At 35.9% G+C, this 277,761-nt stretch overlaps 34 protein-coding genes and 1 long non-coding RNA gene across 66 annotated transcripts; 13 read left to right on the top strand and 22 right to left on the bottom strand.

Moving 5' to 3' along the window:
• The first annotated feature begins 5,153 nt into the window (after positions 1-5,153).
• On the top strand, positions 5,154-16,223 carry LOC140003892 (probable serine/threonine-protein kinase SIS8). 4 transcript variants are annotated; one of them, XM_072047322.1, is made up of 13 exons: positions 5,154-6,590; positions 6,876-7,313; positions 8,066-8,169; positions 8,827-10,088; positions 10,191-10,231; positions 11,091-11,159; positions 12,261-12,361; positions 12,968-13,046; positions 13,152-13,250; positions 13,428-13,496; positions 14,949-14,998; positions 15,210-15,386; positions 15,726-16,223. In XM_072047322.1, the coding sequence occupies exons 1-13, from the start codon at positions 6,096-6,098 to the stop codon at positions 15,895-15,897; spliced, it is 3,156 nt and encodes a 1,051-aa protein (XP_071903423.1). In that variant the 5' UTR covers positions 5,154-6,095; the 3' UTR covers positions 15,898-16,223. The 4 variants fall into 4 exon arrangements, 3 of the variants coding, with proteins under 3 accessions (XP_071903423.1, XP_071903424.1, XP_071903425.1); XM_072047323.1 differs by having other exon boundaries at positions 5,316-6,590; positions 8,968-10,088; positions 15,726-16,134; XM_072047324.1 differs by having other exon boundaries at positions 6,450-6,590; positions 6,857-7,313; positions 15,726-16,134.
• Positions 16,224-18,319: 2,096 nt separating this feature from the next.
• On the bottom strand, positions 18,320-23,493 carry LOC113741719 (uncharacterized). Of its 2 annotated transcripts, none has more exons than XM_027269317.2 (10): positions 23,237-23,433; positions 23,078-23,147; positions 22,572-22,639; positions 22,074-22,135; positions 20,955-21,036; positions 20,607-20,840; positions 19,732-19,860; positions 19,589-19,650; positions 19,391-19,507; positions 18,320-18,867 (listed from the first exon to the last, which is right to left on the bottom strand). In XM_027269317.2, exons 1-10 carry the CDS (start codon positions 23,285-23,287, stop codon positions 18,819-18,821), a joined length of 924 nt encoding a protein of 307 aa, XP_027125118.1. In that variant the 5' UTR covers positions 23,288-23,433; the 3' UTR covers positions 18,320-18,818. The 2 variants fall into 2 exon arrangements, with proteins under 2 accessions (XP_027125118.1, XP_027125119.1); XM_027269318.2 differs by having other exon boundaries at positions 18,579-18,861; positions 23,237-23,493.
• A 3,361-nt stretch (positions 23,494-26,854) lies between these two features.
• Positions 26,855-28,662, bottom strand: LOC113741854 (peptidyl-prolyl cis-trans isomerase FKBP17-2, chloroplastic). The gene is made up of 3 exons (XM_027269502.2): positions 28,237-28,662; positions 27,557-27,601; positions 26,855-27,458 (listed from the first exon to the last, which is right to left on the bottom strand). Exons 1-3 carry the CDS (start codon positions 28,608-28,610, stop codon positions 27,104-27,106), a joined length of 774 nt encoding a protein of 257 aa, XP_027125303.1. The 5' UTR covers positions 28,611-28,662; the 3' UTR covers positions 26,855-27,103.
• Positions 28,663-31,873: 3,211 nt separating this feature from the next.
• Positions 31,874-37,315, bottom strand: LOC113742596 (golgin candidate 2). Its single transcript, XM_027270469.2, has 10 exons — positions 37,126-37,315; positions 35,902-37,008; positions 34,586-34,696; positions 34,332-34,391; positions 33,489-33,546; positions 33,219-33,262; positions 33,043-33,135; positions 32,836-32,961; positions 32,481-32,528; positions 31,874-32,389 (listed from the first exon to the last, which is right to left on the bottom strand). The coding sequence occupies exons 1-10, from the start codon at positions 37,177-37,179 to the stop codon at positions 32,015-32,017; spliced, it is 2,076 nt and encodes a 691-aa protein (XP_027126270.2). The 5' UTR covers positions 37,180-37,315; the 3' UTR covers positions 31,874-32,014.
• A 1,652-nt stretch (positions 37,316-38,967) lies between these two features.
• Positions 38,968-41,421, bottom strand: LOC140005947 (uncharacterized). Of its 2 annotated transcripts, none has more exons than XR_011813488.1 (2): positions 40,553-41,421; positions 38,968-39,462 (listed from the first exon to the last, which is right to left on the bottom strand). It is a non-coding gene; the product is annotated as an uncharacterized lncRNA (long non-coding RNA). The 2 variants fall into 2 exon arrangements; XR_011813489.1 differs by having other exon boundaries at positions 38,968-39,397.
• A 1,220-nt stretch (positions 41,422-42,641) lies between these two features.
• Positions 42,642-45,546, bottom strand: LOC140005946 (ras-related protein RABA6a-like). Its single transcript, XM_072047321.1, has 2 exons — positions 44,672-45,546; positions 42,642-43,251 (listed from the first exon to the last, which is right to left on the bottom strand). The coding sequence occupies exons 1-2, from the start codon at positions 44,896-44,898 to the stop codon at positions 42,807-42,809; spliced, it is 672 nt and encodes a 223-aa protein (XP_071903422.1). The 5' UTR covers positions 44,899-45,546; the 3' UTR covers positions 42,642-42,806.
• A 2,175-nt stretch (positions 45,547-47,721) lies between these two features.
• LOC113741527 (calcium-binding allergen Ole e 8) lies at positions 47,722-48,620 on the bottom strand. Its single transcript, XM_027269058.1, has one exon. It carries the CDS (start codon positions 48,507-48,509, stop codon positions 47,967-47,969), a length of 543 nt encoding a protein of 180 aa, XP_027124859.1. The 5' UTR covers positions 48,510-48,620; the 3' UTR covers positions 47,722-47,966.
• A 3,322-nt stretch (positions 48,621-51,942) lies between these two features.
• LOC140005945 (uncharacterized) lies at positions 51,943-54,956 on the bottom strand. Its single transcript, XM_072047318.1, has one exon. It carries the CDS (start codon positions 54,916-54,918, stop codon positions 52,744-52,746), a length of 2,175 nt encoding a protein of 724 aa, XP_071903419.1. The 5' UTR covers positions 54,919-54,956; the 3' UTR covers positions 51,943-52,743.
• A 2,125-nt stretch (positions 54,957-57,081) lies between these two features.
• LOC113742355 (thaumatin-like protein) lies at positions 57,082-58,719 on the bottom strand. Its single transcript, XM_027270186.2, has 3 exons — positions 58,535-58,719; positions 57,996-58,373; positions 57,082-57,595 (listed from the first exon to the last, which is right to left on the bottom strand). Exons 1-3 carry the CDS (start codon positions 58,599-58,601, stop codon positions 57,291-57,293), a joined length of 750 nt encoding a protein of 249 aa, XP_027125987.1. The 5' UTR covers positions 58,602-58,719; the 3' UTR covers positions 57,082-57,290.
• Positions 58,720-76,564: 17,845 nt separating this feature from the next.
• On the bottom strand, positions 76,565-79,743 carry LOC140005944 (WUSCHEL-related homeobox 1-like). The gene is made up of 4 exons (XM_072047317.1): positions 78,880-79,743; positions 78,462-78,791; positions 78,096-78,172; positions 76,565-77,394 (listed from the first exon to the last, which is right to left on the bottom strand). The coding sequence occupies exons 1-4, from the start codon at positions 79,025-79,027 to the stop codon at positions 76,864-76,866; spliced, it is 1,086 nt and encodes a 361-aa protein (XP_071903418.1). The 5' UTR covers positions 79,028-79,743; the 3' UTR covers positions 76,565-76,863.
• A 3,814-nt stretch (positions 79,744-83,557) lies between these two features.
• LOC140005943 (tubulin beta-5 chain-like) lies at positions 83,558-85,965 on the top strand. Its single transcript, XM_072047316.1, has 3 exons — positions 83,558-84,052; positions 84,613-84,882; positions 84,996-85,965. The coding sequence occupies exons 1-3, from the start codon at positions 83,659-83,661 to the stop codon at positions 85,670-85,672; spliced, it is 1,341 nt and encodes a 446-aa protein (XP_071903417.1). The 5' UTR covers positions 83,558-83,658; the 3' UTR covers positions 85,673-85,965.
• Positions 85,966-86,446: 481 nt separating this feature from the next.
• On the top strand, positions 86,447-89,519 carry LOC140003890 (uncharacterized). Of its 4 annotated transcripts, XM_072047313.1 has the most exons (8): positions 86,494-86,720; positions 86,804-87,063; positions 87,362-87,603; positions 87,953-88,075; positions 88,205-88,321; positions 88,429-88,611; positions 88,853-88,994; positions 89,155-89,519. In XM_072047313.1, exons 1-8 carry the CDS (start codon positions 86,692-86,694, stop codon positions 89,334-89,336), a joined length of 1,278 nt encoding a protein of 425 aa, XP_071903414.1. In that variant the 5' UTR covers positions 86,494-86,691; the 3' UTR covers positions 89,337-89,519. The 4 variants fall into 4 exon arrangements, with proteins under 4 accessions (XP_071903413.1, XP_071903415.1, XP_071903414.1 ...); XM_072047312.1 differs by having other exon boundaries at positions 86,447-87,063; XM_072047314.1 differs by having other exon boundaries at positions 86,447-87,063; positions 89,123-89,244.
• LOC140005942 (phosphoethanolamine N-methyltransferase 2-like) lies at positions 89,520-94,636 on the bottom strand. The gene is made up of 12 exons (XM_072047311.1): positions 94,440-94,636; positions 94,220-94,335; positions 93,072-93,209; positions 92,826-92,963; positions 92,439-92,582; positions 92,066-92,176; positions 91,820-91,961; positions 90,980-91,260; positions 90,276-90,437; positions 90,129-90,182; positions 89,950-90,024; positions 89,520-89,861 (listed from the first exon to the last, which is right to left on the bottom strand). The coding sequence occupies exons 1-12, from the start codon at positions 94,453-94,455 to the stop codon at positions 89,763-89,765; spliced, it is 1,476 nt and encodes a 491-aa protein (XP_071903412.1). The 5' UTR covers positions 94,456-94,636; the 3' UTR covers positions 89,520-89,762.
• Positions 94,637-107,253: 12,617 nt separating this feature from the next.
• LOC113742499 (probable auxin efflux carrier component 1c) lies at positions 107,254-111,596 on the bottom strand. Its single transcript, XM_027270328.2, has 6 exons — positions 110,115-111,596; positions 109,746-109,983; positions 109,485-109,570; positions 108,828-108,985; positions 107,682-107,758; positions 107,254-107,568 (listed from the first exon to the last, which is right to left on the bottom strand). Exons 1-6 carry the CDS (start codon positions 111,295-111,297, stop codon positions 107,502-107,504), a joined length of 1,809 nt encoding a protein of 602 aa, XP_027126129.1. The 5' UTR covers positions 111,298-111,596; the 3' UTR covers positions 107,254-107,501.
• Positions 111,597-115,742: 4,146 nt separating this feature from the next.
• On the bottom strand, positions 115,743-118,782 carry LOC113740586 (protein C2-DOMAIN ABA-RELATED 4). Its single transcript, XM_027268135.2, has 4 exons — positions 118,554-118,782; positions 117,919-118,182; positions 116,863-116,958; positions 115,743-116,379 (listed from the first exon to the last, which is right to left on the bottom strand). Exons 2-4 carry the CDS (start codon positions 118,078-118,080, stop codon positions 116,092-116,094), a joined length of 546 nt encoding a protein of 181 aa, XP_027123936.1. The 5' UTR covers positions 118,081-118,182; positions 118,554-118,782; the 3' UTR covers positions 115,743-116,091.
• Positions 118,783-121,410: 2,628 nt separating this feature from the next.
• On the top strand, positions 121,411-124,652 carry LOC113741948 (uncharacterized). Of its 2 annotated transcripts, XM_027269622.2 has the most exons (8): positions 121,411-121,947; positions 122,041-122,117; positions 122,525-122,587; positions 122,661-122,762; positions 122,863-122,928; positions 123,738-123,816; positions 123,951-124,458; positions 124,555-124,652. In XM_027269622.2, exons 1-7 carry the CDS (start codon positions 121,485-121,487, stop codon positions 124,454-124,456), a joined length of 1,356 nt encoding a protein of 451 aa, XP_027125423.1. In that variant the 5' UTR covers positions 121,411-121,484; the 3' UTR covers positions 124,457-124,458; positions 124,555-124,652. The 2 variants fall into 2 exon arrangements, with proteins under 2 accessions (XP_027125423.1, XP_027125422.1); XM_027269621.2 differs by having other exon boundaries at positions 123,951-124,652.
• A 2,816-nt stretch (positions 124,653-127,468) lies between these two features.
• Positions 127,469-136,943, top strand: LOC113742100 (translocon at the outer membrane of chloroplasts 64). Its single transcript, XM_027269804.2, has 13 exons — positions 127,469-128,067; positions 128,709-128,861; positions 129,447-129,571; positions 129,782-129,907; positions 130,186-130,368; positions 130,449-130,593; positions 131,164-131,332; positions 134,613-134,747; positions 134,840-135,040; positions 135,521-135,648; positions 135,729-135,780; positions 136,176-136,245; positions 136,469-136,943. The coding sequence occupies exons 1-13, from the start codon at positions 127,865-127,867 to the stop codon at positions 136,549-136,551; spliced, it is 1,773 nt and encodes a 590-aa protein (XP_027125605.1). The 5' UTR covers positions 127,469-127,864; the 3' UTR covers positions 136,552-136,943.
• A 2,545-nt stretch (positions 136,944-139,488) lies between these two features.
• On the top strand, positions 139,489-144,217 carry LOC113742101 (uncharacterized). Its single transcript, XM_027269806.2, has 8 exons — positions 139,489-139,966; positions 140,315-140,432; positions 140,574-140,905; positions 141,521-141,637; positions 142,831-142,947; positions 143,586-143,684; positions 143,775-143,900; positions 144,171-144,217. Exons 1-7 carry the CDS (start codon positions 139,557-139,559, stop codon positions 143,884-143,886), a joined length of 1,305 nt encoding a protein of 434 aa, XP_027125607.1. The 5' UTR covers positions 139,489-139,556; the 3' UTR covers positions 143,887-143,900; positions 144,171-144,217.
• A 2,844-nt stretch (positions 144,218-147,061) lies between these two features.
• On the top strand, positions 147,062-152,051 carry LOC140005941 (protection of telomeres protein 1b-like). Its single transcript, XM_072047310.1, has 11 exons — positions 147,062-147,396; positions 147,505-147,732; positions 147,828-147,964; positions 148,649-148,838; positions 149,439-149,503; positions 149,649-149,737; positions 150,397-150,678; positions 150,763-150,839; positions 150,930-150,988; positions 151,242-151,394; positions 151,481-152,051. Exons 2-11 carry the CDS (start codon positions 147,609-147,611, stop codon positions 151,694-151,696), a joined length of 1,392 nt encoding a protein of 463 aa, XP_071903411.1. The 5' UTR covers positions 147,062-147,396; positions 147,505-147,608; the 3' UTR covers positions 151,697-152,051.
• Positions 152,052-153,078: 1,027 nt separating this feature from the next.
• Positions 153,079-157,512, bottom strand: LOC113742318 (ERAD-associated E3 ubiquitin-protein ligase component HRD3A). 3 transcript variants are annotated; one of them, XM_027270142.2, is made up of 7 exons: positions 156,827-157,512; positions 155,908-156,399; positions 155,290-155,505; positions 154,470-154,793; positions 153,963-154,205; positions 153,619-153,872; positions 153,079-153,286 (listed from the first exon to the last, which is right to left on the bottom strand). In XM_027270142.2, the coding sequence occupies exons 1-6, from the start codon at positions 157,430-157,432 to the stop codon at positions 153,654-153,656; spliced, it is 2,100 nt and encodes a 699-aa protein (XP_027125943.1). In that variant the 5' UTR covers positions 157,433-157,512; the 3' UTR covers positions 153,079-153,286; positions 153,619-153,653. The 3 variants fall into 3 exon arrangements, with proteins under 3 accessions (XP_027125943.1, XP_027125944.1, XP_027125942.1); XM_027270143.2 differs by lacking the exon at positions 153,079-153,286 and having other exon boundaries at positions 153,337-153,872; positions 156,827-157,074; positions 157,158-157,369; XM_027270141.2 differs by lacking the exon at positions 153,079-153,286 and having other exon boundaries at positions 153,337-153,872.
• A 6,473-nt stretch (positions 157,513-163,985) lies between these two features.
• On the top strand, positions 163,986-168,124 carry LOC113742810 (uncharacterized). Of its 3 annotated transcripts, XM_027270798.2 has the most exons (12): positions 163,986-164,214; positions 164,325-164,417; positions 164,539-164,603; positions 165,036-165,090; positions 165,250-165,339; positions 165,424-165,508; positions 165,596-165,691; positions 166,414-166,598; positions 166,677-166,765; positions 167,477-167,576; positions 167,654-167,709; positions 167,851-168,049. In XM_027270798.2, the coding sequence occupies exons 1-11, from the start codon at positions 164,164-164,166 to the stop codon at positions 167,696-167,698; spliced, it is 954 nt and encodes a 317-aa protein (XP_027126599.1). In that variant the 5' UTR covers positions 163,986-164,163; the 3' UTR covers positions 167,699-167,709; positions 167,851-168,049. The 3 variants fall into 3 exon arrangements, with proteins under 3 accessions (XP_027126599.1, XP_071903409.1, XP_071903408.1); XM_072047308.1 differs by lacking the exon at positions 167,477-167,576 and having other exon boundaries at positions 163,999-164,214; positions 167,851-168,124; XM_072047307.1 differs by lacking the exon at positions 167,851-168,049 and having other exon boundaries at positions 163,999-164,214; positions 167,477-167,709.
• Positions 168,125-168,741: 617 nt separating this feature from the next.
• Positions 168,742-171,522, bottom strand: LOC113742809 (uncharacterized). The gene is made up of 5 exons (XM_027270797.2): positions 171,234-171,522; positions 171,043-171,092; positions 170,705-170,831; positions 169,623-169,727; positions 168,742-169,547 (listed from the first exon to the last, which is right to left on the bottom strand). The coding sequence occupies exons 1-5, from the start codon at positions 171,334-171,336 to the stop codon at positions 168,925-168,927; spliced, it is 1,008 nt and encodes a 335-aa protein (XP_027126598.1). The 5' UTR covers positions 171,337-171,522; the 3' UTR covers positions 168,742-168,924.
• A 945-nt stretch (positions 171,523-172,467) lies between these two features.
• Positions 172,468-177,384, bottom strand: LOC113742807 (putative pentatricopeptide repeat-containing protein At5g65820). Of its 5 annotated transcripts, none has more exons than XM_027270794.2 (3): positions 175,224-177,384; positions 174,485-174,554; positions 172,469-172,606 (listed from the first exon to the last, which is right to left on the bottom strand). In XM_027270794.2, exon 1 carries the CDS (start codon positions 177,232-177,234, stop codon positions 175,291-175,293), a length of 1,944 nt encoding a protein of 647 aa, XP_027126595.1. In that variant the 5' UTR covers positions 177,235-177,384; the 3' UTR covers positions 172,469-172,606; positions 174,485-174,554; positions 175,224-175,290. The 5 variants fall into 5 exon arrangements, with proteins under 5 accessions (XP_071903407.1, XP_027126595.1, XP_071903404.1 ...); XM_072047303.1 differs by lacking the exon at positions 172,469-172,606 and adding an exon at positions 173,260-173,451; XM_072047306.1 differs by lacking the exon at positions 174,485-174,554 and having other exon boundaries at positions 172,468-172,606.
• Positions 173,121-174,211, top strand: LOC113742811 (large ribosomal subunit protein eL19z-like). Its single transcript, XM_027270800.2, has 2 exons — positions 173,121-173,377; positions 173,689-174,211. The coding sequence occupies exons 1-2, from the start codon at positions 173,266-173,268 to the stop codon at positions 174,102-174,104; spliced, it is 528 nt and encodes a 175-aa protein (XP_027126601.1). The 5' UTR covers positions 173,121-173,265; the 3' UTR covers positions 174,105-174,211.
• A 555-nt stretch (positions 177,385-177,939) lies between the features above and the next one.
• Positions 177,940-198,739, bottom strand: LOC113741957 (uncharacterized). 4 transcript variants are annotated; one of them, XR_003460761.2, is made up of 42 exons: positions 198,471-198,719; positions 196,940-197,015; positions 196,147-196,227; positions 195,964-196,044; positions 195,251-195,327; positions 195,097-195,151; positions 194,944-194,992; positions 194,635-194,772; positions 193,626-193,707; positions 192,629-192,707; positions 192,504-192,550; positions 192,229-192,423; positions 191,312-191,387; positions 190,937-191,017; positions 190,782-190,862; positions 190,239-190,315; positions 190,074-190,128; positions 189,914-189,962; positions 189,589-189,726; positions 188,640-188,721; positions 188,475-188,553; positions 187,593-187,639; positions 186,389-186,600; positions 184,975-185,062; positions 184,731-184,850; positions 184,522-184,640; positions 184,354-184,426; positions 184,135-184,254; positions 183,609-183,677; positions 183,350-183,520; positions 183,217-183,264; positions 182,882-183,023; positions 182,629-182,726; positions 181,761-181,905; positions 181,585-181,673; positions 181,402-181,505; positions 180,466-180,540; positions 179,860-179,925; positions 179,532-179,720; positions 179,308-179,418; positions 178,542-178,622; positions 177,940-178,411 (listed from the first exon to the last, which is right to left on the bottom strand). XR_003460761.2 is itself a non-coding variant. In XM_027269631.2 (42 exons), the coding sequence occupies exons 1-42, from the start codon at positions 198,576-198,578 to the stop codon at positions 178,229-178,231; spliced, it is 4,143 nt and encodes a 1,380-aa protein (XP_027125432.1). In that variant the 5' UTR covers positions 198,579-198,739; the 3' UTR covers positions 177,940-178,228. The 4 variants fall into 4 exon arrangements, 2 of the variants coding, with proteins under 2 accessions (XP_027125432.1, XP_071903403.1); XM_027269631.2 differs by having other exon boundaries at positions 181,402-181,512; positions 198,471-198,739; XM_072047302.1 differs by lacking the exon at positions 180,466-180,540 and having other exon boundaries at positions 181,402-181,512.
• Positions 198,740-202,549: 3,810 nt separating this feature from the next.
• LOC113741451 (uncharacterized protein At3g17950) lies at positions 202,550-203,968 on the top strand. Its single transcript, XM_027268985.2, has 2 exons — positions 202,550-203,179; positions 203,269-203,968. The coding sequence occupies exons 1-2, from the start codon at positions 203,096-203,098 to the stop codon at positions 203,797-203,799; spliced, it is 615 nt and encodes a 204-aa protein (XP_027124786.1). The 5' UTR covers positions 202,550-203,095; the 3' UTR covers positions 203,800-203,968.
• Positions 203,969-204,906: 938 nt separating this feature from the next.
• On the bottom strand, positions 204,907-205,831 carry LOC113741452 (uncharacterized). Its single transcript, XM_027268986.2, has one exon. The coding sequence runs from the start codon at positions 205,638-205,640 to the stop codon at positions 205,137-205,139; it is 504 nt and encodes a 167-aa protein (XP_027124787.1). The 5' UTR covers positions 205,641-205,831; the 3' UTR covers positions 204,907-205,136.
• A 3,047-nt stretch (positions 205,832-208,878) lies between these two features.
• On the top strand, positions 208,879-211,749 carry LOC113741594 (uncharacterized). The gene is made up of 5 exons (XM_027269157.2): positions 208,879-209,266; positions 209,879-210,039; positions 210,737-210,823; positions 210,943-211,101; positions 211,491-211,749. Exons 1-5 carry the CDS (start codon positions 209,137-209,139, stop codon positions 211,587-211,589), a joined length of 636 nt encoding a protein of 211 aa, XP_027124958.1. The 5' UTR covers positions 208,879-209,136; the 3' UTR covers positions 211,590-211,749.
• A 2,349-nt stretch (positions 211,750-214,098) lies between these two features.
• Positions 214,099-223,461, top strand: LOC113741579 (uncharacterized). 5 transcript variants are annotated; one of them, XR_003460670.2, is made up of 11 exons: positions 214,099-214,789; positions 216,526-216,783; positions 218,031-218,273; positions 218,372-218,521; positions 218,635-219,911; positions 220,892-220,959; positions 221,079-221,164; positions 221,242-221,364; positions 221,490-221,596; positions 222,033-222,190; positions 222,865-223,461. XR_003460670.2 is itself a non-coding variant. In XM_027269129.2 (11 exons), the coding sequence occupies exons 1-11, from the start codon at positions 214,349-214,351 to the stop codon at positions 223,090-223,092; spliced, it is 3,135 nt and encodes a 1,044-aa protein (XP_027124930.1). In that variant the 5' UTR covers positions 214,115-214,348; the 3' UTR covers positions 223,093-223,461. The 5 variants fall into 5 exon arrangements, 4 of the variants coding, with proteins under 4 accessions (XP_027124932.1, XP_071903402.1, XP_027124930.1 ...); XM_027269129.2 differs by having other exon boundaries at positions 214,115-214,789; positions 221,079-221,160; XM_027269130.2 differs by having other exon boundaries at positions 214,117-214,789; positions 218,650-219,911; positions 221,079-221,160.
• Positions 223,462-223,557: 96 nt separating this feature from the next.
• On the bottom strand, positions 223,558-226,343 carry LOC113741580 (surfeit locus protein 1-like). Its single transcript, XM_027269132.2, has 6 exons — positions 225,925-226,343; positions 225,618-225,718; positions 225,148-225,386; positions 224,696-224,861; positions 224,314-224,597; positions 223,558-223,926 (listed from the first exon to the last, which is right to left on the bottom strand). Exons 1-6 carry the CDS (start codon positions 226,088-226,090, stop codon positions 223,857-223,859), a joined length of 1,026 nt encoding a protein of 341 aa, XP_027124933.1. The 5' UTR covers positions 226,091-226,343; the 3' UTR covers positions 223,558-223,856.
• An 894-nt stretch (positions 226,344-227,237) lies between these two features.
• On the top strand, positions 227,238-238,631 carry LOC113742484 (replication protein A 70 kDa DNA-binding subunit B-like). 5 transcript variants are annotated; one of them, XM_072047297.1, is made up of 11 exons: positions 227,238-227,967; positions 228,189-228,207; positions 235,784-235,939; positions 236,376-236,524; positions 236,615-236,702; positions 236,786-236,910; positions 237,003-237,081; positions 237,174-237,306; positions 237,400-237,557; positions 237,644-237,764; positions 237,860-238,631. In XM_072047297.1, exons 4-11 carry the CDS (start codon positions 236,452-236,454, stop codon positions 238,337-238,339), a joined length of 1,257 nt encoding a protein of 418 aa, XP_071903398.1. In that variant the 5' UTR covers positions 227,238-227,967; positions 228,189-228,207; positions 235,784-235,939; positions 236,376-236,451; the 3' UTR covers positions 238,340-238,631. The 5 variants fall into 5 exon arrangements, with proteins under 5 accessions (XP_071903398.1, XP_071903396.1, XP_071903397.1 ...); XM_072047295.1 differs by having other exon boundaries at positions 236,255-236,524; XM_072047296.1 differs by having other exon boundaries at positions 235,779-235,939; positions 236,255-236,524.
• A 922-nt stretch (positions 238,632-239,553) lies between these two features.
• Positions 239,554-241,416, bottom strand: LOC113741370 (non-specific lipid transfer protein GPI-anchored 9). The gene is made up of 3 exons (XM_027268888.2): positions 240,840-241,416; positions 240,088-240,135; positions 239,554-239,951 (listed from the first exon to the last, which is right to left on the bottom strand). Exons 1-3 carry the CDS (start codon positions 241,171-241,173, stop codon positions 239,824-239,826), a joined length of 510 nt encoding a protein of 169 aa, XP_027124689.1. The 5' UTR covers positions 241,174-241,416; the 3' UTR covers positions 239,554-239,823.
• A 2,133-nt stretch (positions 241,417-243,549) lies between these two features.
• LOC113741369 (geranylgeranyl transferase type-2 subunit beta 1-like) lies at positions 243,550-248,517 on the bottom strand. Of its 2 annotated transcripts, XM_072047294.1 has the most exons (11): positions 248,484-248,517; positions 248,160-248,203; positions 246,783-246,847; positions 246,505-246,655; positions 246,170-246,286; positions 245,633-245,699; positions 245,396-245,544; positions 244,716-244,849; positions 244,519-244,617; positions 244,337-244,412; positions 243,550-243,825 (listed from the first exon to the last, which is right to left on the bottom strand). In XM_072047294.1, exons 3-11 carry the CDS (start codon positions 246,834-246,836, stop codon positions 243,731-243,733), a joined length of 942 nt encoding a protein of 313 aa, XP_071903395.1. In that variant the 5' UTR covers positions 246,837-246,847; positions 248,160-248,203; positions 248,484-248,517; the 3' UTR covers positions 243,550-243,730. The 2 variants fall into 2 exon arrangements, with proteins under 2 accessions (XP_071903395.1, XP_027124685.1); XM_027268884.2 differs by lacking the exons at positions 248,160-248,203; positions 248,484-248,517 and adding an exon at positions 247,489-247,622.
• A 1,512-nt stretch (positions 248,518-250,029) lies between these two features.
• On the bottom strand, positions 250,030-256,896 carry LOC113742483 (TPR repeat-containing thioredoxin TDX). Its single transcript, XM_027270316.2, has 13 exons — positions 256,756-256,896; positions 255,777-255,889; positions 255,550-255,583; positions 254,694-254,849; positions 254,507-254,594; positions 254,338-254,418; positions 254,168-254,232; positions 253,884-254,024; positions 252,266-252,382; positions 252,121-252,174; positions 251,825-251,878; positions 251,219-251,249; positions 250,030-250,614 (listed from the first exon to the last, which is right to left on the bottom strand). Exons 1-13 carry the CDS (start codon positions 256,894-256,896, stop codon positions 250,286-250,288), a joined length of 1,404 nt encoding a protein of 467 aa, XP_027126117.1. The 3' UTR covers positions 250,030-250,285.
• A 120-nt stretch (positions 256,897-257,016) lies between these two features.
• On the bottom strand, positions 257,017-260,744 carry LOC113741976 (protein TIFY 6B). 3 transcript variants are annotated; one of them, XM_072047293.1, is made up of 7 exons: positions 260,436-260,744; positions 258,990-259,198; positions 258,476-258,771; positions 258,293-258,383; positions 257,873-258,209; positions 257,694-257,754; positions 257,017-257,428 (listed from the first exon to the last, which is right to left on the bottom strand). In XM_072047293.1, the coding sequence occupies exons 1-7, from the start codon at positions 260,515-260,517 to the stop codon at positions 257,308-257,310; spliced, it is 1,197 nt and encodes a 398-aa protein (XP_071903394.1). In that variant the 5' UTR covers positions 260,518-260,744; the 3' UTR covers positions 257,017-257,307. The 3 variants fall into 3 exon arrangements, with proteins under 3 accessions (XP_071903394.1, XP_027125450.1, XP_027125451.1); XM_027269649.2 differs by having other exon boundaries at positions 260,445-260,741; XM_027269650.2 differs by lacking the exon at positions 260,436-260,744 and adding an exon at positions 259,325-259,482.
• Positions 260,745-277,761: the final 17,017 nt, after the last annotated feature.

Raw genomic sequence — 277,761 nt, 5'->3', positions numbered from 1 at the left:
TTATTAGTCTTCAATTCATCTACCTCCCCTTCACCTTTTTATATGTTATATTTTCTATCTCAATATTCATCGTCTCCATGAAATTGATGGCTTCTCTAAGTGGCAACTTCATTGCTTTCGTCATTTTGAATTGTGAAAATTTGGCTGTAACACTGCATCAAAACAGCTTCTTTTATGCTGGATCAGAAATAATGGGGGTGGGAGAAAATGGCAAAGAATCAAGAAACTACTCTCTAATTAATTTTTACACTCGAGGATGTATGAGTAAAAGATAAAAGTATAGATATAATTAAAGAACCAACAAGTTTTCTTGGAAAAAATCTTAGTGCAACCAAGAAAGAAAGCTTAGACTTAAACAAAAAAAAGGCTTCTAATAAAGAGTTAAATAGATTTGCTTCCAATAACATATACTTGTTGTCCTTAGTCCTTAAAAAAAAAAAAAAATTTGGTGTCGCCGTGCTGAGACACTACGATAACCCCTTATAATTTAAAAAAAAAAATCATTTTGCCTGCCGTGCTTAATCTGTGTTTATTTAGCACGGCGAACATATATTTCATACATGCAATTGTTAGATCCACAATTACCTAAATTTTTTCGCGAATATATAGAGAAATTAGCCATAGGGAAGGTAATGAGGGTCCCACCCCCAAGTTTTGAAAATCTCTCTTAACCCTTATAAAATTTTATAATTTTTGTATGAAATTCTTCTCTCATCCTTCCTAAAACCTCAATTCAATACTATATATTTATTCCTTCATTTTTACCTTAAAGAAAAATTTAATGTCTACTCCTCATTTAAGACTTACACAAAATATTTATATTCAATATGCACAGGTCTCCTTCCCTTTCACATATTCCTGCCTCTGCCATTGTGCTAAATAAACTCATTTAAAACCATATATATATATATATATATATATATATATATATATGTCTAAATAATATCCTTTGCTTTTCCATCCACATGTTTTTTAGTTCCTTCATCATTCTTCTTCAATATGACATGTTTCCCAACTTGTACAAGACAACTACCATATTGCCCACGGCAGACATTTCCTTCTGAAATCCTCACCTACCCCCGCCGACTAATTATACCATATAGGCCCATAGCCCATAGGGAATCGACTAAAATTCAAAACCTCACTAATGGATTATCTTCTTCGTTGAAAGTTGAAACAGATTTTTGTTTTTTATTTTTTAGCAAGAGAAGAATGGAATATAAAAAGTGGAGAATGAGAAGGTAAAAATTAAAATAAATACACTGCTATCAAGTAAAATTGGCATTTGTGGAACTCAAAAGATGATTGCGAGAGACTGAAGATGTTGGCTCATTTTGTAATCGAGAGTTGTGCATTTTACTTTGTCAAAAATAAATAAAATTCATTTATAGTTTTGAGTAGTGAATATTTCAATTTTATCTCAAATCAATAATCAAGTTAATTCAGTCAAGTTGATTGAGTTTTTTTTTTTTTATTTGCACTAAGTGTTCATTGAATAAATTAAACTAACAAACTAGGAGAATAGTTTAGTACATTTGAATTGTCAACAAGCAATAAAGAAAAAAGGCAGCAATGAACAACTATTATATGTAGGCGCAAATGACGCACAAAGGGTTTCAAGAAGATTAGCTCAAACCACTTTTTGCAGATAATGCAACGAAAATTCTAGCAAAAGAGGATGTGCCGTAAAGTCAGTGGTGGAGAAATCTGACCCACTAATAACACAGTTCCACTTATATAAGTATAATTAATTCAATTAATTCATGTCCATGCAAATATAATTGATGGTTGTGAAAGAGTTATTCAATACAGTTGACCTACTTTATCATGATATTCAAAGTAGTATTTAAATTCTTATTTCATGCATCTAATGCTTTATATATGTGGTGAGTTTTTTTTTTTTGTTAAAAAAAAATCTAAATTACATTATTTGGTTTAAATACATATCGCCAGATTTAATTTTGTATTGGTCATGAATATAGTTTAACTAAGGAAGTGAATAAAACATCTTTACAATTTTCTTGCTCGTGAAATATTCAATTTAAAATAAGTGAAAATCATTTAAAATGTCCCTAACATTTCGCTAGATGAATTTTTTCATACTTTATTTTTATAATAGCAACTTTAGGTTCCTTGCAAAATTAAATAGGTCATATTTGGTCCAACTTAGGTCTTTGACCACCTTTTACTCTGTATACATCACGTAATCTACACGTGATCATTTTTCTAGGGACAAAAAAGTTAAATCCCTTTTGTAATTAAATAACTGACCGCTCTATATTTATTTTTGTCCCAAAAAAAATAGGATCTAACTCGAATCATATTTATTTTTTTAAATAAAAAAACGTGGGAACTGATTCAATTCATATTCATTTTTGCACAAAAAAATGTGGGATCTGACTTTTTTTGTACACAAAAATAATTGCATGTTGGCGATATTGTGATTTTCAAGTAAAAAAGTGGTTGGAAACTTAAATTGGAATCAAGTTTTACTAACTTAAATTTGTAAGACACGCAAAATTAACATTTTAAAAATGAAGAACGAAAAAATTTATTAGGCAAAGTGTGAGTGATGTTTTGAAGATTTTCCCTTAAAACAATTTCAACTTATGCAGTGTTAGTCTTTTTTCAAACCATGATCGAGCTTGAGTTGCTCGACAAATATTTTAAATCAATTTAGAGAGTTGACATTAGGTTCAGAAACTTGCCAAGTAATAACAAATTTTAATCTGCTAGAATTTTTGTAATAACTCTCTGGCTCTGAAGTTACCAGTACTAGATGTAATCGTTGATGAACAGCTCCTAACTTTGCTCAGGATAAACATTAACTTCAATCTTCGAAAGCAAAGCATATCCTTAAAGTAAAGCTGGCAAGTTTGGAGAGAAGAGTAAAGATTCAAGGGAAGAACGTAAGTGTTAAAAACTTGAAATTGACCATCATATATCAGTTGGTGTATTCTGTAGGATATAAGCTACAAAAGTTTCACGACCAATTTCTTATTTTCGAAAAACTTGGTGTCAAAAACAGGTATCGAAAGGGAAGGAAGTGGAAGTGATGCACGAACATTGCAGTAGAAGTTGTTTCGCCATAAAAGTTAAGTCTTTTCCATGTGCAAGAAAGGGAACAGGTTTATGCATGCATCTATTTTCATGTGGCATCACCACCATAAAATATCTCATATTTTCAGCATAAACGTTGCTTTCTTCATGGTTGTTCGTTCTGTCCTCCTCCAATTTCTGGAATATTAGGCACTGCTCTTGTCTCCATTTTATATCATGCTTTCACGTTCTATGGCACGAATTCCCACAACCCAGACATAAACCTACCTCTTCCTTTTTTTTTTTTTTTTTTTTTAAAGTTTAGCAAAAATTGAAGGTTAAGCATGGCCCTAACAAGATAAAGCATCTCTATTTAACCATTTAGGATTTTTTAGAATTTAAAAACAAAATCACACGAGAAGCTATGCAGAAAACTGTGTGTTGTGTATTCTTCCTCTTGCCAAGCCAACTAAGGTCCTTACAGGACAAAACTGAAGCGATTATAAGGTAGGTGATACAATTTTTAAAATAAGAAGAAAAAGAAGGGTAGAGGGACTTCAAATCTTCATGATTTTGTCATCAATAAGAGCCACCTTTTTGTTCCAATACTAATTTGGATGATAAAAAAAAAAAAAGGTTTTTGGACGAAGCTTAAATAGCCATTAATAGGGTTTCAATGGATTAATACGAAAGCATATATACTGAAAGTAAACCGTGGGAAAAGTTTGCAAGACATGCCCATCATCATCCAATTGGTGACTGTGGGTACGTCCACAAACAGTCAGTCTTATCATGATCAAGTATGGCTTCTATAATGATTGAAGTCATTATCATGCCTACCTTGACAAGTTATGCTAAAGCTGCAAAACAAAAAAAAAAAAACGGAGGGATTTTGCTGATTTTTGCAAAGCCTTGTGTTTTATTTGGAATATTTTTACTGTAACACTTTTTGTGATGTGATGTGTGTGAGATAAAAAGGTAATTGGGAAGATAAAAAAGTGTATTAAAAATTGTAATAATGATGTAAGCAGATAAAATTGGGGAAATAAAACACAATCCAAACAAACAATATCTTGTGTGGCTACGTATAATTACAACATTGTGCTGCACAAGATTGGAACTAAACTAATGAACTGTTAATTGAAACATATAAAATTTCTTTACAGTGTGAGACAAAATGAAATAATGACATTTTGGGCTTCATTTCTTTTGCCAGGCGAAAAACAAAAAGAAAGAGATGAAGCAAACCATAGTAGATCTTAAAAAATGTCTTACTTTTTGGTTTTTGATTAATGTCAAGTCAATTGAAGTCAGGGATTCAACCATTTGAAAATCTCTTCGTTAGAATCTTGATATATTCATATGGTAGATTCTTATTTTCTTTTTTTCATCTTTTAACTTTAATAGTTTTCAAATAAAACAATCAGGGAAAACTTACAATCAATGGTACTTTTGTCAAATTTTGCCCGAAATACGTAATTTGGAATTGAAATTGACTGCTGTTTGCTTGTTCTTTTTGTTTTTTTGGTTCTTTCTACTTAGGCAACCCTGAAAACTACAGATAAACCTTATGAGACACGTTTTTAATATAACATTTCTTTTGTAATTTTATCTGATTAAATTTTAATTGATCCATGGGCTACAGTTATCATTTTCTTCCATGTTATTTTTTGGGGATTCTTTTACATACCAATTGCATATAATAAATGATTCGCACAACAAGTGTTTGCACCTTAACCAATAAATCAAGAGGGTCAAATTGTAGAGAATCAAGAAACTGTAAGGACATGATACAATTAAATCACAGTTAATGTCTTGTTTGGATTGCATTTTCTTGGATTCTTTTTTTTAGAAAAATTACTGTAGGAATTTAATGTACGTCAGAAACAAAAATAATAAAAAAATATGATCACGAAAATGATGTAATTTTTTAATAGAAAAATGACTGTCCAAACGGTCTATCGAGGTAGTTTGTTGTTGTAATAAGACCTTACCATTTCCTGTCATATAGCCGCCTTTTACTTTTTCATCCATGCCTGGTGGGACACAGGAGTGTCCACGTTAAATTCTCCTATAAAAGTATGATAGGCTGAAAAATCGTACATTTCCTAGCTGTTGTTCCGTTAAATATTCCACTTTGTACTCTGCATTAATTTCCAACTCAGCTGACTTTTTGAAGTTTGCAATTCTCCTAATTCAGAGATTGGATCAACCAATCACATTTCACCAGTCTCTCCCTCTGTGCTCAAGTACTTCAACCACAACTATGTGGTGTGCCAGTGCGTGTGAGAGAAAAAGGAAAAGCCACCGGAAAGCCACAAGTTGGTTTTGTTTTTCCCAGCAAAATTGTCGTCTTCGTTAGCTCAATTTGGTGGTAGTACTACTTTTCCTCCATAATTTTTCTGGGCTTTTGTAAAAAATCTTTTCTGCCTCAAAAATTGCAAGTGGGTCATCTTTGCTTCTTGATGTCTCAGTCCCACTTGTTAGTCTTTACTGTCTCTGCTTTCAAACTGACCACTGATCCCTTTCCTCTCTCTTCTTAGTCTAAAATATTGTTCATTCTTCCCTTTTCTCCTTCAACGTTTATTTGATTATTTCTCTCTGTTGAATGCGTTAATCGTTCATTTGGATGTATGGAAGATCTTTTCTTGCTGCTAATAAGGTCATTGAAGAGCAATCTTTAATGGCTTTTCTGTTTTTTGAAGTTGTTGGTCTTGTACTGGCTTTCAAGATTGGATTTTGTGTTTGGGTAAAGGACACAAAAAGGGTTGATTTGCTTTAGTTGGGGCATCTGGGAATTGGTATAAAGAAGCAAACTTTATTGTGTATTGGATTGAAATGGTGGTAAAAGTTTATGGATTTGATGGTGGGTTTTTGGAGTTTTGTAAGATGTTGACCTGAAGGGCCTTATTGGGAGAGGTTGATCATGTGCACTTATTGTTCGTGAACTGTAACTTTTGTGGCCAAGAATCCATGTTTGGAGTGAGACAATGGAGAGATTTACGGCCATATATTTTTTTCTATAGCATTGGCTGCTGTAGCTTAGTGAAAAGAATATGAAAAATTTCCTAAAGAAGCTCCATATAGGGTCTAATCAGCCTGAGGATTCAGAAGGGTCTACTTCATCATCGAAATGGAATAGGTTAAGTGATGTATCTTCACCTGAAAGGTTTTCTCACTCTAGGTCCCAGCATACTTCTGAGCATAATAAACCCTTTTCAGCTATATCAGGATGGTTGAATTCAGTCACACATAGAAAGAGTCCAAGTCCTCCTTCCTCTTCCAATGTTCCGGGGGTAGACAATATGGAACCTTCTGATTCGTTGGGTAGTAGTGGAATAGATGCTTCTTTGGAAGCCATGAGGCGAGATTCGGGGTCCAGTAATTCAAGGGATCCTGATATCGAGGAGGAGTATCAAATACAATTAGCTTTAGAGTTAAGTGCCAGGGAAGATCCTGAGGCAGTTCAGATTGAAGCTGTTAAACAGATTAGTTTGGGCTCTCTTCCACCGGATAATACCCGAGCAGAGGTTGTTGCTTATCAATATTGGGTAAGTTTGCTTGCTTGTGACAATCTTTATTTAATAATTCCTGTCGTGGTCATCTTGTTGCACATTTTCTTTGTTTGCCCTAATCCTTGAGTGGCATATAGAAAGAATCATATTACGGACAGCACTCAGTTATTTCCATCAGTGCTGTGCAAATAGGTAGTGTAGGCAATCTTTGTTCTTGTTTTGCTACTTGGCACGAGCTTCTTAGTTAGAACTTTGACATAGTTAGTATTCCTTGTAGCTTTCTAACATATCTCATATTATAGATTTACCCATGCTTCACAGAATTATAATGCCCTGAGTTATGATGACAACATCCTGGATGGTTTTTATGACCTATATGGCGTCTTCACGGAGTTCACTTCATCAAAAATGCCTTCCCTCATTGATCTGCAAGGAACACCAGTTTCAGATAGTATCACTTGGGAAGCAATTCTTGTGAGTAAAGCTAACGACACTAAGTTGCTGAAACTTGAACAGGAAGCCTTAGAGATGGCTGTCAAGTCAAGGTTAGGATCTGTTATTTTTGTAGGCCATAATTTGTTACGGAAGCTTGCCATCATTGTTTCTGATTATATGGGGGGCCCTGTTGGCGATCCTGAGAAAATGTCGATGGCATGGAGAAGTCTCAGTTATGAATTGAAGGCAACTCTTGGGAGCATGGTTTTGCCTCTTGGTTCCTTGACTATTGGATTGGCTCGTCACCGTGCATTGTTGTTCAAGGTAACTTGAAGTTTGCTAGCTAGTTAACATAGATAGCCCAGAGTTTATTGTATTATTGTCCATATAGTTACCTCATTTGAACTGCTAGGATGCTATATCAACAAAATCTAATAATCTTAGGGGAGTCTAAAGGAAGATAAAGATTAGTTTTTATGGGCAACTATGTAATTTAGAGGATACAAGGGGATGCTACTTATGTAGTAAATTGACTGGAGTGAAAAATGATGAACCTTGTACATTAAGTTGGAGGGGATTCAATTATTGAGCTTTAAGATTTTATGATGGACAAGGCCTTATTAGTCACACACATGCCAGAGATTCATATGAGTCGCTATTTTTTCTGGGTGGGAAACGTAATTATCTAATAGATCAGAACATCTGTCTTTTCTAATGAATAATTAACCAGATGGTCTATGGAGATATAGCTTTCATCTCTTGCGAAATTCTACAAAGCAAAGTCAAGTGAGCTTGTGTTTGTAGAAGCACCATAATAGAAGGATTAATAATTAGCTGTCGAAGTTAAGTCATGGTACTGCCCTTCTTATCTTTGCAGAAATTGTTGGTTTTACCATTATATGCCTAATGCTTATGGTAATTGGGCTTTTTGAAAATGCATTTCTTTCTAGTTTCATTCCACTAAAATTTTTCCTACGGTATAATTCTGTTTTTCCCCTTTCTCATGATTATATTGGTCTTCTTTAGGGCTTCTATTAGGTTTGAACTTGCTGGTTCTCTTATTTGTGTTTGTGTAGGTTTTGGCTGATTGTTTGGGCATTCCCTGTCGGTTAGTCAAAGGGCAGCAGTACACAGGCTCCCATGATGCGGCTATAAACTTTGTAAAGATTGATGATGGCAGGTGATTTTCATGCATTTTCTAGGAATCTTATCATATTCTCATTTCAAATGGATCTCAGTTAATTTTTTTATGAGTCTGATTATGTTGTCTCTGCAAGTTGCATTTCCTATTGTGGTATCATGCAGCAAGTTTATGAAGTATGAAAGAGTTAAATGTTTGGGAAAATATCGGCAAAGGGCATGCTGGAAATGTAGATTAGGTAGGCTATTGAGTACAAAGGACATTTTACACATTTTTGTATTAAATACACTGCAAAATATATACAAAAATAGCATTCATTTTGTAAAACGTGAGTAGAAATGCCCTTTATGATACATAGCCAGAAATTGTTCTTGTTTAAGGAATTATGGGTCCAAGAACATCCTTTTTCACAATTTTCAACAGAAAAAATTTTCTGAATGATGGATTGTTTTGCTCTACTAGCAAAAAGTTGTAATCATTGATCAAAAGTGCCTCTAATATTCCACTTTCTGAACTTTCTTTGTATTAATTCTCAGCCAAAACCATGTTAGAATTCTTAAGGTCTTGAGTCTGCAAACTGATCTGTTGTTTTGTGGAAATTCTCCTTCACTGCATTGAGAAAAATGTCCCTTTTCAGAGTTTAATCTCTAATACTGGATATGCCAGTTCAGTAATGGAAGCATGATGTGGTTGCAGGGAATACATTGTTGATTTAATGGGAGACCCTGGCACCCTTATTCCAGCTGACATAACAGCAGCAAATACTGAATATGAAGAAGCATTTCCATCAGCTAATGATTTCTTGAAAGATGATAATTCTCATTTTGCTTCCTCCAGTGCTCTGGTTCCTAATTTACTTCAAGACCATTCAGAGGTTGGATCTCGATTTGCTGATAGCAGTGCTGCCACAGTTGAATCAAATAGTGAAGGTGAATGTCTGGCTTTCCAGAATTTGCCTCAAATTCAAGTTGAGGAAGGATCCAACAAGTCTGCTGAAGACTTACCAAAGCCTTATGGTGTAAGGAAGCTCATACCAGATGTTCGTAGCAGGCCTAATCCTCCTTATTCTCATGCAAGGTCTCCTTCTTGGACTGAGGGTGTAAGCTCACCAGCAGTACATAAAATGAAAGTAAAGGATGTATCACAATACATGATTGATGCTGCTCAAGAAAATCCACATCTAGCTCAGAAACTTCATGATGTGTTGCTCGAGAGTGGTGTTGTTGCCCCTCCGAGCTTGTTTACTGAAGTATATCCAAAGCAGTTCAATAATGTGCCAGTAGATTCCAAGTCTCCAAAGGGAGATGGGGAAAATGAAGAAAAGGGCAACACCAAAAGGATATTGGGTCTGGATAATGTTAGTCAGGCTCGCTTCTTGCCCCCTCTACCTTATCATGGTCTACGCTCTAAAGGCATTCCCAGTGATCAGGTAGAGCATCAAATTGATTTTAGGGAAGGAACAGGTCAGCATGTACCATCACAGCCTGAAGTAACTCCTGCGATATATACAAAAAATGTTCCTGTTGCTGCAGCTGCCGCAGCTGCTGCAGCTGTTGTTGCATCTTCAATGGTAGTAGCTGTAGGAAAGACTGGCACTGATGCCAACCTTGAGCTCCCTGTAACTGCTGCTGCTACAGCCACAGCTGCAGCTGTAGTGGCAACAACTGCAGCTGTCAGTAAGCAGTATGAGAACTTGGAGATTGGTGCCTCTTCACCTGATAGTCCAGCTGCTTTCTTTAACCCATTCGGCTGTGCAAAAAGTGATGAAGATGCAGATGCTGCTGCATACGACCAACGGGGAAGTGGCAGCCGAGAGCAAGAGGCTTTAGGTGATGGTGAAAGAACATCAGATACGTCTACAGGCAATGACAGTGCAAAATCGGATGCTATGCTTGATGATGTAGCTGATTGCGAGATTCCTTGGGAGGATATGGCCTTGGGTGAGCGTATCGGACTTGGTACTGACCTACTCCTATCCTACCAAATGAAAGTTCATCTGTCATTCCAGAATGTTCCATATTGTTATAAATGCTCATGCCCTTGTTATCACTCTCATGTAGGATCTTATGGTGAGGTCTATCATGGAGACTGGCATGGCACTGTAAGTTCATTAGTGTTAAATCTGTAGTTTTTTAATTCTCAATTTCTATTTGCCTCTTTGGATTATTATTTGGTCTCCTCTTTTGCATGTAAGTGGAACTCTAGTCTTTACTGTTAAGTTTAGCAAGTTGGACTAGTAGTAAGTGGTTCACCTGTACAAGCCTAAGTTTATTGTTGTGTTAAGTACTTGTTGGGATATTGATGACATTAAATGTATAAATGCTCATAAAAAGGCTCTAGAAAGTGTATTATTCCTTTCTGTAAGAGTCTCTTAGTGGTTTAGGTTGCTTCTTGGAGAAAAGCCCTGCCAATCTATGAAAGTGAGTTCGTTCACATAACTCAATGAGTTCAAGTCTAAGCATGTTTTCCTTGGAATAATGTTCTTTTGTCATTGTCTTTATCCAGATTCCGCACCAATTGTGGAAATATTGGGCAAGATCTTTTCAAGATTTAGATCAACGACCTTGGTCTTACATGTCAATGAAAGATCTAAAGATTCTCTTTACATCAGCTTGTGCAAGCATCTTGCTTTCTTTTGAATTGCTTAAAATAATCATCACTGAAATTAATTAAGATTGGCTAATAGGCATGGATTATCGGACATTGTGTTTGCGATTTCATCCTTTCTTGCCAATCTTTTCAAGCAGTTACTCATCTCTGCAAGTCTTTGGCATAAAATCAAATTATATTAGTACTATTGCTACTGCTGTTTAGGTTTAGTCTTGTATTGGTTTGAGTGTACCATTACTCCTTTTCATCCTGTTATTATTTTAAATGCTTGGAAGTCCTTCTTTGCTGTATTTGTTATTTTTATTGCCTTCTGTTCTTGTGGATACATGAGGCTTGCTTCTATTTAACAGGAAGTTGCTGTTAAGAGATTCCTTGACCAAGATGTAGCTGGTGAATCCCTTGAAGAATTTAAAAGTGAGGTAAATTTGCTGTATTTTCATGGGACATTTCTTCTTGCAAATTGGATTATTTGCAAAGCCTTAAAGGGTTAGGTTGCTTTCTAGCATCTGTGGCTTGTCATAGATATCTTGGCCTGTGAGCAACAGGCAGAAACATCCTACTAATGGGTAGAAGGATGTTCTCCTAATCCAGAGAGAGGATTATCATAGAAGAGCGTGTAGCTAGTATTTCCGTTACATAACTGACCCCAGACATTAAGTGCTTAGAGTATGCATAACTGTAGATGATATGTAATTGTTTTTTAAAGTTTGGTCATTTATTTTTCGAAGTTGTAGATTCGCATGTGACAGGCAAAATTGCTCAGTTACTAGGGAAAGATTACATGTTTCTGTCATTTAGTCATGGTAAAAGAGGACAGTATGCTGATCATCATTGGTCTTCATGTCAATGGTACCCCATAAGCTGGACAGTGCAAATAATATCACCACAGACCTATCAAATTATTTTTCATGTTCTGCTTGTTGAGTATCAAAATCTTTGCTATGGGTATGAAGCCCTGGTTCAAAGTATTTTGGCTGATTGTGCAATTACTTTTCAAGAGTAATCAAGCATTTTCTTGGGGCTATTGAAGAAGTGCATTCACGTGTTATTGAGCTTTCTTTATTTCCTTCTTATAGTTGCCATTTTGTTTTAGTAGTAACTAATTTGTTCGTCAAAAATCTAATTTACATGCCTTTGTAGCTTTTGCATCTGGCTACCATGCTATATGGAGATGTGGTTTATATTGATATATATTAGTTATACTTCCTCATTCATAAGAAAAATTTGGTCATAAGTAAGATTTGGTCTCCTTTACTATTTAGCATGATCACATGTTTGTTTCTGGTGCTAGTTTTCTGGGCAACACAGTGATGGTTATGTTTTTTCTTCACCATGAAAACCTTTGAGTGAATGTTTTTAATCTTTTTAAGAAATGACTGGTGTTTTTCAATGATCACTTAGCATTTGAGGCTTGATTGCTTTATCAAATTCCGCTCATTCTGTATCATTTACCTTGCGGTGTTTCCTAGGTATCTTGAATATGATCTGATGCCAATTCTATCTCTTGTTTGCTTTTCAAGGTTTGGATCATGAAAAGACTAAGGCATCCTAATGTTGTTCTTTTTATGGGAGCTGTTACGCGTCCCCCAAATCTTTCAATTGTTACGGAATTTCTTCCTAGGTATGCCAAATTTTATTTTACTCTCAAAGTGTTTAGGTATAATATTACCAGCTTATCTCCTTGACTTATGCTAGTAGCTTAATTTTAATGCATCTAAGTTGAGTTGAAAATACTATTGTGGAATTCTGTTCTATATCCTAGTATGGTAATACAGTAATACCATTGTTTCACATCCTGCATCTTGCTTTCCTGAACATATCCTAACATATGCATATGGACGCAAAGCCAGGATGTTCTGTTGACAGTAACCTACCATTCTAGGCCCCTTCACCTCCTAATTACTGCCATCATTATTACTTTTTGACTTATAGTTCTGTTAGGCTGTTTTAATTTCATCACTTTTTGAGTTTCTGGCTACTATGCTGAAAGTACTAACTGCCTGTTTATATATAGGACATAGTAATCAAAATTCTTCTCCTTGCTAGTCCTGATCACTTAAAGCATTATGCTTTTGGAAGTCTCAGATTTGCTATTGCGTAGTCAAAAACCATGATTACTGTAGTAAAATATTATTTACAGATTCCCATGTTTTTGAACACAATGAATTTACCTCAGAAAACTCTGTGATGTTAGCTTGGAAATGAGAGGCTTTTTTGTTGCACGCAGAGGTAGTTTGTATAGGTTATTACATCGCCCCAACAATCAGTTAGATGAGCGAAGAAGATTAAGGATGGCTCTTGATGCTGTATGTTCTGGTTTTCTTACTTTCGCTACTCATTTGGTTTTTACCATGTTGTTTACATGGTAGCTTTGCCTATTAAACTCTTGTTTTGGTCTTTTGAATTGGCAGGCTAGGGGGATGAATTACCTTCACAACTGCACTCCAGTAATAGTTCATCGTGATTTGAAATCTCCAAATCTTCTTGTTGATAAGAATTGGGTTGTAAAGGTGATTTTTTGTTTCTTTTTGCCTGCATGCATGTGTAAAAAAGGTGACATTTCTAATACCTGAGCAACCTTGATGATTTTATTATCTATTATATGCTTGAGATTTGCACACATTGCCATATGCATATGGACAAAATAAACATCATGAACCAATTCTCATGTGAATTTCTTCTACTAGGTATGTGATTTTGGGCTATCAAGAATGAAGCATAGCACATTTCTTTCTTCAAGGTCAACTGCTGGGACGGTAAGCCGGTGTATTGGCTTTTATTTACTTTGGGAAAAATAAATATAGCATGAAAAATTGTTTAGTCTAACTGATTACCATTTTTGGTGTTGCCTTTATTGTTTAGTTGTTGGACATTTCTTTGTGCATGACTCTTTCTTTATCCTTTATCCTGAGTACATTCCAGCAAGCGAGAATAGTAATGTTGCTAATGTTTCTATTTTACGTAAAAGTTTATCTGTGACAACGTTGCTGCATGTTTTCCTTTTGAGTTTGTTCACAGTTTTCGTTTCTCCCTCTTCCCTAGCTTGGCTCTGTATTTTCTGGATGTCTTTCATGATGGAAGATTATAGTTCTCCATTCACACAAACTGGCTAATTCTTTTTACATCATTTTATCATCAGCCCTTTTCTAGAAGATAGCTCAATGCTGTTGGCCCTAATACTCTCAGCCTTGGAGATGTTTTGCTTGCCACGTTTCTCTCTCAAAAAGGTGGTTACTGTGATCCATGGTTCAAAATATAATGGAAATTTTGATGTACTCAACATGTATTAGGAAAACGATTGTTGGGCTTATGTCGGTAGTAATCCAGTGCTTGTACCTTCAAACTGTACTTTGAATAGAATCAACTTCTCTTTCGAACTGCTTCTTTTTCTGGTTCTAGATCTAATTGCTAATTTCCTAGTTTCTCATTTGAAAAGCTGGTTAAAAACATGTTTAAATGTGTAAAGAGAAATAAGGTGACGAAAACTTGCATGTGCGCATGCAGTTTCAAGATACTTGAAAGCTGATGAAACCTAACTTGAAAAGAGCCCGTAATCATTTATGTAGGACTCACAACTGTGCATTATTGCTTAGGTTACATTGATGAAATTCAGATGTTTGACTTCCATCTCATCTATTCAAATCATATGTTGGGATGATTTATCGAGGCTCCATTGTGTGAAATAAATATGTCCTCTTCATGTTTGTTCGTTTGTTTCCTTTTTTTTTTAACAGTCACTTTCATTTGAACCCTTGTGGACTCAAAGGTTGGTTGTCATCAGATGTCAAAATTTCCATGTTCGGTGTTTGTGGATTGGTTTGCCAGGGAATTGTCTTTTCTGCTGGATTGTGCTATTAAGAGCAAAGTAGGTTGATTACATGGTATTGACTGTTTCTGAACAAGCTGTAATAAGTTGCAGAATATGGTGGAGTGGCTCTGCTTTTGCAGTTTGCTTACTCATGTCCTGGGGAATAATTTATGGATTAACTCTATAGCTTAGGTATCCAGAGCCAATAAGACGACATTGCATTTGGTGTTATTTACTGAGCTTTGCTGTGTGAAGTCTGCCCTCTCTTGGGATGGATATTTTATCTGTATACAATGCTATTGTGGATTGCTTATTGATCTGTACAAAATGCAATTGTTCAAATATGACTTGACAAAATTGTGTAACAGAGATTCTGATTCTTGATTGTCACCCTTCTCAGGCAGAGTGGATGGCTCCAGAAGTGCTAAGAAATGAGCCATCAGATGAAAAGTATGCCTTCCACTTCTAGTCGCATTATATAGCAACCAGAATTGAAGGAAACTGTCAAAATGAGATGGCACACAAAAGATATAAATATACATCATAAGTTAAATGATTGACTTCATATTTGCTGATATTTCTGCTATTTGAGTATGTAGGCTCTTCTTTCTCCTTTTGCGCTGTTCATTTATAATGTTGATGATAAATTGTTGCACTGCAGGTGTGATGTATATAGCTTTGGTGTTATACTGTGGGAGCTTTGTACTATGCAGCAACCATGGGGAGGAATGAATCCAATGCAAGTTGTTGGTGCGGTTGGGTTTCAGCACCGTCGTCTCGACATACCAGAGGATATTGATCCAGCTATTGCAGCCATCATTCACAGATGCTGGCAAACGTGAGTACCATTTTTCATTTTACATTTGGTCGCTCCTATGGCCTTTTCTCTACTTTTTTCTTGTTATATAAGAGGTTATGATTTTGTTTCTTTTCCACCAAGTGTTAGAACCATCGGCTGACATGATTTTTTTTGCAAATGGGTGTTTTTATGGTTTTCTTTGTGCTTTTAACAAGTCTTCTTCTCATTGCCATACCTGGAAATGGAAGATGCAGATTTTGTCCTAAAATTTCATGCATCCATTGCAGTTAAAAGTTTAGTTGTTAGCTATTAAATTCATAAAAAGGAGAAATGGAATTCACCGCGATTTACATGATATGTATGTATATGACCTTGTAGTGACCCAAAATTGAGGCCTTCGTTTGCTGAGATTATGGCTGCTCTAAAACCTCTACTAAAGCCTGTCACTGGTTCACAAGTACCCAGACCAAGTGTTCCTCCGGTAAGCAGAGTTCAGGAGAAGGGTCAGCCGTCAGGAATTCCGGAATACTCACCAGGTGAAAAGAGCTAACCAGGTGTAAATTGGATTTTGCCAAACTTGTAAAGCCTCACTATGCATGCAAGTCCGGAATCAACCAAGATAAAATACCATCTTGTAATCTGACAGGCAAACATTTCATATTTGAGAGAAATTGTGATTATTTCCTGCCCTTTTTCTACTAGTTTTGGGTTTGTCCTGGCACCATGGCAAATTGTTGTATTTGTCCGTAAATTGTAATCATTGTAATGAAGGTTTACAATTTTGGTCTCTTGTGCTCCTTGCTGTAGAATTATATATTATGTAGATTGGTTGGTGTAAATTAACTACGCGGCAATCAATGATACTGCTACTTCGAATGTTTGACTCTCTTCAATTTTTAGTAGCAGTTGATTATGCCACACAAGACTTGCAATTGCTGCAAGTTTGTGGAGCTTGAGATCATTAGAGAAGATCAGCCATGGCCCAGGTGATCTGTTTTGTAGATTGTTACATGTTGGGTGGAAAACTTGAGCAATGCTATAAACTCCTACTTTCCTTCATAATCTTGTATGTGTCGTCAAGTCCTCAACAGTGGCCTTGACTGCAAAGCGAAGAACGATATATTATGAAAGTTCCCCGAGATAATTGACAATCTACTACATGACTTGTTAACAGTAAAAAAGTGAATTCACAGTTTATTGATCCACGTCTCAGGATTTCGTGAAAGAATTTAGTATTGAAACATAACTAAATAAAGTATCCATAGGGATAAAATAAAAGCAAAAAGGTTGCCTTTTGGTCAATGGAATTATTTAGGAATGATTAAATAAATATTTCTACACAGGCACATCCGCAAAATAAATATCACGAAACAATTCCTATTTCATGTGTATTTCTTTCCTCTTCTAGGTATGTGATTTCAGATTGTCAAGAATGAATGAAGCACAGCACATTCCTTTCTTCCAGGTGAATTGCTGGGACGGTAAGCTGGAGTAAAGAAGCACAGCATTAAAATTGTTTAGTTTAATTGATTTGGTGTAGCCTTTATGGTTTAATTGTTGGACCTTTGTCTGTGCATGACTCTCTCTTTATCGTTTCTCACCTATAGAGAATTGTAATGTTGCTAATATTTCTGCCTTGTGTAAAAGTCCTTTTGCTTTTTGAGTTTGTTCACAGTTTTTGTTTCTCCCTCTCTCCTTGCTTGGCTTTGTATTTTTTGGATGTCCTTCGTGATGGAAGATTATAGTGCTCTCTCCATTTGCACAAACTGGCTAATTCTTTTTACATCATTTTATCATCAGCTCTTTTCTAGAAGACAACTCAATGCTGTTGGCCCTGATACTCTTAGCCTCGGAGATGTTTTGCTTGCCACGTTTCTCTCTCAAAAGGTGGTTGCTGTGATCCATGGTTCAAAATACAATGGAAATTTCGACGTATTATAATCTATCCAGTGCTTGCACCTTCAAACTGTACTTTGAATAGAACCAACTTCTCTTTCTGGTTGCTTCTCTGTCTGCTTCTACATCTAGTTGCTGATTTCCTAGTTTATCATTTGAAAAACCCATTAAAACATGCTCAAATGTGTGGAGAGAAATAAGGTGACCAAGACTTGCATATGCGCATGCATGTTCAAGATACTTAAACAACCGATGAAACCTAAACTTGAAAAGAGCCTGTAATGATTATACCGTGCAGTACTGCTCAATAGTTTACTTTGATGAAATTCAGAAGTTTGGCTTCCATATCATCTGTTCAAATTATATGTTGGTATCAATTATTGAGGCTCCATAGCGTCGAATACTATATGTCCTTAAATAAATTCCCAAATTTTCCATGTTTGATGTTTGTGGATTGGTTTGCCAGGGAATTGTCATTTCTGCTGCATTATGCTATTAGCATCACAGTTTTGAGAGTGAAGTAGTTTAATTACATGGTGTCACTGTCGACTGTTTCTGAACAAGCTGAAATAAGGGGCAGACTATGGCGGAGTAGCTCTGCTTCTGCAGTTTGCTAGCTCGTTGTGTGTGTCCCCTGTGGAACAATTTATGGATGAACTCTGTAGATTAGGCATCGGAAGCCAATAAGATACAGATGCATATGGTGTTATTTGCTGGGCTTTGCTGTGTGTAGTCTGCCCTCCTCTTGGGATGGAGGATGAATCCAATCAAGTTGTTGGAGCTGTTGGGTTTCAGCACCCTCGTCTCTGACATACCAGATGACATTGATCCACCATTCACAGATGCCGGCAAACGTGAGTACCTATTTCCTTTGTACTTTGATCACTCCTAATGGCTTTGTCTCTACTTTCTTCCTGTTATACAAGCTGAAGAGGTTATGATTTTGTTTCTTTTCCACCAAGTGTTTGAACCATCACTTCACTTGAAATTTTTCCAAATGGGTGTTTTTATGGTTTTCCTTCAGCTTTTAAAGAGTCTTCTTCTCATTGCCATGTCTGGAAATGGAAGATGCGGACTTTGTCCCGAAAATTCGTGCATTCATTCTAGTTAAAAATTTAGTTTTCAGCTATTTACTTAATACATAAAAATGGAATTTACCACGATTTACATAATATGTATATATATGACCTTGTAGTAACCCAAAATTGAGGCCTTCGTTTGCTGAGAGTATGGCTGCTCTAAAACCTCTACAAAAGCCTGTTACTGGTTCACAGGTACCCAGACCAAGTGTTCCTCCGGTAAGCAGAGTTCAGGAGAGGGGTCAGCCGTCAAGAATTGCAGAATACTCACCAGGTGTAAATTTGATTTTGCCAACATGTAAAAACAACTAAAGAGTTCTAGTTCAATGATATTTACACTGGATACAAGTTTATCCTGTAAATATGGAGGAGGAGAGTAGAAAAGTTAAAACGAAGCACGTTTATCCTGGAACAGAGACGATGCTGGATTGGAAGCACGTTTGTGTGTATGCCGGTGGATCAACCGAGAAAAGTTAAAAAACAAGTCAACGCGAGATCAATCCATCTTCCCCTCAGCATTTCCCCCTCGATTGCTTGTTCTACGCCTTGCACAAACAGAATATGTTATGTATGATCACCGAGCATAATCCAACAGAAAGATACCTCCTTAAGTCGAAATTGTCCAAAAAAACAAGGTATATGTGTCCGGAACAGCAAAGAGTTAACCAAGCCTAGAGAAGATCATTCTTTTTATCTTTCTTTGATATACTACTACCTTCTCTAAAGGTATACTGCCAATGACAGATGTTTGTGCTATCACCTGATTCAAAAGATTGGCAGCATTTCTATACATATGCAACAGAATCATTACGATATTCTGGATCTCAGTGATTGTGTTCTAGAGAAAACTATGCAATAATTGCATAATAGGGCTCACTTCAATATTGCCAAGATTTTAGGGAAAATGCGGATCATGAAGTAGACAAATGAACTACATGAAAAACAAATAATAGAGAAAGCACGTGACACGGACTACGAGAAGGGAATGCACATAGAACAGGCAATAATAAGGCATGAGGTACACCAACATTCAAGATAAGCATCTTCAGAGAAGGAATATAGATTTACCAGCTCAGCTCTTCTTTTGGAAGACTGCGACTATAGAAAGGAAACTCAAAGAGAAACGTTGCTTTGATCCATATAGGCAAATTCCCATATAATGCAGGGGGAAGCGGAATGAGAGGGCTGAAATTGACACTTTCTTAACAGTTATTTTCTATTGCAAAAGGAGTCAAAGAAATGAGTGCAATGAAACAGTGGACGAACCTTGTCGTTTTCTTATAGTGCCTATATGCAGCCACACCACCAAATTTCTTATCTGCAGAGTCCTGGTAAGGAAAGCATGTATGTGAGTGCTTACACAGAGGAAAACAGTCTGAACATCTCAGTCAAAAAAAGTAAAAACAAACCTCAAGTAATGGTATGCCGCTGAGAAAAAGAAGCAGCAGTGTAAGGAATATTGGTCCAAAGATGACAAGCCACTCAGCACCTTTTAAAACAGGTGTAGAAGCTACAAAAATTCCCCACCATAATAGGATCTAAATAAAACACGAGGACAAGGCCCAAATGAGAAAAAAAAAACACCTTGAGTTCATAAAATGCATCACATAAATAGAATCATAGAGACAGGGTTAGGATCCGGATATAATTAGTATTATTGTTCTCTAAGTTCTTAAGTAGAGTTCTCTTTCTACAGTGGTGTTTAAACTTTTTTAGGAACAAAATGAGTGTTAAAATAGGGTGGTTTTGGAGAGAAAGGCTAGCTGGTTTGAGTTAATAAGCTTTAAACAAGAAAACCAGAGGTGGATTTGTGCTTCGTGTGTAAATGTAAACCAATGCAAGCAAGCTTAATCACTCAGCTCAAAGAGTACTAAATGTGAGATGCATAGCCACCCACTAGAAAGAACTACAAAAGCATTGCATTTCACCTATTCATTTCAAGTTGAAACATCCATAAAGAATCACTAGTGGTGATACATCCATGCATGGAACCTTAAACTGCAAATATATTCTATTCATAACAGCCTATTTGACAGCTATAAACTGCTTTGTCAAAAATGCATTTACCATGAGACAAAAGCATTAACCAGATTGTGAATACTCTCCACTGCTGATGCAAACAAGTGATTCTGCAGCTCTATCCTTTACGGGCATTGAGAGCACTCAGCTACTGGTTCTTTTGTTTGCTTGTAATGTTATGAAACTAAACTACTCTGACTAGTGAGGAATTCGTAGATAAGTACTTTGCAGATGAGGAAGAACGACAAATGTTGGGGGAGCTAACCTCACCAAAGTAATTTGGATGACGAGAGTATTTCCACACTCCAACATTACACCATCTCCCCCTGTTTTCTGGGTTGTTTTTGTATGTCAACTTTTGTTGGTCAGCTGTTGCTTCAATTAAAATCCCTACAGACCACATAATCCACCCAATGACGTCTCTAGCTTCAAGGGATGGATCTCTGTCACTTGCATTCACAATTGTCACTGGTAAACTCACAGTCCACACCCAAACAGCCTGAGATCAGCAAAAACATATAATCCAGAAATAGGACAGCATACTCCATCATTAGCACAATTTTCAAATACACAGATAAATTGGCTTCAGAAACATTCAAAGGGGCTACAAAACCTGAAATGTCCAAAAAACTGCCAACTTGCCCAAATTATTACGCATTTCATCAAAGCGCCTGTCCTCCCCCCATTGCAATATCCTGATTCATAAAGGGAAGAAAAAAAGAAAGAGCACGAGTTAGGCTGGTTTTAATGCAATTATCCTCAATTCTTAAAGTGTAAACTAAAAGTGGTATTGCTAAAGGAAGGGCTTGATTCCTAAATCAATTTGCATTTACTCAAAGGCCTTTCACCAACTAGGGTCGGAAAAAAAAATTGAAAGTTAAAATCAAAACAAAGGTGTAAATTAGGAGATATAAAATTAAAAATCAGATCCGGAATACAGAGACATGAAAGTATATAATACAGAACACTTTTAACAACAAAAGGCATAAAAAAAAAACAAATAATTGAGGAAAAATTGAGCATGAAGACATCTAAAGGACGCATCAGCACTCCAAAGTTAAAGGCATTATGATATCTGTAAATTCTAGAGCTTCAACTGCAAAACAGAACCGCACACATACTGGGAGAAGTCTTAAACACAATTACTTAAATCAAGATGTAATTGAAATATGCAAAGATAAACTATTCTGGCATTTTGGGAATGTATGATGTCCTAGGGCATACAGAACAATTCATAATTAGTACTATTGCCCAGAGTTTTAAGCATCCTCAGTTGATTATTACCAACACAATTAGCTGTTATGATTTAACAGAGGCACAACCAATGAGAAGAAAGGGCTATAAAAAGGAACAGGTAGAAATTTAATGGAAAGTGGCATAGAATCATAGTATCTATTTGTTCCCAAACAACATAAAATCATGAAAAGATCACTGAAGAAACAAGAAACATAAATGCCAACAGGTTTGAGGTTTGAGGTTTGAGGTAAGATGATCTCACTACAGTGACAGGCTAAACAGGAACTGTGAGGCTAAGTGGAATCAGGTTGAAGAGTAATGATCAACTGCAGCAGATTGCTAGTTTCAAGTTGTACATTGAACTGAATGAAACAAGACAAATTGTAATAAAAATGAGGAATTGCTTATTGACCATCTTTAAAACCAAGAGGATTACAATATGGATTCAGTGCCAAAAATCTTCTGAAGATTGCAAAGACATTTATCCCAATCTTACCTCATTAGTAGAAACAGGGCCAGCCGAAGGCCCCATAAGACTGCAAGCAGAGACAAAATCACCTGACAGGTATAATCAAACGTCAATACAGGAACAAGTAGAACCTACAGTAACTATCATATTTTGCCAAGCATATATATCAAATATATCAGATCAGGGAAGCTGAAACACCTCCCATACAACTCACAAATACACATTTTGTGATCAGGCATTAGGTAATACACAAATCATCAAATTACAGAAACAAACGGCAGCAAAGGAACAAATCAATGCTACTTTGTAGATTGCAACACATTCAAAAATAGAATGTGTTGAATTAAGGAAAGGAAGCATTCAGCCATTCACTTTCTGTTCAATTAAGACAGAAAGAAGCATTATTCCCCTCACAAAAATTGAGGAGAATATAAAGGAAATAAGTTTCTGCTCTGCAGTAGTTAAAAAGACCACATTCACGAACAGTTGTCAACAAAGGGAAATTCCACAGAATAGCAGTATTACCTGACGAAAATGCCATGAACCCTTTAAAACCAAAGTCAATACAGCAAGTATAACAAAATTTGAGCTTCCTGCAAAGTAAGGGTAAAAATTATAACTTGTTAAGAATTACATAAAATGAAATCAAAACAGCCAAATTTAGCTTTGTGGACACGACAATAACAAGTATCTATCAGATTGCAAAGGTCATGTCTTTCTACGTCTTACACCATAAGCCACTATATTTTCAGTAAAACAAGATTGTACAAGGTTTTACTTCAGATAGCATAGCCGCATAATAAAACAACCCTTCAGTGCAATCGACTACCATTTCAAGATTAAATTTTGAAAAATACCATATCCATCATCACCTAAGGAAAAAATGTTGATTCTAAGCTTTACACATAACTTCTAAAACCAGGAACGCATCAAGTGCACTAAAAACTTCAGAATTCGAAAGATAACAAAACACCCAAAAAAGGAAAGGAAAAAAAAAAGGAAGATGAGAATAGCAATGGATAGAATCTTACCAGCAAAGTCAGTAACCTTATCAAATCTCAAAAGGGATGTGATTATGAAGAAGAACAACTGATAACCCACCTGCAAAAATCATTAAGACATGCATCACCACTATGTGACTGTGTTCTACCTGTAAAAGGAAAGGAAAAAACAAAAGGGTTTTTGCCTACGGTAACAATGGCAGTGAAGGCCAAGAAATGGGAGTCGATAACGGTTCCCATGATGATACGAAGATTGTGTTCCTTCTAGCAGTTGCAAACTTGCCCGCTCTCCCGCAAGCAACAAAAGACCAGCTTTTTGGAAGCCTTGGACAATGCACAGGCTGCTGCGAATGCAATCCAATTGGCTCCTTATCGTTTTTCTGTTTGTTAATTCGAGTAAGTTCATCAATTTGAATGTAAGTCGTCCGTGGCCTGCTGTTTCAATACCGACCTTGCATTTGGTCAGCTTGTTCCTTTTGTAGCTGTTTACAAGTGGGTAGAATTTCTCTAATCGAGAACTCTTTTTAATTAGGATGGACAAAAACAGGATTATCAAGCGTAATCTAAGGTCCCGTTTGGCAAAAGAGTTTTTGGCCATCACGGATCTCGATTTCACCGCTGCTAAATTGGTAGCTATGATAAAGGAAAACGGCATTATTTTCATACTCCTTCCGTCCCACTTTAATAGTCCTGTTTTCCTTTGTCGTCTGTCCCAAATTGTAGTCCACTTTCCAATTGAAAAATGTAGTTGTATTTTAATATTCCTAAAATGCCCTTATTCAATGTAAGTTGTTGTTACTATAAACTAGAGGTGTCAAAATGGGTGACTTGGGCGGGTTTGGGTTGGATAAAATGGGTAATGGGTATAAGTGAGTCAACTCATTTATACCCATTTAATTAGATGGGTATAAATGAGTAAGTCAAAAAATGAATTGGGTAATCCAATTACCCATTTACAACCCATTTATTTTAACTTTTTGTAAACTCATTTAAATTTATTTTTGCAAACTAAGTTATCAATTTATACCACTCTTTGTACCCATCATTAGTTTTAAATATTTATTTATAATGTTCAATAAACTTAATTACCAATTTTTTTTCATTTATACTCTATGTTACAAAATTACCTATTATTTAATAATTGAATAATAAGAATATAAAAATTTGAACTGAGTACTATAAAAATTAATATAAAAACTTAATCCAAAAATTTTGAACCTCTAACATTTTTTTCATATATAAATTTAAAATTTCATTTTAGAAAGATAAGAAAATAGGCTAAAATTTATCATAAATTAGTAATGCTGAAAAATGAGCAAGTTAACAAACTAAGAGAAAATAAAATAATAAGATAAAACCAACAAATAATAATAATAATAATGAAACAAAAGTAGTTAACATCATGACAAAATGAAAAATTTGAAAAAAAAAAATGGGTGGGGAAAAGAAGAGACTTGGGGGGGGGGGGGGGGAGGGGGGAAGAGAATTCTAAATGGGTTAATTGGGTTTGATGGGTTACCCAATAATACCCATTTAATAAATGGGTATTATTGGGTGACCCATTTATACCCATATACAAAAATTTAAGATACCCATACCCATCTATTCATGGGCGGGTATGGGTAAATTTAATTAAGTGGGTTGATTTGCCACCTCTACTATAAACCTACCCCATTTAATAAGAGTTGATTCTTTTTTTACCATCAATTCAAGTTCCCATAAAGTTGTACTCTATTTAATGTGAGGGTATTTTAGGAAAATAGCAATCTAAATTTACTTTTCCAACAAAATTAACTATTTTTTTTAAACTGTGTGAAAAAAGAAACAGAACTATCAAAGTGGGACGGAGGGAGTACGAATGTGTGTATAGGCACTCGTTGAAATATATTTTAAATGTTATATTTTTTTTAAGAATTAATCTTTCCTACACTGACAGTATATACACTATCAACATTGGATAAATGACAACTGTACAAAATTTGAATTTGAAATTCAATTTTTACACACATGTCGTGAATCTAACGATGATAGTGTATACACTGTCAGTATAGGAAAGATTTACTCTTTTTTTAAATGTAAGATTAATTAGAAAAAATAAATAAATAAAAGAGAGGGTAGGTAAGATTAAATAGAGAAAGTATATAAATGCAAGGATAAATTTCATGTGTTATATTTTTGAAAAATATAAGATTAATTAGAAACATTAAATAAATACAAGGGAAGGTAAATAAGATTAAATAAAGAAAATATATAAAGGTAAGGGAAGGTAATAATTGTTAGTATATATACACACATACATGATAGGTTAAGTGAATTTTAGCTTTTTTTTTCCAAGTGAATTTTAGCTCAATTATCTTGGGGAACATTCGGGCCTGTTTGGAACCTGAGTTTTTTGGAAGTTTGTCTAAAACTTTACTGTAGTTCACTGTAGAAGTTTTTGAAAAAATTTTGTAGAAGTTTTTGTAAGTAGAAAAATTTTGTAGAAGTTTTTGTAAGGTGAAATTTTTTTTCTATTTCTTTTTTTCTTTCCTTTTCTCTTTCTCTTTCTCTTTCTTTTTCTTTGTTTCCTTTTTCTTTTCTTTCTTCTTCTTCTTCCTTCCCCCTTCCCCTTCCCCGTTACCTCCGCCACCCCTCTCCTCCCTTTCCCCGTTACCCCCTCTGCCTCGCCACCCCTGCAAAAGCTCCCCGTCCCTCTCCCTCTACCCACAACCCCCCTCCCCCACCCCCCTGCGCTGTAGTGGAGGGAGCTGAGAGGAACGGCAGCGAGGTGGGAGTTGTGAAGATGAGAGAGAACGCGCGAGGGCTTTGGGTCGTGGCCAAGGAGGAACGGCAGCGCACGGTGGAGCCAGGGGGCGTGGCGCGAGCGAGAGGCGGCGGTTGGGTTGGAGTCGCGCGAGGTGGTGGTGGCTTCGTCGGCGTTGCGAGGGAGAGAGAAGGGTTGTGGTGTCGCTGGAGTCGCGCAGCCATGGGCAGCGGTGTCCGGCCGCGGAGACCAAGAAACGCGCGAGAGGAGAGAGACGTGCGGCGAGGTGGCGGCGTGCGCTGGTGATGAGGGGAGGAGATGGCGGCGAACAAAGGGGGAAGGTGGCGGGGAAAGAGGGGAGGGGGGAGGGAGAAAGAAAAAAAAAAGAAAAAAGAGATTTTGGAACCAACATATCGGTCAAAAGGGGAGGGGAGGGAGAGAAGAAAAAAAAAAGAGGAAGGCCAGCAAAAGTTGGCCGGAATAGTTACCGGCTCCGGAAGTGGTGGTGGAGGTGGTGGCCGGTTGGGTGAGGGAGGAAAAAGAAGAAGAAAAGTTGAAGGGAAAGTTTTTTGTATATTATTTTGAAGTGTGTAGGTAAAAAACTTTGATAAGTTTTTTAGGATTTCTGTAGCAAAAGTTGTTAAAAAACTAGTAGCTAAAAAACTAGACCAAAAACTTCACTTCCAAACAAGCCCATAGTATATCGTTCTTAGCTTTGCAGTCAAGGCCAATTTATCAAACTAGAGAGTACACCGTCGAGGACTTGATGACATGCACAAGATTCTAAAGGAAAGTAGGAGTTTCTATAGCATTGCTCAAGTTTTCCACCCAACATGACTCGAGTGTAGCAATCTACAAAACAGATCACCTGGGCCATGGCTGATCTTCTCTAATGATCTCAAGCTCCACAAACTTGCAGCAATTGCAAGTCTTGTGTGTCATAATTAAGAGCTACTGAAAATTGAAGAGAGTCAAACATTCAGAGTAGCAGTATCATTGATTGCCGCCTAGTTAATTTACACCAACCAATCTACAAAATATAAAATTCTGAAGCAAGGAGCACAAGACAACAAAATTGTAAACCTTACTTGCAACAATTACAATTTACAGACAAATGCGATTGCCATGGTGCCAGGACAAACCCGAAACTTAGAGAAAATGGGACCATAGACCGTCTATCCAAATATTTGCCAACTTAGAGAAAATGTATGTTTTAGTAGCTGCTGCTCATAATTTATTCGCCTACTTAGAGAAAATAATGTATGTTGCTCATGATTGCTTATGATTGCATTGGAAAGAAGTGGAGTGAAAAATCAAGCTGGTGCAATTGATACTTTGTCAATCTCAATGATATACTCAAGGGTAGCAGATGGAGGAATTTGCACTCCTGAACCTAGATCTGCTCCTTCCTCTCCAAAACACAGATTAGGAGGTATGATTACTCTCCTCTTGCCACCTGCCTTCATGGTCCTCAAAACATTTTCCACCCCATCACAGATTCCTTTACTATAAGGCCTTGATCCCATGACAAGTGCTAGAGGCTTCTTATCACCACCAAAGGTATCAATCAACACTTCATCACTGTCTTGTAGCTTTGCTTCAACATCAAGCACAACTAGGTCTCCAGGTCTTGGTGATGCACCGCCGCCAACTCTCAAATCATAGTACCTGAAGTAAGACAACTGTATTCAGAAGAAAGGCATCTGGAGTAAACTTAAGAAGTTGCTAGTATTGCTTCAATGTCAGCACTCAGCATAATAATGTACCTTATGCCATTAGGCAGAATTACCTCCTCTTCCTTCTCAACATCCCTGTGAGAACAAAAAGGGTTACAAACATTGGCAAATACTTTTGGATTGAGAACGAAACCAAGAAAGGTTAGAACCATTGTAAGGCGTGTTTAGGGCGAGCTCCTAGGCGAGGCAATGCCCCGAGACATTTGATCAGGGACGCAAGTATTGTTGGGCATTTGTCCCATGCCCCACACTACGAGGTGAATGCCTAGGGGTTGGATGTATGGGGTGTTTTTATATTATTGTCTTTTTTTTTATTTTAAACTATAATTTTACTATTTTATCTTCCTTACCTTTCTAGAGGCTTTCGCCTGGTAAGGGGACATAAAATGTCTCTCCCAACATCCCTGCCTTTTAAACATTGGTTAGAAACTAATCGTCCCATAAAAATGAATGCTCAAAGTGCACTTTGGCCAAATCAGTGCCAATTGCAATCCAGTTTTATCTCTCTCCTTGCCACACGCTACTACTTGATAATTGACAAGGATCCTCGTTCTTTCTTGACATAGCTTTGCTTTTTCATTTTACCAAGAAACTAACTTCTTGTAGTACTGCATTGGTGAATTCTTTATCTGCATTGCATCTCAAGTTTTTCATCCCCATTTAGAGAACAATTCACGGAATGATATAATTCTTTCCAGATAACAGTTTACCTTGTGTCAGCTGCTTCTTGAGAAACTTCTAAACGAGTCTTGATTTGTTCAGAAATGACTCCAACAGCCAGGAAACCAACCCATGCAAGCCCAGCACCAAGGCCAAATCTCCTGGTTAAGGTGGATGCAATCCAATCAGTTGATTCTACTTTTGCAGGAATGGCAGGCTTACTAGCCTTTTCCTCTTGCACTTTCACTGTGGCTGCTGATGGTGGCTCTGCAGAAGTTGCACTCAGCTTTTGAGAAGGTGTAGGTTGGGGTTGCGAAGGTTGGGTTGGTTGCTGAGGAGGTGGGGCTTGTGGAGATGAACACAGGCGGTTAGTTCTTGAAATTGGGTGAGACGGAAATGGTGGGGATCCAAAGAAGGTTGCCATTTCCTCACACAACAAAAAATTTTAAAAGTCAAACATAGGAGCTAGCGGAAGGATATTTGTACTTGCGGCAGCAAAAGGAGGGAAGATTGGTCCCTACCTTATCTTGATGTGAAGATTGTTGTGGTAGTACCCTCTGCCTCTGGCCGCCCCTATTGAAGGCTTAAAAACTACTCTTTTTTTTTTTTTTTTTTTCGACACAGGGTTGTCCGGGTCAATCTTTACGGGGCCCCAATCCGACCCGACTAATTCCTTGGGGCCCGGATCCGGCGCCCTAACCCGACCCGAACACGATAAGTGCGCGGAAGAATCCAGCAGAGCGGAGACTCAAAGTTGGGACCTCAAGGGTCACCGGTGAGAGGCGCTACCGCTGGACCATTCACGCGGGGCGTTCTTAAAAACTACTCGATGAAAGCTGTAAAAGCAGTAAGATATTCAGTTTTAATTTTTGTCCGTCAGGATTCATCAGTTTCAGGCAGAATGATACAACTGGCGTCCTAATATGATCAATACGCTGCGGGCCCTGTAATTTGCCAGTAATGGATGAATTGAATCAAGTAAACAGTAGAAGTAATAAACTAACAATATCTAAATAATCACAAAAAAGGGCCCAGTCTGGGTTCGGTTCGGTGGTTGTAGCCCAGTTGGGTGAGAGCCACCAACCAAGGATCGAATCCCAGTCGTTAACATTGACCGATGATGTTGGGCAGCCTCTCGCGGTCACGCAGTGGGATTAGTTGGGGCGTACGGTAACCAGTCCTTGGCTCTAGATACCCACTGTAATGAAAAAAAAAAAAAAATAATCACAAAAAAGGGAAAAAAGAAAAGATCGGCTGAAGTAGAGATGGAATATATAAGAAACTTTAAAATTCACAATGTAATAATACTCCATTGCTAGATTTTTTTTTATTGATAAAACGATCTTAATTGTGGTCAATTGCACAAAACTTAAAGAAATTATAATTATACACAAATAATTTTCTATTCAAAATCACAAGAATCATAGAAAACATCATGTTAAAAAAGATGACTAGTCTATTTTGCTAAATCTTGTGATCATTAGTGTACTTTTGTTGCTTATTTGTGTTGTCTAATTTATTAAATATGAACTCTTTGAATGGTGAAATGTGTGTATTAATTTTTTTAACTTTTAATTATTTTTATTTTTTTTACTAATACAACTTATATACATGCATAAAGGGTATTTATGGAATCAAAGTTTCATCTCTCTCCTTAAAATACTTTTTTAAGGATACCTTTTCTAATTGGACTAATTTTGCTATCAAAATCTTAATCTCAGGGGAGGTTTGTGAAATTTTTAAACTTCAAGTGAGGTTTCTGCTGTTATCGTTTGGAAAAAAAGGAAAAAAGTGAGGTTTCTGATAATTTCACTATTTCAAATCACGATGAACTATTATTGGAGTGCACTTGTGAAGGTAATTCATCCCCCGAGACCATGTCACCCCCAACGATAGAATTCAACTGGAAGTGAACTAATAGAATCCAATTCGAAAGCAGTACACTCCGTACCAACGTCACCAACAACAGAATAAGTATGGAATTATACTTCTAATCATAACATTGCCAAAATCAGGGTTCGATACATAACCAAAATCAGAAGAGTTTTATCACCTTAATACTAATGGTTTCTAAATAATTCCCTTGACTAAAAGGCAACCTATTCTTTTTGGTCCTATAGTTTCTTTATTGAGAACATCATCGTACTAATTCAAAACTTGTTCCAATACTATATAATTCTTTCATGGACCACTTCAGGAAAACATGTAACAGATCATTAAGCTGTGGAGACTATCACAGGGAAGGAGACTATAAAACATATTATGATGTTCTCCATCTTTACATAAGAAAAGCTGCCAATGTTGGTCAACTAATTGATCCGTTTGTGCCGCCAACCAAACTAGCTTGTTATTAAGTTGTAGTTTCTAAGGTTACAGTTACTGATGATGGCCGAGGCATGGAAGTGAAACAATGCAGTACCGAAATAGTAAGAGGAATGCCAGAGCCTTCCTGAGGTTGTGCTATGAAGATGGAGTTCGATGAATTTCCAGAGGCTGAGTCTTTCTTTTTTGAGGTTTTGTGTCCCGGAAGCAACCATGGTCCTAGAACTTCCTCTGGTGTTGCCGTGATTGGTAGGGCGCAAATTATGATGCCAACCAAACGTAAAGATTTTGGCATGCGAACGCACGAACTCGTTAGTCGTTACGCTAGCCGAATCAGAGAAGAAAGTTGAAGGTTTTATCCATTTGGATATGAAGTTAGGAGTGAGGTGGCGCAGGCCACACAAAATCCTCAGTGCCACTTTTTCAGTGGCAATTCAGTGTCACTTCTATATTTATGTCAAGTGTCCTGTTTATTTAATTTATCATGTGCTATTTATTTAAATTTTTTCTACCATCATGTGATAAGTGAGATTGACATTGAATTTGGCACCGAATAGTGGCATGGAGGATTCCAATTGGGCGCAGGAGACGTAACCCTACCAAGTGCTATGGGGATGACATGGATTGCAGTTAATTATTATGGTTGTTTTGCTTCAAATTTAGGTTTCATTGATTAGATTGGTGGCCGTTAGTTTTGCTCAAATTGGTTTGTCTTTGGATGCGTTGTGTTTCTTGATGGCAAAGGTTGTTTTTTGGACTACGTTTTTTAGAAGATGTGAATTATCTTAGAAAGATGATAAAGTATGTTATTTGTGTTTGGGGAATATTCAAGGCCATCCAAACAAGTTAGTCTCTTTAGTAACTAGGGAATTAAGTTAAACGGTGTTAAACAGTTGGATGATCACTTCATTCACCAAACTTAATTCAATCATAACTAAATTTGTTTTCCTCAAAGATTTCCCAATACTTTAATGCAGTTATTATAACTACTTGCATCAACGTCAAAATTAGAAAAGCCATCCTAAGTGCTCAGGGGAGTTTATTTATTTATTTATTTATTTTACCTATTGGTTATTTTTTGTGTGCCAAATTTGTTGGCACATATTTCTTCAAACAAAATTAAGTGTTTGGCAGGATGGATGAACTTGTACTACTTCTGTAGCCTGATTGACTCAGATGGATGCGTGATGTTTTTCAATTGAAATTCACTTTTTATTAACTAATTAAAGAAGGCTTTATGCGAAGGCATCGCCTTGAAAACTTTGTTTTTCTATATGAAAATGCAGCACAAATTTATCTTGTTAGGCCTTCTAAGCACATGAAAAAGTCTATATCGGAGATTGTAGTTAGCTGGAACAGGAAGTCTCCACCATTAACCTTTTCCCAATGGAGTATGGACTGAAATATATTTGGATAATTGATTACATTTCTATACACGTGTATTCAGTATTTAAAAAATTGCCTTGCACAAAGGTGACAATCAAGGAATGCAAACAACTAATCCAATCAGACACCTCCAGTTTTATTCATATTCTCCAGTGAAACAACGGCACCGGAGCTGGCCTCATTTGAGGGTGGGGAGTGTGACAGTAAGATATAAATGACCCAAAGATGAAGGCATGCAAGGTATATGAAAGACGATATTCTTGCTGCGGAGTTTCTTCTCAAAAATACAGCACCTGCGCAATAGATTGAATCCAACTGTTGAACCAATGATCCCAGATGTCGCTTGCCTGATCGAAGTCTCTCCTGAAACAGAGGTCTTAACTTCGAATTTGGTAGCTCCCATACTCCTGATTCTAAATCCCCCCTGGATGAGGTGCTTGGGATATCAGAAGAGTCAACCATGGATTTCCTATCATTCAGCGACTTTGAAACAGCCTAGAGCATAAAACAAACAACACCATTAGCAAAATATCAACAACTAAACACTCAAGTCTTGCAGCAAACTTAATTCAGAATCACAATTCACCTCAATCTTGAAAAGCAGCATGGCCTTCTCAGAGGAGAGTGCCTCCGCCTGGTAAAGTGTGCCAAAAATTAAGAAATTCGGTCATTCAAAGGCCAGGATACTAAATGACATCTAACATCCAAGTAAGCAATTAAGGATTAGTCAGCAAGTATCATTAAGCTATTTCCCGTTTATTTTTGCATCTAAAAGAACTTTGGTCAACATTAAAGATCTTGCATCCTTCCATCTACTGCTCCTGCTTGATTGAGCAAAAAAACATGTTGATAATTATCATGTTTGAGATGTTTCTTAAGGATGAACGTACCCTTTATATCCAATTCAGAATTTCAAATATTTTATAATTCCTACAACCAACCTGGGCTTGTTTCTGAATCAAATGATCAGTCAACTGACTAAGCCTTCGCTTCAGCTCAACTTCCACTTCAGTTGGATGCTCTAGTTCCCTTTTTGTCGATTCAATACTTTTTTCAAGTGTCATTGCCTATTTACACGGAAAGAATTGATCTAAACTTACATATAGTTCACAGAATTAAACTAATGAAAAGGCAAGGATAATGTTCACCTTCTCCTGCAACCTCCCAACTTTATCTGTTAAAAATGAATTCTCAGCCTCAAGTATTTCCCTTTCAAGTTCAACTCCTTTTGAAGCTGCCACCTGCAAGATTCATGATGCTACCCGGGTTATTTAGCGGAGAGCATTAATATGTTAAGGCACATAGACAAGCAGACATCACTCACATTTTTGCTACTCTGATGAGTATTTGAAATTTTCCTTCTCAGTTCTACAGAGACGAACAAATCCCAGTAAGCAAGCCATGAATCTCTCCTCCAGAAATTAGTCGAGATAAAAAGAAAGATCATCTATGATGTACTTGAATATGGCAACGGAGTTTTATCAGACCACATGCATTCTCATTTTTCTTCTCCACGAATGAAAACTCATTTAACAATCCTTAGCCCTTGATCCACAAACCTTCAAGACAATTAACAAAGATCCAAGGACCATACCTTCTTGAGTGGCCTCTTTTAACTCAATATGTCGACGAAGAGCTGAAATCCGATTGGTCTACCCAAAAGAGAGGGGGGGGGGGCGGATACAAAAGAAAAAGAAGAATCAATTATTCTACTCACTCAAAAATTCATAGAAATATGGCACAAGATATGAAACTCATAGAAGTTGCAGTTTCAGGCCATTAGAAACTTATTTGACATGATAATAGCTTAATAAGTACAAGGATAGAAGAGATAAGAGTTGCCACAGTAATTATGAGATTTCAACAAATCCTTAAAGTCAGAGCTTTACCCGCTTGCTTACCTAAAAAATAACCCAAACAAGTTGATGCATAACCAAATAATTAAACAAATTTTCTTGTAACATAATGTCAGTAGAGTTGGGAAATCTCATACTCATATATCATATTCGTTCAATTTCATGCTGGCACAAACTGTCATTTACAAGTTCTTATGCCTCAAACCATCCCTTCTTCCTTCCCCCATCCCACAAAAAGTGAAATAAAAACACTTTAACAATTAGAAAACATAAAATCACATGCAACCTTTTCTGCATAATAACAATTAACCATAAGCATTAACTGCACAAATGTAAACTAAAACAAACTTTTGCCTGCCCTTTCACAGGGATGACAATTTATTTTTGCCACATGACAAGCTACATAGCCTTCTAATAGTGCAAACCATTCTGACTCAAGGCAAAAATATAAACAGATTAAATTTGTGAATCTTGGAGCTTAACCAATTTCAACAAAACTGAGAAACTCCTCCAAAAAATAATTAAATAAAGAAAATGATAAGAATTATATCAACCTAGGGAAGATCCAGTTTCTCATATACCTCCACTTCAAGATCTTTCTGAACAGATGCAAGGGACCTTGCAAGATCAGCATTTGTAGTCTGCAAGGATGACAAGGAATTACATGAGCAAAAGAAATTTCCAGAATCAAGATATTCCAAGACATCCAGGCCCCATTATATGATCAATTAGAAAGGACAATCACAACAGTAAGCATCCAAAAACCTCACAAAAGAACACAGAACCATTTAGAAGCCACTAAATCATAGAAGACGTTTGAAAGAAGTGATCATACCTCAGGTTTAGCCAAACGAGCTAAGGCTTCCATTCTAGTGTTATTATGCTTTTGCTTTTCTAGTTCAACAGCTTCCATAGTTTCCATCATTGTTGTCTGCAATTCTGATGCCTGAATCAAGCAAACAGATGAAGGAATTAATTGTTCTAAAACTAACTAGAAGAAAAGAACACTAAAAACAACTGAGGAATTAACGAACTTCAAACAGAAGTATCAGCAGCAGAAAAGAGGTCCAGAGACAGGACAGGTAAATCACTGACATAAATGACAATTCCGATAAACTAGCACCGATGTATCTTCACATGCAAGAAAAGTTCATATTTTGGTGAACCCCCTAAAACACAATTAGAAGAATTCATAAGATCATAATGAAAGCAACAAAGAACCAAGAAAAGCAAGCCGAGATAAGACTGTCAGATAGTGTATCATAAGGGCCTGATAAGCTAAACCATCATATTACCAGACAACATATTAGTATGATACTGTGCCATTAATATCTTGAATATCCATTGATAATGCAAGAACCATGACAGATTTTGAATCCAAATGCAATTTCTAGGGTAAATAACAGCACATTCTGCAAGTAAGAAGTAAAAGTTCCAAAGAAAAACTGATTACAGTAGACATAGCAAGCAAAAAATGCTTTAAAGTGATGATCCCACACTTTAAAAAGCAGACAAGCACAAAGAGAAGACACAGAGCTACTGGAGAGTTAGTCCTGCAGCTCATGCCAGGGACCCTTGATCTGGTATTCAATTAAATATTTACACGAATGGTCACGGGGTGGAATTATGTGACCACCCTCGTTGAGCCGGAACAAAATCAAGGATGTACATTAGCATGCAGATAATCCAGCCAATAAAGGTTCTACCCAAAAAAAGAAAAAAGCCCGAATGTATAACATGCTAATCATTAAATTTCTTGAAACAAAGAATTAAGCGAGTTCATAATGGCCTATTTTCCAAATCCCTTCTTCCTGTTACTGTGATATGCAACAAGAAAAGCAAATAAAAGGATATTAAGTTTCAGATATGGTAAACTTCCAAAATTTGACGCTTCATTTTTTTTTTCTCTTTTATGTTTCTATGCTTCTGACATCCAACAATGCATTTCGCGAAACGAATTTGCTAAAATTATGTAATCCTCAACTAACATTATTGATTCTGAGTAAAAACAAATAACCCTATTCCTGCTTGTTGCTCTTTAACCTTGCGTAGCAGAAAACTCGTCCAGAAGACAAGTATAAGCAGCAACACTAAGAAAATGAAATAATAGACACTCACAATGTTAACCAAAAAAAAATCAAGAGTATTTACCTCAAGCACTTGTTGTTTTGCCTGCTCGTCAAGTATTTTCTCCAAACTCTGTTTCTCACCCTCCAGTTTGGCAACATTATTCTCACGCTGTTTGATAGCCTCAATGGCTTTTGCTGCTGCTTTCTCTGCCAAAATCTGCTGCCTTCTCTTTCTCCTTTCTTCCCTCTCACGTTCACTGTCGGAGTCAGACGAGGAACCTGAATCCGTCTCTGAATCTGAATCTGCATTACTGGGTGACAAAGAACTCCTCTCCACAGAAGCAGACACTCTGGAACTGAATGTAGATCCATCAACAGCTATTGTTGAATTTGTAAGCCTTTCACGGTCACGAACTCCAGTCTTCAGATCCTGCTTCCCATCATCACTAACTGAATCATCCTTAGACTGTGAGTGCATGTCATGTCCTTTGACCCCTTCAGTCTTTCTCTCCCTTACAACATTCACATGCAAGTCCTTCTGATCTAAATCCCTTGTTTCCACAGTTCCCTCACCATTCCTTGGTTCACAGCTTGAACTTGAACTTCTAGATACATCTTTACAATCACTAGCACTAATTCTACCCTCCAAACTCTCCAAACCATCACCATTGACCTTATTCCCCAACTCAGCATCCGACTTCCTCTCACTCTTCAAAACCTTTGTTTGACCCTTCTGACTCCTATTCCCACCGAATGCCACCGCATTCTTTCCAGCCCCCAAACTCCCCTGCTTCCTGCCATCCCTCCTCTCTCGTCTTAACCCCGACACTCCATTACTACTCCTACTGCCACCCAAAACCTCCTTTTTACTCGGCACACTCAACAATTCAGTCCAATCGCTATCTGTCAAATTAGTTTGATTGGCCTTACTGCTCGAAATCTTCTTATTCCCCAATACCACACCCTCCTTCTCCCTACTGTAACTTCCACTACTATTACTAACACCATAATTACTATTATTGCTGCTAATTACATTTAAATTATCAATATTTTCCACTGATTTCTTCTTTAGCTGGTCTTTTAGCAATGGCTTTATTTCGCTAGGTTTTTTCGAGGTATCCAGCCCTAATTCTTCATCAGATCGTTGCTTTTCGTTTTTCTTAAGCGATTCCGCAGCTTGCTGATCGATCTGAGCCGGCAAATGTTGAATTGAATGCGAAGTCAAAACTTTATTAAATTGAACGCAACGAGAAGCATGTTAAAAAATACATATGCAAATTGAACGAGAGAGAAGAGGATTAATTACCTGATGGAGAAAGTCTTCGGCGACTTTGAGCTTGGATGAGATCCAACCAGCCATAGCCGTTGATTAAGCAGGATCGATGATTGTCTTCCTCGAGATAAGAATGGATAAGTAGAGCTTACGCTCGGCGCATTTTAGCTGAATGCGGTGATTATTTCCTGCATTTGATTTTCTTCGGTTACTGGAGAGAACTAACAAGGTGAGGAAGATGATGAAAGGGAAAAGAGAAAAGACTTGCTAAAATAACAAGCAGTTAGTGACGGTTAAGTTAACAATCGTCTTCGTCTCGTCGGTGACCGTAATCTCACCATAATTTTCTTTATTTTCTTTAAATATCTCGGTAATTTAAGAATACTTTTCATTAAATATCTCAGTATTTTTTTTCTAGACGAGGGAGAAGCGGAATTTAAAAATTAGGGAGAAGACAGCGGAATTAGAAGGCAGGGCCTCTATATTTTCTGGATGTCAACTTTAATCACTGGCCTAAAACTTTCTGGATAAATGTCTAAGTATTTGTAAATTAATAAATCAGAAAGGTTTATCTGTAAATTAATAAATCAAAAAGGTTAATTTATGAGTTTAATTACAAATAAATCAGCTCTTGGCTAGATGAACACTTTTGTAATCTAAAAATATGAACGCTTCCTCTATTTAATATGAATTGTTTTGTGAAATTACAAAAAAAACTGTATAGATAAACTTGAATGAGACAGTGACATAAATTTATTCTTCTTTTATTAAAAATTAGGAAGATTACAAGCAAATTCCAGACAAAAATTTTAATAAGGGTACGTTTGGTTCTATAGAATTAGAAATGAATTAGAATTGAAATTCTATAGAATTAGAATTCTATGAATTGGAATTCCAAGTCATTTCAATTCTTTCGTTTGGGAAATGCATAGAATTGATACGGAATTTATTTGAAATTCCAAATTCTTTGTTTGTATGACAGAAGAATTCATTAGGAATTAGAATTGTTTTCATGAAACATTTGCTTACATAAAATTTTTCTTTTTTTTTCTTTTTTATATAATAATTTCTTTTTTTTCTTACATTTAGCTAATTTTTACTAAAGATTTAAAAGAAAGAACCAATTTGTGCCTTTAATAATTTATTTTTTCCCACTCTCATATCAATTTCTTTGGTGAACATTTCCAGACTTAGGTTGTGCTAAGCATAGCATTAACGAGACGTGTCATATTGACTGCCTTCTTTTGTTCAAGTATGGTATAGATATTGGCATCCAACCAAAACTGGACCTCACCCCCTTAAAAGTAAATCCCCAATGACACTAGCATATTTCTTAAAACATGGTAGAATACTAGACAGTGAATTAGTCACTAATTAACTCAAATAGTACGTTTGTAAAACAATTTAATTAACATTCTCAACAAATAAATTCAGTTTACTATTCGAATTCTGAATCTAACAGTTGATGGTGGAAAAGGGTGTGGAGAAAGGTGGAAGGACCAAAAAGAAAAAAAAATCCAACATGCCTGAGTTATACTGGACACTATTTTTTTTATTGCGGACTGCAAGCAGTAATTCAAAAAAATAAGGATCCAATGGCTAGTAAAGGAGCCACTGACTGCATGAAAAAGACGAAGCACTGTCAAAGCTTATTTTATCACCCTTTTAATACGTGTTGATACTCGTATGCATACTTGCTACTGCTGCTATTTCTGCAGTCCAGCAGTGCACTACACCTCCTCTTCATGTAGGGTAGTGCAGCATTTGGAGGCACGCCACATCCACATTGTCAATTGTTTTACAAACGTACTATTTGAGAAAGAACGCAAAGGTTCATGCAGCTAAAGGACAAGTCAGGGCATCAACACAGGCAGCTATGTTAATCTCAATATCTAAAATGCTATTTCATCAGACAAAAGATCCAATGTCCCATTCTTATCATCTCAAAAACAGATAGAAAATAGCTGAAATACTCCCTCGAATCTTTCTATAATCTTGTTTTGATCCATTACATAAAAAACAAAGAACTCATCAGAATTTAAAAAGTCATGGATACACGATGGAGTAGTAACAACTTCTACTTGCTCTACTTGGGCTTCCAGCAATCAGCTCAACTTCTTCTACAAAAATAACTTCAACTGGAGATTACCCAAAAAAAAATCAATTACCAATGTGCATCAATAGCCAATCCTTTTTTAAAGTCATCTCCGAGACCAGAAAAAGTGTCATACTTTGTCCTGTCATTCATAAGTGAAATACCCTTTGCCTTTCCTTTTTGACTGAGATGTTGCTTCAGATGCCATATCTAAGGCAAATATGCACCAGAAAAACATCACAATGTCATGTTCTTAAGAATAGATTCAACAGCCACTGCATTATAGAATTAAAAGTGAGAGGCAAATATGCAACAGAAAAATCCATACATATGTTAAATGAAGAACTTATGCTGACTTATTTGGACGGAACCTTTTTGTAAAAGCAATTTGGAGATGTTGCTAAGATCATCACTTATGTGCACAAAATAGTTTGGAGATGTCCTAAACTTATTCTAGTGACTTAAAGCTTCTACTGGTAAGGATTTTCCAGCACACTGCAACAAAAGAAAGAAACAGAAAAGTCCCGACAAAGCTTTCTTTCTAGAAACAAGACTAATTGGCTACGAGAAACATCAGAATCCTTCTAAAGCCTTCTATGAGTCTCATCAAAAGGAAAGATTTAGTAGAGTCTCATTTAGAGGGAAGCTCTAATGGAGTTGCATCCTTAAAATTATCGATGGATAATCAGCTGAAATTCTACATAACACAAGAATTTAGTGTACTTCAAACCAAGAAGAATTAAACAAGAACAAGTTTCCGTAAATCATATGAGACATTAATCTTATCTAGATGATAGAGAAATAATATACATTGCAGAATATTGATAATTTACTAGAACACTGCTTGCACAAAATACAGGATATGAAGCAGACATGAACCACAACAAAGCTAAATATTTCATCTTTCAGTGTAGAATCCAAATGCAGTATCAATTTGTGGTTCCACAATGCAAAAGCTTCTAATAGATCTCAAAAAACCATTTTAAGGAAGACATACGAGATTACCCCTTTCATCTTCATCACCAATATGATTTTAAACTAACATTATATATTCCAACAAGCTAAAACTTGGACTCGATTTAACTAATTGAACTCAAACCCAAAATAAGAAAAAGGAAACAAACGATCAACTTGTGCTTTTTTTTTTTTTAATCCTTATTAACAGCATAAATCTAGAAGCCAAAAATACTAGAGCAAAATATCAGAAAATACAAAAAAAAAATTGCTGTTTGATTGGCAAAAATTTAGACAAATTTACCTTCACAAAACAAAACAAACCATTGCAATGTATCCAATGAAAAAAAAAGCTATGTAATAAAGCCCATAACCAATGATTAATTGAAAAAATTTCAAAGATCGAGTTACCTTTCACAAGCCCTAAATGTGTCTGAAATTTGGGGAAAGCGGGAGAGCTGAAGGAGAGAGCTCAGAAAATAAGGATGGGAGGAATAAAAATGATTACAGCAGCAATGGAGGAGCGGCAGAGGCTACCAAACTGATTGAGCCATATCCTTGTGAACTTGGTACTGGCTATGGTCAGCCTTGTTTATCTACGAAATTCGCATGGCGCAGCCCATATCACTTATAGCCACTGGATTTGAGCCAATTTACAGAAAGAAACCCTATAATTTCACTCTTAACATGCGTAAATGAAAGTAGATGTTCAATGCTGGGAAAAGGCAGAGGAGGAAGATGAGTAAGAGGAGAGACAAGGCGTCAGCAATGGAAGTATAGGTGGAGGCAGAGGAGGAAGTATGGGAGGAGAAAGAGCTGCAAAAGAAACGGTGGTTGGTCTGTGACAAGAGATAGAGAGAGGACTTTCATTTTCAGTTATGTTTTTGTTGATTATATAGAGACCCGTTTCACTGATTTAATCCATCTAGGATCCGCGTACTAACCCGAATAGGAGGTGAAATTATGGAATTGGAATTGTAATTCTTAGGTCCTACCAAAGAATTGAATTTGTGGAATTGATGGCCCGTAGAATTCGAATTGAATTCTAATTCTCTGGCATTGATAGTGTCCAAACCGAAGATTTGGAATTGGGACTTCAATTCTAATTCTAAGCCTCCAATTCTGTGGAAACCAAACACACCCTAAGAATAATTGAAGAATGTGGATTCTTCAAGTTTTAAATTTTAATCTCTACTTGTATAGTAGTACAACATTGCCGATTGCTACAATGATCAAATTCTGTGGCACACAATAAAATACTAGTGTTGGTGGGCACTTCAGATAGGATACTTTGCTTCCAAATTACGTGCATAGACATTTATGATGATCGCATGTTGAAAACATAACTACAAACTGCCCGAATGTTTTTTTGAGGGATCAAAATATATTTAGATAGGCTGTCATGTCAATTCAAGTACTAGCTAACTATTGCGAGGTTTGGAGAAGGATCACTTACTAGAACACGGATTAACTTCAGTTTACACTCCTGAATTTGTATTATTTTTTTTTTATTTTAGACTCTAATTTTAATTTTGAACACTTTATAGTTTTAATTTTTAATTTTGGATGCTTTGCATCTTAAACTCTCATGTTTCTCTCATTTAGGTTCAATCAATGATTATGTTCGCAAAACTAACAAAATAAAGGCCAGCGAAAATTAATGACAATGTACTGTGTTGTTCCAACTATGATTCTTTAGTTTTTTTTTATCATTTTTAGCATATTATCATTTATTTATAAGGTTTCAACAACTAATATTGTTAGTAAAATTAATGAAATCATAGATGGTGCAAATTAATAATAATGTATTATTATATTTTTGCTGTGATATCTTAGCATATTTTGATTATTTTCGGCACATTATCATTGATTTGTTTGGATCCTTTATGTTGTTAATTTTACAAAAATAGTTATTGACTGAATTTAAATAGAACAAATTTGAGAATTTAGAACGTAAAGTATCCAGAATTAAGATTTTAAGGCGCAAAGTGTCTAAAATTGAATTTTATAGTATAAAATAAAAGAGTGATACAAGTTCCGATGTGCAAAGTGGAGTTCATCCCTAGATTAAATATCAAGCTCTAGTTTTTTTTTCTCCGAAAACGATAATAATTGTATAACTTATTCTATCATAAACAACACAATTGTATAAATATCAAGCTCTAGTTAATTGTATGATCTCTTGTTTGACAGAGCAAAAGCATGCGAGAAAGCTACATCGGTCGAAAGAGAATGAAAAGAAAAAGAATATCGGAATACTAAAGAATCCTAAATCCTGATTTAATTAATCACTGATTAATCATTCATCGACAGTTCTGCACGAGGGATATCCAACTCTCCTCCTTTGCTAGTTTGCTCTTGGTTTATCTTAAATTCGATATATTGATAGCCAAATTCAATTTCTAGAAATTGTGTAATTCTCACGTAACAAGTAGTATAACTTTGGTGTATGATCACTCTACTCTGCAAATAAAATCGGAGGAAACAAAGCTAAAAAAAATGCAGGAAATGAATTCTGGGTAGTTTCTATTAGAGTTAGATCAAACAAAACCCTAATGTCTCCAAAATTCAACCATAAATCTGACAAGGCATAAAAGATGATGTCAAAGAAAAAGGATGTAATCTTTTGTTTGCTGTGGTCCATTTCTCTACCAACCAATTAAACTCAATAAGAACAACAAGTAGTAGTTTGTTTAGTAGCAGATACTTCATCATGATCAATAAAAATGATTTCCTTTTTCCCCTGAAGAATTGGAGCAGGTAGTTCATTCATCTTGGCTTCTAAGCTTTTCTGGCTTGTAACTTCATGAATTTTGGCGATCATTTGGTTAAATGCATCTTCCACATTCAAATTTTCCTTTGCAGACGTTTCCAAGAATAATAGGCCTTCAAGCTGCGCAAGGCTCTGCCCATCTTCTAAATTGACCTCTCTTGAGCTTCCCAAATCACATTTGTTGCCAACAAGTACTACAACCATGTCTGAGCACCCAAATTCTCTAAGCTCATACAACCATTTTTTGAGGTGTTCAAAAGTTTCTCTTCTAGTAATATCATACACCAGCAAAGCTCCCAATGCCCCACGGTAGTATGAACTCGTAATTGCTCTAAATCTGCTCAAGAAAAGGAGAACACATTCACGTCAATTAAGGTCGAGTCACAGAGCCAACAGTCTCTTGGGCTATTGGTACCACCGAGACACTTTAAAGTGTTGGTGGGGTGGGAACCCTTGACCTCCCACCATATACTTGTCATTTAATTGTGGCTACTACTTTCAAGTGACTTCCTCGGATGGAATGTCGTCGACTTCCCTCTTTTTAAATTAGACTAGAATAAATTATACTACTGTTATCGTTGTGACAAAAAAAAAAAAAAAAAGAGTCGAGTCACAGGCTATACTTACATTTCTGTTATCAATGTAGCTTGCAATGTCCCTTTAAGAAATACTTAAAGAAGTACCAAACAAGAAAACAAATTAAAGAAAGAAAAGAGGAGCCTGAGGAAAGCTGCTAAAATGACTAGAAGACAACTAACTTATCAACGTTGCCATCTTATCAACATAGCAACTTTGTTTCAGATGAATGATGATGTTTCCTTGTGCCTCCCGTGAATCCCATGGCTAACCAAACCATGGAAAAACGAAAAAGTGTAGGTTACTAAGTGCCAAAAATAGCAACAGATACATCTAGATTTCCAGATAAGGATGTTAGATCATACTAGTTCTTACCTAATTTATGATGGCTCGAGTCATAGTCTTTATCTGTCTAGGGCTAGAAATTTCCTCCCTCTTACCAATCCGGTTAAGCAGGAATATCTGACATTTCTATATAATGCTTCTGCATAATAACCAGCTATAAGTTATGAATTCATGTTTTATGGACCATCCAGAGTTTTCTTGTATGGGCAGGTCTACATAAATGCAACGTAACTGACAAGATTATGAAACATCCATATTTCACACAGTACATAAATCAAAGCACTGTAGACAGGCTGGTGTAAGCATAAAGGATCCTCCTCCATTATAGGGCAATGAGCAATGTTAATCACAAAAACAAGGCCGGCAACACTATTGATTTCGATGCAATTGGGATGAGCATATGATCTTTTATTCCTCGCATAAAGACAGGAGAAGAATAACATGTTTTGCATCTTAAAAGCATCTAAAGAAAGGATTGCCTCAATTCCTAACCAAATTCCAAACAAAACTCCAGTCATGTTCCCGGAAAAAGGCATACTTGGAGAGTCTTTCGACGATTATTACTCACTAGTTTCCCATGAAGAATGAATACCGCCCTAGCAAGCACCTATTCCTATCAAAAAGCGAGAACTCAATTCTTGCAAATCCAAACTTTTTTTGAGATTTCAGACTAGAGAGAATCATTGATTTTTCGTCTCCCCTTGATCACGAAGTAGCCGATATCACATCAATTCCAGAGTATCAGAATCAAATTTAGGTAACAAAAGCCCAAGTCAAGAATCAGCTGATAGAGAATAAGAACTCAAGAAATGAAGTGATCAGCAGATAAAAAGTACCTTTCTTGGCCAGCAGTATCCCAAATTTGAGCCTTGATGACCTTGTCACCAACCTTAACATTTCTATAAGCAAATTCAACCCCTATGGTTGGTTTGGAATCCAAGTGAAATTCATCCTTGGCAAACCTTGAAAGAAGATTAGATTTCCCAACAGCAGAGTCACCAATAAGAACAGCCTTGAAAAGATAGTCGCACTCTTCATCAAATGAATCAGCTGCCATATTCATCAGAAAGAAACAAAACCAGAAACTAAAAGCAAAGAGGGTTCGATTTTCCTAACGATATCAAGAAACTCAAGCATGGTCTGTTGTCATCATATCTTTCTGCGAATATAGATAAGTAATAAAATTTAGGACTCTCAAGAATTGGCTAAGGAGTTATTATTGAGTGGTACCATGTGATACCATTGATAAAGCATGATGGTTGTTCAATCCTCCTGTCACGGCCTGCTTCTGTTGGCGATTTATATTGCTTAATAAACAAAGATCGAAAGCCCACTTTGCTTTATCGCCGTATTCCCACTTTCTTAATTACCACTACTACTTTACAAGTGACAAGAACGCATTTAAGGTTGCCAAACGACCAACAGAATTTCGACATGTGTTCTGGAAAAAGACTTTCGAATTTTTCTTCTGGTTCTGTTGATAACCATTCTAGTGATTTAGCAGCTTGTGACTTGCCCTTATGGGCAGGGTGTTGAAGTTGAACACCACCGAACTGTGAGTTTATCAGTTGTGGATCTTGCAAGCGAAATTTTCAAACATGAATAGGTAGCTTAGGGATAAAGTAAGAAAAACAGCTATCATTCCTAATAATCTCTCTTTTTTTGAAATTAGTGCTTGAATTTGACTAGTGATGACTATCCAGTAATATCACCAAACTTTTAATCCTCTCATTATTATTTTGAATCCAAAATAAGAAAATAGATAAGCTGCCATGCAGTCCCTATCCCAAAGTACATCTATCTAAAAAAGACACACACTTAATTAGTCTCTCATATCCAGCGCAAAATTCTATAGTCACTACAACAATAATTTGCCTAAAAATTTTTCTAGTTGCTTCAAAATAGGGATAAAAATTAATTGGAAAGCTTTTTGTGGGTCTTCATCAAATTGGGATCAAAGTGTCTGGCTATTCGACATTAAGCCCGATTATGTTTTCAAGATTATTATATGACCTACTTACGTGTTTTTTTTTTCTTAAAGACTGTTCTTAGGGATGGCAACGGGGGCGGATGCTCGCGGGCAACCGCCCCGCGGGGGGCTCTCGGGGTGGGGGGGAAATTTTTCCCCCTGTTTAGATATGTCTACTAATAGAATTTATTAATTAGTTATACTAAATTTACTAATACATTTATACTAAATTTTTAATTACACTTAATAGAATAATACTTTTTTCTCAAAAAAAAAGCACAAACACAATAATGAATTAGTGATTGTATTTGTACCAAAAGTGAAAACTTAACTATTTTAGTTGTATTTATTTCATCATGTTGGATTGTATTCAAATAACTTTTGTTTGATTGTTTTTATGAGTTTCAATTGTAAAATTAAAATGAATAATAACTTGATGATGTGTTGATATTTTAGTACTTGATTATTTATTAAAATTTAACTATAATAAAATTTTATTAACCCTGCGGGGGAAGCGGGACGGGGGATGGGGGAGGGGTCTCCCGCCCCAACCCCGCCCCGTTGCCATCCCTAACTATTCTTAATCCCTTACAGTTTGGGATAGGAAGGGAATAGAAATGGATAGAAGGTTAAAAAAATAAATAAATAAATAAATAGTATCGTGCAAATTTTGGGCTTGGCTTTGAGAAATGAGAACACTGCCTTTTGGTCTTCATCTAAGTGTGTAAGGAACCCAAATTGTGGACCATTCCATATAGCACCAACCCATATGGCAATGTCCTACTTTGACTGGCCCAAATACCGTAACCATGGATGTGAACTCACTATTACAGTCGTATATATCTTACAATACAATACGCCAATTGAATGTTTGTTTGGATATAGATTATTTGTCAAATTTTATATGCTCATTTTATCAATATATGATAAAGTATTTTATTTAAAAAATTATTTCAAATAATTTACTATCCAAACACACTCAGACGAAGCCAAAGTCACCTCAAGAAAATACATAAAATCACAAAGAAAAACAAAAGATGAAGACAACTTTTTATGTTAACCGACTGCTTTAAACAACTTGGCTTGGTGGTCACTATCAAATACTTAAATCTTGGTGGTATTGGGACCCACCAAATTGTCACTATACGTGACCGACTTCAGTGATTTTCTCTCATAGAGTTTCTATTCACATCGACTCCCCCTCTCCTAGATTAAGATAGATTAAGTTATAAAAATATTACCGTTGCGACAAAAAAAAGATTGCTTTAAACAACTTGCCTGAGTTGTCCACCAAGAAAGATTTAAAATCTCTGCCTGCACTGCACTGTAATTTGAGGGTTTAAATGCTGCAATTTAAAATTACAAAAATCCAGAGATGCATGTGAGTGCACTCCACTGATATAAGATAGGCCCCTCTCTTTAATCCATTATTTAAGAGTGCATTTCCCTCTGAAGTAGAATAGCGATGCCTAGGACTCATCTTCATATATGCAAATAAATTCATATGTTGAATTAGATTCACATTTTCCCCCTGAAGCTGCACATGCAGCCAGGGCAGCATTATACTACAACCATAGAATATGCGAGAGTCCTCGTAGTTCTAGCTGAGTTGAGGCTAAAGTTTGGCAAGCTCTACTGAACCGGATAGTAGATTGATTGGCGGTTTGACCGGCCGGTTTGCAGTGGGTTTTAAAACCATGCATTTGGTTTTTCTTCAAACCTGTACGGTCGCACAATTTTCTTCCCTCAGCTTATTTGTCTCCATTTAATAAGAGACCGGCAAACCAGTTTGGCCACTGGTCAGTTCAATATTTTTCAATTACGTATGCATCAGTTACCAATGACTGGTATGAATGTTGCTTTTTTAACCAAAAAAAGATATACTACTCTGAAAAGTAAATATGTGTTTTCTAATAATAGAAAGTCAAAAGATCAACTTGCATATTCATTAAATTAAAAAAAAAAAAAGAGAGTTCTGGAACTGCAATTACAACGAGGTAACTGAAAGTTTCCTCGAGCAAACAACGCTAATCACCTATTTACGTGATCATACCCCTAATTAGCTGAGCCACAATTATTTTCTAATCTTGCTCCTAAACTTATTACCGAGAGATGGGGACGCAATTCCCTGTAGACGCGCCCCCCCTGAAAATCCGTGCGCCTTATGCCTTCTTGCTATTGGTCATCATGATCTTAAACTCTTGGAAGCTAACTCTTCCATCCCCATCCGAATCGACGGACTTGATCATCTTCTCGCAATCCTGAACCGAGCACCGCTCGCCAAGCCGAGTCAGGATCAGGTGCAACTCAGTAGCCGAAATGAAGCCGTCATGGTCCTGATCATACAACTCAAATGCATCATGAAGCTCCTTGACGCCACCGTCCCCACCGTCGGCGGAGCCGTAGAGGGAATTGCCGCTGCAGAAGGCGGTAAACTCCTCGAGATTGATGAAACCGTCTTTGTCGGTGTCAATCTCTACCATCATGCGAGAAATCTCATCGGGAGAGGTGTCGGATCCCAAGGCTTTCATAACTCCGGCGAGCTCCTCCGAGGAGATCTTGCCGTCGCTGTTCGCGTCAAACCGTTCGAAGACCTTTTGCACCTCGTCAGCGTCCTGAAGGTACGCACACGGCTTCGAGGAATTAGAGTCAGCATTGTTCGTTGTGGTTGTTGCCATTGTTGTCGCCTTTGATTCTGGATTCATTCTTCTTCTTCTTCTTCTTCTTTTTTCTGGTAAGTGCTGGAAATGAGATAGGGAGATTTGTTTTGTTGAGAGTGGCACAGAATAGCTGGGATGTATCCAATACTTAGTTGCATTTTATATATAGTCTATAGAGGGGTTGGGAAGAAAGGGACGCGGGCCACAGGGATGAGGGGAGTTAAAGGACAAATTTGTCACTGCATACGTGCGTGTCGACCTGCGTGTGTGTGGACGTGCACAATTAAAGGTGGAATCGATTTTCTTTTCCATTACATTTTTTAAATTCAACAAAAATTTTAAATTAGATATATTTGTTAGCACATTTAAATTATGCTAAATTTATTCATGAATACAAAAACTTACAGTAATTGCACTTGCATTTTTTCAAATCAACATCACTTTTCTCAAAAAGATAAAAATTTAGCAAGTTGCTAAAATTTGGTCAGGCTTTATTTTTCTTTTTCTTGACTCTTCTTCATTCTCTATTTTTTTTTTTAACTTCAAGGAAGAAAGGTAAAAATAAAGAAGGGTTAATGCAGACAATCCCTATATATAAGTTAGGGTAGACAAGGGAAGAATCCATTATCTGTAATTGTTTTATTTAAATTAAAGTGTTAAATATATTTTTTTCCTTTGGTATTTTCTAAATAAGTGTATTTATCAGAGATAAAATTATGGTTTTAAAAGAATTGTACCAAAAAAGAGGCTGTCCAAGTTTAGACAAGGGATTTGCAAGTACATGTTACTCAAAATTGTTTACTCAACTTACTCTGCCCGTCTCGCACATTTTTTTTTAACCCATTTTTTTCCGGTCCACTATGGAAGTTTCTCTTATACGCAAGAACTTTCTTCCACTTATACGTAAGAACTTTCTTTATGGTCTCTCAGATTATTGGACCAGAATTACAAGGCTGGTCTTCTTGTTTCGTGGAAAATGTCCACCATTAGGGCAAGTGGAGCTCATTTGAGTAATTACTGGCTTTATGAAAGTTGCCCTAAAATAAAAAAGATTAAGTTTTTATGCACTAACAGCAGCATCATTTGATATATGTTACATACGCATGATTAAATTTTAAATTTTAATTCATGTTATGTAGCATGATCTAAATTTATTTATATAAAATAAATCTTTACACTGTGTTTGGATTGTCAAATTATTCCAAATAATATTTCGCTTGCATCATAAATATATTTTTTAATTCATTTTTTTATATTTTCAACTATTTTTTATCTCACATACATCACATTACAAAAAGTGCTACAGTAATTATTTCAAATAATACTCTATCCAAACACACACACGAAGTTATCCTAAAATAAATAAATGAGAAAGATAAGGCAAAGAGAGAGAGGCATTTTATCATCTCCTTTCTTATTTATGAAATAGTCCCCCCTTTCGCATTCATGATGGTGTGGCTATAAGCCAAAAACCCTGAATCATCTCCCTTACGTGCACAAAAGATTATGCCAAAGGAAAAATATTCACCTATTATTCAACGAATTTCACCAAATTTCCCTTTTTTGCAAAAGCAGAAAAAAGAATAATCCAATAGAGTAGGAAAAGTAGATCTAAAAGTAGATGTTCTCCAGGCCGCGTGGGACCGATGGATTTTGGAGATGTAAAGTCCACGATACCGTGTGGAAGGTACGTAGACCAAAGCGTGGGCAGGACGTGTATGACGTGGATTTTGCGGGACTGTAAATGATTTATTATTCAAAGCAAACGAAACGTCGCGATCTGTATAATTGCCATTCAAAACCCGGAGTCTTTAAAAGTCAGCCCAATTTCTATGTCAATTTTACTGTTTAGGCGGAAAGATTTGTATTGTTTATTGACTAATTACAGTTCGTTGGCAGTTAGTTATAACATGGGGCATACCGTTTGGGGAAAAAAAAAAAGGGATATACCAGAGGTCTTCAAATCCTCTGTCCCCGAAATAGTCTCTGTCCCCTCTGTCCCTTATTTGTACAGCTGCCACGTGTTCCTAACCTTTTGTTAATCGAAACTCAAATAAATCGATAATAATCGGTTTATAAGTTTTGTTAACCCAAACTCAAACAAATCGATAATAGTCGATTGACAGGTTTACTCAAAGGCTGATTTTACAGATAACTCAAAACTATTGAGTAACTAATTTTAAATCATCACATTTACATAATTACGAGATGTAAAAAAATTAGAAAGAGCTAAACTTGTTTGTTAAAAATTATGATCAACAAGACTCTTTTTCGTTAAAAAGAAAATAAAAAAATATTTTGAGTTATCGATTTGTTTGAGTTTGGATTAACAAAACTTGTAAACCGATTATTATCGATTTATTTGAGTTTGAATTAACAAAAGATTAGGAACACGTGGCAGCTGTACAAATAAGGGACAGAGGGGACAGAGACTATTTTGGGGACAGAGGATTTGAAGCCATACCAGAGTATCCTAGGCTTCATTTGGATTGATTGAGAAATTTGATGATGATTTTTTAAATCCATTCAAATCGCTCTAGTAATTGGAACTATTTAAGAAATATTTGAATTTATAATTTACTAATTATCAAAATATGTTTTAAATATAAGAATATTGATAATTTACAAATTAAAACATCTTTTAAGTAATCTAAACAAGTATGGAGATTTGAAATCTTTTCAAATTCTCCATCAAACCCCTCAATGCAAGCGCAATATGATAATTTATAGCTAGGTAAGAAGTTGATTACTTTCAATTGTTGGTTAATTAGGTCAATATAATTCAAACTAGCTCAATTTCACTTGTATCCAACAACTTCTTCTTGTTGATCCGTCGCCTCCATTTTAAGTTTAATTTTGCTAAAACTGGATTATCTGAATTTCTATTAAGTGCATCCTTTTTCTTCTTTTAATTTGTCTTAAAATAATCTTTGCTTTATAGCTTTATCGAATAAAAAGTTTTCAAAGAGTGAGCATCACTTGCTCTTCTTCTTCTTCTTTTTTTGTTTGGCATACCAATAAGGTACTATGCCGCCTGTCCAAATTGATGTTTGGGCTATTCTAAATATTCTTTTCAAATTTATTGACGGTCAAACTGATGCATCTAATTTCAGACACAAAGTATTGTATTTTTTGACCGAACAAAAAAATTTTCATATCCCAAGAAAGAATGAATATCCACCTTTGATCGATATTCACATACTCCCTCCGTCCCACTTTGATAGTCCTGTTTCTTTTTTCACACAGTTTAAGAAAAAGTAGTTAACTTTGTTAGAAAAGTAAATTTAGACTGCTATTTTCCTAAAATACCCTCACATTAAATATGGTATAACTTTATGAGAACTTGAATTGATGGTAAAAAAAGAATCATCTCTCATTAAATGAGGTAGGTTTATAGTAACAACTACTTACATTGAATAAGGATATTTTAGAAAAATTAAAATACAACTACATTCTTCAATTGGAAAGTGGACTATAATTTGGGACAGATGAAAAAGAGATACAAGACTATCAAAGTGGGATGGAAGGAGTAATACGAAATGAATATCCACCTTGATTTGTATAATGCATCCCCCTTTGATTGGTATTCACATAATATTCCTCGTATAATAGTCAATTGTTGATATTCTGATACTGAAAAGTATATTCCAAAGTCGGACAATTTTTAAAGAAAATTTACTTCAGAAAAGTTGATAAGCAGTTGGTACTTGGTAGGACGGCTCTTGCACCCTTTTACAGCGTGCATGAACTCTGATGACGTACTACTGCCGTTTCATTATCAATTTCCCGACTTCATGGCCGGCAACCATTTTACTTTTTGCTTCTTTGCTTCTGACCAAAGATTGCATTGTTCTGATAAGTGAAACTTCTATGCAGGAATTGTACTCCATTCAAAAAAGTTGAGATCCAGGATCACTTATTTTTCCCTGCCTAATCTCAGCTTCAGAAGATGTATTTTACGCCTTCCTTGTCAAATAAAGCTTATTCCCAGGGGTATACGCATGATCCTCCTGTAAAACTGCTAGGGAGGCTGTTACAGTTCTGAGGTTCTGTTTACTACAGTAACAAGTAATCCAGGGACAACTTTTAAATCCATCAAGGCCATTGACAATGTTAATTTTTGGGATCCCTTCTTTATTTCCCCATTGAGCAAAATGCCCGAAATTTTAGCTTGGATTCCAGTATGAATCTCCAAAACCGTCTGCTCATTGGTTAGTACTTGTTCCTTTCCGCTTATTTACACCCACAAGGACATCATTCATCCTCCAAGTTCAAATTTTCAGCTATTAAACTCTGGAACATGGTCTCTGTAATCCGTAGTGGAATCCTCGCCATACTGATTTCTCCCATTGCTATGCAACTTATCAAGAAGTCTCCATGTTACGGGATCTGGAGCTACCCCATTCTTTCTCATCTCCCCCAAAATCTGATAGGCTCCTTTCTTCAAGCCTAATTTGCAAGCATAATCAATGAGGATATTGTAGTTCACATGATTGAGTACAGCCCCGCAGTCAACCAATTCATAAAGGAAATCACAAGCCTCATCAAATTTGCCAGAGTCGCAAAGCCCTCTAAGTATGGCTGAATATACATAATTGTCATGGACTTTCGAGGGCCAAACAATTTCATCCCAGAATCTCTTAGCATCCTCTGTTCGCTCAGAGTTGAAAAATCCCTGAATAATTACAGTGTAAGTTGTACAATCAGCAACAGCTCCACCAGCTACCATGCTATTAAAAATCTCCATCGCCTCATCTACCCGGCCTAGATTAAACAACCCACGAATAAGCGCATTATAGGTCAAAACAACAGGTCTAACACCATTGCCAGGCATCTCACTTCGGAACAGATGAAGAGCTTCTTGAACGTTTCCTACTTCTAACAGACCGGAAATAATGGTTGTGAAGGTAATAACATCTGGAGCACAAAACTTCCCGGCCATCATATCTTTCAATACTTTAGATGCCTCAGCAACTCTCCCTGTTTTGCACAAACCGTTCACAACAGTATTGAGGGTAATTACATCAGGCTGACACTGCTCTTGCAGCATTGAAACAAGTCCATTCAAAAGTTCAGTTGGATTATGCATAGCACAGACAGCTCTCAGGTAAATATTGAAAATCCTGGTCTTCTGCTTCCCTTCCTTATTGCTCAACATAATATTGAGTACTTCCTTGGCTTTAACAAGATCGCATTCACGACAAAGACCCTCTACCAAGTGCTTATAAGTAAACTCCGAGGGCCCGTATCCAAAGTTAATACCTTCTTCCAACAACTGATACGCCCTAAAACAGTCACCCTCCAAGCAAAGGCCATGTAAAATCGAATTATAAGAAAGGAATCCTGGCGTAAAGCCTCTCTTTCGCATCATGTAAACAATCCTAGCAGCTCCGTTGAACCTCCCATATTTGCAAAGTGACTCAATCATTTGGCCATATGCAAACTCCTCCAGCACACCCTTCGCCTGAGGCATATCCTCAGCTATCTTAAACACCTCATGAAACAACCCTTCTTTACATAACGAATTGATCACATTCCCGAAGGCTGCATTGTTAACAAGCTTATCCTCCTCATTTCCCATAACCTCCCAAAGCTTCCCCATCAACATGTTCCCCCTTTCCACATCACGTTTCCGGAAAACCCCTTCAATCAGAACACTGTAAGTCATAGTATTAGGCAGGACTCCTGCTTCGCGCATTTCATCAAACAGTTTATTCGCAACATCAATGTCTCCAATTTTACAGTACCCGCCAATCAAGCTGGTGTAGGAAACCACACTGGGGAAATGCCCTCTCTTCCTCATGTCCCAAAATAGCTGATGGGCTTCCGACGGCTTCAACAGTCTGCAAACCTGATGAATCAAACGGTTATAATTCATCAAGGAAGGAACAAAATTTGGGTTGGCATTGATCAAATGATGAATCACAACCAACGTGGCATGCGGGGTAGCAGCGTGGAGCAAACGGGCAATGAGGACATTACATGTTCGCTCGTCCAAGAGGTCGGGTTGGGAGGTGATGAAGAGAAGAAGCTGGTGGTGAGCTTGGGCGTAGCGGTTGGCGTCGCAGAAAGCGTGGATAATGCTGCTAACGTTAAGCGCATTGAGACGGTACCCGCGAAGGCAAATGTGACTAAGAAGGTGAAAAGCAGAATCGACGTCCCGGTCAACGGTGCAGAGCTTGTGAATGTGCTTGGTCCAGTACGATTGATTGGTTGGGGTTTGATCGATGTTATCATGGTTTTCAAAGCTGATATTGAGGTGGTTTGGGAGGTCGGTTTGGCCCTGGTGGGAGAATGTGGAGAAGAAAGAATGGGATGCTGCGAGAGTTATGGGGTTTAACGGAGGTTTTGGAGAAGAGATGAAGCGGAGGTGCATCCTGCGATTACGAGTTAGAACTCGGAACTCCCCATTTGAAGGGAACTGGGAAGAGGTCAGGGGATGACCCATCCCCATGAGGGCTCCTTATAGGTGACTTGATTTGGAGGCTCAAAAGCCCCGATAGCCAGGAGTCAGAAAAAATTGCAGTCAACCAAAAGTCTAAGAGGTAATGGAATAGTAAAAATGTGGAATAGATAGGAGGATCAAATATTTTTAAACAGTATATTCAGAGTAGAGCTGTTAAACGAATGAGCTGTTTGGTAACCCGATTCGTTTCGACTCGTTCGTATTCGTGAAAGACTCGCTCGAAACCTTAAACGAATCGAGTTCGAACAAATTTTTTTGTTCGATTAATAATCGAGCGAACATGAACATGTTTGCGAGTTTTAACGAACGTTCGTGAACATGTTAAACGAACGTTCGCGAACACGAGTATGTTCGCGAGTTTTAACAAACGCTCACGAATATGGACATAATTATCATTTGACAAATTTTAGGGTTAATTTTATGGCTGGACTTTTATATTTGGAGAGCAAATTGCTTTGTTTTATTTATTGTTTTTATGTTATTAGTTATATAGTTAATGAATAATAGAATTTAGTCACTTAGTTGCTTTAATTGTTTTTGAGAATGATTAATGATTTGCATGGTATATTAAAGACTAAAAATAATTTGGATTCGAGCATTTCGAGCATGTTCGCGAACAGCTTGTTTATGTTAAACGAGTCGAACACGAATTCGAACTCGAACACGAACTTTGTTTAACGAGCCGAATACGAATACAGGTTTGAAATTCGAAAATTAACGAACAAACATGAACGTTGTTCGAATCGCTTAACGAATAGAGCTCAAACATGAGATACTCGATTCGATTCGATTTGTTTACAGCTCTAATTCAGAGTCAATTGTAATGTAATAGTTGAAGATTTTGGAGCTAAAATGGGAAAATTTGTCATCTTGTGACCCAAAAAAAAAAGAAGAAAAAAAGACTCATTTCATTAATCACGAGGCACCCTCAAGCTTAATGGACTCTTAACTTTCGAGATTTTACATAGATGTGATGGTCATATTCAATTTCAATGAACCGCTTGGTTGGCTCAAGAAATAACTACTAAGAGGCTCAAGAAATAACTGTTAGAGTTCTTTTCATTGTTAGATTCAGAATTCAAATCTTGAATCTGACAATAGCGATTTTGCTGTTGATTCAGGATTCAAATCTTGAATTGACAGTTAGATTGAATTAACAGTTAAATTGAATTGACAGTTAGATTCAGGATTCAAATCTTGAATTGACAATCACGGTGAGAGATAAGAAAAATTAAAAAAGAGAAGAAAGATTTCAATACGTGAGATAAAAAGGTAATTGGAAAGATAAAAAGGTGTATTAAAAATTATAATGGTGATGTAAGTAAATATATTTGGACAAATAACTTACAATCCAAACACACTCAATGTTTTTGTTACTTTAATTTAAGAGATTGCACCAAACAATCAGTTGGTGTTTACACGTTTTAACCTTTTCATCTCTTCCACAAAAAAACCTTTTTATCACAACCTTGTAAAACTAGTCAAGTACAAAGTTGTCGCAAGTCTCGAATGATGTCGGGATGAATTGGAATCGGACTGAACCGAATTCTTGCCGTAGATGAATATCGGAACATGCACTAGAATAGAAACACAACAGTGGTAGCGGTGCCACAAGCAGAATTATCTTCTCTTAGCCCAATTTGCCGTCGATGATGTGACCCTGCCCTCTTCTACTGGGCCTAAAACTTGTAGCACACCTCCACTAACCCCTACGGTCCTAGGAGCCTAAATAGTCGCACCATTGATTGCTCCCCGATAAATTTTGCAAAATTAATGGCATAGAAGATTGTACTACTTAGAAAGTGAAGCAATTTTAGCAAATTAAGGCCTTGCTTGGATTGCTGTTTTCCGTAGAAAAATTTCATCATTTTCCGTGAACACATTTCCCTATTACCTTTTTTCCTCACATACATCAAATCGCTACAGTATTTTTTCCATGAAAAATGACGGAAAATGCAATCCAAACGGGACCTAAGCATTTTTGTTCTCTTTTCCTTCTTGAATCTTGGCCCATTCAATTTATGTCACATATGGAATCATGTTATATTTTAGTCGATGCATCTCCTTTTTCCCCATCTTGCCATCTTCCTGTAGTAGCATTCATACCAGAATTTCAGAACATACTGGTGAGACACAAAGGGACATCCAAGATTAACACGCAGATTTACTAACTATCATATATTACGGTAACATTAATTATGAATAGCAAATGCCAAGTGCCAGAAGCATTGCTGGACTAGTACAATATATCTCAAGATAATAGCCGTATTCCAGAAACCAACTAAAGCTAAGAACAGAGTAGAATTGCAGTAGAGACCTAAATAGTAGTAGTATATCTAGCAGTACTGAGTATGAACTAATTACTTATGGTGAGGACAGAAAGTGACCAAGTAGTTTCCACCGGTGCAAGTGGCAATACTAGTGGGATCATCATAAGCATAAGAATAGGCCCTTGGACAAGCAGCCTTGAAGATCTTTGAATATGCTGTGGGCTTGCAAGATTGTGGGTTCCCAAAGCTACCTGTACAGCAATACCTTGGAGAATTGAATGCAAAACATGCACTCTTACAGGCCACCACACTTCTTTTGTCATGAGACCTCACTTGAAGCCCCACTGGACACATCATGTTCAGATCACTCACACATCCAGCATAGCTGCATTTGCCTATAGTAACAATAATACCATTAATCAACATCATTTACTGGTCACAACTAAACTAATACTAGCAAACAACAGAAATGAACAAAAAGACCACCTTGACAAAATGACTCATGACTTCTTAGATTCCAACAGTTTCACAATAAAACACCCCTAAAGTTCAATTTTGAGCCAAAAGGGTTTTGTTTGGACCACATTATTGTCTTCATTATTATGGTATTAGATCCAAGATTAGCAAGCTGTCATTTAATAGTTCGGACAAAAAAGATCAGAGGGCTAAATGCACAATAAATAAATAAAAAAAAGAATGAAAGAACAAATTCCTGCAAGCCCAAAGTGTTGGAAAGGTAAAAGTAGTAGAGGACAGGATTGGATTGTTGGAGGGCTTGAGGGCCTATTTTTTCACCTGAGCCTCGGAATGGGGTGATGGAAATGGCAAGATTGTAGCCATCAACAAGGCTAACATCATAGAAATCTTGGTCATTGCCTAGAGTGATTTCAGCTAGGGTGGCTGGAGGAGTCCCACCAAGGCCATTGCAAAAGAGAGAACCGCCGCAGTCCCCAGTGGCGCAACGGCCACGGCCAGAGGCATCAAAAGAGCAGCCGTGACGACCCCAGAAGCGGCCGGACCATCCTGCTGGGAGGCGTAGGGAGTATGATCTGTTTGGCGGAAGCTTGAAACCACCACGGGCTAAAATGGGCTTCCCTGCACTTGGCTGAATCCCTGGCCAAACTGGATGGCTGCACTTGTTATAGAATGTCATTGTTGTAGCTGATACCTCAACTGTTTCACACCATTTTTCCAGCCCAAACAAGAATTCAAAGCAAGAAAGAGCGCATTTTTCATTAGTAAAAGAAAATATATTTATAAGATAAAAGACAGTACATTTATGAAAAATGTCCAATGGATACAAAATTTCTTTGTCAAAGAACAATGTGTTGTACCTGAATGATCTAATAAGTGAAGTGAAAGGAGGAGGAGAGCAAGAAGATTTCTCAGCATTGCATCCATGGCCTGAGGCTCGTGAGAAGCTGAGAAGGAAACGTGCAGGGCTTCAAAAAGGACAACAGAAGTAGTGGAGAGGAGTGTCCCGGCAATTCTTTTGGTTTAGGTCTCCTCTTGGTCACAGGGGAGGGTCATTTATAGGAGAAAAGGATGGGCAGCTTTATTTCAAGTGGTCAAGTAAGTACTTTAATGGGTAATTTATTTGAAGGGATAATATCAGAAACCTCCTCTGAGATTTCTCTTATAGCTAGTTTGTGAGTTGAGGATAGAAAAGAAAAGAAGAGAAAGGGTAAGTTATGTGAGAAAAGAAAGGATAAAAAAAAAATTTGTAAGCTTCCATCAGTTTTCCTTCGCTTTCCGCCCGTTTTGGTCAGACTAGGAGAGATAAACCGCGCTTCGCGCGGTGGACTACAAAACGTAAATGCCCATAAAAGAATTAAAATTATGTAAATAGTAGTTGGGATTGCTGATAAGTAATTTTAGATACAAATTAACATTGAAGTTATACATATCGATTAACAATAGAAAAGTGTGGGATAAATGTAACAAGATAATCCGGTAACCGAGTTGTTCTCTTGTTTTGGAAAAGGAAATATCGTTACAGATACAAGAGGATTTGAAATTTGCAGAAATACTATACATTAGATGTGAAATGTATAATGCCATAGATACATGATTTCTTTTCGATCCCATGACCCTACTTACCCTAGTTCCCTAGTTTAATGCATAAACCGCGTATTAGCATAGTGCGGGAAAAAAATGCAGATGCCCAGTGTAATAAAATGATTTGTACATATTCAAAGTGGATCCATTTAATGGAATTGTTTGTGTCTGATGGAATTTAGTTACAGATTAACCAAAAAAAAACCTATAACAATTTCATGATAAACTAATTACATTGGCATAGAGCTTGAAACGCACAATGCATCTTTCCCCTATCCAAAAGCAATTTTGTTTCTGCTGTCCCCATGGCAAGATTTGCTAAGCTCTCCCGTGACAACCTAATCATGAAATTATAACGATAAAATCTTAGTATATATTCCATTACAGTTAGCAATGGATCTCGTCACCAATGCATGGAAACTGAAAATGGGTTAGGAGACATTGATTGATCCCAAAATAAACAAGATAACCTCGACAACTTTAAAACTTGTAATAGTCATACAAAATCTTAAACCAGCTTTTCCCCTCTTAAGAGAAGCATGATATATATTCTGTCCATTATTAAGTATCAAAGAAATGAGAAATAAAGCATCCTATAAGTTGTCAAGTTAGAGCAACTTGCATGGTAACTCATAATTCCACCAAAGCAGATAAATTAGCTATTCTGCTATTTCCAAAAAATTGAACTTAAAAGAATTCAGAATGCAATTTATTGCAGTATGGCCATCCATGTATGTCACCCAAAGGAAGAAATTGGAAATAGGTTAACTGGCAACAAATGATTCTAATCCAAAAGATAAATCCGACAAGTGCTAACTCCAAAATATCCAAACATGAAACTCATTCCGTTGTCGTAAAAGTGAAACATTGAAATAGCAACTATATTATTATTTTTTTTTGAGGAGGAGCAAGGAAGGGGCAGAACACAAAGTCAATGGAATGATCCTGAAATGCAAAAACAAAGTGGAAACTTATTCATTATAGGGAGGACATCTTTTTGTTATGTTAAAACAATACTCCATTCCAAAAGTTAGAGGGGCATTGACATGTAAGTTAGATTGCATAGTTGCTTTTATCCTTGGAGAAGCTCTAGATATTCTCATCTAAGAATAATGTGTCTTCTAGATCTAAAATTTAAAATCTTTTGTGACTGAAAAATTTAAGGTTTGATAGCTCAATTCTTCATTTAGCATATGATAAGAAGTATTAAGAAACTATAAATCATGAAGGGATATTTCTGTACCTATAAAGGCAAAACCAAGGTTTGTATAGAAGCCTTTATAGGGAAATTTTCTATGCTATAATAATTGAAACTTAATATTTGACACTTAATAATTGCTAAGGTTTTTCAGACTCCAGAAACACAGAACAAATGCAACTGATCATAAAGAAGTCCTATACTTCTAATCTTCAATTGAGAAAGAAAAGGAAAAACACAGAAGAGAAGGAACTGTATCGAGTCCTATACCTCAAGATGAGTGTATGCTATCTAAGCCAATTATTGCTTACGTGAAACTGCTGCTTTCTTAACTTCAAAAAGAACTACTCAGTGCTGTATCCAATGCTCCCCAATTGATTATATCCTCTGGAAGGCCCATTGTAGGATTCAAAATCCAATTTAGTAAAATCACTTGTCAGGATTGTCGCATTAAGTTTCTGCTAAGGAAAAATATTCATGTAAATCAGACGAAAATAGAGGTATAACGAAGTTTCATGTATTCATGTTAAAAACAAGAAATGGAAGTTATGAGCCAATCCCATAAGCCAGCCTGAGTGAATTGCTTGGGGATGGTAACATCTCCCATGGACATGGAACTACTAATATTGCCCGATGCCAAAATGCACTACTCCAATTACATCAAACAGATCCAATAGTAATACAAAATGATAAGGTTAACAGAAACCAATAGTGATACAAAGTAATTTAAAAGCTTCCATTTCAGTGAAGGTTTTCAAGAACAAGACAAAGCTTTTCTTTTGCTATACAGTTTGGAAACTGCAAATACTGATAAATCAGAATGTAAATATTCAAATCAAGAATAATTACAGCAACTATTAGTTGAAGTCCCAATTAGATAGAGAGAAGTCCTTTCAGCGGTATATTTGCACTCTAAAACAATGTCAATATGATTCTTTAGAAATTTGCAGATGTTTAGTGCACTTGAAACAATAATTCAAAATCAACATCTGGCATTGCAGCATAAGAAACACATAAGATGTCCAACCTTTGGAAGTCCTCCAATCCCAAATGCAATATCCAAAGCAAATGAAGCTGTGGACACAACTGGAACTTGTTTGACAGGGGCAGAGCGGCCAAGCCACATGATAGAACCTTGGAAGTCCTCCAATCCCAAATGCAATATCCAAAGCAAATGAAGCTGTGGACACAACTGGAACTTGTTTGACAGGGGCAGAGCGGCCAAGCCACATGATAGAACCTTTTCCAAATGATGCAGTGATCTGATAGTACTTGAGCACCAAATCTTTCTTTGACGTTTGACTTGGATTTTCTTCTACCTTCCATACAAAAAAAGACTTATATTCATAATGAACCAATGAAGCCAAAAAAAACAATTGATATTTTTCTATTGCAGAAAGAGCAAAATGTAGGTACTCTCAAGCAGGAATAACACAATCCCAGCCAAATGTAAAAAATATCAAACTCAACAAATTTCAGCAAAAGAGCTATACTTAAAAGAACTCATCTAATTCAAAGAATCACATGGGGGAAAAGGGTCAAGTGATTTTTACATTAAGAATGATGCATTTAATGTTAAAATACTCTAGGAGGGAGGTACAAGGCTAAAATATGGTAATACACTTGCATACTTTGGTGCTTTATAATTTTTTAGTGAACAGAAAACCCCAAAATATGGGGGAAAACATGCAATTGCCACATTAAATAAACAAGATGTTTGAAGTATTCAAACACTAAGCAAATATATGTATTAGTTTTAATTGGTACTGGGAAGGGGCTAAAGCCTAAAAAGATAGACTTTATATGCAAAAGTTATTTTACTTTATCTATTTTTGAAACCCATCAAAGTGATCACCAAGTTAAGAAGGTATGAAGACCAAATGCAAGTCAGTTCAGCAGGAAAATAAACTTCGGGTACCTTTTGGAGGAAAAGTAGGAGAGTTGAGTGTATGCCCCTAACAAGACTTTCCTATAAAGTCTGCATCAACAAACAACAAATTCATGTCATGACTCGTGAAGAAAATGAGAAACAAAATAAAAAAAGAAAAGCAGTACTAACTGAAAAATGATGTTAGAAAACGTATCAAACAAAAGACTTTTTCTTTATACAGTATGCAAGTTCAATAATTTTAAAAACAAGGAACAACTTCTGCAAGCTAGCAAAGTAAAGCATTTGGCTTTCGTAATTGATAGGAAATAATATTATAATCATTTATTCGCAGCTTCCAACTGCTAATAACAAGTATAAACACTATATTACACCTATAACTTCAAAAGAATAGTACAAACAAGACAAGGTAGCGTAAAAATGTTGAAACTTAACAAAGCTGTGAAAAACATATTTGAGAAAAAGCTGAAATTTTTTTAAAAAAATGCTTCAAATTTCTACAACGGGCCATTACCTATCATTAATCCTAACCAAATTGTTCTCCAAAAATACAAAGAAAATAAGAACAAAATCTGGTTTGGTGGGGAAATTACCGGAGAGAGAGGTTGCAAAAATAGAGGCATCCGAGAGAAGAAGCATTTCGAAGAAGCCTCGCCATCATATTCAAAGGCTTCCATCAAACCCAAAAATGTCATTGACCAAAAAGAAAATTTTTAAAAAAAAGACGAAGTACAGGAAAAAAGTAAATAAAACATAGAAATTAAGCACTTTATATTAGAAATTTCTGTTTGCCTCATATTGTTCAGTTTGCTGCATAGAAATAAATCTTTCAAAGGCCCTTTAGAAACGCATCAATACTTTCGCACATCCCAATTCAAAGGGCTTCTATGCATTTTAAAAAGGAAAAAAAAAAGATAAACACATAAGAAAATAAACAGAGGGGGCAAAGGGAGGTCTTGTAGAAAAGTTACCTGAACTGACGGAGGATAAACAGTTTCTTGTAGATTTTTTTTTTAAAAGATGAAGAGCAACCACATCAAAAAAGCCACCTGATTTGAAAAGGGTAAGAAAAATAAGGAACAATAATATAAAAAAATAATCTGATTTGAACGGAGAATGAAGGAGCTTTCTGAGAAAAAATATATATAACGAAGGAGAATAAATTTGGGAAAAACAAAGAAAAGTCCCAAGCCTTGAGCTAGAAATGATGCTGGCCACACGCTTTGGAGGATCTAGCACCAGGTTCTGAAATCTCCATCTCCTTCTTTTCATTCAATTTTTTATTCTCTTCCCCTTTGGCATTGAAACTAAGAGTAAGGAAACTACAAACTTACAAGAAAATAAGCAAAGAGCGAGGAGGCTTAAACGTACTGAAGATTTTGGCATTATAATCTTGGAAAGGAAAGGCAGGAAAGAAAAGCGGCGGCGGCGAGGCTTTGGAAAGGAAAGTCAGGAAAGAAGTATTTTGTGTGTCTAACCCTAAGCTGACAACCCGCGCTTCGCGCGAAAAAAAAAAATACTGAAGGCATGCTTATGGCACGTGACGACGACCAAAAGAAATGAACAGTAACGCCTTTGGCTCTTAGAGTGTTATGTTAAAAATTTTTGCACTGTAGCAGCGCTTGGCTTCTCTTCAAGATCCGTTCGTTTCTTTTCTTTTCCGTCTCACTTAAATCTCCCAAACGTGAAAAGTCCACCTTTCCCTTCCTTTCTTTTCTATTCCTTTGAAATCTGAACTCCCAAACTAGCTATTAACATCACTTGCTACCCCCTTTTACTTTTTTTATTTGTGTAACATAATTTTTAAAAATCCTAAATTGCCCTTACACTTGCTAAATAAAAATATTTCTAAACCACTTTGTTCATTTCAAAAAAATCATCACCTCAAAAATAATCTATTATTGTACTATCACATCACAATACTATACCCCATAATATATAAATTTGAAAAATAAAAATATTTGAAAAGAAATACACTTACATCAATTTAATTCTATATGTTCAAAATCGATTTCTTATGAATTTATTTTTTTCAACATTTTCATAATCTTTGCTCAAACTATTAAATTGTACTAATCATTACAAAAATCAACTCAAAAAAAGTAAATAAATTACATCCCACTTTATCACAATCACAAAAAGTAAAAGATAAACAAAATTTAATTTATTATAATTTATAAATAAAATATTGCATAGTCATTCAAAAAATATGAGTAAGAGAGAACGATAAAGAAAAAGAAAAAAAGGAAGAAGGTGACTTCCTTTTCTTGTTTTTTATTTTTGAGATCCATGTATTTGATATGTTGTAAACTATGTGTCAAATGAGAGTTAATATAGTCTTTTTATAATTATTATGGGAGGTAAGTAATATTGTTAAAATCTATCAAGTGATATTAAGAGAAACCTCAAGGGAGTTTTCTTATATTATCCCTTATTTTGTACAGTGGTGATAGGTAGAGACGCAGAGGCAGAGGGATTAACTTGCAAAGTGCGATTTAGGCAACAAATTTAATTGTGCATGTGAACGTGTTACTACTATGCTGGCATGCAACAATTCTGCGAATACGAATAATGAAATTACTAGTGTTATTTTTTTTTTTTTGTCAACACAGGGGTGTCCGGGTCAAGACCCGAAGGCGGCCCGACTAATCCCCTGCGCCTGGAGTACAGCGCCACCCCAACTGCACCCAGGCGTTAGGTGAGGTTCGATCCCACGACCTTGCGAGTGGTTTTCCAACCGCAGACCGGGTGATCTAACCCCGGGGGGCTGAAATTACTAGTGTTAGATAAGGTGAATCAAATCAAATGTTAATTTAAAAAAATGAATGGAGTGTCAAATATTTGTGAATAAAAAAAATGCATGTTTTAACTGGTGTTCATTAGACATTCTTTATATGGATGTTAGATGTTCATATTATATTCATTGGGTGTTCTTTAAGATGAATGTGACGTGTTTATATTTTGAAAATATAATACTATTAGAAAAAATATATAAATATAAAATAGGGTAATAATTGTTAGTGTGTGAATTAATATAATAATTTAGATGTAATTTAAATGTATTAGTGAGTTTTCGTTAGACACTCGTTAAAAAGATCCAAAAAGGAAGGAAATTAAATGTAGCGAAAATGAACCAACAGGGAGTGGGTAACGGTTGGACACCCACTCCGTGCACTATTTGGTTGATCCGACGCGTATGTTGTGAATCAGTCATGTTATTATTCTCACCTACTCTGCATATTAACGAGTACCCAGTTATCAGATACTTGCTGAAAAAGGATTAGGTCAATGAGTACTCGCATAGCCTCACTCATTATTTTTTTAAAATTATTTATACTAATTTAGTTTTGTATTTTACATATTCATTTAAGACTCAACAAAGATTTTTCTCAAAAAAAAAAGTCTGCTACCAAAAAACAAACATTTAAAAAGAATATAATAAAAAGGAAAAAATTAAAATAATTCAAAATCAATGAAATTTTGAAATAGATAGTACTTTGTTTTTAAATATATATTCTACATCAATTAAGCTATTTCATAAAAAAAATTTATGATATTTACAAATGAATCTTGTAAATAAACTATAGTCTCTCATATTTTTAGTTAGTTAACTCTAAAATTATTATTTTATAATATGTATATGAAAATAAAAAATAAATAATAGATATGTGTGGGACGCGTTGAGCACCCACGTATTTTTAATCTTGTAATCCTAACTCGTTCAACATAAAAGAGGTTACCCAACACTCTTTTGATTAGATCAAATAATACAAATCAAGCATCCTATTTTTTGGATCGAATAGGATCCTTTTTTTTTTTTTACGATAACGATAATATTTTTATAATTTAATATATCTTAATCTAAAGCCTAAACAGGTTGTGTATAAGGGACTAATAGATCCTATTTTTTGAATTGAATAGGATCTTTTTTTTTATGGCAACGATAATAATTTTATAACATAATCTATTCTAATTTATATGGAGGAGAGTCTAAAGAAACTGTATATAAAGAGTTAATAGATACAAGAACATGACTAAATTAAAAAAGTATTCTGCTATCTTTAAATTTTTTTTCAATGCAGATGGGGTTGAAATCCCGATTTATTATTCAAAGAAGGACTGATCCTTTTTTATGGTTAGAGCCAAAGCGAACATAGCGAATTTTTGATCAATGGGTATTTTTGCCCGCTCGTGTGAACCAAGCAGTAGTACTAGGTACCGGAAGCATTATGATGGGAATTGATTTAGGGAGGAGAATTTTGGGGCAGTGCCTGGGAGATGGGGGAGGGGGAGGGGCGGGGGCTCTGTTTAGTGGACTGTGGAAAATGGAGGCATCAAGTTTGATGATGGCACGGAGCCCAATATTCGAGGGGTGTCAGAGGGTCAGTGGGGGTAAAAGTTGTCCGGACCCGAAGAAAAAGGCAACAAATTCACATGCTCAAGGGAATCCTTCTGCTTCCTCGGCTCCATTGGTGAATACTGACTGGTGGCCCTATGCTAGCAGTGCAGCACTGCCACAAAAGGTCTGTTCAACAGCATTCCCATTTCCAACCTATCACCATTTGTTTGTGAAAAATCCTCTCTCGCATTTCTAGTCTTGTGCATCTTCTACTATTTCTCGGCACTTGGTAGCTCTTGAAAATCTATTGAAAATGAGTCGAATCAAAATGTACCTGGTATGCGCGTTTACAACTTTACATCACCTTTTCCCCCTTTTTTCTTGGGTTGTATCGACCAAAACTCCAAACATATACCATAAGGTCAAAAACCAGTGAGCTTTGGCTCAATGGTTATAAAAAAGGGATTTAACTTTCTCTGTAAAGAAGGGATTTACCTTTCTCTGTAGACTGTGGGTCAAAAATTTAAATTCTATTTGTAGTTAAAAAAAATTTAAAAATTAGTGTCAGAACTCCTGTTTAATTTAGTCAGATCTATATATCTACTAACCACTTACACGGTTGACATAAAAAAAAAAACCATATGGTCAAAAAAGGTTGAGCGTGCTCGTGCTGTCTACAACTATTGTAAAAGTAAGGGTTAAGCCACTAAGTGCATTTTTTTTCAAATTAAAATACCTAATAAGAGTAAAATTTACCTTGTTTAATTAATGAGATTCAAACGCCATTTCTATGGTAAATTCCTAGTTATATTTAACAAATTAGGAATGGCTATGGGAGTGCATTTGTAATTTAGATTGCAAGTTTTTGGAATTTTTTTTTTGAGAACTCCATTAGAAAAAATTTCTAGAACAATAATGGAGTATTTTTTTGAGTAAATCTTATATACACTAACAATGTATACACTATCATGACTGGATGCACGATATAGATATATATAATTTGGGTTTCAAATTTAAAATTGAATTATGTGTTATGTATCTAATAGTGAAAGTATATACACTATTAGTATATAGAAAATTAATTCTACTTTTTTTGTGATTTGGTATATATGAAATAAATAGGTGATTGAAAAATATATTTATGATATAATAATCCAGACAAAGCCTTGTTGAGCCGTTAATCGCTCCCTTATTTCTACGGGTGAAAATGAACGTAATTAAATCGAACATCCTAATGTTCAAGTTTATTTGATTTTTTTAACGAATTCAAAATTTTGCTCAAGTTTGTTTTGTTTATTTATTGAATCGAATTTAAATGAGTTTTTTTTTATCGAATTTAAAAGATATCGAATACAAAATGCGGTTCAATCTTGACTTGAGTAGTCAGCGAATCAAGTTCGAGCGAGTTCTCACGGAGTCGAGTTTGATTTAAATATAGAGTAATTTAATTGATTTTTCAACCCTACCTATTTGCTCAAGGGCTTATAACTGGCTTTGTTCAGATATCAAAATTTTTTCAAATAATATTTCATTTATATTATAAACACATTTTTATAGTTTTAATTATTTTTTTATCTCACATACATCTAATCACAAAAAATACCACCTTATTGTTCCGAATTATATTCCCAATCACCTTTCAACTTTCTCGTGCATTCCTTCCAAAAAAAAAAAAAAACCTTCTGTTGTGTCGCTGTCATGTTGACCAAGATTAATTATGTGAACGGAGTAGTGGACTGGCGAGTTGTGACCCACAACTTCAGACAAATTTATCGTCCTCCAGACTGCGTAGGGATTCAATGGAATTATTGTCGTTTTATGCCCTGCAAAGATCCAATGGCAGGAATAAAGATCTAAACAACTACTAATTTCCGTTCGCCTAAGATTATTAAAAACAAAAAAACACGATTGACATAGATCTGCATTTCATTCTCCTAAGCATCCTCGTAAACCATTACATTGTAGTTTGATTACTGTCGAACTTTTGGAATTTCACCCACCAGTACATAATAGTAGTAGTAAAACTGGTTCAACCGTCTCTAGAAATGCAATCTGCATGGAATGAGGTACTATGTTGTACTTTAGCCTTTTTGCCCAGTCAAACTTTGTGGGAAATACTCGTGAAGTCCTAAAGAAAGATTGACCAGATGCATTTCGACTTGTTTTGCATGACTCAAGAACCTGCTAATGACAGTTGCCAGTTGGATCTAAACAATTTTTTTTTAATTCTTTAAAAGCAAGCAATTACCTGTGTTCCTGAATTGATAAAATGTAAAAGACGTTTTGAACGATTTTTTCTTTAATGTTTGTAACACATATATGCATGACTCAAGAAGCTGCTAATGACAGTTACCAGTTGGATCTAAACATATTTTTTTTAAAATTCTTTGAAAGCAAGCAATTACCTATGTCCCTAAATCTAACCCTAGTTCTTCATTCCTTCCAAGAAAAAAAAAACCCTGGTTCTTCATGCACACTACTCATTTTAAAGAATGCTTAAAAGCAACGAATTGAATAGGGTAGAACAAGCAACAAATTGAGAATCTGAAGAGCAAGGGAGTTGGGAAGGGGTCATCTTTTGTTGAAGGATTGGTTCTAAATGTCAATATAAAAATTACTAAGGTAATATTTTTAACAAATTTTTTCTAAGAGGGGAAGGATGCATGTGACTTAAAAAGCGAGAAAGGGGTAGGAAAATTTGAACCTGTACTAAAGTAACATATGTGTGCATAAAACACCATCAAAGAAAGACTAGAAATGCCAGGAAATTGCAAATCGCACATAAAGAACATAATGAAAGTTGTTTAGGATTCCTCAATCTTGCATTTTTGCTCTCTCTACTTTACCAACGTTACAAAATGTCAGCAAAGCAGTCATTTTTATCCGGTTCTCTTTCTCTTCTACTTTAAACTTTTCACTTTTGCTTTTGCTTCCTTTATTTTTCTCCCCATGTTTTCAATCTGGTGATTCAAACAATCTAGCAAACCACATTGGATACCCAGTACAAAATCAAAGGCTTGGTTTTAGTACCCAAAAAAGGGGCCCGGCTTGGTTTCTTAACAGTATATCAACAATTACCCCAAAGAAAAACACCTCAATTTCGATTATCAAAAAAAAAAAAAAAAATGGCAACCATCAAATGGGCCAATTTCGATCAACGATGACTTTTTGTTTTGAGTAGATGACTGATGAGTTGTTTCCCCGTTAGCACAGTAAAAACATGATCATAAAGGAGACATTATTGGCAGCCGCAGCTTGAAAATATAGTAAGCAATGTATGACTCCTAAAAGGCAAGACAACAAAAGCTCAGTGGGCAATAGATTCCCTGCTGCATATGTTGAATGATTGAAGCCAATTTCAGGAGACAATTCACGTTGGGATGAATGTTCGCAAAATTTCAAGTATCGAGGCTTTGTCAGGATTGTGATTTTCCTTCGAAAACTCTCCAAAATCTTTTCTTGTCCTGACTAATTCAATCTTTCACGGCAATGCTCCCGTGACCAACTGGCCATATAGCTGGGCTGGAGAACCCAATGAGCCCACTTTATTGACTCCGTTCGCTGTTGGCGGAAGCCAATGTCAGCAAGGGACAACATTAATTGCCAAGTTGATTCGGGTCCAAAAGGATAAATGTACCTGGGCTTTTTGGGCTACTCACTTTTTCTGGTTCAAAAGTCAATTGTTCCTCTTCTTGTTTTGTACTTCTTATGGTTCAGAGGGGTTTGGGTTTCACATTTTACGTATATAACATATAGCACACTATGTGAAACACGTTAAATTAGGTTTCTTGGGCCTTAACCTCTCCACAGCTCGGCGGGAACGACTTGTCAAATTTCCTTACCAACACTCAAATTTGGTATGGAGAACATGAAAATTTTACGTTGCGCTTGGATTGTGGAGTTTTTCACAAACTTGTTTTTGTTTTCGGACTTTGGAGTGTATGGTACCACACTTTAAAAACATCCTCAAAGCTATGTTTTCAGAACCGGACCGGGTATCGACTCGGTCAAGCTCAGGGTCAGGGGTCAATGGGTTCAACCGGATTCGATAGGGGTTGAACCGGATGATGTCATAAATAAAAATTAAAATATTATATGTAAAATACCTAATAACATGTAAATATTAATAAATGTATATTCATATATATTTGATGTTTTAAATATATTTAACAAGAAAATATAAAGAAATTAGAACAATTAAGTAACAATTTATATTATTTAATGAGCATTACCAAGTTTAGAATTAAAATTATGGACTTAATTGAAAAATAATACCAAACTTTAAGAAAATATTGATAAAGTATGAAATATTTGAGGTATATTAATAATTTTTAACAATCTAGGGGTCAAAACATAATATTGAAAAATTTTGAGTTTTTTTTTAAAATGCTGTTTGAACCGGAAAAATCCGGTTTTTTCCGGTCAAATCGGTCAAACCCGGTTTTTGACCGGGTTTTTACTTACCCGATTTTTAAGCATGACTTGGACCGGACACTTGGCCGGTTCTCGGTACGACCGGCAAGTCCGGCCCGAGTTTTAAAACACAGCCTCAAAGTTACTCCTCATAGACACAATCTCAAGTACATCTAAGAAAAATCTACTATTTTTTCTTCTTCCACCTGCCCCATATCATCATTCACTACCGTCATTCTCTCCTCTCCTCCCTCATTTTCTCACAGCCCCTTTCTCCTCTTTCTCCATTTCATCATGGGTTAGGCCATGATTAGGTAGCCACTTGTGACCAGATCAAAAAAAGTAGGAAGGGGGAAGAGAAAAGAGGAGAGGAGAGGTGAGGAAGGGAAGTGAGGAGAGGTGAGGAAGGAGAGGGAAAGAAGGGAGGGAGGAAGAGAAAAAGGAGGGAAGACGGAATAGAGATGAGGAAAGGGGGGAGAGGTGGCAACAATGTAGAAAGGAGGAGGGGGATGGGTGGTGAATGGTAGAAATTTTTTTTTATATATTTTAAAAAATACTCCAATAAAATTTTAAAATTTAAATACCTCAAAATATAGGATTCTAAAAACATATAATCCAAATGGATCATCTACATTAGAAAGTTTTAATATATACTGTTACAGTAAATTTTTTTTTTTTTAAATTTCCCCCTAAAAATCTAATCCATATGGAGCCAAATGATTTTTAGTGACAAAAATATGACTAGAAAGTGCAATTTCCTATAAAACACCCTCAAATAGAGTTGTAGCAATAGTCCACATGCTAATGAGATCGATAGTTTATATATAAATAAATATATATATATTCTGAACGGTGGTTACTTGTTAACATATTTAAATTACATTTAATTTATTATATTATTATACACTCACATTGATTATAGTTCCTACATTCAAACAACTTTTTCAAATTAATTATGTTTTTATAATAAAATTAACATCCGAGGTGTTTCTTAACAATGCCTACTCAACAATGCTTAGTCGAATCTTTTTTTTTTTAAAGCTCTAATCTAAACCTTTAACACAAACTTTTAATTCTTATATTTGATGTGTATTCATCGATTTTCTCAAAAACTAAGGGTACATTTGGATTTCTATGTGTGAAAATGAATGCCTGCATCATATGTGAGCTACGAACAGTAAAAACTAGTAATGGATTTTTTTTTTTTGAAAAGGTACTTTTGGAACATGTTGTCAAAGGTTGAAACTATTAATCGTCGCTGTCCCTCAGCATGCGCACTATTTTTATTTCACCATGCACCTAGTACAAGTAATGTCTAACAAATTCAACCATAGATACCTTATTCACCTTTAAAATTGTATGCTTCCAAATTTAAAATAAAATTTCTGCCTGAACCCTAATACCAAAATGCTTACCGGTATGTGTGTGAGATTAAGTAAATAAATGTATGGCAAGCTGGATGGATGGACCAAAAGTAATGAATGATATTAAGGGTAGGCGAAGAAAATGAATATAACCGGAAGTTAATGGATCCAAAAGATAGTTAATCGTTGGACAAATTGCAACAAAATTGATGGAAAATCTATACACATAGAATCGCCACTATTTAGATAACATGTCAATGGATTTCTGCAATTTTTATATCAATAAACTGATGTAACAATTTGTAGTGCATCAAGTCAATTAGTACTTTAGTAGAGTCATAGAGATATAAAGATATATTATCATTTTATAATCATCCTGAAGAAAATGTAATACGTGAAAATTACTTCTATTGATCAATTTATTATAGTACAATGTAACTTGCACAACCCCTTTGCCAACACCAAAAATAAAAAAATAAAAAAAAAATTGGTAGGTACAATAGGAGTGTATTTCTATGAATAACAGAGTTGTCACGTCCAAGCCTTCAATTTGTCTTGCATGAGCTAAGATAGTTAAGACCTGTATAAGGCCCTGCTATTTGTCTTGTCTGTCCCACAACGGTGTAAAAAAAAAAATGATAAACCGCATCTTCTGCCAAGAACCAACAATTCATTTAAAGCTTCAGGAATGGTACGTCTCAGAATGGTGGCCTAGTGGTACGTACTTGATTCATTCCCTAATGTAGAGTTTTATAGATTTGGACATATACTAACCCTAAAAGACCGAAATAAAAGTTAAAGTTTAGGAAAAAAGGGAATGTTTTATCATTTTGCGTTGCCTCAAATTTTGAATAAATTAAAATAGTATGGTGGACTGAAATGATAACGAACCTACATTTAATGCCCTCAAATTTTGAATAAATGGCAAATTAGGTTTGTTGGTGTATTTATGCTCTCACGAATGATGATAATCACTTTCAGAATGACCTTAAACCTCAATCTCAACACAAGCACGATGGTAGTCTTTCCATGTTTATGATCATAATCACCTTCAGAATGACCATAAACCTCAACCTCAACGTACAGGTTAGTACAATGCTAGCATACTTGACAGTGGCTGAGGAATCCTTGAGTTGCATATGGCATTCTTGGTCTTGATATAATATAATAGTAGTAAATGATTTAGTTAACAGAGGAGGAGGAGGGAGAACTGAGGAGAGTGTGGAGGGCCGGAGCTAAAATGATGACCTCATGATAAACGGGATGGAAGATTGTAGATCAGGTCACATGATGGCTTTTAACTACAGAGGAGGGGGGATCTGAACTTGTTGCCTGGTTATTATGTATGTTTTGCTGTCCAGGTATTGTCATTTTCCAAGAGCAGGAGGGGGCACTGTGGCCTAGCTCAATAAATTCAATCTGTCAATTACCATTGCACCATCACTTCCCTGTTCAAATTCCCTTTTGATTTTTCCTCTCATTCTTTCCGTATACTTTGCCTTTTCTCATTCTCACCTGTTCCCATCTCCATTTTGTCTTTGCTACTGTGCCCTTCTGTCTCATTCTACTGTTCTTCTCACCTCATTAGATGCACCAGTCTCAGATATCTCAGTCTCATAAAGCCCAACCCTCTCCATATTTAAGTCCTTACAAACCATTCTGTTTTAAACATTCTGCTGCTATAGATTTAGCTTATATATACGAGCACTTAGATAACTACAGCTGATAGTGTAAATTTTCATTCTTATCGAGGAGAGTAAATATTTCGTCCTTAAAGTTGTTAAGACATAATAAAAAATCTTGATGTACTGCTTCAGCGATTTTCAAACAAATTAGTGGCGTAATAATATTTTAACTAATACCAAGTTACCTCCTAGGTTATTTGTGCAAAACTGCAAGAACAACGGGGAACCAAAAAATAATTGGAAAATGGGATGTGTACTGGATTGACCTTTATTTAACTCTTGAAGCAGAAGAAATGACTGGAAATGAGAGCATCTACTTGTATGAATTAAATGAAAATAAGAGGGATCGATTTACTTCATTTTTTTTACCTGTAAAGTACTACTATTTCACCAATTTTGTCCGTTGTGTTACATAATCACAAAAAATCTAAACCCATTCCAACCCCCGGTACCTCTTTTGTAAACTTTAGTATCAAAGATCTAAAAATCTTGATGCAAACTATTAGTAATCCCACGCGTCAACAATGAAATAAGGGTCATGACTGGTGGCAAAAAGAATTGAGGTTTGAAGAAAAAGCATAATCCCTCATTTCAAGGTGCTAGTTTAGTTAGGAGTGGCAAAAGGTACAAAGGAAAAATATGCAGGAGAATCTCATGCATCCAGCATCGATCCTCTTTCAGTCTCACCCTTCTCCTATCTTTTTCCAGTTTCATCTTTCATTTTGAGCCATTCGTCCTTCTGGGCTCGTGTCGAAGCTTATGAAGAAACAAGGATGACATGAGATTTAGAGAGAGAGAGAGAGAGAGAAAAAGAGAGGAAAAAGGACAATCATGTTGTTGAAATGGACTCCTACTGATGTAAAGGCATGGATTGCTCCCCGAAAGGCAACTTATTTTTGCCAGAATTTTAACCTGTCCTTCTTTTTTATGGTTTAGTTTCACTAAGGATTTCAAATCCCATTTCTTTTCTTTTCTCTTTTTCCATAGGTAATTAAGCTTGAAAGGAAAGGGCAACAAAAGAGAAGGAAAGAAGATTTTTGCTTGATATGACATTTACATATCAAGTTTAGGTCCATACATTGATGCCCTTTTCCACTCTTCTTGCATGAATTTCCATGTGGGAGGGTGAGGGCAGTATAGATGATGTATCATTACATGAATTTAACACAAATTGTTTACACATACTACTTCAAAGCACATCGTTTTGCAGTTTTGAGGTGGTAATGGTGACAATGATTAAAGAATGTTATTTGCTAATTTTGTTGATGTAATTAAGTAACATTCAAAGAAGCCTAATCAAACGTTGAATATGGAAAATATGACATCAATTTGAAGAAATGGCTGATTTGCTTTCGCCAAGCGAGATTATCCAATCAAGTATGTATAAAAAACATCTACATATCATTTTATCAAGAAATGCCAACAAAACAACAAGGGCTAAAGACACAATTAGGAAACTTCAATTTATACAGCAAATTATTTGCAAGCAAAATTGCGTTAAATAATTCATCCAGCCACCTTGTAAATTTTTTTTTTTAAAAATTGTGGAACTATTCTTTTTAACTGATGATTTGGGAGCTGCGTCCATATGATTGGGTCCCTTTTCAAGTAGACAAGGTCGTTCTTTGGAAGAAGATGTGAAAAAGTAGATACGGTCGTACATGTTAGACCATTGACAGGAAATACATAATTAAAATATAGAATATCTTTGTCATCTAGCTTGTTGCCTTTCTTCTTTCAAGTCCAGATGAATCTGATCTTATTCGTCCATTATCTTCATCAAAGTTCTACAAGATTTTCATGTGAAAACCAGAAATCTTTCCTTTTTGTTTTTGGTGGTACAAAACTCAAGAAAATAGATCCAATAGAAATTAGTTTTTTAAGCAACAGCACAACCAAGAGTGGAAGATACCTTAGAAATGATTCTCATTTTAAAAAAAATTGAGTCTTCAACTGTTCAGCATCATGAATATGATTGTTCTACATCGTAATAAAATATTACCTATCCCATCCCTTTCGTTTCTCCGATGAGATGACAATTAATCGTACACAAAAAGATAACCAAAAACAAAAAAAAAAAACGAAAGAAAAGAGTGCTTGAATATTCTGTGTTCCGTGTATTTATGAACGGAATGTTGAAAAATCATTTTATATTCCACAAATGTAACTGCAAAGCAGAAATTCTCTCTATTCAAAATTCTGAGTCACTTCAACATCCTATTTCAGATCACGGATTTCAACGGAAGAAACCTTGATCAGAGTTTTAATATGTTCTCAGTCCTTCCCATCGGGAGGCTCATTTCTTCCCCCCTCTCACCCTAAATGTGTGTGTTGAATATCAAGCAAAAGAATAGTTGACACTTTCAAATTCCAATAAAACAAAGCCTATGACCCTATGATGAGTAGGCAGCTCTGATGATTGCCAGAATTGAGCTTTTCATTGATATCAACCAACATGGTCCGAATGCATTTTAAGGCAAACTCCCATCAAATCACCATTCTACAATTGTGCATTGTGCACCCTTCAAGAAATGTTACATCAAGAAACAACGAGGCTTTGGCTAGCAAGTTAATAGTTTTTCATGCGGAAGGATATAAACTAAAGCTACTCAAATGCTGATGAACCGACAATTTTACATGAAATATCTAGCCAATCAAAAGCAGTAAATATCAATCAGTCCCTTAATTTGCTTTCTGAAATATTGCATGGGGTGTCTTTTAGTTCTTCAATGGAAGGAACTCGAAAAACTTGTAAGGAGTACTTGTGAAAGAATTCATTTCTGCAGCTGATTCGTCCGATTGCTTCTCAGCAACTTCTTGATCATAGCCATCATCGTTACTTCGCAGAGGAAAAAGTTGGAGGGTTTGAGATTGGCCATCATGGCCATTTGCCTCGCGGACAACTATATTAGAGCTGGCACTGACCAAATGGGTCTCAAAATTTTCTGTATAGGGAGTAATGAAGATGTTAAGATCCTCACGAGTCTTCATTATGTGCTTTGGGTCCATATTTCTTAAAGAAGTTGGTGGAATAGTTGCAGCACAAGGAGTGCGGTTTATGAGGTTGTTGTTGGTGGGAGGTGATGAAGATGAAGAACAACAAGAGAATTGCATCACTTGCCACGTGGCATTTCTTTCGTCAAGGCTTTTTCTTTGCTGTAATTCTGCCTCCTCGAACTGTACCCATCCATCTGCTGCTCTACGTTCTGGAATTGCTGCTTTTGCTGTCCTTTGTATTGAAACAGTTTTCTGAGAATCAAAGACATGCATAGTACATATTTTAGCCACTGTCCTTAAAAGGCTGAAAAGAGGGCTTGACCCTAACAACTCTCACAAGAGCTCTAATACTACATTTGTTACTACTAATATATACATTAGGTCCTAAAATACCCCACCAAGAAAAGAAAGGAGGTCAAAGAGAAAAAGAAAAAAAGTGCTCAAAATCATGAAATGGCCAAAAAAAATTTGGCTTGTGTGAAATCTACTTAATCATAAGGGGAGTTGGTTGATTTGATAAAGAATTTTGCTAGATACCGTGTATTAAATGCGTTTATTAGGGTGTGCCCAAAAATCAAGTGTCTTCATCAAGGCATGAATGAGCACAAAACCCAAAAACCCTAGCTATGTTTGATAACAGGAGCAGCAGACCCGACAGAAAGGAGGGAATGCAGCTTTTAAACAAACCCTTATCATTTCCCAATAAACAAATCTTTTGTTCAACCCACATCTCTTCCTACTTTTTCTTCAAAAAAAAGAAAACTTATAGTGCTCCTACTAATGGAATCATTGCTTGGCCATGTAATCATATCCTTGTTATTGACAAATTAGTTGACTCTAATTACTTTTTGGAGCTGAGATTTTCAAGTTAAAAAAGATCATTCCCCATGCACTCTGAGGAGGTGAAAGAAAGACAGCAAAGACAAAGAAAAGTAGCTAGTAGAATATTAGACCTCTGCAAGAGTACTGCAGTTCGTAGAGGATGCCCAGTTCTTGGTCCGTTCAACTTCTATACCTGTCCCATTTGCCCCTGCGTGGAATGTAGACAGAAAGAAAAACAAAAAAGAGTACCACTTTACTTCTCATGCAACAATATTCACAATATAGTAAAAAAGAAAAGCCTCAATAGTCACTACAATTTAAAAACTCCTGTTGTACAACTTTTCTTTTTCACCAACAATAACAAACAAAGATTGAACCAAAATGAAAACTTGTCTCTTGTTAGTACACTAATTTTCTTGCATGAGCTGTTTCGTATGTGACATTTCATCAATAGTAAGACAAGAGAATGACCTGTAAATTCTTGCTACTATGCTTACCAGCTGATTCTTTTCTTTCTGTGTTCTCAACATTACCATCATTATTGTTGTGGTCTTGCTCATCAGAGGTAGATTCAAGTTGACGACGGCGTTTTTGTCTCTCTCTTGCCTTGTGATTTTGAAACCAATAGAACACGTTCTTCCCTTCAATTTTCCCGTATCTACGAAGCTGTGCTGTGATGTGTTGAATTTCCTCAGCTGAAGGCGTTCGAGTTCCCCTTCGATATAGTTCCTCTAGGGTTTGTAACTGTTCCGGGGTGGGATTCCATCTTGAGCTCACCACAACTTGTTGTGGGCCGAAGTCTCTCTTACTTTGTTCAGTCAAACCAGCTTAAAAATGAACCAAAAGAAGAAAAGATCATATGTTTGAACTTCCAATGATTCCTAGAGGAGTAAAAAAGGAGTAGTAAATCCATACCAAGATGGTGATTGAAAGAAAGAAGATCAGTGCCGTGGATACGGCCTAAACATGAAGGGTTTATGACTGCAGCTGGCCTTGGCACGATGCTCCGGAGTTTCCTGCCGCTGAAGGAATCTCCCCCATCATTATATCCCATCATCCACATTGTTTTTCGCGGCAGAAATAACAAGGGGAAAAAAAAAGATCTTTATCTTCCTCCCTTTCTCTGTATGTAAAAGGAGTTTTGTTTATCGCAATAAATCTGTCACTCTAGTTAGTTTTTTTTTCCCAGCTATTGGTTTTGATGGTAGCGATCTAGCTGATGTTAATGGTAGTATGAAAGGTTGATTAATTAGAGTAGGGAAAGGGGTTCATGCGACAAAGATGTTGATGGTTGTGATGAAGGAGAAGGAGGATGTAGGTATGAACTATCAAGAATTCAAGATATAGGGCATATAACATGGGGTTTTGATGAGGAGTAGGAGGGATAGAGATAGAACAAGAGGGACAGAAAGAGAAAGACAGACAGAGTGAAGGAATGGTGTTGGTTTAAATTGAAACAAAGTGAGAAAGACATGAGCCAGTTGACTGGGCTACAATAACATCTCAAGGTATTCTTAACTAACAAAATGCAAATTAAAGAAATGTGAGAAAGATGGAAAGAAAGAGAAAGCAGATGGAGTGGGGGGAAAATGAAATCAAGAAAGCAAAGGAGAGGGAGAAAGAAAAAGGGAGGGCAGCAGAACTCAGAAGAGAAGAGTGAATTGGAGAGACAGAGAGAGATAGATGAGCGTGGAATTCTGGGAGTTATCGGTAGACGTGAAGTAAAAACGACGTGACGATCATGAGGGTTATCATAAGCCTCATCACCTCTTACAACCTCATTTATTGTTCTTCTCCTGTCTCGTGCCTTTCACACTTATTCTTAATCCGAACTGCCCCTCTCCTTTCTCTGCCTCCTACCCTTTTCTTTGCCCAGCTTAATAGTTGATATCCCCCTCCCATCCCCTCTCCCCCCCAAAATCCCTTCGTTCTTCTTTGTGATTCTTTAGCCTCTTTTAATTTATTCTTTTCCCTTTTGGTTTTCGACAATTCTCTCTTCTTCTCATTCTCTTTTCTAATTAACATAAATTCGACCTTTGGAAATGATGCATGTCTCTCTAACTGAAAATTTCTTATACTGCTTATTAATTTGGATTAATTTCAAGCCTCCACAATTTGTTTCCTAAGGTTTTTTGACTAGCAACTTTTAGCTAAAGAGGTGTACATATCAAGAATAAGTTGTTTAAGTTAAATGATGAAGTAGAGGGCTAAACTTTTAACCAGAAAAATCTTCTCCACAGTAATTCGTCAACCTACATGCATGCTAAAAGATCATGTACTTCAACATGTAAAAGTTCATGAGATTTTTTTTTTAAAAGCTCAAACATAACATATGCTAGCATGCATAACCTTGTTTGTCCAGTAAAATACATGCCATAATAGTTTGTACATTGTTTCGTGCCCAAATAATTTTTGTCCTTTGTGTTCATACATGAAGCAGCAAGGAGATAACACCTTTACGTGCTATCACAATTACTGTGCCCGCTTTTGGAATCTTCTCTGCTTTCCGATTTCACCTTTGTGGGGAGGGGATACCTGTGGATGTCCAATGTCTATATTTTCCATGGTCGTCTAGTGATGGAGTCCACTTACCTCCAAAGATTTTGCTTCTGCATGGCCATAATGATGGAATGATATGAACGTGCGTGTGAGTGTTGTATCTATGTATATGTATACTGCAATATAGCATTTGCGTCTTGACTTTAGTGCAAATTTTAACGCAACTTTGTCCTGCTCAATACTGTTAATTTCACTGTTTGTTGTATTTGCATGCATATATATATGCTATTGTTTGATAATAAATGTGGTTTTTTGCAGACTTAAAGTTTGAACTTTTGGGTAGAATCTGATTAATGCATGCATCTCTGCACAAGTCTTAACTTTTCTTTTACTCCTTATTATATCTCGATCCAGCCACTTCTGCCATGTTGAAATAAATAGCAATAGCTGTTAGCATATCGTAAGAAGGGTACCCAAAAAAAAATAATTGAATTTAACCGTATATTCTATGCCTGATGATTGGCAGTAAAAAAAACTAAGTTATTTTACTGGTTAAGAGTTTTTGGAAGTCAAATCAGATTCTCGGTGCCACTCCTTCATCAGATGTTAAGTATCTAGTTAATTTAATTTAAAATCAGACATCACATAATAATTTGAATTAACTGAACAATTTGTATAATTTTAGAAGTGAGACTGAGTTGCTACTGAAAAAGTAATACCGAGAATCTCAATTGCTTTGGAAGTAGGTCAAGTCCTTGGTCTCAAGGCACTGTATGTTGTTTTGTTTGAGCTTATCCGAGATGAATGCAATCTCTTGGGCAACAAAACTTGTACTTTGACATGTTCCCTTAAAATTTCCAATTCCATATCCGCTTCGTGTTGTTTAACAATTTACTTGGTGGTCTTAAAAACGAATGCTTGCAGTAAAATGCAATTAAAGATCTTCTTGTACTTCAATCCAATCCTGTATGTCAATGTTATGTTCAATTTTCTAGTCTCTAACGTATGAGGAATGAGTTTTGAACATTTCAACAGTAGCGATGTAACTATGTCTAACATTCTCGTGCATTTTGGATAAATGTTTGTACATATAAGAGATGTATGAATACTTGTCTAATTAAGATGTATAGAAATTTCCATTTGTTGCTGTTCACTTATAAATTTTGTTTATACATTGTTCAAAATCTATGACGTTATTCAAGATTAGATTCAGAGCATTTGCAATCATCAAAAGTGTTTTAAAAACCGGACGGGCCAGGCCGATTCGACCGGTCAGACCGTGAACTGGCCTTGGCTCCGGTCCGGTTCATATTTTGGGTTGATTATACTTAAAAATCGGATTGAACCGTTCGAACCGGATTGAACCGTTGAATCAACGATTTTTTTGTTTTTGTCTATTAAATTGAATTTTTTTTAAAAAAAGAATATGTTCTCCCTAATCCTAAAAACTAATTATTAAATGTCACATTCACTCACTTTCTTCTCATTTTTTGCCTCTTATCAAGTTTGTATTTGTATTTTCTATTTTCTTGACTTCCTCCAAACTCAAAACTTCTTTTTTTTTAAGTTGCAATATCTAAATATCAAAAAATTGAATTAAAATTTAAACTCACAATGTCTAACTCTCATAGACGTGAATTTTGTATAATTTCAAAATTATGGTATTTTTGAGTTGGATTTAACATTATTTTTTTGGTAAATTCAATTAAGATTGAGATGAAATTTATTTGTTTCAACTTATAATTTAAAAATTTTATTTGTGAAAATCCAACTTCTTTGCAAATATTAAATTTTTCATCATATAAAGTCTTAAATTAGTCCAATGCATGTCTTATTTTGTGCATATATACATATATTTATATAAATTATTTTTTAAAAAATTCATTGAATCAGGATTGAACCGGTCCGACCGGTTAAACTTCGACTCGAACACCTCACCGGTTCAATTAACGATCCGAGTTTTAAAACATTGATCATCAAAACTAATGCAAAACAATGTAGACTCGGAAATAACAACCTACAAAAAATATGACATAATTTCCACTCGTGACAAATTTTGTCTTGTAAGCAAATTCCCATCATCCAGTTTCAGGTTTATCCCATATGAACCATCGACTACACCATGCAAGTATTCTGGCAATTGCATAGAAATGCAATCAATGGTACCATGACTACAAGAGGTTTGACTTCACTAAATTATTAATTCCTACATTACTATGTTTATAAATCGCATAGCCCATCAAACAAAGAGCTAATTTCCACCTTCTGCTCGATTTTCCTTGGGCTCTTCTCTTAAAATAAAGTCGATTTCTAAGAAAGTGGTTTATTACTTCTCATCCATCATTAACTTTGACAAGCCCTTACCTTGAGCAATAGCTTGGCCGAGTATGAGTTCTACTGCAATATGCATCAAGTAAAACAGTGTGGTCGGGCACTAAAACTCGGATTTGGGCTTCATTTTTCACATTAAATTGTATATAAAGTTCAGATTACTATACATATATCACTTACAAAAATTTATTCTATATTTACTTTGTATTTAATTTGAATTATACAGTGGAAAAATAAATGTACATACGGTAAAATTAGATAAAATGTGTAAAAATTATTAAAATTAGATAAATATATTTTTTAGCGGGTGACAGGTGAAGTTATATTCTCCCGCCCCAACCATTAGCCCCTTGCCATCCCTACAAGTGGCTCAATCCCCAGAAGAAGATGAGCATCAAAGGGCGGCTTGACTATTTCCACTGGCTACTACTTGCATCAACAGATGAGGTAAGAATTAGAAACAAAAACTAAACATTCATTGGCTTTGTGTTCCACTATTCTAAGCTGTCCCATCAGCAGCTACAAATCTACAAATCTTAGACGGCAAAACTGATGATGAGTTGGAACAAATGGCCTATTCTCCCCACAACAGACATCGATGATCCAACAAATGGACAATCCTACAGCTATGACTCGGGCGGACGCTTATGGATTGTCAGATCTTTTAAGCCCATCTGATCGTGTCCCTTCATTTTTCATCGAGTCAAGAGCAATAGGGACCTTTCACAACTCCGCTACTGTTGTATATAAGCCCCCTGTGGCCAGCAGTAGACCAAAAGCCCACATCCAAAGCCTTCTAAGTGAGAGTTTGGGGAAGCCATTTTCCACGTTTGTCCCTGACCGTTGACCATTTGTTTAGCCAAAATGCGTGAAATTCTTCACATTCAAGGAGGGCAATGTGGGAATCAAATTGGATCAAAATTCTGGGAAGTGGTGTGTGATGAACATGGGATTGATCCAACTGGGAGGTGCAATGGAAGTTCTGCCCTTCAATTAGATAGGGTAAATGTGTATTTCAATGAAGCAAGTGGTGGGAGATATGTGCCAAGGGCTGTCCTCATGGATCTTGAACCTGGGACTATGAACAGCATAAGGACTGGTCCCTATGGCCAAATTTTTAGGCCTGATAACTTTATTTTTGGTCAGTCTGGTGCTGGAAACAATTGGGCTAAGGGTCACTACACTGAGGGTGCTGAGCTTATTGATTCAGTCCTTGATGTTGTCAGGAAGGAAGCCGAAAACTGTGATTGCTTGCAAGGTTTGTAAAATGATTGCTAGCTACCTGATTTTGAACTTCTTTGACTCATCTGGATCATAATTATAAGTAAAAAGATTTAAAGTAAACTCTAGCGTACATGATTGTTACAGAATCCTTGATCTGTGGCTCATAGAGCAAGAGATCAAGAGTTCAAACTTAGAGAGTCCTTTATCTCTGGCAACAAAACAAAGGAATTTAAGGTTGATCAAGTTTATATCAGACACAGGTATTTTGTAATGGATATGCGCCATGTGTTAGTTTTTACTAGCTGAAGGAGAGAAGGAAGGAATGAAATGAAGCCAGTACATGAAGCACAATTTTTTCACCTTTTTCTCCAAATAAAAGAGGGGTGTTACAGAGGATTCGTTGCAGCTTATTTGATCAACCAGGGGTGCTATATGAGTAGCTAATATTGAAAAAATGTACAAAACCAATTCTCATAACAGTGTTAACCATGTTATGCTGGTATAATCTACCATTTCATGTCCCAACCAAGCAAAAAAAAATCTGGTACTTGTTTATGCATTGACTTAATTCTTGATGGTTGTGGCACTGCACAGGCTTTGAAGTATGTCACTCTCTTGGAGGTGGAACAGGGTCCGGAATGGGAACTCTGCTGATTTCCAAGATCAGGGAAGAGTATCCAGATAGAATGATGCTTACTTTCTCAGTCTTCCCTTCTCCAAAGGTATCTGACACTGTTGTGGAGCCTTATAATGCCACACTTTCTGTTCATCAGCTGGTCGAGAATGCTGATGAATGCATGGTCCTTGATAATGAGGCGCTCTATGACATCTGCTTCAGGACCCTTAAGCTCAGCACCCCAAGCTGTAAGAACTGCAAATGCATACAATTCAATTCCATCTTTACTTTGCTGATGAATATTCTGTGTCTTTCGCTAAAAGTCTAATGTAGTTCCCTCTGTTTTTATTGTCTTTATCAGTTGGGGACCTGAATCATCTGATTTCAGCAACAATGAGTGGTGTGACCTGTTGCCTGAGGTTTCCTGGTCAGCTGAACTCGGACCTGAGAAAGTTAGCGGTGAATTTGATCCCATTTCCGCGACTTCACTTCTTCATGGTGGGATTTGCACCTCTTACATCAAGAGGATCACAGCAATATCGTGCGCTTACTGTCCCCGAGCTAACACAGCAGATGTGGGATGCCAAGAACATGATGTGTGCTGCTGACCCGCGCCATGGCCGGTACCTCACTGCCTCAGCAATGTTTAGGGGCAAAATGAGCACAAAAGAAGTTGATGAGCAGCTGATCAATGTGCAGAACAAGAACTCATCCTATTTTGTTGAATGGATCCCAAACAATGTAAAATCTAGCGTTTGTGATATTCCACCTAAAGGCCTTACCATGGCTTCCACATTCATTGGGAATTCAACTTCAATCCAGGAGATGTTTAGGAGAGTGAGTGAGCAGTTCACTGCAATGTTTAGGAGGAAGGCCTTTTTGCACTGGTACACTGGAGAGGGAATGGATGAGATGGAATTTACCGAAGCAGAGAGCAATATGAATGATCTTGTTGCTGAGTATCAGCAGTACCAAGATGCGACTGCTGACGAGGATGCTGAGTACGAAGATGAGGAGGAGGCGGGCGCGGAAAACTGAAGGAGTTAAGCAGCTTTTTTGCTGACTGTTACTAGCTGCCATATTACATCAGTAGATTGATGTTTCTATGTACCAACTGATGGCTGTATCTTTTTCATTTCTCGGTACCGTTATCTGGCTTTCTTTACATCCTCCTTATTGGCATTTCTAGTAGCATCGCTGTATTACTATTTCACTTCTCTAGTCTTTCTTCTGTGTTATGGTTATGGAAGATAGTTCACCAATATGTGATGAGCAAATCATCAATGTACTTCGGCTCAGATTTCGGAAGAAGAACGTCGTATTCTCGAGAAGATTAGTTAACTTTTTCAAGTTCAAGTGCACATTCTTGCTACTTTTGCATTCAAATATCAATGCAACTTAAAGACAAATATTTCATCCATAATGAACAATTAGCACTCTTCCGTTCAATATTCTGGATATTGATATTAATTTTGAGAAGATTAAAAGCAACCGAAGGACGAGTAACCGACTGGCTTATGAGTCCTTTTTCCCTCACCAAAGGAATGATGAAATTGAAAGGCAATCAATGCTTTCTTTTTTTTGAGGATGATTTTCATGGATTGCCAAATTTAGCGTGCTTCACATTTGGAAATATTCTTCTATCACTGGGACAACATTCATTTAAATGTAATGTGGCGGGTCCATGCTTGAATGATGCGATACCATCCCTATATTGAAAAGCATCACTTGCCTCTCCTTTCTGGCCTATTTTATATGGTTGTAATAAATTAGAAACAAATTACCCATCAATCATTCTCCTAAGCAATTGCCTCTCAGCCTTGTGATTAATGGAACATGGCACCATTATTTCAGACTTTGAAGATAATTTGTCACTTCATTTCACCAAGTTCTTTCCGTCCATGACATGAACATCTAGTACAAAACTCCATCAAAGAATATTCATTGAACAAAAGAAAAGAGAGGGTATTGTGATCCAAATATGCCATACTTCTCAACTTGGAGGGCCTCAAGAGATACTGCTGCGGCGGCGACAATATCCTGCTACTTGAATTCTTATGGAATCAGAAAAATTTCCCATCTCAAGGTTTATTCATATTCTGATCCCTCTTCTTCTTCTTCTAACCCCTCCTCCTCCTCTTCTTCTTCTTCTTCTTCTTCTGTACACAGTTGTTCAGCTGCTTCAAGGAAAATTTTGGCAGAAAGATCCTCAAGGAGTGGAAGAAACTTCGATGGGGCTTTCTCAATTATTGAAACTGAAACTTGTAAGGTAGAAACCAAGACTAAATCTAATGAGAGCTCAAAGGGTCCTTCAAAAATCAAGGCCAACAAATCTTCAATCAGAAGGAGGCCTCTCTGGAGGAAACTTCTATTTGGATCGAAGAAGTTCAGGAGTATAATCTTGCTTAATGTTGTGAGTGTTGTCTATGGTAAGGATCCCAAATTACTACTGTACGGATTAGGAAAGAGAAATTCAATTACCCATCTACTTCACAATCTAACCATTTCTATCTTATCGACAAAAATGATGATGTAAAAGCCAATTATTATCTCTGCACGCTTCCCTAGTTCAAGAAACAGCGGAACTAGTGTTGTCTCGTTTGTAGCATGGACTCAAGTATGAAATTCTAGTCGCTAAATTGGGCAAACTATTTAGTTAAAAATGCTGTCTTTCTTCTTATATCTAAGCGAGAGTTGAATGCATGGTAATTATGTTGTAAATTGCAGCAAGCAACATTCTAGTTGTAAAAGAGACTGAAGCTTTCATGGATCCAGCAGCCTTCTCTGCAGTGCGGTTTGCTGTATCAGCCATCCCATTCTTGCCTTTTGTCTTTCGGGCAAGAAATGATGCTCAAACCCGTAAAGCAGGTATGGAACTGGGACTGTGGATCAGTTTAGGCTACCTGATTGAGGCGCTTGGCCTACTCACTGCTGAAGCAGGACGTGCTTCATTTCTCTCTCTTTTCACGGTAAGTTATTTAGTCTGATCCTCTCTAGAATATCGAATCTTCTTATATGAGCTACGGTTCAGCAAAACATGACTATTCGCAGAGACCACAAACCATTGCATAGGCAATGCCAATCGTAGAATTCTCTTTGTCTAATTGCAGTTCTTGTAATCAAAGACCATAGATATCCATGGAGAAAGAGTCTAGAGATTGCAATATTTGTATGGAGTTCGCATTCATCATTGCATTGATAAGTGTGATACGCTACAATCATTTATTATGGCTCGTTGATTGCACCACAAGTTCATTTTTGCATTCTCCTCTGATCTTCAACTGTTTGTGTGATTACTTTTCTGCATTGAATGAGCAGGTTATCGTGGTTCCGTTGCTCGAAAGCATGTTGGGAACAATAGTACCAGCTCGCACCTGGTTTGGAATTCTCATGTCAGTCGTTGGCCTTGGTTTGCTGGAATGTAGTGGATCTCCTCCTAATGTTAGTATGATTTCCTCCCCCCCCCCTTCTCTCTCGGGACCCTTCGTCATGGTATTATTTTGTGAGATAAGAAATCTTTCACTGAAAAAAAAAAAAATCTGTTTACCATTTTATTTGCTTTTTCTTTAGGTCGGAGATCTTCTCAACTTTCTAAGTGCCATATTTTTTGGAATTCACACACTCCGAACAGAACACATATCAAGAAGCACAAGAAAAGAGAACTTCATTGCACTTCTTGGATATGAGGTTTGTTAAAAACACTGGTCAAAAGTAACTACTATCTTTCTCAACCCCCATTCTTCTGCGGTACAAAAGTTCTGCGCGCATTAGCTGTGTGTTTTGTCTCGTATTAGGTATCTGTTGTTGCCCTTCTATCTGCAATCTGGTGTCTGATTGGGGGAAGTTTTGATGGTTTTCAATACACTGAGAACGTATCCTGGACATGGGCTCTGGTCTGGGATTGGATGGTTACATTTCCATGGATACCAACGCTTTACACCGGTGTATTTTCAACAGGACTATGTTTATGGGCTGAGGTAACTCTTGCTAGTTTAACTAGTATTTCGAATGTCTAAAAGAAATAAGACAAGTAAGTTCCTGAAAGTTTCAAGGGGAAAAAAGGGCGTAAAAACTGGCTTACAGGATCCAAGAATTTTAAAACCAGGTTGAGATTGGAAGAAGATCGTTATATTCTGAGATTCCTCTCTCCTTTAGAATCTAGAGTTTAATGTAGACTTAGATGGAGATTCTCTTTCTTACATTAATTTTGATATTCAGATGGCTGCCATGCGTGATGTATCAGCAACAGAAACGGCAGTAATTTATGGTTTGGAGCCAATATGGGGGGCTGGATTCGCATGGTTTCTCCTCGGTGAAAGATGGGGTACTGCTGGTTGGATAGGGGCTGCTCTCATTCTCGGTAATCTTAGGTTCTTTATTGACAAAAAAAGAAGCAGAGAAGATCAATTTGTTATCATCCATACACCAGAATAATTTGTTTTCCCCCTTGTTTTGGCTATTATTGACATTTCCTCCTTTGATCCGAAGGATGATCAGTGAAAAATGTTCCATCTTTTTAGGTGGAAGCTTAAGTGTGCAGATGTATGAATACTTTCCCAATGAATTCAGGAAGGTTGGGAAGAATGATGAGAAACTCAATTTGCTGACAATTCCAGACAACCAAGAGAAAAGAAACACTAACCTCTCTGCATCTCCGGTGGTTGTTAGATCGAAGGATGTAATCGATGTACTAAAGAAATAACTACGTACTATTTAAGATGTAATAGCCTTCACATCTTTAAAAAAAAAAAAACATAGCTCTCAAAAGATACATAAACCTTGTATAGCTCCATAGATGATGATTTTGTCTCTTGGTGTTTTGGCTGATTTTGTTTTATGACAAAGCAACTTGCATAATAAATGCTCAATAACAATTTCTCCAGAATTTATGGGTTGACAATAATGCCAAAGATCAAATGAAATCTCATTAAGCGATAGAGAAAGTCACCCCTTATTACAGTGGGAATACCATCTGACATGATAGAAGCACAGGTTATAAGAGAACAGAATTCACTATACCCATGTTACCACATAGGTAAGTTACAGACAAAAAAAAAACATTCAAAGACTTCATCAACATGCAGAATGATAGTTGCAGATGACACGGTGCAAGATTGCGCAAGAAAGTCTAATTCTTCTTGGCAATGAACAAACCCCACCTCTGCTCACCAGATGAACTCCTGAGTAACTTGGCCTTCCAACCACCAACTATATCATTGTAGTCTTCCTGTATATTAGATCATAACATGGGTAAGCGGCACATGTCAAATTCCATTAAGCAAAGGAATTATTAACTTAGATGTTAAAACGCTTACTTCAGAAAAGTCACAGATGAATGCTTCTCTATCCTTCTCCACCAATTCTAGTTCCTTCTGAAGAACATTTATGAACTGAAATACAAAATGAATTTAGGGTTACAATGAGCCAAACGACAACAAGAGCAGCACATACACAAGATGGGTGCGGGAGATAAAAGGGAGAGAAGAAATCACACCTGATGAGTTCGATCCTCAGCAATGACCTCATCAAAACCAGCATCTTTTAGCATCTATAAACAGGAAACAAAACACCCCTTATAAGGAGAAAAGTTATGGGGAGAGGAAAAGAGTGGGTGTCAGAGAGGGAGACTATGCAAGTAAACCTGGCCATATGCTTCCACGTCATGCAGATCATAGCCTCTTTGCTTGATATACTTGACAAAGTCATCTGAAGGAGGTCCAGCTCTTTTGCAGTAGTCACTAATTAGGACAGTGCCTCCAGGCTTCAGCCATTTGTAAAAGGATTTGAAGAGTGCAGGTTTGTCCTGAATAACCAACAGGAATTTGAGCATGCTGAATAAAACTGGAATCAGACAAAATAAATACCATTCACAAGAATACTTCAGAAACCTTTCAACTTAAACTTAAGCCACCATAATTTCCAGTATGTATTGATAACATAACGTCTATATAAAGTTAAAGGCAAAGCCAGGACCAAAGTTTAGTCTAGGTCTCACTACAGTTTTGCCTACCAATTAATAGTATCAATGGGATCTATAGCAACTTAAATTAATTTGTTGTCCTATATATACGAAAGCTGACAGCTAAAAACAAATTTTATATAAGAGGATTCACATAGACTAAGTTTAAATTTATACAGACTGCTAAACTACTTAAAAGTGCTAGGCATTCTATCCTAAACATGTACCACTAGATCAAAATGAACAAAGGCACTAGAAAGGGTTAATAAAAAAAACTTCATATAATTGCAACCTCTTGAAAAGTCAGACAGAAAAAAATATACCAGAAAGCAATAGCTGGGGTTGTATAAAATATTGAAGTTCCTTTCAGAACAACAGAATTCTACCTGAATGTGCAGAATAGTATCCCTGCTGTAAATAACATCAAATGAGCCGTCAGGATATGTTTTCTTGGTGCAATCAGCAACCTCAAATTCAACAGAACATCTGAGGCCAATAGCGCGTTCCAGAGCAAGAGAAACCATGTTGATTGAGAGATCAATGCCAACAACATGAACATCATACTTTTCAGCCATGTAAAAGTCACCTCCACCAATACCACAACCAACATCCAGAACTTTTTGTCCAGGTCGAAGATCCAGTTTACCAACAAATTCTCTTGTTGTGTCTGATGAACATAAGAAAAAGTTCAACTAAAGACAAAATGCATAAAACTATGAAATGGAAGAAGGAAAAGCATTTTCTTTTCTATTTGTTTTAAGAATCATTTAATGAATTAAAAGTGATATAGCCTCAAAAAACACTTCAGCTTGTTCAATCATCCATTAAAGATAATATAAGCCACTTAAGGATGAATACAGGCTACACACTTGCAAGATTCCTGCATAACAAGAAAAACAATCCAAATTTCAGGAGAAGCTACTCTTGGCAGAGCATTGCAAAAAGCACTTGGATATTGAACCCATTTACAAGTGGATACTCCTAAGTGAATAACTGCACAGCATCTCTCAGCAGAATAATCACACTTTTGCATATCCCCTTTCCAACAGACTCATCCTGATCATTGTGTAGTGATTTTGACTTATTATTTAGCAATCCAACACATCTAAAGGACACTGTGCTTTCGAATGGCAGATAAAACCAAAATTCCAAGTTCATATATCTTAATATGTTTATGGAATGCATAAAAAAAGCAGGGGAAAAAAAGCACAAAGAATGAGATGTACCAATCCCTCCAGTGCTGACAAATCCTGGTCCAAAGACACGTTCATAGCGGAGAATCCCACTAGACTTATATTGCACATTGTCCAAGAAACGCTGAAATCCCCTATCATCCTCTGAACGTACCTTCTTCAACATCCAGCATATCTGTTTCCAAACGAGCAGAGATAGCCATCATTTGGCCTAGTGTACAGATGTAAAAAATGACAAGAAACACAAAAGAAAGAAAAGAACAGTTAGCATTTTTATACCTGGTTCTGATTTTTTTTGTTCCTTACATAAGCTCCAATGCATTTGCAGCAAACAAGAGCAAGTTCAAAAGAATTCCCAGAGCCATCATTGAAGTGACATTCTTTAAAAACCTGGAGTTGTGTACAAATTAGACAAAAAGGACAAGAGTGGAGCTGTAGATTCTTGAGACAACTTCTAAAGAAGCATCCTCATCAGCATATTTAGCACATTGTTAAGGAGTATATATTTCATTAACACGTGTTAAAGCAACATAAGAACAAACTGCCAACGCAATGAACTATAACATGAATCGGAAAAGTTTCCATTAAAGATAATCACCTAGCATGCGACATGCGAATCAACAAGAATTAAACTGCATATGTGAAAACAAACCTTGGTATAAAATCTGGGCTCACGATAATGAGTTGGGTTCTTCTTCCTTTTGTGATCTCCAGATTGGTGGAAACATGACTCTCTAAAGAAAATGTGCCCACCAACTTTCAGCCATCCAACCATCTTCTTTGCTAGTGCCACAACCTAAAACCAAGCAGAACGAATCAATGACAGGTTTCAATGAGGAGATTGGTGGTCTAAGACAAGCAGGAATAGGAACTGAAACAGAAACATTGGAGTTCAACAGATGTTCTACAAACAATGAAAATATGTGAGAAAATGATGACATGCTAATAATAAATAAGAACAGCAGCATAATGATTAAAATACAACATAACCACAAATTGGTCAGCACAACTTTTCAGTGAAGAGTAAAAAAGTATTCACCTCTTCATCAGAGAGATACATCAATAGCCAGTTTGAAAAAATTAAGTCCATCGACTCTGCTGAGAAGTACAACTCTGGGGACGTCACATCAGCACAAATAAACTTGGTGTTCTTAAGATTCCCATTAATGCTTTCATTCTGCACATCCGAAGGTCAAATTATGGGACCATTCATCTCTAGAAGGAATTACAACATACAGTTTCAAAAGCAATTGGCTGAAAACAAAGTTATTTCTGGTACACAAACCTTCTTTATTGCACCTTCAATGAAATCTAAAGCAACAATTTGACCAGCTTTTTTTGCTAATTCACCAGTGAAACGGCCAATTCCAGCTCCTAGCTCCAGAACTGATTTTCCTTCGTATGGTGGTAATAGCGATAGCACCTGTTAGACCATGAAGAAGAGAGCTTCAAGTGTTATTGCATAGTCATAAACATGAAATCTGTGGGACCATACTCCGAGTGATTGCATAAAAAGAAGATGTACAAGGCCCAATTAAAAGCAAAAAAAAAACTCTGATATTAAAAACCAAATATGAGCTGTGGATTCATAGGAATCTAATACAGAACATGATAAATGCATAGAATGCAAAGTTATCAAGTTCAGGTCAGTTAAACTGAAATTATCTTGCTCCAGGAAATTTTAGGGGATATGAAGAACAGAATGTTTTCTTTTTAAGTTTCTTATGGCAAGAAATAATTTGAGGTGTCAAACAAGTAATCCATTTCCTTTGTTATTTTTTACACTTTTTGCTGCTTTGAGTTAATCAAAGGTGAGTAAATCTTTACTAAAGTACATTTTACTCCTCTGTGATACTGACCTTCTTGCCTTAAGTGATTCAGTCAGAAGGCCTTGTAAGTTTGGATACATTCGAAGATAGAAGTCCATTATTTTTGCTGCAAGATCAATGGATATGGCCACCAATCCGAACAGATAGTGGCTAAAAAGGTTCGACCTTGATTTAGGGGATCTTAGTTCGCAACACCAGCATAAATGAGATGAGAACTAGGCACGTGACCACCACTAACATGTGAAGCTAAAATCTCAAACAACACTAGTTTTACCACAAAGAAAAAGCAGACAATACATTCTAAGCACGTAACTACCAGTTCTGTAGCAAAACTAGAAAAGAGAAAAAGGAAAAACCACCATCACTTCGCTTTGGAATATGCAAAGACAGTGACACATGCCTTAATATGTATAAATGAGAATAACCATTCTTATGTCCTTGCGATGTGACAAAGACAAACAAATCAAAAGATAAGATTATGATGCATCCCATATAAAATTTTTGAGCTCATAACAAGCTAATCAATACTCCTCTCAAACATCCAACAACATACCATGCAAAAAGAACAAAAAGAGAAGAAACGCAAAGTACAAAAACTCTATACCTCAGGGCGCTCTTCTTTGTCAAGATCAGCAGCCATGGAATCAAGCATCATTGCCTCTACAGTGAGATCAGTAGTGTGCTCAATCCAGTAACTCTTCTGCACCTCGCGCTCTTGTCCTGCACAACCCAAAAAAAAGAAGCAAAAACCTTTAGCTCAATTCCCAATCAAGAAAACGGTGGTTCAAATTCTCATATCCCAGAAAGAAGGGTAAAGATGCCACCTTCAACAGCTGCCATGATCGGAATTCTGACGGTTTCTTGATTGAATAAATTTGTTGTACTTATTAGGACGATGAAATGCGGGAAAAACGAGAAGAGATGTGAACAAAATGACTTAACAACCCTCAATGGCAGTGCGAGACCTAGAAAAAGTCCTTGATCTACGGTTTTGGGCTCGACCCTTTTGCTGCATTAGCTTGAATTATTCTCTGGTTCTGGGATCTCTATTTATAGAATGAGAAAAGGCATTGAAAGATGGATGACAATCTTAAACACTTGGATCAGTACAAGAAGTAAAAACTATATCATTCAGACCTCTGCTGTGAATCTGTGTATTTCTACAAGGGGGAAAGCTGGTGAATTGGTAGGGGAAGGACGGAGTCTGGTGCAATTTTACGAAAGGCGGGGGTTTTGTTCTGGGCTGGGGTGGCTTGGCTTGGTTTGGGATTTGGGATCGGTTGGTGGTGGGGACTGGGTGCTGTGGCGCGGTGACTTGGCGATGCGAAAAGTGCGCTGCTGGAAAAAGGGGGGTTGGTGGGAAGAGGAATCCAGATGCACGAATGCATGAGTGCCGCGTGGGAGACTGAAGATGCCTTCGCTGTTGGGATTTGGACTGATGTTTGTTGATTCACATGGGAATCTTTTTTATTATTATTATTTTAAAGGTTTGGTTTTATTCTCTCGTTTGAATTGCTTTTTTTTTTTTTTTAAAGTGTGAGCGAGAGAGGACTCGAATCCGAAACCTTTTGCTTACACTTCTTACTTCCGTATCATCCAATCCAACCCTCCTCCCGTTTGAATTGTTATTTTTTTAAAAATATGTTATAACGATTTGATGCAAATAAAATAAAAGATAATTAAAAAATATGTTCATAGAAAACGTACAAATTTTATTAATAAAAAATTACAATCCAAACAAAGTTGTGTTGGATTTTATTTTTGGTGCAATCATTCAACATATTGTATTTTCGAACTTAGTAGTGAAATTTGAAGATTTTGAAATGTGTACTATTGATTATGTGGATTTTCATGATATTGGATTTGGATAGCTAAAATTCTACAAATAATATTTCGCTTGCATCATAAACATATTTTTCAACTCATTTTTTTTTATATTTTTAACTACATTTTTATCTCACATGCATCATATAACAAAAAATGCTACAATAATTATTTCAAATAGTATTTAATCCAAACGTACGTCTTTTTACCACACACATTGGTACATATTTTAGTCTTCTTATTAAAGAACTTTGTCATAAAAAAAACTGTAACACATCTACTTTTCTCGAAAAAATGATCATAGCCACCAACTAAGATATTTTAAATTCCTATCCAATCTACTACTGACATAATTGAAATGCGAAGTCAAAATCGTCCATTTTTTCGATATGAAACAAAAAGGACACAAATGCAATTTTTCCTGTTAAAGGAAAAAAATAAAGAGTAACACAAATATCAAATTAATTTTTTTTATGAATAGGAAGCCTAATCAAATTGTTAAATCAATTTTTAAAAAAAATCAAATTTCATTTGCATTCCTCGACGTAGGTTAATAATTATCAATATTTACATTGTGAGCTTTTTTCACTTGCGCAAGACGGCAAGGAGAGGGAGGGAGGTAACTCATAACTTGATCTTCCTCCAACTTCAATGATTAATAGATTTTTTTTCCCTCAAGAGAGGCATTAGGTCCATTGGTTTGTTTTTATTACTTTTGAGAAATCTATTTATGGCACTGTATGCATCATCACAAAAAAAAAAAAGACGAAATATTGAATTTCGCAAGACTGGCCATTTAATGCAAACGAAGGGCAGATTGTGCAAAGTTTCTTGGCTTCATATTTTTTACACAAAAATCAAGTGAAAATGCAAAATCAGTTTATAATATTTCCATAAGCTAATGAACTTCTTTCTGTAGATTGAATTCCAGATTTGCATTACAGATACATATTCTTCCCTTCCAAATTGTCATATATCTCAAAATTTCAATGCTATTCTTTGCAAGAAGAAGGAACACAATCCAAGCTCAGTACAACAAAACAACAGTCCATAAAGTAGGAGCAAAAACAAGTCTCAAAAATTAAAAAGTAAGCAGGTGCATGGTCTCAATTAGGGATTTTAGGACATCTTGTTGTTAAACTTTAAACCAATATTAAATTAAAAAAGTGAAAAAAATCTTGGTATTACTGATAACTCCTGAAAATATTCGTTATGTAAACTTACAACGAAAGATTGCTCTCACGTCCTGTCTAGCTAGATCAGATTGAAGGATGAGATTCATTATATGTTGTCTTAAACGTCACATTGTTGGAAAAACAGACTGGCTTAGGTGATGTTTGAATTGTAGTTTTCTATTAAAAATTTCTCATATTTTTTATGAATATATGTCTTAATCACCTTTTACTTTATATATATATTAAATCATTACAGTATATTTTTCTGCAAAAATTTCTAAAAATAAAATACAAACGGGACCTTTTATTCCCAACCACAAACCCGTGGAAAAAAGAAAAAGAAAAAGAAGGTTTTTAAGCATGATTTTTGCCGAATTTGTAAAGGATGATTCTCATAACATGTAGAATATGGATCAACCAATGATTAATAGTCACAGAGAAAAGGAAAAATCAATCAATAATATATAGTCAACTAAGGATTTTAAGTTTTGATAGGGTGGCAAGTTAATGATTCAAATCTTGACTTTCTATTATATGTGATTTTTTCTAAATCTATACGGATGCGTAATGTACCTATCTGATCCGATTTACTAGTTATTCAGTCCCATCAACATTTTTAGGTCATGTTAGACTTCTCCTTCCTTCCTAACGTAGGTTAGAATAGGAGTCGATTGTGTTAGGTGTTGAAAAAAATCAATAATATATAGTCACGGAGCTGAATATCAACTTTTCAGTACAGGTACCAATAATATGTTCCTACGTGTCTGACACTTTCATATGGAAAATGATAAAAAAAAAACCAAAGGACACTTGAACGGTTAAACCCCATTCATTTGCCATTTTCAGCTAAAATCTGTTTCGTTTTGGGACCTTGATGAATCACGGAGGTCGCAGATTGGTCCTTTCGCCGAGTCTAAAGGCCAAGAAAGAGGTGATGAATCCCCTCTTGACCTTTCTAAACAGAAGTTTAGAAATTCGGCTTTTATATATCTAATCCCAAAAGAAATCTTAAAAGTCGGCAACTCTTGAGATCCTCTAAAAACTTATAAATTCAAACCCAAACCTCCCCAGAACTGATGTGATGGATCCAAGATGACCTCATTTTATGCCGCTACAATCTTGCAGGTACTGTCTCGAAACGTGTACCATATATGTGACCCCCTGTGATTAGTCGAGCGACTCAATAATTGAGTACTATGAAAGTTTGGGAGAGGGACAATCCCACGGTCCAAACTCGTCATCATTCATTTTTTTTTTTTTTTTTTTTTTTTTTTTTACTTTCTCCTACTTGGTTGAAAAAGTTGTTGCATGTTCAAGGCATGCACAATTTGAAGATGCTACTGTTCGGGGTAACCACAAAAGGGATAATTCTAGGGAACTTTTATCCTTGGAAAATGAACTGTAGGATATCAAGAGTCTCCTGGAATTTGGAACTTGTTGCTCATCTTCTGTATTGTAATTTACAACGCAAACAAACTTTTCAACCAATGCTCCAGTTGATTGGCTGAATAGCTCCATCTTTTTACTTGTTTGGTTGCTTAAAAATCTAGCTTGTCTGCTGAAGTTGGCGAACATTGGTCCGATCGATCACATGGCTCTGCGTCCGTGCAAGATTATAATTTGTTTCACTGGCTGAACATTGGTCCGATCGATCACATGGCTCTGCGTCCGTGCAAGATTATAATTTGTTTCACTGGCTATTATGGGTAGATGATGTCATGGGCGTGAGGCTTCAGTCCTTTATTGCATACTTTGAGGCGGACCACTGAAATTTACTTAGAGCAACCCGTGTGTAGGAAGGACTTTTGACAAGTTCCGGGGTCCCAACACCATGAGATTTAAGGTAAAAATGTGATACAAATCAAATCCCAGAAAGACCATGTCGATTCAAGCCTGTTCTACTTCAAATTCCAGCTTAGATATCACAAATTCCCACCTGATCGAAGTCTACACACGATGGGATACGTGTAGGAGTGTGCTCAAGTCGAATGGAACCCGAGTATCTCATGCTCGAGGATTATACCCAAGCTCGAACTCAATGACCGGAAGGGGTACTCAAGTTCGAAAGCAATGTTGTTAAATTCAAACTGGATAACGACTCGGTTAAATTATTTGATCAAGGGTTAACTGGTTGAATCAGTCGGACCGTTCTAATAAACTCGTCGACGTCAGTATGATGTCATAATTATTTTATTTTTATAAATTTCAAAAATATTGGAAGTATTCTTGGTCATATTCGGCCAATCATACAAAATATTTCAAAAATATTAGAATTGCAATCAAATATACGTCTAAAAATTAAAATATAAATTCATGACTAGCATATGTCCATTCTCTAAAATTACTTGAAAAACTAATTTAAAACAAATTAATGTAAGTTGGAATCACTGATGCTAAATTGATAAGGTGATAGGGATAGAGATGAAAACTTCTTGATTTAGAAATTATTTAGGGGAAGCGAGTGATTTTTGGCATTTACACTAAGTGGGTAGCATTTTTTTATTCCTATTAATAAATTAAAGTTTTATAATTAAGGTAACTCAAATTATCTTTGGGGAAAAACAAAAAAGAATATTTGAAAATCGAGCCAATCAGTTAAATTGGGTAATTGGTTTCGTTGATTTTGACTGATTTTTTTTTTAATCAAAATGGTTTTGTATTACTAGCCAAATCGGGAAGAAGGTCGATTCACGGTCAAATCAATCAGACCGATCGATTTGGTTCGGCTTCAACAACACTGCTTGAAAGAGCCTAAAAGTTAGAGATTGAACTCGACTCAAAAAGATTCAAAATAGTTGTCAAGTCTATCGAACTCGAGCTCGATTAGTTGTTCTAATTTCTTTAGCAAATCTCATAAATAACGTTTCTAAAAGAGCAATTTTGTAATATTAATAATTTAATTAAAAAAAGCAACCTTTTGAATGAGTTTGTTGAGCATTCAAGTACTAGAATTTGATGTTTGAACTTAACTCGTGAGCTCAAAGGGTAGTTTAAACTCAACGTAAGCTCAATCAACAGCGTCAACCAAACTTAATTTGGCCTGTTGACCGAACTACTCCCGAGATGTGTAGTTTGAGTCTTCTGCATCCTTAGATACAAGGAAATGGAAAATTACAAGTCTACGTCTACTAGTCAAGCGGGCTCTTCATGGATTATGGATTACCAACAAGATTATTGGGCCTGTCCTAGTAATTCGTGCAGTACATTGGACTTTCTTTCTTGTCCGGACACTATGGTGTCTCTTCACCGTTGTTTCATTAATTAGCCCTAGAAATTTTCTTAAAGCTCAATTGGAGCGTATTTGGGCTTGATCCGCTCCGATGAAACTGCAAAGGTTCAATTGCACTATACCATCAGGTACGACATGATGGGTTATGGAGGCAGACTGTGGTCCAAAATGAGGCAATGAACCAAGCTAACCTGTAAGGATAATCATCAAATTAATATTGGACCAAGTCCATGTAAAATCATCCACTAATCAATCACTTGGCATTTGCAGAAGGTAACCACTGAGTTGTTTCTCTCTCTTCTTTTTTTTTTTTTTTTTTAATTTCGAGCAAACAAGAAAAAGACAATAAAGTTCTTATGTAGCTAGCCAACAATCAATTTTATCTGAGTGCATAATCAGCATATAGCAATTTTGGTTACGGTTCTTTGCTTCTTTCATCCTGAGGTTCTTTCTTGCTTGTAACCCCGAATTGCCCAATAACTCTTTGTTATTTTGATACATGGGTTTGAATGAGTGTAACTTGGATAATTTGCCTAAGTCGTTTGGTTGTTAGATGCTTCAACTTATTTTCTCTAATTTTTCTTTTTGTCACTATACTGATTACTCACTAGCTAAACTATAAAATGATGTAACAACACTAGTTCGTAACTCACTTTGTGTTTGATGAAGTCAACAAATTCAAGAAAATTAAGAGCCCATTTGGATTGTTGATTCTGGAGTTTTTTGCAGAAAAATGTACGTACTGCCATGATTTAATGTATGTATGTAAGGTAAAAAGATGATTTAAAAAACGTGTTCATGAAAAACGTAAAAATTTTTGGTTGAAAAATGACCGTCCAAACACGTGCCCCCACTTCACTAGTCTAGAGTATTGAAAGGACTCCACCGCTCATAATCCATGAAATCCTCAAACACTATTCAAGCTGCAAACAACATTAACTAATCTTATTATGTTAAGAAGCTGCATTAGTAGCACTTGAGAGACTAGACAGCAAGGTGTATGTCTATGTTGTGCTCAAAGCTGCTTCGAATGTGGGGTTCAATATGCTCAAATGATTGATCTCTCCATCGACCTTTCATCTTCTAGTCTGTCTCTCTTTATTTCAACAACATCTACAAGTTTTAATCGTGAATGTATTAATTTGACATGCATATGTATATATATGTATATATATATATCGTTTGTGGGTGTGCAGGTGTGTGGAACAAGTGGGTCATGAATGAGCAATTTGATACTCTCTCAATGGAGTTTGGTGTGATCTTCACTGGGGCGCATTATTTATATGCTTGCAGTAGTTACATCTGATACTTGGAGAGGAAGAAGAATGATCGATGCAGCACTAACGTTGCAGGGCCATGCAACAGTTTCTTAGTACAATGGAATTAACGTACGTAGTGGCTGTTGCTCTCATGCTTCAACATATTATTTCAATGTCGAAAAGCATCTTAATCATTTCCTGTTTTCAAATTGGGAAAGTTTCTTAACTCAAAAGCCAAAAACCATTGAAGGGTTTTGGAAAGAGGCTAATGGGATGATTGAAACTAGTTAACCATGTAGATTAACGAACTCTATATATATTTATATAGTCGCATAAAATGACTTATAATAAACAATTCTGGACGAACTAGTTAATACTCAACTACAACATGATTAAACCACGATTTGGGGATTGGGGCCGGGCTCAAGTGTTGAAGCTTTTAACCCTTTTAAACACAAACCATAATCTGAGCATTTTAATGATCAAATTTGTACTTAATTTGCATTTGGAAAGTCCAAACAGTGAAAACTTAAATACAAACAATAAAAACCTGGTTAACTGATGATGTGACCAAATTTTGGTAGTAACTGATAAGTTTCCCTGGTCACCAATTAATTATGGGGGGTCCAGCACAACCATCAACAACCAAGAAAACAAATTCAATGTTTGTGCCAAAAGTGAATTTGGTTCTTGAAATAATCTTCCTGTTACTTTTCCGCATAGTCTTACTTTACGGTTGAACATCGTCGTATCTGTCATGCTTAATGATCCCATATCTGAAAAGATTAATTGCAAACAATGGATACTTTCCGTAGAAGATTAACCAATTAAAAGTCAATTAAGGCAATCCATGGAGAATACTAATCAATCAAAAGACAAAGAAAAAGAAAACCTCTACCATTCTCGAGTGGGTCCTCATCATCATATTCGTACGAGGGGAGGGCTGGGAAGATTTATGATTCGACGTCCTTTTCTCCTAAGATTCTACTAGTGTGTGTGTGTGTGATCAAGTTGGATTTTTATGCATTGAAACCTGAATGCATATTGCCTTATTATCTATCAACTGGCTCCCCACGTGCAGTTTTTAGTCTGCAGCCCTCGTTCTTTGTATGTGTTGCTGAGAGAGAAAAGAGAAGAATAGCAAAGGGCTATAAAAGCCTTCGAGAAAGAAGAGTACAAAAAGCCTCAGAAAAGGCAACATTAGCCATGGATTTTTCTTAGCATATTCAAAGAGCTTTGGATGGGAATCTTAGATTACCGACGAAACAAGCAGACATGCACACATCTGACTCGCATATACAGAGGATAGCGTGTGACTGCGTGTATGTACGTAGGCTTTTATAGTGTGTGACTGTGTGTATGTATGTAGGCCTTTCTTTTTTCTGTTCCCAACAATATAGTGGCAAGGCCATTATCAATGAGGTAGTTTTAATACACAAATTAATGTTTGCAAAATTCATATGCTTTTCTCGACATAATCTAACTGGGCTCATGATTTAGTTCATCAAGGAACAAATTCAATCCCAATGAAAATCAAAATTTAGTCTAGAGCAACTAAAAATACGTCCTTAATTTTAACTGATTATTTCTCGAGCACTTGAGCCTTAGTTATACATAAACAGAACAGATGACATGTCTCTACGAGGTGTGATTCTAGAATCCAGTGCACAATAAGAATTATACGTCGTGTAAACTCAATAATTACAATCGAATTTAGAAAATATACAGTTATTATTATTATAAACTTATGAATTAATATTATATATACTATCATCATTAAATACACGACATATATATATATATATATATATGAAAATTGAGTTATTGCATAAATAATTACGTCTATCATCCTAATATATCCTATACTTCTCTTTAGTATCCCAATTGGTACATTAGCAATGATAAATAGTAATGGATACACCGTGCTAAGTTGGTGTAAGCGTGGAGTAAGGGACAAAGGCATAAAAGATTGTCTTGGGAACGGCCGACCCAACAAAAGTTAGTGGGAGACATGATCTCTCTCAAGTCTCAAGGGTGAGCTGCTGGCTGCACCCATGCGATAAAGACAACTCTGACGTTGCCTGCTTTACCCCTTTACCACATTTTGGAGCTTTCTTTGGTATTCTGTCTGTATTATCCCTCCATCCAGTTCCCCAGCGCCCCCCCCCCCTCCCTCCCCCATGTCGATAGTAATTACTTTAGTTTTCATCTTCTTTCTTTCATGCATACAAGTGCGTGCACACCCCCCATTTCATTCTTCATACATCCCCCGCTAAGTGCTAGCTACTAGTCTGCTGCTGTTGTTAATTAGCCTGTCAAGTCCAAATCGTCTCTTCAACCTAAGCAGGACACGCCTGTAATTTAGAGGTGCAGCATGTCGTGGCTGCTTGGCTCGTCCATATTACTAAATAATACTCCATGGAGTAGTACTTAGTTTGTTTGGATATTGTATTATTTGAAATATTATTTGGAATAATTACTGTAGCACTTTTTGTGATGTGATGTATGTGAGATAAAAAGGTAATTGGGAATATAAAAAGGTGGGTTGAGAAATGTGTTTATGATGCCAGCGAAATATTATTTGAGATATTTGTACTATTGTTCTTTTCTCCTTCCTTCATAGAAGATTTTTTAGTCCGTTTGGATATTTTTATTAACTATTTATGCATTCACGTTGTAGTGATTTTTTTTTGTATTAACAGTTTTGAATATATATTACATGTGCATAATTTAAATTTATATTATGTGACACGATTTAAATCTGCTAGTATAAGAAAAAAATATACACTGACAGTGTATAAAAAAGTTATCAATTTTTTGGAAAGTTTGAAAGTTTCTATAAAAAATGAATTTTGGATAAAATTTTTCTATACTAGGTTAATACAAGTGCAAAATTTAGAGTTCAAATTCAAATTTTACATATATATCATGCATCAAAACTCGCTAATGCATCATTGTCAATGGACAAAAAAGATCAATCCAAATAATAATGTAACAACGTTTTGAAATGTCATATATCTAAATTAAAAAGATGGTTCAGAAATGTGTTAAGACAGTATTTATGAAAGATCCAAAAGATTTTTTTTTCCCCCACAAAACTAGCAATTCAGGGTGATTCTAGGATTGTGAATGCATATTTCAGGACTAGGAAAAAAATGAAGACCACCAAGTAACCAAACTTGTTATGGTACTTATGATGCACTAGCATTAAGGAATGTGTAACAGGTTACACGCACATATACATTCATTGCTAAAACATTGAAAGGACATTCATGTAACTCATAGAGAATCATGTTTAGTCCTATTCTCTGAATTTCTCCCCAAGGATCATTCAGTACAAGAAGTTATAGAATGCTATTGTGCGCTTGCAGAAATGACCCCCGCATTGTCTGCATAGCAAGAAATTAAATTTCTGCAACATCAACATTGAGGAGGGAGGCGTTCCGGGTGACAAACTTCAATAGTCAAGTCTGGCATTATGCTTAAACGATCGAGCTAGGAGAAAAGTTGTCAATGAAGTTATCATATATATGATCCCTTGATTCGGTCATAGAAAACGGCCAACTTGAAGATGACGAACCACAAAAGCCCGCATCAAGCCGCTATCATATCTGATACAAGCCATTAATTAATTAACGTTTCAGACGTTACCTCAAAGAGAACACTATGCTTGTCATAATGAAAATTTTTATAAGACGCTGGAATATATACAAATGATAAAAGCATTCACGCCTCTTGGGACCATTTTCTTTCTTGTTTTGGGTGGAAATTATAGACGACCAAATAGCACAATTACGTGAAGCTGATGACTTTCTGCTACTTTCATCTTTAGCTAAACACAAGTTTGTTGTCACAAATCGGAATATACTACAAATGCACTAGGCCTAGGGAGGCAAAAGGCCAATACCCTTAATTACTTATTCCCCTAATGAGTTGTATTGTCCTAAGCATTCAACCAAAAGTTTTTTGAGAAAAAAATCAGACGAAAGAATTTGGCTTTCGGTGGAGATTGGAATCTAGAGTGGCATCATATCCATTGTGGGGGCAGAACAAGTGAACATGCTTGTTTTCTTGGAAGCCATCCATAAGGCGTAGGAAAGTTTCGTAATGGCGAATTTTATTTCTGACAAAGGCATGGAAGCGTTGTTGCGTTGCATGGAGGCATTATCTTTTGTAGTTTAGTTGTGATGCCATTAATTTCCATCCTTTGCCTTCCTCAATAGTAGGCCTACCCGATGTATGGTGCTAGCTAGAGACTTTTAGGTTGTGACACAAGAATGCACTATGCATAAATATCTAGTTTTCGTATATGATCACTTAATATCGATACTTTTTGGTTGGTTTGGTTGTAAATTGATTTGCCAGATCTCTATAGCTTTAAATAAATGCAAACATGAAATAAGTAATTAATTGCCTCTTGCTAAACCATCCAAAGAAACCCTAGCTAGCTAGAGTCATGCAAAAATGATTCTTGGTATGAGTTTATAATGCATGCATGTAAATCAATCAAGATTAGCCCTAAGCAATGGATTTGGTAAACTTGATTTAGCTCGTTAATAGTGCAATCAAAAGCAGTCCAATCAAGGTGCGATCACTTCACTAGCTAATTGAATTGAATTCTTCCAAGAATATGGTTGTGACTACATGACATTCATTTTATCAGAACAGAAACAAATGCTGCATGTAACATTCATTTCGATGCTGCATTTCATTAACATAGAAGTCTGCTAGCTAGTACGTGTCTACTATTAGTACATGACTTCTAAGACAATCCTTAAGCAAATTAACAGTTTCCTGCTTGATTTTGTAAGGCCTAGAATTTGTGTACGTAGTAGCCAACCATGAAATTAGATGAAGAACATATGCATCATGTTTTTTCTTACATTTTTATGCTTCTTCTGCTTACTCCTGGTGGACAGGATTTGCGTGATAACGAGGCAATACCTAATAGAATATTTTTGCTTCCAAAATGGCTGGCACGAAAGGATTGGAATTCTTTCTATCTTTCTTTCTATATTTTTTTTTCTCTGGCCACCAAAAGTCGTAATGGCACGCATGGGAAACAAAACGTTTAAATCCCAATATGTTGAATTGCTTGTTAAGTGATGAAAAAGGTGAAATCTAAAAATGCTTAAATAGTTAAAATGCTTTTGTAACATCAACCACCCTTTTTTTTTTCTCTTCTCTTTTTTCAATGAAGCCTTTGCATGCTTGTGATGTGAATGCATCTTCCTACTCCAGGGACGTAAAAAGTATTTCAAAATTGGGGAATATCTTAAGAGGTCAATGTGAAAAATAGCTAATTGTATGAGATGGATCAAACTATTATTAATGCAATGCACGAAAAAAGTTACTATTGGTTTACCTAGTTACTGAAATTAGAATATTCCATGAAGGGGAGTTAAATCATTTTATAAATTAGTTTTGTAGGTTCCATTAACGATTGAATTAAAGTGAGACGAGTTAAGACTTTAGGAAGCAAAGTGTCTCAAATTTTAGTTCAAAGACCAAAATAAGAATTGCAGTATAGGCTTATAGCTAACTAACTCTTGATAATTTCAATTGAAATGCCCCTCAACATTCTAGCGCCCCCCCCCCCCCCCCAAAAAAAAAAAAAAAGGGCATATCTTTAAAGAGAAGGAATCTTCATTTGTCCAACAATTGTTTTCACCCTCTTGATGAAATCATTCATTTTTTCTTTGAGAAGTCAGTTTTGTGGAATGTGAAATCATTCCTGCGATCCAACTTTTTCACAACTCAGTATACCATGCGAACTATATGATTGCCAGCTTCTCGAACCTTGAAGGCATAAAATTGCCGCAGTCAGGAGTGGAATATTGCCGCAATGAGGGGGCCATTGTCACATCAACCGTTCTTTTTGTCAAAGAAGAATTTTTTATTTTTACCATTTCTTCTTCTTGAACGAGAGATTTTCTTGGAGTTTTTTCATTTGTTTATACGAAATTAGCCAATAGTAGAATTACATTAATTTCGTGTTTCAGAAGTTAAACCTGAAATTCTTTGTTCTTCAATCTTGATGTCAACTAGAGGCATTTTTTTTTTTAAAATTTATTCCAAGTGTTTGTAGTATTACTTCCCTTGAGCAATCATAAGTGCAAAAATTAATGATGAGAGAATTCTTATGTTAGCATACTAAACTGGAGAATTCTTTTCCTTCTGAATAATTGTCTACAAACATGAAGATTTTACAACTTAATTTGCTACAAGAGATAATCCATTGTCTACAAAGTGGGTTTTTCTTCTCTGGACTCCATCCATCCATCCATGCTGTTCAATATTTTAGAACTGCTAAACTAATTGAGCTAATAAATCTACTGCATCTGTCATTAGCTCTTGAAGGATCTTCAAATAATATAAGCTAAATCAACGTCCTTTGCTTCATAGCCCCATCAAAATGTAGTATACAAGTGTTATAGGCAAAGCAATCAACATCCCAAATATGACGCTGCAATTGTAGTCATCCAGGAAATAAATAAGAATATTCAGAAATCCATAATGTCAAAGCAATTGGACAATGTTTTGTGCTCTAAAAAAAAAAAAAAAAAAATTTATGCTTACGCTGTGCTAAGAATATCAGGGTGTACGTTGTACTCCTTAGCGAAGACAAAAGGAACAATTCCTTGAGGTAGTGCTGCCTGTTATTTTTTGTACGCCAATCATCCAAACCCAAAAATGGCAATAATCTTGTTAGTACTTGAATACTACTTGTTTGCGTTCTGACCATTGAAATAAAATCAGAATATTGTAGGAATAATATAGAAAAAAAAAAATTATTGTCTCAAACATCCTTTTTGAATTCATTATAAAAATGCAAACTTTGTTACTATTCCACTATTATTAATTGTGCTTCTAGTCTCCCAACAATCAAGAAATATTTTATTCAAGAATGACTAAGTTGGATTCATGTGTTGATTGACATGTGCTACCAATTTTTTAAAAAGATGTCCTCAACCCTCATTTGATCACTTCATTCATATATACTAGCAGCATTAAATATCAAAAGGGTCGAGTGCAAATGCAACCCTTCGAACTAGAGAGTTAATTGCACACACTTTTGTGCACAAATTAGTAGCCTCAATTTGTGATACCTCTTTGTTCTAAATGTAAGTCGAGCAACAATTAATAATGTCAATTTCCAATTTACAAACTCACTAACATGTTGCCACAGTAGCCTAGCTAGTTGCAAGGATCTTATGGTATTCAGCCTTTTGTTGTATAGATGAAATTAAGAGAGAAAAATAGTTGTAGCAGCACATTTTATTTGTAAGGCAAAGGGGATTTTTATTTAGAGTAAATATTATATACACTGATAGTGTATACTCTGTCGTCATTGAATTCATGATACAGTTGTCATTCATCTAACGTTGATATTGATAGTGTATATATTGTTAGTGTAGAAAAGATTAATCCTTTTATTTATGTTGAAATTAGTAAGCTTGATGATTGGTCCTTTCCAGTTTTCATTAGTCAAGTTGCAACTTAGGAGACAAAAAGACACGTGTGTTCTTATATTTTTTGGGGAGAAATTTTGCAGAACAACAAGTTTAAATAAACATGTACATATGTACTAGTAGGAGATACTACTGCTCCATGGGACAAAATTCATACATATATACAATATCGTAAAGAAAGAAAGGGAAAGGGCAAAAAAAAAAGGATAGTAGCAGTAAAAGAAAAAGGAGAGGGTGGAGATTGTGAGATGACCTGTACAATAGCAACATGTAAGAGAACTCCACGAAGCCCAACAGCAATGGAAGCAGCTGCCATGACAGCTGGACCTGTAAGGAATCTCACGGCCATTGCAAAAGCTGCAATGGAATTCCCACATGCTATGATCCTCGGTTGCAAAGCCATGAACAGACCTGTCATCAATCAATTTGCCTTCCATCACTACTACCACCACCAACTAAAAAAACTTTGTCAGTCTCTCACAGACTTACTACTCAGCCACAACAAAAGAGAAAACGTCTTTCATAGACCTTTCATCATCACTACCACTACAAAGCACACCATTACTGCTACTGCTAGTACTGTTAGTACTGCTTCTATGATCTCTCTCTGGATGGTTACAATCATGGCACGCTTAAAAAAGGGATTTGAGGGGAGAATGAATATTGAGTACTGAACAATTTTGCCAGAGAAAAAGTTGTCTAAAGAAGCAGACATGCTATGATGACCATACTGTTGGTTTCGCTTTGCTTTAGCGTGCTTTCTGATTTTAAAACCAATTTTTGTTAGTCTAAAGTTAATATTTACTAATCATTATCCCGAATGGGCAAAGGAAAAAATCGGTACCAGTAGCTAACTTGATTAAGAAGATTGAAGAATTTAAGTGGTGATAGTAGTAGCAGTAGTACTAACCTAGACTAAACATGGCCATGCCAAGTCCAGCATCAGACAGGATAGCAATGGACTTTGCTACGATTGCAGGCATCTCAACATTCCACCTGAAAGCAATGGAGAAAACATTTCACAAGAATAACAGCCAAAAGAACACGTTAGTTAGCTTTACAATGTGAAAAGTAAATTTAGCACTAGTATTATATACCACAATAAAAACAATTGGTTGTTCAAGATTTGGGTGAACCCCGCGAAGAATGAGGAGTTGATAGTGACACAAACCTGTATGAAACAAGAGCCCATATGATCCCAATTAAGCTGGAGTAAGTGTTTGGGTTCCTGATGAGTTTCCTCCATACCATAATTAATATCAGCCTTGTCATCACGCTTGTTGGAGGCATTGCTTTGACTTGTTTATCTCCCATTTTCTCATCATCATTGTTGTTATCCATACCTTTGTTTCCAAAGCCGAAATCTTCTCTTTCCATGTAATCTTCTTGATTATCTCTATGACCCTCCACTGAAAATCCAATTATGATCACAATATATATTTAAATAACTAAATTAGCATTCAAAACAACAAATACTAACGTTTTCTTCCCAAAAAAAAAAAAAAAGTATCGAGGACTTGGGAGGAGAATTTGAATTTACCTTTTCCTGGAGACACTGCAACTCTAACTTCTTTGGAAGGTTGGTCCAAAGCTCCGTAGTCATGGCCACCAAAGACGTCTGAAACAGGAGAAGCACTTGAACTCCAAACAAACATGTGGAGATCCTTGGCACCTTCTTCCTTGTGTTGTCCATTAGGCTTCTTGGCTGCTGCGTTAGCCCCCATTACTTTTGAGCCAGTAGGTGAAAACATTCCAGGATTAGGAGCTGGATAATGAGCAGTGTTCCCCGGTGCAGCAGGGTAGTGGAACCTGGACTTATTCATGTTATTACCGCTTTCTTCCTCATAGTTTGAAGGCCTTGGAGTTGGCCCCCTTGATGCAGAAAGCCCATAAACATCATTTGCACCAAAGTTCGAGTTCCTTCCGCCAGCTACCATAGAATAAAAATCTGTGTGGTTAAAGCTGGACCCTCTTGGTGTTGGATTTCGGGAAGACTGTAAAGAGTATATCTCAGCATTGGTCAAGTTTGATGGTCTTGGAGTGGTTGATGATAAGCCCTGTGACCTTCTCGAGAAGATATCTGACCTGGAAGCATTTGATTTTCTCACAGTTATATGTAACTTCCCATCTTCTTTAATCTCAGCTTCTGTCTCGAGAGGCTGCCTTCCATCAAGTGACATGACATCAGAATCAACATGAATTGAAACAATTGAGCCTGCAGTATCTGGAAACTGCTCAGAAATCAACATTTTTGCCCCTCTGTACTCGAACATGAAGAGCATCAGAGTGTACCAAATGATGCACTGAAGTACAACTATTTGCACCATCAAACTCCCGGAAAACTCTCCGTACATTCCCTTGAGCAAAGGAATGCCCATGACAAGAGTATTGGGTAGGGTTGATAGTGAAAAAAGTGTTATAGTCCATTCCAAACAGCCCCTTTTGCTGACTTTAGTCCAAACAGCTAAAACTGCGAAAACGATGATCTTTTGAAGTGTGTCGGCAGCAATGAACCTGAGGTTCATGGTGTAGGGATTGTTGGTGGAGATGAAGTGGAAGGAAAGAAGAGGGACTGCAAAAAGTGCAACAAATCTGTTTATGCCTGAGCACTGATCAGGAGTGAAAATCTTCCACCATTTCACTGAGCCATAAGCTAAAATCATGGCCACATAGAGCGGAACAACTGCAGTCATAACATGGTAGAAATCTACTAAAGTGATCATCTTTTTAGCTGCAAGTGATTAATTCTCTTGAATGGCTGTAGCCCAGATCAAGAAATCATACAAGGAGGGGAAAAGGGAGGAAAACCGAAGAAAAACTGAATGAGGAGTGTGGGGTGGAGGAGGAAATGGAGAAGGTTTGAGAGGGAATGGAGAAAGAAGAGGAGGAGCATGTGTTTCGGTTTATGGGGTTGTGGGTAGTATACAGAAAGGAGAAATATTTTTGGCACTTTCGATACAGAATGCAGCTTTGAGAGTTGCGACCAAGCTTGCACTTGCAGTCTCCCAAGCAGAGGGGTTGTGGTGGGTGGGGTTTTATCTGATTTTTATTTTGGAATTTGGACGCTTATGCCTTTTAACTCTCTTTGTTTTGAGAGCTAATTATATATATATATATAAAATAAAAAGACTCTTTGTTTTGAGCTATGTTTTTATTTGCAAGAGATGGGGGTTAAAGTAATCCTAGTGCTAGTGCTATAAAGTAATTTTTTTTTTAAAAAAAAAAAAGGAAAAGAGAGTAACTGTAAGAAGGGAAACACTAGGGATCATGAGGAGCAAAGAATTCCGAATGATGTCACCATATCAAGTCTTAATATTATTATTAAACAAGAAAGGGAGTATGGAAACATAGGCCTTGTTATCGGTCGGTTGTTGTTGATTTTATAAAATCTGAAATAATCAGAATCAGTAAAAAGCTTGTATTTTATTGACTATTGGTTTTAATTTTTTTTAGTTATTCAAAAGTATATAGTTAACATACAAAGCAATTGAAAACATCACAAAAAATAGTTATTTAAAATCAGAATCTAGTTAAAATAAGTAATCGAGAACAAGCCAATATAATAAAATAAAAGAGAGTCTTATTTCTTTAGGGTTTGATCACACATTCATAATTACTTTATAAATCATTACACATTATTCATTATGTATAGAGTAGTATTACACAAAGTGGACTGCTAGGACTAGGGATTTACATAAGCAACAATTATGTAGATTAAGTGCTTCTTTTTCCTCGAAAGGCATACTACCAAAAACATCCCACTTAAACCTAAAATCTCACCTTTATTGTGTTTGGATTGCATTTTCCGTCATTTTTCATGGAAAAATTACTGCAGCGATTTGATATATGTGAGGGAAAAAGGTGATAGGAAAATGTGATCACGGAAAACAACAATATTTACGACGGAAACAAGCAATCCCACCTTGTTTGGATTGCCGTTTTCCGTCGAAAAATTACGTCGTTTTCCGTGATCACATTTTCCTATTACCTTTTTTCCTCACATATATCAAATCGCTACAGTAATTTTTCCATGAAAAATCATGAAAAATGCAATCCAAACACAATAGTTTTCTTTGCGCAGGCAAATTTATTAGACCAGAAAACTGGTAGTTGAAAGAAAAGTACTTGAAAAACTTTTTGTATATAGCTATAGAGTAAGTTGGTATATATGTGTGTGTATATGTGTATATATATATATATATATTCATAAACTACTGGTGGAGAGAAGTGAAAAAGCAATTTGGTTGGAGGTGGTATATATGTCTGAGAGTACATGTTTTGAGAGCTTTTCGAATCTCTTACTTTACTTTCTTCTTCTTGGATTCGATTTTTGGCTCGTGAGCTGTTTGACGGGCTTATATATGTTCTTCTTTTCTTCACATTATTCCCTTTTGCTTCTTTTTTAAATTGTAATTACGTAGATTTGTGTTGCCTTTCCCAACCAAAAATGTCTACATTGTATAAATAAAAGAAGGCAAATAAGAAAGATTGCTTTGATTTTTTATTCAGACCTCATGTTTAGATTAAAAAAATTTCAAATATAATTTTACTCGTATCATACATATATTTTTTTAATTACTATTTTCTATTATATCACAAAAAGTGCTACAATAATTATTTAAAATAATATTTCAAAAATTCTCTGTCCAGACACAGTCGCTAAATGCAAGTGTTGCTAGAGTATATGAATTTCTCGATAATCACTCATGCATTTTACACATAAATTTCATATCATTAACCAAAAGAAAAAGAAAAAAAGGAATCTTGTAGGAGATTCCTATATATAATGGGGATGGCTCAAGCGGGGATTGATCGGAGAAAGAAGACTAGATATATGAGACAATTTCTCAACATAATTCTAACTCTGAATTATCTTCTTGCCCTTTTTCCTTCCCACGCCAGCTAGCTGGGCAGCACTACATGCGATAAAACTATCATCAACATTATAATTATTTTCTGCTTACTCAGATTTTCATGCTTCGATTTTTCCTAACAATAAAATAACAGCTTAGGCACGATTCTCTTCCGCGGTTGGAAAATTACAGTGGTCAAACTTGAAAAAGAGATGAAAAATATGATGAAAGCTGCTCAGAACAGTTTGCACTCTCGATCAGCATAATGTTTGCTCATTACCAATTCTCAACTGCACTCCATCAAAAAACATCCAAAATCTTGACTGCATCAAATTCGTACGTAAATGTTCTTTTCTTCTTCTTGTGATAAATGAGGGTTATTGCAAATCAGAAGCCATCATCATTTCTCTTTATTTTCTTTCTAACCTACTTTTCAGACACTTTTATTCATATTCTCTTTTAAAGGTGTAAAGGCAAAAGTGTGCTAACACTTCTATGGTTTTAAAAGAACAAAAGAAACACTACTGTGACTCTTCTTGAATCCTCCGCATTAACTAGGTTCCTGCAAATGTATCATCATTGATGAATCCGTACGAGGATCAACCTAAGTTGGTGACTGCTAAGATACCATTCAAAAGTTGATGGTGATACCCTCTCTCTCTTTTTTTTTTTTCTCATTTTATAAAGAACTCATGTGAGATTTAATATATTAGTTGGACAAGTTACAATTCGATAGTAGTACATGGAAAATGATTAGCTGAAATATAATGTGAAGGTTGGCAATCGAAGAGGGTTATTGCTAGTTCCTCACCGAAGCTATTCGATGTCATAGCATGTAGTATTTAAGTTTTCTTAGTAGCTTAGAAGACTAGAGAAGTTAGTTTGGATTGCAATTTTATTCTGAAAACTTTTTACTTTTTTTGGCGATCACATTTCTGAATAATCTTTTTATCTCTCATATATCAAATCGCTACAACATATTTTTTTATTTTTATAAAAATTTCAGAAAATAGCAATCCAAACGGGCTCTTAATCTTCTTGACATGTAAAAGATATCGACACGTTATTCAATTATCTTATGGGTTAGCTATTTTATTCTGCTGTTAATGTTTGGATTAGTTTTGGTACAAATGTATGTAAGATGGTAAAACCCGATTGGCGGATCAAGATAAGAATATCTAGGCAAGCACATCGGGGAAAGGTGACATTCAAAGATATGCTAAAATTGTGTCCTAGAAGTGATAAAAACTCAGAGAAGCATGCGTTGGAATGAATGATGGGGGGGTGGCAAATGGTGAGTGAAAGAAGGGAGCAAAGATTGGCGTGTCAGTGGTCACAACTCTCTTGGAGTTCAAAACATCCAAACATCATGTTTAATTTGCACAATTTGCAATAGATATGAGATTAAAGGGTTATGTTTTCAAGGAGTATAAAAGGGTGCATGCATTTGATTAATTGAAGTCCTAATTTGTCTCTTAGCTATCTTTTCAGCCACCCTCATCCTTTGAATTCTGGTTCCCCTTTGATTTCTAAAAAGATATTTCTACTCACAGAATTTCGTGCTCTTTCATTAAACAAAGAACGGTTTCGTGACCGCCTTTTTAAAAACAAAAAAAATTCTTATAGTAAAGAAGTTTGAAGCCTTGAAGGGCTAAATTTTTTGTCCTTTGGCTTGACAGTACGTGCGGTTGTATTTTTTCCTTTTTATAAAAATTAATTTTATATACACGGATTATCTATTACCATTGGATACGGCTAGAATTATTAAGTTAAGGAAACTATTTAACTTCCATCTCCCATTAATTAATTGCTAAGCATGTTGTATCACCCTGCATAAACTATCATATCCTTATAGAATGTACAACAACTTTATTGTGTTATGTACCACAAATCAAATTCTTAAACCTAGACCGAACCGACTAATTTGACCGGTTGAATCGCAAACCAGTCATGCTCCTAATTTGGTTTGGTTCTCTGTCAAGCTCAGAAAATCAGATGAGAACCCAGATCCGGGTACATAAGACAGGTTTGATCTGGGCTTTCCTGCCTTTAAGATCTCCTGGCAGCGCATAGAACAAAAGAAAAGCTTTGTCCAATGTTACGATATAAATGGGACGAGTAGAGTCCACAATGTGACCTTGGATCCAATCAGACTATTATGACTTTCAACAATTCTGATACAAGTAAAAGGAAATTGATCAACTTATTTCCTTAGGAAACCAAAGAGCCGAAAGGTAATTGAGTAAGATGCACATCAAATGGTACTACTCCAAGATGCTGGCGACAAAGACCAATTGTCTTACAAAAAAATACTATGTCTAAACACGGTGGACCAGATTAGTATATATTATCTGCAGATTCAGGACAATGTCCGCATCAAGTGCAAAGGCATCAAAAGATTCCAGTAGTTACAATCACCAGATGCCTCTAGTCTAGCAGCAAAAGGGCAAAAAAAAAAATGTAGAAAAGAAAAGAAAAACCAACAAAATTTTTCAGTGACTGAGCTACAATTCTTGTACAGACAGGTAGACAGACCACGAGATTAACATATCAAACATGGCCAGGAAACCAAACGCATCTCCAAACTGATACTGCAGCAAGCTGATACCGGGCATATAATCCACAGAGAATGGTGGATGCACCGAATTGAAGCATGCGTAAGTTCTATAACCCTTTGCCGGGAAGATCAATCCACTGAAGCTGGATTTCGACTTCACCACATTCGACATTTCTTAATCTCAGACACATATCTTGAGTAATCTTGCCATCTTTCCAGATTACACAGCTCTCTTCAGACAGGCAGTTTGTCCTCAGCGGGATCACCCTAGACACTATGGTGCCATTTGGGAGGCCATTTAGCTTCATCTTCAAAGCTTCTATAAATGCTTTGATGTCAAATTCCGCTTCTCCCATTTTGTCATCCTTGCTGAACATGTCATGATCATATACAGTCTGAAATCATGTAATCAGGATGACTGTTAAATACTGATTTCGATCGGTTTTATCAATACAAAGATGACAAACCACAATTGGTATGTTTAGTTTTGCATTCTGTCAACTGGAATGTAAAGCTTCCACTTCAACATATGCCGAGTTAAGAGCATCTTAGGGTCAAAAGTAGGAATTCAACTTAGTCACTTAGGTATCAAAGGCTCGCAGAAAATCTAATAGAGACTGTAAGACACAGACTAATCCGCAGAGGACAATACACATCTCTGAATGTAGATGAAAGGCATCATCTGAATCATTCTTACATGGAGGGATAAAATTGTTCTTCCACTGGAAGGTTTTCATATCATTCATTCATCTAGTAATACTGTTGCCACAATAGTTAGGAAAGTTGGAACTATAGAGGTGCGTACATGCCGTAACACAAAAGCAGGAAGCAGCAATAGTTTCTTCTTGATGCTCAGAGAAACAAATTCTAGTACTCACCAGCTTGACTGGAATATTTGGATCAGAGACTGAAAGAGTCAAATCTTCATTCCACTCAGGATTGACATCCTTATTAATGACACGGGTCTTCAATTTCTGCAGCAAATTGTAACATTCATCCGGCATTAGAAATTTAAAGCAGCGAGCACTACTCCATCGTAGCAATAAAATAGTCCATATGGCATGAAAGCAAGAGCACATTTCTGCAACTGTACGGGACTTGAAGTTTTTGAGCACATACAAAATCTAAAGCCGGATTATGAAGTTCATACATGTTATATATAAGGCCTCAGCAGGACTTATATATGAGGCGGTCTACAGGAAAGACACTTCAATAGTGGCAAAAAAGCCCGGACACTATGGATGTAGATTTTCACATTGTTTTCACAGATAAACCAAAGTGCCCGCCTGCCTTTAGTTAATGAATGCATTCTACAAAATGAGACTTGGTGTGGAAACAAGGCCAAAGGTATAGACGCCACCACTGCTAAGCAAAATTTAATGGCATCAGTGACAACTACGTGCATCCCAGAAACACATGTTTATTGCAGGGCAGTGCACAACAGCCCTTGATTCCAACAATCTCTAAACGCACTTTGACTGAGTAACAAGTATTTGTTTCTTCAGCAATCATGAACAGTTAGATCACCTTTCATTTATTCAAGAATCAGATCAGAGTTTGGGCTACAGAATTGCAACTAGACGTATATCTAAATAGTAAAATCCAACAGAAACAAGCATGACTTCATATCGAAAAAAACAAATGAAAAGCTCTGCAGTATTAACACTACCCTTATAAATTAGGTAAGCCCATTCCCCTCTGTCCTTCAAAGATTAAGGCCATATCCTCACTATATTTCAGGGAATTTTGCAAACATGTTAAGATCAAGAGAGCATCAAACCATATCTTAATGTCAGAATCCATGCATCAAGTCAATTGAAATGATCACAAGAGGGGGAACGAAAAAACGAATCAATAATGCAAGTCAACCACAGCAAGCAATTTAGACCATGAAAACGAAGTCCTGAAATCACAGATAGAGAATGAGGAAGGACCTGTTTACCCATCTTGACAACAACATAAGGATCACTGGTGCGAACATCTCTGACAGCAAGATTGACACCTCTCTTGACTCGAATTCTGAGCAGACCCAACAAGTTATCCATACTTGATTTTGCAGGAGGTTTTGCTAAGGCTGGTGATGTTGGTGAATCCATTTTTATTTGTAGCCTTTTCCCCTCCCTTTTATTATACTACAACCAAACTTTTTCCTACCTAGTACGCCTGCACTCTTTTGTCAGGTCAAACTCTGTCCTTGTCTGAAACCACAAATTAAACAAATAAATAATGACATTTATCACGAATTGATAATTAAATAGGTAATTAACACAACTGTTACTTTTGGTGCATGCTATAAAAACCATTGAATAATCTCACATAACTATTATACATCTTCATCCACTTTACATAACTAATATATATCCAGGCACCTTGTTAATTAATTTCATATAAACTTGGTGTTATGAATATATTCTTGTAACGCTTGTCTTTGTAATTCCAGCTTCTGTATCTATCTATCCATCCATCTTTATGCAAAAATCAAAAGGCATAACGCACAAAATCTAAGCCAAATGAGCAATAACAGAAATGAATCAAGAGAACAAATATATTTCTATCTGTAGATACTTACTCGTGACAAATAATTTATACGAATTTGGGAGGGGAAATGCCAAAATGATCTTTTGAGAAGGTTGTCCGAAGAGAGGCAATCAAGAGTGTGCAAAATACCCAGCACCAAAATGAGAAAATTCTTCTGTTTTTGGTTTTGGGATACGAATTTAGAATTTCAGACTGGGAAAGAGATTAGTTCTTAAAAAAAAAATTTATAAGCAGATTTGAGAACCGGTAATTAAGGTGATTAATGGTCAATATTTATTACGTGTGCATTCCGCATTTATTTATGAGCATTGACTCTCAGATATGCATGCCAAAAATGCAACGTGGCTGCCATATTCTAGTAACTTGTTTCACGGATTTACTCCCTTTTATCTCCCGTATCAACTGAAACTATATATGTGTTCCGTCTTTCTTTTTATTATTGAGTTTTGGGCTAATTGCTGGATTTGCTGTTCAATCAGCCACAATTATTGGAGGCAAATAGATAATTACTTATTCAGCTAAGGAGTTTTTTTTTTTTTCAATGCCACACCACCCATATCCATATGGGGTGGCAATTCACCGAGGAGGGTTATGCTGTACTGTTGCTAATATTAATTGTTTTAGAACCTGAAAAGATAATTTCCATGTTGTATGCTCTACGTTTCTTACTTGTTAATACAGTCGATTAGTAAATATCTGCACGGATCAATTTATGAAGTTGTTAGCCAAATTTATTTAAGCCGCTCAATACAATACTTGAGATAGTAGTACTGTGTTTTTTCCTCTTGAGGGGTCTTGTCCATGTGAGGGACAATTCCCAAATTCTTTTCATTCTCTTGAGGTCCTCAATACATGGAGGACATGGATGGATACATGGAGGAGTGTTTCATAAATCTAAACTCTTCTCTATGCCCCCTAGAGTCTCTATCACCATTTGATGTAACTCGGCCGCGACTTTTATTTGAGATCGAAAATGTGCCGGAAACTATCTGCCTTGGGCAACTACGGATTGGTTTGGTTCCCTTTTTTTTTTTCGGTTTTGGAATCTAATATTAAGGAGGTTCATCTTTTCTGCGGATGGTCAAAATTTCCGTCCCATCCGGATGGTTGGAGTAAATATAGACAAGGGGCCGAATAGTCATCAAGAAAACTGTTTGGAGCGATTTTGTGCAAAATGAATAAGATGTGATTTTGTATGCACACGGTATGATTCACTTTCAACAACATGTAACTATAGAATAAATTTTTGCGAGCCCCACATATATTATAAAAAACGATATACAAGATCAAATCTGAATTTCACTTTCAACAACGTGTAACTATAGAATAAATTTTTGTGAGCCCCACATATATTATAAAAAACGATATACAAGATCAAATCTGAATTTTTTTTTGTGGCCGAATCTTAGTCATGAACCTTCATAAACAATTGCCTAAAAAAAAAAACCGTAGCGAACGGTTGACAATTGTTTTTGACTGTCTGTCTACCATTCTTCTCCTCTCTCTCTCTCTCTCTCTCGGCCTATGTTTTCCGCTCCTTTCCTTTTTGCCTCAGACAAACAAGAATAGCAGTTCAACGGCACATGGCCAAAAATTTGATGATTTTTTCCCCTAATTTATGCTTGGCCTTTTGATTCACAAAGAACATACTCTATCTCAGCTTTCAAGCACGAAAAATATATGTGCACATTTGATTGTGTCTATTTTCAGCTTTACTAAATATATTTGCAGTAATTAATATTTTTGATTAGGTAATAGGTAATTTATTATATATAAAGGGCGAGATGGAGGTTTGGAGTAATTATTTTTAGTCACTTTATGTACTTTTAAATTTACCCTCATAAAAATCACTTATTGCCAAAATAATAACTGCTTTTAAGCATTATAAATATTAAACTCAAGATTAAAGTGCTTTTAGTAATGAAAATTTTATTTGAAATTAATTCGTGAAAGAGCATTTCTAAAATGCACACATATCGCGTACGCCTTTAACTCTAGTATATAAAGTGGAAGTCTTGAATTTTGACGTAAAATTTTTTTTGTCACTTTTTTGACTTCCATTTTTACTCTCGCAAAACCCTAATTTTTTGAAGTTGTTAGCCAAATTTATTAAGCTGCTCAACACTTCAGATAGTTTTTATTTTTTTTTTCAATAGGAGAGAGATAACTTTTAAGAAATCGAAAGGGAAAAGGAGGATTTGAACCGAAGACATCTACATCAGATGTGTTCATTTATATTTATGTTGATATTTTTTCTCGATCCTTGTGATTGTTTGCCAGCTGACTAATTGGTTGGAAAATCTAGCGACGGAGAAGGAAACATTAGATGCAATTTGTTTCCCATTTTGATTAATTTTCTAATAAACAAACACAAATAGCAAAATTTAAGCAACAAAGCCATTTTGGGCAAGATAAAAAAGAAAAGTGAAACGAGCCAAAAAAGTAGTTCATGTATCGTACCAATATTCATCACCTACGTAAATTGATTCATTTATATCTAGACCTCCAAAAAAAAAAAAGTAGTAAAATTCTTATGTGCATTACCCAAGTTGTTGTGATCTTTATCATTTCACTTTTTTTAAGGGTAAACAAAAAGCAAAACAATAGAATATGTTTTGTTACATTCACTTTAGACAATAAGCATAAAACAGGAGTCGCATCAAATAGTTCTAAGGATTAGATACATGGTCATACATGCAAAAACTAAACGCTAATTCGCAGATGATAATTACTTTTTTCTTTTGTATTCTTGTCCAATTTGTCAATGAGCGTGATTTGTTTCCAATGGGTGTTAAACACATAAATGAAAGATGGGCTTTTCCTCTCAAAATTTTTTTGTAGAACAATTGGGCCAAGACCCATTCTCCGTTGTAGTCTGCAACCGAAAAAGTCTCCAATCTTTACCTGTATTTTTCCCTCCAAAAAATACAAAATCCCCCCAAGAAACCACCCAACTAACCGAATGGAGCCATGGGAAGAAGCGCTTGACTTGGACGATTCCGACATCCCCTCCCTCCTCCGCCCTTGCAAGCGCCACCACCGCCAGACCTCCATTTCTGCCGCCGCAACCACAACCTCCACCTCGCTATCCCAACCAACCCTCCGACCCTGCTCTAACCGTCCCCAAACCCTAGTAATCGAAGAAGAAACAGAACAACAGCAGCACCAAGAACAGCAACGACAACAATTCTCTCGCCCTATTTCCCCTCAACGACGACGCATCATTCCTGGACCAGCCGGAGCTGTACAATCAGCGATGCTTCAGAAAAATCGTGATAGAGAGAAAGAACATTTGTTCTCTTCTCAAACCAGTGACTCTAATCCAATCCCTACTCAGGAGTATATAAGGAGAGCCGTCGAAAATGCTCCCGAATTCGACGACGATTTCAGCAGCGATCCTTGGCTGTCAGCCCTTCAATTCATCGGTATAATCCTTTAATTCTTGTGATTTATTTATTCTTAATTAGTAAGTGGCTAAGTACTGGCTGGTGTAATTAATTGGGAAATTCTGTGTATAGGCACAGTGGATGGTGTTGTACCTAGTGTACCCTTGAATTCTATCCATCAATGTGCAAATAATGGCAAGGTTGATCAGGTACTTTACTATTATCGGCTTCCATAATAATGGGAAGTTATACAAAAATTTGAAAGAAAAAAAAAAGATATTGTAAAGAAATGTATTGAATCATGAATGTACATGCTAGAGTGTAATGCACTGTCGTGATCAAATGATAAACTGGTCAGAATTTGGCAAAACAAGAATACTCCTGTAGTTGGAACCTGAACAAAGAAATGGCTAGCAAAAGAGGAGGATAGATGGGGAAAAGGTGGATTGGCGGTTGATTTAGGGGAGGATCAATAATTTACACTTCTGCTTGTTGATTGCCAATCCCAGTGTTGTATCATTAACCCGATGCCTGTGTTGTATTATTGTGCTTGTCAGTATACCCTTTTGCCAAATGAGGCAAATTTTTATTGGGCTTACTATTTATGTGTAATTAGGTTGTGGCAGTCATCAAGTCCTGCACACAAAGTAGTCTTGGCGGTTTAATGGTCACTCTGAAGGTATGGATTTGATAAGAAGCTTGTAATACAATTGGGATATGTAGTTTTACTAATGTATTTGTTTCAAGTTTAGGATCCAACAGGTACAATTTGTGCTTCTGTTCATCAGAAAGTCTTAAGTGAGAGCCACTTCGCAAAGGATTTTGTTAATGGATCAGTGTTGATACTTCAGAAGGTTGTGTGCTACTCTTTCGGTAAAGTAGAAGATTGTCCCAATGGATAAGTAATTTTGTAGTGAAATGTCTCTTTAAGGTTTCAAATTCAAACATTTTCAGGTTTCCATATTTTCCTCTTCAAAGCTGATGCATTATCTCAATATAATGCCAAGGAATCTGGTAAAGGTGTGCATTCATTCCTATGCCAACCCGCATCCTTATTTCAAATCAGTGATAATTTAAGCATTATATATGTAGTAAAGGTGCGCAATTCTTGCAGTTATATGCATCGTCTGTTTCCCTCTTGAATAATCTTGAAATCATGGCTTTCTTTATGCATGCTTAACTGGTGATGCTTTTGATGACTTTTTCTTTTAAAATTGATTTGGTTATTGTTATACGAGGAAGTAAGGGTTCTTTATACATGTTTTGGATATCTGGAGTACGTAAAATAAATGAGCTAAGTTAGTTTGGCATCCAGTTGTTTCATGTAGTCACCGATTTGCGTTCTTCGTTTTAGTTTGTGGCACATAACCTGGTTTGTCTCTTGAAATTATGAGGTATGATTGGTCTTCATCTTTCATTCCATAGGAGAATAATGCAGTGTTTTTAAGTTCAATTGTCAATTGCATGATTAACTGGTTTTAACAGAATTCATTTTTGTCAACAGAAAACCTTCATGTCCAAACTATCTATTTTGCTCCACTGTAGGGGCCTGAGTTGGTAATGACCACCTCTATGGCTTACAAACAGTTGACCTCGTAGATGTACAAGGAATTCTGTTACTGATGCTTTAACATGCTAATGTGCTTGAGTGGGCCCATTGTTGTTTAACTTCTTCCTACTTGAGAGACAGAACCTTAAAAATTTTCCTTTTCTGCTGGGATTGGAAAGGGGATGTAATTGCCTTTCGTTCAACATACTCTATTTTGTGCACTTATGAGTGCTTCCAGCTGCTTCTTTGTTTACTTTGTTGAAAAGGTTTTCATTTACAGGTCGTTAACAAGGATAATGGCCCTCCGACAGAGAAAAGCTCTCTAGCCTATTCTGTCAAACATGTTGCGCCTGGTGGTGGTAAGGCAGTGTATTTACTTGCGGCCCCTGAAGGGTCTTGTGTTTGTTGGAATGAACTTAGTCTGATGGTTTTATTATCGTTGATTACTTGCTTTTTCCCATTATATCTTTTGATTATTTGTGCTTTGGAATAGCTGGATCACCTGAGAAGAGGTCAACTCCAGAAAATGGAGCCTCAGGGGAGATGACTGATAGGATGCAACATAACATTGATGCAAGTGGGAGTTTGCACATCAATGATCAAATAGAGAGTAGAATTTTACTTAACCAGAGTTTGACATGCAGCAGCAGATTGGGCTTAAAAGCTAAACTTGTAGACAAAGAACCATCAAGTCTAAGGCAAGACGCTGCACAAGGGTTGTCTGAGGAAGCGGCAAGCAAGAGAACTGGGTACAATGAGGAAGTGGTTTCACTTGATAATGAGAGAGGGCTGAAAGTTGCTGATATAAACGAGAGGCTACATAATGACGATGTTGCGAAAAGCTTGATGACGAACCATGTTGTCCAAGAAATTCAAGAAGACAACACAGTGCAGAAGCAAAGGCAACCAGTAACTTCAGCAACCCTACCGCAGTGGACTGATGAACAGCTTGAGGAACTTTTTGCTTGTGATGATGAGGATGGTGGTTCTTACATTTGAAGGTTTTTTTGTTTTTGTCATTTTCCTTTCTATTTGAAGGAGATGGGTAAATACGCTGAGGACACGTGTAAATAAGAAGTTTTTTGCTTATGTTTCAGTATAGGCTCTATTGATATTCTGTCGGATAAGCGACTGCAGTGTTCATTACAAGAATTGAAGGCTGAGTTCAAAAGATAAAGGTGAATATCTTCACGCATTGCCATGGAAAAACAGATTGGTTAGTTTTATTGGTTTAAAGTGGTTACGTCTGATACCGAGCACCTGTTTGCATTGGATCGCCAACTAAAAGTATTTTGTTAATGTCTTCTTGGTGTGAACTCCAATATATTAGTTATGCTATTAATTGCTCTTCTTATTACTCCCTCCCTTTTTTTATAACTGACGTTTAAGGTTTTGCACACCAATTAAGAAAAGTTTTTCATTGTTTAAATCTATACACTACTTTCCTTTTGTACCCTCATTAATTGTCCAATTCACCCATGTTTTCTCTCACTAGATTATTAAATGGTGCTATTTTACTAGGTCAAAAGCAATGCAAACTAACTCCCACCAATTATGAAAAGAGAGATAAAAGGGTAAAATTGTGAAAAAATAATTAATGTTGCATGGGGATAATAAAACGACAGATAAAAGTACTTAAGAGCAAATTTCTTAAACGTCAGTTATAAAAAAAGGGAGGGAGTATATATTAAGACAGACCGATGAATGGATTAAGTTTGTGTTTCCCGAAACTGTTATATGCTATTGAAGATAGATTTACCAGACGCGTTTTGGTAAAGGAGGAACAGAAAGGCAGTTCAAGGAAGGACTAAAATTTAAAAAAAAAAGAATAAAAAATCAACCACAACATCTCTCATAATCTGAGAACTAGGTAGTACGAATGTGGGTCAAACAAATGTAACTAACGGAGTCTCATCGCGAAATTCGAGGTTTTATTGGGATTTGGGACGGAGGGATTTGACGAAAGACTTGAAATCCTTTCAAATTTCTTTTGTTATTTACATTATTATTTATGAGTAGAGGTGGCAAAATGGGCGGGATGGGCGGGATTTGCTTGGGTTTGAGATGGAACCGAGTCATATGGGTTTGGGCCCAACCTTACCCATATGTGTTTTGGGACTAACTTGGGCGGGATCATTTTGGGATGGGTTTAGATTGATCCCGCCCAATACCCAAATCCATTTTCTACATATTTTTTTTCCTTTAATTCATTTTTTATTTTTATATAATTTTAATATTTTTGATTTATTAAATTTCTTTTAGTTTTATTAAATAAACATGCAAGTGCTTTATACTCAAGATTCCCACCAAAAATTGGATTAACAAATAAAGGAAAAGATAGATATACAGCCATATTCCAACATATATCAAGATGACCAAGGTTCTTAGGATGTTGAATATTTATCCTTATCATTGTCCAAGGATGACAGGTCTAAACTAACTGAAATGCTGGAAATTCTTGTGGATAATGACTAGGAAGACTACTAGATTATATTCGCTGGTATGACTATAAAAATTGTTAAAGATAATTTTTGAATCTAAGATTCCGTTTGGATTGACTTTTTTTTTCAAAAAATAAGTTTTTCAAATACAATGTTACAGTAATATACAATAACTCAAGAAACATCCCATCCATATTAATATATCAAATATTTCAAAAAAAATTTATAGTAAAAATTTTTCATATACACTGCTACAATAAAATATTTCAAAAACACCTACCAAAAACAGCTAATCCAAACGGAGCCCTTGCCATTTGAGCCCAATGGGTACCCAAGTATTTCCCATCCTTTCCCATTCATTAATGGGTATAGTTGGGATGTGTCCCAACTTAAACCCAATACCAAATTATAATACCCATCCCGCCCAAAGTTCCTTTGGGCATGGGTAGCCCATTGGGACTTGGGACAAATTGCCAGCTCTATTTATGAGGTATTTAAATTTATAAGTTATTAATTATTTTAGTAATTAAAATATATTTTAATAGTTGATGTGTTGCAAACCCAAAAATCTATTAAGAAATCCAAATAATTAGATTGGTCTAAAATGAACTTCAAATTCTTTGTTAAATTTTTCAATCCAAATGGAGCCATAGACTTCAATAGCCAATGCACAATAGCAGCACTTTGCGGTATCAAATCCAAGCTCGACAAAAAGGGAAATTGATATAATATGTACTAGTATTAAGTAGGGGGCTTTAGTTGGATTAAATAGCTTAGACAAAATTGCCTAAACGAAAATAACTACAATATTGAACATCTCGTTGGGATGGGAAGGATAGAGTGTTAGAGGCTCTTTTAAAAATGTTAATATCATTTTTCTCTCGTTATTACAAAAGAATTTTACCTATAATCTTCTTGAGTAACTATTTTGTTTGGATTGCACATTATTTGTAATTTATTTATATATATTGATTTGTTTGCCTCATCAGTATATTTTTCAATCACATTAAAAAAGTATCATAATATTTTTTTCAAAAAATTATTTCAAATAATCTCCTATTCAAATAGGAGAGTTGGATTGGATGGTAAAATGAGAAGAATTGTAAATAGAAGATCTTAATCCAAGACCTTTTACTCAAATAAAAAAAAAATGAAAAAAGGACCTCATTAGCTGCTCTAGTAACTTTTTCTTTAAATACTTCTCTACTTTGCACGCCCCCCAAATGGAACCAAAACACGAAATCCGAGAGTAATAGTCCAATGGCAAGGGAATTCACATCATTAAAAAAGTGTCTCTTTCCATCAAATAAAGACTTGAAAAAAAAAAGGGCCACTGATACATTAAAATATATCCTGGCAATTCATTTAATCTGAACTCATTATTATCAAAAAATTCTATATGTTCTGCACCAATTTCCCCTTGTAATTTCACTTTTTCTTCCAAGTTCATCAAAACATAGAAAAAGTATTTACCAAGTTTAATTACTTATTTCTATAATTGAACATGCTTGTTTTTATTTCTACATTGGGGTACATTTGAAATTTTTTAAAAGTACTCAGGTGGTTATATAGTGGAAGATTTCATTGAACACTTGGATATCTTCTCCTTCCCCAGCTGTGCCACTAGCATTTCTAGGTTTACTCCTTCAACCCCTACTGTTCTATCTTCTATCCTCTTCACCAAAACCTCCAAAACCCAAAAGAGAAGAAGCAATCTAGGTTTCCACTCCCCCCACCCCCCAATGGGAAAAAAATAGCCAAAAAAAAGAAGAAAAAGAAGTAATCTTTACTACGTTATTAGCGATTACAAATCTTCAATATAATCAAAAGGGTTCCTAAGCGTCCAAATTTTGTCAACTCTCTTGCAACCTATCGATTAGTATCATCACCTTAAAAGTGAACTATTATTGTGAACGGAAAGCATAACAGTATAAATTGTTATCCGGGCTTCTTTTTGTTTGTTTAAATGGGTTCCCCACAAGCAAATTTGTGGGTGTTATTGGGTTTAGGATTAGCTGGGATTCTAATAATGACCAGGAAGTTGAAGAAAGCGGTGAAAGCTGATTTTGGGGCGTTTGTGGAACGGCTTCAGCTATTGCCGCCCCCTCCTCCGCCGCCTCCCAAGGCCCCTCACCCTCTAACGGGCCTAACTTTTGCCGTCTCTGACGTGTAAGCTTCTCAATTTACTAGCTTGCCGTGACTCCCTTCTAATGATTGTTCTTTTCTTTTTGTATTTCTTGCCTCTTCGACTGTTAAAGCTGACAAATATTAAAGATTTTTACTGGGAAAAATTTGACTCTTGATTCAACCTGATTGTTCAACAAGAGGGATATTGGTGAATTGGCTTTCAGTTTGTCTCTCTTATGCTTATCTTCAATCTTCTGGTTTTGGTATTGTGTTTGAAACTCTTGTGGTTCGGTGAGATTGGAATTAATGTAGTATTTAAGTAAATTTTGAGTTTTACTGCATTGTGTTCACTTCCGTTGCATTCTTTGATGCTGTAATTTAAGTTTTTAATCATTTATAGTATAATGATTGCAAGCGGAAAAGAATATGGAGTAATTGGATTATTGTGGAGTGCGGTGAGCTACAATTAGTTGAAAAAAGGCTTTACTGAGTAAAGTGATATGCTTCTTGTTTCTAATTGTTTGTTTTTTCAAGGTTTATTGTTGGATGTTTATGATGATTTGCATGTACTGAAGTTTATGCCATTGTACCCCTCTGCGGCAATGTCCTAAAGTTATATCCGAAAACTGGAGCTTGTTATATTCTCATCTCATCACTAAGCTGTTTTCCAATCTTAACTGCAGATTTGATGTTGAAGGGTCTATTACTGGATTTGGCAATCTGGATTGGGCGAAAACCCATGAGGCTGCTTCTCAAACATCTCCAGTGGTTTCTGCCCTGGTTGAAGGAGGTGCCTCATGTACAGGGAAAACTGTTGTGGATGATATGGCATTTGGGTTTGTACTTGATCTCTGTGGAATGTGATTTAATTGCTGTGACGGTTTTGAACACTTCATTTATGTTTGGCAGAAATGGACTATATAACATGAAATATTGTGTAGGAATGTACACATGATTGCACGCAAGAAGAATGTGTTACTTTGATGGAAAAGCATAAAAGTAAGATTAAACTAGAAAGTGTCATATTCTTGGTGAAGCATTACAATGGACTTTCAAGTTTAGAAACACGATTGACTAAAAGTTTTCCAGAGATTGGGAGACATATTATACACAGAACAGCAGTTCAGATGCACAAGTCATGCGATGAATAAGTGGTTTAGTGGCTAGTAAATGTGCTGAAGATTGTGAATTTGACTTGGTGATTTGGCTGGTTTTTAAGAATGCTGATGATCTGTGGTTGTCATGACTTATAATTTTCAGTGTGTACTTATTAATGAGTTTTATCATTAGCAATCACTGTCCTATTAGCAGCATGTTTATCACTTGCTAGTTGGGCAACACCAAGGATTTGTAAAGTTTCTTGAAGGTTCTGGTTGAGGTTTTAACTAATTTATGGTTTCGTCTGGCATGCTATCATGCAGTGTCAGTGGAGAAAATAAGCATTATGACACACCAACCAATCCTGCCGCTTCTGCAAGAACTCCAGGAGGATCATCTAGTGGAGCTGCTGTAGCTGTGGCTGCCGACCTCGTTGATTTTTCCTTAGGTGAGCTGCTTGTGATTTTGAAGTCACAATCTTCCCTCTTTGGCATGCAAGGGATTATGCAGTAGCTATGTGCCATGTTCTAAACTTCTGCTGCCACATATTTGGTGGCTTTTGCTGGGTGCCATTGGCAGATCTGTTGCTTTGTTTTCTTTGTCTCTTAATCACTTGCTCTTTGGTATTTTATATTTACACTTAACTAGCTATGTGCAGGTATCGATACAGTTGGTGGTGTGAGAGTTCCTGCTGGGTATTGTGGGGTATTCGGGTTTAGACCCTCTCATGGGACTGTTTCTCAGCTGGGAGTACTTCCTGTTTCAGCAAGCCTTGATGCTGTTGGTAAGTGATCATTTGTTTTTGTCTTTGCAAGCTTTTGATATAAAATCTTACTATCTTAAAAGGGGGAGTTGCACATAGTTAATTGGTGTTTGCATCAGCATGATGACTTTGGCTTTTATGTTTTTCAATATGACCATATCTTTATAGAAGGCCCAGATCTTGTATTTTTTGTTTCAGTGATTTAAACAAATAACAGGGTGAAGTTGGTGTCACAAATCTGGGCTTGATGCTAAATTTGGTGTGCTTTTCTGATTAACTTTTGTGAATCATTTTGGCAGGATGGTTTGCTAAAGATCCCACTATATTACGTCGTGTGGGACATGTGCTGCTGCAGGTTCCTTATACTGTCTCACGAAGCCCCAGGAGTATTGTAGTAGCTGATGACTGTTTTAACCTATTGAATAGTTCTGCTGATCGAGTTAGTCAGGCTGTGGTAAAATCTGTTGAGAAGTTATTTGGAAGTAAGTTTGAGTTATTCTACTTGTTATATTATGATCCTTTGATTACAGTTTGCCTAGTTTCTGAGATGCTTCTCCTTCAGGACAAGTGTTAAGACATGAGAATCTTGGTGACTATTTAAGCTCAAAAGTTCCAAGCTTGAAAGCATTTCAGAGTGAGAAATCAAATGGTGAAGTAAAATCCTCTGTCATACGGCTGTTAGCAAATATTATGCGGATGCTAAAGCGGTGAGCTTGCTAAACTGATGCTAGTAACTATGGCTGCTAGTCTTCTCTACCCCTTCTCTGTGTGTGTGTGTGTGGCCTTGCATGTGTGTGAGCACATGCATGCTTGGGGTAACATCATATTGGTTGCATATGTTGAGACTAAACTTGATGATATGACTAAATTATGAAGCAGGGTTAGATATTGAAGATGTTGTCTTCATCCTTTATATTTTTTCTTGGCACACAGGAATTACATCCAGTGTGTGCTGCTTTTTTCTGCCCCTTCTTCCAACCCTTTACTATTGTCGTCCTATGTGTATCATCTTCTTTGTCTTTTTATGCATGTGATTAGCCCTTTGGGAATTAGCTTGTCTTTTAATACACGTGATTATCCCTTTAGGAATTAGCGATATCGTCTTCATTTTTACTTTTATCAATTCATTTGTTAAAAGAATTTGGTCCATATGGATTCCCTTGGTTGGGCTGTATCATTTACCAAATTGAACATGCTGATCTTTACCTCCAAGATCCTGTAGTTTGCTGAAGTACTTGATTAAACTTATTAATGCAATGCGTGCTTCATGTGCACAGATATGAATTTAAGCAGTATCACGATGAATGGATCAAATCCGTGAAACCCACTTTAGACCCTGTTATCTCAGTGCAATTGCAACAAGACCTGGATATGGCAGAAGCAGAAATTGAAAACTGCCATGCAGTGAGGGATGAAATGCGTTCAGCTCTAAATTTCCTTCTGAAGGTATTGATTTAATAGACCTTAAGTGGATTGAGTTGCTAAAGATCAACATGAGTACTTGATTTCCAATTACGTATCCATTGCTTGTAAGACTTCTTTCCTGGTGCATCTGATTTCATATTTTTCTTCTTCTTTTGGGAAAGTTTTTATTTTTCTGGTTCTATTTGGCTGGCCCCTTTCGAATATTCTCCCCCTGTTGTAATTCCTTTTTTTGAGATTTACTTCTGATTGACATTCTTGATACAGATTACATTTCACATTTAAAACACATTATAGTGCTTGTCAATGTTTTATCAAGATTTGTCCTTATTAATGTCTAAATTTTCCTGATAAGAAGATCTCGGTTTTGGTGTCTGTACGTGTTCTGTTGTTTGTTCATCTTTGATGTGCATTAATTTTCATATATAGGAAAGTCTTGCAGTCTATGTTACTTGGACTCTTCACTTTGGCGCCCTGCGTGCCTGTGTTCCACTCTTCATTTTACATTAGAGCAGCCATGTCAGTAGGACTTAGATGCCGAGTCCTGAGTAACATAGCTTGCAGTTGTTCAAACTATGCTTCTTGGCAACTTAATAATTTTCACTTTCAAGGATCTTTACCTCTAGCAGAGAAAGTTTTTTTAGTGCTTAAACATAGGCTGCTAAATATTTGTACTCATATTTGATAAATGCTAATTTGTGCCTAAGTGTTCACAAGCTATTTGACTCTTTATAATACGAGTAATGATGATCTACACAGTGAGTTGCATAATGTTGTTAACATGAACTTATTCTGTATTTTGGATCACAGATGAATACAAATTTGACTCTTTAGATGTCTTTTGTCCTGTAGTTACATTCAGAGATGCTCTTTTTTCATTTTCAAGGGTTAATTTTGCTGTATCATAACATTACCATGTAAACTTAGAAAAATGGAGAGAAAAATACTCTTTTTCATCTCATTCTTGGACTACACAATATACAAATATATATACACAAGTGGATACTATAATCATATGATACTATAATCATACTATTACCTAATTAATATATGATACTATAATCACATGATACTATAATCATATGATACTATAATCAATCAAATCTAATCTCTCCTAATATTTACAATATCAAATCTTTCCATAATATCAGATTACATATCTTCAACTGGCCCCAGGAAATTGACTAACAGAGAAACAAGAAATTTACGTGGTTCGGTCAAATTGATCTACGTCCACGGGCGAAGGGGTAGCAGATTTACTATAACAGAAAGAGAGTACAAAAGAGAGAGTACAAAACCTTAAAAAATAATTCCCAGGTCCAAAAGGCACCTAAACTAAAAACACAAAAGAGCCTAAATAGCACTAAATGCTTAATGGAGGCCCATGACTTACTCTTTTGGTTTGATGCCAAACCAAAACCTCTCTTAAACTGGGGCGTGGGCCCCCTAAAAACTCTCTTGGATTGGTACATATGGCACTTGGGCTGGTACGCTTAGCACGTTTAAACTCACTTAAGTCCACTATATTTATATCTACCACGAAGAGAGATTTCTTTGTTAAACTCCCGATGTGGGATACAAAGACACACTCAACAAATCTCTACCTTGGCGTGTATCCAACATCGGCAAATAACAGACGAATAACAAACAAGCTCCACCTTCTCCATAAAAGCATGAACATAGTAATCTTGCTCCACCTTCTTCTCAACACACTTAACGAGTTCCAACAGGCCAAATAACTATTCTTCAATACCCAACTGAACTCCAACGAATTTTTTTTTCTTCACTCTCTGTAGCACCCAAAATCTGTTATTGTTATTAAGAACCCAAAATTTGACAATGACCCAAAACCTGAAGCTCTGATGCCAATTTCCTGGGGCCAGACCTAACAAATTGGTATCAGAGCTTCAGGCTCTATTATTAGTATGTCTTTTGACGTGACCCTATTGAGTCACTTTTAGGTCGTGACCCTATTGAGTCACTTTTGGATTTTTCTTGTGTGAATCTCTGTTATCAGTTTGTCTTTTGACGTGACCCTAATGAGTCACTTTTAGGTCGTGACCCTATTGAGTCACTTTTGAGAAGAAGGTGGGACAAGATTACCATGTTCGTGATTTTTAACCCGTTGGGATCTGTTGAACCTTTTGTGGGATTTGACCCGTTGGGACCTGTTGAGCCTTTGCATCTTGGTTCGTTGGTGGCTCGTTGTGGTTCGTTGGGACTTTTGTGGTTCATTGAGATCCGTTGGGACTTTTACGGAGAAGGTGGAACTTGTTTGATATTTGTCTACTATTTACCGATGTTGGATACACGCCAAGGTGGAGATTTGTTGAGTATGTCATTGTATCCCACATCAAAACTTTTATAAAGAAATATCTCATTTTGGTGGTTATAAATATAGTGGAGTTAAGTGAGTTTAATTGTGCTAAGGGCACCACCCCAAGTGCCATGTGCACCAGTCCAAGAGAGTTTTGAGGAGCCCGCGCCCCAATCTGAGAGGAGTTTTGGTTTGGCATTAAACCTCATGGGCCTTTGGGCCATTAAGCATCTAGTGCTATACCCACCCGTTGATGGGGAAGAGAAGACGGTTTGGCTAAGGGAAGATACAAAATTATTTTTGCACCAGTCATGTGAGAACTGGAGAACAGTTAGTTGATATCTTCACTAAGCCTCTAAATGGTCCGAGAATTTATTACATTTGTGGCAAGATGGGCATGATTAATATCTATGCTCCATCTTGAGGGGGAGTGTTGAAGATATGTAATCTGATATTATGGAAAGATTTGATATTGTAAATATTAGGAAAGATTAGATTTGATTGATTATAGTATCATATGATTATAGTATCATGTGATTATAGTATCATATATTAATTAGGTAATAGTATGATTATAGTATCATATGATTATAGTATCCACTTGTGTATATATATTTGTATATTGTGTAGTCCAAGAATGAGATGAAAAAGAGTATTTTTCTCTCCATTTTTTCTAAGTTTACAGTTACATTCAGAGAGACTCACGTTTCATTTTGAAGGGTTAATTTTGCTGTATAATGACATTATCACTTTTGAAAGACAGATTTGCATAAGCTTGTATCTTACATACTTTGTACCTATTGAACTTGCTTTTCAACTTGTGGCCACATCTAACGTTTATTGTCCAACACCAATATTTTCATCCTGACTCCAACAAGTGCGCTTTAAGCAGTTGGCTAAAATTAACTTTTGATACTTCTTAGCATGATTTTATGGATGCTGATGATTTACTTAGGCCCTTTTGCTTTGTATGGATGATTTGAACAGGATGATGGTATTTTAGCCATTCCAACTACTTCTGAGCCTCCTCCGAAACTTGGTTCAAAGGAAACTTTATCAGAGGACTACCAGATTCGTGCTACTATGCTGACGAGCTTAGTCAGCATGTCAGGTTGCTGTCAGGTTAGGTTCTCTCCCGTGCATGAGAATTGTGTTTAAGCTGATTGTGGGCTCATGGTTTCCTCAAACTCTCTTTTTCCCTTCCGATTTAATAGGTTGCAGTACCATTGGGATTTAATGAGAAATGTCCAGTTTCAATTTCCTTAATAGCCAGGCATGGAGGTGATCGCTTCCTGCTGGATACAGTGCAGACAATGTATGGGGTCCTACAGGAGCAGGCTGATATAGTTACAAAGACAAAATCATCTAAAAATGCTGTTAGTCAGGAAACATCAGCTGAGATGGCCAAAGAGAAGGTATACCAAAGATTCTTACCACTTCATTTTCTATTTGAAGGCCAATTTCACGTTATTTCTGCCACAAAACTCGGTTAATTGTTGTGTCTGTTGTAGACAATTCAAATTTCTGAAAGTGCTGAGGCAACAAAAAGGTTTTCAGTGAAAATCAAGAGAGAACCTTGGAGAGGGTGCTGTTTTAACACCAACCCTAATGTTTAATTTGGAGAACTAAGCCACAGGCATCGCTTTAAGATTTTCAAAGCATGAATGCGGATAAAATATGCGAAGGAAATAAATTGGTAGCACTCTCAGGATCCTTAATTTGCTGATTATATATTTCTTGCCATGCCTCATTAGACCAAGCAATTATGCCAACAGTAATTTTTTCTGGATTCCTGCAGTATTCTGCTTGCTTTCGTGGATTTCTGTTTGTTGTGCTTAGATTCGTAAAACTGAAACATGGGTGTAAGATATGGGTACATGAAATTTTTATTTCAGGGTAACCAAGCATTTAAAGATAGGCAGTGGCAAAGGGCAATTGTATTCTACACAGAAGCTATCAAGCTCAATGCTAAAAATGCAACATACTATAGTAATCGGGCAGCTGCATATTTGGAATTGGGAAGGTATTGCTTTATGTAAAGAATGCTCAGATATTCATCTGTGTCTGTCTCTTTTTGTAGTTTTAACTTCTCGTCTGATACAGCTTCATCCAAGCGGAGGCAGATTGTACCAATGCCATTGATCTTGATAAGAAGGTAAATCTACTCTGTCTCTTTGTGCGTGCATTTGTTAATTAATACCAAAGAAATTTATTTGAACGCTTGTATCTCTTAAGTATTTGGTCTGTGGAAGATAAAGATAAAACTAATACCATGTAACTCTAAAATCTGGGAGCTTTCCAACTCTTTTTTTTTTTGGTTTTAAATTCTCTCTCTTTTTCGGGTCCTTTTATGTTCTTGTCTTTTTCAGAGATCTTTTTTGTAATTTTTTTTGTTTAAATTCTTTCTCCTTTTTGGGTCCTTATATGTTCTTGTTGTGATCACAGATTCTTTAGTTTTTTTTGGCATTCTGTGTTCTTAACTGTGTTAATTACGCCGCTGATAGATGTTTGAAGTAGCATGTGATGTATTTTGTTGCCATAAATTTGCAGAATGTAAAAGCGTATCTAAGGAGAGGCACTGCAAGGGAAATGCTAGGTTATTATAAGGAAGCAACAGAAGGTGAGTCTGACATTTAAGCTAACAGCTTGTCCTCTTTCTGACCATGAAGCAATAGAACTTCAGGTTCTGGCTGTTGTTCTTCTCTTGGTTCTGGGGATAAATTACATGGGAGTTTTTTGTGAATCTTATTACTTGTTAGATAAGCTTTCTTTACTTGCTTTTTTCCATTCATCTTATCTCATGTGTTTACTTATTACTATCATTATATTTCTCTAACTTGCAGATTTCAGATATGCTCTAGTTCTGGAGCCAAATAACAAGAGAGCAGCCCAGTCTGCTGAGCGGTTGAGGAGGTTGTTTCCTTAAGTGAATAGGCTGCAAGCAGATTTCAAGAAGCAGGCTGAGAGGTGTCATTCTTATACACGTACGTTGGGGAATACACAAAAGTACATCTGATCAAATATTCTGGATCTCGGTATTCCTCTTGTCACACAGGATTACTCAGAGAGATGAGGAATTCTTGTTTGATTTTGTCATTAGATTTAAGCAGATGGTAGTTGCATGTACTTGAATGAGTTTTGTAAGTATGGGCGTGATCTTTGTCTACTTATATATGCATTCATTCCAAAAGTAACTCCATAGATGAGCTGGAGTTTTTGTGCTAGGCTTTTTGTAAGTCTAATCAAAATTTTTGCAGCAATTACTTCGTTCACAATGTGGTTATCAATCATAATAATTCTTTCAAAGTGTTCATGAAATGGTGAGTAAAATGAACCATTAAATTAATGGTAAAGGAGGGAGGACATATTATTGTGTTTCAGGGATCTTCATAATTCAATACAGTGCTGGTTCAACAGAATGTAGATATGGTTTATGTTTTAGTGTATGCTAAATGATACTAGTCTTTTTTCTAGTCATTAGCTGAGCTACCGGGCAATTAAAAGAAAGGTCCATTTCATAATTGCTCATGGTGTGCGGTAACTATTACTCGTTTAAGGGGTAAATTATCAAAATGGTTACTTTTACTTATTTAAATTTATATTATAGGCCAAATTGTCGAAATGGTTCTAAATTTTGTCTGCCTTTGGCCCTTCAACTTTCTAAAAGTATTATATTGTACCCCTGAATTTTTTTTTACCCTTCCATAATTTCAGCCTTTACTTATTACGCAGTAGACACCCTAGAGTACATCAGTGCAAGTCGTCAGTTGTCCTAATGTAATACCACCTATAAAGTTTCGTGTCTTTTCCTTCTTTGTTCAAGAATGTATTTAGCATTGCTTTCAAAAAAATAATGTATTTAGCATTACATACCCATAAAAAAGAATCGAGTTTAAAATCTCAAATAATTCACGATATTTCTTCACAACCTCTCAACGAAAATGTCTTGTTTGATTGGATGAATTAGAAATGATCTACTCTTGATGCTTGTCGAATAAAAATCATCACAAAACTCTGTTTCAAATACATCGTTTTTAAAAATTTAAATACATGTCTAATTACTTATTTATTCACGTAAAATTCATTAAAAAAAGATGCTTTATTATATTTTTATTAAATAAATCCAAAGAAACAACTACTATACCAGTATGCAAAAAGCATGAAGTATTTTTTGTTTTTTTTTGTTTTTGGAATTGTGGTCGACATATAATAAAGGGAAAATTGTAGAAATCTCTCCTGAGGTTTCTAACAGTAGCAGTCACCTCCTCTCTGGTTTACGAAATTGCATTGACCGCCCATAAACTTAAGGAATCTATTTAGATTCAGTTCAAACTAGAAAGAGTCCCATTAAAAAATTGTTTTAAGGAGTGAGATGAGAAATTTGTGCTAAATTTGCCCTTCATCTTGCTTGTCTAGTAGTATTAGTAAAGAAAGGACAAAAGCTATTAAGGGTCAATAAACTTCAGGAGGTATAAGTGCAAACCATTTCCAATGCACGTGTAACAGTTTAAGCATAAGGTGAAAGCAACGGCTAGTTAAACGGCTAAATGAGGTTTGAATTTACACCAACTTATAAATAAGGTCTGGTTTAACAATCCACTGCTACAACTAGTTTTGGAAGTAACACAGTTGGTTTTCTCAACTTTAGTTTGGTAGTTAGAGGTAAGTATTTGATGCGAACTCGATCCGACAAGAATCTGTTTTGAATAACCAAATCAATCAGGCAATGGAAAGATTTATCTTGATCAGATTATGGATATAAGAGATGGATTCTAACACAATCAAAGACAGCTCGAGATTATTTAGAATGGTATAAAGGCATTACAATTTAACGCGATTTTGAATTGATAAACCAAAACTTAAACAAAGGAGACACGACTCACTTTGTATCAAAGACATTCACAAAGGAACAAGAAATAGATGAAACTCTCAAACTTTAATTCTCATGATCATTTAACTTCTAAAAACGTTACAAGTTAGGTTTATTTATAACTTTACAAAATACAAAAACCTAATCTAAGATGAAAACAATACAAGTTTTCTAATTGAACTTAACAACTTTACTTGACACAATTTTCTAAACTCTAACAAGATTCAATTAACATGGTATATGGGTTAGACATACCTTAGTAGGCTTACAAGATCCAAACAGACACTAGAAAGTAGAAAATAACTTAAAATACAAAAATCGTTTAAAATTAAAACAATGAGGTCCAACATGAATCCATTGGATGGATTCTACATTTTCTCCACCGGTTACAATCCATTCCATGGTTAGCTCGGATTGGTCCACCAGATTTGTCCAACGGTTTAGGACTAGAATGTTGGTTACTTGGTGAATTTTCCTATGGTCAGTAACCAGCCGGCGGATTGAACACTTTGCTGGATTCGTCCACATTTTTGAAAGGGTAATACTAAACAATTTGTTTAAATTACTAAACATTTTTGAAAGGGTAATACTAAATAATTAGTTACTCAATATGTTTAATTAGTAATTAATTAGCTTATTTACTCCCTCAATTTGTTCACAAGCAATATTTGTTCTTTTGTAAAATTCATTCATCAGATAACCACAAATAATTGGGGGTAGCTAGGTAAATTCACACACTTTTTTTGACAACAATAGGTCTCAATTAGTTCCTAGGGGAGGTCAGTGCTATGTTGTAAATCATAGGGGAGGTGACTGCTACTCGAAGAAACCTGTGGGAAGGTTTCTGCAATTATCCCTATAATAAAACACTTCAACGTGGGAAGGAATGCAATTACAGCTAACAAAACCATCACGAGTCCGGATCCCTGTTGGGGCGTCTTTGACCCGAAAACTTGCATTTACCATTAAAACCCTGTCTAAAACCCTGCAAATATCATCTCCCACAACGCTCGCGGTGCTCCCTCTCTTAAAACTGCAAGGAGGAGGACGTTTTTGCAGAAATGTCCACATCACGCCTATTCAATCTCTTTGGAACTTCAATTTTCCGCAACCATCAAGCCACCGCCTTCCTCTCCTCAATCCCGCTTCCATGTCGACCCCTTAAACTCTTTTCTTCCCCCTCTTTACGCTCCCACCGGTGCTGTTCTTCCGCCGCGGTTCTTGAAGCCAACACTCCAGCTATTAGTTTCACTTCTGGTAGCCCAGCAGTCACTTTGACTTCAGCTTCTCATCCCTGGCGTGAATGGGTCTCATTTGTTGATAGGTTGAAGACTAAAGGCTACTTTCCTCCTGAAAATGCCCCCACGGCCGAGGATACGGCTGAGCCTGGTGCTCATGGTGTTTATACTGATATGAATTTGTTGAAGGATGCTTGTCTTAACTTTGCTCGTGACCGTTTTGATATCTTCAAGTAAGGTTGCTCACAGTTTGTACTTTTCTTTCTTTTCATTTTTTTATGTAATATGTTTGATAATGGGAACAGTTGATTTCAACTTTGTTCTTGCATCTTTTGAGCTTAATTGAGTTTTTTTTTTTCCCATTAGAAAGTTGAGATTCTGTTAATAGGAAGATTAAGGATGAAGAGTTTAGGAAGAAAATGTATTATCTTTTTAAGGAAGATCAAAATAATGTGACTTTCTTTTTTTGCGAAATCAAAAAATTCTAATCAAGCGTTTTGCTATTTTACTCGAAAAAAGAGTAGGAAATTTTTTTTTTCTTTGAAATGTTTAACATTGAAAGACATGTTTACGTATTGCAGGTCATTATCCAGGCAAGAAATTCAGACTGTTGTAGACAAGGGATGTCCTAATCTTCTTCGGAAGGCTGTGAATTCTGCCAAACGGTTGCGAGTGTATCTAGGACTTGATGAAGGAGATGTAAGTTTCCTACTCTAGATGAATAAAAATTTCTCGAAGTTAATTTACTCTAAGGGGTAAGATGACTAATGCAGAACCTGAATTGATTCATTAATTGCTGATTTTGTGGTCTGAGCTTTGAGAAGAAGTGCTTGACTGCAGGTATGCGGTGCTTGTCATCTTCGTGGATCATGTGATAGAGCGTATGTCATATTGAAGGAATCTGAAGCTGCTGCGAGGACTGTAGATATTGTGCGTATCTTGTTGGCCTATGCTTTAGATCCAATTGTTATTGATGGAAAAGTGAAGCCTCAGGACATAGAGATCATTGAAGTATCGGTAAGAAACTTGCTACATGAGTTAACTGAGTTAAGTGAGACAACTCGTGCACCGGACCTTCCAGAGCCTGTTGTCAATGTTCCTCAGCCAAAGAAGAAGTCTTTTACTTTCGTAAAGGATGTTGAAATGAAAAGAGGGGATTGGATCTGTTCCCAGTATGTCAACCTTAAATTTTCATTTTCAGCTTATCTGGAATCTCCTTTCCTTTTTCTAACTGAGAGTTTATGGCATAAAAAAAGATTATGTAATTGAATTACCTGTTTCATCTGATTGATGGCCTGAAAAGCAAAACGCTGGATCGGTTTAATATGCTGAAGAGTGAAGGCTAGTTACTGAAGCTTAGGAAAATAAGCTGTAGGATGATGAATTATGAATTCTTGGGAAGTCCATTATTGCATCAAAATCTGGATAATGATTTCTCAGGAAAGAATCACTAATGTTTTAGAGAACTTTATCAGGCAGAAAGGGAATGCTGGGCGATTTGGAGCTGTGTTCTTTTTTTAAACTTTTTAAATGTTTGCATTGTACTGTCCAACCTGTAGATTTTTATATTTTTTTAAAATTTAGGAAATTAACTTGAGAATAGCCAAGCATTGTTATTATCTATGGATTGTGGGCAAAAGGTCAATGATCTTCCTTTAAATCTTTTGTCCTCGTTGTTCCTCTGATCAAGTTGTACTTTTTATATCTTTCCAGTGTACTTACACTCCATTTCTTTGGTACAAGCAATTTCAGTCATTGGCCTAATGCACTGAATTTTTACATCGTAGATGCAATTTCATGAACTTTGCAAGAAACGTAAGCTGCCGTGAGTGTGGAGAAGATGGACCTAAAGCAATGAACTCAGATGACATTGAAATGAAAAAAGGAGACTGGATTTGTTCAGAGTAAGTTCCTAGCGGGTTATTCAGTTATTAGATGGATCTTCTGTCATAAGCATCTATTTCATTTGTGTTTCTCCATGCTTCAATTGGTTCCCTTCCCTCCTTGCACACCTGTTTCCGTCACAGTGGTGTTGAGTTTTAACCTTTTCAACAGCAAATATCCCCATGGTTTGGTATATTTAAATGTTATAACTGGTGTAGTAGCATTTCAAATGTTATACATCTTGAGTCCTAATAGCACAAACTTTTTTTTACTAATATACCAATTAGAACTTGAATGCAACAAATCTTAGCTTACAGAAAGCTTAACAAAGTAGCTTAATTGTTTTCAATAGGAAAATTAGTTCCACAACCGGCAAGCCAAAGCTGCAAAAGGCACAACAATATGCATCTTCAAAAAACTATCCCTGAGACAGCATCGCCATTAGCTTCTGTCGTGTTCAATTGAGTTTCGGATTCAATACTGAGTTTTCTATCAAAGGTCTTTTCAGAGTATATTGCTAATAAAGGCACTCACTGCTGTATACTTGTAATTAATAAAGAATCAAACTATATGCAAGCAAAAACAGTTGAAAATACCACCTAAGAATCATATCAAATAGAACCACAAAACCTAAATTACACAAGAAAACTCAATACTTCTAGAAACTCAGCAGCATATTGAACAAAATCAACTTTTAAACACCAACCAGCCCCCAAAAAAAGAGTAGAATTACACATATAATTACAGGTCAAAGATAATTTGGAGATTTCTTTAGTGGTGCCATTACAAAGTTAATTTCTTGATTTCTGAATACTTTCCAGCGAGCACAGAAATGCTTTGTTTGACCGGCAACCTCTTTGCTGTTGGCTTGAAAAACTCACCAGGCGAGTGTTTTGGTGAATGTTGAAAATGTGTTTCCCTTGTTCATTGTTGACTCTTCTGCAATCCTAACCCAAGCAATTGCATAGTTTCAGGTCTTGTAGCATTTAGATTTATTCTGAAAATCCAGAATTTAGCATTTACCAACAAGAAGTTCTTGTCCTTTAATTGTTATTTGTAAATCTGTCTATGAGAAATGAAATTCACCAACCCAAGCAGCCAGTAATTGTCCAAGAATTCCAAGCTTCTAATAGGATCCTCTTTCTTTTATATCCTTGGTAAGATAATTGTACCTCATGTAATTTAATCATACCACTGCACAAATTTACTGCAGATGCAACTTCATGAACTTTGCCAGATATGTGAAATGCGTGAAATGCAAAGCAGGTGGTCCAAAGAGGGTTCCGATGAAAGATGTCCAAATGAAAAAGGGAGACTGGAACTGTCCACAGTAAGTTTACATTTGTGGTATTCAACTATTTGTTGCCAGTAGTTTGCTATTCAAGTAGACAATTTCTTGGGTCACTATGTGCGTGCCTTTTCTGCTTTTCAATTTAAATGGCGGAGGAGATCAGATTAGAATTTTGGTTGAATCATTTGTCCAATCATGATACTTTTGTGGATAGCATTTCCATTTTGCACCATTCAAAATAAAGAGACTGTCTTTGAACAAGCATAAAGTTCATCAGAAAATTTGACTTAACCTTTAATACTTTAAGACAGATGAGTGATGAAAGTTATTTTGTCACAGTGCTAGTTCACGTTTACAGTAATTATTTACTATTTTAACTAATTGGGACCATTATCTGGTTAAAAACTTAAACCTAATGCCTGAGGTTTCAGAGCTTTGGCAGTCAGGGAGGATTAGATGCTTATGGTCTCGCCATTGTCAGCAAGGAGAGTGGATGCATACGTCAAACCAAACTTTGCCTAGTCTAATGCAGCAACCTTGCATGAAATAGTTTAGTTTTTGTTTAATCTTCCTATTAGGAATGAAAATACCAACCTCCCTAGAGTATCGTATCAAATATCGAAAAAAGTTTGTGGTTTTCTTTGTATTGAGGCTAGATTCTTGTGCTGGACTTGTAGATGCGGTTTCATGAATTTTGCCAGCAATGCTAAATGCTTGCGCTGCCATGATTCACGACCAAAGAGGCAGCTAAGACCTGGAGACTGGGAGTGCCCCTCGTAAGTCTGTCTCTACAATTGTGTGGGATGAAATTTTAGCTTATCATTGCCTAATTAAATTTGTATTTGTTTCCTTACTGCTTTCGATAGGTGTAATTTCTTAAATTTCAAAGGCAATATTGTGTGCAAGAAGTGCAACCATGAAGGCCCAAAAGATGTGGACACACAGTATGAAGAGCAGATATGGAAGAAGCCTTTTTAAGAAACTTGTTTATGGTAAGGCACTTAAGTTCACATGTGAAATCTGCTTCTTTAATGCACTAGCATGGAAGATAATTTACTCGAAAAGGGATTCTGAGGCTTCAACTGGAGGATACTCTGAAACAGGCTGACACAACCAAGTTAGGTGCTTTCTTTTGTGCTGCGGGCACATATGGTTAGATGAATTTAAGCTTGTTCTCTTTCAACTCTTCCTCGGGTATCAAAAAATCAGAGATAAAATCTCAAATCTCTTTGTAAGTATTTATTTCTTCCTTCTTTGTTCAGAACTTCCAACGCATGGCTTCTGCAAATGGAAAGTTTTCTTTGTCCTATGGCATTGTGTGCATAAAAAGTTGCAATCGCAAGTTTTTGAAGCATGGCATGAATCTTCCGTCAAATGGTTCTTTAAGAAGGAGGAGAGGGAGAGATTCTTAGATGTGCAAGATCCGAGAGCACCATTGGAGGCCATGCAAATAGATCGCAAGCCTGAAATCTGCTAGTATTTTGGATTCGAATACCTGAGCACATATTTAGTGTTATCCTTACTTTCTCAAATTTGCATAAATTTTGTTTAGAAATTGCTCCTCTAAATTTTTTTTTTTTTTTGATAGTCTAGAGGTATCCATAAAGGTAATGCAAAATGATCATTAAATTATGCCTTGAAACTAAGTTTGAGATTCAGCCAAATTGTTACACAGTTTAGGTCTTAGGTATTTTTTTAATAATAACAGGAAAGGGTGGAGTGCTTGTTGCTCAGCGATATTGGCCATATGAAATTTGCCAGACAATAAATTTACACTAACTGCAAGAAACTATGAAATCTACCTTCACTTCACCAAAACTAAAAATGATGAAAAACTGCCCGCTACAGCTTTTAATAAACCAACCGTGGTCTATTTTTCTACTAATAAGATGAAAACCTCTCAAGTCGAGCGACTAATCACAGAACTAGAAATAATCAAAAATTTCCGGATGCAAAGCTTCTTTCTTTATTAAACTATCAAACGCGAGAGTGCTAGCGTAAAGGGAAACAGATGCATGGAGTTGAATAGGAGAAACTGCGGGGCAAATTTGTTAGACAATCATACAGCAGATTACAAGTTTCCTGCATGCATGGGCTTTCTTCTTCGGCTTTGTCTCTCTGTCACTCGTTTCTTTGTCTAAACTTAAAAAAGAACCCACAGAAACATTATTATTAATATCCTCTCTCACAAAATCCTTTTGAAACAACAGAGAAGTCCTTCCTCTCTGTACGTAGTTTTCTGGTTTGTTGATTGCTTCTTCTCCAATCCATAGTACTTGAACATGGTGGGGTCCTTGACTCTATATAATTTGACCTTGGATCTTTTAGATCAGAAACCCTTTGCGGCCATACCTCAAGTGGAATCTTTCCTATCCCTTTTTTGGTGATTTTCTGAGCCGCAAGATCATAAATAACGATCCTTCCTGCTCAGCTCAGCTACATTTGTTTCACCCACGATGTCGGTGACTCTGAGGACGATTATGTACACCGGTAGCTATGCTTGCACTCCCAACCAAGAAATTTTGTTGAGCCACCTGTTGGGCAGTGGTGCAGGGCGGGAAGAGCCGGGGATAGAGCGATGGTGGGGGGAGGTTTTTAAAACACAGAACAAGGTTCCCCACCCCGTTGCCATTTGGATGTAATCATCAAATTAGTTGTACAAATTAACAAATGTAAATTTTTACAGAGTTTACACCAAAACTTATAAGAATTACACCCACCGATTTGAACTATATAAATTTCAACCCTTGAGAGTTTAAATACAACACCAAGATAAATCATTTTTTAGTAAGATCGTACGTCATATATAGACTTGGCAATTATGCCCAAAACCCAACAATTCACCCAATCCATCCACTAATTTGAGAGGTTGGGTTGGGTAAGTTGGGTATTGGATCAATTTTGAATTGGGTAATAAAAATCCACATATATTTTGGACGGTCTGGGTATTTGTGTTGGACACTCATTACCCAACTTAAGTTAAAAAAACAAATAAATAAATTACAAGGGATGGGATATGAGATACAAAAACATTTCATTGTTCATGAAACAGCATGAGACATGAGCAAAAGCAGTGCCTCCATGTATGGATACTTAACAAAATTATATGAGCTACTTAGCTATAATACTTACTTGCATGCGTCGACGTTTTATTATTTTCCTATTTTCAGAGCATTCCATAATATTTTTCGCCATTTCTTCTTTTATCATGCAATCAAATATAAGCCCATTTGGATTGTTATTTTTTGAAAATTTTATAAAAAAATATACTGTAACAATTTAATATATATATATATATATATCTAATAACAAAATAATTAAAAAATGCGTTCAATAAAACATAAAAAATTTTGTGGGAAAAAATAACAATCCAAGAAAGTTTGCAGACACCATATCATATGTGTGCCTTTCCCACTTCTTGTTGTACTAGTACGTCATTCCCATTCTCAGTTCTAGTAGACCAGCACAGAGTTGGACATTAAAGAGATATTAATTGATCAAGGCAACTACCCTTGCTTTTTCATAACACGATTCCTTCTTCATTTTACTACAAAATACACACTATACTAAATCCATTTCTGACACCACTAATCCACGCCAAAACCCCCCATCTCCTCCCATATCATACATGTGTATTTTAGTGTGTTTGTATGTGTAAAAATAAAGTATTTCAAAAGAGCTTAAAAAGTGAGTGTGCATTTGTATCTGTGAGTGTTTTAATGTGTGAAAATGTCTATCTATGTGAAAATGTGTTTATGTGTGTGAAATTTTTTTTTATGTGAAAATATATTTGAGAGAGTTTATGTATCAAAATCTATTAATTAATATATTGGGTCATATTTGGGTTATGAGTTTGAGATGTCCCAATATGACCCAATCCAAAATTAACTCAATCTAAAGTTGGGCGGGTTAGGTGTAATTCATTTAAATGAAAACTCAATATTAATCCAACCAAAACCCGCCCAACCCGTCCAATTGCTAGATATAGTCATATAAAATATCAATTTTTTTTTTCTAAAGATTGATCAATTACAAGTTGGGCGATCACATCCCATTAGGGCAACAAGCTCAACACAACAAAAAACGCGAGGCTAGCCTATTAGTAAGTTATTTTAGACTTCATTAACATAAAAGAGATGCCTTTTAGACTTAATAACTTGTCCATCTTTACTGGTTCCAAAATGTTCAAAAATTTCATGTTTTATATCAAAAACAAAACATGACTGTGTGCAAGTAAAATAAGTACTCCCAAGCAAACAGAACAGGAAACAGCTTTATTAGCTTACTCGAAAGCAGCCCGTAAAAACTTATTCTTGCAGCTTTGTAGAAACTAGAAAGCGTTTTCCTATTCTTGCTCGTCAGAGACCAGCTGCACAAACTTATTTGCACTCGTTTCTTCAACGATTTTGTCAATTTATTACTAATAGCTGGGAGATGCTTTTAACCAATTGTAATTTGTTGGTTACACTGGGCTTACATATAATTCAGGTTAGGCCCTTCTGTTTGATTATATCATAGAGAGGTTTGTTACAGTTGAAATACTTTCTCTTATAAGTAAGTGTAGGGGGTAAATTTCTAATCAGCCAAATTTTAAAGGGTCCTTCTGCAATTGACGTTGGGTACATTTATTGAGTGACCGTATGAACTGATTCTGTAAGTTGCGAGTTGTAGTAGTTTGAACTTTGAAGAGACAGAGAAATATGGGAAGAAGAGACGACTACAGATTTCTCCAATTAATTGATGCCATAGCTTCAATTAATCAGAAAGTTAATCTCATTGGAGTAGTTATCGAAACCAGCATCCCCAAACAATCTAAGGGCACTGGTGAAAACTTTCTCCCTTTTTTTTTTTGGTTTAGTTTGAGAAAAATCTTTTTTTTTTTTGTTGTGATTGCTCTTTTTTTTTTTTCCCTTTTGCAGATTGTTTTTGCACAATTAGAATCGTGGATGAGTCCAAGCCAAGTCCCGGAATTGCAATTAACTTTTTCGCGGAAAATATGGAGAAGCTTCCCCAGGTTATGGCTGCTGGGGACATAATTCAGCTATCCCACGTTGTGGTATATTATTTTTTGTTTCACTGCTATTTATTTTGCTTAATTAACTTCATTTAATTCAAATATTCAATGTAGTTAAAAGAGCCCATTTTGTTAATTATCGCCTTTTACGCGTCAATAGGATGAAGCGTTTTGTTTTTGAATTATTTCAGTCTTGGTTAGAATATATATATATATATAATTTTTTTTAAGAGTTAATTGGTAAATTGGACGTGTATGCCGAGGTACCAGTTTCGTGGTGGATGCTAAAATGTGCTGCTTCTCCTACGAATCTAGCTTTTTTTTTTTTTTTTGGCATTTCTACAGGTGAATTAGCTGATATTTTTGCTGCTGGTTAGTAAGTATAGATGATCAGGGATTGGTTCATAGTTTGATGCGGTAAGATGAAGGAGATGCATAATTTTTCATGAACATCCTAGTAGTGTATTTTCATTTTTTGATTGTTGGGATATCTTTCATTTCAATTTGTCATTGTTGCTAATCCACTGGCTTTTTAGTTTATAAGTATCACTGGAAAACTGTGTGACTACGCTCTTGCACAACAATGAGATATGACGATGATGATAGGAATGATTAGTTTGTTTCCATTTCCTTTTTCCACTCTTCGTTTGAATGGCCTTTTCTTTTCCTTTGTTTTGTGGATGTTTAGTCCAATTCCTATTACTACAATTAGACCATACCTTGCAGATGAAAATGCATGGTTCAGAGGTTTATGCTGTTTTCAACAAGAAGTTCTCTTCATTTGCTTTGTTTGAAGGAAAACATGGGAGAAGCTTCGTTCCATATCAATTTTCTGCTACATATCATGCTAGAGAACAAGACAAGAAATTCATATTGGAATTACGTAAGTGGTTGATCGAGCACCCAAATGAAACAGGTACTCTCTTCAATTCCTTCATGCTAAATCCTGTCTTGATCTTGGGAGGCTGTGTGTTTACTCTGCTGGTCCTTTTGAGAACCTGGTCTAATTAGAAATGGAAAGTACAAATGCCTAGGTTGAACTTGAGTTTTTGGCCCATTTATGAACCTCCACGAAGGTTTGCTAGGAACGTTAATTGAACACAGAGTTCTCAAGTCTTGGATCTGTGGTAATACAAGTTGCCTTGACACTTCAAAAAGGTTGTGTAGTTGACTGCATTCTATCTGTTATACTTTTCTTTGATCTAGATCTTTAATCGTTCCTTGTGTTAAACTGAAAGTTTTATGTTTTCAAGGCATTAGATCTTGGCTCATCTCAATCTTGCACTGACACTTCAAAAAGGTTGTGTAGTTCACTGCATTCTATGTGTTATACTTTTCTTTCTTTCATATTGTTAACCTGAAAGTTTTGTGTTTAAAGGCATTAGATCATGGCTCATCTCAATTTTATCACCTTGTAGAAAATTGAGATTTCCTGCTATCTCAATTTAATAAATTTTGGTTAAAAGTAAGTGCTAGCAGTACTGATGTACTTCAATGTTGATCAATCACCTGATAGGATCCCAGGATTTACCTTCATTAAAGGAGATCAGAGAAGGAGAGCACTTTAATTTGGCTTGCAAGGTACTTTAACAATACTTTGGCACAGTCATTTTCAATTAGTACTGAGTAAGGGGAACATTTATAGTTTTTTGATAGTTTCTTTGCTTATTTTCGCATTTGAAGATATTGCTTATTCTTTGGCTCATTAATCATCTTCTTATACAAGATTCTTCATCTATGTGAAGTCAAAAAAGATGAGTGGATCCTATTTGTTTGGGATGGGACTGACACTCCACCTGCCCTCGTTGAACCAAAGTGAGTTGTCTTTTTCCTTTTTAAACTCCATTTCTATGATACATTTCCTTATTGTATTCTGTTCATCAGAGCTAAGTGCTTATTCTTGGCATATTTATCTGCTTTATTGGTTTTAGGCACGCATTGGTCTATTAGAGCAGCTCTTTGACTTCCCATGTGTGTTTCACTTGTATATATTATTAAGCTGCATATGGAAGAGAGCAACCATTTTAACTGATCAGTAGGGAGACATATTTTTTCTCTCTTTTCACTTAAAGCTTGTTTCTCCTTCTTGATATAATAGCTTTTTTATTTTTTCTTTTGATGAAGTATTGCGTCTCATGTCTTTTTTATTTGATCATACAGTGTGGTCCACTATTAATTTTCCTGTATGGCTTTCTGAACTTGATCTTTTCATTCCCTTCGGTTTTCCATAATTGGTCAGAAACTGGCTATTACAGCCATTTGTTCATAGTCATATTTTGATTTTGCAGTTATAGAATACTTTACTTAGTGGTTACTAAGTAATTTGACTGTTGAACTTCCGCCAATTCTGATTGAGAATACTGATATAGTGCTCCAGTCATTTGATTATGTTCATTTATTCTTTTGAGACATGTTTGCAATTTTGCTTCAAAGATTTTGTATCCTTTCCAAATAATTTTCATTCCATGTTACAGGTTTGAGGATGAAAAGGAAGATCCACTTCCCTTACAACTGGAACCATTTCCTTTACCAAGAGATGTCCTCTGTACCTTTCCGGCTGTTGGCACTGTCTTAAGGGTGATTATCAGGCGAGGCAATGAGAAGCTTGATCTGAATGTCCTTAAATCTGGTAGATGGGTAAAATTTGTTAATTTGAAGTGTGAATCTCATGCTGCACTGTGGTGTGCTTTTATAATGCCCTTCACCAAGATTTGCTATTTGCCTGATGATGATGACATTATCTTACAGCGCCAAAGGTTTGTATCTGATATAGATAGTTTGCTTCCCATGTTGTAAGCAATTCTGGTACAAAATATTAACCACTCATTTGTCTGTTTTAGGAGCTACGATGAACGAATCTCATCAAAATGGGGAAGGATGCCGCTCTCGTGCTTTCCTTGGCCTTCTGATCTTACAGGTCTGATATCCAATTTATTTTCTTGGTTTTATCCTAATGTGGTGACACCAACCTTCTGTTATTCATATTTCTCATTTTCTGAACATTCAGAAACTGATCATCCAGATGTGCCTTTCGTGACTTTGATGCATGTCCTTACCAATCCAGAGGTATCTCCATTTTTGCATTGTTAAGATCTGTATAAAAGGAAATGCTAATGGTAGATCTATTATCATTTCTCATTTTGTTCTTGATTTGACATCTCATTTGTCTCGGTGAGTTTTTTGTGTACTAGGTGTTTCAGTGGTGCTCTCTTAGATTTTTCTGGAATACAAGTCCAATGCAATAGTAATTACATTTTCTGAGCTCTGGAGCTGTGTACAACTCTGTCCCTCCAAAATCAACGAGCTTGAATCTTTGCAGGTGACATCTAAATTCAGGTGTGTAGTTCGGGTTGTAGCAGTGTTTCCATGGAGGGTTGAGGACTTCTATTCTCCTGTTGGAGCTTATAGGATCAGATTGACGCTAGAGGATGCAACTGCTCGAATCCATGCTTTTCTTTATGCAGATGATGCGGTAAACATGATAATTTAGCACATAATCTTTTTGTTAATCCTTTACCCATTAGAGACGTGCTCAATTATGGCTTTCCTTGTTAACAGGTAAACTTTTTTGGTGGTTATTACCCTGTTGATGTGATGACAAGGAAGCGAAATACATTACTGGGCATTCCAGAGAGTGACGAAGGAAGAGAAATGAAAGATGGTTTTAGAAATCCATCCTGGATGCAATGTTGCCTGAAATCTTATTACGTAGATAAGGGTGACCCTTGGGGAAGTAGGAATTATCGCATGTTTGCCACACGGCTGTTGAATTAGGCAGATAGCCGGCGTGTTTTTTGTTTTTTTTTTCACTTAGGAGTATCCTAGCCTTGTGGCCAGACTAATCCCCTAAGGTCGTGTAGAGTTTCGTCCCAAGGATACACAGCAAATAGCACATGAGAGTCGATCACGGAATCTGCTGATAATGACTAGACTACGGAACCCCGCTGGTGTCTCTTTTGTTCGGTGCATCGCTTTTTAACTTTTCTCTTTCGAGTTCTTTTTGTAGTAATGTTCAAAGTGTAATATTACTAAATCTCGTGATTATGTAAATTAGAGATGTACAACGTCTAAGAATGGGCTACATGTATATAAGCACGTGCCCTTGGGCCTAGGAGTCGTTCTAAACTTACATTCTTACCATATTTAGTTACCTACAAGTTGAAAATTCAAACGAGGATGCTCCAATGAAAAAAAAAAGAAAAGAAAATTACAAACCAGGACTGGCAGCGGTTCTTAAGGGGATTCAAAGGGACGATATCTACTTCTAAGGAAGCCTCAAGCCTTAATCTAGCGACTCTAATGGTTAACGTGAAACTTCAGAAATGAGAAGTTCTGTGTTCAAATTCTCTTTGCTCTTTCATACTTTTTAAATTTCATCTCCTCCTCTGCTTCTTAAATTTCACATTTCCTTGCTTAAAAATAAAACAATTCAAAAGGGATAATATCTAAACGTTTAGTTTCATATACTACCATCCTTGTTTTCTTTAATCATCTCCGTGCTCATTTAGAACAACTTGGAGGAGAGATAAGTGCCTTCCCTTGGGTTTTCATGGGGTAAAACCTATCGAGGAAGAAGGTCTGACAGTAAGAGCTGCGCTTATGATGGTCGAAGATGCAGGATGGACTAAGATAGAAGTCCAATCAAACTGTAAATCTGTGGTGGACCAAATCAATGCAAGCAATGTTCAAGACATTAGCATTGCAACAGTCCTAGAGAATATTGAGGAGATGAAGGAAGAATTTGAACAGTGTAACTTTTCTTTTGTGTATAGATCAGGAAATATGTGTAGCCATATACTAGTTCAATATGCAATCAAACTAATACATGACATAGAATGGGATAATACGTTCCCAATATAGCTAATGGATATAGTAAGGAAAGATATGAATGCAGTTGCCCTTTTTTATAATTAACTCTTATATTATCGAGTGTTAATATATAAAAGTACCATTTCTGTTCGTTATTAAAAAAAAATGAAACAACTTCATTGATGCCTTAATTGACGCGGCCTAAAATATTTTGAACCGGGGTTTTCTATCATATCTCTGGTCCGAGAGCATCTTGTTTTTACCACGGTTTATTTTCCTTTGTCATCAATAAATGTGTCGAGAAAATTTTACTTGAATCTTGATTTGTTTTTAACCACAACAACCAGTGCTCAGAATCTCAAAATCTTTACTGGCTCCTCCGTAGCTTGTCTTTACCACAATTTATCTTCCTTCACTAATAGTAATAAACATTTTGAGCACAGGTTTTTCTGATCCACGCATATTTGTCTTTACCACGGTTTATTTTCCTTCGGCAACCAAGTCTAATTTTGCCAACATTAGCAGGTTCCTCAAATGTCTGCAAAAGTCCGCATGCTGCACGGGAATCGGGAAGAATATAAAAGTATATCAACAGAAGAAGAATCTTCATGAAGCTAAAATTTTCACCATAAAATGTTTCAGGACTTTCTTACAAAGCTTTGGCCTCTCGAATATGAATGAATTTCATAAAATGTAACGTAATAAACTTGAACGACAGATTTTCCACTCAAAAAATCTACAACTTGCAAAATCTGTTGGTACTTACAAGCTTGACATGACTGGCAAATGGTATTCCTTCTTACCCTACCTTGTCTAATGCCCCTCAGTTATCTTTGGTCAAACTAAGAAAAATGAAAATTCTATACAACATCCGACATGTATCTCACCTCGTCATGTAGTGTCAATCTTATCCTCCGTATGTTCAACGACCCGCAAGCACAGCTTGCTCAAAAGGTTGCTGAGGAGCCATCCCTCCACCTGCAACAACAGCATGTCTGCGCTGTCGCTCCCTAAGGTAGAGGACGGTTAGGAGGCATGCAAAAAGAGTTAAAATAGTTGCATTTCCTTCCTCCATAATCATATCCTCGACCCACGCTTCCACCTTTGGGTACAATTCGGGCAGTGAATCAATGAACTCAACCTGGAACATAAAGGCAAGTAGCAGTCAAACTTAGAAACACAAAACAAGAATTAGGAGTTGAGAGACTATCAAGAGAGAAGATAATATTACCATGAAACTGTTAGCATAGTTCTTTCGCAACCACAAGCTTGCTAGGGCTAGAGTCACAGGCAACTTTGCAGCAGGATCAATTTCCAATGCTTGATCATAATATCGCTTGGCAAGGTGAAGATCAAACGGCAGTCCTTGGCCATGCTCATGCATATAACCCAGGTTGAACATAGCTTGAGCATTTGACTGCGACTTGGCATGCATATAAGCCTCCGCTGCACGATCATAATCTCGCTCTGTCCCCTGTAAAAGAAAAACGAGAAAACTTTTGAGGTCTGTATAATCTATTCAAGTGCAAAAGCTACTTTCCTCCTTTCCACTTACCCCCCCCCCCCTTCTTTTTCTCCCACCAAATAAAACCGAAATCTATCTCATTTCTCTCAACTATAATACACGAAGCCATAAACCTAGTCTAGAGAATAAAAATCAGAATATATATTGGACTTTGGGAGGACAGAATCTAGGACCAAAACTAGCCATCCTGCCAGCTGGATGTAATAAACCTACCCGGCCATAATAATATGCATCCCCTATCAGCAAAGCAGCATGCTCATTGCCCTGCTCAGAAGCTTGCCACCACAAAGCATGAGATCTTAGATGCCTCTCTGATTCTCTGCAGATTCCAGATTCTCCCAGACACAGGCTATTTTCACCATATTTGTCAAGAATCCAAGCAGCATTACTTTGTGCTACCTCATACCCTAACTCTGCCATCCTTGAATATAAGAGGAATGCCTTGCCTACATCACCTTTTAGATACGATTCTAGTGCCCATCTGGACATGGAACTCCAAGGTCCACGTTCTGCAACTAACTTGTATAGAGCTGTTGCCTAGAAACAGGCGGACCAAAATATAACCAGATGAGATTTTTAATCTTTTAGATACTAAATAGTCTATTCAGAGTTAAAAGGCAATACAGTAAGAAAAATAAAGCATATTACCAGTTATAACTTCGCTCTATGTAGCCCAATAATCCACAGATGATCAAAATTATCTCATACCAATTAAGCAACAATAGGTGGAATTTCTACATGATCTAAGTTTATAGATGATAGTTGACGCAATGGCAGAGTGAAAGGATACTAGGAGTAGGCTAAATAGAATAGCACTGTCAAAAAATTCACTTATGAACAAGCACAAACACCAGTTTACTAGTAACGAACTTGAAATATCATCTACAGAAAAATGAACCAAAAGCACAGTTATATACAATGCAGGCCACTATATCACTTTGGCAAATGAACAAGGATTTCATTCATAAACAGCTAATATATAGTATATTTTTTAAAGGACATTAAGAAATGTATAGGACAATGGATGATTTACCATGGGGAGATTTTTCTTAAGGCCAACACCAGTTTGGAACATCTTTGCCAATTGGTAAAATGCCTTTGGTTGACCTGCATTGGCAGCCGGTATAAAGTAGTTACATGCTTGCCGCAAATCCCTCTTCACACCAATGCCCTTTAGGTACACGACGCCAAGGTTGTAAAACCCACCAGCTTCCTCATTCTCAGCAGCCTTCTCAAAGTATTCTTTAGCCTGTGACAAAGAAAGAAGTTTTCAGCTCATGTTAGGCAGCAAAGATGAACCTACAGGACCCATACACGAGTTTTAGATGATGTGACTTAGAGATGATCATCAATTACAATAAAAGTTCAAAAACTCTGAGAACTTGCCAAAAACAGTATGCCATCATCAGCTTGAAACCTAAGACATGAGAAAACAATGTAAAGTTCCCAGCCATACTCTTGATGCCATCCTCACAGAGCAAAAGCATGTTCTCATGCTTGGCTCTTATACCTATGTACTCAAACTAAAATTTTAACTCCTAAAGAGCTAAAATAGGTAGCTAGGTTATATAAAGACCAATCTAACTTGTCTGTCAGAACAAGGAGCAGAAAAGGGGGTGGGGGAAGGAGAGGAAATAGCATCAACTTTTACCTTTGTATAGTTCTTCTTCTCCACTCCATACCCCTTAACATATAAATAGCCCATTCCATTGTATGCTGAATAAAGCTGTTGCTTGGAAGCAAGTGTTAACCATTCCAGTGCTTTAGTGTAGTTCCTTTCAACTCCAGCACCTCTTGCATATATCTCCCCAAGTAGTTCCATTGATCTCGGCTCACCCTTCTCCACAGCCTTCAAGAACCATGCTAATGCCTTTGCATGATCACGTCTGACTCCCCTCAATCCAAAGTAATAAAATATTCCAATTTTGTACATAGCACCAGCATTTCCTTTCTGTGCCTGGTACTCCAAAATCTGGAAGTCCTCATCCTCCTCTCCTCGAGACTTTCTCAGTGCCTCCTTATTTTCCTCAGCTCCACTATGAATCCTAACCAGTTCGATGACAGGTGAATCCTTTGAAATCAGGAAACTATTTACAGCAATTTCCGCCAGTTCAGCATAGAGTTGAACTGCTTTCTCATGCATCTGTAATCAAAGACATGATGATCACATTTTCAGGGATTGGCCAGGCAGAAGCATTTAACAAAAGCTTACATTAACCGAGATTAAATACAACAGCTCAACTCCGTTCACTGACAGTAACTTGTTAAACCTAGTGCTGCATTTAGTAAAAGATAGGACTGAGAGAAGAAAGCATTGAACAGGGCATTATAAAAACTCCTATATTCTGATTATTTGAGTTACTACTACATCATCAAATGTTCCCCGATATTCAGTTCTATAAACAGCAAAATTTCCACTATCCCTACTTGAAAATAACTTCAAAACATCAAATTTCAAGCAAGTCTTTATTTAATTATTTATCTTTAGTTGCCACTAAGCTACTTCAAGTATAAATCATAAATACCCCAAAAAGATGACAAATTTATATAAATCGAGCTAAAAAGCTTACATCTTGGCGGTAATAAGTATAAGCAAGAGCCATCTTGGACTGCATATTCCCACCCTCAGCAGCAAAATAATGATGTAAAAAGGCCTTAGCTTTACTCCTCTCTCTCATAATCCCCATTCCATACAAAAACCCCATCACCGACTGCGAGTGCGAGTGGCCCGCCGCCGCAGCCGTCTCGATCTCCATCGCTGCCTCCGCCATACCCCTCTCATCGCCTCTTCTCGCCGCCGTCACCATCTTCTTCACCCCTAAATAATAAATTAAATCAAAATTTTCGCCATTATTATTTTCTACATCTTCATCTGGGGAGGAGGAGGAGGAATTAAAGTACGGAGAATTGTTGGTGCTGGGCTCAAATATGGGGCTCCATGAGCCCGGGTCGAGCTCGTAATCGGGTTTGGCATCGGAATCGATGAAGTCGTCGAAGTCGGAGTCGGTTGGGTCGGAATCAGAGACTCCGTCGGTAACCGGGTCTTTGATGTTGAGGTCGTCTTGGGAAAGGACAAGGACAAATGGACGGGCGATTGTAGAGGTTGGAAAGAGCCCCAGAAGCAGGAGAACGTAGCTCAATCGGATGAATTTTCTTTTCTGATTTCGGTTTCTCATGGTCTGATCACTGGAATTACTATCGAGTTTCGTTCTTTCTCCGTCGAATTTTGTTTTGGCAGAGGGAAGAGGAGAAATTTGGGATTTTGTAATTATATGTTTGCTATGCCACGTCAAGGTTGCTGGACTCTACCAGTCAGAGACTGCCAAGTAATCCAAGAGAAAACTTTTTCTTTTCCGCATTACTACGCATTACTTTGTCGCTTGGGTATTTAACTTTTTATTAAATCTCATGGCCACATGGTCAAGGATCAAAGCTTTTTCAATATCTTTTTTATGTATGTTTTTTTTTTCTCATACTACTATTTTCTTTGCAATACTAGAATTTTGCTCTTTCAATTCAATAACACTTCAAAATTGATTTGTCCACTAATCAAATTAAGTTCAATTAAAGATTTTGTATGAGTTAAGTTTTAAACTCTACTCGTGTTTGAGTTATTAAAGATTTTGTATGAGTTAAGTTTTAAACTCTACTCGTGTTTGAGTTGATAAGTTTGAAAAACAAAAAATCCCTTGTAATCTATTCACGACTACGTTAATATGCATAAATGATTGTTTAAGGTCGACTTTAATAATAACTAGAGCCAATACGCCAAATTTATATATATATATAGTACTAAATGTTTCAGTGTTGAGATTGTGTTCATCAAAATTATCAACTCATGTTTGAACTCTTCAATATTTCAAGGGGAAGTATGTTAGGCATTAGAAATCACAAGAAGGGCAGGAGAGAAATTAATAGGAATGTAAAACAACTATTTGTACGGCAAAATGGCCTAATAGTTAACCTTTTTTACTTCTATAGAAACCATTAATAGAATTAGCATGGAGAAAAATATCAAAGATTACATATGCGAAAACTTTGAGAGTTACAAACATGGATAAACCATTAATAGTATTCTAAATTAATCTGTTAAATAGAACTTTCATATGATCAAGTTAAATTTTAAAAAACTCATAAATTGTTTACGTAAATGGTTGATAGATTTATAATTATCACAATTATCACAATTTTGGACTTGAATATACAATCGCCAAATATCTAGTAAATTTAAAAGTAATTCTTTAGTAACAATCTATCGTAAGCATTTATCGAGTTGATTGTATATATAAACCTGTAAAATAACTTTTTATTTTGAAGGTAGTAATTTTTACTAGATTTGGGGAATCTATATGAATGCGATTGAATCCTTGAGATGCAGCATACTTAGACATATCATCGCCACTAGCAATCAATCTGCCTTCAAAGCAACCCTCATATGGGGCGCTGAAAAATGTTGAAGGTGTTCAACTTCTTAACATCCTTGGTTGCGTGGCTACTAAATAGTCCATAGTCGTTAGATTTTTTGACGTTTCTACCAAACACATTTGTTCATGCTATTCATTTTAGTTATTTCATCATATTCACGTTACTCGAAGAAGTATACATTCCCCATAGCAAAAGTAGGCTTATTTTATTATTTGCTTTCCGTTTAAAGAAAACTAGTGGGATGGCGCAGGAGAGCTAATATTTCCCGTGTTAAATTGCACAATTTTTAGTTATTGTGTATTTGTTGTAGTGTAGAGAATTATATGATTAATATAAATTATGTGGTGTAGGTTAAGCGATTACAAATGTGGGAAAAAGTATAGTTGAAATTACAAAGCGGGTTAATCACATTTTATCCCATTAAAGAATATCCCATTTCTCAGTTTGCCCCCTAACCTTTAATTTTGTTCATTTAACCCCCTTTAGGACAAAATTGCCCTTGCATTATTTTGACTTTTCATTTACCTTTTTTTTCTTTTATTTCTTTTTCTCTTTCTTCTTTATTTAATTCTTCTTCTTTCCCACAAAAATCTTCACCTTAATTATTGAAATTAGAAAAGAAGAATTGCAGAGATCTATCTTCTCCTTAAATGATTAAAAAATATTCAAATCACTTTCCTAAAATACAATTTTTTTAGCCTTTCAATTCTTTTAATTTTGGATTTTTCTCTTTCCTTTCTAGTTTCTCATTTTATTCCCAAGAAAATATCTTAAGATGAAATTGTGACCTGATTAATAATCATCAATTGAAATTTGTGACACGTGGCATCATACAAAAAATTAAAATTAGTTTTTGATGCCTTTTAAACCTTCACCCAAAAATATGCAATTACAAACTAAAAAAAAAAATTTCGTTGAAATGGAATTTCTATTGGGAAAGATGAAAGAGAGAAGAAAGAGAAAAAGAAATAAAAGAAAGGGAAACCATTTCATCTTATAATATTTTCTTGAAAATAAAATGAGAAACTAGAAAGGAAAGAGAAAAACCCAAAATTAAAAGAATTGAAAGGCTAAAAAAATTGTATTTTAGAAAAGTGATTTGAATTTTTTTTAATCATTTAAGGAGAAGATAGATCGCTGCAATTTCTCTTTTTTAATTTCAATCATTAAGGTGAAGATTTTTGTGGAAAAGAGGAAGAATTAAATAAAGAAGAAAGAGAAAAAGAAATAAAAGAAAGGAAAACAAGGTAAATGAAAAGTCAAAATAATGCAAGGGCAATTTTGTCCTAAAGGGGGTTAAGTGAGCAAAATTGAAGGTTAGGGGGTAAACTGAGAAATGAGATATTTTTTAAAGGGATAAAATGTGATTAACCCTTACAAAGCGAAGGAAGTGTTGTTACATTTATGGAAGTCACTCCACAAGATAGTTACATGCATAGTTGGACTGATAGTTACATGAAAGTAGAACAAAAAGATGGTTACAAAGTGAAGGAAGTGCAGTTACATGGATGGAAGTCAGTCCATAAGATATTACATGCATAGTTGGGTTGATAGTTACATGATAGTGGAACAAAAGTGCATCCGGAATTGATTTCATTAGAGTAGCAATGTTAAATAATTGCGTTGAGTTTGTGAACAATGTTATTCAGTGGATTTCATTGGACTATGTTTATTAGAGTAACAATGTTAAATAACTGCGTTGAGTTTGTGAACATTTTAATTGTATTTAGATTATATTGGATACACTTGAAAAAGTTCATCGTCAAATATCTGAAGTGCATATTTGTTCAATCCTAAGTGAGTAAATACGATAGTATAATCTACTTTAATTAAATGAAATTTTGTCAACTTTTTCCATCCATTTGTTAAATAATTTTCCTCAACTTTTATGTCCCAAGTCTTTTGTTGACAATAGAGCACAATTATGCTATCTTTATTTGGTAGAATATGGAAGGCATCATCTGGATGTAATTCCTGTTATAAAAAGATGTGAAATTTTTGTAAGAATATTGATACACTGATATGCTAAATATTTTGTGTAATATGAAAATTACCAAGTAGTCTATATCATATCGTTGTATTGTCACATAGAATTGAAACTTTGTTAGTAGTCCTTCTATTGGGCAGAATGTTCCTACAGTTTTTTTGGAGGGTTAATCGCACTTTATCCCTTTTAAGTATAGGTCATTTCTCACTTTACCCCACAATGTTTGTTTTTTCTCAGTTTACTCCCTCCGTCAGCAATTGCCCGTTAAAAACTTCAAGATGCCAAAATTGCCAATGGGTAGTTAATAGGGCTCCGTAGTTATTGCAAATTGATTTTGGGTTGGATGTGTGCATTTTTCATGAGCAGTTCAAGGTGGTGCATGGTTTTCTAATTGATAATATTTCTGTTGAATTGTCACTTTCATAGTCTCTTAAGTATTTCCTTCCTCCAGCACCTAGTTACCCTCACTTTTTCAATTTCATCAGTTGAACACTTAAAAAGTTGCTTAGCACTTTTTCCTCTTTAAAAGAGATTTTTTTCTTCCAAAGATTCAGACTATCACTTTTTGAATAAACATAAAAAGTTTGATTTCAAAGAACAGTAGAGTGAATTAGCTATCTGACATACTGTGAACTTTAACTAATCCTCAGGCTAACATGACAGTTCAAAGCCTTCAGAAACAGTTTGGATTATTCTAACAGACCCACGAGTACTAATCCAACAGAGCAAAGCAGAATATGAGCAAAAAAGTTACAGAGGAGGAAATTATCCATTAGGAAATCACAGATGTTTCAAACTAACCTAAGCATCAGCCAGTAAACGTGCAAGAAGCTTTCTCACCAACATAAAATTCAAAAAATTATATGCTTCTTCTTTTTCCTCCTCTGCTTCTTCTGCTAAGAAGCGCAAATTCAAATTCCACTCCAATAGTAAGGCCTACGTCCAGTACCACACCCTCGTCGCCGAGGAGGGCTCCAATGTCCCTCTCCGCGAGTACATCAATGCCGAATTCCTCAACCCTGTGCCTCCTCCTGACCCTCTTTCTTCTGAACCCTATTTCGACCTAGGCGACGTCGTCGCCTGCCTACTATAGGGACGGCTGGTGGACTGGTGTCGTCACCGCTCTTCTTCTTCAGCACCACGACGCCGACCGCCACTACCACCACAAGCAGGCCCAATCCCCCTTTCTTCTGAGGTTCGTCGTCACCTTTCACAATCCACCCAACGAACTTCACTTTCCTCCTTCCCAATTGAGATTTCACCACCGATGGGTCAATTGCACCTGGGTCCGACCCGCCAAGCAGGTGCCGTTTCTATTTCTGGTGTCGTTTCATGTTCTTTAATGGAGGTTTTGGAGGTTTTGCTAGGAATACAGAAGAAGAAAGAGGCTGATAGAGGGGAGAGAGACTTGACCGACAATGACAAAAAGGAAGGAAACCTTTTGTCTTCTGGTTTCCCTTTTCTTGTCCCATGTGCCCGATGGAGGGAAATTTCCTCCTCCATTGTTCCAGGGCAATTTTGAAAATTTGTTTTTATCCGTTTCATAAACCTTTGATATATGGGTATTTTGGGTTGTTCATTATTTTCTTAAGGGTATTACTGTCTTTTCATTATTCTGTTAATCTCCGTTAGAGTTGACTGTTAGTATTTGGGATAAACTGAAGAAAAACAAACGTTGGGAGGTAAAGTGAGAAATGACCCATACTTAAAGGGGATAAAGTGCGATTAACCCTTTTTTGGATAACAATTAGGTTGATAAATTGTGTTTAATTAGAGAGTAATAATTTTGTTCCATACCGTATTCGTTTGGCCATAGTCTTGGGCTGGTAAAATGTTCCATTCATAGAAAGTTGAGCAACGATTTGGAGCAAATATCTGCACTCGAAAGGCCATTACACCTACGTGAAAAAATTGGATCATGAAATTTTCTTGTATTTGGTGATCGCATAGAAATTCTTTCCAGCTAGAATTTGCGGGACTTTCATGTAATCTAATAAACCAAAATTTGTTTCCATTTTTTAGTATTGCTGTTCTTCGCATATGGCATCCTATATGCGGCAAAAATTTGGCTGGTATGGCCTGAAAATTAGTAGCAAAAGTAAGAAAAAATTAAAGTGGATTTTGATTTGCAATATATTTTGTTGAAAATATTGATCTTACCATATGCTCTGTTTCTTCTCTACTAAAGTACATCAAAAAGTTTTTGATTGGTGATGTTGTATGGTAGGCAAAAATAAGTGAATAATATTTAGTGATTTAGTTGTTGATAGAATTTATATAGATGGGGTTTATAATGGTGGCAATTTGTGTATCTGACTCGTCGCTTATTTGCACAAAGAATTTTGGATACCGTTGCAGTAAAAATCTAGTTGGATATACTGACAAAAAATGTTGAGCTCAGCACTTGAGTAATTTGCCGGATATCTTACTGCCATTTTCATTGGTGCAACATGTAGCAGTAGTAAAAGATGCATATAAAAGATCCAAAAGACCAAAGCGCCCCTCAAAGTCACAAAAATCACAGCATAACCGCTTGACCAACTGTTCATTCTCCAACTCTCTCTTTTATATATTTAGATTTCTAATGTAACTTGTAATTAAAGTCATTATTTCATTCTCGAATGTTGGTGAATTATATGACTCCGTTCTTAAAGTTTAAGCTGGACATGCTTGTTTCTTTGATGATTAATTTTGAATTTTCAAAATCTATTCATTAGTGTTTCAAATTCTTTCACTTCTAACTTCAATTATACGTAGGTCTAGCAGTATGAGTAGCATTTCTAATGGAAAGAGTGATGCATATGATAGTTGTTACTACTAAATTTTGTTGCATTTGAATAAAACTCTTACACAATAGTTCCTAAGTTTGTAAAACTATTATCCATCCCAATATATGAATTTTAGAGATGAATTAGCAAGTTAAAGTATCAAAGGAGAAAAGTGTATGAACAAAAAAGGAAATATTGAAATGAAAATATTTTCTCCCCATTTAATTGGTTTTGTTAACCTCACTTTTTCTCCTAGTAGCTGAATATGTTACCAAAAAGAAAAGGTTAAATTGGAGGAGGTAGGTGAAATACTGAAATACTTAGAAGTTCAAGGTGCTAAGTGATATTGACAAAAACGGAAACAGCTAATTAAAAGTTTTGTAAATCAATCAATCTGCACCCCAATTGTTATTCTAGTATTAGTTTTTTTTTTTTTTTTTTTGAAAACTGTTGTCAGAGGTTACTAATTAACACCAATGATAAGCTTTGAGAAAGTAAAAATTTACCAAGCTCCAACAACTTAAGCAGTGCGAGCGTTGAACTCGATCAGAACGGGCGATTCGTTTACTGGAAGCCCCCGAGCCAAAAACAACAGAAAAAACCGACCAACTGTCGCGGCCCTAATTCCTCGTAATTCCCGAAGGTAGTTAGAAGCAAAGCGCCAGCTGCCCGGCGAAGAGGGTCGTCGAGTTCGAGCAGAAGTTGTTGGCGGTGGCGGCTGGTGGCGATGTCAATTGAGATTAAACTTTCCCGATCAAATCGCATCTACCGGCCCAATGTATGCAATAAACAGTGTCACTCACAACTGGAAAAAAATCTCTTTTTGAATGCCCATTTAATCAACAAATTTATTTTTCTTTTTGAGTTGAACTCTATTATGACTTGTAGGAATCTCTGGAAGGCAAAATCATAGCAAACCTGTCATCTTCCATCTCCCACCAAGGAATTCGCCTCACTATCAATGGCTCTGTCAACTTGCAGGCAATTCTCGTCCCCTCTTCTCTTTTTCTTCTTCTGCTTCTTAAACTCCAGTTGATATTTTTAATACATTCCTATTGCCGCATTTTAAATCTCAAAAAGAAAAAAAATTTAAGTTTTGTAGGTTCGTGGAGGAACAGCTGGGGTGATTGAGTCCTTCTACGGTGTCGTCAAGCCTATCCCCATTGTGTACGAAATCCCTCAGCTCTTTCCTTGTTTCATTAATCGTTTTCAGTAATTGAAGCTCGTTAATTACTCAATACTCTTATTCACAGCTTAAGATTGATAATATGGCTTAAGGAAATTTTGTCTGCATTTCAGTTGATTTTCTAGTTTCACGTGTTGGAAGGGTTGTATCAAGGCTGTCCTTTCATGTTTCTTGTGATAATTCATGTTTCTTGTGATATAATTATCATTTCCTCGAATAAAGATTGGACATTTGACACAGAATTAACAATATTGAGCCTCCTAAATCCGTAGATTCAAAATGTTTACCGGTTTATGTTTCCCTTAGAACTATGTATGCTGAGCTTTTAATGAATGTTGATAAACCAATCTTGTTATTGGTGGTCCTTGTTCATTGCATTTTTTTAATGCCATAATATCTGTTTTCCATATCAGGAATAGGACTGTTACAGTCCAGCCTTCTGGAAGGATTGCTTCAGGTGTCACAGAGGTATGTTTTTTGTGCACTCCCAAGGGTTTGTTTGCTCATTCTTGATTTTTGCATCTTGGTATCAACTGCGAATTTTTTGTCTACTTGTCTAAGCAGTATGCAGAATTATGTGTTAGGAAATAATAAGTTGAATCTTTTTTCTTTACCCTGCTATTTTAGATACCATTTTCTGTGATCCTGAAAGAAAGAGGAAAAGACGATATGGAGAAATTTTATGAAACTTTTCATGGAACCGATATTAGTATTCAGGTATGCACTTACTTCTTGGCAGCTTTAAATTTAATATTCATTTGATTATTCATATTGTTTGGTGTCTACTGAATTCCATCATAGTATCTGGTAACTGCAGAAGTTGCAAGAGGGTACCTTCATAAATCTTTGTCCACTGCAGTGGAATTCATAATTGAAAGTGAAAAAGGTGTGGCTTCAAATGTCTATGTGGTCTTTTATAGTCTTTTCCACAAAATATCACTAAGCTTGCTCCATTGTCTCTCCTACTTTTCAGACAGTCTTCCACAGGAGCCTATATCTCCTGAAATGGTGTTCTTTTACATCACTCAGGACACTCAAAAACACCCTTTACTTCCTGAGCTGAAATCAGGTTATTCTCCGTTCTCCTGCCTTCCACACTTTTGGTTTTCAATTTTAGATTTCTATTTGAAGTCAATTGTCAAAATTAGAAAGTAATTAGTTCTTGATGTCAACTTAGAGCTTTGTGTACAATATTTGCATTTTGACGTAAAATTTAGTCATTTCATGTTTCATTATATTTTGGTGTTTTCAGAACAACATCCTGGGGCACTTTTATGGACACACACACACACACACACAGATGCATCATCTGTTCCTCTTTTCTTTATAATTTCCTTTATGCAGGAAAGGCTTTCTGGTATAACTTCTAAAAGATCCACAATTTTGATCATAAGACATTGTTGATTATTGATTCACAAATAAAAGTGGGCAGAGACAATTGAGGATTGTAACGTAGCCAAAGAAGCTAGGTATTTTCTATCTTGGAGAGATCATAGAGGTTTTCGTTCGTGTCCTGACAATATATTTGCTGCAAGTATATGTAGCAACTCCAAAAGGTAGAAGAATGCATTCCTATCTCTGTATGATGTAAGCTTGAGAGTATCCTATTCTAGAGATGTCTGGAGTTGCAAATTGGATAGAATTTGACGTGGTTGACACCACATCTTTGAAGGCTTTCCTCTTTTTCATCCATCTTTCTATAATTTTTAATGTCTAGTAGTATCAGAATTGCTTATTGTAAGATTAAAATTGATTTCTTTGCTTTAATAAACTATGGAATTACTATTGCAGGTGGTTTCAGGATAAGTGGCAAAGTATGTTCTCAGTGTTCGGTCTTAGATCCACTTATTGGTGAGTTAACAGTTGAAGCATCTGGAATCCCTATTCAATCAATTGACATCCACTTATTTCGCGTGGAGTCAATTTTGATTGGCGACAAAATAGCAACTGAAACCACTTCTATTCAGACAACACAGGCAAGAACCTTCCTTTGTTGAACTTCAGAATCTCTATTTGCATCGTTTCATTGATTTTCTGCCAGAATCTTGCATCAGATAGCAGATGGAGATGTCTGTCGTGGCTTGACCTTACCCATATATGTCATTCTTCCACGCCTTTTGACTTGTCCAACAATTTTCGCAGGGTGCGTATATGATTAGATGTAGATGTTGTTTTGACTTCTTTTTCTGTTAACACAAAAGTTTCTGAAACACTGGGTATTGTAAACTAGGCCATATGAGTGCTTACCTGCTTTAGCTTTGAAAAAAAGCATTCATATTATTGTTTACTTTCACAGAGGTAAGACAGGATTATGAGTAGGTGCTCATTCAAATGTTTTGGTCACAATCATTTAGTATAATTAGTTTAGATCAGTTGTCAGTCTGTATAACTGACAGAGGAAGCTGACAGGCCACAGTTCTAGCCACATATTGGGGCTACCTTCAATCTGATTGGAAAACTTAGTCTTAAAGATGTTTATCTGCTTCAAGTTTGTCAGAATATAGTTACAAGCCTTTGGTCAGGTTTAGATTCCTCATTGTAATGTGACAAAACCTTTTATTTATTAGGTTGGATTCTCAATTATATTCTTATTCAGTTGGATGTATTACTTTAGTTTTTGGTATAAATCTGTTGGTTAAGTTCACATTAGTACTGCAAATGTAGGATAAGGTAATTGAAATCTTCTTATGGGATTTTTTTTAAGTAATATAAAATCACACATCAGAGCGGGGGGGCATTCATACTTTTCAGTCTTCTTTGGAGTGATGTGCTTTTGATTTATCTATTTGTATTGTTGATGTTCCATACGATTGAGCAGTTGAAGAATTTCCACTTACGAATTGTTTGGGTGCAGTCCATTCTCAATAGAGTTCAAAACTACCATCGTCATTACTTTTAAATCAGAGCAAACCAAGAAACATCCAAAATATGATCCAAAAACTCCCAGATCATATGTAAGCATAATTTGTCTAATTTTGTACTTGGACCTTCCTGCTGTACGTATCTAAACAAAATTGTCATTGGGATTTAGATGGCTATGGAAAGTGTGCCTCTGGAACTGGTGCGCAAAAAGTAAGATGATTGGAGGTAACTCTCTAATTCTTTGGCATTGTCACTGTAATCTTTAAGTAGTTGTACTTAGTTTCAGTTTTCAGTAGTGTGATCAGCAAATCTGTACTATCGGCTCTGATTCTCTATATTCGGACTCCTTTTGTGCTTCGGGTATAGCCATTTACACCTTATGAGCAACGCTTGGCAGTATGTCAATATGTTCTTGCAACAACTTGGAAGAGAAGAATATCTCCAACTCGAGCTGTCAATTGGTTCAAAAAGTTTGTTCATGTAACTACTTTTTGACCTAGTTGAAATGACCCATATTCATTGATTAGGATCTCTGAGATGCCAGATCTACGACCATGTAGCAAAAGCACAGTACAATGGCCGGAAAGTCTTCAAATATGATGCTTTATCTCTTTCAGTTCCTGTTCAACTGTTTCTGGAAGATTTGTAAATATGTATTATAGGATCAGCTTCTTGTATTGCTGTTAGCTATCGGGGTACAGTTTATAACGAGTTTTTAGTTGGAATTCCAAATTTAACTTATGTACTAGAGTCTTGGATATTAATAAACTTAAAACCTTTTTATCTTTCATCCCTTCGGGAGTTCTTTCTGGAGCATTGGCTTGGCTTGAAACTTCAAGCAAAGGAATCAATTTTAACTTGCCATGGAGCCTAAGATACGTGACCCTGGTAGAAAAAAAGGGAAGAATCAGGCTAAATCAATCCGAGGAGGACTTCACACGAGACGCAAATGTACAGATTCCACAATATAAAATGACACAATGATGTATGTGTCACCACTTCCCAAAAATGATTTATTTTTCTTAGATTGATCAATGCCAGATTTAATTTTCTTCATGCAACATCACCCTTCACAATATCAGATCCTTCATGTGTTTGTCTTTGAAGAAAAGAACCCATCAAGATAGCGAGAGCTCAACCATACACTAGACTCAGCCACATCCGTCGAGGTTGGGGTAGCTGGGGGAGTCATCATGCATAAATCAAACATTGACGAAGATGCAGACCAAAAACAAACAGAATAAAACATTTGAGGCGGAAAGAAAAGATGCATAGATAATTAGATACATGTTAACAAGGCCCATAAAATCATCCATAATGCAGTTCACACTTCAAGATGTATATTCATCGAAGTTCTGATTAAAGGTAAAACAATCATCTTTTGCATACAAAGTCGGACTTTATTATTAGCATTTGCTTCTCTAAATTTCTTCAACATCTTTACTCAACTGAAAACTCAAACAGCATGCTGTGTTCATACTTCTCTCCCGGTCGAACAACAATAGAAGGGAAATCTGGTTGATTGATCGCATTCGGAAATCCCTGTGTTTCCAAACAAACCCCAGAATGTTTGTCATACTGAGCACCTCCTTTACCAACAATTCCATGTACGTAGTTGGCTGTATAAAACTGCATACCAGGAGCATTTGTCCATAAGTTCAGAACTCTTGAACTCACTGGATCCTTCAATTTCACCGCATGCTTCAGCCCCCATTGCTCATCTTCACAATCAAGCACATAGTTGTGGTCATAGCCTATGCCAACCTCGTGGATACGACTACCAATTTTCTGCTCAGTGGTGAAGTCAAAAGGAGTATCTTTAACCGGCATGATTTCTCCTGTTGGGATTGTATTCTGATCCACAGGAGTAACATGCTTTGCCAATATCTGAATAGTATGATCAAGAACGTTTCCTGAGTTGTGGCCTCCTAAGTTCCAATAGGTATGTTGAGCTAAACTCACTGGGGTTGGTTTGTTTTGAGGCACAGCTTCCATGTCTAGCCTCAATGTTGTTGCTGAGGTGAGTGTGTAAGTTGCAGTTACAGCTAATTCCCCTGGATAACCTATTTCCAAGAGAAAAAGAAGAATTACTTGCAGCTTTGCATCCACCATATGAGAGAGAGAGAGAGAGAGAGTACCTTCCTCCCCATCACGGCTATAGTATTTGAATGTGATTGATGGTTTATTGCCTTGCTTGTGTTCCACTACTTCCCACACAACCTTGTCATATCCCTTATGCCCACCTTGAAAAATTGACAAAAAAAATAGAGGTAAACTGATCATATTCTTGATACAATAATATGTAAATCAAACACTGGGAATGTGAGGATGAATCATGAGATCTATAGATAAAAGCAGAGGCTTAAAAATGATCAAAATGTCCAAACAAGTACAAAGAAAAAAAAAATGAGACATGAAGCGGATAATTGCAAATTTCACTCATGCAGCAGAAATTGTGAAATTTCTATCACAAGGAGCAGTTATGCCCTATGCATCTAACAGCTCAAAATCACAAATCCATTTTTAAGAGTACTACACAGGAGAAAAAAGCTTACAGGTCATAAGGACAACTGTTGGACTACCCAAAGATAAGAAACAACGTAATACTTCAGGAGCCAATTATCATTTGCAGCTACTGAATTCGTTGCTGACTATGGCAAAGGTGAAATCCAGAAAAGAAGTCCATCAGTAAATTTTGAGAACAGTCGCGGTAGTTACTATTACATTTAAATGAGGTAGAATGAAGGATAGATATGAGTAGAGAATTGAGCTGAAGCATGATCCCCTCAAAAGAGCCACAGTCATCCACATGATTTGCTGTAAAGTACAAAAGTCTAAACAGGTAAAAGCCATCAAAACTGATGCATGTGTTTCACAGCAATATGCTGAAAAGATTTGATGTTTCTGACTCCCATTCATATCATCAGTATCTTCTAAGTCCTCGCAAGCAAACCATGCAGACTCAATCAACGAAAAAGTTCCAATGTAGTAAAACAATATGTGCAGTCACAACTCATATCATGGCATCTCGATCGTTGAAACAGACAGCGAGTTTGGAGGCCGAAGGGGGCAATATACTCTTTGAAAGTAAAACTTCCATTTCATGAATATAGTTTTAAAACACAATTTCCTCTAGTTCAGCAATCATAAGATCCGGTGTTCCTCTATCAGAGTCATACTAATGGATAAAGATTTCAACAAGAAGTGATTGTGTTGTTACCATGGAGACTGTTTGGAGGCTTGTTGATGGGCAAGGAGTAGTGAGCACCATCGAGTGTAAATTTGCCATCTTTAATCCTGTTTGCAACCCGGCCAACAATGCAGCCAAAATAAGGTGCAGCCCCTTTCTGAAGCATGCACAGACATAGAATAATCAAAATCCCAGTTACCTGCGATCAAAACTGAACAAACCAACCAAAACAAAAACCAAAAGGGTCCTTCCAATTCACCTAAAACCAACAAATCCCTAGACCAAATTCTGATCAAAATCCAATACCAAGAAAAGCCACAGAAGCGTTTGAAGCACAAATTAGCAAATAATAACAGCTAGAAACTCACCAGATACGGCTCAAGTGCGTCAAATCCAAGAACAACATCGCCCAATTTTCCTTCACAAATCCATTATAAAGAAAAAGACCCACAGCATTAGTAACAGAGTCAAATTGATCAAAATAATTGGATTCGATCAAAACAGCTAAAATAAGTAGAAAACTAAAAAAGAAAAGAAAAGGTACAATCACTAGAAGTACCATTTTTATCAGGGACAGACAATGAGGTGATGGTACAGCCAAGATTGGAGACCTTGAGTTGGATGGTGCCATTGTTGAGTTCAAAGAGCTTTGGTTCTGCCATTTCAGCAGCTTCTGATGAAGATGAATTGAGTTGTCCAGTTGAGATTGGATGACTTCTAAGTGCGTACGGTGGGTGACAATTGCAGACGTAGTAGTACGTGTTTATAAAAGTGCAGAAGAATCGGGTTCCGTTGTCTTAATGACGTCATTATTCTCGTACTAATCTCGGATAAAGATTACGTGCGTTACGGATAGTTATCCATTTTCCTTATTTATTTATTTTGGTACAATCGATTAAGGATGTTTTCGGTCTTTCAGAGTCATCAAACATAACGAACTAGTTGTACATTTAAATGTGAGACAGCTAGTAAAAAATCTAATTACTTGATAAAAACAAAAATCAATAGGTCAAATCCTCAAGAATTTAGAACCAATTTAAATTGCTATTTTTAAAAATTTTTGCAAAAAAATATGTTATAAACATGTAATATAATATATGTGATATAAAAAGATAATTAAAAAATATATTTACAAAAAATATAAAAATATTTGAGACAAAAAGTGAACAAATTTACAAAGGCAAGGTGATGATTATTTGCTTGTTTTTCTTTTTTGGGTGGGCAAGTACAATTTAAGGAACCACTGGGCCAATGGCTCAGTGGCCACCAGGAAGGGACTTAAGTCCCTCCTTGGGCTGTTGGCTAGGGTTCAAACCTCACCAGCAGCGAAAAAAATCTAAGGGTTGTGCCATAACACTCCCTTGGTCTAGTTGGGTTTGTATACCCACTAGCCCCTATAACAGTCTCTTTAGGCTCCCCCTCCCCTAGATTAGGATAGAGTAGGTTATACAAATGTATCGTAGCTGACAAAAAAAAAGTACAATTTAAGGATTCCGCATGCCTTTCAAGAAAGGTTGAATTGTTAATAGAACCCTCCAAAGCCGGAGGAGTGGGAGGGCTCTTGTGATCACCAGGAGTAGTACCGGGTGGAGAGAAAGGTGGAATGGAAGAAATGCGTGCAACCACTGAAGTACAGTCGTGAGTATAGCAGGAGGCAAGTAAGCTATGGCCACGGAGGAGGCTTCGATCCCGACCCTTTACCAGCTCGGTGGAGGAGCAAGTCCATGATGCCACCACGGAGAAAGGCAGTGGCCAAACCCCCAAGGAGGCTTGAACCCGCCAGCAGGATGGGGAGGAAATGCACAATGCCACCGCAGGGGAAGGGCGTGGCTGGATCCTGCCTACAGCCCAACTTTGATGACTTGCCTAGTAGAGCCCAATTTTGATATGATATGAGTGCAACTTTGGGCTTTGCCATTAGCTAGGCCGAGCCTGCCCAATGCCAACTTCATATCATTAGTATTAGCCCATGGACTGCAAGCTCATAAGCTTTCTGTGTTTTACAAATTTTGGTCTCGGAGACCGTGGATGTAAAATTGCAGTCAAGCAAACAAACATCACTAAAAAGAACATTAAAGAACTGCAGTACGGAAACAAAAATCAATCTGACTTATTTCGTACCCCTGTTCAATGAGAAATGGGTCAATCTTCTGAATCATGTCCGTCTAGATTACTCATTTTCAAGCCCTCCAATGCCTTTGGCCCCAAGAAAAAGAACATTAAAGAATTCTACCAAATTTTGAAAAGTCCTCCAGAATATTAAATTCCTCCTTGGCTTCCAAGAAAAACTAGCAAGAACAATTGTGGTTCAATTCTTTGATGCTTGCTTCACCAAATGCCTAACCCCCTAAAACTTACATTAGCATGCATACTTTTCTGACATCTATTTAAGGTCGAAAGAAGAACAACCATCATAAAAGAACTACGAATACTCAGCAAGCTTTTATTTAAGTCAAAAAGATTTTACATAGAACCAGCAGCAAACAAGCTTATTATATCCTCAGCCACAGCATTCATCTACTTTTGTATAGCCCCTGATCTTGGCAACAAACATACAGGAGCAGCAAAAGTTTTTCAATCAACCGGCAGAAATGGTGTCGCTGAGGCTGCAGAAGAGGCTAGCAGCCAGCATTCTCAAGTGTGGAAGAGGAAAGGTCTGGCTTGACCCTAATGAGACCAATGACATCTCCACTGCCAATTCTAGTATGTCATCCTATGCTCTCTCTATGTCTTCATTCAACTCTCCAAGAAAATCAAGCGCACACTTGCCCAGTAATCTGCAGTTATAGTATTCCAAAATGAACTTACAGATCATTATACAATCAGAGCCTTATAGTACTGGGATAGAGAATCGTGGAGTTGTGGTATACCGATAATAGAATTGTGATATTGAAGCTACTATGGTTTGAATTAACTTCTTCATATCTTCCTAACATTTTGAACTGGATGAGTGCTATGTATGTCCGTCAGTTTGCTAAATTATATTTTACTAAAAGGATTCTATTTGTTTGCAGGGATGGTTATAAGAATGCTCATAAAAGACGGTTTTATTATCAAAAGGCCTAGAAAAGTACATTCAAGATCACGTGCTAGAGAAGGAAAGGAAGCAAAAAGAGAAGGTAGGCATACAGGATATGGAAAGAGGAAGGGAACACGTGAAGCAAGACTTGCGACAAAAGTACTATGGATGAGAAGGACAAGGATATTAAGGCGCCTTCTACAGAGGTACCGGGAATGCAACAGAATCGATCGGCACATATATCATGACATGTACTTGAAAGTCAAAGGAAATGAATTCAAGAATAAGCGTGTATTAATGGAGAACATCCACAAGTTCAAGGTCAAGAAAATCAGAGAAACTTCACTGTACAATCAGTTAAGAGCCAGGAAAGCCCACAGCAAAACTGCTGCTATGGACCAGAAACAATGAGATATAGAGAGTGATAGCAATGGAACCATCATCATTGTCATAAATAAAATCATGTTAATTGCATTAATGAAACTTCAGGCCTTAAGTTCTTCTTTGTTTCATTCAAATCATTTGACTCTGTATTCCTCTTCTTGTTACAAAGCTGATGGACAAATTGGTACATATACTAATAAGAATATTGTGGACTGTACACATGGATGGACAACACTTAATATTGACAAAAAGTTTACAGGTTCAACAATATTGCCAAGTAATTTGCCAGTCAAGAAATCTAAGAACACAGAGAAAGAGAACACACATATGCAAACTGCACAGGCACACACACAGAGATAAAGAAAATGCTGTCACAACAAAACACATGCTTTTCAAGGTAATAATACCTCTCATTCTATTGTTGCATCGAAGAACAGTCCAATGCTATTCCATGGACTCTGATTTCGATGCTTGCACCTGCATGATAGATGTATGTAATACACTTTCAGGATGTCATATGCCTTTAGAGATCTATTTTGACTTGCACGCAATATATTCACCAATGCCCTTCTAAAGGAGCCTGAAGGCACGACCATTTTGAAAATTCTGGATGTGTAAAATCATATGAGTTATAGGACTGGAATAAAAGCAAAGAGAATCAAACACAAGACATGAGAAGCAAGCTACACAGAATGACAATAAAGACAATACACCTAAATGCTAGTGGAATGCACTGCACTAAAAAGAAGTAAATAGCTCATGAAAAGACACATTCAAATCTGAAAGGAGGATCTTTACCATAATATATCAGCACAAGAACCATAAAACCATAAGCACTTCTAATATCTAGTAGGAGAACATGCAAAATTCTTACATGGTAATGTAGTGTAGGTTTAAATGTTGAGGTCTCTTGAATTAGCCTAGCCCTTAATGAACATTTTTAAGGGTTGATTCCAGAGTTAGCCAGTCAACGTCAGGCCAGGAGAGCCCAACTAAAGATTAACTCAAAAATTCTCAGAAGTCGAGAGCTTAAAACCATGATGAACATTATCAGATTCTAAAAAAAAATCAGGCGGCCATTCCTTGCTGTGATTAATGCAACCAACATTGATTACAGATGGACAAGCTATGCAAAAGAGGACTTACTTGGATATTTGATGCTACAGCTCAAGCATATCGAATCTGTAGTATGCCCCTTATTAAACTTATATAACTAAATGCTAGCTTCATTATGGGCCTTGCCCCACCGACGTCGACGAGCTCGCCTTTTTCTCCCATCCTTTTTTGCCTTAGCTTTCTCTTTTAAGTCTCTTTCACCACGCCGTTTATACATCTTAAAGGTCATCTGTCTCTCAGCAGCCATTTTCCTCACCTTCTCTGTGATTTCAGCAGCAAGTTGCCTGTTGTACAGCTTCCTCAAACCACGCATTAGCTTGGCAAAGGTGTCTGGCTGAGGCATCACGCCATTATCCATCATATCCAAACAGTACGAACAAGCTTCCTTCACATGCCCCTTTGAGAAGAGTGCATGAATCCAAATTGTCCACGCATATGTGTTGAGTTCACATCCTTTAGTCATAATGCAACTCCAGACATCTTTAGCCATTTCAACCTTATCAGCTCTAAGCAAAGAATTTAATAGATCCTTAAGGGTACCATATTGAGGAGCAGACAGCAGACCTCTCAAGATCATATCTTTAAAGTAATTACATGCTTCCACCAGACACCCTTGCTCCACTAAGCCATTTATCATAATGACAAAAGAGTCAACCCCTGGACTTATCCCATTCACTTCAATCTGATTCCAAAATCTAATACATTCTTTAATCTCCCCCAACTTGCAAGACAATCGGATTAAAGTATTGTAAATGCTGACGTCAGGAACTAAACCAATCTTCTGCATCTCTTCCACAAGTTGCATACACTCCTCCAGCTCTTCCTTCTTCTCATGAGCCAACATGATGTGCAAATACGTAGTCTGAGTAGGAGTGAGCCCCTTCTGTATCATGCCATCCAAAAGCTCATACCCCTTATTTATCTTACCCCACTTACAAAATCCACTTATCATAGTAGTATATGTCACCACATCAGCCTCACACCCACTCCTTTCCATATCGCTTAAGATTCGGATTGCTTCATCCATCTTTTCCTGAGCACAAAGGGCCTGAATCACAACAGTAAATGATGTTGCGTTGGGTTCACAACCCTTCCTCTTCATCTCTTGCAATAGATCAAATGCATCTACCATTTTCCCAGCCACTGCATATCCATTAAGCAAATTGTTGTAGACCACAATGTCAGGTTCAAACCCTGCTTCCTTCATTTTCCCCAATACATGTTTTGCCTCCATAAGCTTCCCTTCCCTACACCAACCATATAACAGTGAAGTAAAATGCTTAATTGTTGGCTTAAATCTCATCCTCATATCGTCGAAAAGCAATGCAGCTTCTTTAACACTGCCATTCTTGCACAAAGCATCCAACAAACATCCAAAAACATACTCATCTGGTTCACACCCGTATTTTGGCATCTCATCCAAAACTTCAATAGCTTTCTTGACCAGCTTTGCAGAGGCAAATCTCCGCATCAGAACAACAAACATCTCAGGCGATAACAGCTGAGGATTCTCCTTCCTCATCTCCTCAATAAGAGCCCAAACAGCTCCAAATTGTCTCATTTTCCCCATAATCCTGATCATTGCCTTATACACATCATAACTATGCCTATAGCCCGGCTGTTTCGACGCCCACACAAAGAAACTATATCCTAAGTTTCCAGCATCACCACAACGGTTCAAAACTCTTTCGGTCAATCCTGATCTTACAACAACGCCTGATTCTTTCAAGGCAAGTTCCAATTTCGGGGCTCTAGTATGAAATTTTCTCAAAATTCTATAAATCTTTTCAACATCAGCAGAAAATTCATCATGCCTTTTACTGTCCATTGAGCTTTCTGGTTCAGAACTGAGGCGAATTAAGTCATGCCCTTTTATTGCTTCACTCGAAACCCTTCCACTTTCTTTCCAAGAACTGGATTTTACCGAGTTTTGGGCTAAACCCAGATGGGAATAGGTAGAAAAATGAATAGGTAGAAAACTGGATTTTAACGGCCATTTTCTGCAGAGAGCTAGGAATTTCTTTGAACTAGCTCTCTGCATTCTTTATTTGGATAAAACCAGAAAATTTCCACAAACCCAAAAATCTTAAATCATGTAAAACAAAAATGGGAAATCTAAACCTTTGTGGTGCTCTGCGCCTGGACAGGGTGTTCTAATGGCACTTTAGACATGGATGAAGGAACGTAATTATCCAAAACAGATTCTGCAGCATTTTGATGGACACCCCTGCTTCTGCTTTGATTTCTGATTATTGAGTTTTGCTGGAAGAAGAATTGGAGCTGCAATCAATTCTGCTGAAGACTGATTTCGGGCATCAAGATGAAGTGAGTGGAAGTGAATGGCAATTTGGGCCTGAATGCCCTCAGTACTGGGCCACTCAAGACTCAAGTGACCGAAAATACGAAATAAAAGCCGGTCCACTCAGTGAATACGGTCAATAAGTTTTCTTCTTTCTTCTTTCTTTTTTTTTTTCTCATTTTGTTTTTTCAAGAGATCATTGGTTTGATTGGAATTAATCTTAAGAAGAAATTCATTTATGTCATAACTTGTCCCGTCAAGTCAATGTACTTAGCTTACTCGTTCAATTGGAAGGAGGCCGATGCAAATTATGTTGCAATAATTCTACAAGAATAAACCGGTCAATTCCTGTACTTTTTTCCTATTTATTTTTATACCTTTTTTTTTTTTTGGGGTCCTGCCATCAGAAGCATGACTATTTCAAATTGCCAAGTTAAGAGAATTGAGTTTTGGGACTTAAAATGTAGCCAATGGATTGAGGACAAATAGTACACATATTTGTGGGCAGACCACATGAAGAACTGAAATTCAGAATTACATGGTATAGTAATTGGCACTAAATAGGATCAAGGTTTTAGACATCTAAGATATCTAAGGGTAGAAAGAAAGTAAAGAACACAGAGAGATGAAAGAAAATGCTGTTACAAATAGACATATTCTTCTGTGCTTTTATCTCTGCTTTCCGAGGTATTTATATTTTAAACCTCTCGTTTTGATGCTTGAAGCTTGAAGACTGTCACCATGCTTTTCCAGCTGAACCAAATAGACGCATCTTCTCTGCAACCACAGCCTTCATGGCCTCCTTGGCAGAGGTCATGACTTGGATGAGATCTTTCTTGGAGCTGTATAATGAATCCATATAAGCCTTTCGCACCTCGGTGTTGACATTGAACTTCCTTACTCCTAGCTTTATACATTCCTGGGAATAATCATGCATGCGTAACATCTATTAGTCAGCATTTTCCAGGTTCGACTTGAATCAAGAACTTCAAAGTTGTACCGAATGCTCTCTAGAAATAGCTAAACAATAGTTAAACAAGCAATAATACCTCGATGAGCTCCTTCGGCAATCCAGAAGCTCCATGGAGAACAACATAAACTCCTTTCTTTGAACACAGACCATAAAGATCCTGGAGAGATAGCAGAGGGGAGGATTAGAAGCTTAACAGGCATGGATGCTTAATCTTTCTTGCAATCAAAATCATGCACAACAAAGATAAGAAGTAAAAAAAGCAAGCTTTTCTGACAATTTCCACGGTCGCAGCATTTGACCAAAGTCGCTAAGATTTTGCTTACAAAAATTACGCAAAAAAAAAAAAAAAAATTTACAAACTAGGACGGTATAATGGCATCTGACAGACTAATATACATACACAGCCCAGCATTGTGACAAACGGCATAAGTTAGCAAGAAAATTTATAATGACAATCTAGGTTTAATAATCAGGTAGCAAAAGCTTTAAAAACTTGCAGAAGCTAAGGATACTTGTAAATAAACCAAGTAAACAGCTTTCAAGTTTCAACAGTAAGGTTTTTGGCAGATGGACCAAATAAACAAGTATGATAGGTGCCAGTGACACATATAGGAGCTTGGAAATCATCAGCAACATCCTAACAGAAAAGTGCACACAATCTAGCTTTCACACTCCAAAACTCTGTGGATGTCCAACGATCTTAAGAATACCGACCTAGTGCTTTTAGTGCATTTATTAATGTGATTTAGAAAGATAAGCATGCATGTGAACACTTCAACTGAAAGCTTGCTTACCCTACAAAATACAAAAATACAACACAAGAAGGAATATATATGCTTGACCTTGAGCAAATCAAGTCTAAGATTTGGACCACTTTCAGGGTACTTTCCATGAACATTCCCAATGCACACAGCCAAAGCGTCTATACCCGTTGTGTCAATGAACTCGTTTGCCTGAAATTCACCAAACACTTAAGGTCACATTGGTAATTAACTGACACGAATATCTTCAGAATTTCAGACAGTTCCTCTGTAAGAAAGAGCAACGTATTAGACAGATAGAGAACCTGGGTAACATCAGTTAGCCGAGCCTCATAATCTTCAACAGTCAGATCATCTTCAGTTCCTGACAATCTTCCCAATTCAGCTTCTACCACCATATTTTTGGTGTGCGCCACTTCTGCAATGGATTTTGTGTATGATATATTCTCCTTGAAAGGAAGGTCAGAACCATCCACCATGACCGAATGAAATCCCTGCCATGGTAATTAAGTTGAGAAGCTATGTGACAAGATAAATATCTATAGCTTAAATGAAATTCCTGGGAGCATATAAATTCTTTATCAGGCGATAAACATAAAATACAAGTCTCATAGAAGTCAACAAGAAGCTTACCAACTCAAGAGCTCCCAACAACTCTTGTTTTGAGCTTCCATGATCAAAATGAACAGTAATAGGGACCTGCATTGAAGTTAATAAAGTTATTCAAGCTAACTAGCAATCAAAAGCAGTATTAGGGAAAAAGAAAGGACAGCCATTGGTATTTCAGATTTTAATCAAATATAAGATTATATGTTTAGACTCAAATACCATTTAGACAAAGTTATGGGTAAGCATCTTTCATTACTTTATCACTTTCTTCAGGGAGGGGGTTAAAAATTTAAAGTAAAGAGACCTAAAATACCAAGGCATATAATAAGACTCTGCGCATAGCCATTGCATTTAAGCTGCATATGACGAGAATAACAAATCAGTGAAGTATAAGATTCCTTCACAAACCTAAGAATCTGTTGGTCATGTTCCTTGTTTATAGAAATTGGCCATCATATCACATTATACTGCGTTTTTAGCCGTTCAATGAAAATGATTTCTTCTCTTCCTCACCTATTTAGAAGAAAGTCCATTTGGATTTTATCAAAAATTTCTCAGCCATGTTTCCTTTTAGCAGAGTACAAGTGCTAAAAGCACACATTACTGGGTTTTAAACAATATGTTACTTACTGTTGCTTGTTCTGCAGCAGAGATACAACAGGCAACCAAAGGGGTTCCTCCTTGTTTTAAAGCACTAGGATGGATCTGTATAAGTAGTGGTTCAAAATGATAAATCAGTGTCAATGACTAAATGACTCCAATAGAGCATAAATTTAGTTAATCAAGAACAGATTTAATACAAAACATTAATCTGTGAAATTGAAAGCTTTTTGTTCTCTCTTGCAGTTAAAGCCTGGAAAGTTGATTGAAATTTTGAGCATGAGAGTCTTGAATGCATCGGCACCTTGCAAGCATCATGTATTGTAGTACATAAACAAAGGAATGAAGTACACGACTGAAATAAAATAGAGTACTAATTAAGCACATGTTTAATTAAAAGGAATAAATGAACCCAGGTACTACTAAAATGGGGTTTCAGTTGAGCCAACTTAGGCTCAGAGAGAGGTTGAGAAGTTATGAGACAATGTTGTCATATTTCAAGTGGCAGTCCCACTATGCCATCCTCCAAAAATAAACACGTTGGCATACAAAAAGAAGGGGGTTAAAGTTTCAGGAAAGCATGTAAAGTGCAACACATATGTTTTGGAGTAAAACCATTTGAGAAATTTGACGTTTGAAGATATGCTTTTTTTATTACCATAGAAATTATAAAATTTTGATGTACTTAGGTGATGAACTTAAAAAGAGTTACATTCTTTTGCACAACCATCTTAATTTTTTACACTAGGCAAACCTTCAATGTAATTGGGCATAATTTCTTCAGGAATTTGAAATAGTATGAACTTTCTTCCTTAAGGATGACAAGGATACCAAGTTAGTCAGAAATTTGTATTTTCACGTCACATTTCAGATAGTATTTATAGCATTTGTAGCAGTCATGCTTCTTGAGAGCTTGAAAAAGTACAAAATTATCACACTCTGCCCCAAATTAATGTACTGCCAAACCTGTAAAATGGCAGGACTTCCTTCATCCTCTGCTGCAGCAACGACTGCCTGAACTCCTTCTAAATTATACACGTTAAAAGCTCCAATGGCGTATCCACCTCTTTCTGCATTCTAAACATGGAATAGATAATCATTACTTGAAATATGAGCCAGTTCACAAATTATTCAAAAGACAGCTCTTACATGGAGAAGTTCCTTAGTTGATGAGATTCTGTTGACACTAGCCCAATGTTTTACTACTTCAGCTAAAGCGTTACTGTCACCGACATTTCCTAAGTAAACATATAGGTTACATTATGGATCCAAAAGAAATCTCCGAGAGGAATTTGCACCATAAGAAGTACAACATTTCAAGTTACCTGGGAATACAATATATGGTACTTCAGGGTGTTTGCTTTCAGGACCTAGCTGCCACAAGGGAACACCAGGTAAAGCCTGACCAGCTATTTTGGCAGATCTTGCTCCAAGAGCTTTTGTAGCAAGGTCTGAAGAGGTTATACCACCCTGTGTAGGGAAAAGCTTATTTGAGCACTAAACTGTGAATACACAACACCATCATTGCCTATGTATTATTATAACACCCTAAGTATGTCAAACAATAAAATAGCAGACAACCCTTCCCAGCACCATCAGCGAAAGGGGTACTTAACGCGAGAATGTGATCTCCATTTGGAATTATCTCAACACATTTGCAACACTGCCTTTTTCCCCTCCTGTGTAACTTTAGCATAGGAGATTATGAAGCGCAGTCCTACTCAAAATATAAAAAGGATGCAACTCTGGATGATCTTTGTCTTTGGCATCAACAGCCCATGACATAACTCTTATGTTTGCTGGAGGACTTGTGCAGAGAGAGGAGAGAGGCCTTGGGAGGGTAGAAGATAACTCGGGAAATCTTTACAGATATTAGAAACAGTAATAAAGGACACTTATGGAATCTCTTCTATACTTCAGATTTTTTATGTTGTTCATATCATTATCTAATAACTTTACAAATGTATAGAAAAATAGCAATATCCATGTAGGTTCCAACCTAAACTGATGCATCACAATACTTACCGTGATTTCTAATTGCTCTATAACTAAGAAATGAAATGCAGTGTCTGGATAAGCAGGAAACCATCTGAAGAGAAAAGAAGATTGCACCACCCACTGGTTAAGTAGATAACCTCTCTAGGACCCAGCAGCTTCCTATCAAAATAAGTTTGAGGGATAAGGAGAAAGTACCTTCGCAAGAACATAACGGGGTCTTGTAGTTATCCGCTGAACTATTTCCACCAGAGCAGAGCTCACCTTGGAATTTATCTCTAAACTTTCAGAAGGGGCTGGTTGCATTTGAAAGGACAAACATGAAGCTCACTAAGTACAGGAACTAAACTAGTTTGTGGAGAGGAAGTGCATATGGAGGTAAAACTTCAACTCATTTCAAAAGCTTTGATGGCAAGTGTAGAAAGGTACTTGAAAATCAAGAGAGTCTTACTTTTGCCTGTTATAAGTTTTCGGCTAGTCAATATGAGAGTGTCTTTACAACTCCTAAGGTAAATATCTGCTGTCTCAACTGTTCGGGTGATTTCATCCTGCCTCTCTTCTGTTGACCTCATGGCTACTTTTTCCACAGAGATCTATACAGTAAAGAAAAGAAAAATAAGGTCATCACGCCATTAATACAGTTCCTAAAGGTGTAACACGGTTAATAGAGTATATCTCTGCCCATTGCACTCTCTATCTTCCTTTCCTTTTGGTTTTGTTTTCCCTGGTCGTAAGGAAAAAGAGAAGAATTTTCTTTCATAAGTAGCTAATTGGCATTTATGATACCTCAATACTCTTTAAGAAATGTCCACATTGAGATTTAAGTTCTTCAACCTGCATATGGCAGAAACTTTATTCATCAATTAGGAAAACAAAAATGAATTTTCCACAGAAAAAGTACTTCTGTAATGATTTTTACCTGCTTTGTTGTCTTTGGAACGTAGGAACCAACAACGATAAGCCCACCACTCCTCTCTCCATTAATACCAAGATCATTGGGTAAAATTGGAGCTTTTCTGATAATTCCAAGCCTTGCAGAAACAAAACTGGCAGCAGTACGGCATAAGAACCTTTTTCCCTTCAGCTCAGCCTACCAGGTAAATACAGGTTAAAGCCATCTCAAATTTCCGACAAATATGTCAAAGAAAGCATCAAAAAATGATGTAAATAAACAAGACCTGAATCATTCCAGCAGCAAATACAGCCATATCTCTGTCACTAGCTGCATTAACTATACATGTCGAACCCTGTTTCATACGTTAAACCTTAGTGTATGGAAATTAAGGCCATGCACATAAGCAAATGATACACAAAGTCTTTCCATGATCAGGGAGCATATTGATCACACACTCAAATACACCAAGCAACATCATGTTCATATCACAGTTATCTTCACAAAACCTTCACTATATAAACAAAACCTACTAGAAAGAAATGAAACCATGTAGTGCTATTAACAAGATGTCCTCTTAATAAGCAGTTATTCCAAAATGATGTTTCTGCCAATTGATTGCATTCAATGTGTTTAATTATCTCTAGGCACCTCATAAATCAAAAGTTGAAAGCCGCTGGCCCTAAATATCTTAGTAGTCCGATTTTCAATCCTAACTTGAACCCCCTCCAGATATTTCAAATCAAATTGATGTCCATATAGATTATTGAAATAAATGGCTAGTAAATCCTCCAATAACTTATGCACCTTACCTTCTCCAAATTGCATAGATGTTCACAAACAGCATCTGGTCCACCTTTTCTTAGCAGTTGAATGGATATAGAAGCCACACTTCTAGCAGGTATTCTTCCACCAGTTTTCTCCTCCACCCACTGGAATTTTGAAATTGAAGTTTAAAGAAAACAAACAGAGAAGTGTCATTGGGTGGAAATGAACAGCCTACTTGCACATGGGTTAACAAGATATGACACCTCGCAGAGGTTAGAAGATTTATAGCCAAAAGCAGCATCTCTAGCAAATTCGGTTTCCCCAGCAGGGATAAGCCTATGGACATGAAGCCATGAAATGAATGTTAATGTTCTCTGCGTTATAATTAAACTATACAGAAGGATTGTTGAATAAGAAAGAAGAATCAAAACCTATCAGAGTCTGCAACATAGTGTATATCATTAATAGTGTAACGGCCTCCTTCTAGAAAAAATGGGCAGATTATCCATGCATCCATTTCTCCCAGTATAGAAACAGCTGCATCTACTTCCTGGCCACAATGAAGCAAAAGAATGCATTAAGCATAGCCAGAAGAAAAGTTTTACAGTCAACATTTACAAGACAAGTTTTTAGTCCTTGCCTCTGGAAAATGACCACGTAGTGTTGAATCACCCCTCAGAACAATTGTATAGTCCGTGCTATTGACTGACTGAGATGCAGTATATAGATTTGTACATATATCTGCTACCAATTTACTAGCCTGTAGAGAGCAGATCTTAGTGAATGAACTCCTGCACAAGTGGTTTTTTGACTGTGTCTAATAAATGCTCATATTTTTTGCAAGGGAATTCTCTACTGCATGATTTTGAAGGAAGACTTTATACCTTCTCAGAACTCAGTGACCTGGAATTGGTCAGAATGAAAAAACATTTGGGCCTATTTTTGAATTGCTGAATGAGTGCTTCAACATTCCTAAAAACCAACACAAAGACAGATGATTAACAGACTCAAGAACTGCTTTTTGTGTTGTTTCAATGAATCATCAACATAAGTTGTATAGTTGAGAAACTTTTTACTTTCTAAATCAAATTTCTCAATAAACCAATTAGAAGGTCAAACAAATGGAAGCTCAAATAAGAGAATATGGTCAGGAAAAAATTAATTGAATAACCCTCTTGGATTAGTCTTGTTCCTCAACATCTGGATCCAGTGATGTTAGTTTTATGAAATGGGAACTTTACTTCATTGGGAGTTGGAATATTCGGATAATTAAGAAATTAATTTCTTGAGCCCATAATGTAGTAGATAAAGCAATATTTGGTTTTCAATGACTACAATTTTGCAAAATTGTCTTTTCTTTTCTTTCTTTCTGCTTGGGATACATTCCTCCTATTTCAGATTTTTAACTTCTATGCCTCCTTGACCTTTGGCCTTTTCTCCTTTCTTTCTTTCTTGTGACTCCCTCATTCTAGATCTTGATCTTTCTACCTAGTCTCCTCTTACTTTTCCATTGGATGGCTCTTTATATTAGAAACTTTCATACTTTTTTCTGTTTCCAAATGCAAACTCTTTTATCTTCATACAAAAAATCAACGTGGTTAATTTTTTTGTGAACCCAAAAGTCTTATTACTCAAATTAAAACTTCAACTTTCCATGAAAAGGAAATAATTTGCATCTTTAATGCCTTTTCACTTTTTTATTTCAACCAGTACAGATTTTAAAGAGACTATACCATTCTATATTTCAACAGGGAAAGAATTTAATAAGCCAACTTTTCAAATCCAGTACCAATAGTTTCAGGATTTGAAACCTGTAAATCCTAATTTCTTTTCCCTTTTTCTCTTTAAACTGGAAATTCAGTCAATTTTTTGTCGACTTCCATTCCTTTTTATATCTTGAATGAATTACTGCTAATCCTGAAAACATGTATAGACCAATAGGGCCTTACACTGCTCTTAATAATTGCCAGCAGAATCCAGGAATAAAAAGTACCTCATGCAAACAGCATTTTTTTGCTTATTACAAGATTATCATTCAGCACAAAAAAAAGGAAAAAAAAAAAAAAGACAGTATCCAAGCTTGTCATCATTAGAATTCTAGTCATGCTAAACCCTCAGAAGTCAGGTGTCATAACAAACCAGCAAAATAGAATTTTTTAAATCGTATAGAGGAACATGATATGACGTCATAGGTTGCCCAACATGAGCATCAACAATTTATTCAACAACACGACAGTTGTCAAGATTTTGTTAAAATACCGTCATATGGAACTAGAACTGAAGCCAAGAGAAACTCACCATTCTGTCAATACCTCAATATCATGTACAGTTTGAGTTCCAGTTGGATCATCATCGAGGACAACTAAAATCTTTGAACTATTTTCAATTAGCTTATGTACGTCGTCAATGGGATCCACAGGCCATTTGGATGGAAGAGATTGCAGGATGGATTCTTTACTGAGAACTGGAATTTTCCCCTCAACCTTAATTCCAGTAAGCATCTCATAAACCTATATCATCAAGACCAATGTTATTTTCAAAACTTAACTAGCATGTTTTGACGGGTTATTTACTACAATATTGTGGTTTAAGATCAGCATAATATGTATGTGTGTGTGTGTGTTATTGTTCCTTTTATTTGCATATCGATGGAAGTGGGCATATGAAAATCAACTTTACAGTTGATTTTGGAGACAATGACATCTAATCAAACACACACTCACTTGAAAACAAAGAAAAATCGACTTTGAAAACAAGATGAGTTTCTGTGATGCTTGGTTCATATGCTTGTCCCACAGGATAAATCCATTCTGAGTAAATAGTTAACTGCAGTTTAAACACTCTTCAAAATTTCATATGACAAAGTATTCTCCTAATGTTCCTGGATTTAGCATAACCTCCATAGTCAGATTTTTCAGGTTTTTTTCTGGCCTTTTGAACCCAATTTAAATCTCTATGACCATGCTTGTCTACAGCATATGCCAGAAAGATAGGCTTGGTATAAACACTATAAACTGCACCCAGTGATGCAAGCATACGTTCAATCTTTAGTAATCTATCATTGTTTACAATAAATCTGGTCCTTAGATAAGCATATTAAGAGACAGTGGAAGGCTTGAGGTAACGAGATAGGCCAACGATGAGGAGGAGGAGAGAACTTGGAAGCAAACAGAGGCGTCTGGTGTAAGGGAATAAGCCGTCATTTTACAGAGAATGATGTCCATATTGTAGAAAACAATAAAGGAATGTTTCTTTTTAATTTTAATTAAAAGCACCATATTTTGCTAAATGGCCCGGTATGGGACAGAAATCAGCATTAGGCTGTATAAGATATCTGATAACATATTCAAAATAAAAGTCTTCAGGAGGCTATTTATCTCCATTATGGCAAATTATCTGCAAAGTCAATGATTTTCACTCTCTTTTTAATATTTGTTTAAATTCAATGACTTGTATGTTTTGTCCCATAGATAGCCAAAAAACAGCCAGAAGAAGTTAATACCTTCACTACAGCAGCATCATCCAATCGACCCCATCCTGCAGCTGAACCTAATCACACAACAGTAGCCACTCCTAAGCAGAAGCTTCAAGTAAAGAGTTCAAGGTGCACAATTTGATAAATTGCACCTTGAAGCAAACGAAAAGAGAGAAATAGCAAACACAGATTCACAATAACAAGAAGCAGTAATATTTTAAGTACCTCACTGTATCAAATTTAAGTAATCAATAAAAATCAGTGCAGCCCTTTTGTTCAGGTTTTTCGAGTTTATTAACAAAAATTTATCATCTAACATGACAGAAATCACTTTTACAACACAGCAGAGATTTTTTATTTTCATTTCAGGAGCTTAAGAACTTTTTTACTACTTGAATCTTCTTTTATTGCTTGAATCTTGAATACAAGATACAACATGGTTTCAGTCACAAAGATATTCAAGTTTAAGGCTACAGGAAAATGACCAACTTCACAGATCTGATGCACCAGAGTGACAAAAAATTCCTGATCATAAACAGCTAGCCAATGAAGTAACTAATTCTGATGATCTTAATGTACCTATTTTCGTATTCCCTGCTAAAAATACTGAAGAAAGTAAAACTCCTGCCTTTGTGTACCTTTTCATTTCTTCCTAACATATGAAAAAAAGATTCTCCAGAAACTGCTCTTAGTGTCAGGCTTGGTGATATGCAGGCCAATAGATTGCTCTAAAGATAAGACTACTAGTCTCACACATAACTATGCTTGTGTACACACAACAAATTAGTAGGTTCTGTTAAAAGTGGAATATCATTTACCATTTTAAAAATCAAATCAAGACCTATACAAACAGAAGAGTTGCACAATTAAGAATTGGACATAAAAAATCTCTTCATCCGCTCAGCCTACCTGCCAAGAATAACTGATGTGCAACATTTGCAATATGAAGTGGAATCCGCCTGGATGAGCATTCATGAGAAACAATGCCCTGTAAGCATCTTAAAGTTAGCCTCTATGGTTATGTCCAATATCAAAAATGTACAAGCTGTATGTCATAGAGGAAATCAGTCTGACCAGATCCTTCACAAAGATATTCAGTGCAGACAGCGGTGTATAGTCATTTTCCAACATGTGAGGAGTACGATTCTCAAACATCCTGAAACAAAATGAACCAGATTAACAGGTCAGAAAGTCCACCAAGCCTGAATAACTGGAAGAACACAAGAATGATTATTTCTCTTAACTGGAGATGCCACCATTTTCATTATCATGAAAATATCAAGAAGCAAACACAGTGCCCAAAGAAAATTTTTTAAGTGACTGAAAGCCGAGTGAAGATTTCAATAGTTAGCGTAGGATAGAGAAATTTGTCTTTTAAAAGCTGATTTGGAATTGAACAAATATGAGAAAATGGTGATCAACAAACCATTTAAGGGCACACAAAGCAAACTTAAGTAGGATAGGAAATTTTTTTACCACAAATAAAGCTATTTACTTGTCTTCACTGCTAGACAGCAATTCAGGGCTAAAACTGACCATGACTCATTCTGAAGTATTCATGAGCTAGACTAACCAAAAATAATTGAGCCACTTATGATAAGCATTTCATTATTTCAACAACAACCATGGCAATAGCTTACATTTCTGAATCAACGCTAATTCAAGAATACTCAAATTTTAAGTGGAGTTTTCCTAGTTACTCAATGAAAAAGAGCATCTACAGTGTCACAAATGTGAACTCATCATGCTTAACAGATATCAATGATTAAAAATATATTCATCAAAAATCAAGAAAACCATAAAAATGAGTTTATTTGGATAGGATAATTTTGGAAAATTTTTCTTAATATTCACAAAACACATTTCCTGACCACCTTTTTATCTCAAATACAACTATAAAAGTGCTACAACAAATAATACCAAAAACTTTTTCCATACAACCTTCAATCCAAACAAACCCATAGTTATAACTTTTTTGAGTGAGAAGACAATAGCTGTTAAATCACAGGATTGTAATACCTACCAAGATGTCCCCCTGCTATTTCTGATGACATCAAACAACAATCTTGTATTAAGACCCAGCTGAGCACCAAATGCCATTGCTTCAGCTGCTGACGCAATATGAACTCCAGCAAGTAGTTGATTTACCATCTTTACAGCACTAAACAATGGAATATGGAATGTAAGTTATTAGAGGATATGAAATGGCCAATTTATACTCAATGACTAATGCATCCTTTGACAATTGAATATAGATATACAATAAAAGTTCAGAGAACATGAAAAACCAACATACTCTAACTGAGTACTAGAAATGCATTAAAGAGTGGCACTCTGTCAAAAAGTACCTTCCAGACCCACAACCTCCGTTAATGATATAGAGCTTCTCACTGAGAACTGTTCATTAAAGCATCCATTAAATATCTTCAAGCATTGTTTCTCATAAAGCATTGCAACCTTAAATTCAAGTTACTCTATCTGAACCCTGTAAAATATTGTCCTTTTTACCTGAAAGAATTGAACCCGAATGCTTCAGAGCTTCATCTGTTCCTGATGCCATAATCTAGCAAAAATTTTTCAAGTCAGTTTTCAGAAAGGTTCCCACTATAATCGGAAAATACTCTCATTTTTCTGCAATTGAGATTCCAAAAGGTAAACATTTAATATTCTCACTGTAAGTGTTCCTTCAGAGGCACGCTTTACCCCACCAGAGACAGGAGCATCCAACAATTTCAAATTCTTACCTTCATCTAAAAATTTTTAAGTGGTTATGAAGATATAGAAGTACTCAAAATTCTACAAATAACAAAATAAGATTCTACTAGAGTAACATTAACAATGCTAGACAAAATAAAAAATCTCATAGAAATTCCATGCACGATAGTCAGATCATTATATATGGCAATTGCTATCACATTATTGGCTTGAAATAGAGTAAAACTAAGCCAACAGAAACATGTGAGTGCATGCGTATTATTACATTTAGTAGATTAAAGGGATTCTTGGACCATAGATTTTTAACTCCCACGGCTGTGAAGATCAAAGAACAATCTTTGGACAACCATCAGCATGCAAGAAGAATTAGAAAGCGATTAAAATAGACCAAGTATGATTGATAACTATATCAAATGCACCCATGAATGGAAGTTGCAAACAAAGTACAGTTTTGTACATTTATATAATTCTGAGACGTGTGCCAAAGATTGAAGAACCTACCCTGCAAGCGTCGCTCAAGCTGCTTGACAAATGCAGGAGAAACGGTTGACATGAGGATAAGAGAGGAACCAGATGGAAGAGCTACAAAAACACAATATAACAATGTCATTCTGGTTTTTTAATCAAATGTAGCTCAGACACCCAAAAGGATGTACCTGGCACAGCTCCACTGTCGCCATAGAGAACACTTTCAGCTTGAGCCTCATTTGTAACCATTATTACAAGTACATCCACATCTGCAAGAATATAGATTTCAGAAACTTCTTCCTTAAAGGATGTTTTAAAACAGAAATAAAGTGTAAATTTCAAATGCACTTGAAATTGAAGTGCATTATAAAGTGTAACCATTATAAATAAAGTGTAACCATTATATGCACTTGAAGTGCATGCATCACTTATGAACCACAGCAAGGATCATTAGGAAAACAGTCACGTAAAAGTGGCTGTTATCTAACTGATTGAACAATTACCTTGTGATACCTCTGCTGGAAAATATAAATGTAGGAGAAATGTGAAAGGTTTTCAATTACCTTGTGATACTTCTGCTGGAGAGCTTCCAATCAAGCCACCTGCATCTGCAAACCGAGATAGTGTTGGTTTATACACCTACAACCAAAAGATGGAAACAGCATCATTTACACTATCAACAGCTGTCAAATCAAGATGAAGACAACAATGTCTTAACAGAAGTGCAGATAAACACAATATAAGAACATTATTTTTGTTTGTATGTATGTATACAGATGATGCACAAAACTTGATTTCCCTTGAAGGACAAAAGGAATATCCAGAATCATTGTATATGGTTACACACATATGAAGGATGAAAGGGGAAAGCTGAAAATGAGGTGTAGTCAATTTTTCCAGATTATATATTTCATCTTGTGGACTAGTTTATTGTTGATTAGGAACATTAGGTGGACCATATCTGAACAAATATGTATGTGCCTTTCTCACTTAGACCAATAAAACAATAGAGATCTAATTTACATATCAAAACTTGGCTCAAAACTTAGCATGTCTTGTAGAAAATATTTGCAAATCTTTGTACCAAATGATTGATTTTGCCATACTATTTTCTCATTTCAAGAGAAAGCTGACAATTTAACTATTACACTAATGTCAGTCATTTCTTCTTGTTCAATTACAACTAGGTGATCTGGAGAACCTCGTATCAGTCATTGAAGTTTTTTATTATGTTGTTTCCAGTTCTAACTTTTCTGAAACAGGATGAAATTATGGTCGTGCATTATCTTATTTCCAACTAGTCTTAACACATTAGCATCACTAACTTTCTTCATACTTCAATCCCTGCACATAACACACACAGCAAATAAAAACTGGACAAGGTTATAAGTTGCTATGGAACTTTTCCCTTCTTCATTGAATCATTTAAAAGGCAACGATATTACTCCAACACCAAGGAGTAGTCGAGGTAAAACATTACATCATAGCCAGTAACAGAGAAATCTGACTTCAGCAGGTGAGTTGCCATGCCAAACCCCATAGCTCCAAGACCAATAAAACCAATCCGCTTCACATTTTCTGATTTGGCAGAAATTTGATGGGCAAGTTCCTCGGGGTTGTAACTTTTTGAATTAGCAGCATCAGTAATATTTACTCCATGTACATTCTCCCACACCTATGAATTAATAAAAACTATTACCATAGGCAGAAATTTTATATAAGCACTTACTTATTCCGATGGTATCAGTTAACAACCTTGAGCAACATAGCATCTTCATCATCTTTTCTTCCATGCAAAGATCCTGAGACGCACAGACAGGATCAGGTTGCATCCAAGTGCCTAGGGCATAATAAAATCTGTGTATTGGATATGTAAATACCTGCTATGAGTTGCTGATACGCAACGGTCAACAGGGGAAGAGGGAAGACAAGCGATTTTGACATGTCTAAAACAGTTCCCTTGAATACAAACAGAAAATGTAACTAGGATGACAAAAGAACTCATAACGAATAATTAATAACTGCTGCTGAAAAGGTCCATGGAGATCTTGTATTATTTCTATCAATCTAAAACCACAATGACTGTGAATATTTCCCTACAAAAGCACATTTCAGATTTCTAGTTCACTTGTGTCAGAAAATTTAGTAGAGACGAATCCTAGTTTCCAAAATAAATTTCATCTTTTGATGCTTAAAGAGAAGAATATTGCAAGTCCTATGAAGGGAGGTCCTACAAAGTTAAATCAAGAATATCTGAACATAGACTATAAGACTACTTGATAGAGAAATGGTTAAACTTTAACAAAGCAATCAGTAAAACTAGGCAGATATGCACTCTCACTTTTCAATGACAATAATTTCTTTTTTCACATTTTAGTAGGATTCTATAGGGAGTCCCATATTCTGATGTAATCATTGGTATCTCTCGTGACCCTTTCTATGCGGCTCCTTTCAACTGCTATAAGAAAGACCAGCTGGAATGACTGAGAAACTTCCCTTTTTTTTTTCCTAAAAGTTTTTAATGAGTTCATTTCCTAGCATGTTAGGGAATCTCATTGGCTAGCACATTGGTAGATATATAAAACTTCAGATGGAAATTGTTCTTCCATGTAGCAGGCACTAAAGCAGGCCAATATTTTATGTGGGATAAACGTCTTCCAGAAATTTTCCACAGCCCCACTGAAACTATTTTCACTGATCCTCTTCAAAATAAAACTCAAGTTAGTTCCTTCTAGGTTAAATTAATTACTGCAGCAAACAGTGAACAACATCTATAACATCAACACCAAAATTCAGAAACAGAATAGAGATGTTGAGTTGGAAAAATCATGTGGTAAAGCCCATTTAAAGAAAAAAAGCACAAAGATAGGAATATACCACATTTTGAATCAAGGCATTGAGGAAATGATGTTTAGTCTGGTTACCCCTCAACAACTGGGGAAGATAGTTCTTGAAAACCCTGATAAATAAGGCAAATTATAAATAAGAGGTGCTCAAAAGAAACGAGACATTGTGATTTAATATGGAAAGCTGATAATTTTATGATTGAAAGCATGAGCAGTAAACAAACAGAAAGAGAAACAATTGTCAACGACATAGCTAGCATGAAAAGTGTGATTTAAACAGCCAAAAGCTGATCAACTTAGCAAGTCCATTTACAAAAAAAAAAACTCAAATATTGTGAATGTGCACTTATATTTGAGGTTTTTGATATAGAATTGCTTTTGGCATCAGATCTCTCATAGCATTCAGAATTTTCTTTTGAAACAAATGAAAACCAATTTGTAAAACCTAAGTAGCCAAATGGGTCTCGTTACTCCCTGGAATCGGGTCTAGGTTCACAAATGAGAATGTAAAACATGTACATATACAAGCTGGAGACACTAATAACAACAGATTTGCACAATGACCATTAACGACTATTTCCAAATGCACTTGAAAAGTTTCAACCATGGTAGCTTAAATGGTTCATAAACCACCTTTAGAATCCAACCAACATAATAAGGGACTAGTCCTTCCAACTCGAAGTACGTAATCAGTCAGTCAAATTTTTTTGTAACCAGTTCACCCATAATTTTTTTCCCCAATCTCATAAGTTTAACCTGTAAAAGCTAGCCCGTGTATCTGATAGCTGAATGACATTGACATTCTTGCTTAGATGTTGCTTTGAATCATTTCAATCAGAACATAGTCTAAAGAGTTAATGGTCCTAAACAACCAAGAACCATTTTATGGAGATTTCCTTTGCAAAGTTCACCAGAAAGCAATAAGCACATTGTCAAATTACCTAACGCCATATGAACGTCAAGACAACTTCAAGTATCATACATAATGAAATGACAGGATGCAACAAAACTATGTTTATAGTTAGTCATCAATACATCACCATGAATTTCCAGCTGCATTTGATATGATATCATAAAGTATCCATGGATGAATCCCAGCTTGTGCACCAAGAGAGATTGCTTCAATGGAAGCAACAAAATGAACTCCCTCAAGAAGTTCAATCACCATCTTTGTTTTACTGCATGAAAGAGCAATCTAGATGTTTTAATGCTACATTACAAGTTCAACAAGGAGACAACTTGTCTGATATACAGAAAACCTGATGAACTTATAATAATAATATACAGCAAATAATTCCAAAAGATTCTAGACAAAAGTAAAATAGATATGAGATCAACAAGAAACACACCTTCCAGCTCCCAGCTCTCCCTCAAATATGTAAAGTTTTTCGCACATAGCTGTTCGAATACGGAGAAGTTTAGATCAGAAATTCAGATGTACTTCCAAAAAACAGGTAAATTTCTGATAGAACTACTTCAAATGAAGGCAAACTTTGCAGCACCAGAGAGGATAGGCTGTGCCCTATGTGTGGTTTCCAAGCTTCCAGAGGATATTATCTAAATATCATGGAGAAAAGAAGATTTAGCATTTGTCCCTCAAGAAAATAGTACAAAAGGAGAAAACTCATAGGGAAAACTTGGTTTCTAGTCCTGTACCATCACTTTTCCATTCAGATCATCAGATACAGCTCTAGAGACAAACATGTCCACAATGGAGTCAGTATGATGACCACCTGCACTAGTGTACAGTTCAATATTTCAAAATTAGTATAATAGTTCTCATAAATGCTGCATGCAGAAGCTCAACAGTGACAATGCACCACACATATGCGCCTTAGGAAGAATTGTTCTTATTCTCTGATTGACTTCTTTTTCATTCTTGGAATAGAATAGTATTAATCATGGTCTATCATTGCTTTTGATCGTGCAGATGAAAACATATTCTGATAGGTTCTACAAGTTTTAACAGGATACAGAAAGAAATATTGGCCCACCTGTTGTACTCGTCCACAGGAATAATAAGATGCCTTTCTCAGGAAATGCTAAACAAGGCACCCAGTGATTATTAAAGGAGAATGTGAAATGTTTTCAAGATGTCAAAGGAAAAGTATCAAAGCAGATAAGGTGTTACAGTGGCCTAATTCGCTTATGAACTAGCTGTATTGCTTACAGCTTCCTAAAGAAGTTAAAATTTTACGAGGCAAGTTACTTAGCAGTCAGCAGTTAAGTCAGTATGATATGGTTCTACTGCACTATACATTAATATGCAAAGCTCCTTTTTAACATAACATACAGAAATAGAAAGAGACAGGAGTGTCTAGCTATAGTATGAATGTGTCAACACATTAGCAATAGCTGATTAAGATTGCCTCTTAGAATCTTCTGCAGCTTGTTAATATGTACATCCGGTAAAGTTGAATTGACAATAATAACTGCATCTTTTCCTAAGCCTGCAAGTCTCAGAAATAATAGAAAAAGAGTTACTATTCAAGAATCTCAATCAAGTTAAGTAACTATGAATTCAAATACAAGCGCAGAAGCTTCAGACTGACCTTTTAAAATTCCCTTCTGCTCTAGAATTTTTTCACTTATGTGGTCACTATGACATGTCAAAATGACCAGAGCAGATAGACCTGCATGGATTAATATAAGAGTGAAAAAACCATGAACAACAAAGTAATGAATAGAAACTATTCAGCTATATTAGAGAATCAATCAGCAGAATAGAAGTTTGGCTGCCTTGAAATGGCATGTTCTGGTACTCCCAGTACAATTCCATACTCCTATATTTTCTTAAGTTAGTGAGTGATTAAAGGAGGCCCCTTTCGTTGGTGTGGCATTACCATGTTCAACGTATTATTTCCATATATTGATTCAATTACCTTCCTCAACAACAAATGCAGCAGTTGTAATGCCAAAGGGCAATCCATCTTGTTCTTCCCAGGAGTTTCGATAAGTTTTTTTTTCCCAACTTATGTGCCACCCAGAAGATTAGACAATGTAATTGGTCGCACTAAATTCAAGATTATTGTCCCATATGTTAAACAACACATCCAAAACAGGAATTTCTCTATGATCTTTGCTTTATTTCTTACAGAACATGAAGAATGTGGAAGCCAAGACACTGAATTAGTATGCCAAAAGGTCAGAAACTCGTATAGCAAACATTTTACCATCCTATACACAAGTGAAATTTCCAGGTCCCTGACCACCATAGAACCAAAGACCAGAACTAGTCCATCTGTTGCAGAGGATAATTTAAAAGTTGTAACTGGCCAAAGCATCAAGGCAGTCCTTTAAGAACAATATAAACTCAAAGGAAAAAGTAGCAAGAAAGAGTTTCACCTTTGCTCATCTCTGTAGTGTTTCCACATCTTTTACCCCCTAGCTTGGAAAACTCATCCATCAAAGGACTGAATGTCTGCCAACAAAGCGATTGCAACCAAAAATTATTAGTGAAAGTGCACGAGGACTTGAATCAAAGCTGTAGATACAGAAGCAAAATGCAAAAGCAAACTTCAAAAGAATGTTACCATGGTGGCAAGAATACACTCATATACAGGAAAGCCCTTTAGATACTGACAGCAGATTGCATATACATATTTTTAGGAAAATTTTGAGTCCACAAAAGTTAGTGCAACAAACATTTCCTTCTTGTGAAGAACATGAACATAAGGATAAAGCTACATAAGAATTATAAACAACCATATCTAGAAGCAAAAGAAACTGAATACAACGGAGTTGCTAACAATAAGAACCACATGGCTACATCAACTGCATCATATACTGCATAAATAGTATTGACGAAATTGTACGGATTTTGAAACTTTTTCATCTTTACCCAAGTGGTAGTCATGGCATACAACCAAGAATACAAGTAAACATGGTGTGTAGATATATGGATCAGAACCAGAGTGGAAAGGAAAGATGCTTGCTAGAGCAATTAGCATGAGGTACAGTGCCATAACCATAATGGAGGTCTTTCTCCTTAATCAATGGAGTGAAAAGTCACAAATATGTGTAGATATGATTTGGTTTGACCATGATCTAACCTGATCGTTATTGCTATCTGCAGTATGTGGACTAGTGATGAACTGCATCTGCATATATGAATAGCTAATACATTCTATTTAACAAAACACTGTTAAACTCATCTATTTCGTATGCTCTTCAAATCTAGACCGAAAATTTTTGAGGTTTCAGTCATAATAATTGCTCCTGAGAGCAATCATAGACATCCTCCCTCAATTCTGAAGTCCATTTTCTCACAGCGGCATTTCATAATTGAAGTGTCTGACTGACTTACATTAATGGTGAGAATGTCCCAAAGATTAGCACTTTCAATGAGCTACTTCTTATCACGCGGTAAACCAAATATGAACGAGGCATATGACTCCTGCATGAGGACAAGAATTTAAAGAAGTCGCTGAAACAGCTTACAAGGCTTTTCACAAGACTTCACTCTTCATCCGATTCTCTTGAACAACATCTATCTGTAGATTAGATGTATGATTTCAAGTTTTCTACGGTCTAACTGAGACAAGGAAACCAGAATGCAATTCCATTATGCTAATTAAACTAAGTGATTGCTTTAATGGAACAAGAAAGGAAACAAACATCCAGCATTGTCGCCTTAAACCCATTGTTGGAAGTTCTTCAAATATTTTAATCAAATGAAAGGAAAGAAGAATCGATGTAAAGCTGAGTTGCTCGAGGAATGCAGCTCCAGTCTCACTAAAAAAAGGAAACAACTCAAAAATAGCAGTAGTAGGAAACTCCAGACGAACAGCTTGCCAACAATTCAAGCACCAAAGCAAAATCTCTCCAGTTGAGTCACTAAACCGAGAAAAACAATAAATAGAAGTGATGATCAAACCTCGAAAGCTCGGACATCATAGCCAGAACGGAGAAGGGAAGCGGCCAATTCCAAACCGACTTCATCCAATCCCAGAAACCCCACAATCTTTTGACTTCCAGAAGCCATTTTTTTTGCAGCTAAAACCAACAGCAAAATGAACTGCTAATGTGCTAGTGATCTTTTTCTGTATCTTCTGAGCTTTGACAACCGAAATGAAGTGTGCTTAAGATTCTTGACTTTGCAACAGCAATAAAAAATAGTCTACCAAATGTGGCTTGTAGAGCTGTAATTGTCATGTGCCGCCGGAGGGTGTTGAATATTTTATTGCACGTTGTTCCAACTTGGGTTTGTTTGGATAGTTCCTATATCTCAAATAATATTTCACTTGCATCATAAACATATTTCTCAATCCACCTTTTTATATTCCCAATCACCTTTTTATCTCACATACATCATATCACAAAAAATGCTACAGTAATTATTCCAAATAATATTTTAAATAATACCCTATCCAAACAAACATTTTAATTTACCATTTTTAAACAATTTGGATAGATTTTGAATTTCGCTGTTGACTCAAAGAGAACTGATTGTGAATTTCGCTGATGACTCATCAGTCTTATCGTTAATCGTATGGTATTATTGTTATAAGCCACCAAGTTTGGAAAGTGCGAGTGAAATTTTTATTGTTATAATGTATTGTGAATTTTTTTTTTTTAGCAAAGAAAGAGCGAGCGAAATTTAAGGAACGAGGATGGATCAGAGAATTCAAATTCAACTTTAATTATTAGACAAAAGTTTCCTCGACTTTCTATTGTAAATTTAGATCTTATTTGAAAAGTCATTTTTTATCTGAAAACTTCTATATTTTTCGTAAACACATTTTTTAATTATTCTTTTATTTCATATATATCAAATAATTATAGTATATTTTCTACAAAAAATTTCAGAAATCACAATCCAAACAGAATATACCACGAGAAAGGGGGATATTTTTCCTTTGTTTTTTAAAAATGTTGGTTAAGGATTCTTTAAGACCATTTTGATCTAAATTAATAATATAGCTCTCATTGACAAATAAATTTTATTAAAAAATGAATTCTCTCTCTCTCTCTCTCTCCGTTTTTTTTTTTTTTTTTTTGGTTAGCAGTTTGCAAAAATATCAAGTTGAACTCAAAACAAAATCTATGTGAAACAAATAATTAAAGAAACAATTTCCTTTCTTTTCTTTAATTTCTGCATTATATTATCTTCATTTCTACAAATTCTCATCTTTTGTGGAAGTTTTGTCCTTTTCTTAAATTTGCATTTTTTACACTTGAATGGGTATTCATTTCACTCTCCTTATTCTTGTTGGTTGGGGCCTGGGTGGACTTAAATAGCTAGTAGCCCAGGACCCAGTTTGGTTGGGGCAGTTAATGTGATACTAATCTGGGATACCCTTTGTCCATTTTTAAGGGTCCATTTGGGTTTCTTGAATTGGGATGCCCGAGTACATAATAATGGCGAAACGTGGCACCGACAAGGACTACGATCGAGTGTGATGTTTTTCCGGTATCCGTGTTTGATATTTTCTCGATCCAGCACGAGCAAAAACAAAGACGAACTAATGATTGGTCAATTGAACCGGGCCCGGCTAGGTGCGTGGAGAAAAAATGAATCAAGTTGTAATTTTTTTTTTATTTTTGGGTATCAGATTTAGTAAGGAATCAATTTATAGCGCTTTATAATTAGGTGTGTTTGACTTAAAAAATAAAAAAGGAAAACCGTATATTTGCATTGAAAAAAAAAGTTCTTCCACGTCATTATACCAATTGGAATTTTTAATTTCAGACACATTTTCTTTCTTCTTTGGAGATTTGTGAGAGAGCCATTAATTGCAAAATTCTTGGTAGCAGGTATCCTAATTTGAATGAGATTATTTGAAAATTTGTTCTCTTTCAAGAGCAAAATGAATAAGACTAACAAATTTTTTATTTTGAAGTGCAAGTGAAAATGATCTAATCGGATATCTCCTACTTATAATTCCCTCTTCTTCTGAATCACCCAACCCATCTCTCCCCTGATATGACTAAAGTTATCGCGAAGCATGTACCTTTTTCTAAGTTTGTAATTCTTCTTATTAGTTGTGTATCTCATGTGAGTGCTCTTTGTTTCAAGATTTTCAAACAGAAAGTAATGACATTGAAGAATAAATTGCGGGTAATATGCTGGAATTGATTATTGTCAAAGCCAGCCAAATATAGCAAGAAGGAGCTGCGAAACTTCGTGAACCCAACAAGCAAAGATAAGTTCAAGAAATTATTATTGTATGCCCCACGAATTTTTGTGCTGGACATCTAAGCAAACTGCTATAATAGTCCATACTTCATCATGCTCTTTAGAAAGTTTACTAAATTAAAGGCATTTTAGAGCAGAAATTGGTATTTTGAGTAGGGCATGAGAATTTTGTCTTTGTAGTGGTGCAATTGAATTGGTGGATCCTCGCTGAGGCACAATCGTGTCAAACTACTCGAGTTCGTCAATCTCGAACTCGATTTTGTTTTATATTACTCAAGTTTGAGCTCAAACTTGTCATCATCAAACCCAATTGAGCTTAATTCAAATTCAATTGAGTTTAATCGAACTTAATCGAGTTTAAGGAATTTATATTTCATATAATTTTAAATAAGAAAGAAAATAGACATTTTATACTAATAAATAAAATATTTAAAATATGTGTGTGCGCGCGTGTGTGAAGTTCGATTAAACTCGATTAAGGTTAATGACCTTTTGAACTTTGCATACTAAGCTTAAATTCAAGTAGTCAACTAGCTACTCGAGTTTGAACTCAGTCACCGCGAGTTCGAGCTAGAACCTTAACTGAACAAACTCATGAACTAATGGATTAAGTTCGACTCATTCACACCCTTCGTCGATGCTAAAACAACGAAAAAAGGGGACAAAGACTAAATCCCTTGTTAATTTTTTAACTTTTTTTATGGTTTGCACTTGCCGTAATTCTTGAAACTTTTCAACAAACACAACAGATAGTGCAATGACCCAACTAAAGCTCCAAATCTGCAGCCCACCAGCCCAACTATGAGATTTCAAGAATTTTGGGCTTGCCTTAGCCCAACTGCATTGATCCAATTCTTCGCCTTTAGCTTTATCCATCATTGATGATGGATGTGTTCGTGTATCTGGAGACAGGACGCGCTTTTCCGGTCCATCAGCCAGTTCCCTCATGTATCAGCAGTTCTACACCAAAGGCGTGGTTTGGCAAACATCAATCAAGGACTGCTATCCAGCCCAAAAAAAAGGAAAGTTTTTACTCCCGCCCACAAAGATTCATGCCATTGAATTATACTTTATTCATTTAACGTTATCAAATGAACACTCGATACTTCATAAGCAAAACCAGTTTTCATTTTAATTTCCCAATTATCATCAAAAAAACAATTAGAAATTTGAACGAAAGAACATCTAAGCCAAAGCAAAGCCAAAAAATGTGGTGACTAATACGTAAAAGTACTTGAAAGCATGGCTTGAGATAAAGGAACAAAAAGAAAATCAAGAACAGAGAGAATCCCATCCAAAAAAACATACAAATGATGAGCCTTGGACCTCATTCCCACCCTCCCAATGATCAAAGGTAGGGAAAAGGGTGTTGTTGAAAAGCACACTAAATGGACCTTATGGTCCTGTTAAGAGTAAGTATATTTGTTAATTCCTCCACTTGACATGGCTTACCTTCAGCAAGAACACAATCAAATCAATATGGTACAGGTGTAAAGCATGAGGTATAATAGATACCGTAGGAAAAAGTACTTACACATTTCTGGCCAAGGATTAGCCGTGGATACGTTTGCCGACATTTTTTTTTTTCAATTAAAAGCCTCTTCTTATATGACTAACAATTAACTCTACACATCAAAGTATAATTCATTCCTAATGTAATCTATATCTCAATTATCGAGAAGATCTTATGAAACTGGTCCTAATGTCTACATCCGGCTATCGAGAGAAGATCTTATAAACAATTGAAGGCAAAAGGATTTTGGTTTAGGTCACCAGTCACTTTAATGATGACCAAAATTTCTGAACTCATTGGCGTAGCCGATACTGTAAGAACTACCAAACCAAGATTTCTTGCACGTAAACATTCTCAGTCCAAGCCAACTTGGCAAAATCAATGCCAAATTAAGCATGGGGAAGCCCCCATAAAAGAACCCTCCATACCAGCTCAAAAAATGAAAAAATAAAATAAAATATAATATCAAACACTTTCTCATCTTTCCCTTTTCCATCTTTACCTCCTGTTCTCCTTGACTCTTATCATTGCATAGTGTGGAAGACCTCCCCACTTTCAGCACTCATGAAGCATACTACTCTTGCAAAGCTAAACAACACTCAAACTATTATGTTCTGCTTCTGAATTTCCAGTTGGCCTTGGCCCAAAACTTTTTAGACTCTTTCTTCTTTTCTCTTTTTCTTTCTTTTTTTCCAATTTCCTTTATTCCGCTACCTCTTCACAGAAATATCAACTACCAAGAAGAGCCAATCTGTATTCCCACACTCTCCTCAATCCCAACACGCATTTTAACACAAGAAAGAACACACTGCTGACACGCGAGAAAATAGAAGGTTTGTCAGCAATTAAGATGTTGGATCCTGCAAATGAGCTGCTGCCTCCTCCATCATCTCCCACCATTTCTTCCGTTTCTTCTTCCGATCTTGACACCGAGGTACTAATACTAATTACCCCACCACCGCCCCATGTCTTAAAACATAGACATTTGTATGAAGATTTTCATTTGGGCATTTTTACAAACAGTCTACAGGTTCATTTTTCCATGACCGGAGTACGACATTAGGGACGTTGATGGGCGTCACTTTTCCAGCTATTACATTCAGAGCTCCTTCCCGGTCCCACTCTCAGCACCGGCAACTTCAGACGGCGACGACAAACGGCCCCGTTAACGTCTGCCGGAGAAACAAGAAGGCGAAGAAGAACAGGGCGGTTGCAATGGCGGCCGAGGAGGATGAGAGGCGGCGGTGGAGAAGACGAAGGTGGTGGAGGTTTTGCAGGGATGAGTGTGATTGTCAGCCATCTTCGTTAGGGGAGTATTTGGAGGTGGAAAGGAGGTTCGGGGACGGCGCATTTTTTGGTGGTGCTGCGACGGAGCTTGAAGGAGTTGGAGGAATCCATATGCAGCCCACAGACGGGAGGGTTTTGTTTGCTAATGGGAGGGTTCTGCCACCTGCCCAGGTGGATGAAGCGGAGTCGGCCGCCGGAGGCTTATGTAGATTCTCGGTGGTGTCTCTCGGTGGCATCTGCAGTGGTGGTGGCGGAGGTGTTGGATAGAATACCTTTTCTCTAATTGCCTTTTCCTTTGTTCATTTTCTCATTTCTGGTGCTAACTTTTTAATTATTCACTTTATGGTAAATTTTATAGCAATAAGCTGTAGAATATTGGATAAGCACCTCGTGGAATCAATAATTGTATTGTTGTGGATAAAAGCTTGATTCCCTAGTTTTTTTTTGTTTTTTTTTATTTTTAATGTCATCTTATTTTTCTTAAACAAGATGAAAATAAAAACAACCCTCCATTAAGCACACAAAATTAATATGCTTTTCAGTTCTTTGGATACTTGGAAGGTAGAAATTGTCACCATCAAAAGATGCATTTTAGTGTCAAAATTGCTCAATGGACTTAGAATAATGTGGTGGAACATTTGACTGGAAGAAGACTATCTTAGAATTATTTGAACAAATCTCTTGTCATGATATGTTTGCCATGGACAACAATCACTGCATAAAACATGGGGAAAGAGTTGCATGATTAGATACTCCATTATTACTACCATTTACTTGTAATTTAGCCTGCTGCTACCTTGGATGCTTCAAAATTTGTTTAAAGTAGGAGAAACATTTTGGAACTATTACCAGCACATCCATGGCCCAATGCCAAACTAGGTTTTGGCACCATGCATTTGTTGAGTCACTTTCATCAGGCAAATGAGGCACTTTTGGTGAACTTTGAGTTGGCTTTGGTTTAAAGCCAATTGTTTATGTTTGGCATGCAAAAATAGAGGCAACAATTGCTGTAATGAAAGGGAAAGTGGGAAACAGAATCACATGAAGGATATGAATATTTGATGTGGCCAACTCCTCAAAAGATTTTGATTTTGCTCTGCTATCTGATTATTAATGTGAGAATAGAGTCCTTCAACAATATCTTCACATGTAAGAAATCCCACAAATTAGTTATTTCATATTGACTAGAAGACGAATTTATAGATGTGTGTAAACTATACAATTCATCCTATCCTTTCGCAATTACTGGCTAAGAACAATAAGAAGGTCATATCATGTTGTCTCAATTCCTTTCCCTATTGTGCTCGAGAAGAAAATCAATTCGGGCTCAGATAAAAACAAGAAGCTTCTCGGTTGTTTGACAATTCTTAGGGATTGTCTTCTTGTCAGTCAATATTATGCAAAAATCATTGATCTCATAATCATAGTGCTTCATGAAAGAAGTACATTACATTGATCTAAACTCATGGATAACCTAGATTCACACTCTAATTACATCACATCAACTAAGCATTAAGAAGTAAGTATATTAAAAGGTTAAAAATATTCAAGAGGAGGGGAAAAAAAAAAGAGAGAAAAAACAAGAAAATACTCATCATCAATGCCTAGGCATATGGTGGCGTTGGCGCTTCAATGATGGTCTCCAATGCAGGTTTCCATGATCTCTGTCTTGCATACCTTTCCGCTGGCTCTGGACCATTTGTGGCAGAGTCCAAATTCTTACTGGTTTCTGAAGTTAATGGAAACAGGCAGAAATCACCAAGAACTGGAAAAATCTTTGAAAAGCTTAAACTTCCTTGTTTGAATGCTTTGGAAGACTTGTCATTCAGAGAGCCCATTTCTTCACTTGTCAGGACCGAATACAGCATTTCCATGGGGAGAAGATAGTAAATTTGCCTAACTTCAAGCTCTTCATCAGCTGAGAGTCCTGGAATTCGATGACCGATCTTTAGATGGGAAGAATCACAGACAAATTGACCAGGGTTTTCCAGCATAAGTTCAGCTGCCTTCACTGGCCTTGTGTAGATTACCAATCTTCCATCACTAAATAAAACTTTCACTACACCACTGGAGATGATTGAAGGTGCACATAGTGCTACATTTCCCATGACACAATCACACAGAGTCCACACACTGGGAGGGCAAGTCTGTGAAGAAAGCAGAGAACTGATGATCAGAATTTGAGGGTTCAATGGCAAAACGACATAATAATACTTTGTACAAAGAGATGGTAGTTAAAGGAAGTGGAGAAATATATGCTGCAATGTGGGTTCTTTGTGCTCTACTATATAATGTTAAGTTGAATGGATTATTATTAACTATTTGGCTAACGATGCTCACAAGTCCAAAGAAAAAAAATATCAATTTGACAGGAAGCCTAAGAAAACATTTTATTATTACTAGGGGTTAGGGAACGGTGCACCAAATGTTGGTGAAATTTTGGGTTTTTTTTTTTTTTTTTTAATTAAAGCACAAGTGTTTAGGTGTCTAGAATGCATGAAAAGTTTCATGAGTCTAGGTGTGATAATAACATCAAGCTCTCATTTTCTTGAGCCAGGCTGAGATGGAACATGAATGTAGTATAATAATAAATCCAATGCATGGACTCAATCTTCTTGGTAACATATTCAGTTGCACATGGAGAGGCATGGACTGTAGGCATTGGGTACTGCAGGGAAGCTCGCATAAGGACACTACCAACCCAATGATATGACATGGTATCAAGCATTTTCTTGAAATATAATCCATCTGGCTGGTCACCTACTTCCAATCTCCTCAAGCACGTCATATTCTCAGACGATCGAAGGCAGGGTTAAAAAGGTTATGCATGCTGAAACTGTACTAACGTTGGTGCAGTTTCAACGTGAAATCCCAAATCCTTGCTCTAGGTATCCTGTCACTATCTTATAGCAGTCTCTTGCTAGCTTGCAAATTATTCCAGAGTCTATTAAGATAATCAGCTCCGGGATTATTGTACAAGTTGCTTTCCGCATTCAAAGGCTTTCAGATTATTAGTTGAATGGATTGCTTATTTTTTGCTGGTGACAATTCTTCAAAGTTCAAACAAACAGCAGCCGCGTACAATTCCACTCTTGACTGTTAGTATATCCAAGTGCATATAGAAATTGGCCCAAACTTGTCACGCCAAATGTTCATCAGGTCTAGCATTTTTCTGAATTGACTTAAATTTGAGAAAAGAATAAAAGGTAATAGTTTTTTTTGTTTGGACACAATTTTTTTTTAGGGACAAAGAGTAATAGACGTCCTGTTATATTTCGAGTTGTTGTAATTGCATGCTCATTCCTGCTAACTAAAAATGTCAGAATGAACAACTCAAAAGAAAAGATTAGTGTCACTTTTCTTTTTTTTCCGGCAACGATAATAATTGCCAGCAACGATAAGAATTGTACACTCTATTCTATCATAATTTATAGGGGAGGAGAGTCTAAAGAGGCTTGTGTGTAGGGGCTAATAGGAGATTAGTATCACCATTGGATTTTGTTTTGCTGCAGGTGAGATTTTTTTTTGCTGCAGGTGAATTGAAGAGATTAGTATCACTTGTTGGCGTTGTGTACTACTGAAGAAGAAACTATTCTGTACAGTCAAAAGATTCATTTTGTAAGCAGCTCGAGCTATTAATTTGTATTTTCCCCATTAATCAAGTACTACTTGAGATTGTCAACTTAGGAGGAACTTATATGGCATCGATATTTCTGATTTTTAACTAATTGCCTACACTTTGGAGACACAAAAAATGGCCAATCTAATTTATCATGTATGATGTTATAAAGTTGAAGTCTTGCGTTTGAATTGCTATTTTCTGAAATTTCTGTATATATATATTTATTAAGCGAACGTCTGATTGAAAAAATGTGATTACGAAAATGTGATTACGAGAACGTAAAAAAATTTCATTGAAAAACTAACTTCAATCCTTGAACCCCTTTTGCGGTTGAGGTTCCAATAAAGCACAATGATATCTCCGCATCCGCGTATGGGTGGTTGCCAAATCAAAAGGTCATGAAATTAACTACATATTGATACTATTTGATAGCCAGTCGTCTGTTACAATGATTGGAACGAATCCAATGATTAATGCGGTTGCTCCTTATTCTTAATTTTATTCAATTTAACAGTGACTGGAATTGAAGTCTCTTGGTTGGTGGGTAGTTGGGACTTTTGAGGCCTTGGGAGATACTACTTTGAACATGCATACTCCAAAAAATGGACACCATCGATCTGAACAAATTATTGAGACCTTCAGCATTTAATTAGCCAATAGCAATTATAGAAAGCTATGGTCTATGATCGACCAATAAAGTTCACTACCCTGCATCTCTATTTTCTCTAATTGTCCATTATGAATGAAGGTGGTTAGGTTCAACCTTTTCAGGAGGGGAATCATGATTACAAGCTTTTATATTCTGCTTTTTTGGTGCTCTTCTTCTTCTAATTTTATTTGAGTCCACCTTGTTGATTGTTATCAGCTCCATGTTCTTGATTTTATGTGTTGCGTTAAAGAAAGCTTCTTTTAAATGTAGTTTAGATTCTAAAACTTTTTACTACTTGAAGCTCTCATGGTTTGAAACTCTCTATTAGCTGTCATACTGGTGGCATTAGTCCAGTTGTTTGGATATTAATTTTTTTTAAAATAATATTTCGCTTGCATCACAAACACATTTTCCAACTCATTTTTTTTATATTTTCACTCGTCTTTTTATTTCATATACATCACATTACAAAAAAGTGTTACAGTAATTATTTTAAATAATATTCTATCCAAACAAGTCCTGTACAGTAATTATTCCAAGTATTTCTTCAAGCCAACAACTATGTAGATTAGACTTGACACGAAAACTGGGTGGTAGAAATTAACAGAAACTTGGTTTGTTTGGATTGGACTTTATTTCCCCAAATTTATTTGCTTACATCATCATTACAATTTTCAATACACCTTTTTACCTTCCCAATTACCTTTTTATCTCACATACATCACATCACAAAAAGTGCTACAGTAAAAATATCTCTAATAATTCACAATCCAAACAGACTGGACAATATATACATACATATTACTTTTGTTTCATAACATATTTAGCAACCAGCCCTTATAATGTATAAAAAAAAAGTCAATGCCATACCATATCGATAAGTATTGTAACTATTTGCACAATAATAGGTTCAACTATCTATCGTTAATCCCTAAATTGTAAGAAATTTAAACAATTGAAATCAAATTGTAGTCAATTTATGAATTAGAACTATGTCAAGATAGCTTACACCTCATTTTAATGTATTTTCTATCATTATTGCAGATTCATGCTACTGTAATTGTTTCTTTTATCCCCCCCAAAAAAAAAGCCCTCCAGAAAAATAAATGTGAAGGAAGGATGCAAGACAGAGACACCCCGCCAGCCCGAGATCCGTAATGCATAATGTCGGGTTAATTGCAGTACCGGATTTAGCCCGAACCCGACCCAGTTCTAACAAGATTTTTCGGTTACGAGAGGATAAGTTAACGGTCGCCAGTCTAACAGGAAAGGTTTGAAGCCACTCGCACTCGCCCGCCCGGAACAAAAACGAGCAGCAGAAAACCTTAAAGAAATGGCATCCGTACCATGTTCAGACATAAGTTACAGCGTTTTATGCAAAAGTAGAGCGATTTCTTTGGTGGGCTTGTCTTCTTTTCCATTATCAGAGCCAAAGGCGGGAGCTTTACCCTACCTCTCTAGAGGTCAGTAGTTGGCGAATTTCCTTTATTTTTCAATTAAATGTTCTTTTAACGCTAATTATGACGATGATCTGATATGGTTTTGAAATCATTATTTAAATTTCTGGGTTTGTTTTAGTTTATTTGATGATTATTAGTGAATCGATTATGTATGAGTGCAAACAAGAGAAGGCTTTCAGCATGAAAACTCTGCAAATAATGTTCAATGCAGCCTAAAGGGTAAGGGAAAATTAATAGTCTGTGAAATCTAGATACGAAAGTTGTGAAATAATTGTTGCTATTCCAGTAGACTTATGACTTTCCATAAAGTACGTACTAATTTAGGGAACTTAGGCTTGGATAATTTAAAATCTGTTATAAAGAGAGGGAAAAAACAACTGTTATAAAATAATTTATTGAGTACCGAATTCTCGTAAGTGCTGCCAATGTTCAAATGAGCTACAGAATTTCTACTGGTAGCTCAGAAAATAATCTTCACGGAGTTCAGTTGTCATACTGTTCTTAGTTCTTTGTTAGTAAATGGTCAATAAACTGAAACATATCATGCAATCGTATGCTGTTCCTTCTTTTTTTTTCTTCCCTTTTTTCCCTTAGTATATGATCTTGTTTTTTCAGATAGAGTTATCTCACAGGGAATTCTTAGAAAAGGAACTTTGCCTTATATTAGAAGGGGATTGCATGGCTTCGTGACAAAGAAAGTGACTACAATTCCCAGGAGCAACATATCCTCAAACTCCAGTGATGGTAGTGGTGATGACTCCTCTAACCAAGACAAGGCATGTTTAATAAGTCCAATTACCTCTATTCTTCCACTTAGAGGCAATTCTATCTTATCAGTTTCTTGTTTAATCTATTTGTAATGTATAGGTTTTAGATGATTATTCTAAATTTGGTCATGTTTAATGATACCTTTGAACCAATATTAAAACGTTTCCGTGTAATGAGATGTACTTATTCTGCAATACTCGGTAGTCAGTACATGAATGCTGGATGGAAATTAAGTTTATCCTGATACCCTCAAATGACATTTTCTGATTTGACTCTCACAAGATACTATACCATTAGCTGGAAAATGATATGTGGCATAGAGTTTCCTGAAAAGCTTCTCTGATGCAATATCATGCTTTTGGTCATATGCATTTCTGTAGAGCAGGAAGGGAACTTCTTTCTTTCAGAAACCAAGAAAGTTCTCGTCTGTCTTAGCACCAAAAGGTTTTCTTTAGCTTAATTTTCTATGAAAAAATGAATTTGTTGAAAGATATTTTACTTGCAAAGAAACCTTATCATGCTCATGCAGCGCATGCATTAGCTAACAGCCTTTGAGATGCATAACTAAGAAAATTGACAGAACACAAAGCTTTATGGAGTAGCCAATTGTCTCCTTTCTCATCTTGGCTAATTGCGTGGCTGATGTCATACACGACTTGTTTACCCTGAGCCATAGTAAGCATTATTATTTCTTTTGTAATGCAGACCCCTTTTGGATACACAAGAAAGGATGTTCTATTGATTGGTCTTGGAGTAACTCTTTTTGGAATAGGCCTGAAAAGTGGATTGGAGGTACTGTCCGCATTGTGCCTTCTAAACAGTGGTGATTTAGGACAAGCGTGTAATTATTAATTTTATGAAACAAGTCCTTGTTCTTACAAGCGTTAATTCTGGTATTCGCATATTTGCAGTTCTTTGGAGTTGATCCTTTGCAGGCTGGGAATGTTGTCCAGTTAGTCCTGGTTTTGGGTTTGACAGTAGGGTGGATCTCAACATACATTTTCAGAGTTTCGAACAAGGAAATGACCTATGCTCAACAATTACGAGATTATGAAAGCAAAGTTATGGAGGTTTGTCTTTTGACATTAACTTTGGGAAGCTCTCCTTTTCTTTCCTAGCTTGCTTGTATCAGTTTGTTGGTCCTATTTATCAAAGCAATTGCATTTTATGGTAGTAGCCTATTCTTGATATTCACCGTATTTAAAGTGATTCTTGTGGACTGTTATTGCTTGTCCTCAAGTTTCTTCAAGGGTTTTAACCTGTTTAACTAGTCCTTTGCTGGGCGTACATGACGAAGGTTTTGTCGTGACTAACATTCGCTATTTTGTTTTGCATTTTTTGGCTCTCTGATACCTCAAGCTTTTACACACAAAGATTGTGGATTGCTTTTGCTGCAGAGTAGATTGCATCTAAGCTTAGTAATTTTGCATTCTCGTTCTTTTTCTATCTCGTCTTACAGAAAAGACTGGAGAGTTTAACTGAAGCAGAGTTACAAGCACTGCTGGAACAGGTCGAAGAAGAGAAAAGCCAACCGACTCAAGGCAAGCAAAGTACCTGAATGTTTTTATTATATCTGTTCAGGATTCAAGTACATATACACCTGTATAAGAAGTGTTCTTGTACAATTGAGATACATAATCAAATGTAGTGACCAATAAGGGAAGACAGATATGGATCATTTTCTTGTTTGAGATATAATTATGCAAGTTGATCGTAAATTGTAACGCTGTCTTGGTGGCAAAATGAAGTTGATCTGGAAAGACGCCTTGAAACTACTACAATTGTTTGTAGGACTTGAAAAAGGCATGCCAAGTTGGCTTCTTAATTTCGTTCGACTTGGCCAGTTGGCCCAGGCCAAGTGACAAAAGATTCCTCAAAAAGATAAGAAGTCCTGGAAGTAATTTTTAGCCCCTTCAATGGAATCTGCTGCTATTTACAATTCTTAGATTCCATTAAAGGAAAAATCCCATATTATTAGTTGGGAAAATGATCGGTTTCATCCCTCACATTTCACAAAATTATTCTTTTCGTCCCTCACTTTTAAAACGAAGCAATTTCATCATTGACATTTAAAAACTGAAGTTATTACATCCCTGAACCCAATTTTCAATATGAATCAAACCATCTATCAATTTAATTACAAATTTTGTGGGTATAATTGGTAGATCACTTGACTAACTTAATTTGATATTCACGTGAAATTTAATGAAATCAAAAATCAAAAATAAAAAATTATAACATAAAAAAGAAGAATTAATCTTTCCTACATTGTCATTGTATATACTGATGGGTTTATCTACCTGCCATATCATTTCAATTTAAATTTAAACACCAAATTTTGTATTTATGATATACATGTAGACTTGCAAGCGTATATACTAACGGTACATGAAAAGATTTACCCAAAAAAAAAATCCTATTATTCCAAGACAAAAAATGACCTTTTATGTTATACTTTTTATTTTTTTTGGTTCAATAAATGTCATGTGAATATGATGGAGTTGATAGAATGATCTATCAATTCTATCTTCGAAATTTATTACTGGGTTATTGGATGGTTTAATTCAGATTGACAATTAGGTTCAGGGATGTAATAGGTTTAATTTTTAAATGTTAGGGACCAAATTGCTTCGTTTTAAAAGTGAGGGATGAAAAGAATATTTTTGTGAAATGTAAGGGATGAAATATGTCATTTTTCCTTATTAGTTTGATATGCATTTCCAATCCGGGAAACTTCCTTCATAATTGTTTGTCTCTCCTTTCTTGTCGTTCCTCTGAACTTTATTGGCATTGTCACGTGTACTACATAACAAATAAATCAAAAAGATTAATCACAAGAAGTCCCCTAGAATTTGATGTGTTTGCAGTTTAGCCTCTAACATTTCATTTTTCTCACTTCATCCCTTTTGTGAGTCCACCTTAGTAAATGGGTCATTAAAATATTTCAATTGACAAAAATAGTCCCCATTAAAATTTTCTGACAAAAGTGGTACTCTCCATGTTCGGTAAAGAAGTGACCCCAAAAGTTTTTTATTATGTTGTTCATCATCTTATAAAATAAAAATGTCCTAAATTTCTTCAAATTCATTTCCTCACTCGTCTTCTAGATATTGTTCATCATACCATATAGAAGAACGAATCCAAGAAACCTGTAAAATGTGATAAAATAGCACTCTTGTGAAGATTTTAAACACTAGAAAATCTTGAACGGATATTTCTTGAATATTCAAATTATAAGGTTTGATTTTTACATTAGTCTAATTATCTTTTTGGTGCTTTGTATAAAAATAATTTGAAATACGAAAATAGTTTATCTAGAATTGTCATGTATACAATTATTTCAAATGGATAGATCCGAAACTTTGCACAAAAGAAAGAGAAATATGTATTATGTTCAACCTGAACTTGTGTGTATTTATGTCTGTTCATTATCTTTTTCGGAATGCCATTATCCTTTTGATTTACTAAATATTTACTTAGAGGGTAAACTGCAAAACACATCAAAACTTGAGGGAACTTTTTGTTATTATCTCAAATCAAAACACATGAGAATGACTCTACGGTTGACACATCTGACATCATTGGAATATGGACAATTTTGAATTTCGAGGTTCATCAATTTTCTCACTGATTATGGTATTCTTCGACAATAGCCTAAAATTCATGCGAGCTAACTATATAATTAACTGTCCCCGGTCGGCTCGGCTGGTGCTAGGATAGCCTCGTTAGATCCTGGCATCGTGTGGTCGCGGTTCGATCCCTTTTATCATCTTGTGTATCTTAAGGAGTGGGCGCACAGGCGCAGAAAGATTAATCCGAAAGAAATACTCCTGTAATGACAAAAAAAAAAAACCTATATAATTAACTAAGTCCTAAGTCCTAAGTCCTGAATTTAAATTCCAAGTCCAAAGTCCTTTGAATATGACTCCTACGACGTGGCGCCATGGACCAAAATTAAGATGCAGCCCAACGAAGCGAGTAAAATATATAGATCCAACTGCACCTAAACTTGGATTACTGTTACCAAATCTACCTGGGAAGAGGCCATCGTCATTATCATGTGGGCCCTCCTCTAATTTCCAGGTGTTGCTAAGCAAATCATTAGTCCCTGTATTCGTCAATAATTAAACAAACTTCTCCCCCCAAACAACACGCACAACACACACTAACCACACAGACAATCCAAGAATGGCCATTTCGTCTCCTTCCATCTCCATTCCTCCCAAGCCCCCTTTCAACTTTCTTCTCTGCAAAGCCTAGCTTATTTAGAAAATCTGGTTTGTTATTGTTTTTTGTAGATTTATTTTCAAGAAAAAGATGGCAATTGTAACTGGAGATAGATACTTGGAATCCTTGGTTCGATACGTGGAGAATAACGCTGAGCCATTGATCGAAGGAAGTTTGGTTTTGAAATTGAACCCGGTTGGTTTGCGGTATGTGCAATCGAGGCTTGAGGCGCTATCGGAGCTGGAGAGCTTGCTTTCCGGAGCTCCGGTGGACTATCTCCGAGCTTACATTTCCGACCTTGGTGACCACCGCGCTCTCGAGCAGCTTCGCCGGATCCTCCGCCTTCTTCCGTCGCTTAAGGTGGTTTCTGTGCTTCCCCCTCCTGGTAGGGACCCTACTCCTTTGTCGTTGTTGCCGTTTGGGAGATTGAAGGTTCTGGAGCTTCGTGGGTGTGATTTGTCTACGTCCGCGGCAAGAGGGTTGTTAGAATTGAGGCATACTTTGGAGAAATTAATCTGCCACAATTCAACTGTATGGAATTTCCTTCGCTTAACCCAAAGTTTGATCTTTCAGTTGAGATTCTTTTTTTTTTTTTTTATCAAATGGATATTTTTTCTTTTATCTAGAATGTGCTTTACTGTACTGTTGGTTTCTTTAGGAAATGACAGTTTAGAATTCTATTTAACTCATAAACTGGAGTGAATGTCGTTTGTGGAAAATTTCTTGATGCTTCTAGTTCTTTTTTTTTTTTCTCCCCTTTTCCATTTGTGAGCTTATATGCGTTTACTAGTCCGGAACCAGCTCTTGTGAAAAGTTTTTACTTTACTGCGCCTAAAAAATTGGAAAGTTGGAGATATAAAATTTAGGAGCAGAATATCGAAACCATCATTGATTTCAGTGGGAAATTATCTCAATCAACCAAATGAATTGGAGTTTGAAAAATATCTCAGTTTTACATGATATGCGAACAGTTTTTGGCGTGATCATTTGCGGTATTATGCACATGATTATGGTAGTTATGCATTAAGCAGTGCTAAAGATGAGGCTCTGTACATGTCTCTGATGCTCATGTATGGCCTAATCAGAAGCTATAATTTTTGCAATATAAACATAGTTGAGCTACTTGAATAGATACATTTTAGACTACAAATCATCCTTCGCTGGTTCTTTCAAAAATGGTGAGCACTGTCTAACAGTACAGTCAGTCATCTTTCCTGATCATTAAGCTGCATGGTAAGCAGGTGATACTTATTAGCTATCTTCAGCTTGGATGTTGCAACTGAATGCATCGATTTGATATTAAAAAGGACACATTGGTCAGAAGAGAAAGAGCAAGGGAAGAGTTTTTATGCACAAAGACCCCACTTAACTATTGTTGGGTGCGAGGTCTACATTTGCCTCAATTTTCGAAAAAATTAGAAGCGAAGCTGAGCTGAGCAGCATTTCCTAGATGGATTGTAGTATTAGTATGTATCTGGAAACATGTCTTGATTTTTTTTACACTTAAAACTAACAAGCATGTTTTATGCTGTCTTGAACTGCTGGTCACCAACCATGTACATAGTGACAAAGTTCGCAAATTGTTTGGAGCTACAATGGTTACTTTTATCTTAAATCCATCAAAACATTTTTTCCCCAAATTTACGAGTGGGTAAAAAATTAGATTAGTTATCTAGAGCCAGAAGTGAAAGATGTAATTCTAGCGTTTTGCAGATTAACTCTTAAAGGAGAGAGTTAATAGACAATTATTGTGTAAGAAATTGGAAGTTTTGGTCTTTGCATGTTGGGAATTGTCTCTGTCGAAAAATTGACAGGTTCAAGATGGAAGCTTGGAGATTGGGATTCCGTAGCTTTGAAGTGATTTGGGCATCGCTTAGGAGAGTCAAAACAAAAAGGAAATAAAGGAAGCAAATAAAAAAAAAAAGGTAAGAGAAGAAAAATAAAGAGGGCAAAGAAACCTCTATGCCAATTGTGGGGCAAAGGTAGTGCATATAGTGCAAGACTTGTAAAATTTTGAAATAATCTGAAATTATTCAGAAGTTTGATAAAGAAGGCAAGAAATTCAAAATATTTCCTTAGCAGCATCTATTTTATATGGTTATACAGTTCCTGTATGTGATGTTATGTTTTTACTTTAATCTTTTTTCTGTTCTTGAGTTTTAGAAAGAGGTTCATCTTCTGGTTCTTCCTATTTGTGCATAACTTTCTCTGTTTCTTGTTGATTTCTGTAAAATTGAAAATTTTCTCCTTCTTTGCAATTGGTTCAGGATGCATTACGCCACGTATTTGCTAGTAGAATTGCAGAAATTAAGAATTCTCCACAGTGGAACCGCTTGTCATTTGTTTCGTGTGCTTGTAATGGCTTACTTCTCATGGATGAGTCTTTGCAGCTTCTTCCTGCTATTGACACCCTTGATTTAAGTAGAAATAAATTTTCCAAGGTGGACAATCTACGGAAGTGCACTAAATTAAAGCATCTGGACCTTGGTTTCAATCATCTGAGAAGTATTGCGTCATTTAGTGAGGTAAATTCAGTTGAAGTTGATTGTTGTTTCTTCCTCTAGTCTTCTTCTGCTTGCTTCCTTTCCTTTTCGAGCAGCGGGGAGGGGAGGGGGGTTGATGAAGATGTGCTGCATAATTCCTGTTTTAGGTGGTATGCGTCTTTTAAATTTACTGTAGCTACATTTGCCAATCACTGTATGTTGCCCTTCTTTGAGACCTAGTGGATCAGAATGCCAACTTTGATTTCAATGTACTTGTTCACAAAAACTTTTATGGACATACTAATAAGCTTTACATTAGCGATGGTATATGTGAGGGGTTAACTTTACTTGAGTTGGATAATCTATAGCTCAACAAGGAACGGGGTAGAGAAAGAAGAGCTTCTGGGCGTTCACTCCTGTATGCGATAGCTATATGAGAGTAATGAGCAGCTAAACACAGTGGTGAATTTAAACTTTATTAGGAGTTTAGTTCTATGAAAGTATCTATTTTGGGGAAGAAGGGGGTCATTTTGGATAGAGGTCATAACAATTCTAATTCCAGATGCTCATTTGCCTGATATGTGAGCATACAGAGCGATATATTTAGAAAGCTGATGCTTCTTTAGCATTAATCTCTATGATGTGTCTCAAAAGAGTTAGTGTGCTCCTGTTTTTCTGAAGGGTACTATGTTGTATTTGTCAATACCATTCAGTCCTGTAAGGTGGTGTCCATTGTAGTCGATGGTTTGCATGCAGAAGAGAATTAGCTAAGATCAATTACGAAGTCTAAGAGATTTATGTGCCACTAATCTACTTGAACACCCAATCTTGAAGTTTTTTCCTTTTAAACTGGAGATGTGTGGACTTCCGCAATTGAATGATTCTATAGAAGTCTACACTCAATGCTCCATATTGATCTAAGTTGTTTTGCAAAGCTTTTAGCTGCATCAAAATACCTATATGGTTCAATTGAAGCATATGAAAATGTGTTTTTTTATAAATAAAGTATCTGTTTCTAGTCAAGGGAAGGTGTGAAATTGAGATCTTTCTACCAAAAAGGAGGAAAAGTGAGATGTAAAATACCCTGTTATTACATTTATGATGGCATCAAATTAGTCCAGAATAATTCTGTTAGTTGTTTTTTCTTGATAGCATAACTAGGTAGTATAGTTGTGGAAAAGATGAAAGAACAATCTGACTGATAGAAGATTGCATCAGTATCTTGATCCCCTATATAGTTATTTGAGAATTTGTTCAGGATCTGCCCACTAAGTTCATCAGTTTTGCAGGTGTTGTGTCAAATTGTTAAGCTTGTCTTGAGGAACAATGCTCTTACTACTTTGCGTGGAATCCAGAACTTGAAGTCACTTGAGGGTCTTGATGTCTCCTACAACATGATTTCCAATTTCTCAGAGATAGAGATTCTGTCTGGCCTTCCATCGCTTCAAAGCTTGTTGTTGGAAGGGAATCCTCTCTGTTTTGCAAGATGGTATCGACCTCAAGTTTTCAGCTATTTTCCTTTCCCTAATAGTGTAAGTTCGACCATATTTAGAGTCTCTCTTTTGTGGCAATTTGTTCTTTTAGTTGCCTACATAAATTATATGTGATTATGAATTTTCTCATGGCTCAGCTGAAACTGGATGAAAAGAAAATCTCCACAAGAGAGTATTGGAAACGGCAAATTATTGTTGCTGGTAGACAGAAGCAACCTGCTAGCTTTGGATTTTACTCACCAGCAAAAGATGACGGTGAATTGGATGGAACTATAAACACAAAAAGGGTAGGTAATCTCTTTTCTTTAGGCTGTCATTTATCCTTGTATCCATGTAGTCAGTTCATTTTTCAGTGCCTTCCTAGTTTGACATCTTTTGTTTGCATGCCAATTTATGCAAGAGATATGTGTTGCAGAAGAGGACATCTCGTCTTGCTAGCATTGAGAGTGAAGATCAGAGCACATGTGTGTGCTCTGACCAAGATTCAGCTTTGGGTGATAGTGAAAATCAAAGCAAAAAGGAGGATGCCAATTCGGATGAGGAAGAAATAGCTGATCTGATGAACAGGATTGAAATTATGAAAAAAGAACGGTCTGCTCTATGGTTTCAGGAATTCAAAGAATGGATGTCTCCTGTTACTCAAAGTTTTGATGATAGAAAATGCACAGGGACTAATAACGGTGTCAATGAAGAAGTGTATGTGAAAGGCAATACTAGACATAGATATCCTGGTGAGAGCTCAAGATATGTATCTGACTCTTTTCAAGCTTCTGGAGATGATAGTAGTACAAATATATTGGAATCCAATAACTCCTTTGCTGATGCATCTTTGGGTTGGAATACCCAAAGCTCACTTGATCAAATTGGTGAAGTAGCTTCAACAGTTTTCACAGGACAATCTGGTGGGGATTCTGTTCCTGTTATCAGAAGTTTTCCCATGGATAAGGAGCATCCAAAATCTTTAAAAAATCAAGGCAGCATGTCTGCAATTGATAATATGGTTGAATCCAATTCATCTTCAATTGCACCGGGTTCACCTCCTCACTACCAACAGGATATTTTGCATCGACGTCAGAACTTGGAAGAAGAATTTCTACAGTTATCTGCTGAGTCCCTTTCAGTTGCGTCCACTGATAGTGATACTAGTAGCGAGGAGGATTCTGCTGAATTTGGTTCCTGGATACCTCAGGTTGATCGATCACTGATTGGTAATTTCTCAGGAACGGGTTTGGATGATTGCTCAACTGCACTTTGCTCGGATGATGTGCACCATGAGGGAGAGAACCGAGCTTCTGCATCAGAGCAAAATGGTTTGCATGAATTAGATATAGGTACTAGAGGGATTCCTGGTGTTGAGAATGAGGCTGATTGGCAGGAGGAGAAGTTGCGAAAAAAGAAATCGAAAAGAAGAGTCGTTTCATTAGCAGAGGAGGATAATGTTGATATAGAACCAGGGCCAGTTCACAAGTCAAATGGAGATTTGGACATTTATAAAGTTGAAACAAGACATGAACATCATAGATATATATCTGGGAAAGAATCCTTATCTATGGAGTCAGATGATATGATTATGACCATTTTGAACTCAAATAATGCGAATTTTGGAGCTCCTGAATCTTGTAGACAATTTGTACGTTGCAGATGCTTGCTTCAGGAGAAATCTGAGTTGGTGGAAAGGTAATTTAATTTCTTCTCTACATCGAATTTCATCTTAGAAAAGTTTACAGTTGTATGATGCTTCTGTTCTTATGCCTGATATTGTCTCTGTAGTGCTCTTTGTCTGGAAATGCTAAATTTTGGTGGTGAGTGAAGCATTTTATTCAACTTTTCCTCTGCTTTTGTCATGTGACCCTTGAACGTTGATACTTAATCATGGGACACAGATAATTAGCTTGCTTTTCCACAGAATCTACACTCTTCTATTGTGAAGATGTATTAACTGCTTCTTTCAAATGCAGTGCTTATATTGATTTTACTAAACTGATAATTGTATTTTACCAATTGATAGGTCCTGGTTAAGCTTAAAGTGTGACATAATCAGAGTTCTTGCTAAGTTTTAATCAGAGTAATTCTTTGTTTCTAACACCCCCGCCCCCCCCCCCCCTGCCCCCCCCCCCCAAAAAAAAAGAAAAGTTTAATTACATTTTTTTTGTTTGGGGGGGGGGGTGCTGTTTCTCTCCTTTTTTTTTTCATTTTTCTTTCTCCTTCGTTTTCATTTTGATAATTAAATTTAAGCTAGAAGCAATAATATTGTAACCCTGGAAACTCCAAATATGAGATCTGAAATGTAAACATCGAATATCTTTTTTTTTGTTAAATTGTAGTCCTCTAGCACACTTTCTGATTGTGCCACACTATTTTCTAATTTTGACATCTTGATGACCTTTCTTGGATGTCGTATATATACATGCAAACTCATTTATTGCTTCAGTGGTTGTATGTGTGTCTTTTTGTCTGTTGGCTCTACTTCTTGTGGGATGTACTCATTCCAATTTCATGTTTCTTATTAGTTCTACCTACCTTTAAACATGTTCTGGAAATTGACTGTACTTTTATCACTTTTTCAGAAAGTGTTTGATGTAATGCTAAAGAGCAACATTATCTAGTATTTGAGGCTTCTTTTGATCTTGTTTAAGTTACATGTTTTCCTAATGCAGTGAAGTAGCCATACTGAGTGGCGTGAACAAATTTTATGTACTACTCGGTGGTGAATCAGATGGGTCAGGTTAGCTTTGTTGTGGTATGAACTGTTTGCATTAGGTTTACATTTGTATCCTTTTGATAATATGATGCATCAATGATACTGAAATACTTAACATGTAGCTTAATCTTTTGACTTTCCAGTAACCTGTTTAAAGCTTATTGGTTGTCATGAAATTGGAGATGTGAGAGAGGTTTTTGTTGGTTTGGGACTTCAGGTTGTAAGGTTGGTGAGTTCAACTGTAACCTCTTGCATGCAAGCTTTTTGAACTTTTCTAAAGGTTGCGACATTTACTTGTGTTTATAGGGTATGCTGCAAAGACAAATCATATTTGTTCATTACCATGAGTGTAGAGAAATCCAGAAAATTGCTAGCTCTATTGGATTCCTTTGATTCATCTGTATTGCAGGATAACTGCCCGCTCACGAGGTGATTTCTGAATCCTTGCCTAAAAGCTGAGGCTAATTGTTATGTTAAATAAATTTGAAGATTCTGTTTATCTGTGCAGTTATAATATCTTTACTCTGGTGCTGAATTTAGAACTTAAATGGCAGTTTGGAGCAGGTTCAAGTTAATATCTTCAAGAGGCATATATATGGAAGTGCAACCATGAGCATATTTCAGTACTCAATGGTGATGTTTTGGAGCAGCAATTTAGAAGGTATGTGCTACAGTTCTTGTTTATATTCATTTTTCTATTTGAGTAAAACAATGGCTATGAGATTATCATATCAGTGATTTGTTTTCTTGTTTATTGAAACTTTCTATTGAAAATTTTTTTGAATTATTGAAGTGATACAGAAGATACTGCAAAAAATTAAACTTCTATTAAGCAATTGAAAATTGCCAAAACCATTCACTGAAAATTGGCTGTTTTTACCTACTGTTGTGGATTCCTTTGTTCCACCGCAGCCTGGTGAATGTTTCACTGGAGACTCTATGTGTAATGAATTCCCTCCCCTAATTCCTTCCTTTAAGTGGATTGGACTTGGCTACAATCTAGATAAAACTACCATTCAACATTTGCTATGGGCAAGTAAGGTTACTGCATTTTTTTTTTTAAGAATGATAATTTCTGTATTCTTTGAAAATTACAGAGGGCCTCTGGCTTTCAAGATCTCTATTTGTGCTCAAGTGGCAGCTACTTGTGTGTATTGAAGATCTGAAACAGTTTGGCACCCTCCCAGAGGGAAAATCTTCCTCATCCTATTTCATTCTGGATGCTTCTTGTTCTATCATCAACATATCTGAGATGGTAAATCTTTTTGTTTACTGAAAAAAGTCTTCTTATGGTCATTCATCTGTATCTTTGCTTACCTTCCAAGTATGATTAGCAGTGTGATTAACAAATTCTGTTAAATTTATCATCTTGCCTATGGTGATCTGCCACTTTATCTAGGATGTCTATCATTAACTTTTTTTTTTCTCATAATATATGCAGCATCTTATGAACCATTGTGTTCTAGTAGTTCACTTTAAATTTCAGGTATAGACACTATAACAAGCCCAAACATATAAATTCTACATAGAGGTGGTTTAGGCCATGCTTGTTTGGTGGGAACTTGTTAAATGATTTTCAGTGTCCAGTTAGTGTTGTTGATCAAGTTGTTCAATTGAGGACATACATTTAGTTTGTGGAAGATGGATAGAAAATCTGAATAAGCCTGGAATGGCCGAGTTTTTTTTTTTTTTTTTTTTTGAAGTTTTACGTATCCTATAGCACAACGAAAAGCAAGCAGCGTCAGTCACTCCATTTAATAGAACAAATGGAAAGGGATTGAAGTCAGTTCTAGGTTTTGCTTACCTACATTTCACGTATGTTTTTTCCTTTGCAGTAGCAGCGATTCAGTCAATTTGTTGCAACATACAGACATGCATGGTTAAACAGGGCTAAGATATGTTAATTTGTTGTTGTTTCATCATTTGTAGGTGATTGATAACAAGGACAGAGAGTGCATGACCTTGGCTTTACAATGTGCTTTAGATAAACAGGATGCAGGGCATGCAACTCTTACTAAGGGAAAGCCATCTTCAGGTCCTTTCACGTGGAAGTTCAAATGGTTCTCTGAAGAAAGTTTATTCAAGTTCGTGGCACTGTTAAGGGCAATTCATGCCGAATTGACCACATCACCTCTGTGTGTACGCTGGATATCATGATCAAAGAGGGAAACAGATCCTTACTTTGTATATCATAATCAAATTCTTCTCATTCTTTCGGTCTGGTACTGTTTCATAGTTCCCATTCCATTTTCTTTCTTCTTCCGTCATGGCATCCCTAGCTTGGTGCATGCCCTTTTTGAATTATTTGTTTCTTTGATAGCGCTTACTGAGTGTAAATGAATGTACATAGTCGAATCCAAATTCTCTCTTTTGAATCTGGATGTGCATATTTCCCCTGTATAATTCATGGTAGCTTGGCTGGCTCCAGATGTAAAAAGCTGGTGGTTGTAAATTTTGTGAGATCAGTTATTGAATTAATGTGAACTATTTGACTGGGCAGAGACATCTGCACAGCTTTGTAGGGCACATTGACGTGTGTATTTTTATTTAACTACTTCCAGTCATCAAAACTTTTGATATACAATAACTTATAAAGAATATATTATCAAAAAAAAAAAAAACTTATAAAGAATATCGTGGATGATTACTGATGTCATTACCAGGGGGGAGCACAACGGGTTTCTCAACATTACCCGATCCTCGGAAAAAAATAATTAATAAAAAGCTTTGCTACTAACAACTTCGTCAGAAGTAACTTCTCACCTGGGAAGGCAAAGAAAGTAAACTCTAGTGCTAATCTAATACCCAATTGGCAAGTCGGACGAGGAGCTGCACTAGATTATTTCCGTACACTAGTTTCTTGCAGTATCAAATAGAAATGAAGCATAATCCGAATCTTGCAATTATAACAAAGAAATCATCTATCTCCGGCTTCTCTTCGGTTTAAGCCTCTTAAAAGCCATAAATGTCACAGCAGCTGAAAGGGAATACCTTCACAAGACAAAATTACATGTCAGAAGCATCAAAGGCTTTAAAATCTGAAATTTTAAAACAAGTTGATATCCATCTAGCCTGGGTGCGTATTCAAGAAGATATATGAGGAGATTAGCATCGCAAACAGACAAATAATCCAGCACAACATATGCTTTCTCATAGTTCAACAATCTCTTCCCCCAAACACACACACCCACACCCCCCCCTCCCCCCCCCAAAACAAAAACAAACATAGAAAAAAAGGGGAAGTGATGCTCAATAATAGCCAGAATGGAAATGAAAACCACCAGGATGCATCAGAAAATATGATTGAACACTGTAGAAACTAATCATTGGGGAAAATGAAGCTAATGCATATGGAAATAAGAAAGGAGCTCAAAATACCATGTAATTGTATAGTTTAGGTGGTCTTGAGGCATGACTGAACTACGTATTAATGTAGCAATGTCCTTTGGAACAGGGTATGGTTTGCTTGGGTCGATGTTTGCATTGATATCTTCAATGTACAGTGTGCTATCAGGAAGACCACAAGCACGAGCAATTGCAGGTATATCGACATAAAACCACTGAGAGGAACTACGATCATTTGCTGGAACAAATATGCTAGGCTTTTCACTGCCTCGAATGACTCCAGTTACTTCAACTGGGGAAATAGTTGGAACTTTATCCTGTCAACTTCAAAATACCATCATATAGCTTCATATGCTAGTCATTAGTCATCATCAGTCAAAGTCATCGTAAAACTAGAGGAAACAAGCTCAACAACCTCTGCCTTTTTTGATGCAAACGGCCACCATGAACCTTTTGTGTTCTCTCGAGTAGAGGAGGATGGAGCATCTGAAGCCTGTCTATCATCTGCAGGAGCCTCTAATGACTTGTCCCTCCAAGCACGTGGGACCCATCCTCTATTGACAAGAATAGGGGCCTGCAAACTGAAGGAAAAATTAAACTATGATATGGATGAAACAGATGTACTTTCTGAACATCAAGAAGCACCCCAGAGCCATCATTAAGACATAATCATCAATTAATACAAAAGAAAGATACTTATTTTTATTGGAAGGACACATGATTAATGTTCACACATAAAATTTACGCTAAATCTAAGACTACTGCTAAACAAACTCTACAAAAGTAGAATAAAAGCAACCAATGCTGTAACTCTGTCTATGCAAAACACAACCGCCTGCAGAACTAAAAGTCTTTAGCCATTCTTACCTCTCAGGGTTCCCAGGGATAGGCAAGAGAGGAGTGATGAGATAGTATCCATTTTCAGTAACTCCTGAAATACTTCTGGAACGCGGGCCAATATAAATTGACCTCTTCTTGTCAAAAACTCCTTTACATTGTACCCTCCTGAACTCCAAAGAATCCAAAGTTTCACTTGAAGGTGCAACCTTGTCGCACTTAAGTGGCTCCATTCCTAGCCTATTCTGCCTATAGTCCAGCATTTTAATCTGTACATACAACAGAGCCCTCAAGAACAAATTTTTTTTTTTCAATCCTATATAACTTCGTAAACAAACCAAAAACCAAACAACAGTCTTATATCTGAATTGTTACAAATGTACTACTAGTATATGTTAGACACCGAGAAAAGGGAAATGAAAACTCTTTAAGAGCAACGTGAATTAATTAAACTGGGATAATTTCCCCTCATGGAGTATAATAGCACATAAAAGTAGAACCTTTTCTTGTCTTCTGAAGATTTGCCAAGTGCCGAGGCCAAAAGTGATAGCTCCTGGTATGAAAAGCAACAGCTTTGACCACGCCGACCTCCTCTCTTGCTCTGACGAGTAAAATTAGTAATAAATTAAAAACTACGGATCCTTCTTCCATATCCAAAAGGAACTCAGAGAATATGTAGATAAATAGTGCATTCTGTCTTCAATCATCAGGAATAAAGAAGTGCCCACAAGCACGCATTTTTTTATTTAAAAAAAAAAGGTACAATTTCTTGAGGAAAATTAGAAAAGGACATCAATTTACACACACCTGGAGGTGGAGTAGTGGGAGAGGAGATGGAGGGGGCCGAGGTGGAGAAGGAGGAAAGCGGAGGTAGTGGGGCCCGAACCCATTGCGATGGAAGGGTGGTGGGACTCCTGGAAACACCTTGGCGGAGAGTTCTTGCTAGAGTTTTGGAGATGGAAGCTGCCGCCATGTTGCTGCTGACATCTGAATCGACAGCGTATGATACTGGGGAGGGGAGCTGGGTAAGGGGTTTAGCCAAATCAAATGAATTCCAAGAGGAAGAAGAAGAAGAAGAAAAAAGGCCAATGGGTTTACTATTTGGAAGGGTTTTAGCCTTTTATGCCTTTTGCAGCTCAGAATTGGGCAAATTTGAGTTTTGATTCCCCGGCCATGTAACAAGCTCAGTGGCCACCAAAAAAATTTAAGGCAGTGTCAAAACACTTCTTTATTTTAGTAGGATTTATATATTTGCTAGTTCTTAATACAAGCTTTTTTAGGTTTCCTCTCTCCTCTAGTCTAAGATAAAATATATTATATAATTGTTATCATTTAAAAAAAAAATTCCCCAGCCATGTTTAGTGCTATTTTTTTTTATAAGTACACGGATCTTTCTTTTCGTCCTTTTTTTTTTTTATTTCTTCAAATGATGGACGAGAAAATTCATCGCATCATTTTTATTTTTTATTTTTTTTTGGGTTCAAACGGAACTTGCATTTTCATTCACCAGTGGTTGTCTGCTCTGCTCAAGATGTAATGGCCCATAGATCAGCAATAGAATAATTGTCATGCAGCCCGAAATAAGATCCAATCCAAGAAGGCCCATATTCCGAAGATTAGGGCTCTACTGCAATCCCATATCTACCAACTAGATAAGAGAACAACTCAAGTTCTCCATTGATGCCAAGTGTCAAGGTCTCATTTGAGGAAACAAATTTCATTTCTTTATTTTGGATATTAAAGAGAGAGAAATGTCTATTTGAGCCTTGGTATTGAAGTTCAAAGGCCTAATAGTTCCTCACTATTTAGGGGCTAATTGGTAAAAATAGTTGAATTATTTTCATTTGATTCTTTTGTTTGGTTTTTAATTGGTGAGAAAGGTCAATTGAATCCTTTTATGAAAACTAGCTTTTTAAATAGTTGCTAACTATTTAGGGTTATTTTTGTCCATTTAAAATTATTCCTTTTATATTTCTTTGGTCAAATGTAAATAGTTGTAGACTATTTGGGTGTTCTTTTATCACATGGGGTGTTTTGAATTATATTATATCTATTAAATAAATATTCCTAATTATAATATTCCTAATTAAATATTCCAAATGTAAAAGTTGTTAGAACTAATGTGCCAGCCAAAGTCTTCCAAAGAAAGATTACTTCTCCACGTCTTTGTTCCCTGCATTATAGAGCTATGACGATGAATCCACTCATCGATTTCTAAGCACGTGACTCCAGTCTTTTCTCGTTCCAAACTGTGGGCCATTTTTGTACTAAAAAACAGTGAGGAAAGGAAAAGGTTTCGGCCCCTTTCTTTGGTTTGACAGAAACCAACGAAGTCAAATAAATGGTCTTATTAGTCACTGAAGTTTTTCTTCATTTAGGCAGAGTTTCCTTCCTCTTTCTTTGCGTCGCATAGCCTCTTCCTTTTCGCCGATTAGTAGCCAGCTATATGAGCCTACAAAATGTTCAGTTTTCAGCCAATTCCTTCAACAATTAATTGTCCTTCCTTTTGATTGCAACCCACAAATTCCTCCGCACGCACGTGAATTTTTGTTTTCCCCCAAAAATTAGGTCACTGAAATTTCTTTCCCCAAAATCTGCGAGCCTGCAAAATTTTCAGTTTTCTGCCAATTGTTCCAGCAACTAATTGTACTTCCTTTCGATTCACTTCCAAAAAATCCTCCTCATCCACGTGAATTCTTCTTTTCCCCCAAAAACAGCTCATTTTAGGTATGGCTACTGTACCGAGTTATCATCCATGGTACAGCTTTCAGAACTTACTATTTCCAGCCGTATATATACATTTGTTTCCCACTTTTGCCGGTATTCAGAAGAGGAGCAAACAAAATCTAGGTATGTTTCTATTTTCTCTCTTCTTATTTTTGAGTTGTAATTTTTTTACTTTGAATGTTCTTCTCTCCTGTTTATCATTGGCTTCCGTTAATTAGACACTGTCATGTGTTTCATATTATGCATAAAAGAATGATTATGATGTAATTTATCGATTAACTTATGTTTATTTTTTTCTCTGTTTTTATTGATTTCAAATGTTGCCGACTTTTGCCAACATTCAGCCAAGCAAAGAAAATATAGGTATGTTTCTATTTTCTCTCCTTCCATTTTGAACTGCAATTTTTTTGTTTCATTATTGTTGCATCTGTCTATTGTCTTCCGTTAATTAACGACCTCCATGTGTTTCATGTTATGCTATGATGCTTATTTTTCGGATTAGCTTATGTTTATTTTTGCCTCTTTTTTAATTTCAAATGCTGCATGATGTTGTTACCTGTTTATGTATTGAAAAATTACATAATTTAGTGTTATTGTAGTTTGGGTTATTAAGGTAGTCATTCTATATATATTAGTTAGTTTTAGCTATTCTAGGATGCTTTGATTTTGTCATTGTTGTGTGCCTTTCGCTTAGTATCTTACTTCCTTTATAGTATTTATAGTAAAATTAGATTTTGATCTTTTGTGTTCCATAATGAAGAAAAAAAGAAAATTTAGTTCAAGTTTTAGACTGGTAGATGAGATATTTGATGATGCTTTTGATCTAAGCATGTTAGAAAGAAGCAAAAAGAAAAACTTAAATATGCTGACTGAGCATATGAAGTTTACTGTCGATTCTTCTGTTTCTCAGCCATATTCTCCTTTTGTAATCAATAGTGAGAATGACATTTGTGAAAATCACTTTGTTGAAACATGTGTTTCACAAAATCACATCGATAGGAATCTAATTCTGCCAACTGATTGCAGAGGTAAAAATGTTTGCTTCCCTCCAGAAAATGCTGGAGGAATTCATTATACCTCTGATTCTATTGACAATCATTCTTTGTTTGCAATGAATTCATCTTTAATCAATCTGTCTGATGTTCAGCTTGCTGGTTCATCACAAGTGAACTGCAATGAGCAATCATTTGTTATAGGAAGTCAGTTTCAGAGTGAGCAAGTCACAAATGTTAAAGGGAGAAATGGTTATTCTGAAATACCAAATCTAGACATACAACTAACCAATTATACTCCTCCCCTCTTTGTGAATAAGCATATACCTATAATAGGTAGTACTCCAGTTATATCTTATAATAACAGGCCTCTTGAATATTTTGACATATATGCTGGAGAGGTGATAAATAAGAAAGAATATAGAAGACAGGCCTACTTTAGATGGAAAAAGAAAAGATTCAGAGCAAAGTCTAGATCAATTGTTTCTACAAATATAATTGAAAAGCAAACAAGCACCACAATTGTTAATCATTGTTCCTCAGTTGTTGATGTTCAGCATAGTTCTCAATGTCGTTCGAAGCATCGCAAATCATCTCTGAAAAAAACTCAGCCAGGTCTAGAGTTAATACTTTTTAAGTTTTCTAACATGTTTTTCTCCACTGCCATTAAAATCAATTGAATGGTTTGATTACTAAATGCTGTAAAATAATTGTATTTTAGGAAGAGGGTGCAAAACAGGAAGAGCTTTGTTGGATATAATTCCTAACAAAGCTGATATCCTACCAACCCAATTAGATTGTCCTCATTGCGGAGCGAAGAAGTTTTTTTCTGAGACAGCATATTTTTGTTGTCAAGATGGTGAAGTTGTTTTAGCTTGAAACAAAATTCCAGATATCTTTAAAGAGCTATTGACTTCATCTTCACAAGAGGCACAATCTTTTAGAACTCTTAGTAGAACGTATAATAATCATTTTGGATTCACTTCCTTCAGTGTTAAAACTGATCTGACTCTCTCAAAAAGGAATAAAGGAATTTACACTTTTAGAATTCAAGGACAAATATATCATTTTCTGAATGATTTCAATTCAAGCAATGGTCATAGTAATAATTTACAGTTATATTTCAATGATTTTGAAACTGAAGTAAGCAATCGATTAGCAGCTTGTCCTAGACTATCTGAAAGTGTAATTAGAAAAATTATGCAAGTTCTTGAGTCTAATCCATATGCAAAATTTTTTAGAAATTTAAGAGAGGTACCTAATTTAGATAACTACTACATTGTGTTAAAAACTCTGTCCGGTGTTGATCAAAGAGTTTATAATAGACCAACAACTTCACAAGTTGCTGGTTTGTGGGTTGAGGGGCAAGAAAATGGAGAAATCGGCAGGCGTGATATTAGAGTTCATACTGTTATTCTTGGTTTTGATGATCACAAAAGTTCGTTTATACTGACCAAGATTGATCAGGCCTGATGGAACAAGGAAAGCATATGTTTGATTGACTCCAGTCTACGATGCTTTGGATGTGGCAAACAAGATTGAAATAATATAAATGAATTTAGTCATTGTTTTGTTCCGATCAAAGATACTGTCTTTTAAGTATGTCTAGTTTGTCATTCTTGGTACTTTGAAATGTTTATCTAACCTCCTTCAAATACAAGTGTTTTTGTCTATCCAAGAATCAGGTTCAAATATGTCATGAAATGCAAGACAACCAAAATGAGAAGCAAAAACAGGACAATCAGGTCGGACGGCCGAAAGGAAACTGTCGGACGTCCGGAAGGATCGGACGCACACCTCGGACGCATATCAACCAGATCGGACGTCCGAAAAATTCCAAGATAACTTGCTAGCTCTCGGCCTACGATCGGACGCTGTGCTGTCGGACGACAAAAATCTCATCGGACGTCCGAACTTCAACTTGGCTATTTTCGGACGATTGGTTCGGACGATGATTTGATCGTCGGACGTCCGAAAGCCCCAACGGCTAGCTGACCCTTCATCTGCCTTCTATCCGTTGGAAGTTTTAATGAAGCTCATTTCTGTTCCCCTTTAAAAACAAACTGTTCTGAACGAAGGGATGACTTTTGCACACTTTGTTTACAAGATCTCAAGAGATATTTTAGCTAGAAAATAGTCTCCAAAGCAAGATTTGTTTTAAAGTGGTGTGAATTTCTGGTGAGCATTTCTTTTGTGATTGAAAAAGATCTTTAGTGTAGCTTTGTTGAGGGTTTTCTGAGTGATTGTAAAACTTCTTAGCTTGACTAAGTGAGGCTTAGGGCAAGGAGGAAGTGCTCCATCCATTGTACATCTAGTTGATCGTCTTCCATCAAAGAGAAGTTGCTCTTCCAAGTGTGTGGTCTTCAAGTTTGAGGATAGCTTGGTAGACACTTGGTTTGATTCCCCAATTTACTTTTCTGTTTAATAAAATTCTCATTGCTTGTCTATACTTGTGTTTCTGATCAATATTGCTCTTGTCTTCTAATCTACTTGGTTGATCATTACTAGAAAAGAAGGAAATTTTCATTTAGCAAAAATTGCCTAAATCTGATTAAGATTTTGAATAACCCAATTCACCCCCCCTCTTGGTTGTCTTTGGGACTTACACATACCCATAGTGGTGCTTCAAAAAATATACAGTACTATTATGGATGTTATGATCCACTCCAATATCCAATACTTTTTCCTTTTGGTGATCTTGGCTGGCACCAAGGAATACCAAAGAAAGGAGCAAAAGTATATGAAAGAAAGAGGAAAAATAGCAACCTGTAGCAGATTTGATTTCCCCTGCAAATGCTACTACAGCAGAACAATTAATCCAAAATGAAGAACATGGTTAGTACAATAACTATATACCATGATCTTTCATTTTACATATTTAATATTTATGATTAGACATTTAATGATGTACTATTATTATTTGCACAGCAATGGAAAGCATACATGAAGATCCAAATTTTGTGTCCCTTCGAGAATATTATTGTTATAAACTTCAGATTAGGGACAATGATGAATCTTGGTTATTACATTTTGCTCGACTTCTACAACAATATATTGTTGATCAATATGTGAAGCTTGAGACACAAAGACTCGACTTCTATAGATTACAACAAGAGGAAATTAGGAGAGAGTTCTTGAAAGGCATAATAGATGCTTTAGGATCAGGTGAGAGTCAAGCATGTAATGTTGGTCAGTGTATCATATTACCACCATCCTTTATTGGAGGGCCAAGAAATATGAGACGTAAATACATGGATGCAATGACATTAGTACAAAAGTATGGTAAATCAGATATATTTCTGACCATGACTTGTAATCCTAATTGGCCAGAAATAAAAGAATACTTAATAGACAAAGAAGAGGCACAAAACAGACCAGATTTGCTTGCTAGAGTATTTCATGCTAAGTTAAAGCAGCTTAAAGATGAACTTTTGAAAAAATGCATCTTTGGTGAAGTAGCAGCTTACACTTATGTCATTGAATATAAAAAACATGGACTACCACATACACATTTCTTGCTAATTTTAAAGTCAAAATTCAAGATGTATACCCCTCAAGAATATGATAAAATTGTTTGTGCTGAGATACCAAATAAAGAGGAAAATGAACATCTATATAATTTGGTCATTAAACATATGCTTCATGGATCATGTGGTTCACTTGATCCAACAAGTGTATGCATGAGAAAAAATGGAACTTGCAAGAATAATTTTCCTAAAAATTTCTGTGAGGAAACTATTCAAACTCTGAATGCATATCCTGAATATCGAATGAGAGATGATAGAGTTCAAATTCAGATTAAATCAGTTCTTTTAGATAATAGATGGGTTGTACCATACAATCCATATCTTTTGGCTAAATTTGATTGCCATCTTAATATTGAAATATGCTCTACAATTAAGGCAGTCAAGTACATTTACAAGTATATCTATAAAGGTCATGATAGAACTAACTTATGTGTAGTAAATAATAAATCTGATTCAGAAATTGATGAAATTAAATAATATGTATCAGCTAGGTGGGTTTCTCCACCTGAAGCAGCCTGGAGAATTTTTAGATTTTGTATGAGTGAAATAAAGCCCCCTATTATTCATTTACAATTACATTTGGAGAATTATCAGCCAATGAGTTTCAAAAAAACAGCTAATCTTCAAAATGTTGTCAATAACTATCATTTGAAAAAAATAATGCTCACTGAAATTTTTTACATGAATAGGACAGATAAAGCAGCTCAGGATCTAAATTGTACTTATGTAGAGTTTCCTGATCATTTTGTCTGGTTACCTAATCAAAAATACTGAAAATTGAGAGAAAGAGGTGAATCAATAGGCCGAATAATGACTGCTCATCCTTCTGAAGGAGAACGATACTACTTGAGATTACTCTTATCAAAGGTTCGATGTCCAACTTCATTTGATGACTTAAGAACCTTTAATGGAGTTCAAGTAGAAACGTTCCAAAAAGTAGCATTAATTCGAGACTTGTTACAAAATGATAACAGCCAAGAAATATGTTTACAAGAAGCCTCACTTTTTCATATGCCCTACGAAATGAGGCTACTTTTTGCAACACTTTTGGTTTATTCTTGCCCTAATGACCCAAAGGCATTGTGGCAAAATTTTGAATCTTCTATGTCAGAAGATTTTGCCAAATGTTCAGCAATGACATCTGCACAAGTAAAAAGAAATGTCTTGCAACAAATTGATGGATTTTTGCAATCCATGGGAAAAAGTATACATTCATATAATTTGATTCCCACTGGATTCTCTTATGAAAATATAGAGAATGAAACTCGAGAATTAAGAGCAGAAAGAAACATTGTCATTTCAGAAACTGACTTAAATTCAATTCAACTACTCAATGAAAAACAGAAAAAAGCATTTGTAGTCATATTTGAGAGAATTTACTCAGATAGACCTGGTGTTTTTTTCATTGACGGTCCAGGTGGTACTGGAAAAACATTTCTTTATAGAGCTTTGTTAGCTGATGTTAGATCTAAAGGTTATCTTGCCTTGCTACAACTACATCAGGAATTGCAGCTTCCATTTTACCAGGTGGAAGGACTGCACATTCCAGATTTAAAATTTCAATAGATATCTTTGATGGTGCAACATATCGGGTCAGTAAACAAACTTCTTTAGCTGCAATGATGAAGTAAGCAAAGCTTATAATCTGGGATGAAGCACCAATGTCTAAAAAGGCAGCAATTGAAGCTTTAGATGATCTCTTAAGAGATTTAATGAATTCAGAAGAAATATTTGGGGGAAAGGTAGTTGTACTTGGTGGAGATTTTAGACAAACATTACCAGTTGTTAGAAAAGGAACAAAAGCTGAAATGATAAATGCATGTTTGATAAATTCTCCATTATGGCACAAATTAGAGAAATTGCAATTAACAGAGAACATGAGATGGAACACAGGAAACTAGGGGTGGCAATTTCTGACACGACCCGAAAATACGACACGAATCTAACACGAAATTAATGGGTTTGGGTTGAAGTTTTGGGGGTTCGGGTCAGAATCGGGTCGAACCCGATGAACTTGAAAAGAAAACAGGTCAATTTCGGGTTAACCTGTGTGACTTGATATGACCCGATATGACCCGTTTCCAAATTAAAAATAATTTAATAAACATAAAAATTATTTTATCTAACTAAACTAAGTCATTCTTTTTTTTCAAAGGCATTAATTACTTAATTCTAAATGAATTTATTTACCTTGTATGAAGTTAAAATTATTATATTTGGACAAATAATATAATTCATTTTATATTTGGTTTGGAATAAAACACTTTTACGGTGTTTAATTTATTTTGGATTTGATTTGAAATTATTTATTTAAATTTTTATTACTTGATGATGTAATTAATTTTGTGAGAAATTGATTTTATTAGAATTTACAATGATAAATTAATAAATTAAAATTAATTTTCGGGTCATTTCGGGTCGACCCGCCAACCCGTCAACCCAAATTTTTCGGGTTCGTGTCAGATATACTGACCCGTCACGGGTTGACGGGTCGGGTCAAGTCCCGACCCGCCAACCTGATTAGACCCGAATTGCCACCCTTACAGGAAACAGATGAGAATGACATAGTAAAACTTCAATCTTCAATTATAGTTAACTATAATAATGAGACGGTGCAATTGAAAAGTTAATCAATATTGTGTATCTTGAATTTAAAGATCCTTCAAAGAAACTGCATTGCTCACAAAATAGAGCAATTCTAACTACAAAGAATAACTTTGTAGATGAAATAAATGATAAATTGATCAAAAAATTTTCAGGAGATTTGGCTGAGTACCTAAGCTATGATGAAACACTGAATGAAAATCATCAATCTGAATACATTGATCTTCTGAACACTCTTACACCTAGCAATTTACCTCCACATAGGTTACTGTTAAAATTCAATGCCCCAATAATTCTTTTAAGAAATCTCGATCCTGCTGATGGATTATGCAATGGAACTAGACTGATAATAAAGAGTTTGATCAAGAATGTTATTTGTGCTAAAATTGCAGTTGGTGATTTTTGTGGCAAAGAAGTTTTTATACATAGAATTTCCATGCAGCCACCAAGTGATGAACAATATCCAGTTCCATATAAGAGAACACAATTTTCAATTCGTTTGTGCTTTGCGATGACAATAAATAAAGCACAAGGCCAAACTTTAGATTTTGTTGGTGTATATTTGAAAGAACCGGTGTTTTCACATGGCCAATTATATGTTGCACTTTCAAGAGTCAAAACAGCTTCGGCTGTAAAAGTCCTTATCAGGCCAACTTATTTTGATGAATCATGCACTGATCATACTAAAAATATAGTATATAAAGAAATTCTTAAAGCTTCCCAGATTACATTATCAGGTTTTAACATTCATGGCCTTTTTTGTTTAGAAATTTATTATTTTGTTTAATTGACTATCTGATTTCTCTACCAGTATAGGTCATCATATCTAGACCTATATCTTCAATTCTAGATATTTAGAAAGGAGCAGAAAAGTGGACTGTTCTCGCACAAGTTGTTCATAGAGGGCACAATCAACTGACTCGTGAAGTTCCACCGAGGCGAATTATGCGCTTTCTGCTCACAGATACTGAGGTATGCAAATGATTTTCTATTTCTCAGCTCATTAAATTCATCTATGAGAATATTTCAGATTTTGTATAAGTACATTTCATGATTTGTCTGTTCATTACATTTGCTTAAGGAAAAATCCTTAGTATTCATGTAACTGTATACATACTACAATATCAGAACTATAGTTTCATTGCAACTGAATACTCACCTAACTATTAAAGTATTCATATCTATAATTTTAATTTTTGTGTGATAAATATGATATTAACCATTAACATGATAGTTATGTTTTAACTCATAATATATATAAAACTAACTTTTTCTAATCCTAATCAGGGAACAAAAGTTTCTGTTGTGACTTATGAACAACACATCAAGATCTTCAGTAATTCCTGCAGCCTTATCAAAGATATTATGTTTCTAATGCAATTGTGGTTCCTGTTGACCCAACATACAGAGTTGGGAGTTATGAATGCTCCTGGATTTTGAACTACAAGACTTTGATTGAAAATTATGCTGAACCTGTGCCACCTATGCTGCCTTACATATTTGAGTTGACAAACTTCTCTGATCTGCACAAATATGCTGATTCAGATAACCTTTGCAGTAATTTTTCTTACATTATTTTTTAATTTACTTGACAGTCATTTGACATTTTATTGATTTCTTACATTCATATCAACACTTTTGTTTCAGATATTAGAGGCTTTGTCATTCACGCATTCCCAGTAAAACAGGCAGATCCAGATTGTACTTCTAGAGACATTATAATAGTGAATGAAGAGTAATCAAACCTGAATACTACCATTTTATTAAGTCATTTTAGATTAATGGCAGTAGTTACAATTTGTTTGTTATACCTGACAGGAAGAAACTCATGTTTATGACTCTCTGGAATGAATTTGAACATGATGAAGGGAGCAAAATAGCAGACATGATTAGCACTGCCCCTCTAATCATAGCTCTCCGTGTTAAAGTGACCACATTCAATAGTAAAATTTTCACTATGCATTATGATTTCTCTATTGTTTGGCTTCTTAGTATTTTATGTTATAATTACTAAACGATTTCATCATTTTTACAGCTTTGTCATTCACTACAAGGTATTCATCTGGAATTCTGATTAGTCCTCCACTCCCAGATGACTTCTCTTTCAAGCAATGGTAAGTCTACTTTTTTAAAAAAATTTTACCTTAAATTATCAATTAAATTTATTGGTACATTTTTAATTTGTGTTCTAAACATAATCATTCAGGTTTACTTTGAATAAGGAAGAAATCCAAAATTTGCTTAATGCTAAAACATACAGTGATGCTAACTGTTTCCTTCCTCCTCCAAATGAAGAGGATATCAAAGCAATCAGCACTTTTCAAGCATCATTTCCAATTGTAAGAGCTATTTGTTATTTTAAAATTCTGCTTAAATATAACTTTTTTGTCTCTAATTGACATTCAAATACCATTCTTGGTTGCTTGACTCAGCAAAAGGCAGCTTGGGTGCAAGGAACTGTCAAACTTGCATATGGATTCACCAAATATTGGACTACTGCTTGTGTGAATTGTCACAAAATTGTGAATGCTGACATTGACTGGATCATTCATTGTCCTTCATGTAAACAACAAAGTGAAGTTGAACTGAGGTTAGACCATAAACTTATGCTTCTAAATTAAACATTCTTCGCATTTATTACCATATATTAATCTTAATTCCTTCACTTGACTAAAGGGCTCGCATTCCAATTATAATAACTGATCCTTCGAGCTCAATACATTGCATTATATCTGGAGAAGATGCTGAAAAAATGATTGAGTTCACTCCACTGCAACTAAAGCAAGCACAGGAAGATGTAAGTACAAATTTCCTGTCTTATATTCAGCCATAAATACAAATATACATAGACAAGAATTCACAGAACCTAACTTCAAAATTTTTCTGCTGTAGGGCTTTGGAATAGATACTGAACTTAATGATGCCTTGAAAAAATACACAGTTGTCTGTTTTCTGAAATCCTATGAGACTCCCTTCCAAGGTCAATTGCAGAGAAAGAATACTGTTCTCAGGGCTTACACTGCAGCTGAACTATCGCACCATCCCCTTCCACTGGCACTTCTAGAAAACACTCAAGTTACTTCTGCACTTGGCAGTTCATCAGCAAGGCATCCAGAAAAATCATCAAAGGATCAGATGTTCACACCAACGACAAAGTTGGTACTTGAAGAAATTGCTGGAGCCAGTTCTTACAAAGAAGGGCAGACGTCTACAACCAGTGGAGCAAAAAGAAGCCTTGACTTTCCAGAATATTTACCAGCAGACACACTTCCTGAACATGCAACAAAGACTGCTGAACAGTTTGCCAAAGAACCTGCAAAATCATATAGCCCACCTGGCAATATGAAGGATAGTCCAGCAAAGGAAGATTGATATGGTCTAATTCTGTACTTTTGTTATATCTTTTGTTCATTGCCTTGATGACTGTCTTGATTGCTTAGACAATGCCTTTTGAATTATATTATGATCCATTATTCTTTTGACTTAAAAAGTAATGGATCCTAATATATCTATGAATGGTTTAACCATCAATGTTGTAATTCAATAGGCAATGAAGCTTATTTAAACCCCCTAATATGTAACTGTGGCTTGAACTGAAGTGTGTGTTCTGCTAAGACATGAATGATTGAGTTTATGTAATCTATGGTTGTGATTTGCATATTCATTATTTACCTCTTCATTTTTCAGTTGGTCATATAGGTCTCGATTGCCCAACTGTGATTGAGTTGTTGTGATAAATATGATATTAGTTGATCATATCAGTGGGTAGGCCGCTGCATAGCACGGCCAGAACCATGCTAGTATATATATATATACACACACACATATGTATAGGCACATATATTTAAACTCCGATTAATCTTCCATTCGTCTTCCCTTCCCCATCTCTCTCTCTCTCGGAATCAGAATTCAGACAGCAGAGAGAAGCAATTATGGTTAATCATCAAAGAAAGGTAAATTGGGGTACAAATTTCTTGTAATTTGCAAATTTAATCTCTTATTATATATTAGAAAGTAGAAGTAGGAGCAGGAGTAGTTAATTTTGGTGGTCATTATCAATTAAAGGCAATTAGTAAGCGTCACTGTTGTGCTTTTCGTTGGGTAGCACAAATCAGCCCTTTTCGTTGCCGATAACAAATCCGGCCGGGAAGCTTCATATGCTTGCAGTTGCCGTTGTCCCATTTTTTTTTTCTCACCGACGGCTTTTGCACTAATAAGCTTCTATATTTGACTAAATTGTTGTTCTTCATCAATCCTTTTTCCCAATGATTATATATTTGGATTTTGTTTTTTGTTTTGTTTTCCTTTTATTTTATTAGCTCCTGCATCTCTCTCACTGCATTTGGATTGAGGGAGGGATATGACGAGATTTGTGAAATAGTCTCTTTTCTAGGTAGATGCATCTGGATCGAGGAATCGAACCAAACAATAGAAATCCTCCTTTGGAATTTGGAATTGTAATCTATCAATTATTTCTGTATTTAAGGAGATTTAATAATTAGTACTTGATAACAAGTCTAAATATTATATACCAAGTAAATTGAGAAAATTTTAAACACTTGATCAAATCCCTCCAACCCCTGCAGTTCATCACCAAAATTTTTCATCATGCTAAAGCCCACCTCTTTAAACTTTAAAAAACAAAAAAAAAAGCTTCAAATTGTTTAATCGGAGGATGAAATCTACTTAACTAGACAAGATGAAAGATTGCACCCAAAAAAGAAAAAAAAAGGGGCTACATAATCTGAGTAAAGCCATAGTACCCTAAGCAAATCCTTTATTTGCAATGTCGTCAAGATTAACTAAAAACTAATACAAGATTGGATAATTAATTATGCATGAATGACAAATCAAATTCATCCCATGCTTGAAAGTACGAGAAAAAGCAGCAGGGCTGTGACTGCAGACGCTCCAAGAGGGGCTCCCACGCCAACAGCGGCATTCTTGGAAGGACCGCTGGCTGTGGAGTTGGTCTTTGAAGAGCCTAAGTAGTAAACCAAAAATAGAATCAGAAAAATATTTTTTTTGTTATACTTTTCTATCTCATTAATTTTTTAGAGCTAAAATTCAGAACTAATGCACCAAAAAAAAAAAAAAACTAAACTAAACTAATGACTCACTGTTAGATGTCGATGGTGGTGGTGATGAAGCAGTTGGAGGTACACCCGCTGTGGTTAAAAGGAAAAAAAAAAAAAAAAAAAAAGACAGTGGTGAAAAAAGTCACAGTAATATTTAGAGAAATGCATATTAAAAAATAATAATAATAACTATTATTAAACACTAGAAGGGTTGTGATTTTTAATTTTGCAAATAACAAGAACTACCAAAAGTGCCTGCTTGAAACTCTGAATTCATCTTTATCATGAAATAAATTTCATAGACAAAACTATCCTTTTTTATTCTGTTTGATTCTGCAAAGAAGGAAGATTTTCAAAGGAAATGTTCAATTGAATCTGGTGTCAGTACATTTTCTCCACTCAATTCAAGGAAGAATAGAATTCCCTTTGATCCATGAATTTTTCTTTAAAAGGTTATAGTAATTTCATAGACATTTATATATGTTTCTGTTAAAAAAAAAAAATAGAAGACTATTTGATTTGTCAAAAATACCAGGACCAGAACTTGCATGGATATTTCGACAGCGCAAGAACTACACTTAAAAAGGGCTAAATAAACCTTCGGATAATTACTCTATAAGGACTTCTAAGGCCGCAATATATTACTCTTTCCAGTTTTAACTTACTGCTTTTGATGCGAAATTTTCTTTCGCTGTTCATTTTCTTAGACCAAATTCACGATCTATACTCCTCCAGTCATAATCAAATTAAGAGATCATTATATATATATAACAAAAAAAAAGGAGGAGTCATACCAGTTTTGCAATCGGAAGGATCAGCATTTGCATTACAAGCCTTGGAAAGTTGCATGGCATCTTGCTGTGTTATATTGAGACTCTTCAAGAGTACAGGGTTGGTGAAGACTTGGCAAAGGCACTGTTTATCATTTGCTACGAGTTCCTTCAAGGGAATGCAGCATGAGGCTGGTGGATTGGATGGATCCTTCAAGTAGGGTTGGCATGGAAGCAGTTTTTGCACGCATGGCAATTGAGCTCCTGAAGCCCCTGGAGTTTTCTGGGCAAAACCCACACAATACAATGAAGATATCACTAGAAAGAAAGAACATAACAACAACTTGGATGGAGCCATGGATAGAAGAAATGAGTTTTTTTCTTTTTGGTTTTGTTTTTTGAGGGGGTTGACACAAGAAAGGTTGATTGATTATGTTAGGCTAGTGTTTTTGATCAAAATGAAGGGATCGTAGATAATTGGTTTGGAGGTTTGTCAATATATATATAGTGAGGGATTCCAAGGATGTTAGGATTTTATTCCACCATGCTAGGAGGAACGGTTTTGGGAAAGCAGTTCTTGGGAAACGGTTGCAATTCTTCATCTCCTCTTGGAGAAAGAAGTTGAATTTTAAACTTGGTACAACTTTTCGGAAAGCCGTTTTCACTTTGATCTGATCAAAGATTTTTTATCCAACCGAAGGATAGGAAAGGATAATTGAAGTTTGATTAAAGGGGGTTTGAGAAATGGCTTGGAGTTGAATGGGATAAGTTAGGTTCAATATTTTTACCAGATTAAACCGACCCTAGCAGTTGGAAATAAGAAAGGTGTAAAGAGATTCAGAAAGAAAAATTCTTACAAAGAAGGTAAAAGAATCTTTTGAATTACATAATTGATCTGGAAGAGAATTTTAAAACAATAATTAAGGACATCAAATCGGGATATAATCCATTTCTGCATTCCTTTAACAACCAAAATAGGTGGGGATAAAATAAGATAAGATATTCAAAATATGCTCTGGATAAGCTTTGATCCAATATTACAAAGGGATAATTTCAAAAACCTCCCTTGAGGTTTCCAGCAATTACAGAGAGCTCTCCTCAATTTTTAAAAATTACATCTACCACCCTTGCTTTTAAGGTTTATGTAACAATATAGACCCAATGAGCTATAAATTTTCACAAATATCCTAAAATATCCTTCTTCAAAGAACACGACAAAACGAAACAAGGTTTTAATGTTTAATTTCTCGCACATACTCACTAAAACAAACAATAAAATCCACGGTCTGCATCTTGTTAATTTGATAACTTTAATTGGCTAACATTTGTAAAGAGTAAAACTATTGGGGAAAAAAAAAAGAAAGGGTCTACAATTTTTATAAAATGAAAGAGACAGGAAGACAAAAAATATAGATAAATTTTAGAGATAGTAAAAAATTGATAGTGGTGTGGTTGGTAATAATGGAGCATGATATTTGATAAGAGGAAGAAGCGGTTGTAGGAGAAAAAGAGAGAAAAATATGAAAGAGGGAGGGAGAAAGAGAAGAAAATTAGAAAATTGATGTAAATTGTTTTTTGAAATTAGCAAATGACAAATAGAATAATAAAAAGTATTTTTGACTTTAAATGTCCCTTTATGAATTAATTATTAAGTGGAGGACATTTTAGTCATTTGATTGGTCCAAGGGAGGTCTATGTAACTATTGAAACCTCAGGAGGAGAGTGAAATTGTCAAAAACCTCAAGGGAGGTTTCTGAAATTATCCCTATTACAAATTAACAATCTGGATGCAGCGTTTCGCATTTGCTATTTGAGATTCGAAGAAGAAGAGTGGCTAATCACGCTTTCTTTCAACAACTTTTAGGGTCTGTTTGATAACATAAAAAAGTGCTGAATCTGAATTTTTTCAGACATTCAGATGTTTTGAGTGTTTGATAAATGAAAATCCATTTGCTGAACTTGTTAAGTAGTGCTAAACTTGTGTGTATTTTTTTCAGCACAAGAATTCTAACTGAATGCTTAATTCTGATAGAAATCAATAGAATTACTTCAATTACCTTATCTTATCTACCAAATCTACCCTTGTTTGTTAATTATATTCAAAATTCTTATCTAATTAAACAATCTAATATTCTCTATCTAATGATTTTCTATTTCTTTTTTCTCCCTTTTGAATGATTTTCACATCTTTTCCATACTCCTCATATAATATATTTCATCTTTTATATTAATTTGATTTAAAAATAAATATTGTCATTTTCATACCTAACATTTTTAGCTAATTAAATCATATGTTCTATTTTTTTTTGGATGAAAAGATATAAGGGCAAATTTGTCAAATTTAACTTATTAAGCATTCAGTTATAAATGTTTATCAAACAGTATAAATATGTTTAACATTAAAATTCAGACATTCATATATTTTTTTTCAGTACTTAAAATTCAGCAAATTAATTGTTTCAGTATTCAGATTTCAGAATTCAGACTTCAGAATTCAGATTCAGTTTTATCAAACGGAACCTTAGTATTAATTTACCATATCTAAATTGTTAAGATAGAGCCTTCAAGAAGCATATTTATTATTGAGTATCCTTTTTTTTCTTTTTTTTTTGAATCTGATTTGAACTATCTCTTTCGTTTTGGTGCCTCTGATTTGAAAATCCCATTTAGCCTACACGCATATATGCAATCTGTTTTTACTCCAACCAAAAAAAAAAAAAAAAAAAAGTTAAGATTACGGATACAACTTTTTTCCATGTCTAACAAATTGGCAGGAATTCATCAAAGACCAAACATGTGACAAGAGAGTTCAGCAGATTATACGCGCGCGTCTTGTCCACATTTGTGGCCTATAAGGACAGAATGTTTGCCAACACATAGCTAATGTATTGAAGTTTCTATTCTATCAATTAGACCTATCTGCCAAAGAATATTCTATTAACAACATCAACTGGCAAGGCATAAGCCGGATCAATAGCTTTTAGTCCAGGATACTCAAGAAGTGAAAGACCTGCCAGAAAACAAAAAGTTTTAAGAGACTGAAGCACCAGAAAATGAACCATAAAAAAGAAAGATAAATCACCTAACACTACTACCAATAGGTCAAAATTGGAACTGAAGCTAAATAGTAAGATGCAGACGCTATGCCTGAGTGGAAGTTAAGGAATTATGTAAAAGCTCATCAACATGTAAGTAATCTCACAGATAGTACTCTCACAACATATAAGAGCTCATCAAGAACATTAACTCATCTGCTGAAGCAATGAAGAATTTACTCATTTGTGAAAATATATCAAGGAATATGATGAGATTATTCCTTTTTTTCTTTTAAGGATGCTGCAATATCAACTATATTTGTGTAAGTCGAACAACAATCAAGTAAGCATTTGACAAACCCAACAAGGGGAGGGTGGGGAAAAAAGAGTTATGCAGTCGCCATTCAACACAAAAAGCTATCGTTGAGTAACAGACGATTCCTCCAAAGGTAGATGTACTAGGAAGATTTCAGATGGAACTCTTACCAGCAACTCCAAAATAGGTGTGGAAGACATCAACTGCATCCTCTGGCCGGTCTGAAATTCCTCCATTCTCCTTGTCCTATATTTTATAGAACAAAGCATAACGATATTAACTTCTGAAGGTAAAATTAAACATTAGACATCATATTAAAAATTGACAAGAAAATAATGGATTCACAAGTAACCTGACAGTCCAAGATAAATTTGATAAGCTTTTCCTTGTCAATCCAGTGAACTCTGTCAATCATGATCAAGCTGGAAAGAACCCACCAGGAGTAACAGACCTGCAATGATGCCAAAAGAAACATTAAAAAAGAAGAAGAAGAAGAAATAACCACAATATGTGTAAAGGATAGTCTTGACATTGCAAATATTAACTCACATCAGGAAGCTTCTCTGGACGACCATTTAGACCTCCAGATTTAACTTGTCGCTCACATAACCACCATCCAAGGAGATCCTTGTCAACATGGTGCAGAGAGCCAGTCACAGCAAGAGCTGCCACACAACAGAAAACTGCATAGAGAATAAACATGGAAGTTAAGTCCTTTTTCTATAACATTACGTGTGAATATCCTTCATAAAGCACAACTAGAACCCTTCTTATTGCCAAGAAGGACCTTTCAGGGCAGCTCAATGAAAACTTCAACAATATGTAAGGAAGAGTTGAGCAACAATACTGCATGCAGAAAGCTATCTCATTAACTCTTATAATCAGATAAGTCCTGGTACACCCCACAGCTCCAGATGCACACAGACATATCCAAATTTGTGAAAATGTTGATTGAAACACCTTAATTAATTTCACTAATTTGACAGTCATGGTCAGATTGAACCATTATGCAAATGTTAACTCCAAAAACGTTTTAAATCCGACTTCAATATTTAATATTGCCATATAGCTATGGTTTATCTTTCACAGGAATCATCATAATAAGCATAATAAAATGTAATATTTACTCGAGAATACGGAGAGAAAAACAGATCCCAAAGCGGAGTATATGTAGGCTATTCATGAATGAAGAGACGAGCAATGATTTAAATAAGAGATTGAGAACATACTTTGACCAGCATGAGACTCCGCACCAGGGGTGCATCCAAATCCACCATCAAGATTCTTGCAACTCACAATATAATTCACAGCTTTCTCCACATTAATCTTATCCAAGCGTTTTAACAACGCAAGAGATAATATTGCAACACAAGAGAACCTAAAGAAGTAGTAGCGATATTATATTTCCCCAAGACGGACAATGTTCAGAAAATTTTCAAAGACGAGTGAATGCATGGAAAGAGTACCTAGTATCAATCTCGCCCCACATGTCACCAGAAAAGGATCCATCATTGTTCTGCAAGCCAGCAATATCTAGCTCCAAATGTCAAGTTCATAAGCCAATGACAAAGCAAATTCACTGTTTTGAGGCCATTCTATCACTTTGAAGTTAGCCCTTCTTATATCACCCGTTACCTCATTCCCTTCAACAGAATAGTCTTTGACCCATAAAAATGCACATGGAAACAGCACCACAATCTTCACAAACATGTAGACTTACTAAAACTGAAAAAGTCCATAGTGGCGACATGCAGGTATCAGCACTGACACAAGTAATCAGTCTTCTCAAAATAGATTGCTACTTTGTCGACCTTGTCTACAAGTAATCAGTCTTTTATTAAAGTACACTAGCTAGAGCCGTTATTCCTACAATGTCAAAGGTATTAAGTTACAGTAGTACTTATAATGAGTACATGGCTAGGTGTAGAATGCACCAAATAAAGTTCATGTTAAATATACTTCTAAGACCACCTAAACATCCTAAAGAACATGTCAAAGGATACAGTTTGACACTTTATCAATGTCAAGTGCATCTATTTTGTCGAATAGAGCCAAAACTTGGATGGCACTGAGGGTATACAACAGATGTGGGTCATGTCCAATATTACCACCAAAACCACCTGTGCAATAGGCACACAGCATAAGCCAAATTTCTAAAAGTCCAATATATCAATAAATCAGCATCCTTTTGCGGTAATGAAGTGTAGAACAAATTAAATCTCCGTTCAGCCAAAAAAGAAATGGCAAAAATGAAGGTTAGACCTTGCAGAATAATTTGCAATCTAAGTGATAATTGTGAGAAAATTAAAAGAGGAAACGAGATGAAATAATAACAAACCTGACTCATGTTGGCACTGCATCATCCAAGAAATGACCTCATCTTGATCGACTGTATTAAGCTTCCCTAGAATATCAAGAGTTGTCAATGCCCAGTATGCACCATTCAATCTGATATGTTCCATCACGACAGATTCAAAACTATCCTTCTCCTGAGCACAACACGCCAAAAGTAATTTCAGTTTATTCTTCAAAAGAAAAGTAGCTCAACTCCCAAAATCAAAACAAATTTCAAAGTTAAAACGCGGATTCAGGATGCATATCAGACGCTTTTCATACCTTCTCAATCGTTAAAATGAACTTAACGTGCTTTTCCACTGCCAGCTCTCCCATGCTGCTATAATCTAACATATTCATCATTGCATTTCAGATGAACATCAATAAAAGGAAAACGGAGACAGAAAAATGGAACCAACTTATATGACTTCTTGATGTTTAACTCAAATTTTGAATTTCAAGCACACTATTCAATTGATCAAAACCTTACTGTATCTTCTTACATGTAGCCCCAGCCTCAAAACCAACATTAGAGATAAAACCTTTTCCACTATTGAGCTGGTTCAAAGTATATTACCTTCTTCCAACAAATTGGATCCATCAAATTAATTTAATGAATAATAAATTATAAAAATCAATACTCCCAGGATTACTATCATTATGCATAGCTACATTCTTTATCCCCCCTAAACCATTCTCATAACTGAAACAAATTCAAAGAATATCTTCTTTTTTCACAGCAGGGGATCCATCAAATTTGCTGAATAAAAAAGTCATGTAAAACTAAGCATATATGGAGACTGTGTTTTATGCCCATCATCAGCAATGAAGAAAGACTTCAACTTGGTAACACTTCTTGATTACTGATTCATGATTTCCTTAAACCCAAAAAAAAAACAACGAATTCTGAGACTTTATTAAAATTATTCAGAAAGCGGTGCATAAACTAATAAATATATCAACAGAGAAATTAAACACAAACACATACCTCGATTAGCGGGAAAAATGCGAAGTTTTGTTAACGACTCTAGATTTGACAGGAGGAAGAAGGAAAGCTTCTTTTTCTTCCTGCTTAAACGTTAAGATTTTTGGAGCTAATGGCGGAAACGGCACCGTTTCAGCATATAAACGAGTAAATTTCTATTTAATCCCTGAAGTGTTTAAATAATTTCAATTTAGACCCTCATGTTTAAAATAAAAGGACTAATACCCCTGACATACTGAAATTGCACCATGTCGGTCCCAGGACCCAGCCTTGAATGACAAGGCCTTGGCTTTCTCAGGAATTTCTTAGTTTAAATTTTCTTCTCTCTTTCCTTGGGTTTTTTTTTTTCTTTTCGAAACGCATTTAAACATATACCTTTGTCAAGCAGAAATACTCTGTCTAGCGAGCAGAAACTTTATTGATTTTGCATGCATGCAGTAAGATTTCATAAAATTTCTGTTCTTCCTTTTTCCTTTATAGTTAAGAAAACGAAAACGATCGTTAATCGATCAAACCATGTTTCTGGACACTACTGTTGTGATAGAAGCCTTGATTATACTGTTGAATTCATATGTATTTCAGTTTACGCATATACAGACGCAACAAAACTAACTTGTTCATGCAACGTTTCAAGCTCAAGCCTATATGTATTAGTATTTCTTACTAGTTCTTACCGATTCAACTCAGGAGTGCAACTGCCTTTCGTCTTGTATCTTGCCTGCATTAAGAAAATGTTATGAAACCACAAACTAAAGGAATTAGACTACGCAAAATTCATTAAAGCGGATGAGAAAATGAAGATGGTAGAACTTCGCAAAATATATGTCTAGGCTCAAGGCAGTACAAGATGTGACATGATAATTAACAAAAATAGAGGGAAAAAAAAAAAAGGAGGAGGTACGCGATATTGGCGCGGCTCAATCAGACCGTGGGATCGAGTGAAGTGGTCGAAAGCAGAGTGTGATTGAACCGGACCAATATCTCGGACTAAAATGTACCTCTGCATTAATGGTGTTTCAACTGGTCAAGTTTGTTAATGCAGAGGGATTAAGGCTTTTTTATAGGAAGATGTTTGCCAAAGTTGGTGGTGGAGGGTTTTGATTAAGTCCATGTGATGAGAAGACGAGAGCGGAGAGGGGGAAGAATTCTTGGACAATAAGACGTGAAGAATATTACAAGAAGATGGTTGCCAATTTTTTGAGAGGTTCTCTACGCAAAGCCGGCCATGCCAACGACACAAGGAAGCAAAGTAGACGACAACAAGCAAAAGCATTTAGGTTTCTTTGTATCCATCCCAATTATGATTAGACTATATATACACATAATTCATTATCCTATCAGCTTTAAAAAACAAGAAAAAAGGAAAAACCATTTATTCTGTTTATCTAGAAATCACTTGCCATACAACAAGAAGTAATTATGTCTGTAGAAATCATTCATCATGAACAACTTCTTGTTATATACGTAATTCAGGGTTTGAATAATTTACAATATTGTTCTCGTATGAATGGTCAAATCCATAAAACATGATGAGTTCTTTTCTGAAAAGATTTCTAATTGTCTGAAATCACCATGCATTGTTTGGCACTAAGTACTACTATATACAACAGCAAGAATAGGTCAATCTAACGTATTAAACGACGACGGGTTATCCTATTAGAAAACAGAATTTCAAGCCTCAACCTAGTCGTTACATATATGGCCAAGTGCGGATGAAATATGAGTAGTGTATTTGGAGGACAGAATCAATGAGATTAAACTACTTTCCATTTTGGGTTTTGGCCCCTACTTTACTAAGGAGTAGATTGATTGATTGATTCTGTCGTCTGTTCAAGATAGTTTTCAAAATACAACTGACAAGAATGGATCCAAAAGAAGTTTGTCCTTCAATGTTGGTTGATGCCCTTTTTTTTTTTAAATAATTGGTGCAATTATCATAGATGAAGGATTTGCTTTTTAAAAGGAATTGATTAATCAGCAGCAAGGTTTACATCCTCAAGATCTTGAGAATTTTACTTGTGCACCAATCGTTTCTGATGAACAGAAATTTCTGCATCTATGCCTAAAAGACGTTCACATGATTTGTCCTTGTACACAACACAATGCTGGAAGATAATATCCCTAACATTTTTCCTCTCTTGTAGAAGGATATTATCAGTAGCCAGTACACGAATTTTACAGCAAGAAAGATTATCTAGCCAGATTACTGAAAACGGGCCAAGAGAATATTGGGCCAACTAGAGGCCATTTTCGTTTATTTCAAGCAGCGAGACTTGCCGTCCTAGGGTGGCTTTTGTAGGATTAACACCGAGATCAGCCCAGCTGACTTTGGGTTGATCTTGACAGTTGATTTGAAGTTCAAATGAATCATTTGAGTTTCAAATCAATAGTTGAGATCAGTCCAAGATCGACTAGGCGATCTCGACCGTTAAACGCTATCTGGGGTTGCAGGTTCGAATCCCTTTAAAACTAGTCCAAAAGAAAAAATTTGACTAGTGTTATTGCAAAACAGCAAAAACCAAGAGTCAGCAAGGACAAAGAAAATGCACCAACTTTCAACAGTTGCCTAATGTATAATAAATCTTTACTGGAACCAGCAAATATATTTTACACACTCTTAGCTCCTACCATAGTCTGGTAGATTATGAGGTAAACCTCAAAAAGTATCAGTCAATATGTAATCCTATGCCCAAATGATCTGTAGCATGACCACTTTAAAAGCTTGGTTGCATCATGTCAGCCAAGTCTCAACTAGTCAGAGCAAGAGAGACAAAAAGGGTAACTTGTACATCCCTGGTTCTCAACCAGCATACTGAACAATCTTCCTTTCAAGTGAGCTTTTGTCACCACCAACAACCATGTCAACCTGCTTTCCATCTTTTATAAAGTAAAATGTCGGAACACTGCTAATTTTCCAGCTTATAGCAACATCCACAGCCTCATCAATGTCAGCTTTCAGAAACACTACTTTTGGATGCTGCGAAGCCCAACTAGCATAAATAGGAGCAATGTAACGACAGGGGCCACACCATGTCGCTGTGAAATACAGAATTGCCAGCCGGGATGTCCTTGCAGCAGCATTCAACATACCCTCCAATTCCTTCGGAGAATGGATCCCAATAACTTGTCCTGTAAATCAGAGGGAAGAAAAAAGTTGATACAAATTCCAGTAAATGAATCAGGCTGTTAAATTACCAATTGAGCATCAGAGTAAAATCATAACTTGACAGGACCAATAAGTAAACTGGATAGGGACCTAAAGCAGCATATCCAAAAAATTTTGGAAAATGTGATCTATGTTATCAAGATAGAATATTGGAAGATTAGTGCTCAAAGCAAGAAACGAAACCACTTTTAGTTACAAGACAATAGATGGAACATTTATCGTGATAAAAAGTAATGGTAAGTAGTCAATCAACAAAGCAAACAGTAACAGTTCAAGGATAGTACAAGTGACAGGGACAATTAAATCATGCATTCTGCCAATGCCAGCAGAGTGCTAGGAAAGGAAATCTTGTCTAAACAACTAATGATAACACACCTCTCTGTGCAATTAGAGTCGTACAAGACACAGAACTGCCAAGCTATGCTAGCAAACAGCTACTTATATGATGCACTGGACAAATGAGATGATTAAAGAATGACACTTGAAAAACCAATATTTACCACCATTCAAGACATAAGCAACACCAGTTATATATTCAACCTGAAAATGGTATAGAAGAAGACATACCATCTTTCAGGACAGAAGCAGCTTCAGGATCCTGCATCCAGCAAAATGGTAACCGACCTTAAACTAGGATAAGATATATATGCATGTGTGTGTCTGTGTGTTTATATATATATATATGTATGTATGTATGTATGTATATATATATATATATAGGAAAAAGCAAGAAGGTTAAAGGTACTTCATTGCATTTATGTAAACTTTGTAATATTATGGCCTTGTAACCTGTATTTATTAATTCCACTATTCATGAAATATGTGTGCATGGAAGGAAAAAAAATCTAATGTGATATGAGAGAAACAATTGCAGAGAATAAGCTTCTATATTGCATCTAGACCCACTTCAGAGTTCAGATCTATAGCATACATACAACGACTTGACCAATTCTCATCCCATAAACTGTGTGATACATTCAACAATCATCTAATGCAGGTATAAAAAGCCTATTTTGTAGTGTAACAACTGACTCAACGACAAAAGTCAAACTGCAGCAAGCTGACAACCTAAAAGAAACAAAATTTTGCAGAAGCTGTTTATGAGCTACTAATCAAACAGCAGGCATGACACAGAAAACAAGCTGGCACAACAGGAGGAGAATATAAACTCACCAAGGTTTTAGTTTCAGGAGGCTGTTCCACCTTCTTGCCCTTCTCATTGGAAGACTGCAGTAACAAGTCATAGCTCAAAAAAGATCATTAAGAAACTTACCAATGAAGGATTAAAACTAATCTAAAAAAAAATATTTCTGTAGTGTAACATGTGACTCAAAGACAAAAGTCGAACTGCAGCAAGCTGACAGCCTAAAAGAGAAAAATTTTGCAGAAGGTGTTTACGAGCTACTAATCAATGAGCAGGCATGATACAGAAAACAAACTGGCACAACAGGAGGAGAATAGAAACTCACCAAGGTTTCAGTTTCAGAAGGCTCTTCCACCTTCTTGCCCTTCTCACTGGAAGGCTGCAGTAAAAGTCATAGCTCCAAAATGATCATTAAGAAACTTACAAATCAAGGATTAAAATTAATCCCAAAAAAAATTTTCAATATTAACCTGGGCTTCAGCTCGCCGCCGTCGTCTCTGACGCTGCATTTTTCTCAATTCCCTTTCTTTTCTCAAGCGGTCGTACTTTCGACGATGCTCTTCAATTTTTTGGGCGTTAGGTTCAACCTGCAATTTTAAATTAATCCATGGAAACTCACAGTAGCAGAATATGAAAGGAAAAGCAGGAGCTAAAGGCAAAGAAAAGGGGGAATCAGAAAACATGATGATTAGTTGAATGTAAACAACAAAAGGTCAGACTAGAACCGGCTATTGACAAGCCAATACATTACGCATCTAACTCAAAAAGATAAACCTTAATGGTATACAATCTTTTTCTAAAGTTCACAATGGAATTAAGAACAGACTAATTCCAACTAAAGTTACCGTTGACAGCACAAGCTCGAACCAGAATTCTCATGATCTACAATAAACTTGTACCGTTTCATTTCAACCCTCCAAATAAAGGACAAATTGCAACTGATGGAAAGGGAAACTAGATATGCTAAAAATGTCACCAACATTATCTCTCAAAATCAATCGGAATGGAAACATTCTTGATACCAAAGTGTCAATTATTTGTATAAACTCCTACAATAAGTAGCCTTCAAGTCCAGAATCAATAATCTCTGAATTAGCAAAAGTCATGCCAATTAAGACAGATTACATAGCAGAAGGAACAAATAACAAGCCCTGACAACACATCCCAGGGAGCATCTGAAAATCTGGTCTCGTTGTTCCCAAAAAGTATGATAACGAACGCAGTCAGACAAATTTTACAAATGAAAAAAGAAACAGCGATTTCAAAAATTTTACAGGAAAATTGCTACTTACTGGCCCAATTAAGCATACAAATTTTAGCATTTGAGTCATAGCTTTCAATTCAAATTCATGTGATAGCATCTTATAACAAGTTCAAAAAGACAGACAATGAAACTGGAAATGCAAAACCCCCAAAAATTCAACAAGCAGCATGATGAAAATCTGAAAAAAAAAGGGGACTAATTACCTCTTCCTAATAAGATATCAGAAAGAGCTGAAAGAGACAGAATCTGAAGTGGATACAGGCTCTATACTGGTCAAGAAAAAAGTAGGATTCAGCCGGTCACCATTATTGATAAATAAGGAGGCAAGAAGCAAAGAAGAGAATCTAAGAGAAATGAGGTTAGGGTTCTTTACAACATGTGAGCTATTTAATGATAACCTGGCACCATCATTCAAAAGATCAACGGTGGGGATAAAATTCAGTCTGCCAGAAAATAAATAGGTACTTAATCTAAAACATATTTTCATGGAAAATTTATGAGGTTTCTAAACAAACATATGTCTATCAGTTGCAATTTGGGCTTCAGTTATTCCATGAAGGTGCAAGTGGACCAATCTTAACTCAAACTCGATTACAAGGAGATTTACATAAAGCCTAGAACTCAGGCCCAAATGTTGTTGTAGGGCTTGACATGGTAAGAGATCTATGAATGGCATCTATCTCTATGGAAAGAAGCAAACCATAAGTGGAGCAGCTTGATACATCCAAATCGCACTTCTAATGCATCTTATGTCATTTTGTAAAAGGTGAAACACATTGACATCCAAAGGTATGAAGCATTTCCGAGTAAGACAAGATAATTACCTTTTTAAGCTCAATATTAATCTCCTCATCATAGTCTAACTTTGATGCCATTCGCAGATCACTTGCAGCCTCCTCCCATAAACCCAACACAGCCCTTGCTATTCCTCGTTCTTTATAACCTTTGGCTGAATCAGGGTTGATCTGAGGAATTTAGTCAGAACATTAGTCGAGTCTTTAATTACTAAATATATCTCCCCAAACTTAATAATGATCACAATAATGTTCAACTCAAATATCAACTCCACTTCAATGCCAAAGATATATATTAAAATCTAGTGGAATACCTGTAACGCTGCATTAGCATCATGGATTGCAGCATTTGGCTTCTTCAGCTTAGCAAAAACACTAGCTGAAACATGTATAATGGCATTTCCGGTCAATATCAAAATCATATGTCAACAATACCTAAAAGATACTACAAGGACTTGAGGTGATTTACATGCATGAGAATTACCTCTAGTAGCATATAATATTGCTGAAATTGGATTCAGCAAAATAGCTTCAGTTAGGTGATCTATGGCTTCATTCAGCTTACCTACAAGGAAAATAGTTACTATGGTAAATAATGCATAGCAGTTTTAGTAAGAAACGCGTTTCAAGGTAGCAATTGCAAAGAAACAGACCCTTAGCAATTGCATCTATAGCATTTGACTTGTATTCTTGGGCTGCATCTCGACTTTCCTCAGTTACTTCGATTGAGGGATCTCCCATCTGTTACAAAAACAGAATAATATCTCCAATAACAGAATACATTGGAAAGATTAATGACTACAACGTATATCAACTCAGGTAAGTGCTTCCACCCAACACCTTCTGTGAAGGATCGTTATCAGGCTGCACAACATCAGCATCATCCAATTCAACATCAGACTCAACAATGTCTTCATCTGAATTTTCTGCACTTGATGAATGTTTCTTGGAATCACAATGCTCTCCAGAATCTAAAATGTCCTCCCGATCTGTCTCCTATACAGCATTCTCCATTTTCAATGCAAAAAGAAAATGCATACAAAATCTGAATAGATCCAACTATGGCAACAAGGGATTCATATAAAACTATGTAATAAATCATAAAGAATATACATTTTAGTTAAGCTAGAACTCATGCAATGCTATTGATGGATTTATACGATGTCAAGTCTACAAAGCTACGTTCAGTCGGAATGTAACTTAATTTCCATCCTTAGTCCACATTTTACATGTTGGAAACTTTTTCTAAATTGCGCAACACGGCCATCCCAAATATTGGAGGTATTAAATAATTTAGTCTCTCAAGACTTCCGTCTCCAATTTTGCATACGACGTTCCACAAATGCATTCATCCTCCAAGAACATGCTAGTAAAATAAACCAATTAAATAGAGCCTCGTACAAACTAGTACGAAATGGTTCACCATAAATGACCAAATTCTGCATTCTAGCAAATGATGTAAGATATATAAAACCAAAATGACACTTTCCCATATACTAAATTCTCAGGACTCTTATAGCAGTTTCATTCTGTCGACATTATCCCATAGTAAAATTGCACACGCCAACTTTTACTGTATCAACCAAAATTCATGCACTTTTATAACGCATATGAACAATTTCACAAAAAATTAAGTGACTACTGATATTAAGTGAACAAGTAAACAAGCAAAACTACTGATATTAAAAAGGCTTACTGATTTTGCGGGAGGCGAAACACGGGCACCAAGGCTATACAAAAATAATAAATAAATAAATACATACATACATAAATCAATAGATCAAATTTTTCTACATAAATTAACCCCACCAGAAATTGAAACCCAAAACCCCAATACAAATGTTTTAGAAAAAAAAATGAACTTGATCAATTAGAACACTAGTAATTCAGTTAAAAATGGTATGTCGAGCACAAAATCTTTACCTCTGGAGATAATTTTTGAAGAAGGCAAGAGCAGGGTTGTGTAAAATTGAAGGGTTGGCTTTACATTGTTCAATGAATAGCTTTAATTCTGGGGAGGTTTTCAGCTGCTTCCATTACTGAGAACAATGGTCTCCTCGTTGTCTCGTCCGCGTCCAACTTCGTCAGCACCGAGTACTACTAAAACACAATTTTACCCAAAGGCGTGTGCTTTTTGTTAAGATGACGAAATTTAAGCAGTTTCTGGAATTTTGTGGTAAATTTACTAACCTTCCCAAATAATTAATAAATGTTTGGCACCCCAAGAAAAAAAAAAAATTTTCTTGTACTACCTTAACACTTCTCTTTTTTTTTTTTGGGACACGTACCTGACTACTAAGCCAAGATAAAAGGGGTTCCTTGGTAACTTTGTGTACGTTTGAAACAGTAAATTATAAGCATTGTCAGGTGATAATAACACCAGTAGAGTTTTGTAATCGTCTTCGTCTACATTTAGCACTAAATATTCTAAATTCTATAAGTATTGGTAGCTGATAATATTAGAATTTTTTTAATGAAGTGTTCAGCTTGGGAAAGTTGCAAGCGACTTCTCTTCTTTCTTTTTTTTTTTGGTTTAATTTGTGAACTAAGGTTTGAGCACCTTTTTCCCATCACTACTTATCCTTCGATTCTATCCTTCGATTTTATTTTGCTTCACATGTTCATATATAGTCGACCTTGTTGCTTATATTTAAAAACCAACTTACAATTGCATTTTTTATGAGTTTCTATGAAGGAACGGAGAGGACAAAGCTGAATTGAGAATTCAGAAGAAAAAACAAGAACATTAACTGGGGTGGTTGTACAGGAGAGAATTCAATTCAACATATGGTCTTTCTTCTTGCCTAAATGCCAGGGCGTCTAGCAACTTTGAAAGGCTTCTTCTTTCCCGGTTAAATTTAATTCCATTCAAACTAAGACTTAAGCTGCTTCAATGGACAACCTCATTCTTTTTATTTCTATCCAGCTCATCTTCAAAGAAATGAGCAATTTCTGCTTGCAGTCTTCCATAATCCATTAGAATAATTTTCTGCTTGTAATCTTCAAAGAAACGAGCATTTTCTGCTTGTAGTCTTCCTTCCATAATCCTCCACTACAATAAGGTGCTACAAAGCGCACGAAACACTACTATTCAACCAAGGATGGGGCAGGGCTTCCAACCTCAAGTTCCAAGACATGAATACAACAGTAGGCTTCTCGAGAGTGCAAAATCATACTAATGTAGTACTATACTACTATATATTACAGTGTGGCTATCAATGAACATTAATTGGTTTGAACATGGTCAAATGAAAAAGGCCCTATTACAACGTAATACAATACTATTACCTAAAATCACATCTAACCTGCCACAAAAAAAAAAAAAAGCCAAAAGAATACAACATAAATACTTGTATTATTGTCCAAAACTACATTTCCTTGAGCTTATGCTTCCATTTTTTTTTCCCCACTTTTGGCCATCTTACATCGGATCTTCCCACTCTTCCACGCAAAGCTAGTTGATGGCCGGGAGAGGACAAGAGCCAGAAGAGTTGACAGAGATGCTTCTGCCACCAGATGCAGGGCTGCCACATTCTTCAGATGGCTTGTTGGCATATGGTGATGCGCTCAATGACCTGGGGCACACAAAATATGTTAATTGAGATGCAAGAATCCAGCTTTCTAATCCACGTTTTGCTTTTACCAATTCTACACACAGCCATATCCATATTCAATTGGTTACCCAATCTTGCTCAAGTACTTCTATCTGTATTAACTTAATCATTTTTATCCACCAAATAACTTAATGATTTTTATCCACCAATCTTGCTCAAGTATCTCTATCTGTATTAACTTAATGATTTTTATCCACCAAATAACCCAAGGAAAATCAATAATTACCTTTCCTTGCGCTTCTCCAAGAATCTAGCCAATGATGCCTTGCGAAACTGAGGCACAGCAGCTGCAAAAATGGACATTTGCAATGTATTATGAACAAGTTCGCAGCATAGGATTTACACAAGAATTACAAAGATATATTTAATGGCACATGAAGTCCACAAAAATGCAAGAGAATATACCTGATGCAATTAGGGGAGCAGGGGCAGATCCTAATGGACTGGCATTTTTGGAAGGCTCCCCTTTACTGGGTGTTGCTAGGGTCCCAATTGTTCTCATTGCAGTTGCATCGTTCGGTATGACAGACCTTCCCGGAGTATGGCAGGTTATAGAAATGGGGCTTGAAATACATGGTTTTGCATTATTTGACTGGTTCACAGCAAAGCTCTCAACAATGGATGGCCTAACCATGGGTGCCTGAACTGGAGATATAGGAACTGCAGGTACTGCAGCGACAGTCGGGACTGGGGGAGAAGGCACTGGAGGTGCATTTCCAGCTAATAACATTATAGCTTGAGCCTATATCCAAATACATGTTGAGATGTTAATAACCAAACTAACACCAAAAGCATCAATTAACGGATAAAGGTAACAACTTTAACCTTTTCAGGAGAAATGTCATCATATACACATACTGAACCGGCATAGAATATGGTCAACTGAGCTGGAGCTCCTGAGGTCTTAGAAGTGCTCCTGCAGAACAAAGCAGATCAGACTTTACGTTTCCGTCAACATTCGTAAGATGCAATTACTACCTCAGAAATGCTAAATGTCAGTTAATATACCGTAACTCGGTGGTGCCCACTAGCGGACTCACAGAATTAACAACTGGAATCGAACTTGGTGCTGGAAGAGGTTGAGGGGTTGTAGATCTAATCAGATTCTGTCCAGCAGGAGAAGTAAAGGACTGATGAACAGGGGCGGGCATAGTTACTGAAACCGTTTGTTTTGTTTGCGTGGTAAGTGGGATTCCTCTAGCTTCATGAGGACGATGAACTGAAAGTGCATCAAAAGGTTTTGAAGGATAGGTGGTCACAGTATAGTGGGTTCCCCCTTGCTTATCAAGAACCATCATATTTTTCTGAAAAATCAATCAAAAAGCAGAATAGGCATTTGAGAAAAGCAGATATTCAAGTATCATGTGTTTAACACAAAGCTTCGAACTTAAATGTATCTGTATTATCAAAGCTTTGAACTTAAATGGATTTGTACTTATGAAGACTACAAGGGGTGCCTATTTGGACTATACAATTTTTTGAAAGTTCAAAAGAAGATTTGGCAAAAGAAAACAAAGATAACCTGCACAACGGATGAATAAGGTTTCTGACTGGAGTCAACAGCCTCTGTAGTGGTTATTGTCACTAATCCAGTTGTTGCCAGAGCCTCAAAGCCAGTTTTAGGCTTATCATCTTTTGCACCTGCACCTGCACCTTCGAAAGAGAAAAACTGAGGGTTGGCAGAAGCCTTGTTCGAGAATGACCACTGCATCGTTGAACCTCTCAATGGAGCTGCAGATTTGAAACACAAGAAAAATCATTACCAACTTAGTCTTCGTTAGAAATGCTAAGTAATATACCTATTACTTAAAAGTAAAAATAAAGAATCTTCATACGGATTATTAGGTGTAAAATTACCTAATAAGCAACTACTAAGCAGTATATTTGGTGAAGTAAAAGTTCAGAGAAACAAACAGAAGAGAAGCCAAGCCTCCTCAACTATGACTCAAAGTAACCTATATAATCTTTCATTACCACTTTTATATTTGTATTCTTCAAGTGTTCAAATAAAGAACTCAAAGTGCTCGATGAGTGCAGCTGTAAAGGGGAGATGAACATGTTCATCAACATATAAAATATGAATAGCTAGGCATCTCATGCGCATTATAATAAACAATTGTTATACCCATCAAGGCATATTAACTATTAAGTAAAGAATATGGAAACCCTTCTGGTCAAAACAACTTAAGATATTGCAATTAAACGTTTCGGGGTTTACAATCTGATTATTTTATTAAAGGCGTCATTATTAAAAAAATAAACATCTTTTTCGGTAGGAGAACAGAAGCACGATTGTTTAATATATATGTAGACGACTTACTTGGAAGGCACAACTTCTTGCAATATAATAACATACAACATTAATCAAAGGTCTCATGAGGTGCATGTTAGCTAATGTACAATTTAACTAACACAAGAAACAAGAAAGGAAATAAAATATTCCAAAGGAAACTGTGCTAAAGTAAACCAAGTGGAAAAGATGAAGACTAAAGAAAACAACCAGAAATCTCCACCTTTCCACAACTACACTGGTAACTACAACAAATAAAAATTCATTCTTTATTCTCCATTTGAATTTTCTTAATAAACGTGAACCACCCCACCATATGTCTTCAGGTTGCAATTTATTGAACCTCAATAAAACAGGAGTGTTAGTAACAGCTTAGAATAACAGTCAACAGTGAAAACATATTCCCGTAGCCAAACCCTTTGACAACTGAGAAATCTGTAACTAAAAATACAGTCAAGAATCAAAGGAAATCTTGAAAACCCATGTATTATTTTGGTTTCTTGATTTAAATGTCCCCTCGACTTGCTTAAAGTTGGTTTCTTTACAACAAATTTAGACAAAAGAACCTTTTTTTTTTCAATAAGGCTTCTTAGGTTCCTTTGTCCAAACCAAGCTGTCAGCTAAAAAACTGCAAATTCATATGATAAAGGAGATAAAAGAGAAGTATAAAAAGCTCACATAGACTACCTGAATCTGTGGTTTCCTCAGGAACTTCTGTCTTCACCGTCGCAGTCTTCAAGCCCATGAAATCTCTCTCCATTCTTTAAATCAACAGAATCTAGGAAAAAATATTCCCTTTGGGTGAGAAGATGAGAGAATTAATCTGGGATCCTTTGTTTTTTTGGCTCTTTTGGCTGCTGAGGGAATGGTTTTTGTTGTTTGCTGTCTATGGTGGAGAAGGGAGGAAATGAAAAATGAGGGAAACAAAATGAAGTCGAGATTGTGATTTGAATGTGAAAAATGAAATGATCCCGATAATTCAATGATTCCAGATCAAATCTAAGCCGTTCAATCTTTATGATTAAGCTTTTGAGTCAGCGATTTGTCTGATAGTTCCCTGTCCGTGGACCGGCTATAGCCTGTTATAGATAGGTAGGCCCCGTGGACGTGGTTTCGTCCTTACTCTTTATGGTATACTTTGATGGAAACTTGAAAGGAGAAATTACTGACTGAATAGTGAAAGTCAACGTTTGTGTTTCGTTGACGATGGCTATACTAATTTGCAAGGCTCAGACTTGGACTCAAACAAATAAGGCTAAAATTTAAATCTTACTGTTACATATTCAGATTAGTAATTTCCGATAATTCAAACTTTTATATGGGAATTGTAAATATTTCTACTTCTCGAGGAATAGTGACAAATCGATAGGCTTGACTGGAAGAATTCGGTGTAAGAATTTTGTGTTATATATAATAATCTTTTTCATCTATAGCTCGAATCGAATATGTAATTATTGAAATGATATGACTTTAATTTTCAAGTGAGAGGCCTACTTTCACATAATTTAAAATTTTAATATTAGATAGAAAATCATACTATATTAGCTAACATACTTCAAATTATGGAAACTGATATAATAACGATTTTTTTAATAATTTTTCACCCCTCTCCACACCATTCCCACATTTTAACCAATTTTTATATTTAGTTTCAATTTTTTAAAAAACTATTAACAAATGTTTTTGGACCTCTATTAAAAACATTTTAACAAATGTTTTTAGAAACATTTTAACTTGCCAACTCTATTATAAATTTAAAAACATATTTATGCTATCTTCTGATTGAGTTAATGACTTTTACGAACACCCATTCTATTTATATTAAAATAGCCATCATGAGAAAATTTCGGATAGCAAAAGAAGGGAGGACCAAATAAATCATTCAACATGAATAGTAAAAGAATTAGTAATCACAATTTTACAAAATCATGAGAAACGGTAAAACGGGAAAAAGAAAAAGGAAAAAGAGAAAGCAGTCGGTCAAATGCCCATATAAAAAATTTGGACAGGTAATTTGGCGAGCTAAAAAATTATTAAATTAACCAGTAGAAGTAGCCGCAATGTTTTGAAAATCGGACCGGACCGGCCGGTTCGACCGGTTGAACCGCGAACCGGCCATGGCACCGGTCCGGTTCAATGACATTGTTGACTTTGCTAGAAAACCGGTCAAAGACCGATTGAACCGTGAAAATCGCCGAACCGGATCGAACAGGCGGTTTTCCGGTTTTCAGCTTTCCTTCTTTTTTTTTTTTTTTTTTAAAGTTTTGCAAAATGTAGCAATCAAGATTCGAACCCAAGACCTTTGTAATAAAAGACCAATGTATTAACCGTTGGACCATCACATCTTATTAGTTTTTTTTGATAACTTATTTATATAAAGCAAATACTCATATTTCTTTTTTTCATTTTTCTTACAAAATCTCATCCCCTCATGGCTCTTTCTTTTTAATTTTCAACTCTCTCTCTCTCTCTCTCTCTCTATCATCTTTTCTTTTGTCACTCCCTTTTTAATCAAACCTCTTTATTTTTAATTTATTGATGTTTTCTTCCATCTTTTAATTTTGTTTTTGTCCATTAAATTGAAAAAAGTTAAAAAAGAATTTTTTTTAACCCAAATTATTTAATGCCACAACCACTCACTTTTATCTTATTTTTTGTTTCTTATCAAGTTTACATTTCTATTTTCGATTTTCTTGATTTCCTTCGAATTCCAAATTTTCTTTTTTAAATTGCAATCTCTAAATCCCAAAACGTAAATTAAAATTAAAATTCATAATATCTAAATTCTCAGAGACATGAATTTTGTATAATTTCAAAATATTGTGATATTTTGGGGTTGAATTTAGATATAATTGAAATTGAGATGAAATTTATTTGTTTTAACTTATAATTTTAAAAAATTATTTTTAAAAATCCAAGTTATTAAAAAATAGTAAACTTTTCATCATATAAAATATTAAATTAGTCCATTACATATATATATTTATATAAATTATTTTTTAAAAAATTCATTGAACCGAGGTTGAATCGGTCCGACCGGTTGAACCTCGACCCTTTTACTTCACCGGTTCAATTAACGGTCCGATTTTTAAAACATTGAGTAGCCGGTGAATTTTACCGTTTGTTCCCGGTGAACGAGCACGTGCAGCATCAGTTTCCTTAGATTCTAGGTCTATGAAGACACGCGGAATGACACGTGAGTACGTTCTGATTTGCTGTGCAGGGGTGCACAAACACCATAGGCGCCCAGCAAAACCACGAGAAACATCGGCAAAGTCGACAGCTGATCCGAATGAGACGCTGATGTTGTCAAGCCCGTATTATTCCGCTCACCGGATGTCAATCACGGGTGGTCCAACCTCATCCGTATAGAAATTAGCCCTTCACAGATTAAAATGGGATTTTATCCAAAAATAAAAACAAAAAAAGAGAGAGTGAGAGATAAAAGTGGGCTGGACTAAGGCTTAATCTCTCTTTTTTCTTTTTTTGTGAAACAAATTTTCAAAGAGGAAATTTATTACTCTTAAAAGATGGATACTCATTTGAATTTCAGAGGGAATCCTTTGTATGTTTCTTCTTGGTTTTGGTTACTTAATTGAGTTAAAACAAGCTGCCTGAAAATACCAAGATTATGTTCTAAAGAAAATCCTGTTGATCAAATAAATGATACTAACTTGATTTCAGTCATTTTTCTAGCCTTTCTTTTCATTTCCCTTATTCAGGTTTTATTTTTACTTCTACGGATAGTATTTTTTTTTTTTCAAAGTGGGTAATATATGTTACATGTTTGTACTTCAAGTAAGTAAATCTTTTAAAATTTGTGTGCATTATATAGCTCCTATTGTTCGTTTTATGTTCTTTTCAATTAATATACCTATTACAAGGCAAGCTTGAATAGGGAATGTAAAGCAAAGTTTCCTAACTCCAATTTCAGCTCAATTAATTCAATACAAAATTGGTTTGTATTTTCGGTTTCTAATTTGCAAGAACAAAATCAAAGGTAAAGGCATAGTTGACAACGAAACTCAACCTAATTAATAAAGGGTTTCACCTGTGACCAATAAATCAATAATTTGTGTAATCGAAAAAAATAAGTAAAGAATCACTATTAATCCTCTTGATTTTAAAAAAAATAAAGGAACAAAATCAAAGGCATGAATTGAATCATTCATAATTATGAGTACCATGTGAAATAATGCATTGGAACGAACCATGACTACCACATATTTGGTCAACTACAATCACATCAGGTTTATGTCTCGTGCCAATGGAAGCAGCATTAATTGTCAGCTCTTCCCGTCATCCGGACTAAAGTCTTAAGGCATAAATGGTCCCTTCTTTAATTAGTGGAAAGTGGAAACGTTGGGCCAATGGCTCAGAGGCCACGGGTAGGGGCTTAAGTTCCTCCTTGGATTGTATGTAAGGTTCAAACCTCATTTGTCTTGAAAAAAATTCAAGGGTTGTGTCATAATTAATCTAGTTGGATCGCTACATCCACTAGCGCCCTACCACAACCTCCTTAGGTTCCCCCTCCCCCCTAGATTAAGATAGAGGAGGTTATAAAAAATGTATCGTTGCTGACAAAAAAAAAATTAGTGGAAGTATCAGAAATGAAAGAACTCATTCACATTCTGCTTTGTGAGAAATTGAACAAATGAAAAATAAATTAAAGCTTTAATGGCTTAGGAATTTAAAATTGTGCACTAGAAATTCTATCCACAATATACAACTTCTTGCTTCTTCTTCCCTGATTAATTCAATTAGCATGTAAGCAAAGAGAAATACAACAAGGGAAAAAAAATGAAATATGAACATGGCTAGGCCTATTAATGTGGCAAGTAATTGCTTGTGCTGGATTTTTAAAAATTCATTTCTCAATTATTGGAGAGCTAAAAAAAATGTATAATACTACTGTTTAATTACTTCTACCTCTAAATATAATAAAACGTTGTAAGCAAACAATGCATTCCCAAACTGGAAACCCTAGTAGCACAATTCCGAAAGAAGAAAACCAGCCACATCAATGGACTTGAATCTACATGACATGTTAAAGAAAGAAGCTTAATAAGTCCAACAACTCCCCTCATTCATATTAAAATCCAAAATCATAATCACAAACAAAATCTATCGTTAGTTAATTAATCGATTTTATTTCTTAAAGAAAGTTGAAGAAGAATATAGCATTTGTTTGTGCATTAATAGGTGCCACTTTTTCAAATTGACATTAAGAAGATCTGATTAGTCGGACTACAATTAATTAAAATACTAGCATGGTGGACCAAGTCTTGCATTCAAGTAATTTAACAAATCAGGTCACAGGTGTCACCCTGACAACCTAATTGTTGCTACTTGTATTATTATGTTATAGCTATATAATTGGTCAACAAGCACTTCAGTTGTAGGTATACCTAATTTTTTAGTACCAATAAGTGTATCAACTAATTAAATACTGTCAAGTGCTGCTGAATATTATATGTGTGTTTGGATAGAAGATTATTTGGGATTATTTTTTTAAAAAAAGACAGTAGCACTTTTTTTATGTGATATATGTGAAATAAAAATGTGATGAAAAAATGTATTGATAATGCAAACAAGTCAGTGTGTGTAAATCAAACACATATTTAAGCCTATATATTAGAGGTTCTATTGGATAGTCAATTAACCACAAAAGATGCGCAATTACATCCAAGAAAAAAGAAAAAAGAGAGACAACGTTGAGACTGCACAATTGTTAACAAGAAAAAGAAAAGCTATATAACTAATAAATTTAAAGACATGAAGGCTTTGAAGCTTTATTAAAGGCTTAATGTATTTTACTATGAGAAGAATTTAGAGCAAGTTTTCATTGGCTTCAACACTCTGTCCTCACCACTTTGCCTTGCCTCCATCCCCCAACACAAGCAAAAAGAAATTGTTGCTCTTACTTAAATTCGTCATATAATAATAAAATGATGAGAAGTGTCATCCAACTATCAACCGAAAAAGAAAAAAGAGACAAAAATATGAACGGGGTTTATTAAGAAATCAATCAATCCAATGAAAATAGTTTAGTATAGCTAAATTTTAACCTTTTTCGTGAACACATTTCTTAATAATCTTTTAATTTCATATACATCAAATCATTATAATACATTTTTTTGTACAAAAACTCCAAAAAAAAAAAAATAGTAATTCAAACCATAGAAAAAATGAATGTGCCATGGTGGTTGGGCAATCTAGGATAGCACAAATTAAAGAGCCTATAACTCTAGTTATAAATGATCATTAAACCATGATTATGCTGAAGATTAAACTGCAAATAGGCATAAAAAGTTTGATTAAAGAAAAGAAAAAAGTCCCAGAAAGAAAAATGAAAATTAAAAGAATTATTATTGATAGGGGTACTTTTGTTTTAGGTATAGAAATGAGTGCACTCGAGAAGGGAATAGGGCATGTGGAACGTGGATAAGAAACCATGTGATAGGTTGAATATACATTAAAAACTCATTATTATATATATATAATATAATAATAAAAAAAAGAGATGGGGAACTCTCCAAGTGACAATCATATTGGTCCCCGCTAATGGACGACTTTGTCCAACAAGGCCTGGCCCGTTTCTTCCGTATCTATCTAATCTAAACCCCCCCAAGGTTTATCGTGACGGCATTTGGTGCGTCAGCTTTTGCTTTTTAAATTTTTTTTATTAATAGTTACCTCCCGCATGACTTACCTGTCTTTGTTTAAATATAAATTTTTTTTAAAAAAAAAAGAGAAGAAAATTGTCATAAACCTGTCGTTTCACAAAATGGTTCTGATTTATTTTGGATACTGGAATTTGGAGACTTATCCGAAGCCCTATGTCAGCAGCATTCTCTTTCATTTCATGCCCCACAAGAATTCTTATATATACATTATGATGGTTCTTTTGCTAGACCAGCATGAATGGGGAGCAATTGTATCCACATTTGGTTTCAAAAAAAGGTTAAGAGGTTTTTTTATCGTCTTGAATGGCTACTAGGATTGTGGATAGAAGAGAACAAGTGAAGTTGCTATTAATTAAAGTGTTTGTACCGTGTTATTTTAGTCTCTGGAAGGGCTTCTACTAATTAATTAAGCTTATGTTAAAAGTGTAGCTAATTATCGGGCTTATTGGTCAGTTTAATTTGTGGCTGTTAACCCTGAATACAATATTCTGTTAGTCACTCATGGTTAACATACATCCACGTACCTAAACTGCATCTAATTAAGTTGGAAAACTTTTTAATACTTAAGCTGTGATACAATTTATCAATCAGCATTAGGGTTTTCGCCATGCACCATATTTGACATGTATTTTAGGTTCTTGGGTATATATAGTGTAAACCCTGCAACATATCTTTGTTTGGTGAGAATGGGAAGTAGGAACCACTCATCAAGAATAAGAAGAAAGGTTGTCTAAAACAAGAATATTTGTTTAATTCACAATTACGTTGCTCTCAGCACATAATGCAATTGTTTTTATCTTTTTCATTTTTTTGATAGGAGCATGTAATGAATTTATTGATGATCATATATGCCATACATTTATTACCCAAAAAAAAAATTCCAAACAATCTTGTTTCTGGATACAATATTTGGCTAAAATCAAGAAGAAAATAATCATAAATTGAATAGCAATTTTACACCCTATCATTGGCCATGCACCATATTTGACGTGTATTTGAGGTTCTTGGGTATATATAGTGTAAACCCTGGAACATATCTTTGTTTGGTGAGAATGGGAAGTAGGAACTACTCATCAAGAATAAGAAGAAAGGTTGTCTAAAACAACAATACTTATTTAATTCACAATTACGTTGCGCTCTCAGCACATAATGCAATTGTTTTTATCTTTTTCATTTTTTCGATAGGAGCATGTAATGAATTTATTGATGATCATAAATGCCATACATTTATTACCCAAAAAAAAAATCCAAACAATCTTGTTTCTTGATTTGTCAAGTGTAGTTATTACAAGCTCACGACATGTGTCCCAAAAAGAACTCAACCCAACTTTTTATTAAAAAAAAAAAAAATGACGAGTTTGCTCATTCCAGATAGGCCAATGCACATGCATGAAGAATAGATACAAAAGAGAATATGGATCCAAAAACATAAATAATAGTAGTAGTGTTAGTGACAAAACTAAAATGGCCAAAATAAGCCGCTCTATGGTCTGAAAGGTCTTAATTTGCTGAGAGATGAGGTGAGCCACCTTCCAAGAAAAGTTGACAACTCGATCGAATTCTTGGGGCTTGGAATTCAAGATAATAGCTGTATCTTATGATTCTAATTTGTGTATATATAATAAAGTAACACGTAATTTGATTTTTCGTATCATATGTGCAGATGTATAGTTATATATATATAGATATGGATCTTACCTGCAACATTCATGATTTGTCGAGTTGGCAATTTGGCGTCGATATTTATAATGGAATAGAAAAATGATTTGCAGAGTGTAGCCCTCTTAGTTTCCTCTCATGCAATCTTTTTCGAGTGTGGTCCTAAAGTTGGAGAAGGCGGTGGAAGCTGTTGACTAATGAATAATGTATGGTTAATATATAGTAATATAGAGCGCCCACCGCATTGCCATAGAATAATACTTATAAGCAACTGCATTGCTTTTTATGGGCATATTGAAATCGCACGCCAAATATTAAAGTAAAGTTTGGGTGAATGGATGAGTTGAATGATTCCTTTCGATGCGGTGTCAAGTGTTAATAGGACCTTTAAGGGTTCGTTTGGTTCATGTGTTCATAGTTCATACATATAAATACTTTGTGCAATCAATGTCCAGGCTCTGACTTTTTTTTTTCCTTTTCTGGACCAAGAAAATACTTGTAATGATGTATTAAAAATCAGCTTGTATATCAGAGGGAAACATTAATCAAGTTCTAAACAAATGTCTGTACTAGTAGGTCTTCTTGTATCTCTTAGCTAAGCTGCTGGAGTACAGTCAAGAAGACTGGTAACAATAATGTATTCAACTTACAAGCTTTGATTCATGATTCTTTTCCCGGTAATCTTCCAGATTTTGGTTTAGCAAAAATATTCTAGGGAAAAACTGGTCAAATGCCCTTGATGCATTGTATTATGGATAGACATTGATTGAGGTGGAGAATCAATAGTGATCTTTCTTTCCTCTTACTTTATAGTACTACAATCATGCGTTTATCTGATTGGGTTGAAGGAGGACTAACCATTGGAGCTTAATATTATATCTCCACCAATGGAGGTTGAGGGGCATGGTGCACGTTCTGCATGCTACGCGATAAACTAAGCACATAGTTTTTCTTCAACGCAAAGTTGGCAATCGTGCCAACAGTCATAAAGTCTTCGAAACCTGAAAGGACCAAAGACGCGTTAGAATTTGTTTTTTTTTTGGTTGTTTTTTAAGTAGTGCTACTGTCCATTTCTTCAATGAGATCTTATGCATGGGTATTACACTTCTACTAGCAACTAGCATCAGTTTTCTTTCCGAAATTGATGTTTTTTTTAATGCAATACATTTTAGTTATATTGTTTACTTTCATATCTGCAAGTTTTGATATGGTAATATTGTGTGAAAGGATAAATTCTGAAAGTTTTGATACGGTAATATTGTGTGCAAGGACATATTCTATAGAGTGAATCACTACCAATTCAAACGGGTGTCTGAAATTTTTTCAAAAAATTTTGAATTTTTTAGAATGCAAGTTAAGCGATTTGATTCATTGGCCTACACTCATGAAAAGTTTAAAACTCTTCCCAGTGGCCAACCAAAAAGTCTTACTATATCGGCTCGAATGTCGGTAAACTAATTGAATAATCGAAGTTTTTTACCTAAAAAGTCATATATTAAGATATAAAAAAAAAGGTGATACTAACACATCATTTTACATTCTACAACAAGTATGATGAAGCGTGTAAATCTTCATGAAAGATTAACCTTGTGATGAGATCTCACTAGGTTCAAATTCAACAACCCTAAGACAGATCTAATTGGAAATAAAAAAAAGGGAAAATCGTTTAAAACATCCCTCACATTTTGCAAGATGACTTTTTTCGTCCCTCACTTTTAAAAGTGTAATTTTATGTCCCTTACAAATTCACATTGATCAAATTTGATCCCTACCTAGGTTTCCAATTAGTTATAGGGTAAAATTGTCAAATTAAATTCTACATAATCCGATTCATAATTCCTCACATTTCATAAAATAAATGTTTTCATCCCTAACATTTCACGAAATGAATTGTTTCGTCCCTCACATTTCATAAAATGAATTCCCTCACATTTTTCAAAATGAATTTTTTCATCACCCATTGATCATATGTACGAATAATTTTTTTTCTTTAAATCAATATATATATCAATTTGATTCCATTTGAACAGTACGAATAACATATAATATATTTCTATTTGATTTTATTCAAACAGACTAATCGTAGATGTATATATGCTATTCAATAGATATATACAGAGATTTAAAATTAACAATTTTGTTTTAAACCCATGTAATATCTAGATGATTTTAACATGTAAACCTATTCAATATTTGTGGTCTTTTTTTTTGATAATAATTTATTTATTGAGATGTATAATAAGGCCATCTAATTAATAGGTCTTAAATTAAATTTTATAGTCATGCTAACAAATTGCAGTTTAAATCTGAAATTTCTACTCGCCACTTTTAAGACCAACAGTTGAATTATTTGTCTTGTGATTGTTTTAAAATTTGAAAGTGTCAATCACTTACTTCTTTTTGTCATACTTTTTCTTTGTTTATTTTTTCTACCCAAATTTAATTCGATATAAACACTCGATAATGTTTAAGATTAAGTTTTTTCTTTGTTTTTAATTTTTGAGTAAAACGAAATAAATATGAGTGAAAAACTAATAATTTTTTTAAACCCATGTATATATCTATTTGATTTTACTTGAACAGTACGAATAGCATGTAACATATCTCTATTTAATTTCGTTAGACAAAATTAAATAGAGAAATCAAATAGAGATATATTACATGTTATTCGTACTGTTTAAGTGAAATCAAATAGATATTTACATGGGTTTAAAAAAATTACTCGTACACATGATCAATGAGGGATGAAAATATCTATTTTGAAAAATGTGAAGAATAAAAAAATTTATTTTGTGATGTGTAAGGGACAAAAAAAATTATTTTATAAAATATGAGGGATTATGAATCGAATTATATAAAATTGATTTGACAAATTTGCCCTTAAAAAATAATCACGTGCCTTGCACGTGATGGATTTCGGCCAAAAACTAGTCGGAAACTTGAGTAGGGACCAAATTTGATCAATGTGAATTTGTAAGGGATGTAAAATTACATTTTTAAATGTGAGGGATGAAAAAAGTTATTTTGCAAAATGTAAGGGACATTTTGAACGATTTTCCTTAAAAAAATAATAATTAAATCATGTGTCATTCGTGTATTTGGTAAAATGGGCTAAACTCGGTCTTAAGGAGGGGGAATAGTTTTAAGACTTCAAATTTTGCATTGACCTTAAACATTGGTTTTCCAAACCAACGTACGAATTTGTAACTCCATATGTGTAATTCGGACTAGAAGTAGATCAATGCTAGTTATAGCACGGGAGTACAAAACAGAGTTTTAGGCAGTAAGATGTGCTGATAAGAAGCATTTTTTGTTATATAAATGAGAAACATGATAACCAGCACTTCTAAGCGTCTTGTATCGTTAAAAAAAAAAAAAAAACTATTTGCAATTTCAATTTATGATTCTTACTGCAAATGAATACTAATTGTACTAAAACAAGATCGAGTAAATGGATGTAGTGTTTAGAGTACTTTTGTTTGTTTGTTTTTTTTTTTTTTTTTGTCGATACGATAGTTTCTTACACTATGGGAAGGGGAAGGTCTTTGTCGATACGATAGCTTCCTATAGGGAGGAGACTGAACCACTACCGGACCAGACCTGAATTTTTCAAACAATGCCACATTTAATTGTAGCAAATTGGTGGAAGGTAAGCTTTGCCTTAATGCATTGGTAGTGAACCACCAGCCTTATGCTTCTATGAACGTGTTGACGCATGTCATCAAATTAAATGAGAGAGTAATCGCAAGCTTCTTTAACATTTGTACTCGTAATAGTCCTCCACAAGTCTACATCAGGATCAGTAAGAGTAATTATGCTTAATAGTTGGAAGGCGGAAAGACTTGTTAATGTCCATATTGCTGTTCTTCATGTTTGGTAATAATAGTCGAAGTCCTCATGGATAGAAGCATGGGTTTTGCTTAATACCAACTATTAGCCCAAATTTGGCTTCTTTCATCCACCATTAACATTTAATTAATGAGTTACTTCTTTTTTTTTTCAAATAGAATTAGTGATGCACATCGAGTACAGGGAGAGAACGAAATTATCTTCTTTGAATATTAATGCATCTATAAGCAACAAAATTGAATGATTGAAACATTCCAAATTTTGGATCTTGTTCTGTCCACAGCAATATATTATATTAACAAACGTGTCATTGCCCCACCCGTTCAATGAAATTCCATAACATCTTGCAATCAATTGAGTTTCAGCCTCTGTTATCGTTTTGGCAAAAAAAAGAGAGTCTTCAGCCACCACAATGCCCTTCTGGAGAACAGTAGCAAAAGGATATGTATAACGTCAATCTCAAAGGGTTTTAATTGTACACCTGTGTACTTCAAGTGTTAGAATGCGTGGCTCTTACATTCAATTATGCACATTTGACACCCATGCAATTACACACACAAGGTTCCAAGTTCGACCTCCACTTGCTATCATTGTTGGGTATCTTTAGGACGAACTCTGCCCAACCTGAGGGATTAGTTTGGGTGATTCCGAAATACCCCTCTAGACCAGAAAAAAAATTACACACACACATATATATATACATATATTTGACACCCATGCAATTACATATATATATCTATATATATATTTGTGTGTATTTAATACTTATAGCTTGGGTCTGATTATTGTCAAATTATAACATAGCCTCCATCACAAAAATTACAAATTACACGGATGGAAGTTCCTTTTTTGGAGGGTGAGGGGGTGGACTGTGGAGTGTTCTGCTCTTTAATCCGTCAAAAAAGTGAAGATATTGAATGGTAAGCAATGTCAAAAAAAAATCTTAAAAAAAAAGCAACGTAAAAAATTAGTTTTGCTTGATTGACAGTGGACGAAACGGGGTTAGTCCAAAAAAAAATTTTATTGTCACGGGATAATTTTAAACACTTACTATAAGTTGTAATACATATGAACTTGCAATCGTAAAGGTCGATTTAAGATTCAAATTATGCCCAAATGAATATGTCACTAATAAATTGTTTAAACTAATTTGTTAAAAAAGAAAATGAAATTAAAAATTAATGGTCCAAATAAACTATAGTCATAATTGAACGACTCTTAAATTTTCTCCATTTTCACCCTCAATCGAAGACAATCCAATGCACTCCCACTAAACAAAAGCCATAAATAATGTGGTTCGACTCTAGTCTTTGTTGTTTTGGCGACCTCTCTTGAAATGGAAATGAATCCGGGAAATTAGTATTCTTGGGCACCAAACAGACCCCACTATCCTGTCGCTAATGTTGTTTAAAACACAAGCAACTAGAGAACAAGACGTGTCGGCTGTGTCGCTACCTTGGGCTGCTGCCTTCTTGTGGCTGTATAGTTGGCAGTAATTTGGTTGATATCCGGAAAAATAAAAAAGTACTAAACAATTGTTACGTACTCCCTCAAGCACCAAAACAAAAAAAAGTAATAATAAGAAAAAGAAAAACAATTATTACGTATAAGAAAAATGTAGTATCCAGCTATTGTTAATATAATGTACAGATATCTGCACAAATAAGATTAAGCCACCTAGTAAGGTAGGTTTAAATTATTGAGAATTTAACACCATCCATCATATGTACACGACACGTACACCGTACCCTCTTATCATTCACTTGTCATGCAGTATAAAATATCAATTTACTCATTTTTCTCTCTTATATGGCATAGGCAATTGAATAGAATTCATGGATCAATTTGTTAACTGGGTTTACCCATTTATCGTTCAGATTTTCTTTCAATTAACCAATCAAAATCAATCTCTTCTTTCTAGCAACTTTTACCCCTTCATTTGAATTATTTTCACTCTTAACAATATAATGGCACTCACTTTGGTAAATATATATACAGAGTAATTAAATATTCAAACTTTTAATACATATGTACAGAGATTGGTAATTAATATTCAATTTAATTATTTATTTAGTTACTTGTAAAGGAAATATTCTCCATTTAATCAAAATAATAAAAGTCAACATGGCTATTTTGTCAAATTAAATAAATTTTTTAAGATACACAGACATCCGAGATGTAACCAGACGAAGACAAAAACTTGAGTAGAACTAGTCTCCTAGATCTAGTGGTTCAAAGTTTGCTACATATTTATTATGCATTCAATGCTTGAGTTGATAAGATGGTGTGACAAATTTTGAACCGCTCGATCTACACACCGAGTCTATTCAAGGTTTTGCCCTAAACAAATATCATGCACATTTATTAAATTATCTATATTCTTTGTCACTCAAGATTTTACCCTAAACAAATATCATGCACATTTATTACATTATCTATATTCTTTGTCAATTGATAATACCTACACCACTAGCTAATAGTCTAATAATACAAGGGAGGATCTAATTTTAGATCAAGATGTTTAACTTCTCGACCTACAGTCAAACAAATTTGCTGTCTATTCATTAAATTAATATTGTTACTCTATGCAATATATGCACGGATTAAAGTCTTGTTAAGATTTAGTAGGAAATGCTTCCCGTTTGGATTGCATTTTCCGTCATTTTTCATGGAAAAAATACTGTAGCGATTTGATGTATGTGAGGAAAAAAGGTAATAGGGAAATGTGTTCACGGAAAATGACGAAATTTTTCTACGGAAAACAGCAATCCAAGCAAGGCATTATGCTTTCCATATATAACAAGGATGAAATAAAGCACCTAAATTACTGTCACTTGCCATGATCTAAATTTTGGAATTTCCTACTTTTCGAGTTCACTTAACCACTATGTACTCTCTAACTTGCCATGAAAAATTCGTACGTAGCCAGTGTTTGTACTTGTAACTTGATGCAACATAAGAATGAGCCCTGGAATTTCTTTCCTTTTTCTTTTTAAAGGTTCAATGGAGGCCGAAGCCAAATTACACAGCTAGATATCTGCTATATGCTCTACCTAAAAGGTCGTCAGGCAAAGCTGCTTTCACCGAGTCTGAAAAATCATCCCTCATTATTATTATAGATTGAGATAAAATTTTGCCAAGACATCTGCACCTGAATTGCCTTCTCTCAAAAAATGGGAAAGAGCACACTCCTAACTGCGATTTAGCAATTCTCGCATCTTTAATACCAGATTATAGTAAGCATGATCTGCTGAAACATATTGTCGACAAGATGAATTGCCGGATGTAAAATTTGCTTCAACTTCAACATGTCGACTGAAGCCTTGCCATAAACCCTAAAGTTCCGCCTGTAAAATATCACCATAACCCACAAAGCCAAACTTCTTGATCATTTCTAAGAAGACGATCCACCGAAGAATCATCAGAATTCAACTTGGTCCAACCCCCCTGGGGAAAATGTTCTCCAGTGAAAGAGAACATTTTCCCTTAATTTCAGCAAATCGCTGTGAAAAGCAGCTTGAGATTCTTTGAGCTTTAGGGGAACGTTCAATATGAAGTGAGGTGGGAAGATTCAGAGTCTCTTCATGAATGAATATACTACTGAATTATTTGTACTGTTGCGTTATACTACGAGCTCTGGAAATTTACGGGATCATGCATGTGAATTTTTTGAATGGGAAACCATTTCAATTTATTTTCTGTAGCCCTCTTTTCATTTTCCATGACGGGCCCATGCTTTTGGATCAAGCAATGGCCAAAGGTTGAGTTAGGAATTTTAGCTTTGAGCAATTGGGCCATATGTGTCTGGGCCTGGTTTTTTTTGCTTGTATCTCATATAACGTATCAGTCCAAAATGTTCAGCATCTTCACTCTTTTCAGTGGACAGTTTAAAACCAAATTCGGTCATTTCTAATGCAATAAACTGTTAATAATTTTTTTTTTTTTTTTTTGGGGAGTGTAGCTCCTATTCTATCCATTCGTTTTTGGGTCTTGTGATAGTGGCAAGTCAAGTCAACTCAAACTAAAGCCCAATAATACGAGCAGAGTTACCCCATTGCTTCTGTGCCTTGCAAAGGAAAAAATCTACTGGGCCAAGTCAGAGCGGTAATGGGCCTTTGACATATAATTTGCGCTTAAAATCATATTAAAGAGAGAGAGAGAGAGAAGCCGAAAAAACCAAGATAGTACAGACGTCCCAAAAGGAACAAAATTAACTGAAAGAAGAAAAGAATAGAGAACGATTGTTTGATCGCAAAGGAAAGTTCCGAACTTCACGCAGGATGAAGTAATCAAAAGCATAACATTTTTTCAGCAGCAGGAATAGAATTGTATGAACGTGTATATGAATGAACAGCCAAAGATCTTAGCCAAGTTTGGAATGACTTTTGCAGTGCTTGTTTTAATAATAGTCCATTAATCCATGGTGGAGCACAAAAATGTTGACCGTGACAGCCTTTTTTCGGATTGGTGGAAACACTTCTACTCTTTGACCAATTTACATAAAAGTGATACACCGTTACCATGCAAATTAGTGCACGAAAAAATGATTCGAAATGATGAAAAGGTTGAAACGCTACTAGCAAGTTGTTGTGCTGTAGCCTGTAGGCCGTAAAATAAGTACATTGGAATGAATGGAAGAAAAGAAATGGTGAACTTTGCGCGCGTGACCTAAATCAATTTTAGTACTCACTTCTTGCTAGTTTCCAATTTACAAGCACTTGGGGTGAGTTTGGCTCGGATTAGATGAGAGGGGATCACTTATTTTTGGACTGCTAATTTTGAATCATATTTGAATGAGTAATCTTATTATCGTGTGTTTGGTTGGTTTTACAGTTAATGAAATGTGATAGGAAATAATGTCATTCTGTGTTTGATTCGAAATACGATGAGTTGGGATTACGTGATCATAGACCAAAATGCCTTTTTATCAAACCAACGATTAGGAGTATTAGCTGGGCTTGATAAATTTTGTTCCTTCCTAGGCAATTCAACCATTCATTTTGTCAATAATCTACAAAACGATGGTATTCTTCTGAACTCCTACAAAATGGTTTCTTGTGTCAACATGGACCTTCAAACCTCGAAAATCTCACTTGATGTTAACCTAATGTATGATGATGATAAAAATCACATAAAATCAAGTTTAGTATATTTATCTATCTTAAAATGTTTTACAATTCAAACACTAGGATTGGATCAGATCACAAAACGCATCGACATGACAAATTGACCAAAAACCTTCTACTTAACCTACTTTTTTTTTTTTGGAACGAATTCTATTGAATCTTCAGCCCTGTTTGGCAAGTGAGTTTTTTGGGTGTTTGTCTAAAATTTTATTGTAGCTTATTGTAGAAGTTTTTTTAAAAAATTTTAAAGTGTGTTTTTTTTTAATATTTTGAAGTGTATAATTCAATAATTTTTAAAAGTTTTTTGAGATTACTATCGCTAAAGTTTTTAAAAAACTTATAACAGACAAACTTGACAAAAAACTTGTCTACCAAAAGCTTTCATTCTCCCTTTCTCTTTTACCTTGAAAAGCATAGCCATATTATTTTGGTTATCCACGAAAAATCAAAATCATTGAAGTTAATTTTCTTCCCCTATGAAATATTTTGGCGACGTAATTCAAAATATAATTACAAGGATGTAAAATCTGAAGCGGCAGTTCAGCCAAATATCATAGAAGCTAAATATAGAAAGATTGCAAATTTACTTTCCCCCAAATTCTAAACACTTCTTCGCCCTTGCCACATTTTTTTTGACATTGGTTTAATTTAATTCCCCGTTGCCTGCAAAAACATTTTGATCTC

Source organism: Coffea arabica, chromosome 4e, assembly GCF_036785885.1.
Source record: "Coffea arabica cultivar ET-39 chromosome 4e, Coffea Arabica ET-39 HiFi, whole genome shotgun sequence".
Lineage (NCBI taxonomy): Eukaryota > Viridiplantae > Streptophyta > Magnoliopsida > Gentianales > Rubiaceae > Coffea > Coffea arabica.
This window is presented reverse-complemented; position numbering and strand designations above follow the sequence as displayed.

Coding starts and splice junctions, on each gene's coding strand:
- LOC113742810 (XM_072047307.1), top strand. CDS start 164,164: ATGTCAATTGAGATTAAACTTTCCCGATCAAATCGCATCTACCGGCCC. Junction 165,340..165,423: donor GAACCGATATTAGTATTCAG/GTATGCACTTAC, acceptor ATTCCATCATAG/TATCTGGTAACTGCAGAAGT. Junction 165,692..166,413: donor ACTTCCTGAGCTGAAATCAG/GTTATTCTCCGT, acceptor TTACTATTGCAG/GTGGTTTCAGGATAAGTGGC.
- LOC113741451 (XM_027268985.2), top strand. CDS start 203,096: ATGTTGGATCCTGCAAATGAGCTGCTGCCTCCTCCATCATCTCCCACC. Junction 203,180..203,268: donor CTTCCGATCTTGACACCGAG/GTACTAATACTA, acceptor TTTTACAAACAG/TCTACAGGTTCATTTTTCCA.
- LOC140005945 (XM_072047318.1), bottom strand. CDS start 54,918: ATGGGGATGGGTCATCCCCTGACCTCTTCCCAGTTCCCTTCAAATGGG.
- LOC113741370 (XM_027268888.2), bottom strand. CDS start 241,173: ATGGCTCCATCCAAGTTGTTGTTATGTTCTTTCTTTCTAGTGATATCT. Junction 240,136..240,839: donor TCCTTCCGATTGCAAAACTG/GTATGACTCCTC, acceptor TTTTAACCACAG/CGGGTGTACCTCCAACTGCT. Junction 239,952..240,087: donor ACCACCATCGACATCTAACA/GTGAGTCATTAG, acceptor TTTACTACTTAG/GCTCTTCAAAGACCAACTCC.
- LOC113741452 (XM_027268986.2), bottom strand. CDS start 205,640: ATGGGAAATGTAGCACTATGTGCACCTTCAATCATCTCCAGTGGTGTA.
- LOC113741854 (XM_027269502.2), bottom strand. CDS start 28,610: ATGGCAACCTTCTTTGGATCCCCACCATTTCCGTCTCACCCAATTTCA. Junction 27,602..28,236: donor CAAGAAGCAGCTGACACAAG/GTAAACTGTTAT, acceptor TTGTTCTCACAG/GGATGTTGAGAAGGAAGAGG. Junction 27,459..27,556: donor ATTCTGCCTAATGGCATAAG/GTACATTATTAT, acceptor GTCTTACTTCAG/GTACTATGATTTGAGAGTTG.
- LOC140003890 (XM_072047312.1), top strand. CDS start 86,616: ATGCCATACTTCTCAACTTGGAGGGCCTCAAGAGATACTGCTGCGGCG. Junction 87,064..87,361: donor TGTTGTGAGTGTTGTCTATG/GTAAGGATCCCA, acceptor TGTAAATTGCAG/CAAGCAACATTCTAGTTGTA. Junction 88,076..88,204: donor GTAGTGGATCTCCTCCTAAT/GTTAGTATGATT, acceptor CTTTTTCTTTAG/GTCGGAGATCTTCTCAACTT.
- LOC113741719 (XM_027269317.2), bottom strand. CDS start 23,287: ATGGGAACCGTTATCGACTCCCATTTCTTGGCCTTCACTGCCATTGTT. Junction 20,841..20,954: donor CAGTTTTTTGGACATTTCAG/GTTTTGTAGCCC, acceptor TGCTGATCTCAG/GCTGTTTGGGTGTGGACTGT. Junction 19,651..19,731: donor GCGGCATACCATTACTTGAG/GTTTGTTTTTAC, acceptor TTTCCTTACCAG/GACTCTGCAGATAAGAAATT.
- LOC113742484 (XM_072047297.1), top strand. CDS start 236,452: ATGCTGCCTTACATATTTGAGTTGACAAACTTCTCTGATCTGCACAAA. Junction 236,525..236,614: donor TGATTCAGATAACCTTTGCA/GTAATTTTTCTT, acceptor CTTTTGTTTCAG/ATATTAGAGGCTTTGTCATT. Junction 236,911..237,002: donor TAAAGTGACCACATTCAATA/GTAAAATTTTCA, acceptor TCATTTTTACAG/CTTTGTCATTCACTACAAGG.
- LOC113741579 (XM_027269129.2), top strand. CDS start 214,349: ATGGCAATTGTAACTGGAGATAGATACTTGGAATCCTTGGTTCGATAC. Junction 216,784..218,030: donor GTATTGCGTCATTTAGTGAG/GTAAATTCAGTT, acceptor TCAGTTTTGCAG/GTGTTGTGTCAAATTGTTAA. Junction 222,191..222,864: donor TCATCAACATATCTGAGATG/GTAAATCTTTTT, acceptor CATCATTTGTAG/GTGATTGATAACAAGGACAG.
- LOC113741948 (XM_027269622.2), top strand. CDS start 121,485: ATGGAGCCATGGGAAGAAGCGCTTGACTTGGACGATTCCGACATCCCC. Junction 121,948..122,040: donor GTCAGCCCTTCAATTCATCG/GTATAATCCTTT, acceptor TTCTGTGTATAG/GCACAGTGGATGGTGTTGTA. Junction 122,929..123,737: donor TGCCAAGGAATCTGGTAAAG/GTGTGCATTCAT, acceptor TTTCATTTACAG/GTCGTTAACAAGGATAATGG.
- LOC113741527 (XM_027269058.1), bottom strand. CDS start 48,509: ATGAATCCAGAATCAAAGGCGACAACAATGGCAACAACCACAACGAAC.
- LOC113742596 (XM_027270469.2), bottom strand. CDS start 37,179: ATGGCTGGTTGGATCTCATCCAAGCTCAAAGTCGCCGAAGACTTTCTC. Junction 34,697..35,901: donor CAAAACAACAAGTGCTTGAG/GTAAATACTCTT, acceptor TGCTTGATTCAG/GCATCAGAATTGCAGACAAC. Junction 32,529..32,835: donor TGATTCAGAAACAAGCCCAG/GTTGGTTGTAGG, acceptor ACACTTTACCAG/GCGGAGGCACTCTCCTCTGA.
- LOC113742811 (XM_027270800.2), top strand. CDS start 173,266: ATGGTGTCGCTGAGGCTGCAGAAGAGGCTAGCAGCCAGCATTCTCAAG. Junction 173,378..173,688: donor CATCTCCACTGCCAATTCTA/GTATGTCATCCT, acceptor ATTTGTTTGCAG/GGATGGTTATAAGAATGCTC.
- LOC113741594 (XM_027269157.2), top strand. CDS start 209,137: ATGGCATCCGTACCATGTTCAGACATAAGTTACAGCGTTTTATGCAAA. Junction 209,267..209,878: donor TTTACCCTACCTCTCTAGAG/GTCAGTAGTTGG, acceptor TTGTTTTTTCAG/ATAGAGTTATCTCACAGGGA. Junction 210,824..210,942: donor GCCTGAAAAGTGGATTGGAG/GTACTGTCCGCA, acceptor GCATATTTGCAG/TTCTTTGGAGTTGATCCTTT.
- LOC113740586 (XM_027268135.2), bottom strand. CDS start 118,080: ATGGATTCACCAACATCACCAGCCTTAGCAAAACCTCCTGCAAAATCA. Junction 116,959..117,918: donor TTGTCAAGATGGGTAAACAG/GTCCTTCCTCAT, acceptor AATTTGCTGCAG/AAATTGAAGACCCGTGTCAT. Junction 116,380..116,862: donor CAAATATTCCAGTCAAGCTG/GTGAGTACTAGA, acceptor ACATGATTTCAG/ACTGTATATGATCATGACAT.
- LOC140005944 (XM_072047317.1), bottom strand. CDS start 79,027: ATGTGGATGATGGGATATAATGATGGGGGAGATTCCTTCAGCGGCAGG. Junction 78,173..78,461: donor AGAAAGAAAAGAATCAGCTG/GTAAGCATAGTA, acceptor CATTCCACGCAG/GGGCAAATGGGACAGGTATA. Junction 77,395..78,095: donor ACTGCAGTACTCTTGCAGAG/GTCTAATATTCT, acceptor TTTGATTCTCAG/AAAACTGTTTCAATACAAAG.
- LOC140003892 (XM_072047322.1), top strand. CDS start 6,096: ATGAAAAATTTCCTAAAGAAGCTCCATATAGGGTCTAATCAGCCTGAG. Junction 14,999..15,209: donor AATGAGCCATCAGATGAAAA/GTATGCCTTCCA, acceptor GTTGCACTGCAG/GTGTGATGTATATAGCTTTG. Junction 15,387..15,725: donor ATTCACAGATGCTGGCAAAC/GTGAGTACCATT, acceptor ATGACCTTGTAG/TGACCCAAAATTGAGGCCTT.
- LOC113741957 (XM_027269631.2), bottom strand. CDS start 198,578: ATGGCTTCTGGAAGTCAAAAGATTGTGGGGTTTCTGGGATTGGATGAA. Junction 195,328..195,963: donor GCTGCAGAAGATTCTAAGAG/GCAATCTTAATC, acceptor ACACTAGTGCAG/GTGGTCATCATACTGACTCC. Junction 191,388..192,228: donor TCTCTGTTACTGGCTATGAT/GTAATGTTTTAC, acceptor TTTTGGTTGTAG/GTGTATAAACCAACACTATC.
- LOC113741976 (XM_072047293.1), bottom strand. CDS start 260,517: ATGGAGAGAGATTTCATGGGCTTGAAGACTGCGACGGTGAAGACAGAA. Junction 258,384..258,475: donor GTGGGCACCACCGAGTTACG/GTATATTAACTG, acceptor TTTGTTCTGCAG/GAGCACTTCTAAGACCTCAG. Junction 257,429..257,693: donor TTGGAGAAGCGCAAGGAAAG/GTAATTATTGAT, acceptor TGTGTGCCCCAG/GTCATTGAGCGCATCACCAT.
- LOC113742355 (XM_027270186.2), bottom strand. CDS start 58,601: ATGGATGCAATGCTGAGAAATCTTCTTGCTCTCCTCCTCCTTTCACTT. Junction 58,374..58,534: donor TCACTTATTAGATCATTCAG/GTACAACACATT, acceptor GGTGTGAAACAG/TTGAGGTATCAGCTACAACA. Junction 57,596..57,995: donor CACCCCATTCCGAGGCTCAG/GTGAAAAAATAG, acceptor TTGTTACTATAG/GCAAATGCAGCTATGCTGGA.
- LOC113742100 (XM_027269804.2), top strand. CDS start 127,865: ATGGGTTCCCCACAAGCAAATTTGTGGGTGTTATTGGGTTTAGGATTA. Junction 128,068..128,708: donor ACTTTTGCCGTCTCTGACGT/GTAAGCTTCTCA, acceptor TCTTAACTGCAG/ATTTGATGTTGAAGGGTCTA. Junction 134,748..134,839: donor GCATGTCAGGTTGCTGTCAG/GTTAGGTTCTCT, acceptor CCGATTTAATAG/GTTGCAGTACCATTGGGATT.
- LOC140005943 (XM_072047316.1), top strand. CDS start 83,659: ATGCGTGAAATTCTTCACATTCAAGGAGGGCAATGTGGGAATCAAATT. Junction 84,053..84,612: donor AAACTGTGATTGCTTGCAAG/GTTTGTAAAATG, acceptor GGCACTGCACAG/GCTTTGAAGTATGTCACTCT. Junction 84,883..84,995: donor TAAGCTCAGCACCCCAAGCT/GTAAGAACTGCA, acceptor TGTCTTTATCAG/TTGGGGACCTGAATCATCTG.
- LOC113742499 (XM_027270328.2), bottom strand. CDS start 111,297: ATGATCACTTTAGTAGATTTCTACCATGTTATGACTGCAGTTGTTCCG. Junction 109,984..110,114: donor TGCAGTGTCTCCAGGAAAAG/GTAAATTCAAAT, acceptor TTGGATTTTCAG/TGGAGGGTCATAGAGATAAT. Junction 107,569..107,681: donor CCTGATATTCTTAGCACAGC/GTAAGCATAAAT, acceptor CTACAATTGCAG/CGTCATATTTGGGATGTTGA.
- LOC113742101 (XM_027269806.2), top strand. CDS start 139,557: ATGTCCACATCACGCCTATTCAATCTCTTTGGAACTTCAATTTTCCGC. Junction 139,967..140,314: donor GACCGTTTTGATATCTTCAA/GTAAGGTTGCTC, acceptor TACGTATTGCAG/GTCATTATCCAGGCAAGAAA. Junction 140,906..141,520: donor GGGGATTGGATCTGTTCCCA/GTATGTCAACCT, acceptor TTTACATCGTAG/ATGCAATTTCATGAACTTTG.
- LOC113742807 (XM_072047306.1), bottom strand. CDS start 177,234: ATGCAGAGAGCTAGTTCAAAGAAATTCCTAGCTCTCTGCAGAAAATGG.
- LOC113742483 (XM_027270316.2), bottom strand. CDS start 256,896: ATGGAAGGAAGACTACAAGCAGAAAATGCTCGTTTCTTTGAAGATTAC. Junction 252,383..253,883: donor TTAATATTGAGCTTAAAAAG/GTAATTATCTTG, acceptor TTAAAATTGCAG/GTTGAACCTAACGCCCAAAA. Junction 251,879..252,120: donor CTTCTGAAACTGAAACCTTG/GTGAGTTTCTAT, acceptor TTGTTACTGCAG/TCTTCCAATGAGAAGGGCAA.
- LOC140005941 (XM_072047310.1), top strand. CDS start 147,609: ATGGGAAGAAGAGACGACTACAGATTTCTCCAATTAATTGATGCCATA. Junction 147,733..147,827: donor CAAACAATCTAAGGGCACTG/GTGAAAACTTTC, acceptor TCCCTTTTGCAG/ATTGTTTTTGCACAATTAGA. Junction 150,989..151,241: donor ATGTCCTTACCAATCCAGAG/GTATCTCCATTT, acceptor GAATCTTTGCAG/GTGACATCTAAATTCAGGTG.
- LOC113741580 (XM_027269132.2), bottom strand. CDS start 226,090: ATGGCGGCAGCTTCCATCTCCAAAACTCTAGCAAGAACTCTCCGCCAA. Junction 225,719..225,924: donor TCCCACTACTCCACCTCCAG/GTGTGTGTAAAT, acceptor TTTACTCGTCAG/AGCAAGAGAGGAGGTCGGCG. Junction 224,862..225,147: donor ATCCCTGGGAACCCTGAGAG/GTAAGAATGGCT, acceptor TTTTTCCTTCAG/TTTGCAGGCCCCTATTCTTG.
- LOC113741369 (XM_072047294.1), bottom strand. CDS start 246,836: ATGGGAGAGCTGGCAGTGGAAAAGCACGTTAAGTTCATTTTAACGATT. Junction 245,545..245,632: donor TGGGGCGAGATTGATACTAG/GTACTCTTTCCA, acceptor CTACTTCTTTAG/GTTCTCTTGTGTTGCAATAT. Junction 244,850..245,395: donor GGAGTCTCATGCTGGTCAAA/GTATGTTCTCAA, acceptor TTCTCTATGCAG/TTTTCTGTTGTGTGGCAGCT.
- LOC113742809 (XM_027270797.2), bottom strand. CDS start 171,336: ATGGCAGAACCAAAGCTCTTTGAACTCAACAATGGCACCATCCAACTC. Junction 171,093..171,233: donor GTCTGTCCCTGATAAAAATG/GTACTTCTAGTG, acceptor GGATTTGTGAAG/GAAAATTGGGCGATGTTGTT. Junction 169,728..170,704: donor GCCTCCAAACAGTCTCCATG/GTAACAACACAA, acceptor CAATTTTTCAAG/GTGGGCATAAGGGATATGAC.
- LOC140005946 (XM_072047321.1), bottom strand. CDS start 44,898: ATGAATATGGCAGCTGATTCATTTGATGAAGAGTGCGACTATCTTTTC. Junction 43,252..44,671: donor GATACTGCTGGCCAAGAAAG/GTACTTTTTATC, acceptor TTTCTTGAGCAG/ATTTAGAGCAATTACGAGTT.
- LOC113742318 (XM_027270142.2), bottom strand. CDS start 157,432: ATGAGAAACCGAAATCAGAAAAGAAAATTCATCCGATTGAGCTACGTT. Junction 155,506..155,907: donor AGAAGAAGAACTATACAAAG/GTAAAAGTTGAT, acceptor TCTTTGTCACAG/GCTAAAGAATACTTTGAGAA. Junction 154,794..155,289: donor TTAAGAAAAATCTCCCCATG/GTAAATCATCCA, acceptor GCCTGTTTCTAG/GCAACAGCTCTATACAAGTT.
- LOC140005942 (XM_072047311.1), bottom strand. Junction 93,210..94,219: donor ACAAAGAAGAGCGCCCTGAG/GTATAGAGTTTT, acceptor ATGGTCTAACAG/GTGCTATCGCTATTACCACC. Junction 92,964..93,071: donor TTGAAGGTGCAATAAAGAAG/GTTTGTGTACCA, acceptor TCGGATGTGCAG/AATGAAAGCATTAATGGGAA.